At 39.5% G+C, this 288,358-nt stretch overlaps 9 protein-coding genes across 17 annotated transcripts in view; 5 read left to right on the forward strand and 4 right to left on the reverse strand.

The window, feature by feature from the left end:
* Positions 1 to 8,699: 8,699 nt before the first annotated feature.
* Positions 8,700 to 20,680, reverse strand: msrb3 (methionine sulfoxide reductase B3). Of its 6 annotated transcripts, XM_079454408.1 has the most exons (8): positions 20,557 to 20,660; positions 17,948 to 18,096; positions 17,181 to 17,335; positions 14,656 to 14,764; positions 13,788 to 13,865; positions 13,307 to 13,335; positions 10,725 to 10,822; positions 9,102 to 10,629 (listed from the first exon to the last, which is right to left on the reverse strand). In XM_079454408.1, the coding sequence occupies exons 3-8, from the start codon at positions 17,254 to 17,256 to the stop codon at positions 10,459 to 10,461; spliced, it is 561 nt and encodes a 186-aa protein (XP_079310534.1). In that variant the 5' UTR covers positions 17,257 to 17,335; positions 17,948 to 18,096; positions 20,557 to 20,660; the 3' UTR covers positions 9,102 to 10,458. The 6 variants fall into 6 exon arrangements, with proteins under 6 accessions (XP_079310531.1, XP_079310534.1, XP_079310533.1 ...); XM_079454405.1 differs by lacking the exon at positions 17,181 to 17,335 and having other exon boundaries at positions 8,700 to 10,629; positions 20,557 to 20,671; XM_079454407.1 differs by lacking the exon at positions 17,948 to 18,096 and having other exon boundaries at positions 20,557 to 20,680.
* A 334-nt stretch (positions 20,681 to 21,014) lies between these two features.
* lemd3 (LEM domain containing 3) lies at positions 21,015 to 29,244 on the reverse strand. Its single transcript, XM_079454906.1, has 13 exons — positions 27,830 to 29,244; positions 25,667 to 25,707; positions 25,276 to 25,345; positions 25,070 to 25,146; positions 24,781 to 24,860; positions 24,439 to 24,584; positions 24,215 to 24,316; positions 24,021 to 24,123; positions 23,544 to 23,722; positions 23,329 to 23,410; positions 23,121 to 23,226; positions 22,957 to 23,035; positions 21,015 to 22,795 (listed from the first exon to the last, which is right to left on the reverse strand). Exons 1-13 carry the CDS (start codon positions 29,181 to 29,183, stop codon positions 22,632 to 22,634), a joined length of 2,583 nt encoding a protein of 860 aa, XP_079311032.1. The 5' UTR covers positions 29,184 to 29,244; the 3' UTR covers positions 21,015 to 22,631.
* Positions 29,245 to 29,906: 662 nt separating this feature from the next.
* On the forward strand, positions 29,907 to 39,172 carry wif1 (wnt inhibitory factor 1). Its single transcript, XM_079454907.1, has 10 exons — positions 29,907 to 30,197; positions 30,282 to 30,421; positions 32,257 to 32,365; positions 32,552 to 32,692; positions 33,867 to 33,962; positions 34,840 to 34,935; positions 35,425 to 35,520; positions 37,505 to 37,600; positions 37,823 to 37,918; positions 38,179 to 39,172. The coding sequence occupies exons 1-10, from the start codon at positions 30,059 to 30,061 to the stop codon at positions 38,307 to 38,309; spliced, it is 1,140 nt and encodes a 379-aa protein (XP_079311033.1). The 5' UTR covers positions 29,907 to 30,058; the 3' UTR covers positions 38,310 to 39,172.
* Positions 39,173 to 42,968: 3,796 nt separating this feature from the next.
* On the forward strand, positions 42,969 to 45,813 carry vhll (von Hippel-Lindau tumor suppressor like). The gene is made up of 3 exons (XM_079454198.1): positions 42,969 to 43,210; positions 43,294 to 43,428; positions 43,508 to 45,813. Exons 1-3 carry the CDS (start codon positions 43,030 to 43,032, stop codon positions 43,678 to 43,680), a joined length of 489 nt encoding a protein of 162 aa, XP_079310324.1. The 5' UTR covers positions 42,969 to 43,029; the 3' UTR covers positions 43,681 to 45,813.
* On the reverse strand, positions 44,840 to 48,700 carry tmbim4 (transmembrane BAX inhibitor motif containing 4). The gene is made up of 7 exons (XM_079454197.1): positions 48,479 to 48,700; positions 47,674 to 47,782; positions 47,474 to 47,579; positions 47,358 to 47,391; positions 47,148 to 47,265; positions 46,837 to 46,882; positions 44,840 to 46,744 (listed from the first exon to the last, which is right to left on the reverse strand). The coding sequence occupies exons 1-7, from the start codon at positions 48,567 to 48,569 to the stop codon at positions 46,538 to 46,540; spliced, it is 711 nt and encodes a 236-aa protein (XP_079310323.1). The 5' UTR covers positions 48,570 to 48,700; the 3' UTR covers positions 44,840 to 46,537.
* Positions 48,701 to 51,548: 2,848 nt separating this feature from the next.
* On the reverse strand, positions 51,549 to 233,209 carry grip1 (glutamate receptor interacting protein 1). Of its 4 annotated transcripts, none has more exons than XM_079454783.1 (25): positions 232,824 to 233,153; positions 112,161 to 112,241; positions 103,053 to 103,188; positions 100,947 to 101,092; positions 99,941 to 100,024; positions 99,265 to 99,340; positions 97,839 to 97,984; positions 95,301 to 95,448; positions 94,596 to 94,765; positions 89,141 to 89,287; positions 86,130 to 86,279; positions 80,016 to 80,202; positions 78,356 to 78,501; positions 77,096 to 77,176; positions 71,641 to 71,710; positions 68,357 to 68,502; positions 64,540 to 64,684; positions 64,119 to 64,258; positions 63,328 to 63,513; positions 59,868 to 60,036; positions 58,133 to 58,171; positions 57,721 to 57,832; positions 55,458 to 55,691; positions 55,206 to 55,352; positions 51,549 to 54,370 (listed from the first exon to the last, which is right to left on the reverse strand). In XM_079454783.1, the coding sequence occupies exons 1-25, from the start codon at positions 232,876 to 232,878 to the stop codon at positions 54,125 to 54,127; spliced, it is 3,387 nt and encodes a 1,128-aa protein (XP_079310909.1). In that variant the 5' UTR covers positions 232,879 to 233,153; the 3' UTR covers positions 51,549 to 54,124. The 4 variants fall into 4 exon arrangements, with proteins under 4 accessions (XP_079310909.1, XP_079310908.1, XP_079310911.1 ...); XM_079454782.1 differs by having other exon boundaries at positions 64,540 to 64,744; positions 232,824 to 233,096; XM_079454785.1 differs by lacking the exon at positions 112,161 to 112,241 and having other exon boundaries at positions 232,824 to 233,209.
* Positions 233,210 to 250,732: 17,523 nt separating this feature from the next.
* Positions 250,733 to 265,546, forward strand: cand1 (cullin-associated and neddylation-dissociated 1). Its single transcript, XM_079454786.1, has 15 exons — positions 250,733 to 251,032; positions 253,326 to 253,469; positions 253,899 to 254,053; positions 254,214 to 254,337; positions 254,939 to 255,195; positions 256,925 to 257,030; positions 257,327 to 257,472; positions 259,536 to 259,828; positions 260,110 to 260,251; positions 260,602 to 262,092; positions 262,232 to 262,327; positions 262,871 to 263,040; positions 263,117 to 263,281; positions 263,668 to 263,775; positions 263,873 to 265,546. The coding sequence occupies exons 1-15, from the start codon at positions 250,965 to 250,967 to the stop codon at positions 264,095 to 264,097; spliced, it is 3,690 nt and encodes a 1,229-aa protein (XP_079310912.1). The 5' UTR covers positions 250,733 to 250,964; the 3' UTR covers positions 264,098 to 265,546.
* A 2,148-nt stretch (positions 265,547 to 267,694) lies between these two features.
* On the forward strand, positions 267,695 to 272,964 carry LOC306892813 (uncharacterized protein). The gene is made up of 6 exons (XM_079454120.1): positions 267,695 to 267,772; positions 268,946 to 269,010; positions 269,203 to 269,305; positions 269,440 to 269,624; positions 269,708 to 269,830; positions 271,284 to 272,964. The coding sequence occupies exons 2-6, from the start codon at positions 268,964 to 268,966 to the stop codon at positions 271,879 to 271,881; spliced, it is 1,056 nt and encodes a 351-aa protein (XP_079310246.1). The 5' UTR covers positions 267,695 to 267,772; positions 268,946 to 268,963; the 3' UTR covers positions 271,882 to 272,964.
* A 9,657-nt stretch (positions 272,965 to 282,621) lies between these two features.
* dyrk2 (dual-specificity tyrosine-(Y)-phosphorylation regulated kinase 2) overlaps positions 282,622 to 288,358 on the forward strand; it is a 16,050-nt gene continuing 10,313 nt past the window's right edge. Inside the window, exon 1 of the mRNA XM_079454306.1 lies at positions 282,622 to 282,751. The gene's annotated coding sequence lies outside the window, so the exon portion shown is untranslated. The remainder of the gene's footprint in view (positions 282,752 to 288,358) is intronic.

The raw sequence follows: 288,358 nt of genomic DNA on the forward strand, positions 1-288,358 counted from the left end.
TAAAACACCTGCCAAGGACAACAAGAAAATTCTCACTGCTTGAGTAGCAAAGCCAACAAAACTCCTGTTAAATATTTTTGAACTATTATTTCTATTTTGCAAATATAATACATCTTTCGTGTCGTTAGCAAAAGTGACATTCCAATTGTGAGTTATATTCATCACCTCTCATACCTTGTTACTAAATTACCATAATATCATGGTCATTACAATGTTGTGTTTATTTTTTAAATGTGAAGACAAACAAACAATCAATAACAATTCAAACTTAAATTCATTTATTTATGCAAATGCCCATACGTTTGTACGCACAGTATGCGAGTTGTATGTATATACATTCGGACTTCCTGACGGTGGATTATGTAAATAAATGCTGTCTCAGTGTGTCTGTCTGGCAGGAGCGAAGCGCGCAAGCAGGGACCGCGAAAGAATGCGCTTTCTGTGGGCTCGCTCCAAGGTTTGTTTTGAAAAGAAGCCAGGGGAAAGTCTGGAAGACTAAGTAAAAGCAACTGAGCAGCAAGCGACATCCTAAAGATCTGGCACGCGCTCAACACTCCCCACCGCCCGGGGAGTCGAAGGCTAGTTTACTTGCTTCAGACACTGAGGAAAAAAAATGAAAAGTGAGTAAACTGCATCAATGAGGATTATTTTTGGAGGTGACTAAAATCCAAAATAGACCAAATTTGCAAACAAACCTTTTGATAACAAACACAGATGCGATTTCTTCTTCAAATATTGTGATGTATAAACTAAATCAAAATACAAATAAAAATGTACAAGAAAACCATCCATCCATCCATCCATTTTCTACCGCTTATCCGGGGCCGGGTCACGGGGGCAGCAGTCTAAGCAGAGATGCCCAGACATCCCTCACCCTAGACACTTCCTCCAGCTCTTCTGGGGGGACACCGAGGCGTTCCCAGGCCAGCCGGGAGACATAGTCCCACCAGCGTGTCCTAGGTCTTCCCCGGGGTCTCCTTCCGGTCGGACGGGCCCGGAACACCTTCCGGGAAGGCGTCCAGTAGGCATCCGTAACAGATGCCCAAGCCACCTCAGCTGACACCTCTCGATGTGGAGGAGCAGCGGCTCTACTCCGAGCTCCTCCCGGGTGACCGAGCTTCTCACCCTATCTCTAAGGGATCGCCGAGCCACCCTGCGGAGGAAGCTCATTTCAGCCGCCTGTATCCGGGATCTTGTCCTTTCGGTCATGACCCAAAGCTCATGACCATAGGTGAGAGTAGGAACGTAGATTGACCGGTAAATTGAGAGCTTCGCCTTACGGCTCAGCTCTTTCTTCCCCACGACGGACCGGTACATCGACCGCATTACTGCAGAAGCTGCACCGATCCGTCTGTCAATCTCCCGTTCCATCCTTCCCTCACTCGTGAACAAGACCCCGAGCTACTTAAACTCCTCCACTTGAGGAAGGAACTCTCCACCAACCTGAAGTGGGCAAGCCACCCTTTTCCGACTGAGGACCATGGCCTGGGATTTGGAGGTACTGATTTTCATTCCAGCCGCTTCACACTCTGCTGTAAACCGTCCCAGTGCATGCTGAAGGTCCTGGTTGGAAGGGGCCAACACGACAACATCATCCGCAAATAGCAGAGACGAGATTGTGTGGTCCCCAAACCTGACACCCTCCGGCCCCTGGCTGCGCCTAGAAATTCTGTCCATAAAAATTACGAACAGAACCGGCGACAAAGGGCAGCCCTGCCGGAGTCCGACATGCACTGGGAACAAGTCCGACTTACTGCCGGCAATGCGAACCAAGCTCCTGCTTCGGCCGTACAGGGACCTGACAGCCCTTAGTAAAGGACCACAGACCCCATACTCCCCAAGCACCCTCCACAGGATGCCACGAGGGAGACAGTCGAATGCCTTCTCCAAATCCACAAAACACATGTGGATTGGTTGAGCAAACTCCCATGAACCCTCCAGCACCCTGTAGAGGGTGTAGAGCTGGTCCAGCGTTCCACGGCCTGGACGAAAACCACATTGTTCCTCCTGAATCTGAGGTTCTACTATCGGCCGTATTCTCCTCTCCAGTAGCCTGGCATAGACTTTCCCGGGAAGGCTGAGAAGTGTGATCCCCCTGTAGTTGGAACACACCCTCCAGTCCCCCTTCTTAAAAAGAGGGACCACCACCCCGGTCTGCCATCCCAGAGGCACTGTCCCCGACCGCCACGCGATGCTGCAGAGGACAGTGAGTCAGCCAAGACAGCCCCACAACATCCAGAGACTTGAGGTACTCAGGGCGAATCTCATCCACCCCCTGTGCCTTGCCACTGAGGAGTTTCTTGACTACCTCAGAGACTTCGGCTTGGGTGATGGACGAGTCCACCTCTGAGCCCTCAGCCTCTGCTTCCTCAATGGAGGACGTGACGGTGGGATTGAGGAGATCCTCGAAGTACTCCTTCCACCGTCCGACGACATCCCCAGTTCAGGTCAACAGCCTCCCACCTCCACTGTAAACAACGTTGGTAGGGCACTGTTTCCCTCTCCTGAGGCGCCGTACAAGAAAACAATAACTTAAATATAAAATATAAAAACTAATTTAGTTTTCAAATCTCATGGATGCAAATCAAAACATGGCAACGTGCTTATTAAAGGATGACATGCATTCAAAGGCTTAATTTTCTTACATTTCTGAATTCGACATTTTCATTGTTTATCAAAGAAAAGCTTTTGTTTTTTTTGACTCATGCACATATTTTCAACAGAAGTTGTTTGGTAATGATGTTACAATGAACCAGTAATGTATGAAAAGTTGTACCAAAAAGCTCTTCCTTTGTCTACAGTGGGAACCGCTGGTCATGTTTTTGGAAAACCTAACGGTGAATACAAAGAGATTTTATGTTAGTGCAGATGGAAAACCTAAATCAGTGTGGCCCGATCAGGTCTCATGTTTTTTTTCTTGATTACTTTTCCTCACAAAGACCTCAAGGAACCAGTCGGATTCTTTCTATGGGAAACAGTGAATGAAGTTGTTTGGTTGAAGGCATGGATTTACATTTTCAATGTAGAGTTTAAATCAAAGGGCAGTTGTTCTGTGCAGTTTAATTCTCCAGAAGATTTTTCCACATTTCTGGCCGTGCAGCAGCGGGAAATTCCCATGACCTTCTCCGCCGGTCTGCTAAATTGTTCCAGAACAGGACCATTTTATTCTCAGGTATGCAAATCGTGAGTGCTTTGTAACCATTCTATATTTAACCCACGGCTCTGAAATATTGTCTTTCCTCCCATGGGATATGAGAAAGAAGGGGCCAGCTAAGAACCTCACTCTAGTCTTTTCCTCCACCCTGCACAGGTTGAAAGTACAAACGCACAAATGCTCTCTGTCAGTTTTACGGCGTCGGCTCTTGAATGCGCTCTTATAAAAACTCAGTTTTGCTCAATGGTAAGAACTGCAGAGCGTGCAAGGGTACAAACAAGAGGCCCACTGAATACAATTTCTCTCCATGTCCTTTCTGGCATAATTGATACCAGAACCTTCAAATGTTATTCTGAATGTCCTGTCTCTCTCTCTCTCTCTCTCTCACACACACACCTCTGCCTTCTAATTAATCAGCAGGAAAATAAAGAGTTAACATGTTCCATACATCCTTTGCTTAAAGAATAAATGACCTTTCACCACAAGTCCCTGTGTCAATATGGCTCTGCTCTGTTCCTTCTCTTTGACCCCTGCGCACACTGGTTATTATCCAAAGTTGCTGTTGGGAAAAAGCCCTCTGCTTTTGAGAAACAGATTCATAATTAACCCGGCTTACCTTGCACTCCTACAATGGGGTTTAATTCTTACGCTTTTGCTTCAAACACATTATTACAAAAACTATTGAAAAATATAAAAATAAAAAAAATATTAAAACTGGTTATAAAAATGAAAAAATAAAAGTTGAGTTTAAAACTCGATTCTCACAAGCAGAGTTAGCCAATCCATTGTTTTCTGTGCGATCGGCCACTGTTGTTGATTTGGGGTTAAAGGTGGAAGGATTACGTTCATTTCCTGTCATTCTAAAAATAAGATTAAGTTATTCATAAAAATTTGTGTTTTTCCTAATATGTCTTCAACCGGGGGTCCGCGGTGGAACTGCAAGGCGTCCGTGAATTACGGTTTACTCACAGGCAGCGTTTTGTAAAAAACGCTAAGCACGGGTACAGAGAAATTACAACCAGGCCTAAATCAGATAAGTACCTATGTCTTTCTTTCAAGACTGTAGGTCTGGGTTAGAATCAGTGCATTTTCTATCTCCCATCCGATAAGTTCACAGTACGCATTAAAGTAGTTTCGTGCAAATAAAGTGCATGCTCATATATTTCTGAGCTTCTGTTCAAATTTATGAATTTGACAGGCAAATGACAACGCACCGCTTCTGCATTGTAAACTCTGATTTAAACACGTACGTAAGTTGCCCCAAAAATTACGTGGTTAGTTGCACTTTGCTCTCCTTAGTCTGATATGAATATTGGTGTAACAGCCACGACAATGCGGATCCACGAGAAAGTCAACGAAGCTAAAAATGGTAAAACAACGGTGCGTTCTGCAACGCACAGAGAAGCGTGAAACAAAAAGAAGTACACTAACAAAAATCGCCTGCTTTTACAACAGAATGCATAACATCTGCACTGAAGCCTTCATAAAAACCAAGGTTCCGGATAAGTAAATGTTTAACGGTTCATCTCACAGTAAAATGAAAATGTTATTGCTGCAAATCCCTTAAAAGGATCAAACAATCATTATTAACAATAAAAAGAATACACAGAAAAATATGTATGTGCAACAATAAAATGCATAATAGGGCTTTGACATATAGGGTTGTTTCTATTAAAATAGCTGTTTACACATTTAGTATAAGGATCCTGCTACATGCATCTCTCATTTAAGGGCCCCTGGTTGTAGACCCCTTTTGTAATGCATAATGGGGATGGAAGTGGCAAATTTTAAGTTTTGGCAAGTGGGATGGTTTTAAACGGCGACCTGGCAACCCGCTTTGCAAGCCCAATTTTTAAGTGCAAAGGATAAAAGGGTTAGGGTTGGTTATAGGGTTAAGAGAATAAGTTGACAAGAAAACGCAAAGTAAATGATAACATGTAAAATATCTAAAGTGAAATATATCACAATAAAAACAGTGTTAGCAAATTGTGAAGAGAGGGTACGGAAAACAAAACCAGCAGCTTCCTCCGACACAAACTAAGCCAGATCAATCCAAACAGCCTTTAACAAACTTCTTGAATATAAGAATCTATGCACCGAACTTTGCAATAGTTGCTCTCCAGTGTGCACCACTTGACACAATATAAAATGCATATTGAATAAAAAACTATTTCCTTTTCACAAAAGGTTTACATGCTACAACACTGTAAAAAATGATTCCGAGTTTTAGTCAGGTGGACAAGTAAAATCACGTCCTGTCAAATTGCAGTGCGTCACTACACAACACGGTGAGTTGTAATTTAAAGTTTTCCATTTCCCTTCAAGTTGAGGTTGTTTCCCGTTCAAAAACAAAAAAACATAGGTTCTATAAAAAATTTTGTGCAATGCCCCATACTTTACGTCACGATGACGTACTATTGTAACACACGAAGTTGAGACGGACGCACCATCCGCCATTTTCTGCACACGAGTCGAGAAGTTTCTAATCATGTAAAAAAAAATGAAGAGCCCGCGTTAGAAAGGTTACAGATGGGCTTTGGAGCAAAAGCGTAAAAATAAAACCGCTTACAAAGACATTATTACAAAAATGATTATAAATTGATAACTAAAAATATATTGAAACTTGTTATAAAAACAAAAAATAAAATGAGCTCATAAGCAGAGTTGGCAAATGCATTGTTTTCTGTGCTAACGGGAAAGAGAATATTGCTGGCTAGACACAGAGCAGCTGTACGATAAGTTAATGTTGATGTATGTATATAACAGTGCTCATGTAGGTGACTTTTTAGGGTGTTAAACGTATCTCGCACCGACTACTGTCCACATTAAGTTTTAATTTGTTGCTACATTATAAAAATGCTTGATTGAATCGAGTTACGATTGAGTTAGTCTTTCAATTTACATAAAGCTAATGCTACCAGATGAAAGTTGAACATTAACACTTAATGTTCGCTAAACTTAACTTTAATGAGTCAATGCAACAAGATGACTTGACCAAGGCAAACTGGTTCAACAAATCATTTTTTACAGTATACAGCCTTTACCACCTATAAAAAAAAGCATCCACTCATAACCTCCTGGGGTCATGCGCGGGACACGTCCACTGGGTGCATCAGGACATGTGCTCAAGATGCAAAGTTAGGCAGTCAAAACAACTAAAAAGATTCAAAACAAACAGCCAAGAAGTAACTTTTCCCAGCTCGAGAGATACACTCGCTCCCCACATTCCCACACACCACATCCATTACACCCCGCGGTAGTTGCACATGGACACACACGTCCCCAATAACAGCACGTCCTCCTAAACCAAACACAGGGGCCATGGTGAACCTCACCCCTTGACCAACTTCAAAACACAGTGCTGTTTTTTAATTCCCCGTCCTGGGAAAAGAATGTTGTAGCGGGTCTGCGAATGAACTATTTGAAGAGCATAGATCACCAGCAGACACTTCCTGATAGTAATATAAGGAATAAGGCGGCTGAATCCCGGGGTTTATTTATGTTCGGCATGCCAGAGAGAGGTGGTGTGGTGATTGCCTAGTGGCATTCCAAAGCGATGATAAATCACTCACAGACGCCCACCGTCATTTAGAGGAAAGAAATGAAATTTTGCTAACAAAACTCGAACAGAGAAGAAAAATCTGAACAGCTTTCATAAACAACTGGGGTTGACTTGTGAAGGATATAAAGGACGGTTCCATTTTAAGTTAGGACTGATCGTTTTTTTTGGCTCCGTCTACGGGCCTTTAATTGTGCTTTCTTTGACACAGCTCAAGCCACATAACTGCAGAGGACAAGATTTTATTGCTCTCGTTTCTGACCTCATGATCATTTTTTGATTGGTACTTCCTCCTCTAAGGTAGCCGAGCTCAGACTTCGCACATTTGGAACCAATCACCCAAAAGGCGTGCGCAGTACAAGAGTGTCCGGTTCTGTGCAACGAGGCCGAGCGTTGCCTCCAGAGCCCTGGCCGTACACTGCATACCCTGAGCCCTTCATGTGGTTTCTGTCAAATTGCATCATTTGGAACGGGGCCACGTACAGACTCTGGCCCTCTGCCCCCACACTGCTCATTGAAAAAAGTAAATACTTGGCAGACCTTTACAGAGCTAAAATGAGATCATTGACTTTTCTCCAGGAAAGGAGTCACAACACATCCATCAGACGAATGCCTGATAGCGCTGGCAGAGCAGTGCTGCAAATCTTTTGGCTTCTGCAACTAACCAGATTATGACATCTGAAGAATCTCAAAAACAGGTAAAAGGTGAAGGCTTAGACAAGATTGTTAGACCTTGGGATGGTCAACGGGCTCCTCGACGTGTCGGATAGGGCTTCGTGATATGGTGCAACTAGCTCTCCATTTTTTGTGAGAAGCTACAAAACAAGACTTGATAAAATCTCTCGGTTATTAAAGTGTGGACAAGGTATGGGAACCGGGCATTTCAAAGGTGCATTAAACTGATTATGGAAAAAAAAGTGATTCAAATAAATCAAAAGTCCTCAAAGGTCTGGCTTTAAGAAAGAACTTGATGCAAAACACAGATGCAGGTCTATGCAAAGTTACTGTAATCCCAAAGTAAGCACGGATTTACAGTTAACATCTAGCCACTAAGAAAAAAAGTTGACTTGCATGTACACATACCCAACATGTGAGTCTAATTGAAGGTCTTCATGTTTGTCCCATGCAGGGATTCAGTGAGGTGTTTATGTCTTGGATGACTTTATGGATCATGGACTGTATGTTTGGGCCATAGAGCTCCTGCCATGGGTTCTTTTGTTTGGTTTAGTGCTTGACTAATGGGGCCACAGGGACAAGTGATCGTGCGTGCTTGGTGTGATAGTTTGTTGGTGAACAAAAAACAAGATGGACCAAGGTTTCAGAACAAGAAACAAAATGTGCAAACGGATCAATGTACAAGGCTGTCCCTACATTCCGCACATTAAAGCATAAATGCAGACCAATGTGACAAGACCCATTTCGACTACGGGATGTTTTGGAATTCCATATACAAACAACGGCTTGTAACAGTTGAAGCCATCGCACATCCACATAGCAAGTTCACTTTTGCTCTATAAATGACAGAATTGTTTGACTTCCGGGCGGGAGATGATATGGGGTCCAAAGGCGGTTTGAGACAATCCAGCTGGCCGTCTACTCAAACCTCTATCCTCTGTCGAAGCCCCCACCCCACCAGCGTCGCACAGTCTAAACACACCTGACTTGTAAATATTCTTTATTGCACGGGTAACGTAAACTCTCTCAGCGACAGCCCCGTCGGACGATTTTTCCCACACTCGCAGACTAAGGCCAACCACTCTGTTCTTTAAACAACAGCACCCAGGAGAGAGAGGCGAAGCTGACATCACCCCTATCAGGGTTTGAAAAAGCACTTCTAGCAGCTCATCAAGTGCACTACCGCTCCAGTCAACCCAAGAGACTCCTGGGGTGTCTGGATTTCCTTCTGCTCACAGTAGAAACCTGTGGCAGACGATCAGTATTTGGGAAGCTGCTGAAAAAAAGAATGAAATAAACGAATCGTGCTTTGGTCTGTTGAAATTCAAGCTTTTACTAAATAAAAAATTGGTGTATTAATACTTTTTCGTAATTTGACAAAATTCTGCATTTCTTTCAAGATATATACTTTTGGCATTGGTGTTGTTTACATAATTGCACTTTCCTAGGACAATTTAATTCATAAATCAAACACAAAATGCACTTGACAAAAGCAGCAAAATAGATTTTTTTTTTACTCACCAGTGGTTTCAAACCCCAAAAAGAAGTTTCCAGGCTGTTGTTTTCCATAAAGCGCAGAATAAAAAGCACCATAAGTGACGTGGAACATAAATGATTTTCACATTTAAATACATGCAATCACATCTGAGATATCAGAGCTAACATTTAAAAGGAAAATCGATGCCATGAAAAATATAAAACAGCAACATTATAACAGAGTCAAATTTGTATTAGAAAAACAAGATGTACATGAATGTGTGCATGTGTTCTCAACACCTGTAAACAAAACTCACAACGTCAACACAATATTCTAAATGACTTCTTTATTCACACTGGTCAATATGAATGAAATATCAATATTCAATATAATCGAAGTGAATCCATATCCAAGAAAAGAGGCACTACAAGCAGGGAGACCAAAACAGCACCTTTAAAAGTCAGGCTATATTTGTGTTCAGACTTAACAATTTATCATCTCTTCCACTTTTTTTCAAAGAATGCTTTGTTTTCCACTCTTGCTTACTTTACTGCTCATAGGAGCACTTGCATAGCATTTCTCAAACTTCATGACCTCCCTATATCGCATGTCACTGTTGAAACAGCTCAGCTCTGTGACTGCACGTACATGATATGTTTTCAATCGTTGGGCTTTCAATATTCAGTGGGGTTCAAACATCTTTGACCAGTGGTGAAACTGCTAAATAACAGCTAGATTTTGAAGTAAAATAAAATTGGCTGTATCGTATTAACAGACGAATTCAAAACTTTATTCAATTTAAAAGTTAGATTTTAATTGAAAACATATATTTTAATTGTAAAATAGTGATAATTAGCTATTTAGTTGTCAAAATAATTTGTTATAAATAATTTGTTAAAGTATTTTAAAGTAACAAAAACATGTGAAGATTTATTATTTGAACATTTGTTTGCAAAAACAGATAACTCAAAAATCATGTTTTTTATTGCGTCATTTAGTTTTTACTTACTCAACTGCAGATTGATTCATATTACTTGGAATGCACAGTAAGAAAACATGATTATTAGACACTCATCAGTTTTTGCAAATCAACTTTTCATATGTTGATGTGACAAACCGATCAAATCATTTCTTATAGTGTGAACATTCCAGGGTATCAGAGAAAGCAAATCTTAAAACCTTTTTCAATTTAAGCCTTTATAACTTTGAAAATCTGTTTATTTTAAGTTACATTCAACAAAAACAAAAAAATAAAACAATGCGTTTCTCAAGACGCTAGAACCCCACTGTATCTCGGAGAACAAAATCATTACAAACACACTTCTAACATTATAAAAACAACCATTGAGTATTCCCAAGCATTCTGGGGACCAATTACAGCTTTTCAAAACCATGCTTACATCATGAAGTTGAGAGGCAAACATAAGGCCATTTAAACCAGACACCTGGGATGTGTATATTGCATACTGCATTCCTGACATCATTCAGACAAACGTTGCAAAAAAATATATCTGCCTGATTGCACGGCTTGATTTGACTTTGGAATAGCCTATGCGTGACATCAGCGACTTGATTGGTATATTTCAAGTCCTATTAAAGTTCACCGTTCTTACTAGATGGCAATTGACCTGCTGCTCCGGTTGGTTCCGCCTCTTCAGAGGCACCGTTTTTTGACTGGAAACTGAGAGAGGCGGAGTTTATGCAGTAACGTTTTCTTGAAGGGCGGGGTCCATCATCAAAGACATGGCCCAGGTGAGCGCCACACTGCAGGAAGAGGGCAGGGGGAAAAAAATACACCTTAAAGAATGTGCTGGAATGACCTATAAAACTGTCGAAAAGCTTGTCACTCGGTTTTGTACCTGACTGCAGTTTATCTCCACTCTATGCATGCCGTACGAAAAGTCATCGGTTTGCGCGATAGACTCCTTATTGATCAAATCGAAAAAGGAAGGCCATCCTGCAAAACCAGTAAAGAGCTTATTGTAAAGTGACCCTTCAAGAGAGCATGTTGGTGGACCTCATCTTCTTGCCAATCTTTTTTCTGTTAGCTGAGGCAAAGCAGTTGATATAAAGTATGTGCTAGGACACGGATGTTGCAGCTAAGCTACAAAATGTCCTTAAACATTGTATGGATCACATTAATATTTAATAACATTTTCTTTCATGCTAATCCAAATACAAAGCAATCGTCCATATGCCATACAGTACGTCTGGCCATCGTCTCATGAGATCAGGAAGGGAAATAAACCGACAGTGTTATCACTGGTGTCCCACAATCCTGTTTCTTTCATCTGGAAACTTTCTATCCAGTAACAGGGGTGTGAGTGGAAAGAATGGCTGTACAGGCTCATAGGTGGTCCCTGCTTATGGCTTTCTAAGAAGGTGGGACGTCTGGAGGAGACAAACCTTGGGAACTTACTACTACACAGCCTCCGACCACATATTTGTTTATATCTTCACAAAAAGCCTAGCTAATTTTTGCAAAGACAGCGTTTCAAAAAACGTATTATCTTAATGTGGGATGAACGAAGTACTGATAAAATGCTACTGGCAATTTAGGATATGCCACATGCAATTATTGTTCACAACATTAAAGGTGCAGTGTACAATTTCTGAAAATCAGAATTTCTTTAAACACAATTTTCTACTGCATTTTAGTTGCACTACGCCAAAACTAATTCTTCACATTTTTGGTGTCTCCGACCACCATCGGCAAACCAGAACTGTATGCACCAGCAAACTGTCTGCACATCAATGATTCATTTGAGCTTGAGAGCGATTTTTCCTATAAATATCATGCAGAGAGAACTGTTCAACGGCCACCATAGGAGATCTGGCCCTTTCATACCCTTCCTTGTACACAAAGTTTGGCAACTAATGGTGTAATCTATCTTGATAACCAAGCATCAGTAACTCTGAATGAGATCAGGTCAGGCTTAAGGAAGCAGAAGTGTGCTTATTGCTGTCACACTGTTTATGGAAAAAAACAAGTCATTTAAGCACTAGCAGACGCCTTTCCTTCACCCCCCAAAAACTCTCGATACCCCCATCCCTTCCCTGTCAGAGCGAAGACGCTTGGCTACAACTACAAAGCCGCCAAACTCCACTCGCAGGACACTTTTGGAGGAAAATAGGAATCCTATGACTCAGACCAGGAGAATCCCAACGGATCACTGCAGACCTGATCTAATGGAGCTTTATCACCAGGGCAAGGAGCCCGGTGAATCGAACGGTGTAGCAGCGCTCTAACAAAACAGGAAATTGAGTTTATACTACTTTGGGCTGCACTTCTGTCCACGTACACGGGACGTTCGTCTCCCATCTCAATGACAAAAATCAGATTTTTCAACACGGCCCGCATATGTTTCTCATTTCTGCCTGTTTTCTGTGGAGAATTCATGCATTCGCATATACCTCATTGGGAGGCCGTGTAAAAATAGCCTGTTTAGTGCAGCAGAAGTATGGAATTTTAATCTCGAATCTGTAACGAATCAGCAAAGCGTAGCTGCTATATATTATATTGGCATTGTATACACTTAACATCAACTCAACGTTCATTTAGTCTGAGCTGATGAGAGTCTTTTTAAGCTTTAAAAAAAAGAGGTTTAATACACATCTTAATCTTATAAAGAGAAAACTATGACATTGCAACAACAAAGGCCATTTGGGCCACATTATGATGGCCAGCATTTCCATATGATCAGAAAAAATAGCCATGATTGACAGTGTTCAAACCACGTTGAATAATTACATGAACATAAAAACATAACACATGCATTATGATAGCCAACACATCTACCACAGACAGATTTTGAACTCCATCTTTTCAATTCTTCATTAGATCTCGCAATGAGATCAATTATAAAGATAAAAGGTCCAGTACGTTATTCCCTATTTGTCCAGGAAGGTATTCCGTAATTGCAAAAGACAGATTTCCAAGGTTCATGTGGACAAATTAGGAACCACAAAATATCAAAATGACAGTTGAATGCTTACGGCAATATCATTAATTTACAGTAACAGATAGCGCTCATTAAAATATTTTGTAAGCTTCTTAAAGCAGACTGTTTGTTTTATGTACGTGCTGTAAATCATTTAATAAGGAGCCTTGAGAGCTTTTGTGCTCCATTATCCAGTTGACCGATTCACATTTGTCCTTGAAATCAACCATAAAGTAGGTTGATGAGGTCAAAACAGCCTCCCTTTGTGGAGAATGAGCTAATTTGGCATCTCTGTTACTCCATTCATTTATAAAAACATTACTACCGGCTTAAGATACTGTCGCTGTTCAGGAAAAGTATAAGGTAATAAAACTATTCGTACCATAATTAGCTTGTACAAAAAGATGTGTTCATATCCAAATATAAAAAGACAAGGTGAATCTTGTTTATAAAGATTTAGTACTAAATATGTTGTGCTATTGAGGAGTGTGGATACATACCTGATCCGGAGTCAAACTTCTTATCAGACCTGCAATGACATACAAAACAGAGCATTTTAAGATTGTGGTTTTTACTGAGAACACAATTCATGCATTTAAGAATTTGATAAACACTTTTTATCCAAAGCAACTTCCAGTGCATTCTTTCCATGCATTTTTTATCAATAGGTGTGTACCCTGAGGACTGTATGCATGAGTTATGCACTGCTAAGCCAATGCTCTACGGTTCAGCTGGAGGAACTTTACAGAGATACTGTTAGGAGTCAAAAAAAGTTATAAACAGTAAAACTTTTAAATAAAGATTAAAGTCCCCGTAAACCGGAAGTTGCGATGGTGTTTACTTCCCTTATTCTGACACATTTAAATTTGGACGTGGTTTGTGTTTTTGCTCGATTAGATAGGATATATAACATTACAAAATGGAACTGGGAGCAGACTGACAGTCAATTTCATTGGGACTTTAACTATTATCAACACTTACGTGAAAAGAGAGGTCCCGCAGACGACACAGTGGTAGGCTCCTTCCTCTTTGTTATCTGTATGTTCTCCTGTGAAAGCACTGAATGCAAAAAAGAAATCGTGTCAAACAGTGACATCATATATGCATACTGGAAAACCACGTTTCAAACCACATATATATTTTCAATGCCCTGTCTTTATTTGGGGCAGTATATGTGCAAAACTAATTGACATCAATGAATGATGGTCTATAGAGCATCCAGATAAGGACAAAATGTGGAACTCCTCTCTCAGGCCAAAGGCATTTTTCGCATTCTTCCTGCCAATGGGCCGATAAATACTTTCCCCACGTGTGTTTTTTGCCACTGAGCGATGGAGGGGAGAGAGGAAGCGGCAGTGTTTTCCCTACTTTACATCCTTCCGCACAACATCTATCTCACCGCCTTGGGTCGATATGGAAAAAAAGTGCCATACGTTTTAGGTGTAAAATAATCATTATGGGTGATGTGAACGTGACAGGTCCATGATATGTTTCAATATTCACTAAAACAGATATTTTCGGTATATTAAAAAAATATGAAAAGAAAATTAAGGTAAATGCAACTTTTACTTAAAAGTTTGTACACATTCTCATGTTTACCTTTTTTACATTGTAGAACATATTGAAGCCATACAAATAAATCTAGAAACATTTGCCAATAGATTAAGATGTAATAATTGTATAAGATTTTTTGCAAAAAATCGTAACATAATTATAATAACATTTCTATTGTAATATTGTAAACTTCATCCATGCATTTTCTGCATCTATTAAAGCATTTTTAGCTTTTAAGCATAAAACTTAAGGTTTTTGAAGATGTCATGTGGTTTCTAGTTATGGTGCACGTCACCTTTCTGTGCCTTTCTCCTGAGTAACATGGTACTGCATCGGAGTCAAACGTTTCCTCAGCTCCTCCTCGGTGAAGGTTTTGGGCCATGTCTTCTTGCTACGGCACGTTCCTAAAGAGCAGGACATAAGTTACGGCAAGCATAATTGACCCATATCGCCAATAAAACCTCTAGGTACGTCAAAACGTGGATAATGTTTTTACAAATATTTCTTAAAACTAAACTATTCTGTATTTCAGGTGACTCCTTTCAAGTAAGAGTTAGTGATTTTGGTCATTTTTGTTGCAAATTATTTTTGCGAAGACCAATCTGTAAATAATAAGCTGACTCTTACCTAGAAAAAGTCACAATATCAGTGACACACACACACAATCCAAACATCTCCATATAATTGATGTGCTACAGCCAGTATTGCACTGTTATTTCCCAGAATAACAAAGCGAGTTATAGAAGAGCGCTTATTTTGGCTGTCCATACAAAAGGCTACAATATCTACGCTACAGGCGTTAGTATACTCGTTTCCTAGTTTTACAACAATGCTGACCTCTAGAGCTTAGTCCTAAAACTGACCACATGGCACCTTTGCTATATTGACAGCATTAAATTGCACTTCCAAACAATCCCACTATATCATCTCATTTTAATACAAATACATTATGAGACACAGTCATGGGGGAAAAATATGCCAAGATGTTTAATAAAATTATAAGATAAAGCAGATTACAGTAAAAATATCCAATTTGGCAAGACAAGCTCTATAGCCGTGTTTTTAAAAGAACCCATGTGTCCATTTGAACCTTATTTATTCGCTGGGACGCACAGCGGTTTTGAATTACACACAATTCCACTGCAATTTCCAATTACCGAGAACCTTCTCCCTTGTTTCCACATATTTTTAGCTAATTTCTTCACCCGTTGCTGCGTTTACGGGGGGTCTGTACTACAGCCTTATTGTTCTGCCAGTTTTACAGCTAGTGTTCTGGTGAGAGCAGGTCTCCTCTCGTTTCCACTATGTGAAGAATTCCTCTCGACAAGATTGAAACCATGTGAATAAAGGAAATAATAGGGTCTTTAAAGGTCCCTCTGGTGAATGGGCTCCATTGATGGGCTCTCCTCTGTCCAGCGAGTACAAAGTTACATCTGACAAACACAGGACGAGGGGAGGAGAGACCAAAGAGGAGGCCCCCACACTCCCTGCAGGATTTCCCATATCCCTCTCTCATCTCTGAGAGAGGGTCTTCTGGATCCTATTAGCAAGACAGGGAGAGAATTCCTATTTTTTGTGTATGAAGGGCTCTGAACCCTATTTATACTGTGAGAGAATAGGAAGGGGTGGGGAAAAGAAATGTTTTATTTCTCGGTTTGTCTTAGTAAGCCTCTTAGGAGGCATTTAAAGAAATTCAGGAATTTGGTCTGTGTCACCCCCTGCAAATGATTTAGTTTTGGTGCACCGAGAGGTCACCCTACAAATCCTCACGTTTCTCAGACTTCCCTCCGCTGCAGCCTCAAGTGTAAGTTATTTCCTAATTACCGGCAAGATTTGTTCTAAGCACGTTCCTTTCGCTCATGACTTGAAACCAAACATATCCTTTTGTGCCCTGGATGTTTATCATGGTTCGTCTCACCTATGTCCTCAACAATGTGGAAATTAATGTTAACAGTGCTAGCAAGTCAGCACTGTATATCATAAAACATTCTGGGTAGGGGTGGTCTAAACCTTTAAAACTACATTTTAAATCAATTTTAACTTACAACGAATATAGCCTGGACATCTTAACATGCAGAGTATTTTAAGATGGCATAGCACAGTAGTTTAACATAAAAGACCATTCAGCTGCATTTCAAGCACTGCTATATACTTTAGGATTGTTTACTACAGAAAGTTTACCAATCAAGCTGGATGAAGGTCTTTTTAGATTAATTTTTGATACTACATTTGGCTATTGCAAATTATTGCAAAATCTAGATTCCTAAAATGGAAAAGCATGAATACAAAGCAACCATTAGTAGAAAATAACAGTTAATGTTGAAGCTTGACAGTACATGCAGGCTTAAAAGAAGGCAAAATGGTGAGTTAGATGTTAATCCTTGAGCAACTGAAGATCTCTACAGAGAAGAACCACAGAGCAAATGTGACATTTCAGTGCAAGGGGTCATCAAATGCAGAAAAACCAACTCGGGCATCAAATGAAACCTGACATCAGGCAGCCCGCCTGTCTATTTCATATCAAATTACAATTATTATCAGTTCGCCTGTTGATATTCCATATAAGCAAATCAGCAAACATAAACTTAGGCTGACACAATAAGTCTTGTTCTTCATGCTAGGCCATTTAAAGCAAAAACACATTCATTTAAAGCTCTGTCAGGCTACCTTTAGATAAATTAAGTTGGTTTCTCTACAAATAACGTCATTATGACACTAGACAAACACCCCTTGTCAAAAGCTCGTGCACGCAGAACAAAGCATCAAGGAGCTTGAGAAAGCAGAGCACACACACACACACACACACAGCATCCAGGTGACCTGAGGGGAGACCGCAAGCCTTCAGTTTTACAGGTTGGCCCTGGCTGACCAGATGCAGAAGATTGAACCCGGACATGGCTGGAGCTGATGCTGCTGTGACAAGAGAGAGGGGCGATACAGGAGCCGCCCTCTAAGACACCCTCCTAACTGTCAGGCTAAAAAAAAAAACAGGACACACATAGGCGAGGAGGGAGAGGAAGGAGAAAAAACACAACATTGGTCAACACAGATGTCAGTGACATAGACAACGAGAGCAGCCAGTCACGGGACGGCTGACACTTTTCATGCAGGGAAAGATTGATCAACAATCGCTGTGTAAAGAGAGACAGGTTAACAGGGACTCTATTGATACTTTTATCACATTCAAATGTACAATTGGAAGCCAAGAGTAAGACTAATCTGTTAGTATTAGTAGCAGACCCCAATCATTTTAGTAAAAACATTGTTTGGTATAAAAAGGGTACACCCCATAAAACACGTTGAGAACATATCTTGGTCACCACAAGATTGAGACATGAGGAACAAATGCGAAAGGGTAAAGATGTAGGAAGCAATTTGCATAGGTTGATAGATATGATTTCCGTTTCAAACAAACGTATCAGCTGTTTTTATGGCTGTAGCACGTCAGAAATGTAAACTAGGACACACTCATACCCATCCGCTGAGCAACTTGACTATTGCTAACCAGACTAACTAACAGACTTGCATATTATTACACATATGGTCCATTATAAAAGTTAAGCCCAAAAGCTGTGTGGTTACAGTACCTATCGTAGTGAGCGGAGTCAGAGTTAGAAGCTGCCCTGTGGTTCTAGGGGAACGCCTGCATTGTAGCAGGGCCACGGATACGACCGGGGTCATGAATCGGAAAAGATGTACAGCCATCCTGGCCTTGACAACACGCAGTAGGTTCGAGCTATAAGGAAAAGAGCAGGAAGGTGTGCCAGCGTCACTCAGCAGTCATGCAATTAGGAGTAAAGATCTATTCCACAATCGCCTTTCTCAAGTCTTAATTCACCTTAATATGAATGAACACCTGAGAAAAAGATTCCATTAATACTTAGTGTATTGAACTGTGTGAGAAAAGATTACAGATTAACTACATGAGCAAACACAGGCGAAGCCTGTGAATGCAACTGAACGAGAAGGTAAAGCTTTGGTTTGTAGGGAAGGAGGTCCATCTAGTGGTCATGAAGGTTTTCGTGTTTCTATTTCTAACTAAATGAGAACAATATTAAACATCATTAGAGAATATGAAAATGAAAAGTCATAATTTACTCACCTTCGAGTCGTTCCAAATCTGTATACATTTCTAAGCTTTGATGAACACAGAGAAAGATATTTGGAAGAAGGCTTTCAACTGTTGTACGTTTATACAGATCTCAAAGGTGAGTAAATGACGACAGAATTTTCATTTTTGTGTGAACTATCCCTTTAATATTAGCCCCTAACAATTAGTCTTGCAGTGTGCCATTTTATGTATTCATGGCATTGCTTAGATTACAAAAATCGAAACCAGGACACATCTGCATAGAAATGATGCTATAAATAAAAATCATATAAATTAATTTGTCACAACAGTTTTTTTTACCACAGTATCTAAGTGCAAAGATGGCCTCTGACCTTATCTTGTTAATAAACACCCACAATTGTTCATCATGTACATCCAAATCTATAATCGGTGCAAAAATGCAACAGCCAAAACTTTGAGACACATGATGTTGCAGTGAATGATGTTAAGTTAAATGTTAAATCTAGGCTGACTGGAAGGAGTGATTTCAACACATGCACAGATACAGACATAAGCAAGGTCGTATTTTAAAAATAGCCAACACAGACTACCACACTGGACTATAAATAATACAGATTAATACAGCGTATGACATATAGCTTAATAATTGGCCAGATCATGAAGTTGACGTCTTTCACATTCCTCGCATTTCTGTAAATAACTTTAACATCAAATGCAATTTTGATCATTTCATAATTGACTTGTTCTACTAAAGAAGCGAATCTAATTCTAACTCATCAGAACCTTGTCTGTACTATTTAAAGAATCGCTTCAGATGCCCTGCGAGGTACTTTTGCGAAGGTGATTTCATTCGATTCTATTGAGTAAAGCCAACTTATTTCAAGAATGACTGCACGTTTGACAGTATTACTTTTACCAGTGTAGTTTCTCAGTTGAACTACAATTACAACCTCAAGTCTCCATGCTCAGGAAAAACAAGCGCTCAATGCAACTCAAATACAGCTTATAAATACATCACGCTTGATACTTGGGGCAGATTCACAACTATATATGGTCATGAGAGATGAATGAGGCGTAAAATGTTTTAAAAGCCAAGCCGAACTGTACAAGGCAGCGGCGATGGTGGTTTCCTGGTCATTGTGAACAACGATGACTGAAGTGAATAGCTGACAAAGGATCAAACAACATTACGGGTGTGTTAACGTCTCAAGCATGTGAATATCTTGGCATGGATCTGTGCCTCTGCTCTGGAGCACCCACAATGGCCAAAGTAAAAACCTGTTTTGTTACAGAAACAGTGAATGAGATGCAACAGGGTGTAAGCCAGTGTATAGAGTCCAGAACGTTCAGTGGCTTGAACTAGCAAGAGAACACTGACAACAACCTACAAAATAAACCCCAATATCAATTCTTATGGGTTTCCTTATAAATATGACTGTGAGCAACTTACAGTGTCAGGGACAGATTTAATAGATAGTGTCCTGTTCCCATCCGCCAGAAACATCCCACAAACACATTTACAACATTAGTCTGTATTGTTGCTTTCAACGTCTGCATTGCATCCACATAAGCAGTTTAAAGTGCATTGCCAGCAAACCGTCCTTCACTCAACATGATATGAAATATGAATGCCAACAAACGACATGCGGTTTCCACAAACACAACGTTACGTAATAACATCGTGATCGTCTTCCTGTGACACTGCGCAAGCCGAGCGGCCTATGACGCCGGGGTATCGCGACAGCTGAGCGTTCGAGGTGCTCTCGCGATACTTCAATTTCATAAACTGGCAAGTCTGCGCTTAAACGTCGTCACCTGTGGGAGGCTACATACAAAGTATTTCAAGTGTAACTGATATGCCTCTAACAGTGGAACACAAAACAACACCCTTATGGGGCTTTTGACACCACATTAATACACTTAAATAGGTGAGACAAGACAAACGTATACATCGCAACGCGGCTGCGATGTCAATATCGAAACGAAAGTTAAGTATAACGGTATTGCGTTATGTTTTGACCGCGCAGTCCTTGACAACTATTCCTGTCACCCGCAACCACGCGCTTACAATCAAGTATTTTGAAAATGCGTCATAAAGAATACAAGCGTCAAAGTTAAACGTACCAGACAGAAAAGGAAGAGCTAACACCGGGCAGAGCAGCAGGCTGTAGAATGAAGAGCAGCGCATTTGTCAAACAGCGACACGTCTGTGTACTTCTTAGGTAATGACAAGTGCATTGTGGGAAATTCCTCCCGCCGCTCAGCGCCGTTCCTAATATGTGCAATGCGTTGTTTGCGCGCATAATAACTCAACGTGTCGCAGTTGTAGGGCTTTAGCAAGATTGTCTTGGCTGTATAACATACTTGATAAAAGCATACTGTGTCTTATAATATACAGGAATATGACAAGACAAGTGGGACTGTTTTCATAGACAGGTTGTCACATGCCTGAATATAGTATTAATAAAATGTATGATTAAAATATTTGCTATCCAAAACACTGTATTGTTGAAAAGTACATAAAAGTTTAAATAAGCTTCCTGTCATGACTTACCCCATAAAACATGACAAAATGCAGAACTAAATGCTTCACTTTTTTAATCAGAAAATACTTTAACACGTCTTCCTCATAATATTGAGGGGCTGTATTATAAATAATCATCAATTACTGGGGATGTGTTAGTATTTGCTATCTCCAGTTGTTTTCAGTCATTAACGCAAATGTTTTTTTATAGAACATCAATATTTACGTTTATCTTTAAACAAAAGCTTTGCAATTGTTTTGTAAATATAGTGAGAGTAAAATGAGGTTTGCAATCTTTTTACAAATATTTAAAAGCTTAAACGACACTGCACAAGAAAGGAAAACATTATTAATAAACAGGTACATTTTATTTACCTCATATCAACCCAAACTGCATCTGAACAAAAACTGATAAATCTTTCTGTGATCCAAAATTGACACAAAAGCAGCATGACATGCTCTCCGTTTATGAATGTGTCCCAGCACAAATCAGAATGGACCGTCAGATCTCGACTGACATGCTGGGACTGCAGCACAAGTGTGTACAAGGAAGTTCCAAAAAAACTTCCATCCTTACAATGTCTCCTTTGGAATTTTTAGAAAGACTGGGGACATTTAAAAACAGCGACAGGGTGGAATTAAAATTTTCAAGATATGTGCAAGGACAAAAAAAAAGATAATATTTGCAACAAATATAATGGTGAAAGCATAACTTTTAAAATATAAACAACAGTAAATAATTATATACTTTAATATAATCAGGCTGTAACAACTGGGGCTAGTGTTCGGAAACACAGCATTAAAAGGGAAACGAACCATTGTTCATTACTCTTTCAACGCCATGTCGAATACAACCCTGTGGACGTTTCGGAACGCAGCAAAATCAGTGTAGCTATTCTGTTGGCAAGAAATGAACGACAGCTTATTACGATTTTAATTTTATACAGATGATTTTAACCACCACCATTCAATGATATATTTACAGCACCCCTTCTAGAGTGTGCGCATGCCGATCATGGATTAAAAAAATACAAAAAAATGAAGGGGGGGAAAAACATACGCGAATGCAATATCTAAAACATCCTCAGGAAAATAAACATCCACAATATATGATACAATTCAAAGCTTAAATATAGGCATACTTTAACCAGCACATGCAGCTATGTTTAGCCCAACATAGCTCCTTGAAATTAAGGAGTTAAAAAAAGCAGATGCTTGAGATGTAATATAACGGTTTGATCGCTCTCATTGTGTTTTTAAATCGAAACGGAGTTGGAAGCAATTTTGTGTCCTTGAAGACAGCAAATCAAAGAAAACACATCGAGAAATGTAAATTTGCGTGTCCACTTGCACCAAATATGGGAAAGAAAGCAGATCGTGGTGTCCACCTCTCCTAAACAAAGTTATTGAAGACCCAAGCAGCTCTCTTTCCACCAGATATACACCAGTGTTCACATATCACTTGCTTTGCCTGATACCAAAGGACATGGATAAATAATAGCAGTAGCTCACACGCCATTGCTTGCATATAGCTGACAGGAGTTGACTGTGTGTACTCAAGTTGCCCTACTGTAAAAGCTCCCAAATGCGCTTCTCATTGGTGAGGAGGACGCAGGAGCCTCGTAAATAGCAAAAGAGAGAGCGGTGAGGATGGTGGTGGTAGTCTGCACGTCCCTCAGGAGAAACAAAGAGAGCTGGACGTGCTGGATCGCTGGTTCAGGCGTGACATGCTGTTCATGCTGGAGCTGGTGGGCTTGAGGGGTGTGTTGCAGCCCAGGGCTTGTGGGAAACGCTGGTGGTAGCGATCCAGGCGCAGGTACTTTACCGTTACAAGCTTACCTAGAATGAAATACAACAGGATGTATAGTGATCTACTGAAATTGTGCGATTCAAAGCGATTTATGAAAGTTACAGACAGAATCGAAAAATGATGTTCTTGTGCTAAAACATGATCTTGCTGTTCTGATTCTGAGAGGTTCTGATAATTGACATTCACTTACCATCAAACCAGGAGCCATGAAGTGCTTTGAAGGCTTTCCCAGAATGCTCTGCTGAAAGGCACTTTACATAAACACAGCCCTAGACAATATTAAAGCAAATAAAGGATTATTAGAAGATCCACATATTGTTGATTCTAGGAAAAGTCAGCAGAGAACACACAAACCTCTCTTGAGTTTTTGTCAACAGCTATGTGAACGATTCCGTCATTATCGCTGCATTTCTCCAAAATGGCTTCTTGAATGGCCAGGTGCCAGTTTTCCCCCTCTTCCCTGTTAAGAACAATAAAGAAAATTAACTTATCGTCCAACCAAAACGCGTTGTTGTTGTATTATCAATGCTAGGTCACATGTGAAGCTTCTCTGCAAACTCACATTATAGGGTCAAACATGTTGCGAATCTTTAAGCATGGCGTTAAGCTGTTTGGCGGTGAATTTCTTCGGTCCAATGGAAAAGCTGCGAGATACAACAAGCTACTTCAAACCCACGAAGGCACAAACTGGTTATTTGATCTCTGATAGAAAAGCTAGTATGTTTAACAGCCCACCACTTTGGCCATGCATATCAGAATAAATGAAGCAAGTGTTACCTTTGCCTTGCCACACTTTGGAGGGAATGCTGGACATCTTATCAGGTGACATTGAGGGTTGAAGCCACCTCCACACCATGAAATCTGCCCCACCAATTCTCTGTGTTTCTGTCCGAATGCGAGACTCATTGGCGGAGAGAAACGCAACAGCCCTGTCCCATACTCTCTTCATCTTTTTTCTGAGAAAATGACAAACAAATCCATTTAATACTTGATTTTGGTATTTGGAAATAAATGAGTTAACATTTTAGGGGAAGATTCTGCCAAATTCTGGAAACATGAAAAGGAATTTGCGTTCCATTTTACTTAAGTAATGGAAAATATTTTACTCCAGTAAAACAAAATATTAAACGATTTGTCCATCTGGAACTGATTGGATTATGAAACAAGGGCATTCCAAAGTGAGCTGAAAATGACTCTTTAGTTTGCAGTTCATTTTAGTATGTCGTCATTCTGTCATTCTCAAAGATGGCATACCTGTCCTGAGGCTGGACCAGAGAGTCACGGACGTGAGGAATGGGGAGGTACTGCTGCAGTTCCTTGTTCTCCTGACTTGCCTCATTATGGCTCCTCATTAAATCTGGACAAACACAAATCACATAGATTAAAGATTCTCATAACCCCTAATCACTGGATACATTTTGTAGTCTGAAGTGATGTGGTGGGCTTACCGATGATCCTCTCCACCATGTCATACATCTGCCTGGTTTCCTCTTCCTCTCTGCGCCATCTGTATTTCATATAATAGACCAAACCCCAAACTACACCGATGGCTTCGGAGAAACAGAATAAGAGGGGTAATTTATGAAATTGCCATCTCACAGACACAAATCAAAACACAGGAAAAATTATCCCTAGTCTGTTCTCTACATTTGACAAAAACCACAACAAGCACCTGCAAGGATGAGGAGAATTCTGTTGATGACGGTGAAGAAGGCCCGTCTGAAGCGGCAGAAAAAGGACATGCGGGGGTAGATGGACTCCAACCGAGAGATGTCTGATACGTCCTCTATGGGTTCATCTGGGTTAGCACCAATCAACCTGAGCAGAATATGCATATATACGATGAACACACAAAACACCCACACATATAGATTAAAGACTGAACATCCCATCCTTATGGATATATACATTGTCCTTAATGTATCATATATTCCTATTGGATCTGTCAAAAGGTTAAACAACATAAAATCACAATGATACATTTATGATAAAAAAGCACAGATATATTACATACCTTATTCCCACAACATCTTTGGTTTTCATGATCCATTCTAAGGACGTTTCAATCACGTCTTCATAGGCTCCATTTTGGAGCTTAAAGGGAAAACGTTTTATTAAAACATGCATTTTTCATATTTGCAGAGCAACTAAAGCTACGTTTAAACATTCTACAATTCTAAGAAAGTGTCCATGTTTAATTCAAGAAGACCAACCTTCGTTGACTTGAATGAATAATTCAAGTCACCCTGAAAGCCTAATCAGAGACAGCAACAAAAAATACAGCATCAAATAACCAAACAAACCTTGAGGTACTCTGAGGCGTCGCTGAAGGAGATGCTTCTGTTTAAAGGATTGATGGGATCCCCACAATCGTGTTCTCCTTTAAAGAAATAACAAGTCGTCTTAAAACTTTGAGCTAAGGGGACACTAACTCAAACCCACACAGTATCATCACTAGACGTGCACACCTCCTGTGATGTAAAATGTGTGTTTTAACAAGCACGCTCACCTGCGACATTGGCTAGGTAGTCATGTAAAGAAAGGAGAAGGTTGAGGATGAGATCCCGGTCTTTGACATCCTGTTGAGGTAATGTAAAGCGCATAATACAATTGCTAAACCTTATAAAATATAAATTAAGTATTCTATGTATTTACTACTATTATATAAGCTTTTATTATATATAAAATAGTGTGTGTATATATATATATATATATATATATATATATATATAAATAAATATATTAATATTATTAATTACATCACTCAACTCTCGAAACATGGAAATGTAGGCCAGATCATAAAAGAACCAATATTGTTTTGGTTGAAAGGGGACATCAAATTATTCAGCCACATGACTCAGTTTAAAACAAAGCAAACAACTGTACAGACAGATACTTACATACACCTCATCAAACTCCGGTCCAAACGGGTGGCTCTTAACTGAAAAAAGAAAAAAAAAAAAGAGCATTACTCATCAGAATCTTCTGCAGTCTTGTAGCAGCGGGGGTCTGTAGAAAAAAATGATAACAAACGGCATTTCCTAACCACGCTGACAGACAGAGGGAGTGACTGGAGCAGAATCAGCTCATAGTGTCTCACATGAGGGAGTGACTGATGGTGAGAGCCTGCCATCACCTCTCACACTTGAGTCATTGTCTGAACATTGCTTTTCTGTCCTTGTTCGAGTCCATGCCCTGATTTATCGCAGTAAGGGCCCTGCATGTCTCAATCACGGGTTGTATTTCGTCTGGCGTATAAAATGGGAGACATCTGATGTCGTAAGACGTTTAATATCGCAATCTCTGCAGGGAAGCAAAGCAAACATGTAGACCATGAAATTACTTCTATTGACTTTCTTTCATTGCCTTGGCAACAGAAGGGTCAAGAGCTCTGTATTGTGGGAAATTACACACACTAGGTCATACGAGTAGAAATATAGAGAAAAGCGCAGAAGATCAATCTACACAGAAGAATTATACAAGTGTGACAGTCAGGCATTCAGACGACCAGAGAAGTCATACTCTCTCACTGGGCAGATTCCCCTGAGACACAGACAATTAGTCCGCTTTAGCTTGTCTGTGACCTAGATGTCTGGAACGTGCTCTTCAGCCAAAGCCCTCTCCCTGAGAGGCTGGCCATACCACAAATATACATAGTAATTCATCAGCCGCTTCCTCTCAAGAGACGCCTCTCGCCTCAAAAGCACTTCACTCTGATGGTACTTAAGCCGTTTAAACTGAGTGGCAGGACATGCGCAGCGAACAGACGTTGATTTTTCACTTATGATCCGGGGGAAATGTTTCAAAAGATAAATGCTGGCTATCATATTATAGAGTGATTACAACACTATAGAACCGGCTACGGGTATAGATCACTTTAGTGCTCGGTACAGAAAATGAAAAATGAATGTAACACACATGATTATATTCTGAACACAATGTTAATGGCTTTTTTTCTGCAACAATAAATTAAAGAGTGATTCTTACATCATCTTTTCAAACTTTGCAGAGCCTCTGTCAGTGTTTAGGCCAAAGATTAACCAGCTACCTGCAATCGACCAGGACGAGGGGTGGAACAGTTATTTCAGACATGCCATGGAGCTCACTCCTATTTTAATGAAAATACCTCTCTGTGTGTCAAAGCTGCATTGGCATGGGCCGTTTCCTGTCCAAGAAGGTGAAAATTGTCTGGGCCGATAACTGCTATGTAGATTAGAAATGTTTGCCTTACGAAGTCGCAGAAACAATGACAGGAACTGTGAGGAACTTTCTAAAGCATGAATCGTGACATTTAAGAAAACCACAAGCTCTGTGATTTTGGTGAGTGAATCAGCACATGCTTTTTTAAATAAAAAATGGGATGGGAATCATAAATGAATAATGTCAATTCAATGATGTAAAAAACATAATATAATATTTTAATGGTATTTTTAAATACCAGAGAGCACCATCATCATGGTATATGAATATGGTAATCATACATGACATATTCAAGGATTGTTATAAAACTTCACTAAAACCCCAAAATAAAAATTCTGTCATCATCTTCTCACCCTTTGTCATGTCAAACCTTTATGACTGTTTTCTCCCATAGAACACAAAATAAGATATTTTGAAGAAAGTTGATAACCGAACAGCACTGGACCCCATTCACATTAATTGTATGGACACTAAACCAATGGAAGTAAATGGGGTCCAGTTCACTACATTTCTCAAAAAGCTTATTTTGTGTTCTGCAGAAGTCATACAGGTTTGAAATGACAAAGGGTGAGTAAATGATGACAGAACAGTAATTTTCTTTGGGAAAACTAACACATTAAGGATATGCACTTGGATTTGAAGTGTCTGTGGTGGGACTCTACTGGTAATGTATTGGGGTACACTGGTGGGATGTCATCAGGTAAGTGGAAACAATACGAATCAGAAATAGGCCAAAATCACAAGTAGTAAAAACAATTTATAATGGCTGATGGTTCACAGTGAGATTTATACTAGAAATAACTACAGATGGCTCGTTTTGCATTATGTAATAATACATAACTGGTCCTACACTTGATACTCACCGGCTGCATCCGTGTCTGAGATGCTGGAGCCCCGCATCCGCAGGTACATGAGGCCCAGGACCACGAAGAACAAGCAGGCGGCCGTCAGGAGGATCATGGACAAGTAATGCGCGCTGAAGCCCCCGGTGGCGGACACCTCCTCTCGTTTAAACTGCTGCAGGAGCTCGTCCTCCGTGTGCTTGGGCTTAAGGGATGAGGAATGACTGTAAGAGTGGTTCGAGCCGGTGTGGTTCGAGTGGTTCGGCCGGTAGGTCGCAGACAGACCGGTGTAAGAGGAAATACGCGGTCTTAGCCCGATACTAAACCTACTGCTGCCGCTGGCGGGCTCGTCCCCGTTGTCGAGGTGGTTCTTTGTAAAAGCAGACGGGCTGCTGTTACCTTCGTCCCCGGGTAACAACACAGACCTTTTCGGGTAGTTGTGGCTCAGGAAGCCTGCACTAAACTCCCTCCGTTCCTTATCATCGCCCTCCTTCCGTTCTACAACCATGTCTAGGCTGCGAAAGTCCGGAGTCTTTTCCGAGCCCCGGGCGCTTATGTACGGGGAAGAGAAAGATGATTTAGGCGGACTGTGTCTGGACGTTAAACGGCGGGGACGGTCTCGATCGAGCTCTTCGTCTTCCTCCTCCTCGTCGGAATCGGAGTAATCCTTGACTAGCTTACTACTATTACTACTAACGTTACTCGACACGTAAAACGTCTTATTCCCGTTTATAGCCCGGCTGTTAGTCTCCGTCTGTTCCAAATCGTCGTCGGGCTCGCCGTAGTCTCTACCATCCGCATCTATACTGGACTTAGCCCACCACGGAGACCCCGATGTGCTTTTTCTGTCCACGGATAACCCGAGAGAGTATCTGTGGTCGCTCCTGCGAGCGGCGGCGGGTGTTCCCGCGGGCCTGATGGGAGTCTGTAACGCGGCTCCGCGGTCTCTCCTACTGGCGCCGCCGAGGTTCGGGCCTGCTTTCTTCTGAGGCGCCTCCACGTCCGACTCGTCAGAGCTAAAGCCCAGGACGAACTTTCCGGTTCTGTCTGTACTGCGCTTTTCGTTCGGCGTCTGTCGTCCGCCGGCGCTCCGACGCGTGACGTCACTGCCCGGTGGCCTGGCGCTTAATCCCGGAGCTCGCGCCGCTGCGTTACCGCTACCGCTACTACTGCCTCCGCCGTTGTTGCTGATCGTCCCGGTGCTGTTGCGCCCTTTCCCGCTGCGGGATCCTCGCGATTGTGGCTGCTCCTCTCGCAGCTTTTTCAGTTTCTTCAAATACACCGGCCGCGTGTTCTCCGTCACCGGTCCGGGTGTAAAGCCGAGTCGTTTTAATTCAGAGAAAAGCTCCTCATCCGTTAGCTGTGCAGACGCCATCTTTGCACGAAAAACGCACACAGCGAACCACGGCGGAAGTGACGTAGAAGTAAGCGGACAGACGGCCAACTTTAGAGGAAAAAACTATTTGTATTTATCCTTTCTTTATTTCTTTTTACTTTATTTTTTTCTTAACTGTTTAATTACATCTTACGTCACAATATGTATTATTTTCAAAGTCTGTAGTTTGTCCATATTGATTTCTCTGATACCTGAAATAGAAATTTAAATGAGACCAAACCCGCACGAACCACAAGAGAGCGTTTGGTGTCCAGCCCAGGAAATTACTGTAAAGATTGTGGCAAAAATAAAATCACTAAAATACAAAATAAATAATAAAAACTAATTATTGTTGAACGTCGTAGCATTATAATCGATTCAACGTATTCATCAAATCATAACAAATGAATTGTGCGTTGTTGCAACATTTATATGTTATATACTGTACGTATGAACTTTAACAGGCACACTTCTATTGTATTATTTGTTTTATGTTTCATGGATATATGTCAAATACAAAAGTTTGGTTATAAAATACATTTAGTAGCTTATTAAAGAGTATAGACCTACTTAAGAGCATGTAAGTATTCACTTGCCACGTTGTTTAATGTTAAACAATGTTATACGAAAAAGTATGTTGAATTGTGTTACATTGTGTTATCATGTATAAGAGGCGCGTTCCACCATGCCACCTCGTGGCTAGATATGTAAATTGCAATGGTCGGTGCGTTCAAGTAGCCTGCGAAACAGTGCGCTCGAATCATTCTGTCAATACAAGACTTGCTTGCTACACAGTTAGTAGTGCACGGGACTGAAGCAAGAACGGAGATCCAGCAAACCGGACTATTCATATCGACCCACTGATAAACCAAGGGATGGCTTCCACGACGCCTGCTGTTCATCTGCACTTTAAAACGTGCCTTCTACTTTTCGGGGCTCTTTTAATCGAAGCTGCCCCAGAGCAAGGGAGCCTGTACATGTGGATTGATGCCAATCAAGCAAGAATATTAATTGGTAACGGGGCAACAGCACTTGAATGTTGAATGAATGAACTCTATACCAAAAAGGCTTGAAATTGCATAATGTTTAATCCTATAGGTTTTGATGAAGATATTTTAATTGTCTCGGAGGGCAAAATGGCACCATTTACACACGACTTCAGGAAAGCACAGCAACGGATGCCAGCAATACCTGTCAATATCCACCACGTGAACTTCACCTGGCAAGCCACTGACCATGTACGGTACAACTTTGTTTTGCAAGCTGCATCAAGTTTTGTACAGATTATTATTGCGTTATTGTATAGAGTTTACTTGGTGCTTGTTTGTAAAAATGTATATATACATATCAAGGAGTCTTTTATTTACGCACTGTTGTGCTTTTGAAAACATTGTAAATAATTTTTTTAGAAAGCATGTTTTAGAAAACTGCTGACACTACTTTCAACACTTACTGAAAACAAGACCTCGCAGCTATGTGAACCGTACATTGAAATCTATAGGCTATAATCTATATGTTTGAAAATGTTGGACCTATAAAGAATAACATTGAAATGCATCCGAAATTCTGAAACATGGGTGCCTACATCATTTGTTGAGTGAGCTTCATATGGAACGCAGCAGCCTTTCATTTATTCCTACAAATGTACAAATCCAGTCGTGCCCAAATAAGGCTCCTTGTTTTTTCTTATCTTTTGAAAACCAGCGTTTCCAATTCTTGCGGTATTTTGCGTCTTGGTGTTGTAACGCTGCGCACCGCGGATCAAAGCGCGGGACCGCGTCGTGAGCGCGCCTCCTCATGCATGTGCCAAACATCTGGCCACTCATCAGTACACTGAAAACACGCGTGCCAGAACCCGCGCTTTATTGTAAAGGGGAAAGTTTTGTTGGGTTGTTATTGCTTGTTGATCCTCTTATGGTTTTGGCAACCGATCTTTACAAAGCAATGAACTTTCTCATCAGAAGTCTTGTAGCAAAACTCGAAAAGTTGTATTTATTGTGTTATTTATTTATTTGCATGGCACTATTTACTAAATGATTACATTAAAAGTAATGACAGCGTATGCAAAGGCCATCCCGCAAAAATTTAATATTCGATTTTATAGAGCAAAGGTTACAACGTTTAATAAGATCAACATAATTCTGGTCAAGTAATAAAATAACATGGTGTATTATGTATATTTCCTCATGTCCAAATATGCACTTTTCATTGCACTGTCAATAAATGATGTTATATTAAACGTAATCTACAAACTCATTATGGATTGACTGCATCAACATTTGCACATATAGATCCGAATATCTGAACGTGACTCCATATTGTTAAAAACGTTAAAATAACCATAATCCATCTGTGCACACCACGATCATAATCTGCGAAGAGCACACTGACTTGGTGAAAGAGATGCAAAAAAGAGAAATTTTAGGGGAGGGATAGGGAGAAAAAGGACCCCGCTCTGTCCAGGCCTCTGTTAGCGCTCACTTCAAAGACAGCCGCTGAGGGTTTAGAACAAAGGTCCCCGACATAAAAGCCTGGCGGCGAGAGTTATCTATGTTGGTTATTCCCATTCAGCTATAGGATTAGCTAAGCTCTCCACACAGCTTGTGTACTTTTCCCTTCATCAAACGCTGGCCAGCTTTTACACTCAAAGCTAGAGACCAGAAAAAGAGGGAAAGAGAGAAAAAGAGCCGTCTGCCTTGCTTTCATCTTCTTTTGGGGCAGTTTTTTTGTGTGGGCCGTGTGTTTTGCCTGTCTTCACAAGTGTGTTCTCAAAGGGTTGAGGTCATCCGTTAGAGAGGGAAGCTGGCCTTCTTTGGGGGGATATTGATTGCTCCGCAAACGTAAAGGAACGGTTCACCCTAAAATGACAAATTCTGTGATTACTTGCTGACCCTTGTGACTTTTGAAACTCTGATTTATTTATTTTCTTGCAGGAGTTCTTCTTTGCATGCAACATTTTGTTTTAAAACAGCAGAATGTCCATGTTGCCCCTTTTTATTACAATGAAAGTTATGATTTTCATTGAATAACCATCATCACCTTTTTCCCATATGTCTTATCTCTTGTTTTTTAGGCAGAATACTTCTATGAGTTTCAGACTCTGCGCTCATTGGATAAGGACATTATGGACGACCCTTCGGTCAACGTTCCTCACTTAGGATCAGTGCCGCACAAAGCTTCAGGTCTGCTTTAATTTTTTCATTAATTCAGATTTTTATTTATTATTTCAAAATATACGTTTATTTATTTTATTGCGAATGTTTAGTCATAACTGTATTTTCATTGGGTTTTGAGTATTTATGGTGTAACACCAGATAAGAACATGACTCTTTGATGCTTAGTTCACCAAACAGGTTTTGTCTTCTCAGTGGTCCAGGTGGGCTTCCCGTGCCTAGGGGATCAGGATGGTGTCGCTGCATTTGAGGTTACCATCCTGGTCATGGATGGTGGTGGAAACGTCATTCTGAGGACCCCACACAATGCAATCTTCTTCAAGACTTGCCAGAGAGGTGACTTTGTAATTCTACCTTGGACGGTGATATTCATAAAAATTGTCGAGTGGTTAGATATTTGTTTCTGAAACAAGATAACCCAAGAGTACATTTTCCCAAGGTGACTAATGACTGAGATAACAACTTCTGGGTAAAAGACCTACAGAAATACATTGGCTGTAATGGTACACTTACGGAAATCTAGAGAAGACATTTGTGAAGTCATGTGCTCAAATCTCATGTCTATCTACAATACAACATGCAAGATATGAACTATTTTTCATGAGATACAAATGAAAATGTTTTGTCTCCTCATCTCTCTCTTAACCTAAGGTGAGAAAGGGAGATCATGGTATGGTTGACTCTCAACCTCACCCACAAAGCCATCGCTGGCTCATGAGGTCATGTGAATTCTGCCAGCTGCAGCCCTTTAGAATGAGCGTGTTATGTTTTTCTCTGATCCCCCCTCTTCTCACACACACTAACCTCGCGGTGTTGCATTCCCCTACACACCCTTTTCCACCCCTCTCCATTCGGTGTGGAGACTTCACAGATCAAATGGTCCATCTGTGTGAAGCCACCCCGTAGGGAGGAAGCAAAGTGTTTCCTAAAGACAGCTGAGGGTCCCTTAATCACTTGTACCCACAAGTTGTTTTTTTAACATGCCCGACTGCTTGAATGTCTCGCGCAGAACTTAAAACCGAGCACAAGGGTAATGCAGTTTGAAGGAACAGGCCACCCTAAAATAGAACAGGATCACTTCTTTATTTCTTCCGTGGAACAAATTTAAGAATAATATATTTTTTCAATGCAATTACAATTAATAGACACGGAAGCTACGGGAAGGCTTTCCTAAAGCATCTGCGTGGATGTTGCATCGAACAAACCAAACTGCGACTTTATTTGAATTACAATGAAATATCACTTGCTTATATTACTCCATATCTGTACTACATTGTGCTTTACAGAGTTGTTGACATTGTGGTTTCACCTCAAAGCCTCAAAGCGTTTTTTTCTGTCTTTATATGCTGCTTTGAAGGAAATGCTGTTAAAGAGTTCATTGGCCTTTGTCTTGGAATTTGATGTCCTTAAAGTGGTGCAGAAAGGGAGTAAGTTATGGGAAGTTTGGTGAGGATTAAAACAGAAAAGGAAAAATGCTCACCGTGTTGTCTTTCCTCGTTCTCGTTTGAAGCAAAGTGCCCTGGCGGTTGTCGCAATGGAGGCTACTGCAACGAGAGGCAAGTGTGCGAGTGTCAGGATGGTTTTTACGGCATTCACTGCGAGAAAGGTAAATCATTTTTTTAATGCATATTAGGCGATCGACGCATGACTAGTTTTTTATGCTAATTTACACATTGTAGTTTAGATCAATAGTTTGTCCTCACTGGATCTCCAGCGGGTCTAAAAGCATACCTTCAACAACACATCCCTATGAAAACCAGATGTAAGGAGTGCACCACAAATAGATTCATAAAAATACACAATGCCTTGAAATGTGTTCTGCAAGAGAAACTTCCTTTGGAAACCGATGAACATGTATGGTTTATTATAATGATGAACGTGTACAGTATATTATAATGATGAACGTGTATAGCTTATTATAATGATGATTATACCGAACCTCAGGGCATGAAATCCCAAAATGTCTTGTGCAAATTACAAAGCATGGTAAAGCAGGTTTGGAGGGATAAACATGTGTTTTTCATCTATTTACAACTTTAAAGAGCGGTTTACAAAAAAAGACGTTAAAAATGTTTTCAATATCCTCTTTGTAGCGCTGCTGTGTTTGTACCTAAACCACTTCCACAAAACACCTTTCATCCAACATAGTTTCTGGCTGATCGGTTTTTGCCCGCACAGCTGCCAAAACCACCAGGTTGTGTGCTGTGCATATCAAAAACCTGCAGCCCGATATAAACCTCCACATATATTATGCATTCTAACATGTTTTTAACTTTAATGATGTACTGAAATTGTTTATTTTGCAAAAGCGCGTAGAATATTAAGTTTTCATTTGCATTTATATCATTTGCATCAAAGGCTGCGCTACTGATGACGTACAAAGCGCATCAAAGCACATGAAATCGAATATTAGATAAACACTATAAACTTGCAAACAAAATAGCTGCAAAAGTAACAGGAATTGGTTTCTGCTCTCTTTTAAGCTCTGTGCTCCCCCAGATGTCTGAATGGTGGTCTGTGTATGAGCCCGGGTGTGTGTATATGTCCTCCTGGTTACCATGGATCCAGCTGCGAGAGAGGTTTGTTTGTCAGAAGTTTGAACACAGTTTTCTATAAGTTGCCTATGCGGTTTCATCGGACGCACGTGCATGGCCCGAAGCTTCCGGTCTGAGCTTGTTGAACGGTCTGGCTAGTGGCTAATAATTATATTTTATTTAGTTGAATTTATATTATTTATATTCATATTTTACTGTATAAATAAATATATTGCTTATTAACAGAAATAATCCGGCAAAAATACAAAAGCGTGCATGCGCAGACATTTTTATGTTGTTGCTTTGAAACCGTCTATATGCTGCAGGATTAGTAAAATAAGTATGATATTCTTAGTATAGTAACAATTCTATAGTATAGTAACATTCTAATATACTACAGTAGCGACAAGTACAACAAAGAAAGAATTTCAAAAGAACAACACAAACCAAATCAGATAAGATTGCTATTATTATTGTAGTAAGTGACACTTTTAATTTACAGATTAATTTATCTGTTTTTGACTGCATTAACAGCAAACTGCAGCACCACCTGTTTGAATGGAGGAACGTGTTTCCATCCCGGAAAATGTGTCTGCGATGCTGGCTTTGAGGGGATCCGTTGTGAGCTCAGTGAGTTTTGCAATATGTTCTAAACAGAATCATCATTTACATTTTACAATTGACAGACACTTTTGTCCAAAGTGCAAAGTTTGTATAAAGTATGCATGTGCCCCTGGGTTACAGACACATATACATAGCAAGAGCATTAAGGTATCATTTGGTATAAACCAATATACCATCAAAGAATCCCATAAAAATGTGTAAATGTTGTGACACAGCCTAATTAAATGAAATAGTTATAAACTCTTACTTAGAGTATTAACCTCCAATTACATCTTTCAAAGGGAAAGCCTGTGTTGTTATTCTTTGGTCGTGATTGGCTCATTTCCACAAATTACCCTCAGGACAGTTTTCAGAGTAAACAAGTGTGTTCTCATAGTGGTGTTAAATGGGACAACACCTACGTGTGCAAACACAGGATGTACTGCAGTTGTGTCACCCCGATCACTAAAAAGCACATTGTGAGCTCATAAGCCATGGCATTAGGTGTTCATGACCGTTAGTGTAAGAGGAAATGATGCTTCTTGCATGCTTTTTGGTGTTGTAAGTAATGTAAATCCTACATTTTCTCTCTAATTGTTCAAAGACACCGCTTCACGGTGTCACTCATGCGTGGCTTTACATCACATACCTATTGCTTGATATTAAAAGGGAGGAAATTGAAAACATTCAAGTTGATATCGAATGCTCCATAGCATTAGACCAGTTGTTGCTCTTTGATCCACAGAAGTATCATGTTCTCTATCAAAACACGCGCAGATATACACGTCCGGGGTCTTACTGACGTCCTCCCTTTGTGTATTACGATGGGTATTGATTTCATTGATTTGTCAAAGAACAAAGCGCACACGGATATTCGCTTGCATATGCAGGTGCAACAAGATCCGCAAGGATTTAAAAAGTGTATTCACGCTTATGCCTTTGCTTTTTTCAAGCTATTTTTAAGTCTCATTTACTTTACTATACATTTCTTTAAATCATTGCTGTTTAATAGTCTCTAGATTAATGCTTAAATTAACAAATAAATGGAAAAATGAAATAATAGAATTGTCACCTTGTCTCCTGAAGGTTGTCATAGCCAAAACATCACATAACTTTGCTTTACTGTGGCCTGAGATTCAGTATTGGGCAAAACGGAGTACCGATCCGATACTAAGTAAAAATTGCTAAATTACTTAACAAACTGTATGCAAACAATAACTTCCTAACCCTGTAAAACTAAATAACAAACAAATTATTCACAAGTTTAGTGAACTATTTATATAACCAGCATCAGGGCAGCAATTGCAAAAGTTCACTAGCTTAAACTTGACATTCAAAATTAAAGTGCTAATAGGAATTAAACATCCAAAAGAAAAGCAGCTTAATAAAACAGTTTCACAAGCTTGGTAAACGTGTCCAAATAAATTAGAGATGTGCACTACGACTAATTTGATTGTCGTTTAAACGAAAGTCTAAGACTAAGAATGGCGCAGAAGGCGGTCCAAAAACTTTGTGTAGGGTATATGTAATAGCCTACATTTTAAAGACTAAAGAATGTATTATTCGAACTTTCGAATCCAATATTTAATGTAGCTAAAACAGGCATATGTGTTCCACGTTCCTTACAACAGTAATATTTCTGTATTTGCTGATGCACCAATATGTGTAGTCTTCCAAGTAGTCTAAAAAATACAGTTGTTTTATTTGTCTTCCAAGTAGTCTTCCAGGTATTAAGTGCACTTCTATAATGTACTTAAAGTGCTATATTGTCACACATTCATTTTTTACTTAATCTTTTTATTGTGTTTTAAAGTGGAACAGTACACTTAGATCTTCTTAAGTTTACCTATTTTATCGTATATTTGAGAGTTTTGGGGCTTTTTCCTTGATGTACAAGCTAGTGTTAATTTCTTGACAAAAATAAAAATAGCAATTGAACAAAGATATGTTTTGATGACTCACACTGCACTCACAAATTTGTGTCCAATCAAATGCTTTCATTTATCCACAGGTAAATGTCGGCAGCCTTGCAGAAATGGGGGCAAATGCATGGGAAAGAACAAATGCAAGTGCAGTAAAGGTTACCATGGAGATCTGTGCTCTAAAGGTGATATTATCCCGATTTGGCACAAGAATATCTATATTGGTATCAAAAGCACATGCGTCCTTATGACATAATAGCTCCTGCAAAATAAATGCACTGTAAAAAAGAACCATAGGTGATTGATCGCACCCTAAACTTTCCACTAAGGCCGCAGGCTTAGTGAACATGTGATAAGTTCCCAAGACTAAACAGTGTGTCTGTGTATGACTGTATATGTGTGTGCAGCTGTCTGCGAGCCCAGCTGTGGAGCACACGGGACCTGCGTAGAGCCTAACAGGTGTCAGTGCAGGGATGGATGGCATGGACGTCATTGTAATAAGAGTGAGTAACACAAGATCCCACAGCCCCATTCCTAAATCCCAGATGACAAATGGCACCTGAAAACGGATTAGAAAGAGTGATCTATTGCATGAGACTCTCATAGAACTGATCCCAAAAACAGTTTCTGTCAACTTTTTTTACCTAAATCCATTACCACACTAACTATGGTGTTCCTACTGTATGGAGTTTTGGACATGTAACATGGTGGCAGTGGCACCATGACATCTAATCAATATTCGACCATTGTATCATTTCTTCAGGATTGCGCGGCACGGTTTCCAACAGCCAGCGGGTCTCTGGTCCCAAGCACAAGTCACAGCCTGCGGCTGCAAGGGACACCGTGGAATCACCCGACTCCAGCCAACCCTCTGAAACCAACTACGTGGTTTAAGCCTCTCAATTTTGGCCGGCGTCTGGCCACCCCCTCCCATTTAATGTCGTCTTCCTCGGACCAAAGCTTTCATCCTCCACTTCCAATCCCCATCAGTTCTGACGCGACACTCCCGAACGGGCTGCAAGATGTTTGTGTAGCAAGGTCACAGTGTCTGATTTTACCGCACTAGTTCCTTTGATATGATATCTCCCACAGTTACCCTTCATTAAGCTTCTGTACTGCATTAACCGAGAGGGGAGTGAGTCACTGGGTGTTTGTCTAGCGGGGTGAGCGTCTGTGATGTGTGCGAGTAGCCCTGTGGTTCAGCTTCAAATGTGGCGGTGAATCAACAGAACTTCTGTGTGTGTATCCGGCTTTTCACTGGACCATAATTGCCATGTTTGTCCGCTGCTCAAGGTTTCTTCGAATGACTTATTTTGTAAACATGTTGTTGTCTCTGCCTGTAATGCCGCTAACTTTTCTCATTATTTACGGTGTCATAGCTTGAGAGTATTCCAGAACAAGTACTTGTGTAACAACTGTCTTTCTAGAATATGTATCTTATTTGTGTTATGTAAAGTTAAAATATATTTAGATTATATATGTAGTTATACATTAGTGTAGTGCGTCTTTTAGTATATTCTTACAGTTTTCATAATTATGTATAACAATGGTGCTTGTTTTTATAAACATAAAGCCAAAGTCTTGATTTTTCATCCGCATGACTTTTTGCTTTACACAAATAAAATCTTACACTGTTTTCAAGACAACGCATTCGTTGTCTAATGTCCACAAATTCTCTGTACGGCGTAATAATCTTTTTAAGCTGCAATCTGTTACTTTTTGTTGAAAATAAACTAAATCAGTTATTTACCAACTACATAAAAGTCTGTATTGAAAATTTTGGTGAAACTGTCAGTTTGGCATCGTTTGACGCGAACCCACGTAAAGGTATTTAAAGTTGCCTGCAATTTCATGTTTTAAACAGAGATGGCGATATAGAGGCAAACGTTACAGATTGCAATTTTAAATTTGTGAAATTCCATCATTTCGTCGACATGGTTTGAAAGCCCAAAAAAATCCAGAAAGCTTGCCAGACTTCTGTAGATTCCTGGGGTGACTACGCAGTGGTGGGTCTCGCTCTGTGTGCGCTGGCAGAAGAATAATGAAATGTAAAGCATCTTCTCCTTGCTTTTAAAATGACTAGCCAATTTACTTCTACACACTACGCCTTAACTACACACATTAATATCATTAATTCGCCTTTATCGTTGTGTTCTCACGGTCCATGTTTCAAACAGACCTATGGCCCGCCAGTGGAGAAACACTGCTTGAGAGAGTTCATTCGCACATCACAGCAATTAACCTTGGCTCATCTATTATGGCCGGAAGTGAAAATAAACAAGCGCTCGGGTGATTATTTGTACGGCTCCACATCAAGTAGCACCACGGCCCACCATGATCGCCCCCCGTGCCCAAGGGATCCACATTTAGTTGCCATGTCAGGTCATCTTTCATGTGGAAAATAAAACAACAACACTACGTGGAATCCCAAAAATGCACAAGGCGCATGAAATGGCGGTAACAATGGAAAAAGTATTTTTTGAGGATTCTGATAATGTCCTATGGTATTTCTTTAGCATCTGGTAAATTGCACAAAACAGGTATGTGGAGACAGGTATGTTCCATTTGCATCTGCCTCTGGGCACTGAAGTGGAGGTTTCAGTCTATTGAAATCGATTGAAATGTTCTCCCATTACATTTACATGTATTTTTATTTTATTACTATTTTTATAACATATACCTATGTTTTATGAGTGGTTGATGTGTCTGAGATTTATAGACCATCGCAGGAAGCACAGCTATTCAATCCCGGCAAAAGAGAACGATCTTCTGAAGGCCCTGGCAGAAGCAGAAGCCAGTCCAGCAGGTCTAAATTCTCCTGTGGTGTGCTGGAAAATAGAAGAACCAACAAAAGCACATTATGCCCACTGTGCCGAAAGGTTCTCGCCATTGTTCCAACCAATGGAGAAGCAATGAAAGCAAGACATCAAAGGCCGAGCGGGAGAATTGGCTGTCTGATCCGAGGGCTTTAGATCAGCTCTGCCCTCATACATAATCACCCCGCTGGAAAATACAGTAGGCTTACAGGTAGATGTCGAGAATACCGCATAGGCGATGGGCGCTGACTATTAACACAATGACACCAATCAAGTGTCATTGGACTTCTAAGATAGAAAAACAAAACGTGTAATAGTATAACAATCTGGAGGGAAAAGTCTATATGGATGCTTAAGGGATATATATTATTTAGTAATAAAGTCTTGTTTGTGGAAACTGGCAAGAGTTTTTGTTACGTTCTAAGATCACTAAATAGAAAATCGACAAACCAGTTGTGTAATATTATACGTGTAAACATGTGTGGCAACATTTTATTGTTAACAGTAAAACGGGCCAAAATAAGCTAAATGAAAATACCTTAGAATACTTAAGAAGGGATGCCAAACACACCGCTCAATCACATGAAACCTGGCAAGTAACATCAGAGAGAAACCTGCTGGGCTACAATTTTAAAATATAGTGAAATGCTATAAGAAGGGTAGGAAAACTACAGAAGAATTACACATAACAGGTAGGAAAATACATTACAAATCACACGTGCCATGTGGCTCTCATTAAGTGTTTAAGAATCTTGATCTCTATGACGGATCATTTTCCAGGTGGGGTTAGGAGACTCTTAAAGTGATAGTTCACCAAAACTGTAATTCTGTTATATTTACGCACCTCAATATCAATTCAAAGCTTTGTTCTTTTGTGCTATGGAAAAGTACATATTTTAGATTTTTAAAACGGAAATGCAAGTAAAACGATCATATTTATCAGTACAGTATGTTTTAAAACTTTTTCAAGGTAGCACTGCATGCTTCTCCAAAGACCAAAAAAAACCCACTGACATCAAAGCTATGCTGTCATCACACAAGAATTTCTGTTCCGAGTGCCCCCATCCTTTAGGAATACTGGCCACCCTGGAATTTTAAGTGGAGTTCACCATCTCTTTCTAGGTCTTTTGGAGCAGTATGGAAGTCATCATGTGACTTCTCAAAGTGGTTTTCTGTTTCAGTTATTTTACAAAACAAATGCACAGATTCAAAAACAAAACCCATCCAAGATCTGGACAACTGACAGAGGCTTGTAGAGACAAGTTAGACAAGTTTTTAAAAATGCAAAATGTTTTTGTCTATTCTAGCAGTGAACAAAATCCTTGTGACAACTAGCCCCGGTAATTTAAATCATGCTGCTGTTTTAATGGGCAGGGGTTTTGAAATTGTGGGTAATTGTTGCGAATAATGACACAAAACATTAGTCCACTAAATGTCTAGAAATGCCACGATATGATCTCGAGATACCTGTCTAGGTGGGCACTGCTTAAAATAAAGACGTTACGGGACCCCTGTCAAAAGTGCGCCCGAAAGCCAAAAAAAGCATACGCCCACTTATATTCCCACTTATAAAACCGTGCATAAGCAGACCCTGTAGGCAACATTCGTTATTTAAATCACAGATCACCTGCAATGAATCAGCCTAATAACCCAGCATGTACACGCCCATTTTTACCCATAAATAGTCAATGCAAAGCATCTCATGAATACTGATTTGTATATTAATAAACCTTAATATTAATAAGGATCAATCCAATCCACTTGTTAAGCCTTACTTTTGCTCAAAGCAAAAATGCTCGTAGAACAATACAAAAACAACATGTTTACCTTAAACTGTTGTCTAAGACGTATATAAAATACTGTCATATACTAAATTGACCATAGCTTTAGCAATAAATAAATATCAATTAAGCTACATTGGAGTTTTAATTACAAAAAGAGCAAAAACCAACAACACCAAACACACAAGAAAAGACATAAATAATGTGGAGGGGGGATATACTAGGCCAGTGGTCTCCAACGTGGTGCTCGTGGGCATCTGATAGACCGCATGAACTCTTTAAGGTGCCCGCTAAACACAGGGCTCACCAATAATAAATCTGTGACTATACCGATAAGCCAAGTGCTACATCGTCATGAAAGTTTATTGTAAGCAAGTGTAATAAGCTTTAATATATTCTTTAATATTAGAAAACTGAATTTGGTTCAGCGAGCGTAAAAACAAGGCGTCACATGTTAGAGGATTTTAGATATTTTGGTAGCCCTCGCTTACAAAAAGGTTGGAGACCCCTGTATAGGCTATAACGTTCGACTTATTTTTATTGTGAGAATTATAAACCATTGAAATAAGGAAATGCCACAGGAAACCAACAAAATATGATGTTAAACTGCCGAAGACCCCCAATCCCATCTTTTATCTCCGAAATCACAAATGGCCACACATGAGATTCACTACAATTTACAAATTAATAATTGTTATAGTTATTAATAATAACACTTAGATTAAAGCCAAATAAGGTATCTGCAGCATTTATAGTTTAACAGCATTTAGACAATTATCACTCAATACAAGCGCAAAAAATTATAACGTGGGTCTTTTTTGCTTACACGCGGGGACATTCTCCCGTCAAGTTTGTTTTTAATAGATCACAACAACCTTCGCGTGTTAAGTGGCCTGCGTACGTTTCCACGCCCGTGCGTACGCGGCGTTTACAAATCAGACCCTGCTACTTTCAGTGAGTTAAGGGTGTCTAATACCGCCCCCTATCGGTCAGAAGAAGGCGAAGCGTCGCAGCGACATGGCTGAACAGGAAGCACTTGCGCCTCTGAAATCGCTCGATTCTCATGATCCTACATACGTCGTTTTCGTCAATAAAACTAACGAGAATGCCGAGGCGTGGTGGTTAAATTTTGAGGGGATCCCGGTGTCTTACGGTGCCATAAACCCCGGAAACGCTTTGCAAATGAACACGTTTATAAGTAAGTAAAGTTGACTCGCAGCAGCTACAGCCTCGTCTCATTACTTATTCAACTCTAATAAGATTTATACATGCACATTACAGCCCACCCGTGGTTCTTTAGAGCATCCGACGGCTTTCGACTGCTTGTAAACTTAAGTGAAGTTTATTTTCCCGAAGTTGCGGATTATGAGGACAACGGAGAGCCGCTGTACAAGCGCGTGCACGTAACCGCCCCAGGTGAGAATCGCATCATCCGAGTTAAGCATTCGTGCGTTTGATTTGATCGTGTTTCTTATTGTCTTTTCTGTGTGTTTAGTATACTCGTTACAAGAGTACAGCACGCGCCTGATCCGAAGAATGGTACGGAAAGAAAACGTAAACAAACTGGAAATCCCCGCGTTTCTGAAAAAGGAGATCAGCCGACCACCGAATATACGGAGAGACTTGAAAGTTTTAGCCGCGCGGAGAGCCGCGAACGGTTCAGTGTGACGTTTCTCTTTCATCTCTCAAACCAAAGTCTCTTTGGTTTTCTTCGGCAGGGATGTGAGTCTGAACAAGTGACGGGACGTTGAGATGTGTAGTCTGTAATTGAGCCGATTGTTAAAGAGACGGTTCACCAACAATAAAAATGCCGTCAAATTGACAGTGTCAATGGCGTTACTCCCCCTTAAGTTGTTCCAAATCTGTGTACATTCTATGTTCTGATGGAGATAAAGATATTTGGAAGAGTGGCTGTGCCCAAACAGTTCTTGGCCACTACTTACAATATGAAAAATGACAATGGTAGTCAATAGTGCCACAGAACTGCTTGCTTACATTCTTCAAAATATCTTATTTGTTCTGTTGAACACGCAATGGGGTATATGCACACAGATAACGTATGTCTGCTAAAAATGCTTTCAATTTCAAGTTACATTCAGTTTCACGCATTTCACACATCTTTCAGCCAAGCATTCACTTAATGCAAAATAAGCCACCGGGAGACTGCTGACATCAGATATTATTTACTAGGTGTTTATATAACAAGTTAAACTATTCATGTAGTGTGTTTTACCTTTTTTCTTATGTTAGCCTGTAAAGCTGCTTTGGAACAATGCAAATTGTGAAAAGTGCTATATAAATCAAATTGAACAGTTCAAATATGTAAAAAGGCTACGTAAACGTTTGCTCTTACCCGTAGGATAATGTTTAGCCGTAGTGTTGTTTATTTTTCTTGCTAAATATATCGATAGATGAAAAATTACCTCAGCTGGCTGAGATTTTAGCGTAATCTCCCCGCATGCATATACCCCATTCATCCTACTATGTTGCCTAAGTGTAAAGTCATTTTGGAAAGATTGTTTTTTTTACTTTTTCAGTTAAAATTAATCTAACGATATCACTGAATGTGAAAGAAATTATTTGCTATTTTGACAATGATGATAAAAATATTCAAAACTTAGTAAATTTTATCATCTTGAATGGCAAATTTTTTATTCATAAATCTAGATTGTCAAAATCTCCTCCTTTATACAAGGTTTTCTCTAACGAACTCATTCTGTTAATGAAGTGTCTTAAAATTGTTAAAAACTCAAAAGCTATTTGTCTATTGTAAGATATTATGAATCTGTATTTGGCGTCTTGTGAATGTCTCTTTTTTTTTTTCTTTAATCATCTTTGGAGTTATGTTACTCATGCCTGTTTTTTCTGTAATGTTTTTGCATGTTCTAAATAATAAAAAAAAATCATCCTACTATGGTAGTCAATGGTGGCCGAGAACTGTTTGGTTACAAGCATTCTTCCAAATATCTTTCTCTGCGTTTTCAGAAAATGTTTGGGTAAACTGTTCCTTTAAAGGTGGGAAAACACAGTTTCTACAAATCTCATGCATCTTGAGGACCTATATTATATATCGAGGACCCAACAAAACCCAGACATGTGACTCCGTTTGACTTACCGCGTGCGGTTCATGGCGCGGCCTAAGCGCTTAAAGATGCCAGACATCTATCGGTTTCAAACGACGTCCAAATCCAGCGTTATATCCACCGTTTATACAACATTCATCACCCAAATGCAGCTGAACTTCCATCAGCCGAGTGAAGCGACATTGATGGGCGTGTGCTTCTTCTCTCATGCTGGCGCGTGTATGTTTCTCTCGGTGGATGATGCGTGGGGCTGCTTTCCAATTCATTTTTTTAACGAGTTGGGCATGTAAAGAAGTCAGAATGCATGAAATAGCACGTTACATTTAAGTAGAGGCAAAACATTGATGTATTTTTCATTCCAATAATAACACACACGTTAAAACATTTATTTTATTTCGTACTGTAGGGAAGTGTTAAATACATGTATTTCTGCTTGATAAATATCGGGTTAATAAATAATGTATAGGCATATAGCGGCTTCCTTTTCAAATCCTGAATGTAGTGTTTTTAACAGAATAATTCCTATTTGTAATTTATTTAAATGAGCTGACTGCCATTTCAACATTTTGATGTTTTTAAAATGGGTCTCATGCTGTTTCAAAACCATTCATTTAGTATAATTGTTATTTAGTTTCATTGTTATAATGAACAGCAGTGATTGCTGTAAATAACATTGAAATGATGTTGGACTATAATGTTCACAAGTAATAAATTGTTTAAAAGAAATAGCTTCTGGAATGTTAATGTTTATTCAGGTTTTTATGGATAAGAAGTTGAATGCTTATGTTTATAAATTATTAAAGTTAAATCTGAACAGCCCATACATCCACCAAAATTTATAAAAATGTGTAGGCTTGATATAAAGCTTGTTCGCCAACCATTTGCAGCAATTTACAAACACCAACTAAACAGGAACTTCCACGAATGAGGTACACTACACTTAACACAAAGCAGTAACTATCAATCACAGTTAAACAGATCACGTATTTTGTACAATCATAACTCGATATAGCATTCAAATATGTGCAATCTATAAGTATTAAGGTGAGATGAACGTATACGTTTGGAAACAAGATGAAACCGCTCCATACAAGATGTGACATTTATAAACACATGCTGTGCTAAAATTTGTACTAAAAAGAAATTTAGCACCAAATCCGATCCCTTTTGCTGTCTAAAGAGAAAAATGGTACGTACTATTTAGTAAATTACTTCAAGGACAAATTGATGTGTGTACTCCGTTAAACCCATATAAATGATATATGATTTGGTCTATACTGCAATGGTTACTTCTCCGTAATGAATTATAATCGTGCAAATATATGGCCAGATATGCTAATACAGTACTTAAAGACTATTAAATTATTTTTTTAAATTTCAAATCCACTCACATCATTAAAGTACCCATAATTCACCTCTGAAACTGAAGAACATCAAAGCATTCAGTGTTTCTTCAGGGAGTCAAGAATGCGCAGGATATACAGGAAGAGGTTGACTATGTCTAGGTACAGATTGATGGACGCCAGGACATGTTCCTCTGGTGACAGCTTGTGCATCAGGAGGTGCGTATCAAAAATGATAAACCCACAGAATAGCAGAGCTCCGGCTCCAGCGAAAACCAGCTCCACAGTGTCGTTGTAGAAGAAGATCTGAAGGACAGATATTTGGACGGATGTTGAAATGTGGCTTGCGTTATATAAGGTAACTTAAATAATGGAAAGGTCTCAGACGGACTACTTACCCTCAGAAAGCTTGCAATGATCAGGATCCACAGGACAGCAAACAGACTATGAAACGTAAAATTTATTAATACTAAAATTTTTATTTCAAAATCAGATAGAGAAGAAACCCGCCGTAAGAGTTATGACCCACAAAACCCATTATTTAATTTCAGTTTATTAACTGCAAAGAAGAATGTCTCACAAGAGAGACATTCTGCCACAAATTCCTCATGGATTCGGAGCAAATGGATTAAAACAATATTATGGTCCTTATTTATTGTGACGAATGTGACAGGTCCGAGCCCCGAGCTGAAGGGAGAGTGAGAAATACCTGGCTCCGAGTTTGCTGAAGTCCCGTTTGGACTGGAAGGTGTAGGCAGTGAGGCCAAGGAACACAGCAGAGGTGAGCACGAAGGCCTGGAGCACTACGGTGTAGTCATAAAACGTCACTTGAAATAGAAAAACAGTATTAATTGCAGTATAATGGTTGTGTAGGTCAACAATCTGTGATTTGATCTTGCTATTAAAAAAAGAAACGCACCTGCCGTAGCCACAGACAATGACTCCAGCAGTGTCTACAAGAACATTATACACCAATTAAATTCCATTATAATATCTTTATTAGGAATTTGAACTGAAATGGTCTAAAATACTTACAAATCCAAAAAGCAAAAAAAGATTGATAGGGTGCTGGTGTCGGTACACAGCGAGGGCAAGGAGCAGGATAAGAGACCCAATAGCAGATATCAGCACCAGAGAGGGACTAAAAATAGAAAACAGTGAATCGCATGTGTGCTTTAAAAGTTAAAATGCATCTAAAATGAACAGGTGAATGAACACGGCTGGTGATCCTTTACCTTGAGTGCACGAAGCTTTTAATGGGGTCACAGAGCATAAACACACCAGACACAACAGTTGTCATGATAATCTGCAGGGATAGGATGGTGTACACCTTGCGAAGAAAAGCTAGAAAAAATGAGAGCATTCAATTTAATACACCAACATATCCAGACAACGTGCACAATATATAATTTCAATCATGAATATAATCCACATAGAAACACATGCATAAACATGTTTTATGCAAAAAAACAAGTTTACGGTTTTATTATCATGGTTATAATGGGAATTGCATTGGTTCTAGTAGATTTGTTTTATTTGTGTGGCTCTGTTGGTGTGATATTATGTGGTAAACAATAAAACACCATTAAATCCTACAGGAACAAGACCCCACACAACTGGATAAAAGAACAGTGTGCTGGTTTTAATGGCAATCGGCTGATCAAGATACACAATGTGTATCTGTAATGTTAGAAACCGTTTGAAACTTGAAACTTAATGTTAGAAACTTGGTGTTTTTAGCTGGGTGCATGTCAGAGCTACTGTCACATCGTTCTCAACCATCAGGTTTTACAAGTGACATTTCTAGGAAATCAATAAGCGTCATGGCTCGCGTCAGCTGATTCAACTGGCTGGCATTAGCACCATATGGTTGGCATTTAGCTTGATCGTAGGCAACGGATGAACGTGAAATAAACTTAACGATGTGAAATAAAACGAAGCACATGGATGTTACAGATATATTTTAAAATTCACGCAAATACGTGAGTTGTGGACTGATTGCGTAACCGCAATGCATTGTAAATATACGTAGTGACTTACCCATCCGGATGTGCACGCTCGCGCTCGCGACGTTCGTTCCATAATTGAAATCATCCTCAATCGATGATCGCGGATATTTCTCCTCATTCATGTTTGACGGATCTGTTTAAGTTTCACGTAATGTTATAACCGAGTGTTTTAATGCTCTCTTCCGCCTTCCTCTTGATTTCTTCTCTATCTTTTGGGCTTTTCTAACAGCTTGAGGATGTATACTGCCACCAAGCGGAGCGTTGACCCGGACGTCCATTAAATAGACAAGAAACATAAAGATAGTCCCTGCAGTGTAATGTGTATATACGTTGATTTGTCAATAAATGTTGCATCTTATTTTATAATGTGATGTGTAATATAACGATTGTTATTGTTAATAACAATATTAACAACGTAAGTGACTGAACTGCTTCCTCTTGTTGGAGGAGTGGTGAGATGCACATTATAAAATCACTTTTATATAACTTTAATAATAGTCATTTTTAAATGACTAAAATGTTAAATATAGAAATAGAAATATCAACTAGGAGACCTTCAAACACTAGCACATGTACCACCTTGCCAAAGTATCCATCCCCATTCATTTAGCCTACTTCACATTTTGTGATGTTGCTGCCTTATCTTACACTACTTATTTTACATGAATCTAAACTCCATGGTTCCAAACCTCTTTCATTCAGGATTTATGGAGGCTACATGCTTCTGTGAACCTTCAATACATCAGATTTTTTCAGATGTTCCCCAGATCTTTGTCTTGATGCAGTCCTTTCAGCTGTTGCACATTTTACTGAGAGGGATGTGCCGCTCCAAATCATTCTTATTTAATTGAATATACCGATATATCGAGCAAATCTAATGCTTATGAGCAAAAATAAAGCGTCCCAGAAAAGGGTGTGAATACGCAATGTACTTATTTCAGTATTTAATTTGCAATACGGTTGCAAAGTTGACACAATTGTGTTCTTTTGTTTTGTCATTATTGTGCATGGAGTGTAGATTCATGTATTTATTTAAAGTAGTTTAAGATAAGGCAGCATCATCAAGAAAATGTTAGTAAAACGAAGACGCATCCTTATTAATTCCTGACTGTTCCTTTAAATCTTCCCCATGAATGATATAAAATAGCTTCTTTATCAAATTTCCTAACAGGTCTCTAACTTCTGTTAAAAAAAATCAACACAATCTATTCCTCTGTCATCTATCTTTTCATACTCAGGGGAGCAGTGCACCTGTTTCTCTCCTTTGTGGTGATAATAAGCTCACGCAAGTCTCCAACAAACCCTGCGGAGAGCTCCACCTTATATTTAACCTACACGTTCATATTCCTGCAGCTGATTCTGCTCTTTTTCATATTCTAATTATTTTATAACCCCAGCAGTGGTAAAGTCATTTCCTGCAGGTTTACATACAGCCTTATCTCCAAAAATAATAATTTTCACCTTTTAGAAAGGTTCCCCTATATCAGCTGAACCGTGCCTGTGGGTTTATATCGTGCCAACGCTCCCACAGAACCTGCTCCCAATCTCTCCTGGGCATTCTTAACAAAATGCACTATACCTTGCCTTCTCCCATGAAAGCCACACAGCATTTCATTAAAGCCTCTGTGGTGCCAGCCTGGGGGACATGGCCGTATAATTCATTTGGAAGTTCACTGTATCCTTCGAGCCCGGTATCTGTTATCCAGTTGGGTCTGAATAACCATGTGCCATCCTCCATTCAGGGACATGTTCATGACATCAATGCTTTCATGTGGCACCTCGTTTTCTGCATCCTATCATTGCTTGTAGATTTTCCCTTATTGGAAAAAATATAACAGATACATTACCCGAGATATTATATTACGGTTAATAAAAGGCTGAATCAGCTAGAAGGCACCAATGTGGAAAACAATCATTTATCTAATGGTATTTCAATAGGATCTTATATATTTTAACTTATTACAACAAGCACTTTTCATCTTTCCTTTCATTAAAGCCATGCTTTTCAACCTGACATATAATCAAAATAATCGTATGTCATATAAGCCTATAGATATTGCTGAATGACCAATTTCTTGTTGACCACCAGATGGCACACCCTTTATTATTGTAGGACCAACAATACGTTAAGGCATTTAAAGGGGTCATATGCGAACACGTGTTTTTCTGTGTCTTTGGTGTGTTATAACACGTAAAATTGCAACAAAAGATCCATTCTATCTTAAAGTGAATGCTCACATAGACCTGCCTCAAACGCCTCGTGTAACCACACCCCCACAAATCTAATCGTGGTATGATTTGACCAAGACGAAGATGCATCACATCTAAATCAAACGACAGTATTCGTTTTAGCCGTGTCATTTGACCCATTAAAGGAGAAAATTAATAAAATCAGTCATTACTTACTGACCAGGACTCCTCCAACGGAATATCAAAGCAGAATGTTGGAGCTGTTTTTAATACCATAAAAAAGGATGGTGACTAAAGGCCGTCAAACTCAAATTAAAATAAAATTGTTATCGTAAAAAAGAAAATATAAGTATGAGACTGAAATGTAAAGGCATTACTCATCGGATTTCTTGTGGTAAAAAGGGAAGGGATTTTAAAGGGAAAAGTAATTTAGTAAATAATGACACATTTTTCATTTCTGGGTGAACGATATATTTCACCATTGACTCATGATTTGACTAACAAATTGACATTTTCAAGAGAATCTTTGAACGATACAAAAGAAATCAAAACAAGTGAAACAATCAAACGCTTAGGTATCTGGGTGACTGAGATATCGAAACAAAACCTGCACATACTAAAAAGCTACTCAAAAGAAAACTGCATCTAAGCAAGTGTACAGATTTTAGTTTCTCAGCGTTTCATTGACGATTCTTCCATAATTTATCCTAATATTGCTTTTTATTTTGATGAACCAAGCATGAGGCTGTATGTAACCATGGAGATGATATTGCATGCATCTCTGAAATTTCCTTTGTAAATCAGTCATGATATTAAGAGCTTAATTAAAGTGAATAGCAGGGAGCTTTTAACAGCGCCAAAACAGCACCACACAATGCGTCACGTGACAGAGAGACATCATTTCAGTGTTCTCCCTCCGCTCTGTACCTTTTATTCTTTTTTCCATTTGTCGGCCATACAAAGGATTACAGCTTTAGGAATCCCCAAATTTATACATAGACGATAAACATCATGCTAACAAAGTATTAAATTTGTACAAAAATACTTTACAGCTCATAATACCTGTCCATTAGAAATAAAAATACAATATTTCAGGGACTTAACTGTGATATTGAATCATAAATTCATGGTATACTGAAAATGCACACCCACTATTTTATCTGGCAGTGCTTGACGTCACTATATGCTCTCACATATGAAACATAAAAATGATTTTTATTTTTTTCAACACAAACAATGTGTGCACTTGACCAGACTGTTTTTGCAGTAACACAATGAAGTCCTGTGACAAGCACAGGCCCAGATCAAGATAACGAAGTGAAAACCATGATTCAACACGATTACATTATGACATCTGAGAAGCGTCTCAACACCCAGTGCATGATTTTGGGAAATTAACCTGTACCTGAAAGTTTATTTGAAAAAAAAGAAAAGAAAATGACGCCTTTTATAGTCAAATGCTCCCTATCAAGAAACAACTTCCTTGATGAGGTTTCTATGTTCTGTAGTCGGACCACATGTGCCATTTAAAAACAGTGTGTAGACAGGATTGTTGAGCACTGAGGGTGACGTTACTCAACCAAAAGCCACAATGTTTCACACGGGTGGGTGAGGGTTTTCATTGCCACGAGCAGCTTGCCGTTAACATTTTTTTGTGTATTTTTTGACATCACATATGGTACACTCCAAACAAATGTTGGTTTTCAACCCAAGGCTGGGTCAAATACCATAGGTTAATAAACCAACACTTGGGCTTCTCCACAATTTTACCCTTCCGTGGGTTAAAAAAATAGCATTTATTTACAGTATCGGAATGACAATCCTCCTTGACACGAATTGACACTTTTTCCTTTTTACAAACAGACTGCTCGCACACTTTAAACAAATATCAGATGAGACGTACAAAACCATAACAGTACCATATACAAATGACCGTGATTTAAACAAAGGGGGAAATATAAAAGTATTTTTCTGGATTCTTATGGGTATCAACCCCATGCTTTTATTTTTTATTTAAATCATTTAGTGGTTTTTAGTAATAATTACAAAAGTTACCATGGTAGCCACAGATTCCTTCAACACCACAAATGTTATTAGGTATAATAGTAATATTGGTTCATATTATTAACACGATTATTAATTTATCGGTTTACAGCAAAAATAGCAACGTAGCACTGGTGGAGTTTATGGTTAACATGGTAAATCTTTGTAAGCTTGCAGAGAATTTAACAAGGGAGACACACTACTGTGAAACCTAACCAGCATTTCCATAAATATATTTTAGTTTGTTTGTAATTCATAATATTCTGATATCAGACAGTGAGTAAACATTAATATAAAACTATCTAATTGAACACTTGTCTTTTTTAATTAATTCAGAGATTGATCACAAGACTCATTGGATGAAACCATTTGGAGCAGTGATTCATTTCGTAAAAATGGAACAAGAGCATTTACCGCAGTCACCTGACAAAGACTATTCCCAACCGAATGACCTTCTCAACGCTCTCAATCTGCTCCTGTACATGGTCAATAGGGGCCACGAAAAGGCTCAACCACCCAACCTTCACTTAAATCACACACAACCCCCTTATAAATCATCACGACTCTTATTCATAAAAATAGACATCTGTCCAATTTTCAAGCTAAGGTGACTTTGTGGTGGCTTCATGCGTAACAGCATATCGGACGGAGACCGCAGCGTTTGTGTCGTTTTGTTTTAAGGATGTAGCCGAGAGTTTATATTTAGACAAAAATATGTCACCCAATACAAAAATGTTGGAAAAAGGTCTCATGCATTACGCTATAACCCACATTCAGCCCGGATTGAAAAATGGCTTCCCAATTAATTGTGCTGATTTTTTCCCCCGCGCACAGCTGTCGACCCCTCCTGTCGGGCATCAACAGGGACACGGTCTGACCTTGGCATTAGAATAGGAAACACACACATACACTATACACACATTTGTGTTTCATTATCACAAAATAGGAGCGTTAATGGTTGCGTTGAGAACGAAGACTTTTGGGACTGCGCTGCACGCTTGCGAAGTCGTCGAACACGCATTTGGGACTCACACAGAAAAACACAGAGAATCACAGAGTGGTCAGTCTAATATTTTAAGTCTTAATGTTGCTTTTATGCATGTTTTTTTCTTTTCTTTTTGTCCTCCTTAAAACTATTGTATATTGGCAATAAAATCAGGGATGGCACTATTTCACTTTTCTCCTTTTTTATCAGTTTTGGTTTCCAAGAGGTCAATGCGGTCTTCTCCATAATCACCATTTTCACAGGGTAAAACACCACTCAGCATGTCAGGACAGGACCTCAAAGTCACGGTGGCTCATGCTCAGGAAAAGATCTGGGTGTGCTGTATGAGAAGAAGCCCCCTCTGTTTTTTCTCCACCAGGGGGAGCAGTCAACAGGAGCAGAGAGAGTTGAAGTTTAGCACCATGAGGGGCATTCCAGTGCAGCCACCTGGGAGATCTGCTATAAGGATTTGTTGGGGTCTCTGTCTTCTAGTGTGGTGTTGTGCTGGCCTTGTTCCAGCCCGATGGTGGGCTGATCCACAGTGTCTGCCCAGTTCACTGGCTCTTCGTTGGACATGGAGTTAAGTTCTGACAGTTGTGAAGAAACCGGGTTCCGGCTTATGACTAGATCCAGTTTGTTCCCGGATTCCGCAATGAGTGGAACCACTAAGCAGCAGTCAAAGTCTCTAGTCCGGACGTGGTTTATCTGCATCGCAAACAGAGATAATGAATCTCGGTTCAACATTTAGCACTTGCAAATAGTATAAGATATATGAATGTAACAAAAACAGAATAAGACAAAAAATAGAACTATATCAAAAACAAAATATACTGTAACATAAAATATAACATAAAATGTTGTTTTTCTATATTCTTTCTTTTCAAAGTCGATATTTTTTTCTGTACTGTCATAATTTGATGAAATACCTCTTTTGCTGTAATTCTAAATAGTCTAAATCACACTGTTTCTCCCCTAAAAAGCATGTGAATAGTGATTTTACCTTTTGCCACGTCAGGATTTTTATAAACACGACTCACAAAATGAATATAACCTCTTCTATAAATTGCTTACTGTTCCGCTCTGTAATGACGTAAACCAATAGTTACATTTCAGCGCCAATACTGAACTTAAAGAACCACTGAAGTGCCTTGAAATCTGCTGCTTTGATGCATTGATGTTACTTCCTCTGAAACAGGAAATTAGGGCGGGACATATTAAGTGTCTCCGGCTCCTTTAAAATAGCCAACAGCAGAGGCAGAAGCTAAAATCTCTTGATTCTAGAGAGGTTTGGATTGGTCAGGAAAGTATGATGAGAAGCTGAAGTGCAGAATGATGTCAGAAAAATTGCGGGTCCATTTTAGTGGAAGAGAGAGACTGAATGTTTATCTTACTGAATGTTTTATCTTCTAAAGTGTAAATTTAGGCTCACATTAGGTTAACATAATCATAGAAAAGCCTACTCCTTTCCTTTTTATTCCATAGGTACTTTAAAAGATTGTCACGTCTCCTAATTCAATTTGTCTGCATCACATTGGCTCACCTGTAACAGACGGTCATATGGCTTCAGGCCTCCGATTTCAGCGGGTCCCCCTGGACGGATGTTGTTAACATAAACCCCTTTCTCTAGTACTCCATCAGATACGCTAAATCCAAAGTCTTCAAGATCCGAGTCCTTCGACAGACTCACCTGTGAATGTAACACACCACAGACATGTTTAACATCATAACCACCAATGGTACTGTATAATTTACATATGTTTTTATGAACACAATATTAACATGTATTCCAGACCTTATGAAGCTCAACTGGGGTGGGCGACATGATGTCTTTGATCTCCTGCTTCATTCTTCTCATGGCGAAAGCTTTTCTGCCGACGTCGGTGGGCAGCGTATTGCTACGGTTGGCCTGCGTGTATTGTTGTTTGTTGTTGCTGCGTTCCTGAAAGCTGGCTTGGCGGCCCAGGTGACTTCGAGTGGGAGACGGGTCGTGGTTTAGGCTCAGCGAGCTGCCCGACATGATGGTGGCCTGGGAGAAAATTCAATGTAAATAACGAAATCGTACCATACAGAGTGCATGTGTATGTGCAAGTTTTGACAGTGAAATATCCACAAAAATGTAAGTTTAACAGTTAAAGTAACATTGAACAAATAGCCTTTTTATGTGTTGCACTACAGGCTGGCATCGCAAAGCATTAATGATTCAACAGTTGACAAGTTTGTGCTGAGCTTCCTGTTTAGCACGTCACAAGAAGCAAAATGGCGATGGACAAGGATACACAAACTCTTAGAAACATGCACTTTTTGCAGATTGGTTTGAAACACTTCAACTTTTAACACGGCAAGCCCAAACAAACATGACCAGTGGGTGTTCCGGCGGTCTCGTCATTTGAAGATGATCTTCAAAAAAAGAACCTTGATCTGGTTCTGTCTTTTTGAGAGGACGCTACTGCACACGGCTAAAAACTAAACATAAATCGTCCACAACGAAAAGCCTTGCAGCAGCTATCCCACCATGCTTTGCATGAGCTCACATGCCTTTGTTCACACCTCCCAATTCACCGTCATTCGCCAGTTTTGGTGAATTTCACTCAAACTTTATGGATATTTGTTTCCAGGATAACGTTGGGTGACCACGGACAGAGAAAACTCCAAGCCGATGCATTGTTTAAGCAGAGTTGAACCCATTAGGCCGGTGTTCAGACATTTATTCATGCACCTTATTAAAATGGACGCCACATTCGTCAATTCAGCATATGACAAATGAACAATTGCGACTTTTGTAAAAAGCTCTTTTTAGTACACGCTACTGACACGAACCAGAGGCAAACACTTTCAATGAATCCAATAAGGGCCAAAGGGTACATTCAGTGTAAAAGCTTTTGATTTTATTGTGTTTCCAGTTTCCACAGACTAGCGTATGCCGGAGAGCAAAGAACTTTCAAAGCGATCCCTAACGTTGAGTACTAAAAGCTTCTGTGCGCCATCGGCTACACGTAGTCCGCATTTAACTCATGGTACCTGACAAAGCAAAGACAAGAAAATCAATCTGCTTTCATGAAGTGTTTCAAGGTTAGCCACAAAGCACATCAATGAAGCAATGCGTAACACGACGGAAGACATTATCTATTCTATGAGACAGACAAAAAAGGAACATTTTATTAACGGTGGGCCATGACAAGTTCGCAATTCATGTTTCTTTTTAAATTTATGAACGTATTTGTGTTTAATGTTTGGTATTTAAAGGGACGGTTCCCTTAAAGATAAAAAGTCTATCATCTGTACTCACCGTCTTTTTGCTCCAAACCTGAATGACACGAGTAAATTATAATAGAATTGATATTTTTAGGTATTTATTATTAGGGCTGTCAACTTATTAACTTATGAAAGCTATCGTAAATAAAGCAATTTTTCTTATGAGTCATTGGTGGCCAAGTACGGTTTGGTTAAAAACAAACATTTGTACAGATTTGAAACAACTCGAGGGTTAGTAAATAAAGATTTTTCATTTTTGGGAGAACTGTTTCTTTAATAGATATAAAAAATATAAGTATTACAAAAAAGTGTCTTCCTGTTTTGGGTACGTGCATGTACTTTGCATGTAATTGTGTAATAATGTTCAGGGATCAGGGACTAAGTGCATTCATTTCACTCCTTAACTCTCATAAAACACATGAAATCGACAGCCCAAAATCTAATTTAGCTTTGAATGCACCCCTGGGATTTGAATTGGATGCCAAAAGTGGTTGTCTGTAATGACCCCCCACCATAATTCAAGCAGGCCCTTAGCAGGGACACGAAGCCCATTCGCAAGAGGAGACACTCAGGTGCCAGCGCTACAAGCAACTAGACAGCCCAAAGAAAAAAGGAAAACGTGTACCAAGATGGCCAGGTTTCTCTTATTCAGAAGCCTGCCTGGCTTGTCCTGGAAAAAGAAGGACCTGTTACACAAAACCAGGGTTGGAAGAGCATGCTAAAAGAGACGGTGAGCCATGGAGAGGAGGTGGGGTCAAACAAGTGGACACGTGATGGGTGATGGACGATGGTCACACAATTACCTCAAGTTCTCGTAGGATCCCGGACTGTCCACACGTCTCTAAATCCTCTAGCGCTTGGGACCAGAAGTTCTCCTCCTGGTCCGGCTCAGTTCCGTCGTGTCCAACAGTGAACCTGAAGGGAAACAACGGGACATTTTTACCAGGTGGCATGTCAAAAAAGCGGCCAATGAGCAGGCAGGCACCACAGTGATGAGCGCGGGAGACGGCCAATGATCTGTGCAGGGTATGGTTGGAGGTGGGGCTCTTGGAGAAACAGACAGACACCCAGTGTGGTTGGAAACACCGTGATGGACACGGCATGGCAGGTGGTGATGTCCTGGTGGATTGTGGGGCTTTGAGTTATGAGGTGAAAGGGGCCGGATTGGTTTGGGGAGGCAGTGTAGGTAACAGGCACACAGCACTGAACCCTCACCTGCTGTCTGAGATTAAACCGGTGGGCAGCGTTGACGCTCTGTAACAGGAGATCAACTTCAATCAATAACAACACTGACAAGCCCGATAAAGACAAACTTATGAGAAATGCCAGATGTAGATTCAAACCATATCAGTCATATCTGTCACCGTTTGGTACTGCGGAGTGTTTATGCAATACTCCTTTACGTGAAACGCCTTTTGAGGCTTTCCCACTCGGAAACAGCGATAAAATGTGTGTAGGAAAATCTGAGGGAAGCTTTGCATTATAAGAGGTTTTTTCTACTGCAGAATGATGACAAGATCTGAAATAACACCAGAATACATTAAAGATAAATGTATTGGAAAACATTTTTGTGTTGCTTTGGTATTTCTAGTACTGTATATATAAGCTATAGGGCTGATTCACAGATAATGTTTATCGAAATGGCCTAAGGCATAATAACGTGATGTATTTCAGAGTGAAATTGAATATTTAATGAGAAAAATGTGGAGAGGGACTTTTAACCATAACTACCATCCAAACTTAGAACTTCTCTTTACTTCTGTAAAATAAAATGTTACTGCGATACGAACGAAGTTATAGTTCACCCCAAAAACTACATTTCTGTTATCATTTACTCACCTTCATGTCTTTCGAACCTGTATGACTTTGATTCTTCCACAGAGCACAAAAAGAAGATATTTTGTTAACCGGTACCCATTCACTTGCACTGGTTTTGTGTCCCTACAATAGAAGTGAATGGATGCCGGCACTGTTCGGTTACCGACTGTCTTCAAAATATATTCTTTCGTGTTCTGCATGAGAAATAACAAGAGGATGAGTAAATGATGACAGAAGTTTTATTTTTGAGTGAACTGTCCCTTTAAGAGCAGTTGCAAAGAAAAAAATCAAGGAAGCATCATCGGCAAAGTAATTCTCAATCAATAATACGTGCTGACCAAACATGCGGGTGGGATTTTTCCCGATAAATCATGAACACCCCGACTGGATGACATCACCCAAAAAAGTTTTTGTAATTTGAAAAAAGACTATATAGACATGCACACAAGTGACACCAAGAATCGTAAACGTGATTTTTGATTTCATGTTGACTTTAAGACCATATAACATGAATTGGGAGATCGTAACTGTAGTTTAAGATAAATACTTTAAAAGGGCTTTGTCATTTTCATGACCCGCAGGCACACAGGGACCGTTTGCGGCTTTGATCTACTGCACAATGAATATGAATTACACATTCAACAGCGTAAGCTAACAGAATAAAAGTAAAATAACTCCAGAAACTAATCGATCAAAGCTCTATAAAAGAGTTTTTGACAATCCAATGTGCCTCGAATGTGTCGCATGGCTCAGTTAATATTATCAGACTGAAGAGACTATTACACTCAGGCGGAATTATATAAATATTCCGACCCATTTAAAGTGAATATTAAAATGACTGAGAACCGTTCAAACGCTTAGGACTATACTGATGTCTCCAACTAAGGTGTCTTTTGAACTCAATGATTCAGAGAATTTTAAGAGATGTGGTTAAGCACTGCTTTCCCACAATGTCTCTTTCACAATCTGGTTCATGATGAAATGGCTATATAGACATTTCAGTTTTAATAGAATAAAGCCATTATATAAACTATACGTGGCTTACACAAAACTTCTTCCACTAAATGTAATTTATCCATAAAAGTTGTTTTCAAAGTATTCAATGTACTAGTGTTGAAGCATGTTGACGTACCCACTAGCACTTGGCCTGTCCCATTCATCAATGCCAATTCCAAAATCCGGCAGGATATTGTTCCTCTGCCGACTGCTGTTGACCGGGGACAGGCTGCCCCGGTTGGATTTGGCGTTCCTCCATTCGTGGCTATGAAAACTGTAGCCCGATGCCTGGAAACCTGTGGGAGCTGAGACATACAAACAAACGAATATTTGAAAAGACGAATGTCTGATTTAACCATTAATCTGACAAAAATTCCCCGATAGCAAATAATTCCCAAAAGTACAGTACATTTCTGCATTACATGGCATTCTCTCACACATGAACAGGAGGCACAGGAGCTCCTGGATGTTCAGGTTCCCAGGCTCCGATCATTAATCTGGCTCCAGACTACTAGAGGGTAGGGGAAGGACTATAGGGAGAGCGGAGAACAACATGCTTGCTGTGTTCACACATTCATCCATGGAGGGAGCCGCAGATATATGCTTTATGCATTTTTGTCTGATTCTTCCCCGGTGACCACCGCCGAGCGCAGCGCAGCCTGGGGGCTTTAAGATTCACCAGCAATTCAATAAGGATTAACTGCATGTGATTTGTTCACCCCTCAGGGCTTGGAAAGAGGGAAGAATGCTTAATGGGATTCTCTAGATCGCTGTTTTGGTTTTATGTCCCCCTTTTAGAAAAAAAAAAGAGTTGGAAAATTAATAAGATACAGGCAAGACTCTCTTTAGTTGAATAAACTGCTAGCTTTACCTGGCTAAGCCCCGCCCACTCAGAATGGAAAAAACGGACTGATATGTAAAGTGACCAGTAAGAGTTGGTTATTGTTTTTGGGCTGTCAAATCGATTCATCGTGATTAATTGATTCAACAAAATTGTTTTTGTTTATATAATATATAATGTGTGTTAATATGTTGCTATTATTTTTATATGTATAAATAAATAATCAAACAAACAAAATATGTACTTGTATCTATTTGTAAACCAAAATTTTAAAATGAATATATATATATATATATATAATAATTTTAATATTTGTTATATACACATGTTTGTTTGTGCATTTTAATCGCGATTAATCGATTTGACAGCACTAGTTTTGTTTATGTCGTTCAAAGGAGGGGGGGATTATCCGAAATTTATATTAATTATACTGTTATTATTGTTTTATTATTTAAATATTGTGCATATTTTATACACAAAATAATAATTCAGCAGCTGTTTAAAGTTTTGCCTATAGAGGCACAATGATTATAAAGTCTCTCCTCCACCCTACACTTAAATTGTGAGTCTAATCTGTTGGCCACAAAAATTTAACAAAATAAAAAACCAATCCGACAAATTGCATAAATAAAAGAAAGTATTAAATAGCCTGATAATATCATCACCTTTCATTATTCCAACCATGATAATCACGTGAAAAGCTGATGTTGTGACAGCCGGAAGCACAATAACAGACTGCCGTGGACGAAGAAGATTTAAATAATGCAGCAAACATCCACAGCAAATGTATATAATTTACTAGAAGTCTAGCATATGGATTATTTAACTTTATATTCCAGTTCTAACGTTTACAATCAGGCCCGCGCTTATCATCAGATCCAGCTGCAGTATGAATTCCACGAGGGCCGATGCTTTTCCAGCAACCTTGAATTTATGTTCTGTCCACATCATCCATAATTTAAGGGCCAGATTGCTTCTCCCTGCGAATAGCTTTCGTATCTCTATAACCATCCGAAATTAATTTATGTGGGGGGGGATGCTTCAGGTGAGGTTAGGAGCTCTGTATAAAACTGTTAACACGGTTGAGACTGTCTGTCTCTCTCTCCCCATCCCCTTTTCTCACTCCCATAAGGGTGAGACGGGATAAAAGGCACGAGGAATGAAAAGGTGGCCTTGAGATGATATATGTCACCAGCCCTGGGATAAATTAATCATAGCTGTAATGAAAAATGACGGATGATGTCATTTGGTTATAAACGGGAACGAGCTAAAGCTTCTGCTCACTGATAGGCTAATTATAATTCATTATTATCGACCCAAACCGCGAGATATCAGTAGAGCTGTCAACTTTGTAATCTAATTAATTTATATCATCATCTGCCTGAATCGCTCCAAAATTTCCCTACGGAATTCACGTCCGGGGACATTGTTTGGAAAGAAACGTTGGCCTCTCAACCAACTTGACATGGCGACGTGGACAGGATGAGTGTTTGCAAAATAATGAAATTTCCCTAAGTTTCATTTGGTGCCACTAGTGGTCAAAACTGATATCCAAGCATAAAGTATCTACAAAACTAAAACGAAACACTTTAGGCTTTCATTTGAATTGCAAAAAAAACACTGCACTTCATAACCATTCCGTTCTCATAATAAATAGCTTTGAACCGTGTGGACCAACTAACAAATAGTTATTACAGTTATTGTTTTCACGAAACATACACAGATCTGCGTGGGAGCAATACCTACAGGGATCATGCATATCCGAACGGCAACGATTCCACAGAACATTAAAATGTGTGATGTGCCTACTTGACATTCTCGGTGCAAAAAGCTGATTCTATTAGTCTTGACCAGGAGGCCTCGGTGTCGAGAGAGCTGATTGTAATGTAACACATTGCCGGCGAGTTACACAAATGCTCGTGTGCATCCCAGCACTCATCTGGACTCATTTTCCCCATATTTCCCGCCAGCTGGCCTAATAAAAGACGCTTCCCAACCCAGATTACTGTAAAGAATTATCAGGGTAAATACATATTTGGAAGTCTAGAGAGAAATGCAATCTCAATTAAACCAACATTACACCTGCTGGGCTAAACTCCCAAGATGCAATGGGGCCGACAGTGCTTAGAGCTGTGGATAAGTGTGAGAGATCCAGAGGTGTGATATTAAGAACAGGTGGTGTATCCATGGTGACCATAATGTTCATGTTATAAAAGACACGGGTATAAAATAGTAAAGTAGTCATTCTTTTTGTGAGAAACAGATCAAAAAGTAACATGCAAATATGAATCAAGATGTGCTCCAGATGTGTCCATCATGATGCATCATACTTGAATACACGTGAATATTATTTGGGTGCTTAGCGGGTGAATATTTCTATATCATTGCTAAGCACTGCCCATTGCATAAACATAAGGATTCTTATTTCTGTGTCAGTATCCGACTGAACCCTATTTTTTAACTTTTGAGACAAATGTCAGCTCATTTTCAATTACAAACCGAAGCGCCCAGCAGAACATTCCAGAAGACAGATGTTATTTTTTAATATAAATTCCGAAATTAATTCAGCGAGAAACTTCCAGCAAGTGGGACATTTCACATCATTATGCTGAAAGTGCAGAAACCGAATTTTGCCCAGAGGGGTAGAGGAACCAGGATCTTCTTTATTACAAAAAAAAACAGTAACGTTGAAACGCTAACTGTGTTTCATAAAAAGTGCTAAAACACTAGAAAAGGTGCGAACGCTCAAATGTACCCTGCGAGCTGAAGGTGGCGTCAATGGCCGAGCCATCCCAGGATTCCACGGCGCTGTCCACGCTGGGGATGGTGGTGGAGTAGATGTCAGAGAGTTTAGCGGGTTTCTGCCCTGCTTGACACTCGTCCTCCATGTCGCTCATATCATTCAAACGACCGGGTACTGGAGGCTGCTTTGGGCTCGCCACTAAAGACAAGAAAAAATAAAGAAATTATTGTCTGAACCCACAGATGATAGGCCAGCAGAGAAACTCAGACTGAAGATCAGTGCTCATTTCATCTTTTGTAGTTGGAAAGGAACTTGTTTACGGTCAGTACAGTCACTCAACAGTACGCGATAGATGCGGACAAAGCGTACTTGTAATGACTGCGTAATATTATTGAACTTTAGAGTTTCACAGAAATAACAGTCTAAGTTTTTGACCACTGTTCCAAATATCAAATAACAGTTTGAAATAAATGTAAAATTGTGAGAGTGTGTACTATTTTACAAAGCTTTAAAAGCTTCAACCAAGTAACCCTTAATCTAACATACAGTAGTTAAAATAAAGTCAAGATACCTTTATAAAGATAAAAAAATTCAAAGGCTAACATAACTATTGTATTATTATATAACTGAAACATAACAATTAAACATTTATTAAAACTGGATTTTTACTAAATACTGTGCTGAAAATTGTAAAATCTTTGTTTCCCATGTTGCCTCTTTATAGTCCGTTACTTCCCGACATTGATGTGTGAAGCCATTTTGTTAAACTTCGCGTGTCAATACATGCGTGCGACCGCACTTACACTCTCCCTGTTTCTTGATCTTCAGCATGACTGATTCTCCGGCCATCTGGAGCAAGTGAATTGCCTCGCTGAGAGGTTTGCCCTTCAGACTGTTGCTGTTAATGGCCAGGATGCGATCCCCAACGTGTATTGCACCGGTCCTGCAGACATGACAGCACACAAGTGACTCTTCACAGGCATCTAAAATGCCATTTAAAAGCCTTCTCTATACTTGCATTTACAATAACCACTTTATTAATAGAAAACCGTAATAATAAAGCTCATCCGATATAGCTCGCAAGTTCACGGGTTTGATTCCCAGGGAACCCATGTACCGCTAAACCATGGCTTGAACGTAAGCAGCTTTGGATAAAAGCACCTGCCAAATGCATTAGTGTAAATGAGCTGTATATATAATAGCATATCATCTCCGCAGTAGTACCTCTCAGCCAGACCGCCTTTAGTGAGACTGGAGATGATGATGGGGTCGAAGGGCTCCTCGGTGCCTGAGATGGTGATGCCCAGCGGCCCACCGAAGCGTTTCAGCTCCACCGTGTATATGATGGCACCGGAGGTCTCCTGCTCGTCTGCAACACAGGCCAACAGCACACGGGCGTCCCTATCAACACTGCCATCACGTAGGATACCTCACAGAGGGGCAGAGAGCAGAGCGAAGACACCCCTCACAACACCGGACAGAGAGAGGAAGTCAGGGGGCGGGGGGAGGGAGGTACGGTTGATGGAAGAGGAAATAAAACATGGGTGGAACGAGAACAGAAAGTAGGGGGAACTAATAGACAGAAAATGAACAGAAATACTAGGGCTGTGATAGTTGCAAAACAATGCAACAGAAGAGAAAAAAGTGACGTATTGAGGCTTGTTTTTATAATTTGATGTCTTTGAAAGATCTCTCTGTAAGGCTTGTATGCATATATTTATATATGCAGTCATTTGGTTAATCATGATTCATTTGCTGCAGCAGTCGACATTTTAAATGGTCTAACAGCCCAAAAAACACAATAAAACTATTCAATAGAACTGATTGATAATCAAAAGGTAACCAAATGGAGAGAAATGGAGAAGTGGATCTGTAAAGTAAAGTCAACTCAAGTATGATGTAAGAAAACAGAATAGCCGTATTCGGAAAACATAGTGAAACAATGGAGATATTCACATGCATAATACAAAAAATGGGATATTGACCCTGTGATCCATTTCATGGAAGCCCTTTCATCGGCTTCAGAAATGGATGCTGCACATACCACTACAAATCATTAAATAGAACGCCAGCAGAGGTAAACCTTACAGCCTGGACCCACAATGCCTTTCAGCAAACCAAATGTCAGGTGTAAATGAGATATAAAAGTGAACTCGTGTTGTGGTGCAAAAAGAAAATTGATTGAATCAAAATATTTGCGACCGCTATATATTTCTTGGATGGTGTTGGAAGCGTGTGTATTTTAAAGCGTAAAAATGACATTCACTCAACAACCAGCAGCTGCAATGGTGTAGCGAGTAAGACGCGTGACTAGTTATGTTGACACTATCACATCACATATTAAATCATGCAGGCATTTATTTTCATCAAAATGAAGAAACCATTGAAAAAATGCCTTACGGGTTTTTAATAATAAGTGTAAGGTAAGGTAAGGGGTAGTAGGGAGGTCTTTATAGTCAACAAATGTTGATAAATTGGCAATTATTGTTATTTACTTTAACAGTCACATAACAATCTCATCTGCTCAATAATATTTGTTACGTTATCTGTGAAAAATAAAAAAAGTAGTCCAGTGTTCCGCAGTCGCAGTTTATTGTACTAACTGTCCACACGTTTTTTGGGATGACCTGCGTTTGGATGTCATTTTGCACTGCTTTAAACTCACCGCTACCTATGCACTAAACTGCACTGCGACAAGGTAAGACATGTTTTACATGTTTAATTGTGTTTGCTGTTAATTTAATTGCATGTTTGCCGTATATTATAGGCTCATACCCGATGACAACATCTGGCTGTGAGTTTGAAGCGATTGTCACACACTCAGTATAAATGGCAGATGGTTTAGTAGATATTTAGTTGGAGTTGCCCTTTTGCTGCCGAATTAGAGCTTTACAAAGCACATTTTAAACGATATGAGGGTAGGGTTTGTTATCTGCAAGTCTCCGGGCATGTTTTCAGTTTCATGGATTCTTTTACACGTTTGGAGGAAATTTCCTTGGTCTTGGTGAAATGCCGCCACTGGCTTCGTTTAAGTAAATGTTCAAATTGATATTATATAACAATTATTAATATTTAATATAATTAATTGAAATTCGTCAATATTTATTGATATTTCATGCTACCAATAATGTTAAAAATTAAGTTAACTTATGATAAATGGACCCTTTATGTTAGCCAATATATTTTATATTTTCAAGAATTATTTTTAGCTTAAGACTGCAATCTCTTACATTTTAGTCCGAAACAAACCAAAAAAGAAATTCGATGTCTCCCTATCTAAACCTTCACAACTGTAGGCTTATAATAGTGATTGAAAAGATGAGCTGTTGGGTGCCGTTATGTGGAAAATGTTGACATAAATCAACAAAGCTAAGCACGGATAAATATTTAAAGTAACCTTCAAATTTAATGTTTCAAAAAGAGATGATAAAATAGACGCTTAAAGTTAGCAGGTTCAAGTTCACCAAAATAACGCTTAACATATTTACCCCGTGTAAACAGTAGTAGCTACTGTGTGACATCGCCGAAACCAACGTTTCTTTATAAAGCGGTTCATAAATGATTTCCTCATAACACTCGATATCTATTAAAAGGTCGACCTCACGTCTACCCTGAAGAGGAAATGTGCTAAAGAGAAGACGACTAGAGAAAAACTGAAAGACCCTCAGGGCAATCCTTGTCAACTCCCACCCCCCTTTCACATACTAATGAAGAGCTGATATCTGCCAGATCATAACATTAACTTTCCCACTTTACAGCAGGCTATGTTTGTGTGTGAGCGGACCGTCTGTGCTGGGGGTCTGGGGATGTTCGTTAACACGAAGTCGGTTCATTACGACTGTTTTTCAGACGATGGACTAATGGAGAGTTCGGAGGGAAATTACCCCATTTAGCACGCAAGTCAGGGCCCTCGCTTATTCTGCTGATGGTGCCCTTAATGGTTTGTTGTCACAGCTCAAAAAAAAAGCGTGTGCACAAAACGAATGTCAACCCCAGTGTTCTCAGCGAGAAAGATTTGAGCTTTGAGCAAACAAGAATGGAGGTATTTTCTACGTTAGACATGTAAAGAGCCGTTCTATGGATGCGATTTATGAAATATAAATGTGACAAAGGCACTGTGGTTCTTCTTTGTTGTATACATGGTGCGGAGGATTGTGGGTAAATGGTTTTGAGAGGTTCGCAGTGATTTTCTAAAGGCAGGGTGAAGGCTCTGAGGGATTCCAATCAGCTAATTGAAGCAAATGAGCATTACATTCATAAATTGGGGCGATTAAACACAATCTTCTTCTACCTGCACAATGTTAAGTGTGAAAGATGAGAGTGTGGATACAAGGGAAGCTCTGTATGTTGTTCAATCTCTCTAGGAGAAGTGACGGATTTATTAGAAGGTTAGGTGGAGATAATGGTGACAACTTAACATGTCAAACCATCCCTTTTAAAGGCATAGCTCACCCAAAAATGAAAATATTTTTATTGTTTACATCTTTGCGTCATTGCAAACCTGCATGAATTTCTCTGCAGAACACAACATTTTGAAGGATGATGGTAAGCAAACAACATTGGCCCCCATTGACTTCCATTGTATGGACACAAAACCACAGAATTTTTTCAAAATATCCTCTTATGCTTTCCACAGAAGAAAAATCATTCAGGTTTTGAAGGACATAAGGGTGAAACATGATTCGATTTTTTTGGTCGCTTTACATTGACAAGAGCAAATTGTATTTAAATGATGGATTACAGGAGAAAACAATATCCCTTCTGATTAATTCATAAACTTATCTTTCACAAAAACAAAGTGCTCATCTGTGCGAAGAACACTTCCATGTTTTCTCTCACCCTGTCCTTTCTTTATCCTTGCTTCTTTGAAACCAGATTATATCAGCCGATCTCTAATAGTTAATTCATGATCTTGATTCTAACTAATAAAACGTTGCTATTACAAGTCATTGCTGACGCAGTGTCTTTCGACAGTAGTTTTTTTGTCTTTTAATGTGTGTGTGTGTGTTTGAGCGGGAGGGTTGCAGGGACTCTGGGGTACCTGAGTTGTCCTCGTCCTTGCGTATCTTCAGTTTGACCAAGTCCTCGCATTGCTGGAGGATTTGAACTGCGTCCTCCATAGAGCAGTTGTCCAGACGGATGTTGTCTATCGCCAGAAGCTTATCTCCAAGTTCTAGGGTGCCCGTCCTTTAAAGGAATAAAATGAAAAGTGAAGAGTTTATTTGTATTGTTGCTTTAGTTGTAAGTGGGATTCAAGACTCATTTCATTATAAAAGAAATGTGAAATTACATTTTACACAAAATGAAGAATTATTTAAGAGTCATGCAAAACATCTTATTTGAAAAATTGTTAAATTATTTTATTTTGTAATTAAGCACCATATCTGTTGGTATTTGGTATTATATATGAAGAGCTGGTTCCAAAAAAAGATACCCAAGTTTAAAAAAAAAATGTAAAAGTCATGTTTTTTGTAGCCTACATTACAATTAATATCAATCACACTGCAGTTGGTTTGTTTTGATTTAAGACATAATTATTAAAAAATACAGCTAACTAACACAACAAATGTTCATATATGTTTTGGTATTTATTGAACAGCTTTTACTGTATCCTATCTTTTGTATATGTTAGAATCAAATAATATTAACTCAATTAACAACAATTAATTCTAATAAAATTTTTTAGATTTTTTTTTTATTTTAGTTAAAGTTTTAGCAATTTTGGTACATAATGTTTGTAATTTTATAATATATTGGTTTATTTTTAATGTTGCTATATAAGATTTTTTCATTTTTCTTTTTGTTTTCTTTTTTTTTTATTGTTATAATTTTTACTGCTTTAAACTTATTATGTAAACTTTATTTTGAGGCGACATTTCAAGTTAAGTTTTCCAATAATTTTAATTATTTTCAATGAGGGAACGTTTTTAAAGTTTTAATTTTAGTAAACAAGAATAACCTTGGTATAATGTATATTTAAGATCAATCGTTTTAAGGCTGTTTAGGTATTTTCTTCACACTTATTCACAAAATATATAAATAAAAAAGATATTTTAATAGATCATTTTTGGGAAGATTTGACTTCTTGTTTGTTGGGGTTGAAATGTGATCATGCAACGTTAAACATTTCTAAAGTGTTAATTCATCTTTCAATCTTTATTAAGCAACTATAGCAAGCTTATGTGATAATTGTTTTGACAGACACATGAGAAGAAAAAAAAACGTACACTAACCCTCTTCTCTCAACAGGTAGTGGTCTAGCTTTTGTTGAAACTAGTAACTTTGTATTAGCACCTATTGTACTATCGCTCTTGTATGACATATCGCTTATTGCTCCCTGAACTCTTTGTAAGTCGCTTTGGATAAAAGCGTTTGCTAAATGACTAAATGTAAACGATATCCTTCATACATTTATTAGACGTAATTACACCTGAACGCTCGATTATTCCACCACATCTTCAAATTACATGCCTCTCTTATTTTTAGACGATTAAAAAAAAGCGGAAATGGACAACAGGCAGATTTTAAGGACTGTCATCTAAACACAAAGACAGAATATTTAACCATTCCACGTTTTACAGTTCAGATCATGATTCTCTCTCTTCCTTGGATAATTGTAGGTCAACATATGTTCAATTATGTAAAAGTACAGTAAATTATAACGTGTGCTAAAATTGGGGTAATTAGCTGGTACACATCCCCATAACCACCCACACGGTTACCATGGAGACCGTTTGATTTTTATTAGATAAGCTTTTTACGCGTCAATCACATAGAAGAATTAAGGAGAATTCCCCAATATTACTTTCTTTATTTGGCGTAAGAAATGAGGAAATAGAAAATGACTCTATGGAAAAAGCATAAGCTCTTCAAAACATCTCCTTTTTTAATTTCCCTAAAAGACATTCATCTTGATTTTGAATGATACGAGGATGAGCAAATTATAGTTATTTTCCCACGACCCGTTCCTTAAATGGTGTGGTACAGTTCTGCATGTTCTCTCTATAAATGCAGAACATTCTGGAAATCTATTTTCGACACATCCCATTTAAAAAATGAACCGCCGTGCATGGCAAACTCTCTTCACACTTCAGCATCTTTAATCAGATCAGGTTATGATACTAAAGAGTCCGTTCTTGGCCCTGACTCCCATCCAAATCAGCACTTCATCTGCGCCCGAAGCGGATAATGTCACGACATCTGCGCGGAGACTTCAGGGAGACTGGCGAGCTTAACGCTGTCTGCATCGAGCTGGGAAAGCAGGCTTATGCAGATAAATGCTAATTTTCTTCGGCTACAGAGGAGGGCTTCTGATTCGGCGCGGCTGGGAGAACACGAAGCCCTCCGTAGTGACGCAGATCTCAGCAGCGGCCCTCGGGAAGCTGCTTGACTGCATTGATGTTGATTGCGATCGTGAGGTCTATACGGGCTTCCGAGCTGTAAAATCGAATCAGCTGTTCTCAACAAAAGAAGTACCGCCAAAATGATGCCTTGAATTTATTGACTTGAAAAGATTTCACAGTGTATAAATATTGCATACAGCTGTGGAAAGAATAACCCATTCCGAACCCATTTTATTTATTCAGCATTTTTTGATTTATTGTGGCCAATCCTGTCCAATGTCTGTCGAATTTCAACAAAATCAAACCTCAGATGTCCCATAAAGTCATCCACTAATGTAAAAGACTGACAGCAAAGACATGTGAAAACTGGGATAAAAAAGAAGGGTATCCCACAAACTTTCTTTTAACTTGTCATAAATGCATGTACAAATATTACTGTTGTATTGCTTAAAAGTGGATATGAATATATATATATATGAATGAGTATATAAGATCTGAAAAAACACAGCATCTTTTCTTTTTTATGTAAATAAATGCAAATAGAAACACGATTTTATCTGAAATTTGGGAGAAAATTTGTTCGTAGATTGTACTTTAACCCCCAAAAAAGTATAAATAATTTTGAAATGGCCTCTCATTTTTTTCCCAACTATATATTTATATATTCATACAGGAAACAAAGGGCAACTGCAACTTTTATCAACTTTCACTTTTCACAGTTTTTCGGTGCCTTGCATCTTTCAAATAAATATATTTGCATTTAACATACATTGTTAAGCGACGCTGGAGCATTGCGCTCTTGGATATAACACAAAATCAATCTTTATTTAATACATTAAACCGTGAGGTGCTGGTGGGTGTTTATGTAACGGAGGTTGTATAAAATGAGTCACACCGTTTGCATGAGATTAGCGTTTCTACAGAATTGAAGATTATACATTCAAAAGAAGATGTAGTGCCGGCCGATGACATGAGACAGTACCTGTGTGCCACACTTCCTTTCTTAATTTCAGAGATGATGAGAGCGTCTCCGGGCTTTCTGCTGGAAGGAGCTGCGAAAAGAGAAGAAAACAACAGAACTGATTTGTTGTCACAATCCCACTTATACTCTGCAGGCAACCCTGCTGCTTAAGTGTGAGTCATCCAATTAAGAACTTGAATTACGGCTCTTAAAGACGCAGGCCATCATTAACAAACAGGTGTCAGGTATTAGTGTTTGAAAATTTGAGAAATTCTGTTCAGTTGATTCAACACAAAACACCAAAGGTTGTACATTTTCCGTTTGAAGACGATAAAAGATGTCACAGAGGTTGTCGCTATGCATTCTGGGATTGCTGTGTGGGAAGAATGCATGTGATGCTGTGTTCATAGAGTTTGTCTCAATTTATTTCAGAAGGCAGAATCCTTTTATCCTCGACTGTTTGGAGCAGTAAGAAGCATGTCTATGATGTCTATAAATGTCTTCTAGGTTTGACACCGACCCATCAAATGTATAAACGCTTGCAGGCAGCCCTGGTGGTCATATATTTGTTCGATAGTGGATGCGAATACATGACCACATGTCATATGTGGTCCCTTGCACACCAGTAGCATCTGGGGGTGTGATATTAAACCCGCCGTGGTATTTTCACTCAGAGCTGAGGATGATTCATGTTCGCTTTTGTATGTTTATACCCGCTGTCACATCATGCAGCCAATGCAATGAGACTAGGCTAATCGTAAGACCGCCCCCTTTAAACCGCGAGACCCCACTTACAAGTGATGCAGACATATGCGCCAGTGCTTCACATGGTGCTGGGTTTTGTTTTTTGGTTTATGTTTCACATCCTGAAGCTGATAAGGAATCCTAAATAAGAAAGACTTATTCCAAGTGCTGCAAAATCAAACCTCAAACTATACACCCAAAGCTTTAGAGCAACTTTATTTAGTTAATTTGACCCCAATGACACCTAAATTACCACTCACTTTGTCTAGACTGCCGGCAGAGTCAGACTAAAGTGTAGAAAGAGAAAATTGAGTTTTTGTTTCCACAACCAAACTACTCTGTGATTTAATGATTTGAAAGAGAAAGGTCAAAGATTCTGCCTAGAATCTCCAAACATCGCAAGCTTCAGTCAAAATAGGAAAAATGGCTTCAGGGCTGTCATTCAGAGCTGACTTTGAAGCTATCCGAGAACAAACCGTCACAGCAACATGGGTACTGAGATAATTAAATGTTGGATGGAATAAACACATTTCCTGTACGGCGTGAAGAGAGAGCGACATCCGCTGATGATAAGGACATCTCGCCCTATGCTGCATTGTCGAGTGACGTCACTTTTAGATGCTGCACAAAATCCGAACTTGACAAACTCGAAGCTGTGTGAAGATTGTGGGCATTTGACAATGACACGCATGCATTCAGAAAGTTGTGCACAACTACTGTATTTAAACAAATAGTGAAAGAAAGTCTTCGAAGGCAAACAACAAAGGCTGCGTTCACACAGTTATTGCTCAAGTTTTTTACAAACAGGTGTGACTCTGGAATTGTCTTGTTTCCACAACAAGTTACAAAATGGGATTGAATTCTGTCTATGAATAATGCAATATGATGATGGTTGTTGTATTCTGACAAACTTATAGGGTGCATTCAGGTTAATTGGGATGCTTTTTGACATTCATCTCAATGTCAAAAAGTGTCCGAATCAACAAGAATTCACCCTACTTTATCATTGTCTTCGTTTAATGGAAGAAAATAGCGATTTCGTGCCATGATTTTGGATCTTTTCTTACCTCCTAAGTTGAGTTTCTGTAGTAGGAGACCTTAAGAACTGGTTTATGGCTGCGGATTTGTCATAGTCTAAGCTTCCGCTTGCACTGCTCTTTGGCCTAACGGTGATAAATAGCGTGGCCAACCCATTGTCTCTGAAACTGCTTGGTCATGTAAGGCATGTCAAATGACCGGGTCTGGACAGGTGAACGGTGTTGCACAAGCTAAGGGTCAAACTAAAGCGAAAAGTAAACTTATGCCATGTGCATTAGCAGTGTTTGTTTCTCCTGTGAAACAACTGTTACCATTGTGAACAGGTAGGTGACGTGCTACTGGGACCAGTAAGACTACTGAGCAACCAAATGCGAGCACAAGCACTCAAAAACTTGGAGGGTATGACAATGAGCATAATCTAGTGGTGAGGTTGTGAAATGCAAACAACGGCTCACTCCACCCCTCCCTAAGCACTACGGTGGCTGACACACAACTAAGATGCGTCAAGTTTTTGCGTCTTTGATGATGGATAAGGTAGAGCGTTTTGTCTGTTTGGGGCTACTGTAGAAACTAAATGGCTCTCGGTGAACTCACGGTGTATGTAGATAGAAATGGCTCATTATAAGATAATAAAAACATAACGCTTCATTATGTAAGGTCTTTATACACTTCTGAAGACACATGCATTATATGTATTATATTGCATTTCGGACAATAGATCCAACAAAAAAAAAAATCGCACACAGGACATTTAAAGCAACATCCCTGAGATCACCATAGCAACCTCATCATTATCTAGCATCATCATTGCGACTCCTGCACCACCCATGTTAATATTCTGACAGTTTCTTTGAGAATCGATGCTGTATGTTCTGGCTCCATGTCACAGTGATGGATTAAGACATGCATGTAGAGAAACGCATGCAGGTGCATATAAAAAGATACTATATATCACATTCTCTAATCCACAATGAGCTGCAACCTGAAGAATAAGATGAGGTAATCTTAAAAGACAAGTAAACAAGAGATCTATAAAGGTGTCTCTCTACGGCTTTATTAGCACCTGTGAAATACAGGCCATGCAGAGGCACAAAGCAGACAGCCATTAAACCCCTGAGGAAGGCCACAAGAGCCCAGCAAAGCCCATATTCATAAATCAGCATGCGGGTAAGTACGGCCTACTTCAACGCCTTCCTCTCTAGAATCCTAAATCACACAAGTTGACTTTCTCAGACATGCTATTGTGGGCATAATTGAGTACACTTTCTTTTGCATATGATGCATGGGACACGAGAGCCCCGCTTTAATAGCGTGGCATTTCTTATAGCTTTGTAAGTGCCCGTGATATTACTCTGCACCTTACCTACAGTACTTTGTCTTCATTTGTTAAAAGCATGAGCTCCGCCCACTCACTGCTAAATCCCTCTCTGAGGAATCTTAAAGATGGGGTAACATGTTATTTCATGCATTCTGACCTCTTTACACTGTTAATCGTGGTGGCTTCTCATGCTTAACATGGTCAAATGGTGGACGTATGACATAGTATGTCTGTGCTCGATACACTCCCCTAGCATTTTTCAAAGTCTGGATCCCTGTTTCATAAATGGGATCCTATTCCTTTTATCGCCCATTATTGCTGCTTCGTCAAACCAAGTCATGTGTCTGTTTTTTGTAGACGGGTATGTGCATAATGATAAACAACACGAAGGAATAATGCGATGATGTATTGTGTGCTCCAGCAGCTCGTCTTTTTCCAGAAATACACATTTGCACATTCGATCAAACGAAAAGCTCTTCGAAGATACGACGGATGCAATACTACTGTATAGGTACTCAAGATTGATATGAGATTTGCAGAAATTGTTACCACATCTGAAATGAATAGTTCACCTAAACTGATTATGTCAACATTTATTTCAGTCCATTATAACTCTCTTTATTAAAAAAAATCGGGTTTGTTCTGTTGGCTCCTTTTCAGTCAATTACAATTAATTTAAGGAAAAGCAGAACCAAATTGTGAATAAATCATTTAGACGTGCCTAAGGAAAGTAGTATCAATAATAATATCCAAAATTGCAGTCTGTTTCTCACATACAGCTATTGGATGGCTTTAGAAGTCTTTAAGGCATACAGTATGTGTTGAAAGAGATTTTTCACTCCAAAATTAAACTTTTAATACACCCTCAGGCCATTCCAAACCTGTATTACTTTCCAACTTAGAACTCAATAGAGGATATTTTGAAGAACGTTGGTTACTATGTTATTTCAATAGTTCATATGGCTTATTAAGAAAGCTCAGACGGCTGTAAAATCAACAAAAAGCTTCAATGGGAATAGTTTGCTATTATTCCTGAGCAACATGTGCACCAACAATGCAATAAATACTATCATTTAGAAAGCGAGGAGGAAGACAGGCAGAAATTGCTTTGGAGGTAAACAACTCCAGGGCTTCAGAGAGGCAATTACCGTTGGGCTGTTGCATGGGAGCCAACGGATGCGAAACCATTTGACAAAGCTTTCTCTGACTAAAAGCAGAAGGTTTGTATCATAATGCTGTAATGGCGAAAACAGTCCATATGACAAGACAGAGCTGGGATGAGTTGATGAATCACTCCGGCTCGACGGCACAAGCGGCATTGATGAAGCAGCTGGCACGGCCTTCGAGCGATTGGCACGTGGGGTTTGCGAACGGATCTCTGCGGTGCCCCGACTGCCGACGGAAAACTGATTGAATCTGCGGGCGGGTCTACATCTAACATTCCTCACAAAAGTCAGGTGATGGTAAACGAATGAAAAAGAGAGAGGAGACACAGTGTGTTCTCTAGAGTGAGAAGGGAAAGACCTGATATTTATTTTCAAGAAAACGAGCTCCGTTTATGAGCCTCTGGGAGATGATGGCTGAAAGGTAGTCTGCTTTTAAAGGACAGGGGAGACAATAATGGCTCGAAAACGGTCAAGGGGAAAATGTGAGTGATATATTACAATGCTCAGCTGTTGCTGAAACGAAGGACGAATGAGGGTCTAGTTAAATACGTCTGAATGGATAGTTCTCCCCTATAATTAAATTCTGTCATCGGTTAAACACCCTCATGTGGATCTGGACTTGTATAACAAAAGTCATCAAAATGTCAAAGCTGTGCTAGTCTATAGGCCCTACGATAAAAATGCATGATGTTTACTAGCTGTCATGGAAAGTTTCACATTTTGTGTGGTTTATTAAATAAAAAAACACAGGGTCGTGGGTTCAATGCGTAGAAAACACACAGAGCAAAATGATAAATTGCTACTTTGAATACACTCTGCTGCTTTGAAAAAATCAATAGTCAAGGTTAAAATACTTCAATTTATGAACAACTTTAAAGAACGTCCAGATAAGAGTATATCTTGTGAGCAACGAAGCATTTTCCCTCAGTATTCTAATAAGCCATATGATTTATCCAGTCAACCATGACGGAAAATAAGTTTCTTTGAGTTTCTTTAAAACTCAAAGAATTCAAAGGACACGTGGTTACATAACCCGTCACTGTCTCCTTCCATACATTTACATTCATACAGTTGGCAGACGCTTTGTCCAACACAACTTTCAGTTCACCTATGCATTTCTCAACCCATGACCTTGGTATCAACAGTTGCATGCTTCATCTTGAATCTAGGTTATCAATTTGCATAGTACACCAAAAGAAGAAATGCTTACAGCTGATAGTGATGCCCAGCTCCACACCTGGCTTCTTTGGTAGCTTCACATGGAAGGTTCCACTGCTTGGGATGACCGATTCTACACGAGACGGAGAGACACAGAGAGCTTTATTAAACACAAGCCTATCTAGCAACATTTCCCAGTTTTATAAACACCTGGGATTTATATAGCACTTTAAATCAGAAGCATGGAGATTCTATACCAAACCAACGCTTGGTTCGCAGATTGTCAAAATTCAGAAAACAAAGTGCAAGTCCTTTTGTCAGATAGAAAGAGATAAGTCCCAAAAGCTCAGGCTGGCAGAGATCTTCAGAAATCTCAATAGAAAAACATTCCTCTCTTGGGCAGTAAATCAGGTGGAGAAAGATTGAAAGTGGTGCCAAACCTGTTCAAACAACAAAAAAAGGAAAGAAAAATGCACCGCACTCCAGCGACCAGCAATTACATATAAAGGCCACTGCTCCTGGAACCATCATTCAATAATTCAAGCGAGTTCATTACCTCAAAACCAACAAAAGAGACACAGAAATAACCACCTGGTCCGAGAGATGAAAAATACACGGCCGCAAAGCAGATCAGTTCCTAAAAAAGTCATTATTTAGCACTTGTTGTATAAACCCTTCATATATCAAAAGAAATCTAATTTAATATTGCTCAGGGGTGATACAACCTTACATAATACACATGCTTTTGTTTTAACTTCCATTGTATGTTCAGCATCATCTTGTAAAAATGACTTTTAACAGATTCATACAAAAATGTTTTTTTAAATTATAGCTCGCCCTATAACAAAAATGGTTTCTAGTTTTGTGAGCGAAAATACACAAAAATATATTTTTAAGCTAAATGAAAACAATGAAATATCAAAACACAATGAAAAGACAAGTTAATCGCAGCCGTTCCAAGGGCCAGACCTGGCGTACTGCGCCTGTACTGTGATTACACTGAAGCACAGCAAGAGATGGAAAAATGAGGGAATACGCTGTGTGGTGTTTGTTAGAAAACAGTGAATAAATACCACGTCGAGCTTTCCCTTTCCTGTGGATGTCTGTTTGAAAACAGTAGCTGTTATATCACGGGCACTTGTCTAGCGCTGCTAATCATTTTCACACACAAAACTTGCGCCAGATGGCCGTGCTCTCTGAATTACGGGCCGGCTTTTTAGAACAAACATCAACACTAGGACGAAAGCAGGAGGCGGCCAGATGGATCGCTCATCCCTAAACAGGCTTAGAATTGATGAATTCCTGTCCCTACCTGCTACATCAAATTCGATCTCCAGGGTTACTTTGCTGGTGATGCTGGAGTCCCTCAGCAGCTGATTGGTCTCCTCAAGCGTGCTGTCCTCAGTGGGGATTCCATTTATTGACAGGATGCGATCGCCGATCTGCAGCACGCCACACCTGGGTAATTGTAGCGCAAACTCAATTATTTGTATTATGATAAGCCGAAGACTAGCGTCATTGAATGTTTATTGAATGTTCTTATAGGGACAGTTCATTACTCTTTCTTCTGTGGAACACCAAAATATATTTTGAGAAATGTTGTCAACTGGCCCCCATTCGCTTTTAGTGGTTTTGTGTCTATTCAATGGAAGTCAATGGGCCCGGTGTTGTTTAGTTACCAATTCATCTTCTTTTGCGTTCTGCTGAAGCAAGTCAAACTAATTTGGAATGACATAAAAAATTTCAACTATCCCTTTAAAAAGAGAGAAAAAGGAAGGGAGAAAGAGAGCAGTACTAGCCAGCTGGCACCACTGAATGAACAACGGTTGGTAGATGATGTGACATTTTAGGCAAAAGTACAAACGCACTCTTCTCTTCTGCTTCAAGGTCAGAGTAAAAGTGCAAAGTTTTTCAACAACAGAGGCATCCAAATATCTTCACTGATACCAAAACAGGCTGTGAGCAAAACAAACCCAATGCTTTACTGTCATACTTGGTCACCAGCATACATTATCTTTTGGATGTTGGTTCTTGTTGGAATATATCAGAATTCCCAGAAGGTTTTACAAGCTTATGGTGAACAACATGACTATTGAGACAAGAAATACCTAGTGCTGTCAAATGATTAATCGCGATTAATCACAACCAGAGTCAAAGTTGTGTGTTTACATAATATAAGTCCTGTGCAATGTACAATTTCATTTTGTACTTATAAACACATTAGCCATACATACATATACTTAAGAAAAATATCAAATATAAAAATTAACATATAATAAATAAAAAAAATACATGTAAACATTTCCTAAATATATATTATACATGTACATGTATGTTTATGTGTCAATAACTACAATATATTATGTTAACTTTTATTCTGTATGCAATTTTTTTTAACAGGATTCTCCTCCCAGCATCAAATCACAGACATTAAAAGGTTAACATCCTAACTGCAATTACAACATCAGCTGGCGTCTACGAGTCATCTCTGTTGCTCAGGTCAGTAGTTACAGTGAAATTGCGAGCTAAATCTCATCCGCCGTGCAAGTTCCTTCCGTTGCCAGCTGCGGCGACTACGCACACGTAATTACACTCAAGCGCTCTGTCACGTAACGGCGCAGTCAATCACGGCACATGCACAACCCAAATCAAATTGTCACGGCCGGGCAGTTATATATCATGTGCGATCATTGCATTACATCACGGACGAAGCCTCGGCTCTCTACGAGCGCTTGCGAAGGACAAGCTGTGTGCTGAGAGAAATTATGTAACGGGATTAGAGATATGTTGAGATAATCGAAATTAGATGCAAGCCTAAATATCAAAGAATCCCAAAGGGAAGTTCATACTTCTGTGATAACGCAAACAATTAAGACATGCCGAGCGCCCCGGATCGGAGGGGGCGCCCAGAATATTAACTTCCAGAGTTTTTACTAGGTCCTATGAAGCGCTGGGGGTTAATATTGTCTCACCGCTCTGCAGGGCTGTCAGGGTCTATGTAAGCAATAAGCGGAGGGGAGGACAAGGTTTCCGTTGCGAAGACTCCTCCCTGGAGCTGGATTCCAAAACCCATGATGGAGTCGCTGATAAGGGTCACCTCTGTTGTTTCCGTGTGGACCACCTGACCCGCCAGCCCCACGGTACTGGATGCTAAAGACACTACAGAGATGAAAAACAGGAAAGGAGGGTTGCACATTAGGGAAATTGTACCATAAAGAATCAAAGGCACATCATTGTCATTGCCTGCAAAATAAAAACTGTCGGGATTTCTCTTGAGGAGACTTTTGAGACGCTTCCGTTAAAGCAACAACTCTGGCAGAAATGAAAACTCTGCTTTAATACTTTTTTCCCATTTGGAACATACAAAGATTTTTGTGAGCAATACCCAAGCTGTTGTATTGTATGGAATAAAAGTGTATGGTGAAAAGAATCGTAAGACATCTCTTTTTGTGTTAAAAAAACCTAAATTCATATGGGTTTGGTATGACATGAAAGTGAGTAAACAACATGGTTTCGAAAAGCTTTTTGTGTCAGTTTTTCAGACTTTTGCGCCGATTTATCTGGATTTGTGCTGAAATGAAAACTAGTGTACTAGTGTTTCAGATCAGACCACACAGCCATTGGAAATGCTCTGTTATTTACATTTAGCAGACGCTTTTATCCAAAGCAACTTTCAAAGAGTTCAGGGAGCAATGTGTGGTATGTCATACAGGAGCAATCATACAATAGGTGCTAGTTTCAACAAAAGCCTGAACAACACCTGTTGAGAGAAAGAGGGTTAGTTTTTATTTTTTTAGAAACGGTTTCTGTATTGGGCAAAACATGATTTTATGCATTTGTACACATATTTATAAGTATAAAAATTTAATCTGCACTCATCATCAGATCATGTCATTTTATATATTCAAATGTAAAAGAAAATCTTATTTTGACCATTTCTGATAGAAACAAAAACACAGAAGAAATTATACACAGTTCCCCGGAGACTACACCCAAACTGTAATTTTATCAGACAGCAAAATATTAAACCCTGTGGCATCTGTAAACACAACAACCTTTTCTCAGAACCTTACCTTTGGACATTTTGCAATTACTTTTAGTTAACTGGTGTCAAGGTGAACTTCAGTGAATGTTCTTTGTGAAAGGTTTGCCTTACAGCATCATTCTTAAAAACACATTTTATAAGAAGTGTCAAAATGTATAAAAAATAAATGTGAAAAACATTTATAAAATACTTTATCGGGTCACTGTACTCTGATGTTTGCAATTCAGGGATTGAAAGAAAAAAGTCTGGAAAACAGACACATAAGCAAAACCAATCTGATTTAAATACAGCGCTGCGCTCCATTTACAATAGTCTATTTCAATAAATCACACTGAATGCATCTCAATCGTAAAGCCAGAAAATATTTTAAAAGCAGGCTTCAAAGGACTTATTTTATGCCTTTCATCATTTGTTGACACTGTGTACACCTTAAAAAAAAACAAGTGAAAACAATCTAACAAATTCAGCATTCCAGACATTATGTGGAGATATTCAAGATCCTATTTTGTAGTAGAATGCTACATTAAACCCCCAATGGACCACAAGAGGCGTCCGTCTGCAATGCCTCTTTAAATAATACATACGCTATATCAATATCTTGTTCTGGTTAAGCCAAATAGCCTTTCTATTATTATTGCACGTATAGTATTAACTTATTTTACATAATGGTTTTGGTCACATGCCACTTGAATCTTGACATCACAGCTTATTTTTTAGTTGAAAGGAAATGGAATTGCTACATCCCCAAAACAGATGTTATTACACAATCCGATGCGACGATATGAGACATCTTAGCAGGCTATTTGACACCAAACCGAGTACCCAAAAGCTCTTTACACCACCACAACAGGTTCAAGGGAAAACAGAATCCAGACATGACGCATTCTTAAAGAGACCCTTATTCTCCCAGGATCGCTCTACTGTGACTTCAGAATCCATCTGTCTGAGATTGATGGCCATGCATGCAGGCTAGATTTAACGCACCAGACACCTTTATTGTTCTAAATGCGGTGACCTTTCCATTTTTATTGGGAATGAGGGATGGGAAAGGGAGGCTGATGTGACGCAGAGGAGGACAGGACATCTCTTTGTGTGCGAGGAGGATGCTGAAATGTTTCAGGGACGGTTCTGCGGGACACATCGATCAACATCGGTTTGGGACTTCTCGCATCCATAGCACGTAAAATGATACCGACTGGTCTTTTCGTAAATGGGTTACACCATCTTTGGCCTGCAGACTACAAAATAACTGGAAAGGGCTTTTATGCTTTGGGGTCTTTGATCAGTCTCGCTTCTCTGGGCGATTTGGTTAAGTGGAGTCTTCATATCTGGTTGACTTCAATGGCTCTGGTAGACAAGGAAACACCTGAGGGGTCATGATGTGCAGATCTTCCAGAATGGGAGAGTTACTCTTTCTTTCCAATCCTTCTGCGAGAAATGTTCTTTTCTGCTTCCCACAGACACATGAGTCAGCTGTAGACCGTAGACCTCAGAATGAGTCAGAGCACTTTTGTTTTCTTCAGAAAAGACTCAAAGCCAGTTTTGGTTGTTTCTAGTCAAACTTTTTAAGCTCTTGATTTATGTTAACATTCTCCAATGCATTCAACTCAAGACATGAATCATCACTTATAACATGGCCGGATCTGTGCCTTGCACAAGTTACCCAAGACCTTTGAAAATAAATGATATACAAAGCTTGGCCGATGCATTGCAAACATTTAGCGACATTGGTTGACGCTATAGCACCCCTAGTGGTGATGTTGAAATCACAACAATGCACATAATTGAGCTTTCATACAGTAGATAGAAGCATTTGCATTTAACACATGTGCGTCTCAGGCCTTCCAGTACTCAACTCTGTCCTTTAATGTAATCACATTTTCTTCTTGCAGAACACATTAGCACCTCGAGTGACAACCACAGGAAATCGCCAACAATTAAATTATGCTAATATTCTCGCGTCGAAGGGGCGCAGCGCTAGTTCGGTCACAGTACATTAAACGCAGACCGGTTTGTTCCAGTCCACAGAGGCACAAAGGGGAAAATGTTAAAATTAGCATGACACTAGCTTCAACAAGGGTAAACAAGGTTTAGAAAAGACATCAGTGAATGGCTTTTAAGAGAATGTGTGGGAATGTTTGTGGGGTGTGTTGACAAGACAAACTCTCCTCACCTTCACTGGTACTTTGAATCTGTGTCTGATCTGACAGCAGTTTTGTGACCTTCTGCATTATCTCTCAATGTGTCCTGATGGGTTGACATCACATTCAGACGTGTCATTGTTGTTTGATGGTGACTTGGCAACATGTTTCTGACTTCCTCCATCTATCAATCTCTCTCGCCCTCTCCCTTTGTGGGAAACCTGTCTTTGAATGATTCATCTTTGAAACTGTAGCTTGACAAGTGGCGTCGACAGATAACCTAAGGAGGGACTCTTAATAAACCGCTACCACCTTTTATGCAACAAAATGTCCACTGTGCAAAATCTGGAAGCGACGAATCATCAGAAAATGCATTAAGTGAACGCATCTTTTATTATTTCCTTTTTTATTGTAGCTTGTGAGAACTGATCTCTGACGTGACCGCAAAAGTCGCCACCTGTGCAGTCCAGAGTTCTACAAACGGTGTGCATCTTTCATCTGCTTTCCATGGACCTCATTTTATGGCTCATGTAGTCTCAGCCTGAGACGTCACACCCACGGACTGTTGGCTGAACGTCTGACGCATTAGACACACTTTTCTGGAAGCACTTCAGCAAGTTCGAAGTCATCATCTGATTGGTTGAATTTTACAGGATTTAGGGGAGACGTAAGTGTCGCGTTCTTTAACGGTCTGCCAGGAAACAGCACGAAGAAATAAGCTTTCCTGTTTACATCGGTTGCAGTAAGAATTCATCACAATCGACAAAATGCTTAATTCTTTAAAGTTTGCGAAATTCACGGGATAAACGTATAATCGCTGTTGCTGTTAACGCTTGACACGATCGTAAATGCAAATACGTGACACGGCACAAAACGAAACATGATTGGTTGCATTACCTGTCAGTCATATGGCCTATTGGTCAGGTCTTGGCTAAGTATGAAGGTCTGGCTATGCGAGACTATGACTCATGTAACTGGCCCTAAAATAAATAAATATCATAAATATTCAGTGCAGTACAGAGCGTGTGCAACACACACATGACATCATTATGCACCTGTCAAGCAACCGCCATTGAGATGAATGAACTTTCAACAAATCGCTTTCTTTAGGCACTTTAGACCTCCTTGATGAACCGTCTGTGTGGGAAGAACCAGTGTACAGTATACAAAAGCACTGGCCTTCATAAGGTGTTTTCACTCTGGTTTGATGAAATAGGGCATGTTTCATTTATTACAGTAAATGAAAAACACTCGATATGTCTATATCTGAACCATTATGAAATCTGTTTTCTATGTGTGTATGAGAGGCTGCGCTCGCACTCACAGCGGTAAAACTGAACATAAATGTGTGTAATAGACCACAGGCTTTGTTTTTCAAGACTCGTATATTTGGAAAACGAAAAACAAAGGACACTACGGGAGGCGAAACTATTAAAAGATGTTCAGAACCAGTGTGGCACATCATAGAAAATTACGAAGAAAAAACTAAATACAATAGGTAAAAAACAAAAAAAAAAGCATTTGAGTATCCACTTGAGTGCGGACCCGATCTCATTGGATCAAACCTTGAGGCTGATGATGTCACCATGGCTTGATCCTGCGTCAGCAGCAACATGTGCTTTCACTTCAATTAAACATCCAGTTTATCCACAGCAGGCGCCCGAACAACCAGCCTGATCAACTTACCCCAGCTCAACACCACAACTGCGACAAACAAACCCCCAAAAAACAAAAAAAACGTTCAGCACAATGAGAAAGTTAGTGTGAAAGCAGTCAGTGATGTGGGCAGCTGATTAACTGTTTTCCAAGTCCCAGCGTTTGTTTATTTGTCCTGTTTGCCGTGGCAGAAGATAAGACCCCCATTTTCACAAGATATGAAAGTGTGGTGGGGTAATTATCGGCATTGGCGGGGGAGGAGACGGGCGCCGGCGACGCTGCTTAGCTGAAGGATATGAAATATCTTTCAGGATCTAATTACTGGGTAGCCAGAGGTGTAATTTCCCTCTTGTGCTTGGCGGCTTCAGATACGGGCAGGGGAGGCTGAACTTGTTCCATCCAGGTAAGCGTTATCTTGCTCTGTGATCTCATTCAAATACATAGTCTTTACTTATCCACCCAAAGGATGAGGGGCGAGGAAAACGTGAACACTGTGCAATAGGTTGGAATTCATAAAGATAGACTATTATAACCGAGACAGGGAGGATAACAGATGTACGGCTCTACTGGTTTTATGTTGGTGCGTCACTTTAAATAGCTTAACTAACGTTGTAACATAATGTGGCATTTAGGAAGGTTCATTTCTGAATTACAGAGGGATTGCAGTTTGATCCTAGCTTCTGTTTTGTTGCAAGAATAGAAAAAGCAGGCAAAACATTTTAAACTCAATATACAAGTCGAGACAAGTCCACGCTTGGAGCCTGCACGAAGGTGCTGATACTTTAGAGAAATTTGACAGGAAATCAATAGCAAAGCCTTTTCTGTTTATTTCAGCCACTCTGACAAAAAAGAAAGATTTTAAAGAATGGAAGAAAGCGGAAATGGGCAAAGACTGCTGCACTTTTAAAGGTACAGTTTACAAAAACTCTTTTATCATTATTTAAAGCACCATTTATCCAAAAGTCTGTTTGTAAAACATTCGGAGAACAATATAAAGATCCTTCAGTGACAGTTCACCCAAATATATAAATTCTGTCATCAGTTACTCACCCTCTTGTCAGTTCAAACCTGTATAACTTTCTTTTATGACATATAATATTTTGAAGAATGTTGTTATCTGGCACAATTTTCATTTTAGGAAGAACTATCACTTTAAACGATAGACTCCATTCATTTGTATTATATGGAAAAAACAACTTGTATATTCTTAAATAAAATCACATTCATTATAATGTCAGACGTACTTGAGCTCTTGTAGTCCTTCTTCTTCAGTTTGCGTCTCATCATGGTGCCGCGGGGGCTTGTGGGATACATGGTGCGTGGCAGCGTGTTCATGTTGAGTGAACTCAGACTGTAAGCGCTCATGGAGGTCGGCGAAAAGGAAGAACCCAGAGCTATGCGAGAAACGCAACAAAAACATTTTAGAAGACTGGATTCCTTTAACAGATTCAAATGCAGCAAGAAAAAAATCATAAAACTTTGTTTCCGGGTTTAATTTGCATTTTTTATAATTTTCACTTGTAACGCATTATTTTCAATGCAACTCAATTGCTTATTTAGATTCTATCATATTTTAAGTGGTCTCATAACAGGTTCTGGATAGAGACTGGTGGTTTGTCAACATCCGAAGAATAGTGCAAAACATCTCATTAAAGCACGGGAGAAAGTGCCCTCCTGTTTGACATTGTGTGAATTGTGCTCATCAAAGCAATGTTCTAAAAATACTCCTAATGCCTAAAAGACACTTTCTATCCGACCAACGACTGCGGCAAATCAAGCTCATGCTGATCAGATGGTGCGCTTCAAAACCAATTCCTGAGCGCTTGCTTAAAAAAACTACTCAGTCACTACTCAGAATATATGCTTTATTTGGCTGGCACACTGGGATTGGATCTGTTTATAGTATTTGTTTTGTGATGTCATTTGAGAGAGTTGTCTGCTCCTGGAGCACGCAAGTCATTTTTGCAATGACCTTTTTGATTTGAATAAAACAGCTAAGCTATACAAAGCTTTAAGTGCTATCGGCTAAAGTCCAATTCATTTTTTAAGGAATTAGCTCAATATAATCCAGATATTGACAAGTTAACAAAGATTTAAAGAGTCGTGTCATGAATAAACCACTCTTTAGTTGTTCCAAACCTGTATAAAATTATTTGTTTGGTTGAACACACAAAGATATTTAGACGAATGCTCGTAACCAAACAGTTCTTGGACCCCATTGACTACCATAGTGGGAAAAGTTACAATGGTTGTCAAAGGTGCACCAGAACTGTACATTTTTCTAAATATCATCTTTTGTGTTCAACAGAACAAAACAATTATGAAGTAATTTTTCCTAGTCCATGGGGTCCAAGAACTGTTGAGTTATAAGCATTCTTCCAAATATCTTTATATGTCTATATCAGAACGAAGAAATGTGTGAGATTTGGAACAACTTTGAAGGTGAATGAATAATGACAGAATTGTTATTTTTGGGTGAACTATCCCTTTAAATAATGTAATTGCTAGGGGAGCTTTGGGCTTTCATGAAAACAAGGATACCTTTTTAAAAGATGGAAAAAGTCTCGCTTAACCAAGGGGAATTTGCTATTTATAACTTGCAAACCAAGGTAGCAATAAAAAAGACGATCACTTAAAATAACGGCATGTGTAACCAACAACGATTTGTTCAATAAAGTGCAGGCGGGTGAGAAAGTGAGATACTATAATAAGATGCAAAAACCCTTATTTTTCTTACTGTTGCACATTTTCTTTCCAAGTCCAGTCTCCAAAGTCACTCAAGCTAGCCCGACTGGCCACGTGCAAAACGACAGGCAGAGAGCGATTCTTAATGTGTTAGTTTTCTAAAACTGTACAGATTGTTCCCCTCTTTGTTGTTTACATAGCCAAAGGCTGCCAGCGAGAATCAAAACGGTGCAATTTTCCAATAATTTTGGGGGATTTTAGAAAAAACACTGCTTAAGGCGCCTTTAAAGTGTGATCACAAAAGACGACACGAAAATCACTGGAGGTCGAGTCGCTATACTGTTGGCTGCTCGGCAACGGCATCCATATGTAAGCTTGGAGGAAGATCACGAAACCTCCGATCAATTAACTCGGATTAGCACATAGCAGATTGCATCACAGCATATTTGCATAAACAAAAACTTAAAAGCATCACAGATGGTGACTGCTACTGGCCATCACAAATAGTCATCTCTCATTGAAGACGAATGACTTCCTTTCTCTTGCTACAAATCAGTAAGCGTGAAAACCATCTCCAGCAATAATACAGTGCCCTTGACACGCAGAAAGCAGCAGCAGAAGAAATCAATAGAGGCCTGACGGCTGGAATTTATAGTAACAAATCTATATCATCTCAGACTCGAAGCTTTATTTATGTTAAATGAGGCAAATTATGACCTGTAACAATCTTGTTAGCGACACATCATCCCATCCTGTAGCTCAGTTTGAGCACTAAGGTTGTGGGTTTGATTCTCAGAGAACACACCCCGAATGTATACTTTGCATGCACCATGTATATAAGCGAAGCTTGCCGGATGCAAAAATGGATGTCAATTATAATTGATGTCCTATAATTCACTAGGGCCTGAAATGTCTACAAGAAATTATCCTTAATAAAGATTGTGTTACACATCACCATTTCCCACAGTCTCTAATTGGCTAAATGGCTCGATGCTTCTCTGACTTTGTACTCCATCTTTGTTCTTTGCCCTAATGTGCTCAACGCCCACAGTTGGGGAATAAAAGTCAAATATAAAACAGAGAACAAAAGGAGACGAAAAACACGAAGAACAGTTTTAGCTTCAGCGGCTCGGAGAAACCGCCTTAAAACAATTTAGTCCTGCTCTGTTTTTCTAGAAGATCAAATATAATCCGATAAAAACGACAACAAAACAAAGAAAGTATTATAAAATATAGCAGAACCGAGGCGCCCCAATGATGGCTTTGAGCTACAAAGTGCCGCCCATTTTTTGAGAGATGGAGACATCAATCATTATTAAGATAACTTTGTATCCTAAGAAATTATTTCCAGTGGAGGGATTCCTCGCTACGCTAACAGTCACAAAAAATGACCTGGAGTTTTGTATTAAATAGCGAGCCCGAAGATCAATTTCGCACTCTAACGACGCCGCCACGAAGACGGGGCCTTAATATAAATAAATCTGTTTAGAGATGATATTAAAGAGACACAAAGAGGGATACAAGAGGATGAGGAAAATTGAGGATGAAGGAAGGTAGGAGGTAGCATTACGGGGGTTGTTCGGAGAGGTTTTCTGCTTGGCCTGGCTGTGGGACTGGTCGGGGTGGTAGGTGTTATAGTGCTGGTAGGGGAGGAAGTTGCTGTTGTTGTTGGTTCCGGATTCCCAGGGAAGCGTCCGGTTACTCCTCTGCACCTTGACTGAGCACATGGAGAGGAGAGAGAGAGGATGGGTGTCAAACATTCAACATCACACAACATGTACAACAGGTATAGGTTACAACATACAAAGAGCAACGCTATTTTGTATTCTATTTGTAGGAATTGTGTACTTTGAACCTTGGGTTAAGGCTGCTGTTAACCTTGGGTTAAGTAATGTTTCTCACTAGAAACTGAGTTGGCATTGCTTTGAAGCACTGCGATTAAAGGGACAGTACACAAAGATGTTAAACAAATTGTTATGTTCTGATGAACACAGAGAGAGATATTTGAAAGAATGTTTGTAACCAAAACAGTCGGAAAAATGACATTGGTAGTCAAAATTGCCCCAGACTGTTAGCTTTCCTACATTCTTTAAAACATCTCATTTTGTGACAGAACAGAACAAAGACATGTATATAGCAACTTTCCTACTAAATGAAGACAGAATTTTTATTTTTGTGTGAACCGAAAATAAATGGCCAAAAGGATGATTTACAAACTGCCAGTAAAGTGCAAACAGTCTGAAACCTAAATCAAGACAGTTAACAAATTGTAAGTACAGAACAGTCCTTTAATATGACAACACAACTCATTTTCATAATAATACAAGGATTAAAACAATTATTATTTATTTTATTTAATAATAAATAGAATAAGTAGTCAAATAAATTAAGAACAAGCTAAATCAAATCTGAAGCAAATCCTTAAAGACTCGAACAATGTTTTAGGTCAAACCAGGGAGCGTTGCAATGATGCAGACCTGACAAAAATGCATCACATCTCTTTTGCATCACACAAGACCAGCATTTAGTCATGTTGTAAAGCGCTGCAAGGTCTTAAATATCCAACAGCATCTCTCTTAGAGAAGAAACAGACACAGCATCCGACCGCTGCATTCATCATTTTCTATTTTTGCTTTCCTCCGTTCTAGTTAATTTTGGAATCATGACCAATGCTTTCGAAAACATAAGCACACAGTCTGCAAAGAGAGATTACAAAAACAGAGACTGGGGGGTGAGGTCGTGAAACAGATGGAAAGAGACATTGAGGGGTGAGAAAGCATGTGTTTTTGTGTAAGCATAGAGACCAGGGATCTATCATCATGATATCACCACAGATCTGCACAGGCCTGAGAGACGGTGAGAAACCCTTTGAGGCTAAAGGTAATCAAGCTTGGACAGATGAGAGCCATTACTTCCTCAATAGTGTGTGTGTGTGTGTGGTAAGAGCAGGGATTGTTCGTGTATTATAAAGGGAAGGTGTAATCAAATGCCTGATAGATGTTCCTGCAGTTTTGTCTCCAATATAATACTCTTTTTTTTGTATATAGCAGGGCTGTTCAATTATAATAATCACAAATAATCTTTTGTGTGTGATTATCTCCAGTTGTTATTTGCTGGAATCGACCTGTGTATAGAGGCCGAACGAGTTTTGCCTCACACACTTTATACTCCGGTGAATATTTCTTAGGAGAGGTTAATTCTGTATTTATTTATTTCGTTTTTATTCTTCAAGATGCAGTTCGTTAAGTTAAGGGTATGCTAACTGTTATCGGGGCATGTTGTCACAGTATGTGAAGTAAGCCTCTTTAAACCAGTTGAGGCTTTTATGCTAATTTTATTACATAAACAAAAATATATTGGTACAATATAACAACCTTAAGTGAAATTGAGCACGCAGAAACAACTACAACATCACAGCGAATATATTATACCTTTAAAACTGAAATACATAAAACATTTAGTACCTTCTTACTTTTCTCGAGTTTTTAACATTTCGTTTGAGTAAAAGTAAGAAAGTACTAGATGTATAACTCACTTTAATAAACGTAATACATCAATGTTTTGTTTAGTGTTTAATGTACTTTAGTTTCAAGGTACTTTCAAACGATCAAGGTATTAAAGGTCAAAAATTTACAAATTATTAAGAAATGTAGTTGAGTATTTGATATACTGTATATACGATAGATAGATGATTGATATATTTGCAGTGTTTGAATACATATTTGTGATGCATGCACTCATTCTGGTGTCGGCTGGCTGTCTGACATTCAGAAGCGTGTTAGCATTGAGAACGCTTCACAGCGCTAAGTCTATATCAGCATGCGCAAAACGGCATAGTAATGCGAGAAGTGCAAAGGCAGACAAGAGCCTGAACGTCCTTCCCTGAATGTGCTCGGGTGGAGCGCTAAACTCAATTTCCGTTCTTTAAGAGCCAATCAGGATGCCTTCTACCAGATGACCCGAGGGTCACTTCATTGCTTTTTAATGCCGGGGTCTGAAGAGGCCTACGAAACAAAGTATTAGTATGCCGTGCAGGTCTACGCTTGTTTATGTGATCCAGGTTTAGGCTTTAGTCTACATTCTTATTAGGGTTTATAGATACAAGGTCGTACAGTCAGTGACCTAGCGGAAGTTCTGCAAGGAATTGATGTATTTAATACCTTTGGAATACTGAGCTGAAAGGAAGTAAGAATAACAAAAACATTCAGTAGATTGGAGGTTGCATAAACATTACTACGCAGTGATCTAAAGGTTTCCGAAAGGCTTTCCAATAATTAAAGGATAAATCTTTCAAAATGTTTTTTTGGAAGCAGAGCGTCACCTCGTTCATAGAAGAACTCCAAGAAGTTTCATACCCTCATTCCACACATTAAAAGCTCCATCCCATTAAGCAGTAATATGAAGAAATTCACCGTCGGAATTCAAATGGTCTGTTGAGAGCAATGCTATTTTTATTATGCAGAATTTATCTGTATTTAACCTAAACGCCAGTATTTTTTAGAGTCTCATTCTTTCACTCTTATACATAAAAGCCCACCAGCTGTTTAATGTTCTGAACTGGCTGTTGAACACGCACAATGTTTCTTATCTAACGCGCAGAGACGAGGGACATCTGATCTGTATCAGATCTTTTTTAATTAAGACTTTGATAGTAAAGTTTAAGAATACGGTTATTCCTTTATGTTGGATATCAGTTTTTTTATGTTTCTATACCATCCAGTTGGTGCTGGTGGATGCTGCCTAATTTTCTCAAAACCAACGAATGGACTAGTTGTTAAAATTATACACTTACTAGTAGATTTTAAAACCTGGCAGCTTTCCACATCCCAAATTCTCACACTTAATTATTTACCAACTTGAAAAACAAACAAACAAACAAACAAACATAAACATCCAACAGCGATTCTTAAAGGTACAGTTCACCGGAAAATAATTTGCTCATCCTCATGGCAAAACATGACTAGTCACATGACACACAAGAACCAATTAGACTCGATGTTATCGATGTACCTTACTAATATTGTCTAAATAAGCCCAAAATATGGAATGCATTCTCTAACCAAAGTATTGTTTGATTTCAGAAAACATATTTACCCATTTGAATCATATGTTTTTATCATGAATGGATGTGTTTTTGGGGAGCTTCAAAAACGTAGTCACCTTTCAAAACGTATTAAACCAGGGTATTATTTAATATAGTGTTAAACTGAAGAAAAAAGCCATATAAACCTACAGTAGCATGGCATGAGGGTGAGTAAATTATGGTGTAATTTTCATTTTCTGGTGAACTATACCTTTAACTGAGCTTTCCCATCTTGCAATATTTCCTGTTTGCTTTAATAGCATCTCACTGTGCTGCTCCAGTCAGGGAGCAAGATGTCTTGAGAGAACATTAGTGACCCTCAGAGCTACACATCATAAGCAATACCAAAGCCTGTCAGCTATTCCCTTCAATCCATTCTCTCTCTCAGATATATAAGACACAGTGAAAATGGTAAACTCAGCCCCCTGATGACAGATGATATAGAAAGTCATTGGATTACTCCAAGCCTTTCTTTCAAACTCACTAACATCCCGGCTTTTCACATCTTTGCGTTATAAATCCCACCCTATCTGGAAGTACAACGGCATTGGAGCCCTGGTGCTGAGTGTATCATCCCCTTCCTGATAAAACATGACAGGGTAACACTGGATGTCATGAGGGTCTATGGTCCCTTTCTGAAAGAATCGTTGTGGCTTTAAACTTGCCCTTGTTATCAAAGCCGCACAGCCTAATAAATGCCTGTCAGGTGATAAGGAGGAGCTTTGGAACAACATGTTACCCCTCATGACGCAAAACACACAGCAACATGCTTTGCCCTTGAACAGCCCTGACTGCAATAACAATATCTCAGCGGGAAATATGCAGAATCAAAATGTTGAGATAACCGCCCGGTGGACCGGAGGCAGCTGGCCTTGCACTCGGCTATCAAACCGTGCGATAAGACAACGCTGTATCTAGGAACCACAGGGTTGATATCAAAGACAAGTGGGAATCATGTTAGGTATTAATTATTCATGTGGCATCACTTTCCATATTGATTAACTAGTTAAAGGAACGTTTCCACTTTCTTCCTTGAGTGCTGGGGTTTGATGTGCTATACTCGCATGTGGAGCACAATGGTTCCTATTACTAAATGTGATCAAACATAACACTGAAATGGAGATTATCTAAATTATGTTTTTACTAACCAAGATTTCCAATTTGTGCCGCTTTATGGCGTTTAAAGCATGAGACAGAACTGCAAAAGATCCAAGTCAGACTGAAATCAAAAGGAAATACAGCAAACTGGAATTGAGGACGCGGAAGTGTTTCAACAAAAGTTGTTTTTTTCTAATAAAATGACACTTTCTTTTTTACATTTTAAAGATAAGTTTGAATAATTCAAATCAATATTTCTCACTGGTGACAGCTTTAGCAGTGTCTTTTTCTAGCAAAATTACACTAGTTTTCAATAATTAAAATAAATAATTTGAATAATTCTGATCAATTCTAATCAATATATATATTTAAATGTAAAAATACGGTATAATTCAATTTGATTATTGCATTTCATATTTCTCACTAGTGAGAAATGCGTTTCAACAAAAGTTGTTTAAATAATAAATTATACAAATTTTATCACTAATGAATAAAAATAAAATTGTTATAATTCAATTCAATTTAACTAAACTCGATTCAATTCTATTTAACTATTCCTGTAGCTTAGTGGTTAGAGCACAAGCAATGCCAATGTCGTGGGTTCGATCCCATGGGTTTGCACATACTTCGAAACAAATGTTTAGCATAATGCAATGCCAAACGCCTAAATGTAACTATTCAATTCAATCTTTCTCACTGGTCACAGCTTTATCAAAATGCGTTTCAACAGAAGTTTTTTTTTGTAATAAACCTAATAAATAATCTTAATAAAATACATTGTTATGATGTACGGTAAAGTCTAGAGTGTACTGTAGTAGTCCATGGAGTCATGTGCGCATCTTACCATGTTCAGGTCCCTTGAGAGCCAGTCTTGTTTGATGGTGGGGCAAAATCTCCATTTTGACATGTTCTGAAGCGCTAGCCAGCAGTTGGGTGGCTTCGGCCAGTGTGCAATACTCCATACTCGTGCCATCCACCGATAAGATGTGATCTCCCGCATGCAGGGCACCACACCTGCAAAGACAGTGACATCACTTCCTGTTCAGACACTTCTACTGCCATCATTATTATTAAATTCCGAAATGTAAACTCATAAAACGAGTTCTCCCCATGTTGTACAGGCAACTGTCCATATCCGCATTAAGGTCATGGATATCGGCTATCGCTGATTTATTAATAACTCCTCCCTAATATTTCTCCCAAGATGCAAACTCTGAAATCATTTCACAAGTGCTAATCTACTCCGATGGAAAAGTTTTCGCTTGCTCAGCACTCCACCACCTCTATTATTGTTCCGGCCCTTTCTGCCGGCCAGAAATCTAGATGAGTTATTGATATTCTATAATTAGTTGCTAAGCTTTGTGCATTACAAACTTTAGAAAATTTCACAAGCCTCCATCAGGTTTCCACAGCATGCATTTGTCTCAGCTCGACACATCGATCTGGCTGGCAGAACAAAGAAAAAAATGATGCGCAATGACGCTCTTTTCGCTAGAATCAAAACGGTCGCCCTCCTCTGCGTTCGGGAAGTGACTGCGGCCGTAATTACCTATCGGCGATGCTGGCCGGTTTGACCTTATCGATGATGATGACCTGCTTGTTGCAATACATGGAGGTAGAGAGCGCCAGACCCAAACTGGAGCCCATGGTTTTGGCCACCTCCACCAGCAGCGGACCAGAAGCCGTGGCTACAGAATCTGCAATGGAGACAAAAGAAAGCGAACGGTTAAACATCCTCTTTAACTCTGATATGTGAGTTTTTTATGGGTAATATGCACATGCAGTTTAGCAACAGGGCACACTGAGAGACCCCATGTGTCCGCAGGTATGCAGAACAGCGCAGGGGAAGTGCGACACATCCTAGTTTGTTTTTTACACTAGCAGATTTCACCTGACGCCCATTACAAAGAGAAATAGCTCCTGCTGTTCCGTGTGGAACAGACAGGATGAGCAGCTAGTCTTTAGTCAAAGCGGGTGTACAGCTGTCAGGTGTGTCAGCTTCCTCACCGCATTCACGGTAAACACCGTCACAATATGCCACGGTACAAGAAAACTCCAGCAGCAGCACGACAGTTATCACGCTGCTTAGAAAGAAGCTGTGTTTGGAAAAAGTCATGATCTCAGCTTGCTTGGTTTTCAAAAGTGACTCTTTAAAGTTCCATTCAATGTTGTTTAAAGGTCCAATGTCCTATTTACAGAAATGCAATATAATAAACATAACTATGTCTTCAGAGGCGTATAAAGTCTTTATATAATGAGGCGTTATTTTTTTATTAGCTTAGAATGAGCTATTTCTATCTACATACACCGCGGGACCCCTTGTACGGAATTGGTCATGTTGTTTCTAAAGACGGACAAACTGCTCTACAGAGAATTAATTGTAAATACGTTGTCTCCTTTTGCACCTTTGACTCATTTAGGTACCAATGAGTCAATCAAACAGAATATTAGAGCTTCTGTAAATTGTGCAGCTGTCATGACAATCCGCATGTGTGCCAGAAACAGCAAACAACGTTCAATCGAGTGATCCCGTGATTGACTTCTATGCGAATCTAATGCGAGTTTAGTAACGATAAACGACAAATAAAACATGACAGACAAAGATGAAAAGCCTTTAAACCCCATTTTCCGGACCATAATTTCTACCTCCACCTTACTGGGAAACCTCGAAGACCCACCGGACCCCAGCTAAAGAAAAAAAGGGATGATGAGTCCATTAATAAAGCCAAGGGTGGGGGAAATTGTTTAATCACAAGCGTGCCATCCCGGTGACAGAGACTCTAAGATGAATGTGGCGGTGTTAAGAAGCATCATGCTGTTGAGAGGTCGAGCGAGGAGCTTGCTGTAATGGGGCTCAGATGCCGGAGGAGAGGTGAGAGAGGCGCTGGACAATAGCTGTAAGTTGTGATCCTTGTTTGGTCTCTGGCGTGCCTTTTTAATCAAAGCCTTGTTAGAGTAGGAGCATTTTTATGAGGAGTAAAAGAAAACAGAAGGTAGAAGAGGGACAAAGACTGTGCAAACAGATTTAGGTGCGAGATGGTGCTGTATTTTTTAATGGACTGTAGACCGACAGCAAGAGTTTAAGGGATAGTCATCAATCATCATTTGTTCACCCTTATATCATTAAAAACTTGTTTATGACTTTTTCTTCAGTCAAACACAAAAAACTATATTTTGAGGAACGTCACCGTAGTCTCGGGTTGATATAATGGGGGGTCTATGTTGTTTGGCTGCCGACGTTCTTCAAAATATCTTCTTTTGTGTTCTGCAGATGAAAGTTAGTCATATACAGATTTGTAATGACTTTACTCTGAGTAAACGCACTTAGTCTTCAGTTGGGATAGAAGAAAGCATTTTAACATAATGTACACACACACTTCAGCTTTGAACGGAGATAAAAAGCGCAATGACCAAAATCCCAGTTGAATGGGCGCTGTGGGATTGTTAGCGTTTAATGTCGTCCACCCAGCTATGTCCAAACTGAGGGGTGTATTAGTGCAGTGAAGCAAGATGTGCCTTTTCCTCAGATTCTTTTTCTGCCGCTCTGCTCAGTGTAAATCAATCACTTCTGGGTCAAAGCCCAACGAAGACATAAGAGAGATGAGTTTTAGCCATGAGCCACTAGAAACCTTGTTTTCCTCTCCTTTTCCTTGTTATTCACTGTATTATTATGCGCAGCATGTGAACCCTGACATTTAGAAATACAAGATTTCTGAGTTTGATTAAATTATACAAATGCCCAATGCTAAAACGGTTGGGGCTGTCAGCCAATTGCTTTGTTAGATAACCTACAAGAGTAGGCTTCCAAAGGGACAGTTCCCACAAAAATGTTACGACTTTTTATTATGTATTTTCCCTCATGTTGCTCAAAACCGGTATATGACTCTTTCTTCTGTGGAACACAAAAGAAGATATTTTGAGAATGTCGCAGGGGCTTTGTGTCAATACAATGAAAGAAAAAAATTACATATGCATTACATATAATGTAACTTTGGATGAAATATTATATATTATATAACTTTGGATGAAAGTGTCTTCCAAATGCATAAATGAAAGTATCTAGGGAACACTAGGGGTGTGCCCTTACCCATGACTGACACATCGTACTCAATGAGGAGAGTGGCTTCCTGGCCACACTGTTTAAGGATGCTCATGGCCTCTGCGTGAGACGCTCCATGCAAACGAATTCCATCGATGCTGAGCAGCCTGTCGCCGGGCTTGATGGTGCCTTCCCTGCAAAACAAAACAAAACGCAAAACTGAAATGGACGTTTTGGATGACTGTACAGAAGACTTTGTAGTTAACACAGTACCAGAGGCCATATTTTCAGTGTAACAATAATCAATTAAAATGGTGATGTTGCCAGCTTTACAATGCATACGGAGAGAAAATCCACACATTCCCTCTTCTCCCACTCTGACAGAGTAATGTGTCCATTTATAACACATGAGAGACACAACAGTAATTCCTCTACAATTAACACCAGGAACATTCCTGAAGCTCGAAAGCATTAAAATACAATCACACACCATTGGAGGCACTTTAGGAATGTGGGAACTCTCTAATGGAGCATCTGGTACTTAAGGTTTCTGTCTGAGTCTTATACGGCGTGCCCACAGTACGCACTGATACAAACTGCTACGTGCTGAATAAAGTCATCAGTTCCAACCGGAGATTGCAGAATGTCAAGGGGCCAGTCAACACCAAATTGCAGAGGTGGGAACACAACACAATATTAACTCTGAGAAACGGGCGACCCGACGTTGAATGAGATAAATTGGAATGCTGTTTTTGGTAAGAAATGAAATTACCATTGTGCGAAATGAATATTGATAAGGTTTGAGAGAGAAGGGTCGGCGCGTAACTAGGGTAACAGCGGCTCGGTTCAGACCCGAGAGTGAGTAAAATATCAGGTCGATCCATTTGCAATTCTCACGCAGACACCGATGTTGAGCGGGACCAATGCATTTCATTTCTGAAAGCGAGGTCTGACCAGGGAAAGACTATTTGTATGCTATTCGAAAACAACCTCAACAAATGCGCTCAATCTGTGCTGGACTTGTTATTATAAGAATATAAACCATAAGAGAAAAGGTATATGTACATACTGTATATACTACGGAAGCCCTGCACCGCAATGTAAACAAATCTTGGTGAAGAATGTTTCCCTTAAAAACTATACTCCAATGTATAATACAGTAGATAAAAATATACAGCATACTACTTGTTCTTATAATCAGCAGCATTACAAACCTACCCTTGGGTTTATTTAAGATGGACTAAACTCCTAAAAGGCATCATTTGGGTCTTGCATTTCATGCAAGAAGAACAGACTGCAAAATAAATAGTGGGTGGATGTGTAGAGGAAAATTTTAACTCTATTTCGTTTGATACTAAAAAGTATGGAAAGAAAAATATTGGATTATTTGACTACAGCAAGGCATCTCGTAGGTTTTGTAAAAGAGCCTTAATGTCAGTGTTATTGAATCCTGTTTACTTCAGGACAATCTCACCTGTCAGCTGGACCGCCAGGTCTGATGGTTGTTATGGTAACTGGGCGAGATTTGTTCCTATCCTCATGGGCACCACCTACAACATAAAACAAAAACTCCTGATTCATTTATCAAATCCTTTAAACTCAAAGATTCAACATTTATGTTATATTTTCAAGCAATGAGCTCTTAATATGGCCCAGTGGTATACACCAAAAGGCTATTAGTTCACCACGAGGATGTATTTCCATACATTTTTCAACAAGAGCGTGAGATCATACATTATTAAAGCCGCGTTTTGTTGTAAAATTGCATATGGTCGTATTCGCAAACGGTAGAATGTTTCATCTCGAAGATGAAAAGGAAGTCCTTAAAATGCCTCTTTGATTCATTTCGAGAAAATACGAGGAAAGAAAAGAGCAAAGCTAACTGAGACCTTGACTGAGAACCTTTTTTTCCTCTCTTCAAAAGACTTCCTACAGGGATGGATGTGGAAAATGGCCTTTTACTTTTTAATGAATGCTAAAATGCTGTTTGGTAAATATCTGCAAATTGAGCGTTAGCAGTGTGAATAAAAGCCCAATGCTTTTGCCGGGCCCGAGGGCAGCCAAACAAAACTTCCAAGAGAAATTTGTCTTTTTCATTTGAAGCCCATCTGACAGTTTCAAAGACACGGGAAGTCCAGAGAGACACTCACCTCTGATGACGAAACCGAATGTATTGCCTTCTTTATGTAGCGTCACCTCCACGTTTTTGAACATGACCCCTGATCCCTGAACAGCTGAGGGAGGACGGAAACAAGGTTCAAAGTTCTGCCAAGATTTCAATGGGTGAGCAGAATATCTAAGCAAACATGAAATGAAATGTATGTTCAGGTCTCATTGAGAGCATGAGGAAACTCAATGTAATGCAGAGGTTTTACAACTCCCTCGCCTTATTGGTTAACACAAAAATCTTTTATTTGGTAGATCTTTGCAAAACCCAGTGATCAACATAAAGGGTGAACAATAATTATTTTTTTATGGGAAAAATTTTAAATATGGAAATATGGAGTCACTAGGTTTTAGAAGGACAGCTGTGATATGATGGCTTGCATATCAATATTATTAATAGAGAAATATTGTCCATTTTGAAATCAATATTTACTGTTTTTTAAATATATTTCCAAGCTCATTGCATTTCAAGTACAGATCAGCATGTACTGTTTTTATGCATAACTTAAAGGTAAACCCCATTTAAAATATCAACATCAATCATCCTAATATCAATGATGAAGACTTACAATATCATTCAACTGTTTCGCAAATGTGATGCAAGACAGAAGCCGTTATGTTCGGAGAGTCATTATAAAAATAAACCTTGACCGGGCTTTAGTTTATACAAATAAAAATGGACTTCAAATATTGCTTTTACAGATATGATCATTACATTTACATTTAGTCATTTAGCAGACGCTTTTATCCAAAGCGACTTACAGATGAGGTAAACAATGGATGCAATTGGAACACAATGAGGTCAACAAAAAGCATAAGTGCAATAAAAAACCTAGTCTCATTTTAGCCTACCACTGTACACAGAGCTCATTTGTAAGATTTTGTTTTTTTAAAAGAGATCAGTCAGGTGTTGACGGAAGAGATGTGTTTTCAGACGATTCTTTACAAGACGTTAAATATTTGAAAATATGATTTGATATGGTCACTCACAGACAGGCGGCAGCTCGTACTCCACCTCCAGCACGACCCTCTCCCCGACATTCTTCAACAGACTGATGATCTCATCATGACGAAATTTCGTCAGGTTTATCCCATTCACAGACTTTATGTAGTCGCCCACGTTCAGCTGGTCACTCCTGCAGAGACATTAAACACTGGATTTTTGCCTTTGATAATGTAGAGGATGTTTACCTTTGTAACACAGAACAACGGAAGCGGCTGTTGGTGGTTTCTTAGTGTTTTTCTGGTGTGTTCAGACGTATACACGTCCCTTGACCGTATTCACAATATATCACTCTTACACATTATTGCCTATTTCTAGTCCTTGAATATAGATATGAAATGAAATTCAGTTTTTTTTATAGGGGTTCACCAAGATAAAAGTCCGTTCCAGACATACTGTAAGAATAATCACACTGAAAAGTAAAAGAACACGTTTCCTCTACACAAACCAGCAATTTGAAACTTTATTCAATTGAAATATTTCGGGAAAAAAGGACAGGATGGAAAAAGAAAAAAGATTTAAGGGAAAGAAAGAAATGGAAGAATTGGATGGAAAAAGAGAAGCAATGAAATGAAAGAAAAAGATGTTGAAAACAAGGTAGAGGTGAAAGCACGTTGTGCTCTTTGATAGCTGATCTGAGCACATAAAGAAAAGACTTTGTTCTTAGGAAACATCTGCTGATGAGACGACAGGCGGCTCCTGTATCTGTCTCTCGCTCTGACACGCACAGCCGCCGTTGAAAGCTCTCGCACTTTGCAAGGCGGAGTGATTGTCAACAGTTCCAAGAGAAACGACTGTGATGTCGGGCATTCATTTCAACGTGAGAAAAATGATCAGGCCGAGTTTCTCAGTGGCAATAAAATACAGAGCAAACATTACATTTCAAAAAGATGATTTATAGAAGAAAAGTAGCAAACCGTGAAGGGTGGGTGTAAAAGTGTGCTGACATGCAGGTATGCGATTGGCTATATCTATAATTTGACAGTATATGCTGTCTTTGCTCTAAATGGAATAGGATGTGATGTGTGTGTGTTCACGGTGGTTGACACATTAGTGTGCAAAACCCTATGTTGTTTCAAAGAGCCAACAATGAAGAAATACAAGATGAACCTTTGCAAAGTACACAGAACAAATTCAAACGCACTATCAACACTAGAACATACCGTACACTTGTTTTTTTAATAGAAACCTTAACAAGTTTACCTCAGACACAAGACCAAACCCTATGCTTATTGTGAAAAACAAACAAACATTTATATTATTTATTGAACATTAAGTCCTAATACAGTACAACTGTTTGAACTTTAAGCTCAAACGGAGAATATAAAGTACCAGTGTTTGCAGAAAGTGCACTGGTAATATTTATCTCAATACATCTGTACATTAAGATGGGAGAAAGTATTTGAAAGTAATGTACCAGCTTCAATTAACATTTGTGCAATGACTTGAATTTCATCTCGAAGTTTGCAAACGCAAACAAAAAAAACATTTACTTTAATGGATTAATAAATGGAAATCTACAGACAATGCATTCCAGAAGGCTTAAAAGCACACAAGTGATTCTTTCCTTTAAAAGCACTTACTGTATACATATTCATTTTTTTGTGAATCAGTATAAATGATGTTTTAATGGTGTTCTTAGTGAATGTTCTACCCTTCTGACGTGACACTCGTGGGTGGAGTTTAAGTCCTGCAAACAACGGCCATTAACATCACATTCCGGTGTCCGGAATGATGCAGTTACTATGGTCACTGGTTAACATACTCATGACATGAGTCAAAATAGTGGATGCCGCTTTGCATATATAATGCTGGTAAGTGATTCAACAGTATAACCTTATACTTATTTTATGTTAAATCATGTTTAAGATACAATCGGCCAAGTTTAGCCTCTCGCCTGTATCGTCATCTTTTTGGTTACGAAACGGATCACCAAGGACATTCAAGTCTCCTGGCAGTCAAATTCCAAACATGCATTTTCAAGTTTATCTTTTTGGACCACGCTTCCTTAAACATGCATCACTGTTAACATTATTTAATATTAGTTTGAATTAAAAGTATACCAAGCACAGTTTTCAACCCCACACACTCACCTGGCTGCGATGCCACCCTGACGCAGGTTGGAGACGCGGGGTTTGCCGTCTTTGTCGATGCCTCCCGATACGGTCAGGCCCAGGGTGGTTCCTTCCTTCTTAATGAGCTCCACAGTGCTTGTGCCTTTAAACTCATCTGTAAAGAAGGAAGCAGGATGAGGAGGGTGAGAGGAGGTTGGCGAGGATGAGCAGAGGCAGGAGATGATAGGGTTACAGGAGCCGAGGAGGCCAGCAGATGCCATACCTCTCCTCTCCCCTCAATGAGTGTGATCGGGCATTTTGGCCTAGCCCTCTCTCTCTTTCTCTCTCTCTCCTTCACTTATCACTTTCTCCATCTCTCTGTGCCCTGGCTGGTAATTACTTATACACTGCAGAATGCTCTGTTTTGTGTGTGTGTTACAGAGAGAGATAGATACCTTGCTCCGTTTCACTCCATATTGTTATTTTAAAGGAATAGCCTACCCAAAAAACGAAGATTCTGTCATTGTTTACTCACCCTGAAGCTTCTGAGCTCAAGTCTCCATTCACTGCAATTGCACGATAAGAGAGAAACGTCTTCAAAATGTGGCATTTGTCAAATGGAAATATCACGTGGGTAAAGACATGAGGTTGATTTGATGATGACAGAATTTTCATTTCGAGTCTACTGCCCCTTTAAATATCATCTCGCTTCGCCTGTCTCTGTCTTTTTTCTCTCCTTGCTCTTCTATTTACAGTCTTGCTCTCACTGGCTCGCGCAGATATTGCTGGACATGCAGACACGTCTCTCCATTCCTCTCTCCTCGATCGACCGGCTGTCATTCAATTCCTCCGTGAGATCATCAAATTCACATTAAGCGTGCCGCATATCTGCGCACGCAGGACACCCTGATCTCCCCTCACACACACATATACGCTACCATCACTACATCAGCTGTCCTAGCTGGAGTAGGAATACAAATATGTAATTTGTAATCCCCCTCTCCTCACTAGAGGAAGGGAAGATGAACGTTTGTGTCTTCTCCCAGTTTTCCTCCATCTACCCGCTCCATCTTTTTTTGCCGGGGACCGCAGGATAAAAGCGCGGGGGGAGACTGAGCTCCAAACCCCCGAAGGCTACTGGCAGAACAGACATGCTGAGATTCTCTCTGCAGGAGGACGGCAATAACTATGACAGGGTAAAAGAAGAGCTTTTTATTCGGTACTGAAGGATAGGCCGAAAGACACTTGGGTAAACACTAGGGACGGGAACAAGCAACAGAGTACTAGGAACTGAAAGCAAAGATGGATGACAAAAACACATTCATCGCACACTTGACTTCGAACTTCAAAGCATTTCACATCTATCCAAATCTGGTTACAAGTTTATTCTGTTTTTTTAAGTTTGACTTTATTGACATTGCATCCCAATAAAAATGGTCATGCCACTTGAACTGAAACAAAAGCCAAAGATGTCTAATTGAGACTGACGGCAACTATTAAAAACAAACAAATGAACAAAGTGGAACACGCTCCTTTAGCCTCAATCTTTTCCAAGTTAAGGTTACCAAAATCTTCATTAAAGGTCCTGCACGCTTCCATTTCGCTAAATGTTATCAACCTGTTAAAGCAATTAGTGTGAACATTTTTACCCCTTTTAGATGTTTTTAACAAACCTGCCGGAGCCAAGTTTCTGCATCTGGGATGAAATGATGGAATCTTTATATCCGTTACAAATCCTTCTGCTTTGTTTGGCTGTAAAACCCATGACTGTTGCAACATTCTTTGCATGCGAATGACAAGCATCGTGACTTCGCAAAGGATGAGACAGATTTGCACTCAAGGTCCAATCAATAGCGCTGCCATATAGACACAGGAAGGGAGCCATGTCGAAATGTGACCCGGGACAGTGAAATGTTAGCTCGGCTTTCACCTGAACCTCCAGTCAAGCCTGAGGCGCCAAGAAGAAAGCTCCAGGTTAAAACTATATAGTGAAAGTAAATTGAAAAGACAGCAAATAAAATCTATCACGTTCCTGTTAAATAATGTAGTGTCTGAGTGGCGGGGCTTTAACATCTTGTCATGAAAAAATGGGAATCAACATTGAAACACGTTGTGTCAGTCTTTATTTCATTATATAAGAATATATGCATTTGCCTTTAGCTTTCTTAAAATAAATGTGATTAAAAGAGCTTGAGGGTATTCGACCGACAGCAAAAGAAATACAGTGGGACAAATTATAAATGTCGCTGTCATTTTTCGCATTTCATTTTGTGTGAATAATAAATGATGGGTTATTCGGAGGTTTCTGACAGCATTGAATTAATGCTCTCTACAAGACAAGAAGAAACCAACATTGTTGGCATAACATGACTTATAGAGCAAGAAACATACTTGTACATTTTTACATGCAAGTATGCAAACACGGATGCGAAGGTTTAGCCAATCAAAGTACACAGCCGTGCTTCATCTATAGAATCTGTATTTTGTACGCATTTGTGGCTTTAAAAAAGTAATTTAAATGTATTATTGTAAATTTCAACCAGTGGTGAATTGTTGCAATTTATAAAAAATAAGTTGAAACTGCTAAGCTTACTTTGATGAGTCGAAGTAATGTAAAAACATAACATTTTTAAATAGTATGTTAAAAAGCCAATATGATTGTACTTAAAAATGTAAGCGTGCAATTTTGTGTATGAGTATGTTGTGAGCGGAATGTGCATGTACATTTCTTAACCCTTATAGCTAAAAGGGCCTTTTTTTCTCTGCACCGATAGGGTAATGTCTTGTGAAACAGATTTTTAAACTCTGCCACCTCCATGGTACATAGTGGGTCCAGTCACGCAGCTAAGCTGAGGGGGGCCCACTGGGGCTCATCCAATATCCAAACAATTTGTGGCACGGTATGCCATGGTCACATTACAAGCTCACTCTTAAGCCGTCTGGGAGAAACATGGTTCACAGAGGGTTCAGTGTAATATCTCGGCCCCCGGCGAAGAAAAGGGCCCTTGGGATCTAATGAGCTGTTCTTTGGGGGCTACATTGGGACAGGTGTGGAGGTTGATAAGTTGATCCCATTACTTGTGGTTTCACATGCAATTCCAGGTCCCCTTGCCTTTTCTCTTTGACTGAGGTAGACCGTGCTAGCGGCACCTTACTAGGTTGCCAAGGTGATGGCCATCAGATTTCCCGAAGCAGACAGATTTCAGTGGTGTGATCAAGATAGCGGAGACTGCTGGGGCCGTCAGACAGGTATTGAGAGAAACAGCATGAGCAATAGTAAAAAATACTGAATAGGGTTAACAGAAGAGATGTTTATAACACAGACCGAGATACAAAACACGAGATGGATATACAAACATCTAGTGGTAATAAACCGTATGTCCATTTGCATTACAGAAACGCGTAAATGCAAGCTAGTCAAGTATGCATCTTCACAAATGTACAAAAAACGATTTAGTAAAACGCACTGATTTGTGTTTGTGAAATCTGGAATGGATAATGATTCCATCTATAATGTCGCTAGGAGGTGTAATGAAAACATTTGGGTAAATGCCCATTGTCAGTTCGGGGTGCAAGTCTCTTTGAAGGCTGTTGGCGTACCAGCAGGTGGGCGCAGCTCCGAATCGGCTTTCCAACACCGAGACTTCAGCAGTCGACATGACAAATTGGCCCATAATTCAATATGGAACCAGGCATGACTAATGGTGGATGCTTGCAAACATTCGCAAGACATAATAACAAACGAATTCAGAAGTGATTACTTCGAAATTAGTACAGAATTACAATTATAAAAAAGGACACGAAACGCAAGACCTCGTTGGACCACCTCATCAAAAGGTGACAAACGAAGCAGCTAATGAAATTAATAGTGGAATGAGTTATTTGCCATCGGAAAATAAGCAATCTGCAGTTTAATTTAAATAACGAAGTATTCGCCGATGTTCAGTCAAGCACGCGCTAGACTTAATTACATTGAGACTTTGTAACTCCCATTCGGTGTATGTAATAAAAGTCTCTTCTGTTCAGTAAATTGACCACCTTAAAGGCTATTTTCACATTGATGTATGTCATTTTGCAACTGTATGTCAGAGAGGATCAATATACAGAGATGGTTTGAAGAGACTCAAAATGGTGGAAGAACACACCAGTAATGTAAAAACGTCTTTGACATCATCACTGCCTCGTGCTAAAATTAGTAGCTCGAACAAAGGGATTAACTCCGTGTCGATTTTAATAGCTAAAAGGTTATTCAAGTCTGAATGCAATGGACTTTGGAAGTAAACCTTATTAGTATGCTGCTCTGACCTCTCCGCAGAACACACGCACAGGTAAATGAAAAACGCTATCTGTTGGTTCCTGCGCCAACCAAAGCCTTCTGGGAGGAATACGTTTCAGAGCATTTATCATGAAGATTTTGCACAGCCCCATCGAGCTACAGTATGAAGTGCTAGCCTGCACATCTGCCTGCTATCTCTTTAGTCATCCCCTCAGAGGAGCTCCGTCTGCTACGAAATAACATTTCAGAAGAGCAACCCCACCAACCCCCCCAAAAAAACTTCCCAAGTAACTTCGTCCACAAGCAAGCATCTTTAAAAATGAGCAACAATTTCCATTAAACCTTTGCACCTTCGACACGTTTGATGACAGGCTCGAGACGAAATTGATAGATGCCGCTGCGTTTGCACCCCACACTGCATTCGGTCCAAAAGTGCTGAATCACTTTGACGCACAATTTTTTTGCTTGCGAACCATCGCCCCGGTTTGTGTCCGCAGCTAACTCATCTGTCACCAACCCGCCTATCTCGCTCTGATTACGTGCCAGCCGGATGAATGCTAACATGGCACTTTGAAAGAGATGTGTTTACCAAGAGACCTGTATCCAGAATAAGCATAAGCTATCTGTTGTTAGAGATGAATGATGTTGATGTTTTGGTATCTTCAGCAGCAGGCCGATGAGATCTGGGACGCTCAGGCACAGCGGGCTTCAGCTGTCTATATGTTGCTAAAAACCTATTGTGATAATAACCGGTTAAAGAACACGACACCCGATGGATCTATTTGTGCAATTAGAGGCACAATTTGCTAATTCTCTCATGCATATTGATAACAACACAGAGGATTAACGGCAGGGTTTTAAACGTGGAGTTAGACAGATTTTGGTGTAAGAGTGCAGAGATGTCAACTATTTATATGTTTATTTAAAGGCCCTTTGAGAGATACATGATTGAGCGAGTCTCCTGAGCGCTTCTCTATCAGTGTGATAAAAATACAGAGATGTAATCTTGGAGAGAGGTACGGTACTTGTTGAATCTGAAATGAAGTGTCTGTTTTTCTGGGTTTGCTATCCAAGCAATCATTTTCTCCCCTCTGGTTCTGATTTTTCACCGGGAAGGTCTTCTGAGTATGAGAAATTGATATCAGGTTGTATTTTTAGTCAAATGCATTAGCGATCATGAACTTGCACTGAACAACGTAGTTTTTCAGAAATAACTGCATTAACTAATGTTAACTGTAACAACTTTTGATTAAAAATGTAAATGCCGAAATTGACAAACTTTATTTAAAAATGACGTTGTTCATTGTTAGTTCATGTTAGCTATTGTGTTAACTAATCTTAAATGCAACCTGTTAACAATCTGCTTGAGTTTTTTGGAAGCTGGAATAAATTGGCCACTCCCACTTGATGTTTCTTGGAACATTGCATTTATTACATTACATTTTACAAAATCATTGTAAATAATTGTGTCTATTCCCTGACAATTTTCAAAAGAATACATTGGAAATTCCTAAACTGTCTTATTACAATCATCAAAATAGATTTTACTTGCCAAAACTGTTCCAATGTGTCCAAAGGTCCAATGTGTAATTTTTTTGAAGATCAATTGACAAAAATGCAATATACTATGCATAATTTTGCATATAAAGAGCTTATATAATTGAGCTTTCCTGCAGCTCAGTGGTAAGAGCATGGCGTTAACAACGCCAAGGTTGTGGGTTCTCACATACTAAGAATCAAATGTATAGGATAATGCACTGTAAGTTGGATAAAAGCGTCTGCCAAATGCATAAAAGTAAATGTAAATGTAATCTCCTTCGGCAAAGTAGTGAAAACGTGACGACATCCTACTACTGTGTAAGCTTTGAAAATGCTGAATGACACATCACCCTGTCCACTAGCCATGATAAACAAGACGGTACAACACAAAACCATCAGTCCACGGTGTTACATGAATTCATTCCTTTTCATTACGCCATATATTTTTACCTGCATTTTTTAAGTTTCTTTAAAACACTTAGACTTTGTTCTCTTAAGATCATACATGCTAAGAAAACTCTTTCCATTTTCTTTTCAAAAGCCACTCTTTTTCAGTGAACCACAACCACATCACTTAAGACAGACCGTCCTTAAGGGTAAAGAGATTATATTATTCATAAACATGACATGGGCGTTAATTCTCTCTCAGAATGATCTTGTTTTACACAGATGATGAATTATTAGAATTCCCTTGAATCATATAAATAGTGCAGATTTGATGTGTATTTAAAACAGAATTATTTATGGCCAGTGCGAATAAAATGACCCAGTTCAACCATAAATGAAACTTCTGTCGCCATCTACTCATCTATTGGGTCATGAAACATTTGTGTGAATTTATGTGAAAAAGAGAAATTCTGAAGACTTGTTCTCTTTTCACTGCAAATACAGTCTCCTTTGAGCTTTAGATGACGCACGAGCACATTCAAAATATGTGGTGTCTATATACACTGAGTACAAATAGTCTAGAGACTATTTGCACTAGCTTTGTTTTCAATAAAATGTATTTAAGACTTGAAATTATTTTTTATTGATAAAGTTTAGGTTTAAGGTAAGGTTAGGGGTAGGTGTATAGTTTTAATATCTCAATAAATTGTCATCATTTTAATAACTTTGATATTATAATGATTTACACTCTGTTATTATTTAATTATTAAATGCAATATTGCTATAATAATTTGTTTATATAATAATGTGTGACAGTAAAAAATTGTCATTGCATAAGGCTCATGCCTCTAGTTATGAAACCGCCAATGTAAGGAATCCATCGAATTATGTAACTTCCTTGTCTTTGTTTTAACCTATGGCCTCTTACAATGTTCACTCACATTCCCTCTGCCTCATTTAATGTTGGATGTATGTGAAGTATTTTGTGACCGTCCCCTATAATCCCACTCTTGGCAAAATCCCATTTCATGAGGGAGCACTGAGACATGCCACTATCGCTGATGTGCACGTCCGCAAAACCATCACACAGAGCTCGGGAGAAGCGTTCGCAGCCTGCGCCTAATCTATCTTCAGATGGATGGTTTAATACGCCAGTCCAAGGAGCTACGGCATGGAGCTACATCAGAACGTGGGCACCGTGCCCCAAAGCCGTCATGCTAAACGCTAACCGCTTCTTAAGATGGGTTTGATGTGCTTAGCGCTCTGAACTGAAAGATTATACAGGGAATTTATTTAAACACCCTCCGAGACATTTTTTACCTCTAGCATAGAAATGAGAGCTGCTTCAAAAAGGATCTACATTAACAAAGGGGGCGCCTGATGCGAATGATGTACATAGAAACTATGCTCTGGGAGGAGGACCGTCGCATACCGGGTGAAATAGTCGGTTGATTTAACTGTGCACATTATGTTAACTGCCAGTCAAAAGTTTCAACACACAAACTCATTCTCTACTTTCCTACACCTTACACCTGTTAGATTATTAATAGTAAAACTATAAAATATCACAAATGGAAGTGATCAAACAAATCAAACCTATCTTATTCTTATCATATGGAGGTTTGCACACTCCTGGCATCTAGAATGAGTTTGACGAGCATTTTATTGTTCATAGCAGGGGGCTCTCACAACTTAAATGTACTTTTTGCCAATGGATCCATTGTAGGTGTTCTTGCCAGTTTTTCCGTAATATTGTACATATCGAAATGATATCGTATTGACTGAAATGATAAATATATTTCAATATACCATTTGGCCATATCGTCCAGTCCTACTATGGGCATTATCTAAAAAAACCTTTATGGGATGCCCCATAAGATTTATTTCAAACAGTACCGACGTTCAATGGATCAACTATAAAGATTTTAGCTAGGAAAGAAAGTCATGCAGAGAGACCATTTACATGCGTCTCAAACATTTATGTCAGGTTGTAAGCTGCTGTTATTTCCATCAAAAGATATTTAAGATGGAGAAACAAATTGTAGAAAATGGATGAATGAGAAACCTATTTGGCGAACTATAATGTGTGTGTAAAAAATATATTACACAATTGATTAGACTTTGTTTTAACCAAATGTGAAATTTTTACTGAAACATGAAGTCTTAACAATGTTTGGATTAGTGCACTTTATGCACACTGAGCACTTGACATTATGCCAAATAATGTAAATGCAAATGATCTAGTAACATCATGATAATCCCATTTAAAAACCGAAGCCTTTATCAGCGCTAGAAGCATTGGTTAAGTAAGCTTGCATGAATTTACAAAAGCCACTTTTAAACGCCTTACAAAACCTACTAGAAATTCTCACTGAACACAAACCGCAGCCAGTTTTTAGAGAATCTAAATTTACAACGTTTTGTGACATGATATTAGCAGCAAACGTTTAGACAAGGACAGGTGTGTAAATATGGTAATATATCTTCTTTCTTGACAATCATACGCCACTAAAACAAATGCTATTTTCTTTCTTAATACCTCGTATTCTAAGCATTAAACAACTGAGCACAAGAGTTATTTAACAGAACCTTCCCATATGCGAGTCTGAATGGAATGCATGCTGAATTTACAGCATTTTTGGAGGGATAAGTGAGCCATTGCAAGTTCTGTGTTCTTCGGTATACAAATGTATTTACTGAGCTACTGGGTGCTTGGATTTTGAAGCCAGCAAGTATGCATCCTTCATCGTCTTCGATATCCCAGATAACGTGGTCAAGTGGTTGCCGAAAAGAATAAAAACCTTTTAAAAAACATCATTCATTTCCTTCAAGCAAAAATAGAACTGTTAAAAAATGTAATATTTGTTGGGCTGTCCCCACACAGCCACAGCCAAGAAACTAGTTGGGGCCGTTTTCGGGACCCACCATCAGGCTATGCTTCATACCTGGAATACTCTGTCTCCTAATTGCAAGAGCTCCGTCTGGTGGCCTGGAGGGATTGGAGTGTTTAGTGTAAGGCCCCTCATCTGCAAAACACAAAAAACCAAAAGACATTTGACAACCTCACACAAACAGACATACTCCAACTCAACCTTGATTCATTAGCAAAATCTCCTCTTTATTTTCACACGCAAGCATCAAGGTGGCGTTCTTTACATAGGATGCTAGCTGTAATGTATTAAAGAGTTCAACACACTCAAAAGGATGTAGCCTTCGACATAACAAAACGCGCTTAAGAAAGCTGTCAGCTTTTCACACCCACGGGTAAACATAATAAAGACACACACAGTCTCTCTCAACACATCTCGATCCCCATCCACTCCGAAATGTTGTACAGCGAGCCGTGTCTTTCCATCTGTGATTTACAGAACTTGAGGAGCTCCAGCTGAAGCTGCTCGATTTGGCCTTCGGTGTGTTCAGATTCAGAGCGGTTGAACACAGAGAGAGACAGCGGGAGTCCCGTCATAAGAGAACAACAGGCCTCAGACACCGTGCACTGTTTACTTTGACTGCAGGAGCAAAGCGCAGCAAGACTCAACCGCAGATCACATGCAAGTGGAGATGCAAGTACTGTGCGCCTCTACTCTAAGAGACGTGATAGAGACAGAAACCTGTATGACTTCATTTACGACGATTAGATGGGAAACAATCTCTGAACACCGCATTAAATCAATAAAGGTGTTCCTAGTTACGGTTGGAGATCTGAACGAACCCCCAAACGCAAGTAGTGCACTTTGGGCACATTAGAGCGTGAAACAATAAATCAGGAGATGTGCTAATACTTCTCTGGGGTAAGTCGTCAGAGTTCTTGTTTTCCCAGCCGGCCGATAAAACAGGAAATAAAAATATCACATAGACTTAGTGTACATTGAAGGATGTACATGAGGCCTATCGAGGACTATTATTGGAGACGTTGGGGGGATTGAACTGGGATGGTAATAAACAGCCTAGCCTAGCAACCACTCATAACAACCTAGCAACTTGTTAGCAATGCACAAGAAGACGCCGTCCTGACGTACGGAACACAATTCATGATTACAATAGACGATATTTAATCTGGAATTTAAATAAAACCTTTTAAAAACATTTGTTCAAGGATTCATTGTCATTGTCAAGTTTATTTACATAGCACATTTCATACACAAAGCTAATTCAAAGTGGTTTACATAAAAAGGATTAACAGAAATGTTAAGTTACAATAAAAACAAAATCTAAATTGATTTGAAATGTGCAATAAAAGAAATAAAATAGAAATAAATTTGTGACTTCAGTATATAAATGACAATAAAAAGGAAATAAAATTATTACAATTACAAATGTACTGTGTGTCAATGAAAAACAACACTTTTAACCAAATTAAAATTAAGATATTTAAAAGCTTAATCCTAAAACAGAGCTTTTAGGGCTAAAGCAGATGATAAAAAATATAATACCAAAAAATCTAAACATTATATATGTTGAAACAGGTCACATGGTGGCAGCTCGACCAAAAGGATTCAACAGAAAGCATACCATAAACGATCGCCACAGCTCTAAGATATTCTATATTTTTATATCATGATGTCACAGCAAAGCCCAGACGTCAACGACTTTGCACGGCCAAGTGCTACTCAAAATTTCTGTTTAGAGTCGCTGATAAAAATGCAATGCAATGCAATTAAAGCAATGCAATCGCTGTAACAACCAGTAATGAACCAAACTCAAAACAACACATTCTGTATATTATTAACCACATAACAACGCAAAAATCCAACACTCATTAATAGAGTAAATCATTGAAATGAAAAGTAATTGGGTCACACTTCAGTACAGGCAGCAATTCTCGCTATTAACAAACCACTAACTACCACGTTTTCCCCAATAAACTCTTAAGTTGTTGCTTATTAATAGTTATTAAGGTAGTTGGTAGGGGATGTAGAATATGGCCATGCAGAATATGTGCTTTAGAAGTACTAATAAACAGCCAATATGCCAATAAAAGGCATGTTAATAACAACTTGTTATTAGTGAGAATTGCCCCCTATACTGAAGTGTTACCAGTAATTGTTATCCAGGCGTGATAACTTCATCATTGATCGACTGTCTCATAGCAGTGGGTTTGTGGGATTGTTATTTCTCAGCACTATCAGTTACTGTACGTGTCTGGACTGCAATACCCGTATGGTAATGATCTGCGGATTAGGTCATGCATAACAACTACCTGTGTTGCTCCAGGGAAAATCTGCCTGTAATAAATGTACTGCAAGTTAATTAAAAATGGCACCCATAGTCATGTGATAACAAAAAGAAATGTGTTATATTTTAGCGAGCAAACGCACGCTTTCCATCTTCGCGACTTTCAAACAGGCCTACAATACAACAAGAACCGGTGAAACATCTATTGTAATATGATTAAATATTTACAGCGCAAAATGGGTTTGTAGAAAATGTTATTTCATCAGAAAAAAGGATTATACCTGCTGTAAATACATTATGTAGTAGCAGGGGTTAATAAGGTCACGCTCGACTGACAACCCCAGACCGCCTAGTGGGAGGAATATAAATGAGACAGATATATAATCCGCTATATTGACAATTCTGGTCTTCCTAGAAATTAAAGCGGCTGATGGGTAATTTGGTCTTTATCATCAGTCAAGCTCAGTTTGACTGTGTGGTCGGTGGGTTGGGTACAAATCGTTGAACTTATCCATGGAAACAACTGCTTTTAATCCCGCACCAAAGGCAGAAAAGACCGGTATTAAAAATGCCATCTCATTAATAAATCATATCTCAGCGATAGCTGTTTGTGAAATGAGGGAAGGTCAAAATGAACAGGAACTCTTCTGAAGACTACAGGAGATGACAAAAACCTCTTTTCCAATATCTCTCCTGCCAGTTACGGATCTAACTCCGGTGACATTTCTGGGTGTCATATCACGAGCACCAAATTACAGAATGAATGACTGCAATCTTGGCTGAATCTGTGATGTTACAGTATGTGAAATTAAAGCACGATGTGAGGGAGATAATGGAGAAGAATTACAGTAAAGCGAAATTATAGCTAAAAACGAAATTACATATATTGAAAAGTAAAGTACAAAAGTCTCACATCGTATAAAAATCTGGGATTTAAAATGCTATTTCTGCCAGAAGCAACATATGATTGTATACGAATGCCAACGTCTGCATAGCAATATCTCAATATAAATAAAACAGTGATGTACCAAATACTGTATAAACCTGACACAGCGTCATGCAGAAGACATGCAGGGACCATCAAAATCTAATCATATCTTTTTGATAGTCATTACATAAACAACAAGAAAAAAACGCTATTGAGGACAAATGCATTGACTGGCACCATTTTTATAGTACGTGTAAGATGACGGTTGTACTGTAAGGCCAGACATACTCATTTCAAATGCATAGAACTGTAAGTCCACAGTTTCTGTGAACCGCTCTGTAGATGTCACACTTTCTCCTCTCAGAGCGTGTCTGATGTCTGTGACATGACTATACAGCAAAGACTGAGCTCATGACTATCAACTGACTCTCGCTGGCTTTTCAACTTTCACTATCGTCATCGATTTAGCTTGATGTTCTTTTTTGGGTAGTTTTGCTTTGCTTTTTCATAACACTGTATATGTTCATGCCAAAATATATTCTGTCATCTTTTATTCACTCTCATGTTGTTCGAAATCTGTATGTGACTGTAACACAAAATAAGATATTTAAAGAAATGTCACAGTGGTTCTGTGTCCATGCAATGGAAGTCAATGGGGGCCAATAATGTCTGGTTTCCAACGTTCTTCAAAATATCTTCGTTTGTGTTCTGCAGACGCATTACAGGTTTGGAATGACATGAGGGTGAGTAAATAAAATTACTGTATTTTTCTGTCTGAACTATTCTTTTAAACGATATGCAATCCCCCACATATTGTAACAGAAATGTGGTTTTAATGCAAGCCATCTGAGGTAAACTACATGAGCCATTACATCTAGCCATTTTGAGCGAGCAGGTGACGTTCTGAACAACAGAAGGGTCAGTAAATGGATTACTGGCACATCCAGGAACGAGATTTCCCTGAATTTGTCACAGGTTCTGAGCTAAAGGCATCACGGGATGAGATTACCGAAATAAAAGCAAGCTTTATATCTTCCCATAACATCATCCGATTCAAGCGTGCCTGGCGAAATTTCGATTTCCAAAATCAACAAGGGCGAGCACACAGGAGCAGATTTATTTGTTTTCATGTGGAGAAAAACAAGAATAATGCATCAGCGATGCGCAGGAGGCTCCGGCACGACAAAGATTCAAAGCTTTTCACGGCCGTCCGCTAAGCAAAGCGCAAACCGGCATGTGGGCTGTTTTTCATACGCTCGCCCAAGGCATCGCTACCTCATCAGTGTGCGTCACTGTGAATGAAGACAGAGATGTTGTTTCATTTATTTATTGCTAAAGAAAACGCTTTTTATCAATCATGCTTTCTGCTGTGAATTTCTTTCGTCTCTGCAGTCTTTGGTGCAAACTGTTACGGTGTGCTTAAAAAAACACATTCTGGTGCCTGCGGGTTGGGAGTGTTCAAAAGCTGTTGGATTTGATTTGTCTCATTTTTCTGAATTAAAGAGAGAGAGTGAGACCTTTCTGCAAGCTGAAGGTGTAAATAGCTTTATCCTCCGTACGTCACACCATCGCAAAAAGAAGAAGTGCCATCCTCACCACTTGTTATTGTGTTAACACACAAAAACAAAAATAATGAGAGCGCAAACGCAACAAGGAACTAAACGTATCGCATCAGAACTGCACGATTTTCTCTGCTGTCACTCTTTGATAAAACACAAATTATACTTATATAGACTTTCGACAATTTAACGTGTGGTTTCTCCTTCAGTGCCCTCGAAAGTCTGGCTGAAAATGAACATTCTCCTTTTAAAAGCTTCATCTGCTGTGCTTACAAAGAAAAACATCACTATTACTCATTGCACATTAGTAACACAATCCTAATGGCAAGTGTTAAAAACTCATTTTTTGTAGTACAGATATGAATGAAACTTAAACAGCTATTTATTTCCTAACTGACTGGACTTTTGAATTAAGCCCGGCTGATGATGAAACAAGTGAATATTGTTTGCATCGAATATATTTAGAGCTTAAAAAAATCAAGAAGAGAGATGTTTTCTGGTTTTAGAAAACCACTTAGCAACCACCCAGAGCACCCTAGCAACGGTTAAGCAATTGCCCCGGAAGCAAATGCATATTGTAGCCAAACACTAAAATATGCTCAGCGCACATTAGCAAACACATTAAACCCCGGAAAGCATTTACAATACACTGTACGACACAATTGGCATTGTAACTCTTATTTTATTCTGAATTTATGCAAATCTAGTTGCAGTTTCTATATACAGATTTGACAGCAGAGGTGAGAGGATTCTTAAGATCCAATAACACATCACAAGCTCACCTAGCCAACCAATAAGGTGCCTCAACGGTATCTCTTAGGTAACTCGTACATTATTATGCAGACGGCTGACATTATGTCAAACCAGACTGAATATCTGAATAATAAGATATTTGAATGCCTGTCTGGTTCTGGAGACATGGAACCAGATAATGAAATTGGCCAAATGCCATTGGTAAAAATTGAGATTTCAAATACAAACTCACAAGCTAACACACAATTTCTCATTTTACATGTTCTATCACACCAAAACTTCATCCCCATTCAAAACTACTTAGCAGTTTAGAGAAAACAAAGCTGCACAGCGGGGCGATAATTAACCGTATTAGGCAAAGCCTATTTACAGCATTCAATGTCTCGCTCTCTCCCATCCCATGTGCTACTCACCAGCGTTGCCACGGAAAGCCCTGCTGATGCCACACAGAAACGCCATGCCTTCTACAACACCCAGAGGTCACACAAAAAACCCCCACACACACAGGAAACCAAAACAAGCACCGTCGGAGATCTGCTTCAGCCTCACCAGCTGTCCGGCATCTGTTTTCCGCATAGTTCCTGGCCCGGTTTCCCCTCACATGCATAAATCCATCGGTACATGCTCACACACACACAACCTTGGCGAAGCGTGATGTTGTTCTGATAAGTGCTCCGGTTGGTTCTAAGGCAGTGGGTGTTCTGAAAGTGGTGATGGCCGGGTTTTACTGTTACTCATCCTTCATTTAAAGAAAAAAACCCAAGGGTACTTATGCACTCTAGACGAGAGATGACAATGTCAAAAGTTGACAGACAGAAAGGCCGACAGCGAGGTAAAGATCAATGTGCCCAACAGCCAGAAAGACAATCCAGGTTGGTTGATGCAGACAGGTGCCAATGAATAAATTAACACAATCTTGGGTTTAAGACGCCGTGCATTAGCCTGGGCAGAAGAAATAGATTTCTGGTCTTACAGCATGAGGAAAATGAAAGAGAAGGAAGGTTTTCGTGTGTGTCCGGGGGAGAGAGAGAGAGAGAGAGGCTGTCATTCTGTCAGGTCACAGTAAGCTCGCTCATGCATACCTGTACACTCATTTGGGGAGCTGAAGATATGACATGAATGTACAGCAACACTTCCTAAAAGCTTCCTGAAATGTAAGCCGAACAGAGTTTGTCTGGACTAAATAATTTGAAACACAAATGCTGACAAGTAGACTACTGCACATATTTCATTTATATAGCATATTTTGTATTTCCAATTTATATATAACATTAAGAACCTATAACTATTATCTCACTTCTGATTTCTTTGTGACTCATTTCATTTCTAACATTAGGCCAGTGTAAAAGGAAATCTATATATCTTAATACTGGGGGTCCATATGTTGGAGGAGATTTCCTACATCTCTACAGGTTGAAAAACCTGCTCCAGATGAATCACATTAAAAACAAAAGCACATCTAAACACCCTTTTATTTTTATAAAGAACCACAGTATTTTAAGGCCACTTTAAAGACAGACAACCATGGTGCTTCTCTCTTGGGAGATCGAAGGAGCGGCTTTGTTATTTTTAGCAATGATCTCAGACTATTTAAAGTGGGATGAGACAAGGGCAGGAGAGTTGAACTACATCGTACATAAAGGGAGCAACACTCCCAGCAGCCTCTTGGGTACGGCGGGGAGCCTCTGCCCGCATTCACCGCTGAGTGGAGAGGCAGGATGTCCTGAGAATAAAAGCCCTTCAATTTTAACCCGAGTGACCTGAACAGTCAGTTCATGTCATACTCAACCCCTGGTGGTTTTTGTGAGGTGGAAGTGCGAGGTGCATTTCAGAAAGGAGAGAAGAGAGAGAGAGAAAAGACAAAAAATGAACTAAGGTCTTTTGATTTGGCCTAGGGGAGTCCAAGCCACCCATGGCTCAGTTCTCGTTTTGGCAAAGTGCAAAGCCCGGATCTGATTGGCTGGCTGCTACATACCCAGATAAGGAAGTACATCATTTTTTATAAGTCTTCCTGTGTTTATAATGTACCAGTTACAATATGCAGGAGAATTCCATAATTTGGTAACTTTTGTGAAATGGTGTGCTTGTGGTGTGATACCTAATAGAAATCATCAAGCAAAACTGATTCATTGTGCTTTGTTTGCAAACAAACTTCTGTAAAGTGTTGAAAGCTACAGTCATTAAAAGGATTTACTAGAGAACGTAAGATCAACTGACTTAAGGTAAGTGATACTAAATGAGTCCAGCAGGAGTACTGGGCATTTAACAAACAGCCAGTAATTCAACGTAATGTAGTTGGTCACCGACATAGTGAAAAACACACTGAAAGGACTTGAAGGAATAAATCAATAAAGCCCACAGCAGAAAAAACAGACAAAATTATTCCCTACGTAAAAAAGTGCACCAAGTACACCATTTAAGTGCACGTCTGTATTTCAAATGCTTTATTGTCACACTAAACTAAAAATAGTTTCTGTACTTCTATTCGTGATGTCTCAAAATAGCACAGTTCAATACACTTAAAGGTTTTTGATAATAAATAAAAATTTCTTTTTTTTATATTTAGTATAAAATTTATTTTATTTTACACTTAAGTGTATTATAGTGCATTTTTACACCAGGGTCGCATACCGTACAACAAGTATTTGAATTTTAAATGAAAAGAAACATTTTACAAAAGATGTTACTGTATGTGTTATAGTGTAAAACAATATACTTATTTTTTGCTGTCAAACTTAGTAGGAAGCGACTTCACAAATCTACAAAAATGAATTAGGAAATGACTAGTTAAAAGCTGTCTCAGAACAATAAAGTTAGCTGTAAGAAAACATCTTGCATCATTTGTTTCGACACCGTCACTATTTTAACTTCAAAACCTTCGTCAGCGAACCTGTGAGATCAAGGTCGAGCCTGTTTGTTTCCAACACTGTAAACATTTTCTGCAATAACATTCTAGCATTTTCACACCAGTATACATTCCATCTTTTGGGTCCAGATAATGCTCTGAACCGCTCAGCCATCAGGGCAGACCATTGGCACCAGGGCTATAACTCATCCCCGGACCGCACCTGCTTCTGTTGTTCCACAGTGGATTCCTCTGGATGGGAAGCATATGTAATCTTTCACCTCTGGGCTGGAGCTGCACCTGGTGGCTGTGGAACTATTCAAACACTCATATTTCTCACCCTGACCCTGCGGACCATCGGTGAGCTCATTAATGTTCACGCCCGACCCAAAGCGGCAGATGATCTCATAGCAGGGTTCAGCTAGATGGCCACATAATTGGTAGACAGCCAGATGAAGAGTACAAAGATGATCTAAAGATAAATGAACAGGTGCCTGGTGACATGCAATTGCTCTCAGGTTTTAATTCGTAACTGTGATATTTTACAATTAAGCAGAACTGACGCGGCGACAGAGCTCGAAACTGCATGAGTCACATTTTCTATAATTGTGTATATCAAAAGCGAGGAAGTGTACCGGCCCCCCGGGTTCACACAAAAGAGTTTTTATTCACTGAGATTCCCAACAGTGTCGCTAACCATTTCAAGCAGAAAGCCCTTCGGCTGATCGCGTGACTAAGTGGCTAACTCTTGAGATTGATTCAACCTTTCATTTGAGCCCACAATGTTTGTCCACCTTCTCTGTAGCTTATCTGCAGAACAGGTGAGAGGTGCTTCAGCGTCTACCGCGGGCCGCCGTTGTGGGTAATTGGCTGCGTGAAGTGTCTGCCAGGCGAGTCCATTTAAAGGCTAAAACTCAGACTGCAAGACATCTTTGAAATTCATGAGAATCCAAATGAATCAATCTGATGAATGGGACTCTTTGACCTCCATAAAGGAAAGATGTAGTGGGACCTTTTTTTGGGAGATCAAAAGTGCTCTGTTTAGCAATATGAAAGTGACAATGGCATTATAGAAGAATATATAATTTTTACGAGTTTCTCAAGAATTAAAAATACAAATTCTGGTCATACTTTGTTTCACTCGTGTTGTTCAAACACATTTTTTTCACAACAAAACATATATTGAGACATGTAACTCATTGGGGGACAATGTTGTTTGGTTACCAAAGTTCTTCAAAATATCTTCTATGTTCTGCAGAAGAAATAAAGTTATACAGGTTCGCAATGGCATATTTTAAATATCTGAGTGAAATGTCCTTAAATACACAATTGACACCATCTTGAATGTTTTTACGATCTTTAATGGAATATTTACGCAATTATTAAAACTGAAATAGTTTACCTGTGTGTATATTCAACATTTAGATATTGATCGTATATGGCATTAAATGTCACAGTTATTTTATTAACTCACTTAAAGTATTAACTGTATTAAAATGTTTTATTTACACAAACATATAATATGGCTTCAGAGGTCTTAAATGGGCTACATGTAATTTCTTTGGCCTTTATGAAGTTTGACCTGGTCATAATAGGCTTCCGTTGTGTAAAAAAGCAACTCAGGCATTCTGGAAAAATCTCATTTTGTGTTTCACTGAAGCAGGTCAGTCAGGTTTGTATCAGCACGAGATTGGAAAAACTGACAGAACCTTCACACTGGGTAAAGTCTCCCTTTCCCAACTTGTTGTTGACTGGACTCCCGGTAGGCCTTTGAAGCTTTAGAAAACCAGAAAATGCGTGCGATACACTGTGCAAGAACGCTGTGCGCCACTGGTGCATTATCTTAGAGCGACCTGCTTTAACATCGCTTCATAACTTCACTGCAGAAGAATGAAGACATCAAAGCAAAGATGGCAGCGTAGGGGGAACGAACTGTTTGTTCTTTCTCATGCTCCGAACTCGGACCGAATCCTAACCGGGAGACAAGATTGCGAATGACAGAAAACACACGTCTACCGTTCTCCCTATTCTGCTCCCCTCACTCCCCAGCTGAACTGAACATGAACCACATTACCGCCCGCTGATACAGAACCTTGTGTTTCTCCTGGCAGGACCAACCTCCACAGTCAATCAAAATGAAGGTATTGGTGGAATAATTAAACATTTTTGGGAGAAGACATTTTGGGTAGTGTGTCAAACATGGATGTTTTACTGATCTAGCTGGTCTCAAAGCTAGGCCATGTTGGTCTCACAAAACCAGCTCAAAGCTCTTACAGACTAGCCAGACCAAAAACAAAACTTTATGCTGTAAATGTCAGAAAACTTTAGCATAGGATGTGACAGGACTTGCTACAGTTTATGCATACATAAGCCAACAAGCGTTTGTTGTGTTGCCATCATTAATGATAATACTCTGCCAAACTCTTCAGCGCTCTTTGCCAAAAAAGTCTTTTTGATTGACACCCAATTCACAGCCGAGCATGAACGAGTTGTTTGGGTTTGATTTCAGCATGGCTGCATTCAGTTTCCATGACATCCAGCACCCGTCCTGCTTTTCGGACATATGGGGTCAGATGATTACACCCAGCAGGCATCTTTACCAATCAGATGACGCGAGATGCCTCGGAGGAGGTGACACTGCAACGTCAGCATTTTTCCAGTCACCAGACTGACAGGTTGCGCAAAGGCAGAAAAGCAATGAGAGCGTTGATGCTTTAGGGCAGCGCACGGATTTGGTGAAATTAGCAACACACAGTCAACATCGCTTGTGGCACGCACACACCAGCTGACACAAGCAGAAGCGAAGCAAGCCTTGCATGTAATGAGACTAATGAAGACTTCTGTTGTGAATCATGACTGCTTGCTTTTGTGTGTGTGTGCACGTGTGTGGTGTTGATAGGACCCAAATTGGACTGCAGATCTACAAGTTCAGTATAGGCCAGAAGAGACTCTCTTATGAAAAGATATAAGAGTGAAAAGTGTACATAATGCAAGAATGTACATTTTTGGGGAGGTGAACTATTCTTTTACTGTGTAATAAATACAAATAAAATAAAATGAATTATTTCCTTAGTTTGAACTGCTTCAATTTAAAACCTGCAGGAGGTTGATGTGTGCTTATGTACTTTTAATCCGCAGTAGCGCAAAATGTACACTTAACCTTTAAGAAAGAACTCTGTGACATGGAAAATTACACAGAGGGTACAAAGCACGGCGTCAGAGTGTAGACCATTCAAATAACAGACTTCCTCTGGCCACAAAGGCTGTTCTACTGAAACAGACGGGGCTGATTGAAAACCCAATAGTCTGAGAGGCTCTCTTTGATTTGATTGCCTCACACATCAGCCGAACGATCTAAAGCTCTGACACCTCATTGGGTCATGTACGAAAGGTATCATCACAAAGCTGCTATTGCTGCCAAGAATTATTTACTTCAAACCTCCACCGTCTGCTCTGGTCGTGTAAGGTTACAGAGTGGGGGACAACATCGATGGCGATTTAATCGTGTCATAGTATACTTAATAGTATTACTTATCTAATTATTAAAATGAGAAATGTGAGGAGCCACAATATGTACTGTAAATATGATTTATACTTCAAATCATGCAGATAAAGTTTGGTATTACTTTTCTAAACCATGAAAACTTTAATGGTCGACAGTATGACCTATACAGTTTTTTTATTTGGGTCGGTAAGCAACCAAAACACCTTGGCAACTGCTTGGCAACGCATCAAACAACTCAGAACATCTTAGCAACAGGATAGCGATGGACCAACCATAACTCCGAACTCCTTAGCAACTGCATAGAGATCCGCCAAACATCACTTAGCTACACCATAGCAATCACTTAGAAAACAATAGAAACAGCATAGAGATGCACCAAACACCACACAGAAGACCTTAGCAACACTATAGCGCGATGAACCAAACATCACAGAACTCCTTAGCAACTGCATAGAGATGCACCAAACACCACACAGAAGACCTTAGCAACACTATAGCACGATGGACCAAACGTCATAGCACCTTAGCAACTGCATAGCGATGCACCAAACACCACACAGAAGACCTTAGCAACACTATAGCACGAGCAACATCATAGCTATGGATCATACATCACAAAACACCTTAGAAACTGAACAGCGATCAACCACACACCACACAGAACATCTTAGCAACAGCATAGCGATTGCCCAAAAATCAAACAACACCTTAGCAACTTCACAAAGATAAACCAAACACGAGAGAGAACACCTTAGTAACCGCATAGTGATGAACCAAACATCACAGAACATCTTGGCAACTGCATAACGATGCCCCTGGCAACCACCCACAAAGCTGGCACTGTTTTTTCCCAAACTGTAAAAGTCTACTTTAATTAGTTTCTCTAGTTTTCCATGACAGCTGTTCGTTATATTGGTGGCTGAAGGTTTATATTCCAGCATCCTGATCCTCACACTTAATGAGATCTGTTCTAGTACCTTCTATTGTACCTGCTATGAATGCTACGATTTAAATATAGAACACTCGTTGGGAGCTGTCAAATCATGTCTCTGAGTTTTTTTAAGATTTCAAAGCTACACCCGTAACGCTCCACACGAGGGGCCAAAAGAGCACCTTCCAACATTTCCTCTTCCAGCCACTAAATCCAACTGTCAGCCAAACGTATGGGATTGATACGGGCCGCCGTTCAAAGGGAAAGCTGTTGAAATCAGGTCAGGCATGCACCAGCAGAACCTGAAGCAGGAAAGACAGAAACTCACATTTTCAGAAACTGACAGCTTTCTTTTGAAAGTCAGACTAGAGACATTCTTCTAAAACCATGATGGTTCCTTCCAGCCATGTGTGAATAGAACAAATGAAAGGTGCCATGCTCGAGCTGGTGCACGATTGTGACTGTTGTTTCTTTGGTCTGATCCGTTTACAAAGCTACAGGTGTACCGTGGATCTTTTGCCATGCAATTTCTTTCTCTCGGCTGGGATGTGCAATGTCCTTCTATCTCTGGTGTGATCTCTGTAATGCAGTTCTACAAACTGAGCTCTAAATTGTTTTTCCGATAGAAAGTGGCCAGAAGCTCAGTGTTAAGGTTTAGTGTACCCAATGACTGCTCAGGAACAGAAATTGAAAGCTCAATTTACTACATCAGAGCAAGAGAACCATTAACATAGCAGTTAAGACAGCTGACTCTATCAACGCACCCACTCACCCTCTCCACTTTGGCCACCTGGGCGGATATAAAAATGCATTTGATAATTTGAAAAAAAGAAGTACTGGCAGGCACAAAACACACATACTGAATACACAAATACACCCACGTGGATGCAAACACAAATATTTATGAGAAGCCCAAATAAACAATCGAGAAATACAGTTTCAGGATGGCAGTTTAAAAGACATACCCAGATCTTTTCTGCCCACCTTGTACCCCAGGAAAGCGGTGAATGGCAGCGCAGTTCAAAAAACTCATGACCATAAAGGCTACTAAAAAATAATTGGCACAGCACGCTGAACACCTGCAGAGGTGAAGGTATGCATTGTTATTCCACTCGGTGAATTTTTTTTTTTGCATAAATTCATTTAATTAAACCCCTTCAGGGTGCCAAAGACGAATCTGCCCATAAATATTTGGCCAATTTTAAAGGCAGAGATTTCTGACAAAGTAAAATGAAGAGGAAAAGCAACACCTTGGGCTCCTTTTAAATTTTCTGACCGAATGCCTGGAAATGTGTAACAGAGATATAAAACCGCCAGGCCATGGAGCCATAAATGTCACTAGTGAGACGGATGCTGCACATGGCTGCAGCCAGAAACCCCAGGTGATATCAAATGTGAAACGTTTTTCTTTGACGTTTCGTCAAAAGTGGTGATATATTTAGTTATTCGTATTACAGTACATATCACATTATTAGCTCTCCTGAATATGCCAGCATCAGAGTCTATTAGCTTAGAATATTTGCCTTAAAGAAGTCATCATAAATAAGCTGTCATTTCATCCAAAGAGAAGACGACTACCTGAGACTCTTAAAGACACGCACGCACACAGAAACACCAAAGCGATGATAATCTGATTTATCTTTCGGTTATTCACATCTTTAAAACGTGCCGTAGCTGCTATTCATCACGCTTTTTCTAACAACTGACATGAAAACATGCACTGCCAGTAACACTTCTTAAATCCAAAGCAATTTAACTATATTCCAACTTCTATTTTCACATCAAAGCAAATTCAAACATATATTTAAACACATCCATTTTTGTTAAATCCTTCATTTAGCACCACAAAATGTTTTTTTACGTAACACCTATGGTACAGCTGCAGGATGTTTCGCTGATCACTTAATTGTTACAGTATGCTGAAATCAGTGCTGTCCAGTTACTGTAGAAACAAGCTGCTTTGTGCATGGATGAAAGGCATCCAGTTTCTGGCAGAAATATATTTTTCACACCGCCAACTGGGTGTTTACTCATGATATTGAGGTCAAGTGTACTCCCCTGAGGGAGCAAGACTTGCGGTATTTATGACAACCTCACATGTCTTTAGTTATGCCAAATTGGCCAACTTACAAACTATGAGTGGTACATAACCGTTATCAGTTCTGTTTTAAAACTATTTATAGCCATGGCACAATTTATTTTTTTTAAGGCATTTGGTCCAATACAGTACTTTCAAAGTATACGTTTTATCAATATGTGTCCCATGGTTTTCAACATCAAGGTCTTTGCGCTGTTAACGAAAGCATTTTGATTTACCATATTTGTTCTTTAACGCTATAATTAAAACAGTCTTACTAAAACAACCCAAACCCCCAAACACCGATAGCTAAAACAAACAAGTCTGCCATCCCAGCCAGTGATATAGTAAGCACACCAAGATCCGCCCCATCCAACATACAAACAACGACCCCAAACAGTGCAACGCGTTGCATGTCAGGTAAATAATAATCGGGGCATACGCTGACAGACAGAAGGGGTTCTCCCTTATAAGTGCACTAGGCAGACCACCAACTAATGCACTCTTCCCTGTTAAATATTAATGTGAACGAGCGCTTCTTCAGTGCGTCTTTTTGCACCACAGGTTTAACGCGAGTGGATTTCAAATCAAAGGCGCGCACTTGATGACCATCGCTCACTGTCCGACATCAGGTCCGATGACCCCTCTCTGCGTAAATCCATATCGAATACACGAACATCAAGAGCGCTCGCAAAAACATCGCGGGGACTACAAGGCGAAGGGCTGGAAAGGTAGAATGAAGGGTAAAACAGCCGAGATCGTACCTTTGTTAACTCTCCGCAGTATCTGACATCGGCATTTGAAAGAGACGGCTATCATACTAGCTCAATGCGCGCAGTCGAGGTGCTCGTCCTAGGGCTCCGGTGAAAGCGATGCTGCACATGGGCATCCAGATTCCGCGCGCATAGCACAGACAGCGTCCCACAGGAGAAAGCCAGACCTCGATTCACGCACTCCGTCCTTGCATGCAGCTCATCCGTGCACTATAATTGCAAATCGTATTTTCCTCATATAAAATCCAGTGGGTTGTTGAAGGTGCGCGCAACGGGAGAACGCGCAGAGCGTTGCCGATGTCTCTCATCCGAGGATCTGTCTGATCTGAATGGGCTTTAAGAGTTGCACGCGTGCTAGATTCAGTAGTGGCCGGTTGCTTTGGCGCATATAGGGGACACTCGTTTTGCTTTTTGGGCAAAGCACGGTGTCAACCGAAGCATTACATAACCATTTAGAAACGACACGTCTGAGGTTCGTTGTAATAAGTTTTGTTTTGTTGGGTTCAATAAATACATTACATAAATAATCTAACAAAATCCGTAATGTAAATAGCACAAAAATACATACATTGAACGATAAACAGTAGCACAGTTAAGAACACATTTTGTACAAAACTAAAACACTGGCCATCTGACAGTTTAAAAAACACACACAAAACATGCAAAAAACAAACCTCTAATGCTCTTGATATAAAAACTGTTTTTCTTTACCCACACACAAACAAACAATTTTAATGAGTGTGGCTATAGTGAACGCTGGTGGATTTTGAATAATTATCTAATACGGTTTACTTAAATCCAAATTTGCATAATTCCTTTTATACCTTCTCTATTCAGATCCTGTTGAGAGTGGACTGGTATTGTGGAGGCTGGTGCCCCTTTTCATAACACAGAAAATGTGCATTTAGGTCAGTGATTGTATCTCTTCGCATTATCAGATATTTGGATGCGCATTAAGCTTGGCAACAAGAGTATTAAAGGGTTTCATCTCTGTCTGTCGGTGTGAGTGTACACAAATACACCCCAATGAATCCTTAACATAGCGAAAGTATTAAGGTCACCGTACTTTTCCACCCTTGACAATTGTAAGAAAACATTTGAGATAAAAGCTGAATGTCTCCGGTGTCTCTGATATGATTGCAATGAGTGAACTCAGGGGTCTAATCTTTTTTATTCTTCAGTTTTAATTTTGTCCCGCGACTAGGTTGATGGTCCAGCAGGCCGGATCAATGTTCCGGCGGTGAGATCTGCTTTTGGGATTATGCATGCTGATCAGATTACACACAAACAGGGATTTGTCTGTCCACTTGAACAAGTAATGCTGCAGATGCAGGGATGCTTGATATTCCGTGCACGTGGTTACAAAAGTGTATTGGAGTATAGGGAACACGGTCTTTGTACACGGCTAATTTGTTTTGTATACCGTTGTTCTAAAGGTTCAGAGGAAATGCGCCATCACGTAGGGGAAGTGCATTAGCCCAATGGTGCAGGAAGAGATGGGCGCGATATGTCAGGTCTTTAAAAATTTTATGGAGATGTCAGCGAACTAAGGCACTCTCCTAGATCGAGCTCTTACTCAAAGAACGAGGCCCGGGAAGAGAAATGCACCGAGTAAACCACAATCACTTCAAGTGTTCAAGGTTAAAAATAAACTTTCAACCTGAAAAATTCAGAGACAAATAAGTTTAAATCCAGCCTTAATCCATGCAAAGACTAATAATTTATGCATCCCACATGAGAAAACGGAAAGACAAATCTTCTCAGCTTGGGATCTACATTTGCATGAAATATTTTATCAGCAAGCCAGCAGATAAAAATGTGCAGGATGAGACATCAATTTTTTCACTTTGTTGAAAGGCAGGGACATACAATCTTAGTGTATACATGTGCTTAACTCAAAAAAATAATATACATCAGCTAAAAGCTAATGCATCCACACATTTAAACTACGTAAAATCGCAATTTCTTTTCAGAAAGGCACTTGATTTCCTATGTGTGAACATCTGCAGCAATGAAAGACACATCACTATAATCATAATTGTAAAGACCTGTCATGATTACCTTATTCTAAGTGAAAGGGACCACATGTATATGTGAAACATTCCATAATCATGGCCATCGAATCTAATGTTTGTCTCTTTAGATGCAGCAATCATGTCTCCTGGGACGAGCGTGGCAATCACAACGGCAGGGTGCATTTTCCTGTGTCAAAACAGCAGTAAGGACCAAGGGAACTCATTCGGAAAGAGTTTGAATTCACGCAATCGCATCTGTCTGTGTCTGAATGCATGTCATTGAGGGGCGTTCCCATGCATGGGTGGATATACTCTAACAACATGCTGGTGCAAAGGTCTGTTATTAAATTGAAAGGCTGGCATATCTCTGTCATTAGCCGGAAAATGTTTAGCAACTGCAGTTGAAAATATATTTCACAACAACCTTGAAGTAACTCAGACTTGTTCATCAGGGAATCTCCTATTTTCCCCCATAAGCTTCTTTTTAGCTGTGGAAAAGATTTCAGCACCTCAAATCTTGAAGGGTGAATTGTGATAAAGTCTCTCAGAAACAGAAATCATTGTCTCACTAGAAACCAGTAGTCTGTAATTTCTGTAGACATAACTGCCCCCCCAAAAAAAGAGAAGTAATCTATTACAAATGAGTGAAAAAATGATCTGATGTCCTTTAGCACGTAAAGAATATTAGGGACAATGGCGGGAGCTGTCCACAAGCTCTGGTGCTGAAATGGCGCGAGATGTTCCAGTTGCCGCTACCTTAGCGGCCTCTAGTGGCGGAAATTATAGACTGCAGAAACAAATGAGTTCACGATGAAAGTGCTAGAAAACAAGTAGTGCAGCATTTATATCACAGTTTAAATCTTAAACCCTCAAAAGCATCAACTGAAAGTCGCATGTTTTAAGTACAATTAAATAATTTTGTCTGGCCATGTGTATACTTTGTGTACATGCACAAATATGCCCATATGTTACACATTTTCAATCTTGCCCATCCCAGGAGCACTATACTGGCCTGAGGTTTAGGGTTGTAGGCCATTAGGCTAACCAGATGTCCATGTTATGTTCATTAAGCGTGCCAGATCCAAAGTCATCCAAAGATAAAACCAAAACAGCCGCATAAAGGGATCTGATGTATGCCAAACATATCATTCTTAAATAATTATTCTTGATAAATACAACCCGGGGATTTCAATTAAAAAACTTAAAATGATTAGAAAAGGTAAAGCTTTTCCAGTCTATAAAAGTGATTGTGTGCCTGCTAAATATTACGCATGAATATATGTATTATCTAGATATTGAAACTGACAAACCTTCTGCCCATTTTAGCCAACACTATCAGTATCAGTGGGATTTCCACTATCAAACTAGCTTAATAGGGATACTTTATAAACCTCATCCCAGCCTGTTGTCTAAAAATCTTCACGTTTATGGAACCACCGCATCTGGCATAACTAAGTTAGAATATAGCCACAACAGACATCTGCCTCCCTCTCTCTGCACATGTTCTTTCATTATTTTAGCAGTAGACAAAAGCTTTATTGATTTCGTCTAATGGAAGCAAATTGAATATACTTACTAAACCCCAGGCCACACCATTCATAACAAGTGTGTATCCCAAATTCATAAACACAAGTGTTTCTTAATATGCATTTTAAGCATGCCATCTCTGAATGACAAATCTTTCCCTAAAATATTTTTCTTTTTAGAGTTAATGGTGTCTGTATGAGCTCTAGGCAGCAATATTAAACCAAGCGATTGGTTATTTCCTCATTTTAAAACTCGGAGAGAGAAAATTGGCCTGTCCATTTATAACATGAACAGTATTAAAAGTGTTGATGAGCTGCCCGTCATTAAGAGAAGAGCATCTGTTATGTTAAATCGCCGCACTTTATAGCCTTCAGCAGGGGGTTGGCACCCTTAAGCATGGATGTCAGCAAGAGTTTTGATTCCAACACAAGTTTGCAAACGGCCATTAAAAGTTACTGCAAGCAATGTTCCCAAACGGAGATTGTGGATGAGATCGGGTGTGGGTTAAACCTGTGACACTTGAGATTTACTGATGCTACATGACTAACAAAATAACAGGACACCTTGTCCACTGACTCCAATAACATTGTCTCACAACATCAACAGAGGGAAGAGCAAAATGTGTTCTAAAATGATGAGTTGAGTACACTTGAGAAGCAAAGGCATTTGTACACAATCCTGCCAAAAGACAAACATAATGTTATTTTCTCACTAACAGATGATGGAAAGTGTCACAGACATGCTTTGCCGTGACTGTGTTTAATCAGCTCAGCAGTTATCGAGCTTTCCCAAACGTCCCCGCAGACACTCCGTCTGCGGGCCAAAACGGGTACCCTGGCATCTCCTAACAACACACGATTGGACAATTTCAGGGCGTGCAGCGCCAAACCCAAGTTAAAGCAGAAAGAGGCTAAATGACTTGGCCATGAGCAGAAATCATCCGTCAGGACCATTTGCTGCTGAAGACGGGTGCCAAGAGAAGACAAACCGACCAATCACTGTCGCATTGTCGAATAGACACCCGACCAATGCATTAACAGTTTACAGCGACGTGTCTGACGTCTGACGGAGTGAATATTACTCTGAAAGACCCAAAAGCTTTCCACAGATGTCCATGTCAGACAGATCATCAGACTAAAGCCAGGGGCATTTTTGAGCGATTATTAGGTCCATTCAAACATCACCGTCTCACGGAATTTGTTAAAGTGGCTTTAACAGATGAAAGAGCAGGAAACAAAATAAACGGATAGAGATTTAAAACGAGTGCCAAGCGTTCACAACAGAGCAAATTCTGCAGGTTGGAACGCAGATTGCAATCAGTTCTATTGTTTTAGGCTGATTGAGCATCAATCTGATGCCAGTGATTTCCCAAACAAACATGGCACCGCTTCCGACGGGAAGCCGGAACAATGAGCAAACAAAAGAACTTTCACTATTGTGTAGCTTTGAAGTAGGGACACATCAAACAGCATCTCCTAAGGCTGTTTCCTCTCTCTCTCTCGCTAAGAATTATTCGATATTTTAGGAGAACCTATAGCAGTGAGGATACAGAAGACTAAAATGGGGGCGATACTAACAATACTCAAATCCTAGTTCACTTCTATACTAGATTCCGTTCGAATTAATACAATTATTTGATATGACATGTTTTAAACGATGACATGAATATTGTACATATTACTGTGCACCACACTTTTTGTACATGGTACTCTTGACACTTCAAAAAACACTTTACTTTACTTTGCCACAGCAAAAAGTCATCATCCACTTATGTACCTCAATGATCCAAAATCCCAACAAACAGCCAATTACCTGCAATTTCTTGTAAATGTTGAACGTATTAAATATCATTGCTGTCCGTCCCAAACCTTGTATAGAATTTATTTAATGATTAAATATTGTGTTGTCAAAGCTGATATAGATATTTCCCAAACTAAGGAACAAACATGGAGTAAATAATAACAATGATTTATGACTAAAAATAAAATCACAAAATCAAAAAAGATCTTCTCCTAAAGCCTACAAACTAAAGTCACTCACAGTCTCTCACCTTGTTGTACACCTCCCCCCTCTGTACCTGCCGGTTCCTCCTCAAATATCTGATCTGTATAACAGGACAGACAGGAAAGAGGGACCGCAGTCCAGCTCTGTAGCAGCCTTCTCATCTCAACGGCTTCTGAGAGAACTGTCCATCAACAGCTGTGCCTTTCTAATTGCCCCCCCCCCCCCCCCCCCTTAAAACCAAGCGTAACTAATGTCATTAACTAAAATCATTATGCAAACATCAGATCTCTCTCTTCCGCCAGTAGAGGGCAGCGACGGGGGGATGCAGGTGGGGAAATTTCTGAGCCTGCGTGTGCGTGCATGTGAAGGTGGTTGCCATGGAAATAGTGCAGTCGGAAAGGGGAGGATCTGAGAGCCGTTGTGTGCGGCTTATAGGAGTTGACAGGAGGTGGGCTGAGAGCCTCTGGTGAAATGTTGGTACGCAAGCGTGCAATCATTTCATTCTAAATGTGCGTGAGGTGTATGTGCATGTACACAGTATACACAGGGCCAAACAAAATGATTTCATTATACTTAAAACATGCGTCTTTCAGTTGATGCTTTTGAAGGTTTAACATTTAAAATGTGATCTAAATGCTGCACGACTTGTTTTCTAGGGGGGTTAATGATAAAGAATACAACACTGCATGCTAAGCACAGGGCAATGGTATTCAAAGAAGATCATGAATATTATGAATGTAAATTGTTTCTCTGCAGGGTGGGGTATTGTCTGCACCATATAGATTTACTGGAGGAAGAAAGCAAGTCACTCAACTGACTCAGCAAAGTAGTGATGTTCAATGCTGCTAATGCACAATGAACTGTGTGTGTGTGTGTGTGCGTGTGTGCGTGTGTGTGTGTGTGTGTGTGTGTTCATTGACCCCATAACCAATCAAACCCATCCACTGCTAATCTAAACATTTTATTTAAAGGTGAACTGACTCCAGAATGCTTCCTGTGCATGCCGATACAGAACACAATGAACCACTGCAGAGGGACAGTGACGGACGGAGAGAGAGAGAGAGCGAGAGAGAGCGAGAGAGAGAGCGAGAGAGAGAGAGCGAGAGAGCGAGAGAGAGAGAGCGAGAGAGCGAGAGAGAGAGAGCGAGAGAGCGAGAGCGAGAGAGAGAGAGCGAGAGCGCGAGAGAGAGAGAGAGAGAGAGAGAGAGAGAGAGAGAGAGAGAGAGAGAGAGAGAGAGAGAGAGAGAGAGAGATGCAGGTTCAATTAAACAGGCTAATGTTGACTTTGATCAATCAGGCTCTAAATGATGTTGAGTTCGCTGCAGCAGAGAGATGTTTCGCTGACATTTAAATGGAAGAGGTGCTTTGTAAATCATTAGATCAGACAGACACAGAGCGAATGCTGCTCGGCAGAGGGCGATGTTTTACCAGATCAGTGCTCAAGAGGACCAGCACATCTATTGGCAAAGTCGTACATCATATGCCAATAAAATATTCTCGTGACGATGTGTGACAAGCTATAATCTGTTTAGTCCTGTGTTGTGAGTCAGGGTTTGACTATATTCATGTGTACTGTATGTTGCTTGTGGCATGATGTATGACTTTTTTGATGAGTATTGACATATGTCTTTGTATCTAATACGTCTCATTGAGGACAAAACAGACAGAAATGGACAGTGTGTACTAATTCACTTAAAAAAAAACTATCAACATGAGTCACGTACACATTATAGGCCCAATTATCACAATAATTATGTTAATTGTGTATGCATATATATTGCTTAATTCTATAACACTACACAGTGAATATGCAATGTATTGCCCAGACGTATTGGCACAGCAGCGAGGGCAATCACGACTGTGATGAAGAAATGATAGACATCTGCATTAATCTTCCTCACTGCATATGTCTGCGTTTAATCAAAACCAATGCCATCCAGAGGGCAGAAAACAGTGTGTGTGTGTCTATGTCTGCGTGTGAGGGACAGAGAGAGAGAGAGAGACATTAAGAGTTCAATAGCCCTGCGCAGCCTTGATCATCAATGGCGATAAGAGCCTGACAACATCTGACCTCTACCATGACACATCACCCAGTCGCTCTACTGCAGTTTCATCCTGAACAAATCTGCTAACCAGCACCCGACAACAGCACCTCTTTTAAAAACCAAGAACCACAAATACTGTAGCTCGGATCTTATCAACAGCAGGCAGAAAAATGTCATGTCGGTAAAGTTGGTGTAATAAAGGTTCTGACAATAAGTAGACTACATGTCTAAAAGTTACACACAATACAGTAAACTGCACAGTTCACTAATGGAGGCTTTTATTTTGTACCAAACGGCTACTTTTTATTTGTAATTATTCTAAATATGCTAATAATGTCTAAATGTACTTTTTTACACTAGTTTTATGTTGACTTTCACAGGCCTTGTCATACTAACCTGCAGACAAACAGAAGCAATGGTTGGCCGGAATAGGATCTTTAGCTGTTTTTGCATTTCTACTGAAAATCCCCTCTAAACCTTCAGGTTCTTTGGCCAGAAGGTCCCTGTACTTCTATAGCCTGAGGCCTGCGGTAATTGGCCTCCGGCAACGGTAAAGAAAATCACATCTCCATTGTCACCGCCGTTCGACCAACACCATTCAAACAGCGGTGACCGATCTCTTTAAATTACAGCAGCTGTCCTGCTATGAGAAAACAAAAGAACCATCGCAAACGGTGCATTATGGGTACAGTCAGCACCTCCCCTGCCAGCTCTGACTTTAAGATATCAGGTCTTCCACAGGGGAAGTCAAGCAGAGAGTAAGACTGGTGTAATGTAGCCCTGTCACTGCTTCTGGGATATGTTGATAAGCACTTCCTGTGTGTGGAGGAAGCCGTTATTTTCAGGACTGCTGTAGACGCCTCGTCTTTCTGTGTTGCCAGATCGTATTAAGACCCGGTCGGCGCAATGTCAAATGATTTCAGACCTCACCGTGCTTCTAAAAACCATTCAAGCAGAAATGCAAGATTTAGTCATCAGTTAAACAAGTCAGAATCTAAACCTTCAGATTTACATACTCATTTGGACGCCGTCATCAAGTCCTATTTGTGGCTGGAAATACAATACACTCCTCTAATATCGATCATGGTCCTGCACACATGACAGTTAAAGAGACAGCGCTATTTAAAACTCTGTCTCTATGGGTGGTCTGACCTCTCTCAACACACAGGCGTCTCACATTTGGACCCACAACATACGGAGAATCCAGACTCTTTGCTAACACCTGTGCAGTCGGCGAAGCAACAAAACTTTAATGCGCTGACTCTTAAAGGGACAGTTCACCCAAAAAACTATTTTGTCACATTTCACACGTTATTGGTCACATAGTTCCAAATTGGTTTGACTTAATTTTCTTTGGTAGAACACAAAATATACTTTAAGCAAATGGGGTCTGTAGCTTTCGAGAGTCATGTTGAACCTAATGAATTTGGTCATGAATTGATCATTAATGTGAAATAACATTCATAAGCTACATCAGGAAGGAAGAAAGTCAAATGGGTACAGAAGAACATAAGACAGAAGTTTAATTTTGGGGTGAACGGTTCCTTCAAGGTTAATGCATGACACATGGAACGATGTCACCCATCAAACTGCTGACATCAGCATGACATCATAACCTTTAACTGCCTTAAGCACAGAGCCACTTGGGGTTGATGTCATCAGGTCGTGGTGGGAGTGGCGGGGATCTCCTGCTCATAAAGTGACTCCACAAGAGACTATTCGATGACACACAATGAAGACAGACAGCACACACATGAAATATTAAAGAAATGTGCTTACCTAAATGGAGTAAAGCAGATATGGCGGCCGAGGGAGAAAAGAGAGAGAGAAAAAATATATTAAGTAAAGAACAAGTGAAACGCATTTAAAAGAATATATATATATATATATATATATATATATATATATATATGAGGCACTTCTTAATGTTTACATCTGGCTAAACGAAATATTAGTTTCTATTGACATTAAATGAAGAACTGTATTGAATCTCCTGCTTGTCACATTTTTGTACATTGAAAAAGACCAAAGGAACCTGGCAAGTGTCTCTTCTAGAGTTTTAATGGAGATCTCAACAATGTCTCAGATGCAATGAATTTATTAAAAATTATTTAAAGAGCTGTCAAACGATGAATCGCATCCAAAATAAAACTCTGTTAACATAAGGGCTTTATATTATGTAAATAAACACTTTTATTTTGCATATGATTAGTCGCAACTAATCGCTGTACTGCCCTGGTTTACATAAAATGTCTGTGTGCTGTGCATATTAATTTTATATTTATAAACACACACATATATATATACACACACATATATATATATATATATATATATATATATATTAAGTACATATTGACATTATTTATTTTTATCAATCATTTAAATGATATATTAATGTTTATATTTTTCAATATGTTTTTATAAATACAAAACTAATACGCCCAGCACACAGATTTATATTATGTAAACACAAACTTACAGAGACAAATTCAAGATAAAGTTGATATTGACACTGGGAATGCAAGTCGCACGAGTTATAAAACACATCGGAGCAATAAAATGCTTCTCTGGTTTGAGTCGCCCAAGGCAACCGGTCCACCCAAACATATTACAAAAACACAATCAGTGCTCGCAGCTTTTGCTTGGATAAGCAGAAAAGCATCCTAACATCATCATCGACTAAACAAACGTCAACACCAGCGGCCTCGAGTATGCCAACACGTACAGTACATGACCTCTGATGTGTGTTCATATGTTCGCCCCACTTTAAATAATGAACAACTTTCTGACATCTAATGGTTTTCATCTCAACAGACCACCATCATTTACCCTCCGTAAGGAAAATAATCACGATCTAACATCTTTCTAAATGTTTTTTCTTCCCCGGGCGCTTCGGGCTGCGAGGGCAGGAGGAGGAAAATGGCACATGGTTGGACAATCACATTTGCATCTTTCCAATCTGCATTCCCGAGCAATGACAAATCAAATGCGGCGTGCGGGCGGAGAGGAAAATTAGCTTTGGGTCAGCGGGGAAGCACCTTTCTGGTTGTCCGTAATGCGGCATGCTTTAATGACCATCTAACTCATGAAAACCATAATCGTGGTCTAATGTGAGGGTGAACTGAAGCTTTTAGCCTGTGTTTTCTTAGGGCATGCTACCGAGAGGTACTGTAAGAGAGAATCATGGCTAAAGAGGGAAGTAATGACTCAATACTGAGGTGTGACTGCAGATGTCTCTCGACTCGATCTGGTGGGAATGACGTCAATGTTTTATGCTAAAAGAGGATGCACATTAAAAGTGGCCTGGAGTTATTAACAAAACGTGACAGCTAGTCCTCAAGATCGCAAATGGTCATGACGTATTCACTAGGAGAATAAACAGACGATTTGATCCTTTAATGATGCAATGCATCGTGACATTTTATTCATATTTAGTTTGTTTTAAATTGTCTCTAAACTATTTACACCTCAGTGAAATATGGACAAAAACAACAGATCAGTTCTCTCATGTACACATAAAGCTTTGCGTAGATTTCATTACGTAAAATGCAAATTCAAGACAGCCTGTTTATTTATTTTTTATGCAGTTAAGTGCGTTGAATATTATGTGCACATTTTAATGGCCATTTTATGCATGTTTCTCATTTCGACATCAGATTTAAGAATACATGTAGTTATTTTTCTAAGATATTAGAATAAATGCAGAATAAATGAGGTTACAATTATTACGATTAATGTGAAATGTTACTTTTGTTAAAAAAGTTGAAGAAAGATTTTATTTTATCTAAAAGAAATCATTTGGATGAAAGCGAGTGGATGGTCTTCATTCAAAAGGACAAACTTGGAGACGTTGAATAATAACGGCACCTATTAAAATGAGATTTAAAATAAATGTTATTTCATAGGCAAGTGCATTATATTTAAAAAAAAGAATATCCAGACACAAATAATCATGATCCTGTGTTCGTTCATGGCATGGCATTTCTAACCGTAATTCAAAGTATCCATCTATCACATCCTGTGTATTGAGAATTGTGAAACTGCAGTGAGAAGTGTTCAAGAATACAATGGCTCTCTGTCATTCAGAGCTAGAGCTACTGACTACACACAACTTCTACAACTTATTCAGGTTTATGTTCTCCATCCTTCTGTCCACCTTCAGAATGTCCAAATCCTTAAAAGCGCACTGGGCTGAGCTGTTTTACAACAACTGTAGTTTTTGGAGTCTCATCCTGAGATGTTGTTTATCACCGGAGGGATCACTCTGCCAGTAGGGATAGCTGAAACTTTCTGTCCGATGGACACAGAGCACTGAATTCATTTTCTCCCTCAGTAAACTCTGGCTGGCTCTCCCGTCTGAGCGATTAAACCAGCACGGGTAACTTTTACTGTCCGGGGAAATCAAGTCACTCTTGGATAAAAGCAGCGCTTGTCTGAAATCCGCTGACAGGCCAGCTACAATGTCGATGTGCTTATTTGTGCAAACAATTCAGTTCAAATGTCTGAGAAAACATTGGAAATCTACCTAATCGCAAAGATTCAATTTAGATCTGGAAAAAAGTCAAGCAAAGATGAGATGAAAAACTGAAGGTCATGTATTGGACTCTGGAAGTGTCCTTTAACAATTTTGTACAAAAGGTCAGATTTTTTGCAGTCATTAAAGAATTAAAATACGAAACAATGAAAAAAAGTTTTCTATAAATGAAGAAAAAGTACAGCATTTATTATCAACTTATCAATGGCACAAGTGGGTCCTCGGGATTGTTGTTGGGGTAGGGGGCGGTAGACGTAAATTCAATCTATGCAGTAGCCACGATGTACAGCGATGACCACCCGTTTCACAGAAAATGCACGATTGAGCGTGCGCCACATCCCTAGTCGGAGCACTCGGATCTTTCGAGCCAAAGTTCTCTTTACAGTATGTAGGAGTATCGATGTGGTCTGGTTCTGGTGGTGGACAATGCAGTTCACCAAATGTGACCCGGGACAACAAAACCAGTTTTATGGGTCAAAATTGAGATTTTACCATAATCTGAAAGCTGAATAATAAAGCTTTCTACCGATGTATGGGTTGTTAGGATATGACAATAAATGGCAGAGAGATAACCGTTTAAAACTCTGGAATCTGAGAGTGCCAAAAATTCTGAATATTCAGAAAATTGCCTTTGAAGTTGTTAGTCAGAGGAACTGTAGCAGGCCATCCACTCACAAAAATAAAGTTTTTATATATTTAGGGTAGGAAATAAACAAATCATTCAGTGACATAATTGACTATGGTGCCAAATATTGAAAAAAATGAAGATTTTAATTTCATTGCAAATCAGACGATTAATTCCCTATGACAAAACCAAAGAAAACAAATCTAGACGTGTAAACAAATACAGAAGTATTTTTCTAATGTTTTGGTTTGTGCAATGTAATGAACTTAAGGACTGTCAAATGCACGACGGTTTCAAGCCCTATATCTAGTGAATAAACATTCAAAATAAACATTTCTTCAAATAACATATAGAACAAAAGTGCAATTGGCAGTAAGGTGAAATGCATGCATCATATATATGCCCAACTCCCTCTCTTCTGTTCAACGAAATCAAGGCCAACCTCAAAGAGCCGGTGGGGTCTCGGTGTTCTCAGTGGCAACCTTCAACAAAATAAAGGACCACTGAAATCACAGCAAACTGTGCGTTCGGTTTCCACAATGTTATCTTAAAATAAACGTGATTACTCATACTAAAAAGAAGTCATGCCACGATGACCCACACATAGAAAATGACAAATTATTAGTCACACACACACACAAGTTAAGCCGTTAAATCACCTCCAGTTAATCATTTGAAAACTAAAGAATTTAAGCTTTCACAGCATAACAACAGATGGAAAGCCATGTTGTACATGGAAAGCCTAGAAATGACACTGTCATGTTTAAGGTACATGTTTCTGTGATTTACAAACCTTCGTTCATACATGCTGGGTTTAATATCGTCTCACTCACAATATCAGCAGAAGAGGTTTTCTTATCTGTTTAATAATAAAACAAAGTGTTGAGGTCACTACCTCAGAAAAGTGGCCATGCATTTGAATTATGAAGCTAATTGTGATCCAATAAAACGCAATTAAATCCAGGCCTGCAGATAAAACCTTCTGAACCCAATCGCTACATTATCTTCAACATCCCCAAGCTCTCCCAACAAACCGCAATAAACCTATCCCAACCCAGTGTTTACAGCTGGACGTTATTACAAACGTGTTCTTTACACATTTAGGAAAACCATGTGTAAACAACAGGTAGATACATCTGGTCTGTTGCGGCGGTTCCACAATCCCATCTGCTACCAGAGGCCATGGTTCTGGCTGAAGGTCTAGCATTATCATGCCATCGACCCATCAGGGGCTTCCTACGGGTTTCCAGAGCCTGTAATCTAAAGCTCTGAACAAAACACACGCAAAGATTGAGCAGATGTAGCAAACACAGCAGCTCCGACTGGGAATGCCTGCTGGAAAATGAGAGAAATAGACAGAAAAGAGACGATGTTGGTCTGCTGCTGAATCCTACAAATGATGGGCTCGGAAAACAAGGGCTCATTTCTGTACCGCTACTGAAGGTTAGCAAGCTGTATTAGCACTTGGCTTTTCACACGATCTATATTTAAACGACCTGTTGAGAGTATCTGATGTGAGATGTTACAACTTATGTGTTAAGTGAATTTATTTTGTTATGATGGTAGTAGCTACTGCCGTATTTATTTGCTCGCACAATATTGTCTTTTCATCTAATGTTGTTACAATAGACTACAACAAGTCACGTTTAGGCTAGTAACCACTGATGGTTTATTATTCAGCGTATGAAAACAAACAACCCAACATTTTGGGTAAAAACAACCCAGCAAAGGTTAATTTAAAACGCGACGGTTGGCTTGAAAATAAGCCAGTATTTTATAAAGAAATAGCATTGGAAAAAATGTTGAGTTATTTTCAACCGGTTCAAAAAGGGACAAGCCTAACCATTGTGATGAACATTTATAATAATACAAACGCTGGGTTGTTTTAAACCATTTTCTGGGTTAGTTTAACCCACCGGTTGGGTGCGTCTCTTTTTGACCCAACGCTGGGTTGAGCATAATCCACCATTTTCTAGGTTAGCCAATTAAAAACATAACACAAATGTTTTTTGTCAATTTTTAGAAACATCAACCCCTTACACATAAAAGGAAATCAAAGATTTCCTCAGCACCCACTTCCAATCAACGGTTTATAATTTTTCGCCAACATTTACAGTCTCGTGGAATTTTGCATTGAAATAAGGCTCATACTCCAGTTAATAAGAAGTTCCAAGCAATAAGCTCTCTGTACTGATATACAGCAGGTCAAATGTTATTTTAAACAGCACAAATTCTCCCTGCTGCTTAAGGCTGAGGAAACAACATGCAACTTTTTCCGTTGGTTTGCTCCTCTTGGATGGACCCCATAAACAGGCAGTTAAAGGGCAGCTGCTGACAGTGACTCAAGGTTCTTATCAATAGCAGCACTCACGTCCTCATGCCTGTGTACGAGTTAGTATAATTACAGACGTGGGCCCGCTGCTAGCAAGAGCTGTTCAGACAAAGAGAAGAGACGTTTTGCTGTGCAAATAAGAGAGAGAGAGAGAGACATAGCACAGCAGTTTTCAATTAGATGAGTAGGGAGCCACATATACAGTTTCAAATACGACTGGTTAGTGGGTTTCATAGAACGACAAGTTGACAAGTCAGCGTGCAAGTAATGAGAGGATTTGGATTCTGAATAGACTAAGTGGATGCTTGTGAAGGGTAATTTGGCTATAAACATGTGTCCTAAACAGGTAACAGAACATAAAAGTGCAACCAATTGGCGCACAATATGGGGGTCACAAAATAATGATTTAAAGTGAAGTCTCAAATATGCAAGGCTTAAGACGTAACTCTCAAAGAATTACATGACAGAACATGGTTACATTATGTATTAGCATGTATTAACATAAACGAACAAAAATATATTTTACAGATCTTTGTTATTGTTCATGCAAATGCAATTGTTCATGTTAGTAAATTGTGCATTGACTAAAATATATGTATGAGTAGGCCTAATTGTTAAAATGAACAATAAATAAAATGAATAATTGCTGTTGAAGTTTGGTTATTGCTTATTATACTAATAACTTATGTTAACACATGGAAAGTTAAAAAAGTTAAAAAAAACAGATACACAAGTAAAGCTCACTAGTTAATCCACCGTTTATCCAACTCTTCCAACCAAAAACAGCGACTTGGAAGTGAGGATTTCAAACCGATCCATTCTCCAGAAGCAATGACAGAAGAGTCAATAGGATGTAAAAGACTGCCAAAAATGGACTAGAAGTGACTGAAAAGTGAAGGAAAAGGAACAAGGAAGGAGTGCGAGGCAGCGAGCAGGCCTTGATGTTCCTGCACATAGAAACGGCTGGAGGTGAAGAGCGTGTTTGAGGAGTGAGTGACGAGTTGTTCTGTGACAGCTTTACGAGTGGTGCTGGAACACGAGAAAGAAAGAGACAGCAGGGGCTGAAACATAAATGGAAGAGCACTGAAATAAGAGTCAAAGTGGATGCAAAAAGGTTTCAAAAAAATAATGACGCACATCTCTGAATGAGGTTTACGCCTATAAGAGAGGTTAAAAATACAACTATACAAACTAAATAACTGCAATAAAACAAATTATCTCAAAATAATGTAATGAAACTTATACATATGAATAAAATATACAGATTTGCAAATATTATTAGACCATTTAAACCATTTAAGGCTAATAACAAAAATCATCATATTTATTATTAATAATTCTTATTATTAGTGCTCAGTGCTGGAGTATGAGGAAAAAGTTTATATTCATAAACATCGCCTTCTCCAACTAATAGATGTACCTCTACAAAACATAAACCCAACAGAACATCTCAAGAGAAATCTTAACCAGGAAACCTGAACAGACTCTGCACAAGTGGCAGATATCGACTGTACCCCAAAAGCCACAATAGACACTAATCCGGACCCTTAAAATCACGCATGCTGGCTTCAAATCCAGATCCCGAACGCACAGAGCACACAGGAAGACTTTGCTTAAAGGCGTATGGCAATGAACCAGCAGATATACTTTCAAATGCTGTGTGTGTTACAGTTTTGAAGATATTGTACATGACTAGACTCGACAAAACGTAATATCCATGGCTCAAGAGCTGCCCATGAAGCTTAATTATCAATGAGTCTTTCTTATTAATAGAAAATAGCTGAAATAATCTGCTACTACAACCAACTGCTGTGCCGATTCATATTTCCACCTAGTCTTTATTTATTACACTGATATCTACTCACAATTCTCCGCTAGTCACTATTGTGTGTACAATACAATACAATACAACACACACACAAAGCATGGCTAATATGAACATCTAAAGAGTCATGCCGGGTAGCCGTCGGACATCTTTGACCATTTAGTCACACGTCCACCGTATCAATAAGCGCATTAACACATCTGAAATCCTCTCAACATGTTCAGAATAAACAGGAATTTTGGAGCCCTGCGTTATATAGTAAAACATTCTAGCTTTGACTACAGTCTGGGGATTTAGAGGTGCCTATTAAAATAAAATGATCCAGTCCAGCGCTCCGTGTCAAGAATCAATGTATTGTCTCCTTCCCTCTATCGCTCTCATCGTTTCACGCTAGCCATCTCCTTCAGACTCAATTTCCTTCATGTCATTCTTTCAAAGAGCTTATCCGGCCCTTTCATCCACTCCGTGTAATGCTCTTATTTCTATTTAAAGACTCAAAGAAATGTCACATCTTAAAAAAAAACATCAAAAAGAGCTGTGCCACAAACAACACATTTGATTTAATCTTCACAAAACAAACAGAAAAAGGGCCTGATGACAAAGAGCTTCCGGGAGCTCGATTGAACCAGCGCGACTTCAGTAATAATTTTAGCGTTCAAGTAGACTGAAGCACTTCATGAGAACGTTTCCAACTGTGTTGCCGAGAACTGCAAGCATGTTATTTTTGAGGGAAAAATACAGTGGTCAATCATTTCATGCTTATTTCGCACAACAAAAAGTCACAGCCGAAGTACTTCTTGATGTAGTTTGGAGTCAATTGAAACAACACAGAGGAGGTCTCATAACACACCATATGGATCTTCAAAAACATACAAAATACTTCTCATACTAAAGGTCTCTCTCTCGCTCTCTCTCGCTCTCTCTCGCTCTCTCTCGCTCTCTCTCGCTCTCTCTCGCTCTCTCTCGCTCTCTCTCGCTCTCTCTCTCGCTCTCTCTCTCGCTCTCTCTCTCGCTCTCTCTCTCGCTCTCTCTCTCGCTCTCTCTCTCGCTCTCTCTCTCGCTCTCTCTCTCGCTCTCTCTCTCGCTCTCTCTCTCGCTCTCTCTCTCGCTCTCTCTCTCGCTCTCTCTCTCTCGCTCTCTCTCTCTCGCTCTCTCTCTCTCTCTCTCTCGCTCTCTCTCTCTCTCTCGCGCTCTCTCTCTCTCTCTCTCTCTCTCTCTCTCTCTCTCTCTCTCTCTCTCTCTCTCTCACAGTGCTGCTGACTCACACATCTTGCGGCTGGACTAAAGGCAGTCAGGTAAAGATGAAGTACACCAAAAATTGTCTATGCTTTATAAAGGCCCTCATGCTTTATCTTAAGACCTCTAATGGCTTCCTGAAAAGTCTAAAAGAGTCACAATCCATGGGTATTGTGAGACCCCAGGACGGTATATTATGAGCACTCAAACCTAATCTCATCAAAACATATACCGCATTAATAAAACATTTCCGTGGGACACAAAAAAAACTCAACAGTACAGTGAGTTTCAACAAACCAATCCCTTCATTCTCCCATCTCTGTGAATTGGGAGACCTACATACTGAACTCCATAAAGTCTAACGGAAATCACAGAGGTGTCTGATGCAGGTTTTTTGTGAATAATCCACGGCTGGATGAATCCCATTTAACAGCCGAGTGAATATGGGGGTTTCAAGCGCGGTGAGAGTCGCAGCAATTATCTCTTTTCTGCCATTGCCTCTATCCAATTGAATTAGGAAAATAATGAAGTGGAATTGGAAATGCTTAATGAAGGTTAGAAGTTTGCTAAAGCTATACAGTCATTTTTGCTCGACTTTTATGTTTTCAAATTGGTTTCTTTCGTTACTCATGGCTGGTGTTTCAATCTGGTTAAAATTTGGCAATGGAAAAATGGAATTAAGAATTAAAATACACATTTGTAAGTTAACAGTGTATTCTCTCCAAAATGCCCCAAATTTTTATATATTGATATCTCATGTTTGCTTCTGAAGACTGATAGGATAGGAAAGTCATTAAAGTGATAGTTCACCCAAAAATGACATTTCTGTCATCATTCGGTCACCCTCATGTCATTTTAAATCTGTGTGACTTTCTTCCACCGAACACAAAAGAGGACATTTTGAAAAATGTTGGTACGGAATGGCGGTACCCATTCACTGTTATTGTAAAGACACAAAACCAATGCAAGTCAAAGGGTATCGGCATTGTTCGGTTGCCAACATTCTTCAACATATCGTCAAAAACACTACATAATAAAAATACAGAACGTATGTATTTTTCCATTCATAATGCAACACAAAATGTTGAATGGTCATAACGCTCCTTCGTTCTGGAGTAATTACAGATGGATTCGACAGTCACTCAAAAATAATAGGTGAGGAGACGACTTGATGTGAATTGATTCAGAAACCGTGAGTTTCTCGAGAGGAACGTGACTCTCGCAGGACAAAACAAGAGAGTGCCGATAAGAAAGAAAAATGAGGCCACTGCCTGAGGGCCATCACAATCTACCGGGACATGTGAAGAGATGAAACCCGGAGAGTGGCATTGGTGGTGGGAGTCGGCTTTAGAGAATTCATGGACATCGTAATAACTGCTTGAATATCAAACCATTACAGTCAAAGCTATTTCGTTACTATAGGAGTTATATATTGACAAATAGATACAATTGTACTATACTTGGTTAGGCCACAAGCTGTTTCCTGCATGGTTAAACGGTTAAAGGTACAATTAACCCAAAAATTAAAATTCTGTCATCATTTATTGCTAAACACAAAGGAAGATATTTGGAAGTTTCAAAAGTAACCAAACAGATCTCAACCGCCCATCATTCTACCAAATATCTTCCTTTGTGTATATACAGGTTTGGGACAACCTGAGGGTGAGTAAATGATGACAGAATCCTTTACTTTAATCGAAGTCTTTAAATGAGCAGATTTCTCCTTAAGGAAGTCTGTCAGGTTTTCTCAGCCGTGTTTTGAGAAAACTTGAGAAATATCGGACTTGATTTCAACAGTGCACCAAACTGACATAAATCATGTTTGTAAAAAGTAAAAGGACTTTTGTTGTTGTTAAAGAACCGAACTCTCACATCTTCATCATTGCAATTCAAATCCACAGCTTTGTCGGCCTTGGTTTTGATCATCAAGGGATGCCAGAAGGCTGAAAATGTAAAGATGGGATAATAAAAGAAACGGTAATGCTTTGGAGTATTTTTCTTAAAAGGCGCAGGTCTCTGTTTAACAGTCTGCACGAGTAGTGAAGGTTTAGACTCAAGTCTGGGGGGAAAAAAGCATTATCCAGTCTTATGGAGCAAACGAGAGCAGAACAAAAAAAGAAAGCATGGAAAGCATTTCTGATGGAAATTCAAAGTTGAAAAGTAAAAGAAAAAGGTTCTCTGTATATATTTTTATCGTAAATAAAAAAGGTATCTGGTAGGGATGTGACGAGATCATGAGATCTCACGAGATCCGATTTGTCGCACAATATCCTCACGCAATAATATTATTTTAAATACATTCACAGGCAAACCTCTTCAAAAATGGATCATCTGTCTCTTACATGTGTGCAATGTAAGCATAAAACATGATGCGTTCATGCAGTTTTAACGGTTTCTCTGACGGCTATGAGGGTTCAGTCAGTGGAGGAAGGAGGATTGACAATGTGATATGATCACCACCTCTGCTAACTCGCACTATACAAAAGCATATAAAGAAAACAACCACAGCTCTTTTTACTAAAAGCTGCAACTGTTAAGAAAACAAAGCATCATGTTTGTGCAATTACAACCTGTCAGTTGAGTTTGTGACAAAACATTTTGAAGTGTTTACATAATGTTTATTACTGGATAATATAATTTATTAGAATAGAAGCTTATTTGTTTCATAAAGTACAAGATGATTTTATAATACCTACATTTTTTGAATTGTGTTTTTTTTAAGATGAATAAAATACCTTTCCCCTATATATTTCATCATTGAGGATTTCTTTAGTCTTTATCCATTTTCTATCTATTTGGTTCATCACTATTTGGGTCTGCTATGTAAGATAAAGATGTCAAAACAAAGCAACTGAACAAATCTCATTGTGACTGACCAAGCATTTCAAATCACTTCCAAAAATCAATGACAGGAAATTAAAAAGTGCTTGCACTAAAACATGCCCTGCAAAACCCCAAGGACGCAGTCGAGGTTTCGTCGGCCCGTTTGGTCAGCGGAAAAACGTCCTTAAACGACACTAATGATAATTAATGATTGGATTTAATGGCAGTAAAGGTTCCCTGCGATAATTAACTTTGCCGAGGAAATGAACAATTGGTTTTCTGCTCCTCGCCCCTGGCGTGACCACCAAATGCCACGTCCTGTGACCCCTTGAATGGGCTTTTTGTTGTTAACCTTTAAAATTTATGCATGCGAAAATGACTGATCAGTTCTGAAAATAAATTGAGATTATAGGGAATAAATGCTGTGTTTGACATGATTTGGCTTGGGTAGATTTATAGGGCTAGAGGCGGAATATAGCCCGGACGTACAGGTTGGAGTGGGCAAGTTCATAAAATCAGCCGAAATTAAGAGAATCTTTAAATGTACTTGAAACGACACCTGACAAAAAGATAAAATCCATTAGCGGAGAAGCAACGCAGTTGACCAGCGGTCCCAGTAAATGTAATGTGACAGTCGCATAGAGGGAGGGCTCATTTTCAAAAGGCCCAGTTTGCACCGAGCACGAGATACGACAGCTCTAAGTGAGATTCTTAGTTTTCTCCAGACCCCTGTGGTGAACAGACTGGTTACCCCTCTCAGCCCGTGCCGGCTTTCATTCATGGTGATTTTACTCTGTGACTCTTCGTCGTCGCAATGCACCTTCAACCACTAAGCAAAGAAATGATTGATTTTGACTCGGGGACTTTCAATAATGCAACGCAATTAATCACATCTCCTTACAGCAATAAGAGCACCTGCCCTACTGCAAGCGTGTGAAAGCCTGTGGGAAGGTAATGGTGGCAGTGAGCTGTAAACTGCAGTGGCACGAGTAGGGTTGGTTAAAGAGAACCGGCTTTTACTTCCAATTTATTATTTTCTAGATAATCTTTATATACATCCGCGGAAAAAAAATAAAGAGACTTCCTCATTCTCATTTCATCGCATTTCTAAATGTATTGTGGCCATTCCAGTCAAGTGTCTGTTGAATTTCAACAGCAACTTGAAAGACTGACAGCACGACAAGACACACGACAACTTAACAAAACTTATCTTGTTAAATGTGAATATGAACTTGTTTTCTTTGCGGTATTCGGGCTCTGAAAAACTACAGAGCATCCTTTCTGTTATGTTGATCTGTTTCTCCAGTGTTCATTTTCTGCAAATAAATGCAAATGGAAACAATGTTTTATTTGTAATTTGGGAGAACTACTGTTAGTAGTTCACACAATGAAACAAAAATGATCATTAATAACTACAATACTAAATACATAAACAACAACAATTTTAAAATCAGAAAAACTAATATTAAAACAGTCTGGAACCAGAAGAGTTATAACATTTCGCATTTCTACAAACAAGTACTCCTGTTTTACTGGCAGCTACATGTGGCCATATTTTGGGATTATCCCGGTGATGTCACCTACTTTGCAGAAACCATTAAGAGCATTTTTATGTCTAATAAAAGACATGAAGTTTCAGTCAATCTGGGACACAGAAGGTAACACAAAAAGTGAGCAGACAGTAGCAGTCTGAAATTGGAGAACAAGTGACATGGCACGAAATAAACCGCTATCCATCAAAAGCAGTTAATGAAGGGGGCAGGCTCGCTCCTATACACACTACATTGCATTTCATTTATCTTTTATGCAGACATACCAACCTGAAACGCATAAAAACAATGTGACAATTTGCCATCTGGCAGGTCTAATGTATAAAAAACACACAGATAAGCCGAGCATCATAGCTGATACAACCAGGTAGACACGTCATGAGTTGAATGCCATAATGATATGAAGATATGGACGAAGATGAAGATATTTGCCAGTTTAAAGCTGGTCTGGCAGCTTTAAAACTGGCAAAACGACACGCTGCTCGAGATTTCAATCAGCAGAGAAATGCAGTAATGAGCTGGCTGGAAGGCAAATCAATGCTACGTGTTAAGAGAAAGATAAACTCGAGCAATACAGAGTGTGTCTGACTGGAAAAGCATTATTGGCAAGCTATCACTGCACAGTAAAAGTGTGTGTCATGATTGCCGTTGCGTAGAAGTTCATTTGTGCATTTTTCAAGGCCCAGTATATGAAATTTACCTACATCTAGCGGTGAGTTGCAGCCAACGGTTCACTCCACCCCTCCCTTTTGAAGCACTACGGTGGCTGACACAGGACTTAGATGTCATTTTGCTTCTTTGCAGGAGATGATGTATTTACAAAACGCGCTGTGTAAAGCATTTTGTCCGTTTAAGGCTACTGTAGAAAACACATGGCGAAATCCAAATAAGAGGACGTAGTGCGTGTAGATAGAAATATCTCATTCTAAGGTAATAAAACATTACGCGTCATCATGTACGGTCTTTATACACCTCTGAACACATAGTTTATTATATCCCATTTCTGTAAATAGATCCAACACAAATTGACACACCGGACTTTTAAGTACGATTTTGAATCTGAATAAATCAGCAATAGGAGAACAAAGGTATTATTTGGCACACACGATTTTCATGTGATTTCATGAATTGAACATCAGTGCACTTCAATAATAAATGTTATTGCAAACATTTTTTAAATTACTTTTTCAGAAAGATCCATATTATAGCAAACTACATCAACAATACAACTTAAAGTACTGCGATATTATTGTATAGCATAATTTGGTATAACTCTAAAAACCCAAAAAGCAAACATTACTTTTACAATAAAGATTAAGATCAAGTCTTGGAGGCTATAAAAAGCTACAGAAAACCAACACTGTCTATTCTTCTTTGTATCACTGACATCCATTACATGCATTTGAAGAGTAATGGGACGCATTGATGGAATGAAAAACATTTTGATACTGGTCCCATTGCTGGGAGTCACCTGCCCCATTTTACAATTGCGGATCCCAGTAACAGTAGCAGCTATGGAAAAACTCAACTACATGTAAAACACAAAGGCCCCCCTTTGTTTGAAGCTCTTAAGTGCATTCTGGGTATCGTAGTTCTGCCAGCTGCAGGCACTGGGAATAGAGCCCATATTGAACTGCGCTATGATTCATCCTCGCAGGATCCGGGCTTTCATCTGCAGCCCATAATTACTCCGTAAACTTGTCTCCCCGGATTCATAGTCGATATGAAAAAAGCATGAGCTGTCAGATACAAAAGCTCCGCCGTAAACATGCGCTTGCAGTTACAAATAGCGTAAAGTTAAACTGCATTTTAACCATTTCCCCATCCTTCTATGCTTGATCTTCAAAAGCTAGTATTAATACAAGATCGTCACAGGCTTAAAAGAAAACAAATGTTTACCATTATCTACTTTCGTGTTATTTCAAATCTAATTCACTTTATTCCAAAGGATGGAAAAAATATTTTTTATATATCCCGTCCACTCCATTTGATGTAACGAAAGTGAAGTGAATGGGGACTGGGGCTGCCAGGCACCAAAGTATTAAAAGCACCATAAAAGCATCACAAAAGAACGGCCAAAGTGCATGTGCATAAGATTTTGTTTTTTGTAAAATGTTCATTCCAGGGTGAACTATTTCTTTAAGAGACACAAAGGCAAAACGGCAATGAACACATACACACTCACAGAGCTTTGAAATAAAACCCACACTATTTCACCGTACACAGAGCAGTGAAGCTTCTAATTCCCTTTACTTGCCATCTTATGCTGGACCGGACCCAGCCGTCTTGCAAGTTTAATTTATAGCCTATGCGTCTTTTGTTCACACGGTGCAAGAAAAGCAGAACTTGCTAAGGCCTTCAGATAGCCGAGACATTACTCAGCCATCTCCGAGTGCCCTGGCCTGATTACATGACTACAATAGCTTTTCAAAAGTCAGCTGGAGCGAAAAGGAACGTTATTTTTTTATTCGTAAGTGCTCAAAGCTCCTCCAGCCTTCTCTGTCGGTGGATCTTGTAATAAAAGGATACGTGATTTCAGACAGGGAAGTGAGGTCAGAGGTGACTAATGGACAACTAATGATGGTTTTTGCAGGCAGTTCTCTACACAGGACAGTGTACACAGGACCCTTCTCTATGATCCACCTAGATTTATGCAAGATGGAGAATTAAAGGATGCAATCTTAAAATCTTCATTATAGAGGACTTGCTATGCATTTGAGGTAAAAGTGTAACAAGCGTTGCTTCGGATGTGGTTGGGATGCTATCTTGGACGTGGATGAAAGAGAAATATAGCACAGCTTGACGGAGACCAGGTATCAGTCCAGCTTGTTTACACAAAAACAAAACTCGTTTTTCCTCACAGCTCATTTTTACAGAAGAACCTGGGATGATTAAAAAGTAAAGAGAGGCCGTGTAATACTATTTCCGCTGGAGGAATGGCTCACTTGTACGGTGTGATATAATAGTTATTCAAGTTGGGGAAACTTTAAAGCGGCGAGGCATCACGGTCATGCTGCCAAGTACAGATTGAAAACATTATGCGTGTTCATAAATAGGACACACTACAAACGCTACGGGAATTTTCATATTTGTGAAGCACCACAGTATTGCAACAGGGTCTGATGCTCTAAATGTTAACATTTTTCAACTAGAAACAAGATGGCTAAAAATGCAGAATTGTTTTAAGATATGAAATAGTGACTTGTAAATGTCATCATATCTACTGATTTATATAATGATCAAATTACCTTTATGTTTAATATTAATAAACACTAAACACTTTTACTACACTTCAATATTTCACGTATATATCCCAACACATTGCCCTGAACACATTGCAGAAATAAAAGCCGGTCAGACCCCGAATATAGACAGTCAATGTTTGGGATTGACAGCTGTAATAAATCAAAGTGTATGTACGCACCATCAATCCACTCATCATCAGTCACTACTCGTCTCGTAACCATAGCAACAGATGGAAAGCATCAGCACTTGCTATTGCATCATTAAAGTCCCAGTGAAATAAAAAAAAGACAATTCTTATATTTTCAAGAAATATTGCAGCGTTTATTGTAAATAGCTTATCAATGTGATTCATTTTTTAAAATGAATGCACCCTCATCATCTTCAGTTAAAATCTGAAAATGCACTTCCGCCCTGAAATGACTGTCCATCTCAAATGATGCAAATTAGACGGCTTGGCCGGAGCATCCGTTAACTCCTCCCCTTCAACTGTCAGTCTGCTTCCAGTTTCATTTCCAAATCAATGCACAGCTGTTTTTACACATCCAATCAATTCGCCGTGAGAAATGCAAGCCACGCCCACTCATTTCGTCATTTGAAATTCCCTTTCACTCGGAAATGTGTCAGAATACAGAAGTAAAAACTTCCGGTTCACCAGGACTTTAAAGATTATATTTGAATTCCAAACTACTCTGCAATTCTCAGAGACTCTTGCACTGCTTTTATCCAAGCATCCTTTGGACACTTGACTGTAGTCAGGCACACTTTAAGAATAATATCTCCGCAAAGTTTTCAACATTAGACCGTCTCGTACAGTTTATAAAGCACGTATCAACCAAACCCTCGGTTGTAACTTGAATCGGAGTATATAGAGTGCATTTCTGCTCTCTCTCATAATTGTATTTAGCACCCCAAACATGACTTCTACTCATATTATACTGCCATGTAAATACAGACCCTTTGAGCTCCTCAGAAACATCCTTATTACAACCCCCACAGGTCATCAGTCCTGCAAAGTCTCATTTGCAATTCCACTGCACCTCTTTCAATCTATTTTTACAAATATCAGCCTTGGCTAAAAGCCAGGAAATGTGCAGTTGTAATAATTTATGTTAGGCGGGTGAGACTTTTTGTTTGTTGCGGCGATGACTCTGAAATAAATCTATTGCCTTCGCAAATGCAGTCTGCGAAGTGTAACAGCCAATAGAATGGCTAATAGACCTAATGTGCTGATGGTGGTCTAATATAGTGTGACACTAATGGTTGTACAAAAAGCAAACAATTTTATTAACCTGCACTCGGTACACTTTTCATTTTTCAGCGGCCACTTGAACTGCGAATGTGGGTGTCTAAGGATGAGAGGCTTATGAAACAGCCGGAGATGTCAGAAACAAGAGCAATTCAAATGACGTTATGTAATTATACAGAGGCGCAAAGATATTAAACAAAGATGAATATTTGATGGTTTATGCCTGGATACTTTGCAAAGCATCACACTAAACACATTGTTTGGGTGACCTAAACTCAAGGGTCTCGTCTAAATGATGTGCATTTCCAATTGCAAAATTCAAATGTAATTTACTCCTCTGTGAGACTCTTCCATACGCTGTGAGCATTCAAGGCTAAGAGGGGCTTAACGCGTTTCCTAATTCTTCAACTGAAGCAGTTTCAAATAACCCAAAGCAGAACTATTAACAAGTCCCTCGAAGAAGCCACACAGAAAAAAGTAAACCATGTCAAAATGATTTTAAAAGAATAACCCAAGGAAAATGAAATCAGTGTCATCATTTACTCATCCAGTCTTTCCAAACTCGTATGACTTTGAAAAAAAAGGAGCTTGTCATAACAGAATTCCAAGCTGCTCTGTCATACAATGAAAGTAAACGGTGACTATAGCTGTCAATCAGTATTTGAAGTGAAAGACTTAAGGACTCCACATGTTCCTTACATAAAGCTACCACATGGCTGGTTTTGAGATCATGTAGTATTTGTATGGCCGACATTTATGATGCTTTCCTGTCTTGAATGTGGGTCACCATCCACTTCCATTAATAAAGCAAGAGCAGCTCAGGGTTTCACAAAAATGTCCCTTTTACGATCAACAGAAGACAAAAATCACACAGGTTTGAAATTATATTTAGGAAATCATAAGAAACAATCAGAAAATTCCCATACCTTTAAAACCAACCGTCCCCACTAATTTGACTAAAACATCCCGCATTACTTGCTATCACAGTGCCGGCAATGCTTCCAATGAAGTCCTGCTTGAAGAGCACAGAGAAATCATTCAAGCAGACATAGAGAAAGAAAAAACTGCCTAAGGTGATGTGGTGTATGCACAACGCATTTGGGCACTGATCTTAACAGAGTTGATGGATCATACCGATAGTGGAATGAGAGAAATGGAGAGAGAAAGAGATGAAAATAGAAGAGGAATCTGATCAAGCGAGAGGGAGCGCAGAAGAAAAATGCGAGGGGGAAAGTGGAGAAGGAGAGGCTTTTCTGTACTTCTGAACGGCTTCGGAAGGGTCCAGTACTTCATACGAAGTGCAAAGCCATTAAACCGAGTGCTACGCAAGAATTCCTGATTGTAGATTTTAGGTATAAATCAATCACATGATAAATAAAAGCTTTATTGTAGTGCAATTGATAAAGCATCTGCCAAATGTGTGTATGGGAATATATTTAATTTCAATTTTCACAGAAATTCTAGAAAATGGTGTTTACCGGTGCCAAAACAATTTTGCTTACATGACATGACAAAGAAAAAAGCTCAACGCGGAGCACAATTTATGGTATCGTTCACGTTTTGTAATGCAAACACTGAGCTAGGAGATGCATGCCTTTGCAAACAGTAAGAGAAGCAAAATGTAATAAGACCCCAATTTAGCTGTAAATATGCACATTTCCCTCTTTTAACAGAAGATAATAGGTTACAAACCACACATATTCTGCAGTTTTTTCAGAGAGGCACTCGTTCAGAGCAAATCGCACAATAACAATGATAGCCCACCTGACACCGTAATAGGAAGTATGATTTCTCAGGGGTCTGCAATAGAGGGCGGCGTGATTGCCGGGGTTAAGATGCCATCCACCGAAGTTAATATTTCTGTTGTTTACTCTGCTCATCTAAAAATGTCGGTACAGGGAAGAGAGAGAGCGACCGTTAAATTGGCCAAAAAACGCATTCGGTGTCTCTGCAAGTCTGTAACGTGTCAGACTCACCCGAAGGGGCGGGGATTATATACAACAGTCAGAGAAAATTAATACTTAATGCATGCCTTAATGGCTCATACACACCACATCAGATTTCATCATGTCTGTTAGGTGCTGAAGGCTCTATCGCCAGCACAGAAATGTACGAGATAATAGGTTTGCCTTCAAAGATGACATAGATGATGAGGAGGTCGCTTTACAGTACACGGCCAACAGCGCGGCGGCATGACAGCTGAGTTTGTTGAAATCGTCCCAAGATCACAGGCTTATATCATAAACAATGCATATTTGGTCAAGGAACTCCTTGGGTGAGGACCTTCAATGAAAACCTAATGCTGGGGCCACAGCAAAAGATCTTTTTCAATCTTATAAGAGTTTTCAAACGGCGAGAGACCACAAACAAGAGAAAAAATCCTAGATTTAATCATACTACGGTTGTTATACTTCTTTCAGCTGGCTTTCTGATTGGGTATTGTTTTGTTCCACGTTACAATCAACAGTTCTTGTGTGTTTGCCCTCACGGTTTCCCCCACATATCAGGACTTCTGATCGTAAATATTAAACATGTTGAATTTTTAAGATTCGTGATCGGGGCGGTTCCAATGCTAGTAACACACATCACACCACAGGGAAATCTGATAAGATTATCTTTCGAGCCGTTGAAGATCATCGGGACTTTACCTAGGACTGGCGGAAGGGAAGAAATTGGCACGATAATCCTTTGGTGTGACCCCAGCATTAGAAAGCAGGGTTCACTTTACTTAAAATTAAATTTCTGTTATCATTTACCAACCCTCTTGTCATTTCTACCCAGTATGACTTTCTTCTACATAACACAAGAGAAGATATATCGAAGAATGCTGGAAACCAATGCAAGTCAACGGGTTACCAACATTACTAACTATAAGCGTGCCAAGTACGAATCATCCTCCCACTGTTCAACTAAAGTCCAGAGGTAATCTTTTTATCATCTCAATTGAGAATGTACACAGAAACATCAGCCGACTGTGAACAGTAACTGCAGAAAACAAAGACCGGCAGAGAGACCGCCAGGCTTCATTATCACCTACTCGCTGCGAGGAGCCTGTTAAAATGCCAAACTCTGTCCATCTTTAGCAACAGCAAACCTAAAACAGCTGCCGCCACGCAACAGCCGAGCCCCATAACAATATTTCAGGAAACGCCGCCATTGCTCCAGAAGGATTTCAAGAGTGTTATGGGAAGATGTAAATTTGTGGCTGCTTAAATGCAATTTCGGAAAGACGAATGACGTGACGCTCAATTTGTAAAGGAGGGAACAATACAGTAGCGATTCTGAAATGCTAACAAAAAGCTGGTGCTCTATTAATTGGTTTGGAAAATATCCTTTGTTGCCTTTTCAACTATCTGGTGATAATAGAAGAATAATAATAGAGCCATCATTCTGTGTACTGGACAAAACAAATTAACATTTTATCACAGGGAGATGGTTTGTTTCTCTTTGCTGTCAGAATGATTTGGTGTATTTTTTCTTCAGGGTTTCAAGTGACCTGCAAGAGAAGTGTTTGCTTTGATATGCCAGTTACTTGAGTTCGCTCTCAGCTCATTTTAAGATGCAAACGCATTCTGCCACAGCAGCACCGGTGGTTAGTCATTGACTCTACGAGGAACTCACTCAGGGCTTGTTCTTAACCAGATAAGGATTAGTGCAAATTTTGTGAAATGTCAGTGGTTTTGTGTCAATACAACGGAAGTCAAAAGGTGGCAACATTCTTCAAAATATCGTCTTTTGTCTTCTGCAGAAGGAATAACATTATTCTTTAGGGTAAACTATCCCTTTAACTCACTGTGTTAACTATCACTCTCTCTAAGTCAAGCATCGTCACAGTACCAATGAACCTGACTATCAAATACTTGTGAACAAAGAAAAAAAGAAACAAGCAAATTGGATGCTGAGCTTTAGGTTTCTAAGAACCACACAGCAGGAAAAGGACACTTCCCCACAGCTAAAACAACACGGCTTATGTTTCATTTAGGCATTCTCTCTCTCATAAAAAGCAATAGAGAGCATTTGAAAGAGTAGTTTATTGTAGTCTATATATATTATATTTGCATGTGTTGACTTTGAAAGCAATACAAACAGAAGGACGGAAACAAATTTCTCTTCAAAGCTGCATACTGTGTGAATTAAAAAAGCGAGTGAGAAACACACTCCTCTCGAAACAAATGGAAATACCAAACAGCACTCGGTCACCTCCACTTGAACGCCCCCGCCATCTCTAAGCTAATGAATACGGCAACAAACATATACCAACCCTGCTACCTTTGTTAAAGCGATGTGGCCATTTATCAAACTGCAGACGTCCCCTAAGTGTGGAAAAAACAGTAAGGAATGACAGTGTCCCACACTACGGTGAATTTGATAAATGAAGGCGAATGGGAAAAACCAAAACCTGTTCGTGAATTATACATGAGGGAGACAGGGATGATGAAAAGAAAGACGGGGTGTTCAAGGGATTCAGGACAAGGGATTCCAGGGTGGGCTGGGCTCGGGAGTCCAAGTGTGACATTTCCATGGTTTTGTTGTGGGTTAATTAGTGTGTGATCTCTCTGCGCCCACCGAGCCGTGTTTAGCTGCATTCACGTTTTTAAGAACGCCATCGCTAGTTTACTCTCTAATTAGATTGAACCCACACCTTAAGCGGTAAGCAAAAACCGAACGTTGTGTGGAAAATGACATCTGGCAAACTAAAAATATTTCAAAATGACAATAACTCCTTCACCTTCTCCATACGACTCACTTGGACTCCAGCTGGGCAAAATTCCACGTTTCCGTACAGAGCGTTTCACTACGGCATATCAAAGCGAACACCTGACATTAAAACTTATGGAGGGAACGTCATTTAAAGAACAGGTTAGCGTCATAAGCAGTGGAACTCATTAATCCTAATTAGCCGTTAGTTTATTTAACGCTTCTATACAAATTGAAACTAAAAGAAAGTGGAATGTGGCTTCATTTAATTTAAAGCATCCAAGCACGAAATGACTAACACCACTGCAGCCTTGCAGGTTTAAATTCCAAATATTTTAAAGTTATTCGTGCAAATCGGTGTTTTCATCCGTGGTGCTGACGGCTACATTAACATTGCTAATGCACTACGATGAGTGAATGCATATTAGAAAATGCTTTGTCTGACTAAGCTCTCTGTGACCAATTCAATAGTCTAAAACAATCCCTACTGACACACAGCATTTACTCAAACTATTCTAATACAATGCAACACCTAGTGTTTTTCCACCTGATGGAACAGATACATCTCGGAGATGTCTATTTGATGTCTGCGTTTACATCTGTACAAAACAAGTGCTTTGCGTTATGGACGTCACATAAAAATGGTCTGAGAATGGATTTGTACGATTATACTGAACCATCTGTTTACCATCGGAGTCTAAACATCAGAAAAATGTCAGTCAATGAACACATTTTCTATTTTAAAAAAGGCAAATAAACACCCGTTATGGATATGACAAAATAAAAGATACGTTTTTTGGGAGACAACTAACTTTTCTGTGTGTTACAATGCAAAAACCACAAATTGTTTTGTGTGCTCCTCTGCAATACATCTCTTAGCCGATTCCCGTCAGATGTCCTACAGACATCCAGAAGTCATGTATAAATATTTGTTCCAGTCTCTAGATCTTTAGCAGACATCTTATAGACATACCTGTGCTATCTGGGTATTCGATTCGATTAGTCTAGATGGTCTCAACAGCTTCTACCCACAATGCAGACAAACCTACAGACTCCTACACAAACAAATAGACTAATGCATGCTAATAAATCTTCTTTCACTCATTTTAATCCACATAATGATAATCCCATTAATCTTCCTTTGATTGCACATTTGACATTCTCAATTATCCCAATATGCAATAAGACAAACAAAAGCTTTGCTAACACCTGCTGTAGGCCACTCTCAGAACGCCCATCTCTCACCTGGGAAGCTGTGGAATGAGGATTACAGGACTACAAGCACTCTTTCCTGTTATTACCCAGAGTGCCCTAGGGTCATTACAAAGCAGGAATCTGCCCACCGCAAAACAATGCAGGAAAGTGCCACGGGAACACAGTGCCAATTAACATCCTACGCAGGAAAACTCGAAGAAACACCTTCACCCGGGATACAGTACCTGTATGATATTGGGACAAGATTATAAAACAGGGGGGCATAAAGTGTGTGGCATGCATGGAGTGATCAAAAAAGTAAAAGTCTGTTTTCTTAACAGCTGAAATGGTGACATATTAAAGGACTAGTTCATTTTCAAAATAAATGTTCATGATAATTTACTCACCCCCATGTCATACAAGATGTGTATGTATTTCTTTAGTCGAAAATAAATTTAGGTTTTTGACATTCCAGGATTCTCCGTATAGTGGACTTCAATGGACCCCAAATGGTTGAAGGTCAAAATTACAGTTAGTGTAGCTTCAAAGGGCTTTAAATGATACCTTCATTTATTTTTGAGTGAAGAAACAAATACATAATCCTCTCGTATGACATGGGGGTGAGTATATTATCATGAACATTTATTTTGAAAATGAACTACTCCAGTTTTAAAAGGATTGTCAGGACAAACCAGGCATCTGAACCAGGCATCTGTTCGCCCAGGGCTTGCATGGGTGCGATTCTACTATAGACAACATTAGAACTGTTTATTTGAAACCTTGCACTACTGCTACCTGAAACCTGCATGCTGTTGAAAATGATGCCTGGCATCAGAGCACAGGCATGCGCACACACTTAAACTTCTCACCTGTGATGAAAGACAAGCACTCAAACAACAGCGTGCGTATACAAATATGGTCATAAATGTCCCCTAGAGCATGCGTTTAACAGCCAACGCAGCATTAAACACCCTCTAAATCAATAAAAACAAATGGTGACCGACTGACTCCATCCGTTATGATGCTGGAGGATAACACCCCCCCATATCCTCATAAACAAACATGCAAACTCAACTGCTACAAGAAGTCCAACCAGGAGTTTATAGTCTACAAACTGTATAATTCAGTCATACACCCCCCCAAAAGCTGAGCCGGGGGGATTTGCCACCCCAGGCTACAGTTTCATGCGGTCGTAAAACAATGACTGACTCGCAAGCCGTGATCCCCGTTCCTCCTCCCATTCCAACCACTTACGATGCAGGTGCTCGGAAGCGTAGTAATACACGTCTTCGTAGCCCTCATGATAATCCTCTTCCGGGCGGTATTTTTTCCCCTTGCGTCTCCTGGACCTCCGGATCTGCTTGACAAAACCCAGAAAGCGCTCCATGCTTGTTCAGCGCGTGCAGTGCCTGCGATGCGGGCGCAGACCGCTGCACGAGAAGGTGTGTGAACAGCTTCACAAAGAGCACAGAGATCTCAGAGACGGAGCGAGACAGAGGCTGAGAGAAAGGAGGGGAGGAGGGTGGGAGCGAGTGATCGTAGTCAGCTGAAGAGAAGAGGCTGGGTCAAATATCAGTCTTTGACAGTGGACTTGTGTCGTTTAAAGAAATAGTTCACACAAAGATTCCAGTGCTGTCAACGTGTGTTCAGCCTCGTTTTGCTTTAAACACATGACTGACTATAGTGGAACAAAAGAAGAATTCATAAATAATGTCAGTCGCTCTTTTTCCAAACAATTTCAATATTTATATGAAGTTTATTTGAAAATAAAACGTAATTACAGATTGACCGAGTTATGTACTAAGCATCTTGAGATCCACCTTACGGTTGGTCTCCTTGGCACAGGAGTTGAGTCAATTGGAAACTCATTTTATGACATAATTTTACATGATCGGTGCTTTCGTTTTCTGATTTTCCTTTTTAGTCTGTTTCCATTCGCTGTAATTGCACACAAAAGAAAGACCAATACAGTATTCAAAGCATCACATTTGAGTGTCGGAGTTGGGTGAACTGTTTCTTTAAGAGAACCGCATGCGTATGCATGAACTCTCAGCTGAATGGATCTGTGCACATGCAGGTACAAGAGCGTGGGCCGTCAAGAATCCGGCAAAAGTGGGGGGGACAGATCTGTTTTTCACAGGGAAAAGAAAGACGTAAAGTTCAAAGGAATTGGCAGGCAGGCGAGCAATTCTTGGGCTACGGCTGTCTCGTTCCACAGCAGGAGCGGGGGGGGAACGTGTCTGAAAACGCCGCCGTTAAAGAGGGCACGAGTGTATTCATCTCAGTGAGAATGACAGACAAAGCCAGTACCAGCGGCGGAGGGGGTGTGGGTCAAAAACCTTATGGGACTTTCCTGCTATTTTAATGAGAGAGAAAATTATAAATCCACAGACGGAGGGGGCAGCATGCGTATATACAAGCCAGGAGACAAATGGGGATTAGAACATTCTACCCCATCACCAGTAGCTGGGATCGGTGGCTAATAGCATTAATGGGGGGAGGACTTGCCATCGATGCCACCCAGTTTATAATGAGAGACATGTGTCAGCGACCCATTCATTCAAAATGGGCGTACGCAACCTCACAACAGAATGGCAACAGTAGCAAGGTTAAAAAAATTTATAAGAACAAGTTTGTGAAAAATCTTGTGTTAAAAAAAGATTGCAGTACAGTGAAATTTGTGTTCTGTCCTTCCCACTGGTGTGGATTAAGATTTCCTCATTACGTCCCTTTATACCTGCTTGTTTGCCTACAAGAAGTCATGGATCCCATCGGCCGCCTGAGATTAGGGGTGGCCAGCCCGTATCACAATCATCTAACATAAAACACTCCAACCCTTTACACAAGACCCACTTGTCATGTTTGTACATACAAAGCGTGTCATCTATGAGTGATTTCTGTTTTAATGGGCAAGCCTGCACGCAAAACCTTGCTTATGTTGAGTCTGCTCCTTTGTGCACGGGGGGGCTGCTCTTTGTTTGAGGTCTTCAAAACGCACAAGCACAGACTAGCGAGTGTAATCCCGCCCCTTTTGGATTACTACAGGAGTTTGTGTTTGCAGCTAGTAATGTTGTCACACGGTAAAGGATTACTGTAAATATGTGTACGTTGGCCTCTTTAGGGAGAGAGAAAGAATAAAAGGGGGTCAGGCAAGAGTGATGATGTAGTGGCTAGAACACATGCTTGCCCACTGTTTCCAGTTACAAAGTCTAATGATACTGTACACAGATACTAAAGATACTGTACATGGATACTATAGATAGATGCTGTAGACAGATAGTACACACTATAGACAAGTACTGCAAACAGATACTGTATAAATGCTATAGATAATGCAGTTCGCTAGTTGCATAAAATGGCACGGGTGAGCTTTTGGGACGTCAAACTAATTTCCAGTCGGACAACACTGTATAGGAAAAGCACTCTGTTAAGCCAAAAAAGCCAAAAAAATACTATAGATACAGATACATACTATATAATGTATAATGCACTGTATAGATACTATAGATGCATACTATAGAATAGATAATGTATTAGGCACTATATAGATACTATAGATACAGATACATACTATATATTGTATAATGTATTATGCACTGTATAGATACTATAGATGCATACTATAGAATAGATAATGTATTAGGCACTATATAGACACTATAGATACAGATACATACTATAGATAATATAATTACAGCATACATTGTATCTATATACAGTGTCTAATTTAAAACAGCCAACATATACTGTAATTAAACACTGTAAATAGATAGTATAGATAATGTATGTAGACACTGTGAGCCGGTTTCCCGAACAAGGATTAGTTTAAACCAGGACTAGGCCTTAGTTAAATTAGGACATCTAAGTTATGTTTAAAAACATACTTTACAAAAAACATCACTGGTGTGCATCTTGAGACAAAACAATCGCACTGATATATTTTAAGATATGCCAGTGTAAATTATTTTCGTTAAAGACACCTCTAACATTTCAGTTAGTCTGGGACTACCTTAAGACCTGTCCGGGAAACCGGCCCTGTATGTACAGTAGATATGCTGTATATGCTGAAATTAATAACTTTAGATGGATACTACAGATGCTCTAGCAATTACTGTTATTACATACTATAGATATGTAATCAGATAAGATCAAACAGACAATATAGATAGATACTATATATAAAGGTAGACACATAGATACAGATAGCTAGAAAGAAGCCAACAGAAAGGGGAGGTTGTCAAAAATTATTTCTGCAATTACAAAAAAAGTCTATACTTAACACTTAACAAACTCTGATCATCTACTGATTAGGAAACACATGCTCCGTCATGGGCAAGATGCATCTTGGGACTTGACGGTTCCCACACTCGGAGACTCAGGCTTGTTTATCCAATCTGTCTGCCACCTGAGGCAATCAATGCACATTCAACGGACTCATTATTGTTCCAGAAAATACAGAAATTCAGACACAATCCAGCTAGCGTGTTTTAATTAGCTGTGCAATCGTAGCACCTGTAATTACACATTCTGCTTCCTCGTGGAGGACCGAGTTTGGATTGGGGGCAGATTCTCCGAACAAAACCACAAAAAGGAAACCAGTATTATCAAGCAGGGGTCTATTCATCTGCACGAAGAGAGTTCCTTTGCTCTTTACCAAAGAGATATTTCACGATATGGTGACTTCTTATTCATGAGGTAAGTGCATTGTAATTAAGTCTACGACTACTACGACTACCCATTATGGAGGAGGAGTAATAAGGCCTAATTCACTATATTTTGTTATATTCCATCTGGTACAGTTATGAAGTTAAGATTGTATGATTGCTTCTGCTTGATGTTATGGATATGATGGCCATGTTCCAGGTGTGAGGCTCTCCGGAGCATTTTCAGATAAACCACTGCAGTAAAAGGCAGGCTTAAACACTGCGCCCGTGCCAAGCTCCCTCTGCATGCAGCCAGGACCTCACCGCAGTCACACATCTTTCTGTTGTTTGCCTCAGGAATTCAAAATATAACTCTTTGATGGCGAAATGCCATTTGCACTGTAAACGCTGCGCTGGGTGAAGAGTTGCGATGCGAGACATTTAACACCGCTGCACAGACTAACATAAAATGTATAGTTCACCTGAAAATAAAAATTGTGTGTGTGTGTGTGAGAAAGATGAGGGAGAAAAACAGAGACTCACTTTAAAGGTATAGTTCACCTAAAATGAAAACTGTGCAGATATTTCCTGACTTTTAAAATATATTTCTCCAAACAATGGGACGTTATTTTATTTCTGCAAACAAAATGTTTGAAGAGTGTGTGCGTGTGTGTGTGTGTGTGTGTGTGTGTGTGTGTGTGAGAAAGAGAGAGGGAAAATAAAAAGAGAATGAAAGTAGAGTTGGAGCGATTTAAAGAGACAGAAAGTAAAACTTAAATCCCTCACTTGTGAAGGCATCTGATCATGAAACGCCTCAGGCTTTGTCCGGAAGCAGTGCAGTGCCAGTTTGTTGCAATATGTTAGCTTCTCTTAGGAAGCATGTCTATTGCTTCTGTAGAAAAAACTGTCCACAGACACTACATCTGCTGAAGCAATGTCCTCAGACAGTCAAAACAGCCTTTTGCTAGAAGTCTGTTGACACGCTAAACGCTTACGTTTCCACAGTTTGTCAAATGGAGACCTTCGGGTCTGTTACAGGATTGCTGCGTCAAGCATTTCGCACCTTGCTCGAACAACAAAGTCACACATCGTCTCAAATCTTTTAAAAGGATCTCCTGCCCGACATATTTCCACAGGTAAGTGAAGCTTAAGAAACATCTGCAGAGGGGATCTATTTCTATCTTTTGTGCATCACAATCTTCCTCATACAAGATGTTGACACACAAGAGCGTCTGTCTGGTGTGAAGAAACTTCTGAGTCCGAGTCGAGCCAGATGGAAAATAAAGCCAGATCCTGTCTGAAGCAGAGCATGCATACGGAAAGGTTCAAAGTTCAGGCCTCAACATTTCACTGTCATTACTACTATAGTAAGAACTAAAACTGATAATCCTTGCCTCAATCCCTTCCGAGCCTCATGTCAACAACAAACCAATATAAAGAATGGTTGATTCTTTCAGGTAGGGAACTCCAGGAGCGATCTGTCATCTAAACAAACAATCCAAATAACTTCAGCTTGAGGAAACTATTGACAGAGCAGTTCACGGCTGTAAACGGCAAAAGAATGGGAAAGAGACAGGGAGAGAAAGATTTATTTGAACGTAGGCTACTGCTGTCACAAGAGGGCAGATGAAGAAAAATCGAGGAGTTTACGTTCCTTCACGCCTGCCCTCGGATTCATTTCCCACCCTGACGGTTCGTGCTAGCAAACAACTCATGGGTAGAACAAACCCGTGACCTGTTCAACTTCTAGTAGGAAGCTTTAAGGCCTCTTGAAAAGCAGTTCAAACCGTTTTAATGCGTGGAACGCAAAACATGCAATAAAAATTATAGTTTTACGCTTAGTCTAATTTGTACAAATGATTTGTAAAAGTGGATAGCAAACAACTAAAGTTGACACAATCTGTATTATAAAAAGAGGTCGACTCGACTTTAACCAAATATAGAATAGATGTGCTGACCAATGCACATCTTTAGTACTGACTAACATTATCTACATTAGTCTGGAATGAAATGATTAAATGAAAGGATGTTTTTAAAGGGACAGTTCACCCAAACATTAAAATTCAGTCATGAATTACTTACTCTCTAGTTGTGCCAAACCTGTAAAAATGTCTTTGCTTGGTTGAACACAGAGAGAAATATTTGGGAGAATGATTGTAACCAAACAGTTCTTGACCACCATTGACTATCATAGTAGGAAAAATGACAATGGTAGTCAAAAGTGCCCCAGAACACTTTGCTTTCCTACATTCCTCAAAATATCTTCTTTTGTGTTCAACAGAAACCTTGTCGGCGATCTACACTGGCAAAAAAACAAAGAAAAATAAACAAAAACAAAATTATCGTAATCGAGAGAAAATGTTCAATGAATCAAAATTTAGATTTCGACTTCCCTATGGGAGTCAATGGTGGTCAAGAACTGTTTGGTTACAAGCATTCTTCCAAATATCTCTCTCTGTGTTCATCAGAACAAAGAAACTCTCTAACAACTAGAGTGAGTAACTCATGACAGAATTTTTCTTTTTTGGGTGAACTGTTCCTTTAATGCCCTATAAAATACCAAGGGAATGTCATTAGCTCTAAGAGAGGATGCAATTTCGCCACCGTTTTGAAAACACACTAAAAAAATAAACAAAAAGGATAAACAAACAACTCTGGTTTGAAGCCGCGCCAGTTCAAATAAATTCATGTATGTATAAAGCCGAGGTTTTCAATCTTTTAGATCATAGAGAAGTTAATGTAAGGAATAATAAATGACGGGCCGTTGAATTATTTGAAAGTTAATGCACACCCGAGGTGGTAATGCGGCCACGAAGTGGTGTGTGTGAGCGAGCGAGCGAGTGAGGGAGATAGAGACCGTGCGCACACACCCGCTGCGTGTTTGCAGTAATTTGACAGAAAAGCCAGTGATAATAAATTATTTATTCATCATATTGTTTCTACCATCAACAGTAAAAACATTACGCAAACTTTTGAAAGAGTAGGTCTATCAAATGATTTTTGTTATCAGTTGTAAGCAGCATGAAGAGGCAAACACACCAGTAGGCTGTCAGGGTTTATTAATGCATGTACTTTTTCCATGTAGTTATTTGATTTATTTGATTTCAGTGTATGTATTTCTATATTGTTTTTGAAATACTTTATTTAAATGAAGCTGCACACGTTTCCATTTACAGAAAAGTTTCCTTGCCCACCCAGTGAGAAAACCTGTCTGGTCTCATCAGTTCACTGAAAGAAGTCATGCACAGAACTACACCTAACTGACAATAAAAACTGCTCTAAGGCTATTCTAAATTTCATAAAAATAGATGAAACTTCAAATCCCCCACAATGAAGCTGACAAGACAAGACTGAGCAATGCCAGAGAAATGCATAGGATCTTTAATCTTCTGCAAAAAGATGAATGTTTTTATTGACATGCGGAATTCGTTCTAAAGATGTATGTGGTAAAGAGACTGAGCACACAGATGGCCCCTCGCTCTGAATAAAACATGAGGGCAGAGCGACACAAGATGCTGAAATCACATCGCAGCACAGATTCGCAATGTCACAAACATCAAAGATCACACCAGGTTAAAGTGCCCCAGAATCTGCTTTGGACATCTCGGCTGACGGGGGCCGCCCTTTGGTCCTCCGACTCCAAGTTTGTCCCCAGAAGCAGTCAGTAGCCATAAAAAAGTGCCATCATTGTGCCATAAATGTGAGCGTGTGTGGTTCTACAAGGCTTCCTTTGGGCACTCACAACCCCATCCTGAACACCCCAATGTGTCATTTCTGGCGGAGACAGACATCTTTCAACTGGTTTGGCAGACAGGTCTACATCATCAATGCATGTGATGTGACTTCAGATGGATTTCATTGTTCTCAACGGGCCTATCAACGGCGACATAAATTCTGCATGCAACACCTTATGCCACGGTACCACAGAAATGCCTATACACAGATATCTCTATACCAAGCAAAAAAACGTAATGCCTTAAAAAGAAAACAACACAATGTTTCATCAAGAGTAAAAGCAGCCAACAAAAATATTTAGGATTTGAAGCACTATCATTCATTATCCATTGGGTGACTGACACTTATGACAGTTACCTATGAAAGAGTGGAAATGTTCATTCGCATCATGTCGTCGCTGTTCAAGCGTAGATGGATTTTTACCCGTCTCGAATGAGATGGGTGACCCTCTCGAGCCAACGTTCGACTTTGAATCAGACGGTCTGAATTTTAAATTGGTAGACGAATGAGACCTGCCTGGTAATATATAATCTTTTACTTGAAGAAGGATTGAGCTTCTATTGTCACATAGTGCTAAAATGTTATTAAAGATGTTTGTGGTGCTATATTGTAGCAAACAACAAAAACTTCACGAATGAACTGAGGCCACTGACAGCATGCAATTTGGTTTCCAAAATAAATCATTTATTCTCCCTCATGTCATTCAAAAGATATTTTGAGAAATGTCTCTGTGGTTGTATCCATACAATGGAAATCAATGGGGCCAATTCTTTAAAGTTCTGCAGAAGAAAGTCATTTACAGGTTGAGTAAATAATGAAAGAATAAAACATTTTGGGTGAACTATGCCTTTGACACCTCTACGCGAACACTGATATTTATACACAGCATAAACAGCTATAGACAGACAGATGTTTCTTGGCAACCATGCTGTCATCGTAAAAGCATCGTGTTTGCAAAAACATGCTTCACGATGCCCTGCAGGCCACTACCGCCAAAAACACAATCACTCCAGCTCCCCGTCGCCTGGATATGTCATGGGCTATTGTGCCGCCAATATATTGATTTCACATAACCTGCGTAATGGACCACGATGAGGCTCAAGTGCCACTTGGGAACGAGAAAAAATGCAAGCACCCTGATTTTATTTAGTTAAATTAAAAATGCGCAGCAGCGCTACATATCATCTGCTTTTTTTCTGACCCTAAGGCAATCGTTCTAAAGGTAGGAAATGTAATGTAAATGATGTAAAAAATGTAATGCGAGCTAATGCTGCAGGCACCTGCTGGAGTGTGAGGAGCTAAAAATACCACCTCTGCTGCCAGAGGTTATTTAAATACATCCTCACGATTATAAAAGACATTTTGATATTTCATGTTATTTTTTCAAATGCAGATGAATTCACAAGTGACAAGATGTGCCCAATGGTGTCCATACCCCTATAGTTTGATGTGAGCTTTGGGTTTTAGGGCATTTGCGCGAAAGCTCGAAAACGTGTCCAAATTTAGAGACGTGTGTAAAATTGTAAAACAGATTGTAAAAAACATCATTATTTTGTGACAGTCCACTATAAAACTTGAATAGAAGACATGATCACCTCTGGAAAATAACAACGAATGAAAGGCGGCGAAACAATTCTAAAATCCACAACGGATTGTCAAAACAATTCATATAGAAAGAACTCAAAATGACACTTTCCTAAATCCCACTGACTGCTAAGTGGCTTATGTAGTCCAATAAGTAACTCCAGGATATTGGTTTAACTGCGGCGTTTGAAGCTAAGCCTAGCACAGCCCTGGAGGCAACATCGTCGTCGTCGTCTCCAAATCATTCCCTTTCGCGTGTGCCGACGCTGACACAGAAACTCCAACCATCTGTCCACAGTCTCATCAACTACGAGTCCATTTCTAGTCAAGCATAATGCGTAGTGTGCTGGGTGGATTCGGCCCAAAGACACAGTATCAATTAATCTTGTTTAGCTTCCTGTAACACCAGTCATGAAACATAGTACAAAGTAAAGCGAATGAGGGACGCTTCACCTCTAGACACATTCAATTTCTTTAAATTGAGTAAGGTAATCCATTTCAAACAATTCTATTAACCGTGTCCAAGCAATGATGTTCTTACAATCAATTACAGTGGAGAGACGTTATCAAAAGCTTCATTCTAGATTTGATATGGACCGTGATGCTGGCTGTACGGTCATTTTACGGAGCAGAATTGAAATGGATTGAGATCAGGTGCCTTGACCATGAGACATTTGGATTTATTATTACCAGCGTGGCTACAGGAATCAAATTTTGAATTAATCCTGTTTTAAGGTTCAGTCACACCAAGAACGATAACCATAAAGATAAACCGATAGCTATATTAGCACCTACATCAAAGAATGATAATGTTATTTATACATCTTTATGATGCTGCAATTTCATTTTTAATGTGCGCCCTTCAAGACTGTCTGTCAAAGTTTATTGTCTCAGCTGGAAAAGCAACCCGAATTATATTGTTCCCCTGTATCGATGTCCTGTAGTTGTGTCCTCCTAAATAAAAAGTAATTTTCCAGTATCAATATTCTTGGTGTGAACGGACCATAAGGCAATTTACTGATAAAGAATTCTTGAAAAAACATTCCGACTACATCCAAAACAACAATAGTCGACGATACTATTCAAGTCATTTCTGATGCAAATGATCTTTCGTGATCTTTTCTTAAAACGTTTCCTATTTAAAGAGACAAACCACTTCTACTCCTTTATCTTAACTACACTTAGCATTCACAAGAGACACCTTCAAGCAAAGACAAGCTTGTTAACTTCAAACAGCATTAAAAGGAAACTCACTTGATGTACCATTTCTTAACATTCACAGAAAGTTTCCTGTAGCACAAAAAGCATGATATAGCAACAACAAGGTCACGGTCTCGAGTCCAGCTAAACATATACCTTGAATGACACTTTGGATAAAAGCATCCGTAAATGAAAGCACTTGCAGCTCTGATCACTGAGACGGCACTCAGGTGTTTTTATACAAGCTCGGTTCTCAAATAAAACCGTGACGAGGGCATTATAATAATCAATGAAACACCGCAGTCTCCCCCAGTAATTGGGAAACTCTTTACTAAGATAACCTTGAGCTTTAAAAGTTCTCTTGCATGGGGCCGGCATGCACGCATTGACTGAAATGCATCAAATGAGAGAATAAAAGTCAAAGCTGTTCGACGTAAAAGCCTCATCAACCTACCAGGAAAGTCAGACATCTTCCATTGATTTCTTTTTGTATGCAAGGGCATGCTGTCTAGATCATGGTCTCCAAATATTTAGTCACAGTTCCTGACGGATAATATATTAGATCTCATAATTGCACATTTATTCCCTTCCTCAGCCGGCTCTGGACTTTCACATTTAAAGGGGCATCAGCAAAAGTCAACCACACGGCGATGTGTTCCATGGTGCTCAAAACTCATTCCACATTATTACTGAAACATTACAAACTGACCAGGAACAAAACGTTACAGAGATTATAAAAAGTCATAATGTCAAATTCTTGGGGGTATTCGATGATCCAGAAGTTACAGTTCCCATGATGTAGATCATCCATGGTAAAATCTATATAAGGGTCTGAAAGTGATGCACCAGCGCAAAGCAATTTGCTCCTTTTATGGCTTCAAGAGCTTTGATCAAATCAGATCTGAGCATTGCTGCAGCGGCTCGGCCACTCCAGTCCAGAGTACTGTCAAGTATTTTGGAGGGGACAAAAATGATAGAGAAAAAGATACGAAAAAAGATAAAAACGCATTTCCCCGTTATGTGTCCCCCATTTTAGTCCCCCTAAAATGCCATATTGCAGCAGACAGATACCAGTGACTGGAGACCATCTGTTTATAATAACAGGTTACAAACATAACCTAAGGATCATTGGCTGCTGTGCATTTGTTTTTGCACAAGGGTTTCTGCTATAGTCAACAACCTGCATTTACCGCAGTACTCGCAGTAAGCATCACAGTCACATTTACAGCAATGACCTACAACATCTATTCTCCACACAAGTCCTTTAAAATAAATAACACCTTGTAGTCCTTAAAAAGCTACTTTGCAGAATGACAGAGAATACCATTAACCCCCAAGCGCCGAGTCATACGAACAGTCAATGGGAGGGGAAATAAACATTACAACCCGCAGAAGGCTTAATGATATTTAAGACCTTTTCGAGCTTTAAATACGCCGGGATTCGAGGCACACAGCATGACAAGTGATATGATTGGATAGAGCGGCATGAATATTTATGAGATCATACATTAAAGATAATCTGAGGAAAGACCACTAAAACATAAACATTAGTATGCAAAAGAACTACTGCACACTTGCATTTATATTACACATGGGACTACCTCGCTAAACCGTATTTCAAAATTGTCTGACTTTCTTTAGCGAGACAAAAAAAGAAGATATTTTGAAGAACGTTGGAACCCCAAAACATTGACCCCGATTGACTTAAATTGTGTGGACAGAAAACCACTGAAACGTTTCTTAAAGTATCTTCTTTTGTGCCCCACAGAAGAAAGCGTCATATACAGGCTGGCTTTGAATGACATGACAGTGAAATAAAAAGTCAGACTTTTTATTTTGGGTTGACATTCCCTTTAAATTTGGTCCTACCCATGATCCCCTATCTACAACACCACTGACATTTATTACCGACCCCCCAAACATCACTTATCTTTCCCATAATGCACTCTGCTGAAGTCACTTATCCACTAATAACAAAAACATTAGATGGCCAGAAATGTCACAGTAGGCGACGACTGCCCTAAAAGCACAAAGAGGGCTTTTAATCGGTGCCGTAAAAAGGCCAGCAGAGGTCGAAGCAGATGCACTTAGAGGTGTAAGCCAGCGGTTCTCGTATTAAACTGTGCGCTCTGGGTCTCCCCGCACATGCTGGGCTGAAGGAATCATAGTTAACCTTGCAGTTGATCCTTAGCTGGCTGGGGATGAGACAAGTAGCTTCGCTACTTAGGTCAATGTGTAGCACACGACTCCCCGATGGGTCTAATGTCCTCAAGGTTATTTCACACTGTGGGCTCCGCTGGGCCGAATAAGGACGTATGTGTGAGTCTGTCTGTGTGTGGAGGTGAAACCTTGCTGCGATTTAAAATGAGAAAAATAGCAGTGAAATAATGCAAAGGAAGGACTGCAGTCAATAGCCGAGTTTCCATCAAAAGTGGCGAATTTAGCGATTGCGCAAAATGTTAATATCGCATAAGACATTTGCGAATAAGCACCGTTCCATCCGACTAATGAACTGTCCCTTCCTAATAAACTGGCATGAAATATCAGTAAAAAAATTATATAATCATTTTCATATACAATAATAACTTGCGCAAGCAGACGAAACAATAAGGTGCTTCTGGGAGGCTATCACAGAAATACTTTAAATAAAAGATCAGTGCTCTGGTTAGTCAGGTTACGCCATCTCATAGCGCAGTTACATGACTATTCGGCAAATGCGTTTCCATCTCCCATTATTCGGATGAACCTTTTTTTGTTTTTATTTTACGAATTGTGGTGTTTCCATCACTCGTTTCTGACGCAAACTTCAAAATGCACAGGATACCCGGCTAATGTGCTATCAAGATTCAAAACAAAAATAGCATTACTGTAAATGGTGCTTGCCAGAGATTTTTTAGATTATAAAAATGTAAAAAAGAAATGGTTCTTCTACAGTAAGAATCTTGAGTAAACCCGTTTCCCACTACAAAGAACCCATTCTGTTAAAAATGTGTTTCTTCCCCTTTAAGAAGCTTTTTCCAAAAATGTTTCTCACAGCAAGTGTACCCTTTAATCTGTGGCCACAGGTACGAACACTGACGGCCTCAGGACAGGGAAAGCTTTTCCGCCTTGGAATATTTTCATCAGTTTTGGGGAAACGCTCTGATGAACTCACTCTTATTGTCTGCCCAGTGGCCACGGCAGGCGGTTCGGTGTTCAGCAGAGAGAAAAACGTACAAACAAAAATAACATTTACAATAACAGACCCCGGGCATCATCCTCAATGAACTTCACGCATGTGAAAAATATGGTTCAATATTGAAACATCCAAACATTTTGATTAAAAATAAATTTTTGGAGTATTGTATTTCAGAAGCAGGATTGAGAGACGTGTATTGAGTCTTTACTGATTCTATAGCGTAAAATCAAAAGTTAGTAGGTAAAAATGTTATACAGCACAACTGATTTCCGAAATAATTGTGTAATACGGACAAAACGACCTGGCATGTAGTTTGAAGCCAAGCAAAATGGCTGTTCAATGCCATCTTAAATCTATTAAACTGGGATGCCACACATTCAGATTAATGCATTTTTTGTCTTGCATATCACATGCATATTCATTTTCCCGTAAGAGATCATTTGCTTCATATTAGTACTCCAAGATGCGTTTCAGCTCATTCATTAGAGCACAGCCGCTCCTGTGGTTTATCTCTCTAGTATTTGAGTTTAATGAGCTGCAGTTTAATGAGAATGAAGGAGGTTTTCACATAATCACACCGACTCCAGTCCAGAGCGCTCACAGATGGACAACAATACACATGCACATTCCTTACCTGTAGCACCTGACAATGGTGAGTGCGTTGAGAAAAGATTTCAGACATAAAACGAATGTGTTAGAAGTCTCAAAGAGATTCTGTTCAGTGGACCGTAATAGGAATTTCCATCATTTTAAAAAGCCAAGATGTGTTTGAATCCCAGGGAACACGCAGGCAGACAGAATATAAAGTATGAATGCACGGTAAGAAATACTGGGAACCAGAAAGTCTGCTAAAAACAAATGCATTTCGTAACATGCCAAATTACAGGACATGATGTGAAATGGTGTGACAAATGCATTTTAATAGGATTTCTCTACATGTCACCCTACAAGTGTTATCCATAAGAGCCATCTGCTTCATGCAGGTAGGTCTTTAGGATGGCAAACATCAACCTGAAACCCCTGATCTCTGTAAAAGCCTTGAAAAATAATCTGTTTAGTTACAGGTCTATACTGGCTGTATAGCATGGCATATATTTGCCTGCACATGTTAACTTTCCTACAAAAATGCTCTATTTACTATTTGAAAAGTTGCTTTTTAAAGTGCTATTAAATGCAAACTAATCTTTCAAAAGCAGCCAACAAATGCCATTAGGAAAAGTTGTGTTTAATGACAGATGGAAATGATCATTAGCTTCTGCTAACAGGGTTATGATAGAAGCATCATTGAATACTGCACGAGCTGAATAAAGCTTCCCTAAAGATTTTGAAATACAAAACTGCTGGTTGCCCTCCCCAGCCGTGACAGATTGTCTTTAAATACATTTTCAATGGAAAACGTTGAGTAGTTTCATCTTCATTCGCCGATACTTTATTTGACTGTTGCTCTCCGGAGGTGTCACGGAAAGCTCTCTGTCCATCCAATTCAAAGACTGCTCTCCTCACCCGGTCCGGTCAATACACTGAAACTTTCCAGAAGAACCTGTCTACCTAAGCTAGCATACAGAATTCATATATGCCAGATGCTTTTATTAGAGGCTTGAAGTGAACTCCGTTACAAGAAAACAATTGTGCTTTTGTACTGAATATAATATACAAAGTATCTCTTAAACCATTGCATTTGCAGTGCAAAGGTCATGGGAAGAAGTTAATAACATGTATAGCTTCACTTTAAGACGCACGAAGTCGTTTTGAATAAAAGCATCTGTCAAACACTTATATTTTTTCTGTTTGGGGTTTTAAAGAAATCACTTATTTGAAATAAACATGATCTTTATTCTACACTCTTTCCTCTGAAAATACCACCTCATCTGAGGAACATCCTCTCAACAGCACAAAAGCTCTTATCTGCACAATAAATTGTGCTTGCTTTTGTGGTAGACAGCTTGAAGAAAATCTGCACGCCATAATTTAAGATAGTATCATATCCTTCAAATAGCGGACTTTGAGCAGATATAAAACAAGTCAGTTCCAAATGTGAAGACATAAAATTCATAAAAGATTATGTAAAAAATAATCACACATTATAAACAAACAACTGTGCATCTCATTTACAATGTGGCTTGTAACAAATGTATTCTTTCACACAGTCTTTTACTACCATAATAGGAAAATACAACCGTAGTCAAAAGTGCTCCAGAACTGTTTGCTGTCCTACATTCTTCAAAATGTCTTCTTTAATTTTTTCTGTTGAACACAAAAGATAAAGTAAATGTTTCATACTATGGGAGTCAATGGGGGCGAGATCTGTTTGGTTCAAGCATTCTTCCAAATATCTCTGTGTTCAACAGAACAAAGAAATGAATACAGATTTGGAAGAACTCAAAGGTGAATAAATTAAGATTTTTGTCCCTTTAAAACAAGTAAAAACTGGCCAAAGGCAAACAAAAAATACTAAAATAAGTTGTTATAAATTTTAAGGTAACACTTTAAATTAAGGTTCCCTTCATAAAGTGTTTATAATTGTGTTCATTGATGATTGATAAGGCATTTACAAATGCATTATAAAGCAGTTATAACTGCATAAATGAAAATGAGGATTCTAACAAAATACCTCCCAAATAGTGAGCCGTGTTAAACTCACATGTTATAAATGCTTATTTAATGTATTTATCGCTATTTGGCAGTTATTTCGTTGGAATCCTTTTTATTTATGCATTTATAACTGCTTTATAAGACATTTGTAAATGCCTTATAAATCACCAATGAACACGTTTATTGACTTTAGGAAGGGAACCTTAATGTAAAGTGTTACCAGTTTTAACATTTTACAAAGTACATTTTTTAAGTAAGTGTACATTGTTTTAACAAAACCAGGACAAAGACATTGACTAACGTCTTCTTTCAGTGATCACAGCAGTTTAACTGACGGCTCTCTACACCTCATTCGGTTTTCTTAAGGGATGAAAATGTGATTTATATGAAGACAGTTCTAGAGGGTCCGACAATGACAAAGACACTCTTCAGAACTACAATGCCGCAATCTCTGATGATAAAATCTGCTGACGGGACACAAGCAGTTTCCTCAGTTAGCCTGTGGGAAGGTTAGCCTTTACTGCTAAAACCTCTGTTCAAGAACTCGGAAATTGAATGTTGTCGTGCCTCCACGTCCCATTCAAAAGCAGGCATTTGATGACATGCTAGACAATAAAGTAACATTTTCAGTATGGTTGTACAAATAAGTACCAATTAATAAGGATCAATGTTATAGAAGTGACATCATCAGGCCAACAGGATTAATTGTGAAATGATCCACCAAAACCAAAAATTATAGAATTAAAAATTATCATTAGTATTATTAAATATCAAATGAGAAGACGGTGTCTCCTCGCATAACTCGGTTCCTGACAGCCTTTTAACCTTCCAAGGTCCAATGACTTCATGACTTTCATTGTGTTTGCTCAATAGAACAGACTGTTAATTAATTTCTGCTTCCATAATCTGCATTTCATTCAATTTGGTTATTTTATTATAATAAGTAACTGCATTCCTGGCAATGACGCTGTGAATCGCTGCGTATTGTATTGTTGACTGTTTCTGCATACATAAAGCCTTTTCTAATGTACAGCGTGAACGCCAAAAACATGTGCTTCATTTCATTGAACAAAAACTACTAACATGAATTTATGTCTGCTTCAAAGCAAGCGTGCAACAAAACGGGACAAGGATGCATTTTAAAGGGTAGCCTATGACGTAATCTAGTCCACAACGTGATAACGCTTTGTGACAGAAGTGCAGCGCGGCCGCATAAAACATGATTCTGCTGTCAGCACCTGTCCTGTAGAGTAACGCTGTGTGAAAATCTCCAGAGGAAAACGCAGACAAAAACCTTATTCGTCCAGTCTGTTTCGCGCAACTCGCCTTTCTGATGTCATGCAGCGACGTACTGATTTTCAAATGATAGGAGACCGGGGCTAGTTGTCACACTGTTTACTTGTATTTATATTAATTCATATAGATTTCTGTTTATATATTGTAGTCGTAACGACATTAAAGGCATTACCCTTGCTGTTTTCAAATGTAAATAAAACAATGTCCTTTTGCGGGGCATGTTGTCCCACTATAGGGTAAATGAATAATTTGCCATTAAAAAGCCAAGTATAGGTTAATAAATTAATGACGTTTTGGCAAAAAAGCGCGAAAGATCTTAAAACCTGAACTTATTGAAACTATTTATCTTCCGGTTTAACACACATACTGGGACCCGGGTCTCACCAGCTGCAGGTGGATAACAAATGTTCTCAAAAATAATTCTATGATTGTTTTAAGAGCCCAGTTTATGTATCTATTGTTAAGTAACAGTAACTTTGTGCAAAATAATATGATACAGCAACAAAGGAAATCAATAAAAATAATAACAGCTTATGGCACTGAATGATAAACTCACCCATCTTGGAGCCTCGTAGTGGGTTGTATCAACTTACTTGAAATAAATGAACGGTAGCGTGAAAACCATCTGTCTGTGAACACAAGCCGCCTGGTAAACCAGGACGTTTTTGCATGTAATACAACCTCCCAGAATGTCACGGGAACGCAGCAGAAATACCTTAGGGCCATTTGCATATCACTTTGATTCATTTTGGCTCCGAAAGATAACTGGCAGTCAAACTTATTACAGGACGAGTTCAGCAAACTCACAGCCTGGTGGGCTTGAACACAAAAGACGATTGTTGGTAACCGAACAACGGTGGTAACCATTCACTTCTGTTGTACGGACAGAAAACCAATGCATGTCAAAGCATCTTTTCATAATAACTTCTTTTGTGTTCTGGAGAAAAAAAGGAATGACAAGAAGGTGAATAAATGATGACAGAAGTTTCATTTCTGGGTGCACGATCACAAAGGCAGGTGTCTTTTCATTCGGACCTTCGGTTTTGTTTAGATTACGCACATCCAGCAAATCTTACACCTAGGACAGGTCCAATTTATTTCAATTAACACAACAAGCGTGCTGACAGCGCGCCACGGATTCAACCGCTCGCGCCGAGAGCTTTTCATCCGGCTGGCTGCTCTGATGTAGACACCCACCAGTATGAACCTGAAGTGGAGGTCTTCATCATGCTCTCTCATTACCAGTGACAAAAAGGGATCCAGATATCGAGAACGAAGCTACTTCAGAATTAATTGCCCATGAATAGCAGCAGCTAAACTTGTAAAATACATTTAACTCAAGGGTGATTTTCAGACCAACCCAGCAGCTCCGTTCCCACAGGTTTCGGTCTCAGTTTGAAATACTAGACTGAAATGATGTTATTGAGAGGGAATGACCGTAATGGATACAAGACACTTCCAAAGGGTTTTCAAAGTGTGTTTCACCCTGAAAGCAGAGGAGCAGAATATGATGAGCTGAGCACAACCCGTGGCCCTCTAATCGCATTACAGTAGCTACAGTTTGGGTTTGTTGCTGCCCGCATCAGGACCACCCATCACTCTCTCTCGCTATTAACTGCCCATACTGCCAATGATGTTGATTTAATGCCTACAAATCTACTCATTTAATATCAGATTTTTTGCACATTAGTAGATTTGACTAAGTGTAAGTTAAAAGCTCCACAATCCTTAGCCTGCCTTTTCATATTGTCACAAAAAACTGGATTGAGTTTATTAACTCATGCACACACACTGTTGTCAAATGAAAGCTGAATCTTATCTAATTTGAAATAAATCACTAGTTGCAGTGGACGAACTTTGCACAAGTAGGGACAAAACAAAAATCTAATAGGCACAATGTTATTCAGTGGCACATACCATCTCTAAGAGCCTTATCCACACTTTATCTGGCGTTATAAAGCAAGCTTTCTGTTTTTCCAGCGATAAAAACATTCCTATCAGTTTATCAAGGACCGTGATCTGTCTTAAATAATCTCACGGAGCACACAAACATGGAGGTTACGTGAGGAAGCAGGTTCTTTGAATATCTGTCACGAGAACTAAAAAACAACTGGTCCAGGTCAAGATGTTCCTGTAAAAAGGACCCGTTTCTTATCTTCTGCCTCCAGTTGTGGCATCTCGTAACCGTAGGTAATTTGTCAGCGTGTTGCAGTTTTATTCATGAAAGCGTTTACACGCATGTACAGCGACGCTGGGCCATGGTACTTTCCGCCATCGATCCGTTGCGTGTTGTAAAACAGGTGTTGGGTTGTAAATCAGATGGCCCGGGTACGACCAAAACTCACAGACGAGGACATTCATCATCTTTACAGAACTGTACCTATGGAGCGGCGCTGAGACGTGCGGTGAGCGAGAGCTAATCTATAAACGCCCTCTTAATCTCAGCAGATGGATTGATTGATGCCGTAAAGAAATACAGCACGCCGTAAACCAGGTTCTTGCAGTTCGAAACATTAGGATCAATTCATGTTCCTCAACAGATCTCGCAAAGCGGCAAATGCAAAGTCGAGCTATTCGACTCTCAGTGATGAAGAAAAGCATCTTAAAAGCGTCCTTGCTGGTCTAGGCTCCAGATTCCTCTATAAGGACCTATAAAATCAGAGCAGGTTCAGAGACCCTTCAAGACCTGCAAATATTCTAGCATGGCTGAACTGGTATTACAGGGATTAGTAGTTTATAAAAAGGATTCCAGGTGGCATTTTTGAAGAATAAAGTCTGACACAACCTAATTTTACCAAATCCATTTGTTATTTCCTTAATTCATCGAAAGGTCACATTCATTCCTGAAGTGGACGGTGACCATGTCCGAGCAGTGATGACACAGAGGGATCTGCATTGATGCATTAAAGTCATCCTGCAAGACATTTTACAACATGTCATTCTGTAACCGAGGACAACGGACTCAATTGAGAATTACAAGCATGTTTCACAATGCTTTAATCCCCAAAAGGTACTCTAAACGCTTTGCTATTTACTTGCTTGCTTTAACACCATTTCACAATTTATTATAAACATCCAAAACATTAAATTGCTTATATCACACACTTTCAATCTATACAACCAAAATATTCTGTCAAAACAGCTAATAAGGAGCAGAAATCAGATGATGCGAGTTTCAATTTTAGCGTTTTTATTTTATTCTAAAGAAAATGATTCACATTACAGAAATACAGCAGTGGGAAAGCCCACCAGTACGACAAGGCTTTTAGAAATAGATCTTCAATTATTCACCGGTGGATTTATTCATTGCTTTCCTCCAAATCAAAGACTGACCTTATTTTTCATCTCAAAGTAACCCAGCAGACTGTCTTTAGAAATGAGAGCGCTGCCATACAGTGCCACCAAGCGGCCTTCGTATTATATTACAACACCATTCACAATTTGATACCAAAAAAATAGTAACATAACCTTAATGTCTTTCAGACGGTTTAATATTCAGCAGTGTTTTGAATTTGTCAATAATAAGAACGAATGAGTCTTTATACGAGTTCTCAAAACAGTAGGCTAACAAGCTTTATTGGGCCAGTGTCTACATTCATAATCCTTTTGCGATTGCGTGGTTTTCATTGTCTTTTTATTACAACATGAATAGCAAATAAATATGCATGTATGGGCAGATTGAAGATGCTCATACATATCGTATCTGTTCTTCTGAGAAACTCCGAACATATATCATAATCATTGCAATCTGAGCAGGGCGTGTTTTCAGCAAAACGGTCTTTCCGTGTCAGAAGAAAATCTATATTATTTCGTTAAATGTTTACAGTATTTACAGCTTTCGCTGAGTTTCAGTTATCTACCTTACATTTCCTTGATCTACAAAATGATACTAAATTAAAATAATCACAAAAATGTATATTATCCCATAATTCATATTTTGGACTAAACACTGCAGTTATTTTTTTGGTTGTTTCCTAAATATTTACATTAGCTTCCCCACGGTTCCTTTAAATTTGGTTAGGCTACATCGTTGTAGTTCATATGACATTTTTTGTAGTTCTGTTACAAGGCCTTTCTATAAACCATGTGGACATCTGTGCCAGTCAGGACGTGGCGACATTAATTTGTACATCCCCAAACGATGTGATTGTTTTAATCCATGTCATGCTCGGCGCTGAGCTCTGTGAGAAGAATTAATAGTTTGCCACTGCACGGTCGTGGATAAAGAATGCCATCTAGTGAAAGCTCTGTGAACACATCACTGCCAACTGCAATACAACCCCCCCACCCCAGAGCAATCATGCAATAGTGATAAATAGATGGGTAATATATAGAACACACTGTACTAGCTTCATTCTTTTTAATCATCTGTCTTTTAAAACCCTGCGCATCTGCACATTTGGTCAAATTACACGTTACCCTGAGTCTACTGCCAGCCTGCTCGCCTGTCCATTTAAAAAGATCAATACGTTCACTTCTCACTTGTTTTCTCTGCTTACCAATACACCTCTGTTTCATTCGATGTGTCTATTGTGCTGCATTTTCACTTAACTGTTGCTATGAAAGTCACACAGGAAGGTTTCAGTGCTTCGTGCTGTGAAGGACATATCGTTTGATCGAAATCTTACCAAAGGAAAGTTTACTGTTGAACACAAAGGAAGATATTTGGAAGAATGTCGTAACCAAACAGATCTCATCCCCCATTTACTGCCATAGTGGGGAAAATAAATACCATGGAAGTCGATGGGGATTAAGATGCTTTCCTGTGGCTAATAAGATCTGTTTGATTAATTACATTCTTCTTAATATCTTCCATTATGTTTGGCAGAACAAATACATTTATACAGGTTACGAACAATCTGGGGCTGAGTAAATGATGAGAGAATTTTTATTTTGGGGTGAACTATGCCTTTAGGTTCTCCTATTTCTGGTTATTGGGATAATTTTGACTATTGTATGACTTCATTATATGAAGTGTAAAAAAACTATTTATGAAAAATAACTAGAGCTTGAATTGAAACAATATTAATATTACTACAAAAAACCATCTACCACAAGTTATGCGAAGTACAAGTTGATTTTTTAAGTTACTTTAATATAATTTACTTTTGATTTAACTTTTACGGTGTTAAGCCTCACCTGCAACATCATCAGTATGACCTGTCATAAAAAAACACGTTTGAAACGTGGTAATGCTGTTCCCAATATATTGGTTTTGGATGTGGAAGACACATGACCGCACCACAAATTATCAAAGATTTTGTTCTGTAAAGAGTTTGTCGTATCGGTTTTAAAACTAAAAAAAAGTTTGATCTGATTAAAGCTCGATATGTTGTAACCCAGCCATGTGGCCATGAACTCAAAGTGCTAAGTGTATTTCACATCAATAAAAATAACCCCCCAAAAAATCTACTAATTCATCCAGTTATGTGTGTTTCAAATACATCTCATTTAAAAGCTATCTGCAGGTGGCACTATACCAGTCATACATTCGCACACCAAGTCTTCCTCTGGGGATTCTGGAACATTCTGCCCACTTTAAACTCTGGGGTGCAGCTAATGTGCTGAAAATAAGACAGATTTTCTTGAGCTTTGATCGACACAACTGGACTGCAAGGCAAGTAAATTGGTGCTGATTGAACTCTTCCGACGGCCACAACGGTGTCCATCTTCCTCCCGCATCATCTCACGGGTCCGTTTCCCCATCGAGACCTCAAGATACCCTTCTAAAATAATTTACATTCACTTTACCTCAATCCCAGCCACACGCACACAGCTGTGGTGCAATCGCTCCTACATCAGCCCTTAGTGGAAAAGCTCAGTCTGTAAAGCATCAAACGTCGAAGAAAAATTACAAAAAAAGATTGAGTTAAAGAAGCAATTTCCTTGCTTTTAACAGAAGGGATTACACTCGTGCCCACCGTGTGGCAGAATTCCCAGCTATCTACCTGCAGCCGCTGCTTGATTCCACACCACCTTGTGTACAGCTGATTGCATAGAAAAGCTCATATTAAGAAGGGGAACAAATAGGCTTCGGCACCCCAACTTCTACAGTAACTGCACAGAATCTGTTCTTTTGTGTCCTAAATGAATGGCAAATGCGATATCGAGGTCGCTGCTGCCGTTGTGACTAGAGATAACATTTTGGAGCTCTACCCGTGTTTTTTCATAACATCGATCGCTTGAACACACATTCAGGTTTGAATTGTTTATATGCGGTAATCCTGAACACAAAAATGGCTTGTGAAGTCAAAACTGGAGTTATCATAACGTTTCACTTGTCCTTCTCATATTAAAATGACAGTTTACCAAAAAAATTTATATAAAATTTATAACATTATTTATTCACCCTCATGTTGTTTCAAACCTACAGTATATATGGCTTTTATAATAAGAGGAGATATTTTGAGAAATGTCTCTGTGGTTTTGTGTCCATGGAAGTCAATGTTATTTGGTAACCAATGTTCTTCGAAACATCATCTTTTGTGTTCTCCAGGTTTGGAATGACATGAGGATGAGTAAATGACGAATGGTGAACTATCCCTTAAAAACATATCAAGTGATGCACAAATATACCATTCTATTAAAAAATCTTATGCTGCATAGCAGTCGGTATAATTATAAGTATGTAAAGACCCAAGTATATACTAAATGCATACTAATATGGGCCAGGCTTAAATAACGACTTAATTTGATACAATTTGTAACACTGGGTCCACCTGCTCCCAACACTGATCTGGACTCGCCTCAAAATAAGAGAATCGATAGGCACCCTAAAAGCCTTCACCCCCACTGTCTGTAATTACCAAACACTTCCCTCCCAATATATCGATGTTTAACACCCTGTGCCGATCGTTCTGACGCTTGGAAAATCTACCCTGGCTAATCATTGCAAGCGGGTCAGGATGCAGGCCCAGAATTCAGTTTCCCAACATCCGCCTGGTGTCCGTCTCCTTCGTCCCACCTCCCGAAGATATACAACGACAGAGACAGATGCCCGATTGGACACACGCTGCCAAGTCCAAGGCAACAGTAGACACATCCCTGGAGAGCTAGAGGGAGACGGGAGAAGACAGGTGGTGCACCTTGGAGCGACAGGGTGGCAGGATGAAAGCAGCCAAGTAGAGAATAGATAGATAAGGTTGGAGCAGGAGCGGCAGGCTGTGACCGGCCTACGGCAAACTCCTCCAACCAACAGGAAGTATTAACTTTCAGGCCATTCAGAGTTCGTGCCCTTCAGTGTTCGACAAAACTCAAGACATTCATGTCCGCTCTATAAATTCTATTTGTTCCGAACTGGAGCTCTCACAGGCACCAAAGGTCTGGGGTTGAGGGGCATGAGCGATTGATGGCTAGCATCCGCTTTTCAATTTCTGAGGTAAACCTACATCATATGCAGGAACTGCAGACGGGATATGCAAAGCCATTTGATACAACAGTAAATAAATGACAAACTGTAGAAAAGCATAACTAGAAAAAAATGGGAGATTCCCGTGAATTCAACAATTTTCAATGGAAATACTGTATGAAAAAGTTTGGATACTGTAAAATCAGGTTAAACACACAACAACGTGAATCACAGTGGTCTCAATGGTCAACATCATTATGCGGTCGAATACAGCAGTGAATTGGTTATTTCATTGTTTGATGCACTAGAGCCGGTTTGAAAAGAGGCAAGACGTTCTGAAATAGGAAAGAGTCTTAATATTTTATCTCACATTTGCAGCGTCCTTAAGTGGCAGCTGCTCTCTGATCTCCTTCAGGGATTAAATCTGCACAGACCTTCCTTCTTTACGAAGACCTTTGTAACTTTTTTCAATTGCCAACTTTCCAGTTGGCTCCCTGAGGGTCTGTGGTGGGTGTTTTGACCATGCACCTAATCTAATGCTCAGACAGAGCTCAAGTTGAGGGTTCTAGCCATGGTATAGAGAAGCTATTCATTTTATTCTCTTATATATAGCTTAAGACATTCTCAATTCTGCACGCAGAACATCACTGTGCAGTTTTAAAACATGAAGATATTTTTTCTAGACAGGGATGGCCTAATTTCCTATGAATGAGGCGAAAGTCTTTATGATGGGGTGGCTTTGAAATGACTGGACGCTATTACAGTATATTCACAACAACCAGCACAGATGTATGGGTTCTTTTGTCCTGCTTTCTTTCCAAAAACATCATGACGTATTCTGACTATTACTAAATATAAAGCAAAGAATCAGGGTGCGAGAGAAATATTATGTTCATTATATAAATAAAGTAATGCATTTTCGGTTGCATATATAACCGTATAATAATGATTGATAATTTGAGCTTCGTGTTTTTAAACGGCCCCAAATTCACTTGCATTGGTTACAATAGAAGTGAAGTGAATGTGGGGCTGTGCAGTTCTGTTTCCAACAGTTTCTAAAATATCTTCTTTTGTGTTGTGCAGAAAAAAAATAAAGTGTTACACAGGTTTGAAGTGACAAGAGGGCGTGTAACAATGACAGAATTTTAATTTTAAGGCAAACTACTCCTTTAAATAGTTTTTCCATGGACTGCACTTCAATTAAATGAATAGTTCACCCTGAAATGAAAATTCATTGTTGTTTCAAACTTGCAAATATCTTTCTTTGTGTTCAGCAGAACAACAAGATTTATACAAAAAAGTTGGTAACCAAACGGTTGGGACACTATTGACTACCATAGTGGGAAAACAAACTACTAAGGTAGTCAATAGTGCCCCAAAACAGTTTGGTTTCCCACATTCTTTAAAAAATCTTATTTTGTGCTCAACAGCACAAATCAATTCATACAGGTTTGGAAGAACATGAGGGTGAGTAAATGATGACAGAATTGTCGTTTTAGGGTGAATTATGCCTCAAAAGCCATAAAACCACAAAAAATGTATCATCTACATTCTCCATGGCTTTTAATAGTAACATTTTCCAGCACTAGTGAGATAAAATCAGTAGCGGTGACACTTAAATGTTAGAAAAATGCTTTCTGGGCACAAGAAAACAGCTTCTTTTTTATGCTACCTGTGTTTAACAGCTGTCGTCTTACAGAGCCAGACCGAATAAATCGCGGCTACAGGAAGCATCCATCGCCCTGGGCTGGATAACATACTGTGTGCTGCACACCGCCTGCCACACACAAGCTGTAGCCGTCTGTGATATTTCCAAACACTAATCTAATCTGAATCACCTCAAGAAACTGGGTACCAACCATCGTTCAGTGTTACACCTCAACTAAGAGAAAATATTGCATGACTAGTTTCATCTCGGTAAGACTGTTACAGTTAAATATGCTATACTGATGCAAAACCGTCTCAACTAATCGATAACAACATTAAACTCTATTTTCATCATCGTTTTTATTGATTTCACACATTAATTCTGAAGCCCTGTTAGGCACAAACTAATTATTATGAATTATGAAGAACATTAATGACTAATATTAAAAAATTTAAAACAATCTTTCAACTTGCTAAGCTTAATGGAAGCATTTTTAATATGGAGACCTCCTCTCAATACTGCGAAACGCAATAGGTATCAAATATCCCACTTAGCCAAACATATCAGATTATAAAGCCAAGATGTTTTTAAGAGTGAGCAAATGAGGCGCCACAGACTAGACAGGCAGTAAATAAAGGGATCCTCTTCCTTGTCGACAGGAAAACGCCTCCAATGGGTGAGAGAGCCACAGTGAGGTCACGCTCGCAGAATCCAGCCCTGTCATGAAAAGGCCAGATAGTGGAATGTCACTCCACTATATGCTCAGAGGACTTGAAACCAAACACTCCATCGAGCACTTCCAGCGAGTCTCGGGACTGCACGAAAATAACCCTGCGAGCGGGAATGATGTCAGGGGGCGTTTTACATTTTTACAAAGTGACAATCTGCTAAAAGGCAAATCACTTGAGTCACAAACCGAGCCTTTGAGATGGAAATCTAATTCTTCCAAGACACAGACAGAAATACATGTGCCGGCCTTCAAAATGGCACATATTCAGGCAAGCGGCAAGAAAATCACTTTCTCACTATCTTTGAAACCTATAGAATGATTTCTCTTTCTTGAGCTCCTCTACACAATGCAAGCGGATGGGGACTAGTGGTTCTTAAAGGGACAGTTCATCCCAAAATCATTTTTTGTCATTCGCTCACCCTCATGTCATTCAAAATCTGTATGTAACTCTTTCCTCTGTGGATCACAAAAAGACGTTTTGAGAAATTGTTTCGCGTCCATACAAGGACATGGTCTAATGTTGTTTGGTACCCACTGTTCTTCAAAATATCTTCTTTTGTGTTCTGCATAAATGATCAGTAAATTATGAATGAATTTTCGTTTTTGTCATTTTGTAAGAGTGACGACCGTCATTCAAAAAGACCAATGAACCGCAATCAAGTCCCTCATTCACTTCCTGTGCCAGATCCAGAGTGTTTATCATTTAATTGCCACCCTGTTCGTAACCGGCTTCCCGCATTTCTGATCACTGCAGAGAGAACAGCTGCTCTGGATCTCCTGCAGAGCAACAAATAGAGAGAGGAAAAGAAACACAGAGCTTGCTTGGTGAAGGATGCAATGCTTGCACTGCAATAACCACAGGATCATCTCCTTTTGACAAGACAAGAAATACTTGAGCCCCATAAAAAGAGCATCGCAGCCTAGCTCTGATATTCTGACAGGTGCTTGAGTCAGCTACTCGTATCAGAGAACCAGTCATTGTTTATATACTCTGCTTTTGTCATCTTTAGAAGTGTGCTCCTTCTGCTTTGTTTTATTTTTAAAGGGGCTCAGTCATATGAAAGCGAATCACAAGTTGCGAACAATTCTACCCAAGAGCAATGTTTAGCCAATAAAATATTGAAACGCACACTACCGGTCCAAAGTTTGGGATCACTGGACAAAACCATTTCTCATGAGCCTAATCTTTTCATCTGTGGTCGCTCCATACTCCATATGCAGACAAAGATATAATTGTGCCAGCATGTTAATTTCTTTTATTATCATTTTTTTACAATAACAAATCGTTATTATAAAAACATTTCAGTTGGACCGAATAATTAATAAAAAGCAGCCAAAAAGAGTCCAGCGTAAATGGAAATGAGACCCCAAGAAGCAAGATGTGAACACTTGAGTGAGAACTTAAGATGCTAAAGTTAATTTATTATATAATAATTCATTATAAACAAATTCATTTCCAGCACTGTCAGGCATGGAAAACAACAATATTATAGTATTCTCAACTATCTGGAACTAGACATTTTATGGAGTGCGATTAGGACGATGACTGTGATTTTACTCCATTTCACACTGTGTTCTCGGTTTAAACGTGCCAGCTTCCCATCCGCGTAAGTTCGACGGGTGACATGAAATGTTCTGCTATGCACAGTGATTCAATCTGGTTCAGGCGTCAATAACTCGCCGGGGTATTACACTGTAGAAGCTTCTGGTTAAGCTTGGTAGATTTGTTCAGCCTTTTGCTATAGATCTCATGGACGCTACTTCCGTCACTGATGATTTGGGATATAAACACACTGATTCTTTTTTATTTCTATCTGTCGGAGAGCCGCACATTACTTCCTTGTGACATCCTCTACTACTCGCAACTACACTCAGTAGTAATTTGTGTTCCATTACACTTTGGATTTCAGTGGCACAGGTGCAAGACATATTGACTGAGCGACGATGGAAAATGTCATTTCCGCTTAAATCCACATAAAGGTGGGATGTCAAGTTGATCGATATTCTGTGCAAGCAATAAATGTCAGTGTTAACGGAAAGAGTGGACTAATTTCAATGTCCCCAAAACATTCATCTCGGATCTTCATCATCTAAGACAGGGAGATGGAAAAGAAGGTGCTAGACATGAACCCTGGCGCAAATTTCCTGCCAATGTGCCAAGATGACTTTACGGGTACAAGTTTAAAGCAACAGCTCAACCAAAAACAAAGATCTTAAAGCTTTTAAGTTGTTTTAAACATTTATTAACATTAACATTCTTTGTTAATTGAAATCCAAAATATGGGAACCTGAAAAATGTACTTACTGTAATAGAATAGGTTCTCTTGCAATTGGAATAAATAGAGACTTGAGTTTTCTAGCAAAGAACCAAAAAGACTAATGTAGAGACATTTCAAGTTAATTCAATTACCAATTAATGTTTATTTTTATTAAGTAGTTTTAATACATTTTCATAAAATTAGACTTGTGTGTTTGGAAGGACATGGATATTTTGTAGATTGACTTTCCCTTTATTCTTAAAGCGACAGTTCATTCAAAAAAGAAAACACTTTCATTATTATTTGCAGAACAAAAATATGATATTTCAAAGAAACTTTGAAACCAGAGAACATTGGAGGACTATCGGCTTTCATTGTATTGCACAAAACCACTAAGACATTTCTCAAATTATCTTCTCATGCGTTCCAAAGACAAAAGATTTTGGAATGACCTTATGGTGACCTTAGGGATTTTCATTTAAAACCTTAGGGATTTTCAATAAACTTTCAACAACTTTAGAAATGAAATTTCACTATAATGTTTGACTCCATTTGCTTTACCAGGCAGAGAAGAAAACTGCAGCTTTCCCGCATGCACAATTGTAACATAATTAAGAAATCGTCACTTCAAGACTTCCATTAGCTTCCACTGCGAGTAATGCAGATGAAAGATGGTGGCATTGAACAGCATGTTCTCAACACTGATGCATCTCCTGATGGGCCAACTGGTGCTCATGAGAAAAAGCTGCTAAAAGGGATTATTCTATCGACAAGCGTACCAGCAATGAACATAACATAAGGTGGGTGGTCCCATCTAAACTGGCAAGCGTTTCCTTCATTTTGAGACTTTTCAAAGTGGTCTCTGATTCTTGTCTTGCTAGTATAACAGTAATATTCCCTTAGCTGTGAACCCCAGGGTGTAATGCGAACAGCGATCACAGTGCCCTCAGGGCCTGTAACTGAGAGGAAACCTTTGCTTAATGACATCTGGGCCATTTTGCAGTCTCTTTAGCAATACGGTCACATAAAAAAAAGTTCAGACCTCATTTACTCAAAGTCTTATTCGCAGAATGGAAGAATTTTGCTGTTGACGCTTTATCTATTTCTATTGTATAACTACATGACTTTTACAATGCATTCCTAGTTCTACAATGACGCTATATTCAAAGTTTTTTTTACTTGCTTTGGCTCAAGTGCATTTTTTATCCTGACATCTCCAGTCCCCATTCACAATCATAATATGAAACAGCGCTCGCGATAGTTTTAAAAAAAAATATCACCTAAAGACAGAGATAAGATCAAATGTATAATTCACTTTTAGACCAAATTAAGATAAGTACTTTGAGTACATCCATGTAACAATTTAATTTTGGGGTGAACTTTAGCTTTAAGATTTAAATTGTGTAGGGTGAGGCTTGACAGCTCAGCGCTGAGTGTTTGCCATGGTGTTGGGAGGCCGCCGGCATCCGCGAAGGGTCACAGCTGTAGTGCGTGACGGGGCGAGAAGAGAGCAGCGGAGGCCAGGACAGCGACCAGCTTGCAGATGTTTAAACAAATCACTGATGGATCAAATCACAGCCTCTTCATGCAGCTACTAAGAGTGGGAGGAAGAAACAACGATGAGCTGGGAGCTGTAAATTAGGCTGAAGGATTTGCCGGTAATCCAAACTCATTTTCGCTCTTGTCTAAATAAATAAATAATCATCACGTTTGCTTTAGATCCCAATAGGATGAGGGCGCAGCGAGTCTAAACAGATGGGCAACGCAAACAAACTTTGGGTTTGGTCAGTGTGTCTGCACACACAAAGACTAAGAGACATTTAAAGTTTAATAGTAGTTTAGTGACAATCCGTGCGGACATTAAACCAAGTGGCTCAAGTCAATTTTCAGTCCAAAAAAAGATTTTTTTAAGAATTAACAATTTGTAGTATCTGTAGAACAATATGCCAGGCTTCAAGGTGCTCAAAAATGAACAATGTTTACCTTAAAATCAAACAAAAAGCCATGCACCAACAACAAGGCTGTCAAAATCTTATATGACATACGCATACAGGATTTGCATGCAAATAAATAACACTTGTTGGAGTGGAAAATTTGTTTTTGATGCAAATTCAAACAAGCAAACATCCAGCAAACCAAATAAACACGACAACCTCCCTCGTGGTAAAACTGTCAGAAACAGCCAAGTTTGATTGACAGTTCTTAGAAAACAAAAAAGGGCTTTATTTAATAAACTTTTACAAATGTGCCTACGGTGCAATTAAAAAGGACTCAATGGTACCACAACAGTAATGAAATTAATACTAGAACGTCAAAGATAAGAGACAATCCAGCAGTATTTTGTCAGCTCGAGTCTGCTATTCAAACAGGAAATGTTATTAGCATTTATATGGTCTCCGTAAAGCCACTGAATCCTCGCAGAAAATATTTCACTCACCATCTTCGAAGCATATTTATTTAGCTTAACATCATGCACGCTGACCACTAAGCCTGTTGCAGTGAAGCGATGACGCAGCCGCCCCCTGCAGTGATCACAGAGTCATACCTACCTGAGCTTCTTTTGAAGTGCACAGTTTCTCTGTAAAGCTCTGATAAATGCATTAATGCTAATCTGGACTAGCCGTGATAACGTGTCGACTGTGAAAAATGCCAACCGGCAGCTTCTTTCTATTCTGTTCGGATTCTGAAATGTGTCGGTCTTCCTCCTCACCCACCCTGGAAGAACTGGCTGTGTCTCTGTGCTAAGGACCTCTCATTAGCATTCATCACTAACGGCAGCCGATGCCCCGCAGTGGAGTGCGTGGGTCTCCCGGTTGGAATTTTGAGAGAAAATGGGTTTGTAGTGGCAGAGGAGAGGGAAGTGGACACGAACGGGAAGACAGGTGTAGAGGTGATCGGCTGCCGGAACCCCGTGGCTTGGGTTTAGCCGCGCCACGTCTGTCAATCAAGCTTAGCTTCATGTCAGATGAGGTCGTCTGGAAGGATGCGACAGAGTTCAAACAGAAGCTAACAAATCAGGGAGAGATCATTCTTTTTTGCAAACGTAGAAGCTACACAAACAATAAGACCTTAGGTTCTGCTCACTTTATCATTTTTATGCATTCTGCAAGAATAAATTAGGACACCGGCTCTGCAAAATACAAAAAACGGCAAACAAGATATGAAACAATGCTACAACTTCCCGAGGATTAAGAACTGGAACAATTCTGAAAGAAGCTTATTCGTGTACGGTGCGCGACAATGGCACGAATCTTGTTTTACATACAGTACCTTGTGAGCACGGGCATAATGCCGAGATTACGGTTTCTTTAAATGGCGAGGAGTAAACGCTTTATCGCAGTTCGACAGAAATGGCCTCCCACAAGAGCAAGGCAACAAAATATACCCTGGGCTTAATGTGTACTCAATCCGCAGGGAAGGAAAGTCATGCCACGCACGGATCTTTCTCATTGCATCTTTTTAGCTGGTTGTGTAACCGACTGTGTGGGCTATGCGTATCATCTTTCTCCCAAGTAGCGATTCGTCATGCTAGGAAAGCTAGCGCAAATCCGACAGTCAACCAAGGCGCTGAGAGGAACCGTATTGTTGGTGACGTTTGAGTTGTGTAACTATAGCCTACTTCAAGGCTGGTTTCAAACGTATCCCAGCTGATCTGTGCTTTTCTTTGTGAATAGGCTTTGTTTCGGACATTCAAAACAGATTTGACTTATTTATTCAGTGGGTGAGAATAAAAGCACAAACCAACACTAAAGATTCGCTGGCAAGGTCCTAAACTAGACACAGGCAACATCAATCCAGACTTCACGGTCAAAAGTATACAGATGCATGAGGTTTGGCTATTTTAGCTAGTCATTACTTACAGGTGAATTTAAACAGAGAAACAGCCTTGCAATCTCCTTAGACAAACATTTACAAAAGTATTATGCACATGCCCATTGTAAAATCCATTTCAGGGCATAAATAAACCACAAGTCTGGTGTTGAAAAACTTGAAGGCCTGCACAAAGCCGGGCAATGAAACATCTTTGGAATGAACTGGACTTCTTTTACTGATGCTCATGTATCCGAATGGGAGTAAATCCAAAGAACGCTGAAAAAACTAAAAATCTTTAAAGCTGTACGCACGTCATTCCAAACTTTAATGACTTTCTTTCTTCTGCAGAACACAAAAGATGATATTTTGAAGAATGTTGGTATTCCAAAACATTGCATCTCATTGACTTCTGCAGTACGGACACATACACAAGAAAGTGGTGTTTGGATGTCCACATACATTTGTCATTGTAGTGCATCTACACAACCATCTTAAAAGCATTTTACATCTACACACAACCTTACATTAGTGTCTAGGTTTCCATCTGTCAACAACAATTTTCAATAAATTCTTGCAGGACTGCTGAGTCCCACTTTTCTTTGACATCACAATCTCTCAGACACATCATAAGCTCTGGATCCCTCTGGAGGGCCAGTCGAACATGTACTCCTTTGAATCATCACAGTACCTTCTGTACAGGTTTCATACCATCATAATCCAAGCCAGGTGGAGTAACAGCTGATCTAAGCCCAGTGGCGTTGACTTCACAGCTTTGGCAATTTTTACCTCTGATGAGCACAGCATAGGGGAAGCTATCTGTGCCACTGCAGGGCTAGTGTAGGTCAAAGGGGCTCTCGCCACGTCTTTGAAAGAGGAATAAAACCAGACCCTTATCTCTACGCTCAAGACCCTGGCAAGCCTGAAAAGCATTATCGCTCCGTGTCAGTCAGTGTTGGAGGAGAGTTGAAAAATGTATTTAGAGTTTTTTAGGCACAGACTGCGAGCCAAACAGAAGCGCCTTAAGGCGCTCTTTGTAACTAAGGCTGATTGGGCCTTGCACAATACTGCCAGGGTGTCTTTCTGTGAAAAGTGTCTGCGGTGCACTAAAAAAAATAATTTTTCTTTCTCAATTTGATGTATGTTGCAATGCCGTTGTTCAATGCTTTATGGGCGAGGATAAGGGTGAATTTGGTGTTTATAAAGCTTCTTGGATTCTCCACAGATCACGTATTACTAATACCGCATGTTGTCTACGATCCAAACCGACTTTGAAACTTTCTTGGACTCTTCGTTTTAAAGACGCGTGGCTAAAACTAGCACATCCACACATTGTGGAATTTTCCAATACCGTGAAAATCCCATATTCTATGCCATGACTTTTGAAGTCGTACATAAAAGCTTCGCCTGGAAACCCCAGAGGCTCTTTCAACAACAATAATTTAGTAGGAGTTGGGTTTTCCTAAAGCTAAACAGAGAGGCATCCAAACAGAATGAATAGCTGAAGGAGGTGGAATGAATCCTCCTACCCAGCAGTGTGGGTAATTATTTTAAAAGCTGTTTGTACTGCGGGCGACATCGGCTTAAGACATGGCAGAGGAACGCAGGAGGATCAATGCCGCCTGGAGGGAAGGTGTCAGAGCTGTGGAGAAGATGCAGGTATATAGTACTGATGGGGAACTACGAAACACATTGAATCAATTGAAATTCTGTGGTTGTGACGGAAAAGCAACTTCGCTAAAAGCTAAACATGCCAATAGCTTCACTTTACAGATAGTGAGAGTCATATTCATGGTACCTTGCATTTCGGCCAGGGCAGCAAGATTCGAGCTAAATTTGAATAATTGCTTCAGAAAGCTAGCCGGAGTGCAACTAAATAGAACGGAGCACCGGGGTATTGAGGCGCAATCTTTTTAAAGTCAAGTAAGTGAATAAAATTACCAAAATGGCCATTCTCTGTCACGGTAAAAAAGGCTGTCTTATTAAAGGGAGAGGCCAGCTAAATCTCGTGACAAATCAAAAGGTAAATCCTGTTTCGCTTTCAACGTTTAAATAGTCACAGAGCCCCACTGACAGTTTAGCTTAAGAAATAAAATCCCCAAATGCTTAAGTTAATGCTAAAGGAATGGAAACTTAATTCAAGGGCAACAAGCCTTTGTTTCATTCTGACAACTTGATACCGTTGGGTGGACCGCAGCGGAGTGTAAAGTCTCAAAACTGTTTACCAAACATACGACTTGGCAGATGGATCCGGATGCACCACGCGGCCTCAATTTCCATTCGCAACATACTTCATTAACAGTGTTTTAATCTCTGGATTGTTGATATGACTTTGAAAATCCATTTCGCTGTCTTTCTCCGAGTGGATCTATCTCAGACTCTCATCAACCTTCATTTGCAACCTTCTCACTGTCTGTCTCTCGAATCGAGGGTTGCCGTTCCGAAAATATAGCAAATGGAGTTTCATTCCTGCCATTTAGTCACTTGAAAAGCTCATCTGAAGCCCAGAGCCACGGCATTACCATATGATAGAAGCGGCAAAGAAAATGTGAAGCGTTGTATATGCGCGTAAATAGACTAAAAGGTGTTCAAGAGCAAATGCACTGATGTCAATTCTTGCATAAAAATAGGATCATACAGCATACAGATACAGCATACAGGTAACCGAATTTCCCTCTATTGTACAGACACAAAAACAAAGCAAGTCAATAAGTACTGCTGTTGTTCTTCAAAATATCTTCTTTGGTGTTCTGCAGAAGAAAAAAGTCATACAGGTTTGAAATGGTAAGATGAGTAAATGCTTTTTTCGGGGTGAACTATCCATTTAGTGGTAATAATGCATTCACCACCCCACAACAAAATAGCTGTACTCCTAAAATATAATTTTCTTTTAGAAAATTAAATTAAATAAAACAATTGAATAATGAAATCCAGGTTTGATTGCATGTTTTAAGTGTATTTTGACACGACGAGTGACAGTGCATACAAATATGACAGCAAAAACATCGCCATCTATACAAGGAAAAGCACAGCATAAAGAATTTTAAGGGTCTGGCACAACCTACAAAAAGAGACTTTGTCTTTATCAGACAGAAGAATAAGACATTTGCTGTACTATGTATTTTTCATTCCACGCAGATGGTTAGGAAAATCGTATGTGTTATCTTCCACGATCTTAATTAATTCTATTCAACAAAGCAGAGCACCTAGAATTTGGATTCATTGTACTGCAGTATCAGGCAGAGTACAACAATAAAAATATGTATATATATCTCTCTATATTACATAACAGAATGGCAGCAAACTAATGGACCGCTGGCTTTTAAATCTAACATGTTGCCAGAATATATATTTTCTGAACCCAAACAAACCTGATTCAACAGCTGCACACATCAAACACTAGATGTATTGAATCAGGTGTGTTATTTTGGACTTTGTATGAAAATCCTCTGCAATGGGATCCAGCAATTTGGATGGAAATCAATGTTTGCACCAAATCGTTTCTGCCCGGAAATTTGAGGTATTGTAGAGGTCAAACAAAGTCAAGCCATCAATTTGCAAACCCCATATGTGGGAATGGTGCCATGCAGTGAAATGCCAGGAAACCTCCATTCACAATGATCCTAAAGTCCTCAGACATTGCAAAGTTGGGTCCCTTAAACCTGCACATTCATTCACAAAGAGTTAAAATAACTTCAGTCTCACCTTCTAAGCATCCACAGACAGTTTATGAACCAACTAATACATATTGTACAAAACAAATAAGAACTTGGCAAAAAAAATGGCAAGCCTAAAACTAACTGGGCGTTTTGTATCTTCCTCTGGTATTCATTCAGTCCGAGTTAACCAAATTGTTCTAAGAATGTTTCAAAGACAGCATCCAAGAAAGAACTAGTCCAAAACACTGACTTGCCAAAGCAAGTTTTTCTGAAACTTTCAACTTTAAACCTTGAAACTTATATGTAAAGGTTGACAAGTCTTTCCATACAAAAGTGGGGGGTGGATTGCCAATACTCCAAAGTCTATCTACGTTTCAATGTATTGCACTTTGTTGTTCGGATCATAAGGCCTTCCATCAGAACATGAAAGGGGAGATGGTTTCGGATTAATGTCGACATGAACATTTATTCAGGGTTTTCTGCACAACACACCACTCTCTGGTAATTCTCATCCAAACAAAGGCTGGCTTGTGTAAATTCACACTGGAATATCTTTTGATCTACAGGAGACAATCCAACTCCCAGAGAAGCAATTTAAAGGTCGGTAATTTTGCCTTTGTATTTTACAGAACCAAAAACAGATTGGTTGTATTTGATGTATTTCAATAGGCCGACAAAACTCAGCCCTTAGGCTGAACCAGTTAAGAAGCCAATGGGGCAAAACTTAAGACAAGACCATGTACAAGGCTGTTTAATGTCTTGTTGGTCTTCTGTATTCTCAAGGCTTTTCCAGTATATGCGTATATTTGAGTGCTATATAAATAAACGAAGACGATGTGAAAATACAAACAGCTTATAAGTAATAATATACTGTATTTCAAGCATAAGTGAAAACTCCAGCAGAGAAGTGTAGCTTACTTTTGTAATGCACTTTTATGATGCTTGAATAAAACCAAGCGATTTCCCTATAAGATGCATAGATAACCGAAGTCATACTTCTCAAACAATGTTTTAAATTCTGCTCATTTCACAATGATTGAACAGTGTAGAACGCTTTCCAGAAAAAAAAACTGTAAAAGCAGACAAGAGTGAGAATCATCTTCCTTGAGGGAAAAATTTAAGGCCTATTTATTTTACTAGCTGATTCATGAACAACCTCTGAATTTATAGTACACAAGAAAGAGAGGCTATAAAAATCCTCAATGACATATTTCATATTAGTTGTGCATGTCTTTTATAGTTAATTTCAAATCAAGTGTTGGTTATGTGGTACCATGGGTTTAATGTGAATATGTGTGCTTTAAAATACAACTAACATTTTTAAAAGGTGAACCAGCTAGACCTTTAGCACAACTAACATTTTAAAAAGATTAACCGGCTAGACTTTTAGGAAATACTATAGAGTAGTAGAATTAGTGATTGCTCAACATTTCAACCCAATTATCACATTATCAAGTCAATGCAGTAACTGGCCTGAGAGCTCACGTGGTAATGTTTCTTAAGCATTCACACCTTCGTGTTTTTCAGATTGTTAAGAGACAACCTGCTCAATGTATTTTCAGAGGGCACACCACACAGCTATAGATGGCCGTCTGTATACATAATTGGTATCAACTGAATGTGGCATATGCAGTTTGCTGTAATAAGGGTGACCAGACGGTTTCAAGAGGTGTGTCTCGGTGTCCCGGATTCGGCGGTGAAATCGAACTGGTTGCCATAACTTTAGATGCATGATGTGAAGAGTTGACCTCTGTGAGCAGATTCTCAAATTTTCTAGCTGGCTAAATTAAGAAATGTGCATTTTAAACCACATTTACATTTTAAGCTGCAATCCCACAGCGAAAGAAAATAAATGCTTTTTAGGTATATTTGGATCATGGTAGCTGGTCTGAGCTGGTTTAAGATGGTCCTAAACCTAAGCAACCAGCTCCTGCTTGGGATCAGCTTAAACCAGCTCATGACCGACTTTAGACCAGCTTAAAACATTTAAACCAGCTGCCATGCTTCGAAACATACTTAACCAGAATATGCTGCTTTTTCAACAGCAAAAAAAAACTATTAAATATCAATGTTCAATACGGTAATCTTATCTTTAACCAACTCACAACAGTAAGCTTATAATAACAAATGTCAAAAGTTATTTGACGTAATTTACTTCAAGTGTTATAAGAAGTGTGAGTCACGATGTGTAGTTCAAAATCTGACTACCCAAGTAGTAACCAATTAGAACGTATAAGGCAAGGCATATGTTTTACTTCTATAGTCATGTAATCTAGCCTCTTGCATTGGTCAGCACTCAGGCTTGATAAATCACTAAGTACAAGGAACCATGCCAAAAACTAAATGTTCACTAAAATAAATGGATCTAATAACAAATTTTTCCACTCCACTCAGGAAAAATACAGATCATCCTTGTGCCAGCAACAACACCACAAAAAAACTTCTTTCATCATCTGCAAACACTACATCTCAACACTCATTGATCACCTGGTTCACTCTCCTCCCAAAAAAGTGTCTGCACCAATCAATTTACACATTGTGCCAGCAGGCTTTAATTACGGCACTTTGTCAAGTAATCGCATGTAATTGCGGCAAGAGCGCTGTTCGGGACGCTAAACGTCAAACGATTCAAGTCCCCCCGACGCTCTTTTCAACTTCTGGCAGTTACATCGGGGCGAGCTTTGTGCTGAAGATAAATACGAACGCTCCAGACTGACAAAGAGCAAGTAATTTGCAGCAAAAACTAGGAAGAGATTGTCGAGGCACACCAGCATGACGCATCCTTGGGTACGTCAATAATCCCAGTGGCCTATTGACTTGAGATCTTGCCGTTCAAGCTAACGCCGCGCTTTTACGGCTAGTGCAAAGCTGTCACAAACACAAGTTCTCCCCAAGCCAATTAACAGTGTTGTTGGGTAAACGAACTTGGGGGGGAAATTGTGGGGGGATCTCTCACACACATAGCCTCCAGGGACCCAACCGGGCATGCTAACAAGTCCCACAGGCCTAGCCGACGCAAAGCAAAGAGAAAAAAACAAAAAGCACCTGAGGCTCTGCCAACACTGTCACTCATTGTGTCATTCTAGCGGTGCCTTTGAATGTAAACAAATCACGAGCTCCAATTAAGAGGGAATTTATAGGTTGATTTGCCAGAGGCCCCGGGTTGCCATTGTTCTCGTTCACAGTTCATATTGTCATCAAACATCAGGATTTACAGGCTTTAGGGGAACTTTGGGGTATGAACGGTAACATGCGTCTAAAGATGAGCGCTGAACTGGGCCACTGAGACTCCAATTTAATTGCTCCCTGCGAGCAGGAAAGGGGCACATGGTGAGGAAATTGTTGAGGAGTGGCTGACCGTGGAACGGATTATATGTAGTTTATACCAACACTACAAAGGAACAACTTCAAGTAAAAATGCAGTCACACAAAAATGACAATTCTGACATTATTTACTCATGATGTTCCAAACAGGTGCTTCTCTGTTTTCTGTTAAAATGGGAAAGTAAAAAATATTTTGCTAAATGCATAAATGTCTGTATATGGCTGAGAATTGTTCAAAGTAGATGAGTCGGTTTTAATCAGGTCAGTTAATGATTTGTTCTATGGAGTCGGTTCTGTTTAATGAACTGACTGATCTCATTTATAAATGATAATTAGTTCAGAAATTTGCCTGATTTAATCGTGAATTAAACAAAAAATCTGGTCTCTGCATTTCGCAAGTACACTGAAATTGACGATTTTAACCGAATGAGGCTTAAAATTTCGTTCTGTCCCTCACAGAAACCCATCAGTCGGTTCATAAAAATATATTTTGGGTTCCACATGAATAGGTCAGTATTGCAACAACGTTAGGGCGAGTAATTTACACGACTTTTCACAAAAAATCTTCCAGTAAAAAAGACAAACTGGAGTATAGCGGTGCCCTTAGACTTCATTTCTCACGGTTAAATCTGTTAAATCGCATTAAAGACAGATGACTTTACCCATCATCTTTATCATTCATGCCTTCCACTTCCATTTACAAGCACAGTCTGTCAAGCTGCTGACAAGAGGAAGTCCCGAGACTCATGAGTTCCTCATGAATGCTCCATATCGAGTATCCCACCAAAACGTCAAACATATAAAAAAAAATGTGGAAATTGCCATTAAAAATGCCCTCACGGTCAGTTTTCCCTCAAAGGGTTTGTGACTTTCAATGACGGTAATTTAACCTGGCAGCGAAGGAATAAATTAGCCCAGTCATTCACCGAGTGGGAATTCATAACTTGTCACAACGTCATGGATAATATTTCACTTCCCGCCATGTGGCGTGGGTCTGCCTTAGGTGTTTTGTCACCTATGAATGAGTTCTGGACAATAATGGCTGTTTAAAACGCACCTGATTTAAAGCACTTCTATTAACTACAAACAAAGCCAAACACCAGCTCTTAGCAGTATAATGGAAAAACTGGCTTAAAGTTTTACGGTTCAGCTGCAAAAATCACAGAGCTGGTTCAACAAATGTAGACATGTACATCAATGAGCTGCTGTCAAACAAAAGCTGTACTGTACATCCTTTACCATGAAAGATTTTCTCATAAGTCTGTCACATTTCAGTGTAAGTGCAGCAAAGAGTCTCGAGTTATGGCACGGTTCGTTTTTGGATCAGATAACTCAGACGCAATAAAGACACTGGGTCAGGTTTAACGAAACCTGAAACGTGAAAGAAGCTAAACATTTAAGCTTTAAATGCGTGTGTATACGTGCTGTAGTGTGGAATGACCCCATGTGCAGAGGTTTTTGAAAAGTCGCCGACGGGATCCTGCGGGAGCACACCAAGTGGCAGACTACAGATGACACGCACAGCACAACCCTAGTGAAATCTAGGGTTCTAAAAACACATCCCGAAGCCCAGCTGATTCAATACTTCAAACCCTTAATGATCAAAATAGGCCCTTACTACAGTGTCGCTGGAAATATTGTGCCACCTGAATTCATCCATATTGACTCCCGGTTAAGGCATCTTTGTCACACACTGTCTTGAGCAATAAGTGGACATCCGCTCTTCCTTCTGCTAGCTGAGAAAAAAAACGGGCTGTCTGCATATTCCCTTTCATATATATCTAGGTCACAGGAAGAGAAAGAAGGAGAAAAAACAAGCTTGCTAGGGATTCTTTACAGTCCCACGCATAGCTCTTTAAGTTAAAGGGGTGAAATCAGGGTCTATGAATTCTTTACCGATTCAATGCAATAAGGTTTCATTGGCCTTCAAATTGAAATTAGATTCAGTGTTTAATTATTAATATTAGTCCTTCATTTTAAATAAGAGGGATGATCAAAACATTTTGAACAAGTGTGACCCCTTAAAACTAACCCAGGTGAGAAATGCAGACGTTGAGTTTAAAAACAATTTAGCTTCAAGGTGGTGGATGGGCTGCCGAGATCCAGCACCGACAGCAACATCTGCAGGATGGGAGGCATATTACAAAATGTAATGTTTAAGCTGAAATGTTAACTTATCTTTAAAGCCACACTCAAGTTTTTTATTGATGTATCCATTGCCCTAGAAGAGATGTACTCTGGGTATGGAGTGCCATTAGGGAAATCCCATCGCCACACAGGAAGTGGATGTGGAGAGGTGCCAGAGGGGCCTAGACACAAATTATAGTCTATATGCGAGTCCTGAAATGCACAGCAGGGTTAATTACAAAGTGAGCATCACAGAGGATGAAAATAGAGTAGAGAGCTATTAAACGCCGTCTGCGCCACAAACATGCTTAACAACAGCTATGTATTATATTATATGTATATGCGGCCCCTGTCTCTGATTGAGGGTTTAATGTGAGATATGCAATACAGTGTTTGGAAAACGCAATGACAACCGAGGTTCTGAGGGTTGCACAGGATGTCAAGATGTCAGTTTCCGGCACCTGTTGCCGGCGCTTCCCGCATGCAATTCGTCCCAATGGCTTGAGTATTCATTTCATCTTCATCTAAACAGTCAAACTGTTAGCCTATTCAACACACGCAGTGCGATAGCATGAGTCTTCTCAATTACTCTCACTTCCTGTGAAGAGGTGAGAAATCAACAGGTGGAAATCAATGTGCTCCTTGCGTTGCTTCGAAATGATGCGGGTCTCCAGGCTGATTAGTGTCCCAGACTGCAGCCACAGAATCAATACTCTAATAAAGACAAGCTATAGCCGTCCACTCGGGCAAAGGCTGCTCGAAGTTCCCCTCCCACACCTGAGGAAGTCTGTCTTATAGGATGCTTCCTGATCATAACCTGCTGGTTAAGGGTAGTAATGTTCAATGAGGCCATGATGTTAAACGCTTTGGTGTCCCATTATTAACGTTTTAAAGGAGCACATCCAATGTTTTTGTAAGAGGAACTACATGTTTAACTTAACAGGTTATTGCCTGGTTTCACAGACAAGGTTAACGACTGGGGCGCGATTGAGAGCAACCGGGCTGAATGAGAGTACGCCCTAAAACACAAGTTTTAGCTGTCTTAACTGAAAATATATTCACATATCTTAAAATATATCATCTCCATTGTTTTGTCTCTAGATGCACCGCAGTAATATTTTTATCCAAAGCATTATAAAAGCAACTTAAATGTCCTAATTTAACGGAGTCATCGTCCTGGCTTAAGCGAAGTCATTTGTACCCTAATGTGGCCAATGTGTAGTGATCGCAAACTTCTGATGGTCTTTTCTCCATTCTTATGATGACATAGTTCCAGAAGTTTCAGTCGGATATAACAAAAAAAAGTAGGGCTAATCGTCCTTCGGGAATCGATTGGGTCATTGGATACCCTCTAACTTAGACATCTATCACCAAGACAATAGATGCAATGGGTAGGATAATGTTTTTGATTGACGATTTTGAATAAACATGACTGAAAAAAATCCTTTATAATAACCATTTCAACATTTCATAAAAATGATTTCATTGTGATTTTAACTTACCAACATTTCATGTGCTATTTCATTTGTTTCATTACTCAATAAATGCAATCATAAATAAAAAGATTATCCCCAGCATTGCTGTTGGGTCAAAAAGGGACGTACCCAACAGTTGGGTTAACGGCCCAGTGTGTAATTTTTAGGAGGATCTATCAATCGAAATAAAATATAATATACATAACTATGCCTTCAGATGTGTATAAAGACCTTACACAATGAAGCATTATGTTTTAGTACTTTAGAATGAGCTATTTCTATCTACATACACTGCCTTTCTAGTTGCACAAAACACCATTTAATGGTAGGTAATATATATATTATAATAAACCAAATGTTTGTGTTGATAACTAATAGGTTGTACTACTTGATGCTAATATCATCCACTGATTTACAAACCATCACATCCTTGTTTAAAAGATATATGATAATGACTGGTTAACATTACAAGCATGGTTGGGTTTACATTAAAAAACAGTAGCAGTTTAAATACTTAAAACAAACTAATACTTCAGACTGATCATGCATCACCGGGGGAGCTCACAGCTGTGAGTGAAACCTCAGATCAGACAGCACACAGCGGAAACGGACCCGCGATCCGTTTCAATAGGTTCGGTTCACGTGCTGGCAGCCCATTAGCAGGTGCCGCCTTTAATGTTTTGCCAGATTCACTGATGAGAATTGTCTCCAACACCTGTGTTTTTGTCTCATTTTGAAGTAGAGTTATAAAGCTTGTCTGCGGTTTATGGTGCCTGGTATCCGGGGAAGAGGTGCATTATGGGCGGCCAGGCCCTGTGCTCATAAATAACGCGGCGAGGAACCCATCGCGCTTGCTAAACTGCAGCGAGATGCTCTGCATTGAAGGTGCCCTCATCCACTGCGACCGGCAAATGAAAGGTCACAGAGACGGCTCAGCGCAGCAAAACAGACCAATAAATAACCCAGACTGGGTTTTGAACTTAAAACTAATCAGAGACCAGAGTGAGGTTTTAATTCCCACCCTCTTCCCGAAGTACCGTTTGATGCATCACGACTCATGAGATATCTAAAACGCAGTTGGCCTTACTCTATGCTTTTGAAAAATTGAGTTATGCAATGACAGTTTTCCTCATATAAAAATATTCACCTTTTGAATTTCTTTTAAGTATATCCTTTGCCATTTAATGAAAGAGAATGATGACCGGGACTTTCAAGTTATTATTCAAGTATATTGTGCATTATACTGCAAGTTTTCTGAAGGGTTCCTGAAAAAATAATAGAGGAAATGTTTAACTTTTCCAAAACGATCACCTTTTCTGTGCCACAGTAGTCGTTGTTCATGTTTTTTTTTTAAATAAAACATACATGTACAGTACAGCGTATGGATGAAAACATTAACAATATTAGACTGTAAAAACCGATAATAATATTTATCATATTATATTACGTCGTTGTACATGTTAAGCACGTCACGAGTTAAAGGAATAGTTCACCCCAAAATAACATTCTGACATAATTTATTCATTATCATGTCGTTCAAAACCTGTATTTTATCTTTCATCTGTGGAACAAAAAAACTCTTTTGAGAAATGTCTCAAGTGGCTTTGTTTCCATATAATGGAAGTCAACGGGGGCCAATGTTGTTTGGTCACAAAAGTTCTTCAAAATATCTTCTTTTATTGTCTGCAAAGTTCTTTACATTTAAGCATTTTATGAGATGCCAGCCACCTTGCTCTCATGTATCAGTTTCGTTATAAGAAATTCTCACCGCTACTGCACAGAACTACAACTTGTACAACAAATAAAAGGCAGTTCTTTATACGTTATTTGCCCTTCAATCAGAAATAAGCAAGTATGTGAGCAGTGAGCATGACTTCAAACTCAGCAGGGATCAAAACTTTTGAAGAAGATCCCTAAAACTTGACACTTACAAAACACACAAGTAGGCAACTGATGCAAATGGGAAAGAAAATGTGAGGTTTTATGGTGTTTTGGAAGCGCAGTTATAGGACAGTCATGATTGACTCTGCAGAAGCCACAGGTCCTGCTGAGATGGAGGAATATTTTATACACCAGATTCATTCTCATACTCCGCAAAAGCTGACAAATCTGCAGGAGGTTCTGAACTATCGGTGCATGCAAGACCCAACCGCAGAGAAATTAGCTTCGTGAAGATCAATTCAAAGCACACTTAAAACACACTATAATCCAAGGAATGACTACAAAATAATTCTACCTCAGAGGCTTATGATTCCATGCAGACCAATAAATGCTTTATGAAGATACAGGAGCCAATGTGGGACGTCACAGAAAAACAATAAAAACAAATGTAATATATTTGCGCTGAATCAACTAGCTGGTGACCGCTCGCCCGGGAAGCAGAATTAGGAATGATAATTCCCATCGGCAAGCTAAACCCATCATCCCCACAGCAATTTGTTCTCTTGTGCCAGAAATTAAAACTCGGATTAAGAGACGCACTTGTTGGTGAGGAGCATCTACTCGTCATTAAACATAATTAAGCTGCCAACCTCATCACCCGGGACGGCGGATGGGCGGTGGGCCTCCTCTGCGTCACGATTCAAACCGTGGCTCTTATTTGGCTTTGACACCTGCCCCCGATCGGAACTAGATGCAAATAACCCCTTCAATCTCATCATGTTTGGTAAGGTCACAGAAGGTCTTGATGCTTGATTACGTTTTCACAGCTCATCTGTGCAAAAGTGTCAGTTGTGCGCCATTTAAATTCAGGAGGAAACCATATTGTGTGTGACTGTTTTATTAATAACACCGTACTAATGTTCTGTCAGCCCAAGACATCGAATGTGGTGCTTTAACTTAATCAAACTCTGAAAGTACATCTATAAACTGTCCGTTTGTAGCGGATTGGATGGTGAATTGTGGAGGGTCTGCGGGAAAAGGATGAGGGGTAATAACTAAGTAGTTAGTTAACCTGAATTAAAGAGGGATGCAACAGTGTTTCATGCATTCTGATTTATTTACAACAGGCTGGCTTTTCATCCTTAACATAGTCAACTTGTCACAAAACAAGTTGGACGTATGACGTGGTATTTCTGTGCTCGATACACTCCCCCAGCGTTCACCTAGGTTTCGTAAAAAAAATTGAATATGAAAATTAACTTTTCTTAGTCCTTTATTGGCCAATTCTTCTGGAAAAACCACATCTTAGTCCTGTGTCAGCCACCGTAGTGCTTCGAACGGGAGGGGTGAAGTGAACCGTTGGTTGGAATTCGCAACCTCACACTATATTCCTCTACATTTCCAACACTGGACCTTTAAAAATCTTCAAATATCAATCAAATCGACCAGGCTTGGTAAGCATATACCAGTGACCCCAAATCTCATCCAATCTGTCATATTTCACCAACCTATTCACTTCTCTCATCATTTCCTGTCTGAAAAACAGACGAAAAGGGCAAAATAAAAATATTCAATAAATGCCAGGTCAAACCATTTCCTAGGCCATCAGACTGACTCTGTTAAGCAGCTCAGAAGCCTTGCCAAATCATGTCAGCCATTCCACTCCAGTGCACATTATTTCAGATGTTGTGCAAACCCGAGCAGACTAGCACACATACTGTATTCCAACCGGAATGACCATCCCAAGACACTCTGCAGACACTTCCCCCATCTTAAAGAAATCCATTTCCGCCTCGCTGGAGGACGACTTCAAAACAAACAGATGGTGAGGGAGACGAAAAGAGGAGAGAGTGTTAAGAGATGCATCATTACTTCACCCGCCTTGGTTCTTCATCTAGAAGATTCAGGAAGTGTTGGTATTCCCCAAGCAGGCACGAGCCATGCTGCTGAAACAGGAAAAGTGGAGGGAAAATGGAACTTCATCTAAACTAATTTTTTCGACCCTTAAATTGTTAATGGACTTCTGGTGGCTCTCCACTAAGGTCTCCAACCCTTTTTGTAAGCGAGGGCTACCTGAAGAGATACAATCATCCAGAGGGCCACTTGTTGGATATAATATGAAAATACTTTCAAATGTGTGATGCATTTTAGTGCATTTTATTTTCAACAGTTTCCATTTGTTAAAGCAGGACCATTTCTTAACATCCTTTGGAATTATGTCATCACGTTATGACGCTGTTTCTTATTCTAAACACATCAAATTCACAGGGATCAAATTAAGTTCTCTTTTATCCTACATATTTTAGCACTTGAATATATGAAATATATCATATATCAATATATATGCATTTGATAAACTTTCATGACGATGCTGCACTCGCCAGATCAGCATAGTCCCTACTGTCATTCCACTGCAGCTTTTATTTGTTGAGCCCTGTGCTTGGCACCTCACAAGTTCACACGGGCACCAGGTTGGAGACAACTGCACTAAGGTCTATATTGAGTGACAGCAGATTTAGCCCAAACACAGACTTGTTCATTTCTCTAATCCATGCAAATTCAAACCTCGATTTCATTAAAACATTTACTCAAGAAAGATTGTAGCTGTTTGAGTAAAATAGCACGTTCAATGTTGCCAGATTAGAGAAATACGGCCATCGAGATGAAAAGGTGACAGTCTATTAAAACATCACCACCCAATTCATCACGTCCAGTGGCACCAGTTAGATTTATTCCCTGCCGCTTCATCTGAAACCAATCAGGGGAATTTACCTACAGACTAGAGACTCAATTTACAATGGGATTTCCATGGCTCATCTCACCCCATTCACAGCAATGAAAACATCCAATCATTTCACAGCTGACGAGTTGACGCTGGGCTTGTCTTTTCCCTCAAGAACATGAATAACACAGCCCATAGAATCCATAATGATTTTGTGGTGAAAAACTATAAGGGATTCATCGAGAAGCGAGGAGGCAGCTGTGTATCGCTGACATGGAGTCGATATAGATCAAGGTCGGTCACTCAAATACATGAGAGAAGATCTCAGAGCTATATTCAGAAATATACATCTTCTCAAATACAGCCTGCTTTCTTAAGGTGAGGTTTAATACAATAACAAAATATTGTCCCTTTATATCCATAAAATTGAGCAACGATAACTTTTGCCCTAAAATGCCAATCCCTGTCTCCACTCAGCCACCACAGTAATGCATCCGTTTATCATTTCTTCTTCTTTATACCGGAAGCTACTCTTCCCATTCCAGTTGCATAAAAATCAACAGACACTAATAAATACGAAGGATAATTAAGCAGGCTCCATTATACACATTCATTTTGTCTATTCTATTTAACAGCAACCCAACTAGTGCAACAGAGTAATGAGCTATAAAATATCTCTCGAGAAACACAAGATTCACAATTCCCACAAATAATGATAATATCTTCTGCTTAAGAAGAAACTGGCACTGCTTCAGCATAATAACACTGCCTTGTATTCGTGTTGCAATGGGACCGAGACAAATTTTTAAGACCAAACAAACAAGAAATATGGAAGCTGGGAAAACATGCAATGTGCCCTAGAGACTAATGCTCCGAATAAATCTGAGTTGTCATCACTAGCCATTACTTTTTTAAATGTCCGTCACAAAAACAGATGTGTTTTCAGGTGTGTATTTTGAACAAAAACTAAACTGACCCAGAAGTTTTGCACTCAGTAGCAGAATGCCATTGCCTGTAGGTTAAACCCTTTTTAAACATAATACTTTACACGTAATTCAGAATTTATTTATTTGTGGTTCACCTTCAAAACGAAAATCCTGTCATTTACTCACCCTCTTGTCCTTTCAAACCTGTATGACATTATTTCTTCCGCAGAACACAAAAGAAGACATTTTGAAGAATGTTAAAGGAGAACTAAATCACAAATTCATATGTGTACATGTGTGATTGACCACTGGAATTACAGCAGTTCCAGATGTAATATTTTTTCATAATGCATTTACTCAAAGTGTATGTGAAGACGCCCTCAGAAACATCTAAATAAATGAAAATGTTAAGATGTTTTATGCAATGTGATGGCAGATAAAAGTTGTGACTACGGGGTAAGAATAATAAGCTACAACACTGGAAGAGACGTATTGCAAAAGAAGACGCTGAGTTTATTATTGCAAACCTGTCCTCGATGCAGAACGAAAATGAAATGGGATGCAGAGGTAGTCTGAGAGCAAAGAGTTCATGTCAGTTTATTTTTGAGATGGTTATTTTTATTGGCACCGATGTTGCAGTGGAAGATGCACTGATCTTAACAAAATGCAAATGTTTCAAATGTGAATACGTAAACACAAATCTAAGAATTACAGAAGTATTCCAGGGAAAAGCTGTGGCATACGCTCTTGTGAGCACACTCCCATGTCTGGTTTTTGCACAGCTGAGCCTATCGCTCCAGTCTCTGCTGATCTGGCCCCTGCAGCAAGCGGCACATTTCTCACTGGGTCGACTCACAAAAAGGCCATATATCAACCATGACAGCAGCGTGCAACACACTAACACACATTACAACTCGAGCAAATATCTGCGCCAGTCGAATGTGATAATTCTGTGGTAAACAGGAGAAGAGTTGACGAAAACAAAGGTGACACTTGTCACTCTGATAAAAATAGAAAGCTTGGTCTTTCTCTGGTCTACTCCTTCCTGCATGAGTATCACGTCGTGAAGCGACTCATTTCCCAAGCCCCTGCGGAGCACAACTGATATATTACATTTCTTAAAAAGGGTTACCAACCTGACCCCTTTTTCTGAGGACCCAAAGGTCCAGGGGGATTTATAAATAACAAAGCCAGAGCAATATGCAACCAGGAATCCCAGAACTTTAGCTACGGCCCTGATCGATAAAGGAAACGGGTGAAAGTTTCTATTTAGCATTTTTCTAATTTTGTTGCCATTTATTCACTGTCATGTCATTCAAAACTTGCATTTGACTCTTGCTTCTGTGGAACACAAACCAAGATTTGTCTCGGTGGTTTTGTGTCCATGCAATGGAAGTCAATGTGGGCCAATATTGTTTGGTTACCAACATTCTTCAAAATATCTTCATATGTGAAGTCTGGTTCAGAATGACATGAGGATGAGTAAATGATGAAACTTTTTGTTTGTGGGTGAACTATCCCTTCAAACAACAGCATGCCGTTCGTGCACAACCTAATGATCTGTTTCCAAGATGTACTAAAAATACATCTTGTGAGCTACAATGGAAGTAAAAACTTCAAGGCTACATTTTTGGTCCTTAAAATAAAATTAAACACAATTTCCAGGCTTTTTAAAATAAAACATATATGGTTTATTGGAGGTCTAACAAGAAATCTGCAATTGCACACTTCCAATGTGGTCTATAGAGTCTGTTATAAAGCATTGCTCACTACATTTTTTGCATGCACCTTACAAGAGACGAAATGAGTTATCAAATCGATGCTTCAACAGACTACCGTTCTTTATTGAAAAACAGTATTTCCCCAATGATTGTTATACCAACAGATCTACTGCACCAATCCAATGTACAGCTTTCAACACCCTGTCACCAGACTGTCCTGTGAAATAATGACTTTCCTCTGAAATGACCCTCTGCATAATTCATTGCTCCGGGTCTCATCCATGGCCCATTGCAAGTGCAAGTGGAGAAAAATAACAAGTCCTACACTAGACTTGATCTGATCCTGCTCAACACAAAAATGACATCTCGAAACTGCCGGCTTGAGTTGTTGGTTTAGAGATCCGTGGGCACACAGACTGGTAGACGGCAGGTAAAGTGCTGATATTTGAGCTGGCAGGCATTCCCGGCCTTTCCTCTGTCAGAGACACAGAGGCTTTAAGAGAGACTGAGCCATTATCTGCACATACCGTCTAAAAACAACCGCAATTCATAAAGCACAAAGCTGGCAACAGTCTCACAGTTTGCCGGGGTGCAGAATGTTTCTCAGCCAACGGATCCTCTCAGCGCATTATTCTATAAATGGAGTATTAATAAATCTTCCTGTCTGGCTCTCTCATGTAAATTTTCTCAGAGATTAATAATCTTCAGATGATTAACTTGCATTTGAATCATTGAAACCGTTTGGGGATTTGATGGTGCAGGTTCAATTCAGATTCGATATCATTCATACGAAAAGCGAATGAGTAAATTATGCGCAGTATGCTACTAAAGTTTCGTAACTGAAAATGAAAAAGCTCATTCTGGGAATGTTCCGAACACTTTTTCTTCTTTTTTCCCCCCTAGGATCACAAGCTGAGATGTTTTGCACCATAACCAACGCTGTTCTTTTTCGTCTAAATGAAACGGATGATTCATGCTTCAAACAGATCCAAAAAGGACGAAATACAAAGACAAAAAACGAACAGGTAGATGAGAAGTAATTCTTTTACACCTTGTGTAGTCGGATGCATTAGTATGTCTGAACTGAAAGCATTCATATCATAATCTATTCAGCATACAGAGTTGAAAACAAACGTAAGATGTGCGGTAAAGGGAGGAGAACTTAAAAAGCTCCACAAAAAGGGCCGCATTTGGAAAGATTAGAATGAAAGCTTCTGATCTGCCTGAATATGAAAGATCAGAGGTTTTTAAACAGGTCTTTGAACCCAACAAATTAAAACAGAAGTGACATAAAGAGAGCGATGAGCAGTCGGTTTCAGCGGGGCCAGACGGCCTACGATGACCCGTGCAAAGCCTTATGACATATGCATGTTGTGACCAATAAGACATGCACAACACATTTCCACCCCGGCTGGTTCATGACAATTATTTTAACTTCAGCTAATAACATTGCAGTGACCCAAGATCAGTTCTAAAGTCTAGAATTAAACACAACAAAACTCACATAATGTCATTTGGAGGCTAAATGTGTTCATCTTAAAACTTTCAGTTATATTATTTTTACTACCAGTATTTGTCTTTATAATAGTGTCTTTATAATAGCGACGAATAACCTTGCCATAAACATAACTTATTTCAAACCCTTTCTCTCTGTCTGCTATGTACACACGACTGCTATTTCAAGTGCTTTCATCCATCACTTTACAACCTACAGGCTCACAACAATGACGCTCACAAATTGCAGCTGACACTTAATACATTTCCAATGCAGAGAAAGTGTCGTCATGGCCGGGGTGAATTTGATGCACCAGTTGGACAGTCATCGGCGTGATTATTAGTCCTAATGAGAGCCATCCAGATTGCGACGCTGCATCGCGGGATGTAAATTATTCTCTGTGACAAAAAGAGCAAATTGGAATCCATTACCGAGGCCGAGCAAAGGAATTATAAATGGGACGGAAAACTTCATTAATCCCGAGCTTGTGCACTTTTTGCAAAAGTGACTGATTGCTTTATCAACCCTGTGACCTCTTATCTGCATGATGAATTTGTCATATCTAATCACGACCGTCAACATGCAGAATATTTTTCAGTCGCGGTGCGGCGTGTTAAACCTCAATCTTATAAGTTTTAAGAAGCATCCTGCAGGCAAACCGTGACAAAGTGTGTAGTCAAAGTAATGCATCTAGGTTGTGTTCACACTGCACTCAAATCTAATTCGGTTTCAAATCTCTTTTGAGTGTCTGCGGTGTCACTTTGCAAATAATGAAATATCGGTTCTATAACCTTAGATGTACATTTGTCCTTGGCAGACATTAGGTTTGTCGAACACCGTATGTGAAAAGCCTAATGTTTAATGCAATAGCGCTGAAAGCAATAGCTCTGCCGAAGCACTTCCTATATTCTTCAGCTCCAAAAACTCATTAAAAAACCCACTTCAAATACAACCTCCTACAGAAATAAATACAATTCTTACATAAATGCAAGAAGAATTGTAATAGGGCTATAGTAGACCCGTCTCAAACGTAACCTTAAATGTAACTGTGTTGACGAAGTATTCTTTGTACAAAATTGACGATTCCTACGATAATCAAATCCAAACAAAGCATCTACATCTCGATATAACTTCCCAAAACACTGCTTTTACATTAACTTATCCAGGACATTTTCTTTTCCATGTCAAATCGACAAACAACTGTCCAATAATGCACACACTGAGCCAGGTACAAACACCCTTCATACTTTGGTATGACTCTAATAAAATGAAGTGCAAATCTGATTCAGATGTCCATTTAAAGATCTACCCAGACATATTTCACTTAAGCTATGCCTGTCAAAACTTGTTTTTAATGGTGGTCTTCAACAAAGCTAAGATGAAGTCTGTTTGTCACATTATTATAAAATAATGCTACTTTCTCCTCCTGTCAATAGATGTTAAAAGCATTGTGTTAACGAACATAACCAGCCTGCATACATACTGCATTTACTCGTAAAAATGTATCTTTTCTGGTAAAGTACGCGGCTGTATACGTGGACTTGAAATCTAATAGATGTCCTTAAAATGTTCCTGTGCACCAGTTTTCCACTTCAGCCTGCCTGGTCACATCCTCAAGTGCCAGAGTTGCACATGCTTTAAAATAAATAAATACATTTAATTCTCTTAGAAAAACACATTTTGTGAAACAGAGCTGTCTGAACAAACTTTGTGGAACAATGGTGTTGATTTGTTGAGACTGTGCCCACTCCCAGAATGCACTGCAGCATTAATAAATTATGCTGTTAGTTCTTTTAGTGTTTGCTGACTGATTATGTTGTTGTTTTTTTAAATCACTGTTAGCTATTTGTACGATGGTAAGAGCTCATCTTATTTTCTTTAAGGCATCACTTTTTATACATTTCTTTTGATTGAAGGGGACAAGTCCATATCCATCAACGTGCTTCATTTGGTACTTGCAGCCCATGAGGCGACCTAATACTATGAAATTAAGTTAAATACATTGTAAACAGCACAGAGAGGCTTTTTCCTCTCATGGAAAGAAGGCAGTCACAAACAGTTAAATGGTCGAAACAAATCATCTATCCGTAATATATAACTACTAGAACAAAATTAAACGTGTATGGTGAATGTTATTCATTCACACCTGTACAATTTAATGTTGCTCTGTAAAAAGTGAGAAATGTGATAATGACTTCATTATAGGGTTAGTAGAAATATACGTCAGTGACCTAAAGGAACAGTTAATCCAAAAACGAATAATAAAAGTCTGTGAAAAACTATTTATGGCAGAATGTTAAAGCGATGGTTACTACGGTTGTCAGGCACTTTAAAGGAGTTTCACTAACACGTTACCAACATTTTTCAAATTATCTTCTGTGTTCTGCAGAAGAAACAAAGTCATTCAGGTTTGAAATGACAAGAGGGCGTTTAAATTGTGACAGAATTTTCATTTTGAAGGTGAACTACTCTTTTAAGGACTTTAAAAGTAAAATTATGTAGTTGTCAGTCTATTCACACTCACGCAAATCTATTACATGGGTTCGGAAGGCTTGAAGCACAACACAAGTCACGCAGACCATTTCAATGCCAAATTATTCTTTTTTGTCCTTCCAGGCTTGACAGCCGTGGGTCTCCATCCTCTTTAACTGTGTGCAATACAGTCATACTAGTTTGGAACAACATGAAAGTGAAAATGATGACACATATTTGTTGAACTTTTCAGCAGCTCTTGTGGCAAGATAGTGTTTGGTTTACACGTGCGGATGCATAAAGTAAAAACAAGTTTAAATCAGACGCTCTTTTGATGTGGTAAAGTCTCAAGAGGCGAGGGAAAAACTTGCTACTCCTAGACTTCTTTCTTAGGCAGTGGGACATTGCTCGGGCCAATCCACTGATTATAATGGCAGTGAATGACCGACCTCAGGACTCCAACAGTGAGACAGCAAAGTAGCACTGCCATGTATGAACTTCAAAACTTGCATAATTCTGATTTATATGATGCAGCGTCCCCCTGCTTGAGAATTGCACAATTATAAACATGGTTTCGTGCAACGTGTTGCTGCCTCCCACCGGCCTTGTTAATGAGCATTAACAAGACGTCTACAATTTCGGGTCAAACATTTACTCAGTTTTGCTAAAAAGAGCGCTTTCATTATGCTGAATTAGAAATCGCATTTTAAAAACTGCTACTAATGATGCAAAAACAAGAGAAGATCCCTGCACGAGTGTGAATGCTGAATTTTGAGTTCCCACCTCCTACAGTTCAGGCGAATTAATTGAACAAGCAAAACCATCAGTACACCGTTCTCCGGCTTTCATTCACGTCTCTATGAGGATGACTTAAGTAATAGATATACATGTAGTCCCCAAGGCTGTGAATTGCAACACCTTTTATAAAGACGGTTTCATCGGACACACGCCTGGCCTGAAGTTAAATTCCGGTCTGTCTATTTACATTATATGTATTTATTGTACATTCATTAACTTTAAATTATCTACACAACAGTTTTTGGTTCCTGCAGAGGTCTACCAGAAGTTATGTTTGGGTCAAATATTGTTGGTTTATGTTGTTGCTGCTGAGGATTGTGCATGAGCAAAGATTTAACAGTTTGGGAACTTAAACGCTTGAAGATTTTGCATTGCATTGGATCCCACTCCAACATGCTGCTTTAGCACAATTAATGATAACAATAAAACGTTGGTATTTACTTGTATTGAATGTATTTAACATAAAAAGGTCCCCGATGCCAATTCAAAGAGATTTAGATTTATTGCAAAATCCCACACTCATTTACTAAACAAACTGAACATCGCACTGTCTAGGCATAAAGTGAACGTTGACGTGTAAGCATTCACACCAAAATTCACATTTGAAACCGGGGAATATAAGGCCAGTTCGTGCCGTGTCCTGTAGCTTTGAAGCCCTTGATCTCATGTGGACTGTCCTTTTGGAAAAAGCTAAGTGACTTTAGCCTTGTTAAATGCACCCATGGGTAAAAGCCACCGCAACTAACTAGCTTGCTATACATCAACCCCCGACGGTTGCCTAATTCTCTAATAGCTTCTATCACGCCAGGTGAGCAAAAGGATTTCTGTGCGATTCTGTTAAAGTGTTGCTCTATAATTGCCACAATCAGCAGTACAATCAACTAACACAAACCTCGGTTATTGAAGAACTATTACAGGAAACTGTTTCTTAAGCTGAACTAAAATTACATCATGTTATCTCCTTATACAGTGCTCAAAATGGTAAACTCTAAGCACATACATCCATCATTAAAGTAATCCAAACATCTCAAATAGGTTAATAAATGTCATCTATAGCATAACAATAAATGTGTGTACTAAGCTATAGATATTTTGATCTTATTTACTCTACTATGGATACCTCGCTTTGTCCATGGAAACATGCAGATCAAGATTGTTCAAATACAGCCACGTCAATAACGTTGAATTTCAATGCGGAATTCAAAATGTCTCGTGACAAAAAAACTAAGTCATACACATCTAAGATGGCATATGAGAGAACATTATCATATTTGGGTGTACTATACTTTTATTGTCTGCAAAAGAACGCGTCCAATCTACTGGAATATTACAAAAAGAGCTAGTTAAACTTGAAAAAGTAAAAAATAAGATGAATATTTTACATGAACAATGGCAAGACACATTTTGGAACGCAGTCACTGAAGTAGTGCGTTTCACAAATTAAACCTACTCAACATAACGGTAAAAAAAGGAGAATAATCCATGAGAATTATGACATCATCTTTGGACAGCTGTCGCGTGAGTGATGCATTGTTTTCTCTGTTAGAGATGTGCCCCAGTCCGTTCCTGTCAACACACCGGAAAACAGCCCCATCAAAGCGACGTCTGGAATAAAACAGTTCGGGATAAAAGACCTGCTCACAGCTGACATTTGCCTGTACAGGGGAAATATACCCTTTGTTTTTGCAAAAAGAGCTATGAACAGTGTATCTCCAAACACTGACTCCGAGCGAAGTTTAGTCTCATATCTTGCTTTGGAGATAAACGCTTTAAAGTAATCTGCAGTGATTCTTGTGTGAAGAGGCACATCCACTGTGACCCAAATGAGCCAAAATTCACTTCAAAAGGCATAAACCGAGGACGTAAAAGCCTGGATGGAATTTTAACAGGTTTGGTTGGCCTGCAATCTGCCTCACACAGTCTGTTTCCTACGCTGTCAAATAAACACAGTGTAGCATGATTTGTGCATAATCCCCCCTCCATAGTTACAAATGGTCCCCCAACTCACATTGTTGAAACATAATGTGGGATTGTGGGGCGTTCCAAATTTAGTCAAATAGGGGGTGTACTCTTTACTCCATTAATAATTGGGGTTAAGACGAATCACCAAACTTCTATATCCACTGTAAACCCAAATTTGTTCTTTCCCTGCTTTAATGCCTTCAGTCGAGCCCTCTGTGGCTGCCTGAGAGAGGATTTCACAAGCCGCCGGCGGTTTGGGAGTAAAAGTTTCAATTAGGATGATATTTGTGCAGTGCCGTGAAGAGGCAGAGGTCCACTTATAACCTTAGTATTGTCTGCTTTCTCGCACAAAGCTCAGGCCACGGCGAGAGGGAGCGGAGCATAAACAAAGATCAAAGGTTTTAGCGCAACCGACAGCACAAAAAAATAAAACACAGAATCCAGCTTGCTGCACAGCGCATAGAAGTATGAATGAAAACAGCAAAACAAATAATGTGGAAGGAATTATTGAGATGGGGGTAAATGTGTATGGAGAACTCTGTCTCTGACTCCTCACAACAAATAAATATCGTAACGGATGTTATAAACATCCAAACAGACATCAAGAGCGAGAGCTGTTTGTAACAGCAAAGCAAACTGAGGTCGTGTTTTACAGTTAGCGATCCACTGAAGCCTTAAACTCTTACTCTTTGTGTTTTGCAAGTAGTTACCCAAATAATATGTATTGTTTAGCTAATTATTCAAAACATTTTGTTTTTATTTCCTGTGGCACTTTTGGAGAAACAAGGTTTTAGTCGGGGAGTGAAGTTATAAAAGCAGAAGCATAAAATCAGCATTCATTATAGATAATATAAAATAATTTAATATAAAAATAAGCTAGTTTCATTGGTCATCAAAGAAAAACTACGAAAAACAGGGAATGGGTATAGAGAGAAAAGGTGTCGAACAACAGGGTAAGAGTTAAAGAACAAATAAAACAAAGGATGGGGATTATGTGGGTGTATCGATATATATTTCGGTAGGCCCTACAGGCATTCTGACTCTTCTTGTTAGCTTCAGAAGCTTCAAAGCAGGATATGAAGCAGAAATGCAAGTAACCCTCACACTGTATTTCCCTCAGGCACATTTAACCTTTGAAATGAGAGTGAATCATAAAACACTTTCCGGAACAATTCATTAAATTACTTTTATAAATATGCAAGATAAAGACAAAAACAAAATGTCTACATGACATTGGTCACACAAGGTCTTGGCCTACCATACGTAATACAGCTCAAAAGTACACTTGCGGCAAGCTGGGGGTTTCTCAAAATGATCTTCACAGACTAAGCTACTCTTGTAAAATAACAGCGTTGAATGAAGATTGAAAAACAATTTCTGACTTCAAAAACGATTTAGATTTTTCTATTATGGTTCACATGAACCGCGAGTCCGTTTTGTAGAGAAACTCTTAAATGATACAGCACACAATGTGCAACTACTCCATTATGTAATATTTTCAAGTGTAATCATTGCCATGCAATTGTTATAGTAACTACATTTTACATGACAAAAAACTATTTTAAACAATTTAAAGAATAAAACTGATGTACACACTGTACCAATTTGGCAATGTCCGATCAATAAAATTGAATGAATGTCCATCACATGTCAAATCCTAAGACCCGAGGTGTTACAGTAAATACACTTCAATCGATCATTTTAAAAGTACCAGCAGGTACTATTGTATTATCAGCAATTTTCATCAGAGGTTCAGATTTCTTAGTACATGTCCATTAAACAGACTTGCAAGAAAGATTAATTTAGTGCCTATTTATATGTGTTACTAGGTCACTTTCTCATTTAAGCTTGTGCAGGCTTATCCAACAAGTCCTATCGACTGTTCTTGCATGTCTACAAAGCAAGGCATGAAATGGCAAATTAAAGAGGATTTGCCTATTAAATCCGCTGAAAAAAAACATTCAAAACGTATCCTTGGCCATTATACTGAGCCATCAATTTGCAGCCAATATGCATTGGCTATACAGATGGCCAATGAATGAAATACTGTAATCCACCAATCGCGAGTCACGTCATTGGAATGTTAGGGCTTGTTTAGTTCACTACAGATGGCGGTTTGCCGTTCCCACTTAGGCCAACCATAAATATTAGTTATGGAGATTAACCGGACTGAGCCGTATAATTTACCTTCATGAGACACCGTGCAAGCTCCACACGGGTGAGCTAATTTGCTCATACCGGAGGACAATTAATAATCCTGTTCTTAGCCTTGCATTCGTGTGTCGTGTCTTTATAGGTTTTTCTGATACAAACAAAACTTACCAAATATCCAAAGTGTCTGTGATTAACCTTTAAACAGGTTTTTTAGTTACACTTTAAGTAAGTTTGCATATGCACCAAACAGTGGACTTCTCCTTGGACAGGACTCTTATAAATACAAATGCCTCCTGAAGCCATCATACGTGAGGTGTAAACAATGCTCAAAGACTCAGGATGCAAAGCATCAATCATCTATGATATCTGATCATTAAAACCATGAATTATTCACTATCAGCCATGCCTTGGGAACAAAATGTAATGATTTACCTTCCGACTCAACTATTTCACAAAAATAACATGCCAGGAGACTTCTATATCAAATTATCAACACATTTACGCTGTAAAAATAAAGCTATGGGTGATGCATCAAGTTAATTTAAGAATGAGGATGACAACCTCATCTATGATTAAAACAGGCACTTTATTTCCATTAGGGCATCTTTACAAGGTCATTTTGCATGCTTAAGTGTTTGTCAACCTGCAGCGGGGCAAGTAAGGCTTCTGTCAGCATTTCTTCTCCTTATGAATAATTAGAAACACAGAATTGTGGATTGTGCAATCTCTTGTCACCTGTCAGGCATTGCTCATTCTCCTTAGGCAATAAATAAAGGCTTTTGCCAAAGAATCTGTCATTTGCTGTGAAGGCATGGTGCGACGTAAATGTGGCATATGAGAACACATGCGGTGAGTGCCCTGATTAAATATGGATGGATTCACGCATGCCGTTGTGAGCAACCATGTGCATTGGCATATGATGAGGCAACTGTATCATATGCACGGAGGTACGTGTATGCGACTATGCACGTTCTTCAAAAGAGATGCATGGGACATTGTGTTGAGTACCAGTAATCCGGTGAAGGTATGTGCTAAATCCTGACATCAGCATATTTTAGAGGTCTGCAAAGCAGAGTACAGAAGAAGGGAGGGGGCGAAAGAGCCCAGCGGTGAGAGGTCAGCTAACACTGCAGTGTGCAGATGAAGCGGAGGCTACTTTGTTAGATAGCCCTTGAGGCAAGTGAGCTGTGATGGGTATTTCCCACTGAACTAGGGGTGGGCGGTATGACCAAAGTCTTGCCATGGGATATAACGGTATTTATCCTGGCTATTGTTGATTTAAATGTCTTACATATTTCCGAAAGTTCAGAAATACTGTAAATTCCTGTATTTCAACTTTTGTGTTCCAATAGGTCAACCAGGACATGGTACGGACAACATCGAAGGAAAGCATGAACTGATACACTGAAAGCAATAAAATGTAGGATGGTCCAGAACAGTATCTTCCAAAGGCATTTAATGTAATGTTAAATTGTTTTAAGGACTTTATTTGATTTGCTTTTTTTCACACCAATATACAAGGTTTACATAATGTGCCAAATTTCAGCGTATACGTGTAGGTATATATTTATATGTAGTATAAATGCTATCATTTTACAGAATTTATATAGTTGTGCCACCCAGCCCCATGCAGAACCACGTTAGGACATAAAACCTTGCACAGAGTTTCAACTGTAGTGTCGAAAGCCCATTGCGGTTTGGCTGTAATGCAAGTATTTAATTAGCATTAAAAGCACAGGTGCGGCATCTGCCAAAGACAACCAGCTACTAAGCCAATTCTAAATGTTAATGCCCCTTGTACATGTGTGCTGCTAATGTCATGCAAAAGAAATGGCCAGCACCCACAGAACGGGTAATCTCACCGCAGAGAGGTGGAATTAACAAGGCTAATGCATGCAGGCCCTACGATCTCAGTGGACCGTCACACTGTTTCAAGCTAGTCATGCAAACGTTGAGTCATCACCTGAGAGACGCAACATCAGTGCATGTTTCCATTAGGGCTTTTGTGTTCATGGCATGCAGCTGGTGTACTATGCAAACCCTTTGCCCTGTATGTGCATTTACATGTTGACAACTGACAACAGGTGCAGTCGGTTAGTGTGAACAAAAAGATACCCATCATAAACACTTTCGTTAAAAGTGGGGGATGTATTTGAGGAGTTTGGTTCCAAAATGAGTTAGCAGTTGGGATTTAATCCATAATAACGGAAAACAAATACAGCTAACTAACACAATAAAAACATGATAAAAACATATCCTATTTGAAATATTAAAACAGCGTTATCTCATTTTGGAACCAAACTCTTCACTATATGTGCAATTTTGTTCGCTAGTGCATACAAATTTAGACAAGTAGCCCCGCCCCAAACTCGGGCCATTGGTTGATTTTTCAAGTAACAAATTCCAATGCATTTATGAAAAGCCATTCATTCCAAACCAGCCAAAAAAACCCTGCCTTCTAACAAAAAAAAAACATTGCTGTTCGACAAGGAGAGCCACGTTCAGCCGTTGGGAACCCAGCATTAAGATGATGTCTGCAATATCTGGCGATCGATATTGAGCCTTCTGGTCTTGGCAGGCAAGCAAACTTCATAAGGCTCTTCATCTCACCCATGCCTCGCTGACAGCATCTCCTGGCACCCGCGCTTAAATATCCAGTACTGGGGCCGGCTCGCGCTCAAGCTACACTGCTCTGAGCCTAATAAGCATCCATTACAATCAATTTCAAACTGATCCTCATTCAGCCGGTGTGGTTTACGTGAGAGAGGAAGACGAAAGTGGAAAGAGAGGCCGCTGTGGTGCATCCAAGCTGATTGACCCAAACCTGACACTGTGATTTAGAATCATCACTGGGTTGACCTGAAGGTTATGACCACCAATCAAATGCCTTCATAATTATATTGTTTGCCAAACCGCCCGACGTGTGTTTTACTATGGGGCACGAGGGCATATTAGATTTCTTACGCACCCACGTTGTTCTGCGGATGCAATGATGATAAATTACACTGCACTTGAACTTGGTGGTGTTTGGGGAAAACTAGGCAATTCGATAGCCACAGGGCTAGTTTAAGCACAATGCGATTTATGTGCATTTGCATGCAAGGTGTGTGCTTATGAAATGAAAGTGATTTTGTTACTGTATGCGAAGGACTGTGAGAAAAACAAATATACAAACAACGTAGAGGAAGCCATGAAATTGATATGCAACCTGAAGGTACACATAAAACAACAACATTTAATCTCATCCGAGAATGAAAATGTACAAACCGGTCAGCCTTGCTTTCCACGTTTCGATCTGATCTACATTTGTTTTCTTCAAAAGACAGCTGCAAAATGCGTGTCAAAAGCTGTCCCCTCGTGTTATCATATAGCCCTGCTTTCGCATTTGCATGAAAAGCAAAAATCTGATGAAGATCAGCGCTGCAGTAGTGAGCATAACTGGCACAGACTCCAATTGGTGTGCAAATGTAAAACTTTTCAGGTTGTCTTGAAAAAGCGGATTTTTCCTGAGGCTTGCTGAACCCGTCAGGCACTTATTTCCACTTTTCTCCAGCAATTTCCTTCCCCACTAGTTAATGGATGTGTCAATATGTAGTACTGCTTAGCAGAACATGACAGCTTTATCTGCTTCACTTTAGAGAGAATGTGACCCGAAGTGGAGCTTCAATGCAGAGAAAGCAGGCAAGACTATATATCCTGGAACAAATAAGCATTTTTAGCCTTGCAAACAAGGCGTATAATAAGTTGACTAATGAGAAAAACAGCTTAAATGGATAGTTCTACAAAAAAAAAATTGTCTCTCGTCATTTAAAACCTGTATTATTTTCTACTGCAGAACAAAAAAGACGATATTTTGAAGACTGTTGGTAAACAAACAATGGCAGGACCCATTCACTTTTATTGTGAAGACACAAAACCAATGCAAGTCAATGGTTACTGCCATTGTTCGGTTACCAATCTTCTTTTGTATTCTGCTGAAGAATGTCGTACAGGTTGAAAATGACAACAGAAATTGCATTCTTAGGTGAACTATCCCTTTAAAGAAGATTGTTTTAGGTGGTCTCTCAGCCTAACCCCACCACCCCCCCCTTAAACCAGCAAACTGACAAGCCAAACCGAAAACTATTTTAAACCATTTAATAAAGGCTTTTCCTCATATTTGGGGCATGTACCCAACCCTTGTTTTCCCCCAAACACCCATAATAAAGCATCACCACTAAATTTACCGTTGAACGCAGTACAGAACCATTAAGACGACCAATAAAATCAACCCCCCCCCCAAAAAAAACAAAGCATCTAGCCACAAATACTCCAAGTTAATTGGGATGTGCACCACCATACATGAAATGAGAAGTATCCGACATTTGGTTGAACAACTGCGACTAACAATGATGCTCTCCAGGAGAGGATCTTATTTATTCATTTCCCTAGGCATGTGCGAACATGAGTCACAGGCTGAAGAACTCAAAATTACCCTTTATTTTGTCACACTCTCCTTCAAATGTCTAAAGAGCCTCCAGTTACCGTGATGGCACTTCTGTATTGTGTCAGAAATGAAAGCCTCATCCATTTGGAGGATATCATTCAGATTTGACAATAATACAGATAACAAGGGCAGATCTCAACCTGTAATTAAGAGCACCCACGCAAGGATCTGCCTGTGCCTCGGAATCATCACCGTTTGATAACCTCGGAATGCACAGGATGTAATTTTATCACATTCAATGTCATTCCATGGCTGAGGTCGCCACAGGCAAAGAAAATAACAGTGTTGCTCCATATGAACTACACAGTGGGACGGCGGCGGTATGATGTAAGCCACCCGTATGGCCTTCGTTCACCTCGCCTGGCCTTGTCTCTTGGATTGCTGTGTTAAAAAGGAATTGAAAAGAAAATATGGTTGACAAATGATTGACACGCAGTTTTACAAAGCTTTGATGCAGAACGCTTGAAAAACGACAATGAGGAACGCTGGTCCTTGAGTTTTCTCTTCAGTCTTAATTGACTTCATAAGCACAATACAAGTTCCTCTGAGGAATGCAAATATGCAATATTTAAGTGTGACTTCCGCCGAGACTTCAGAATATTAGCATATACAACGCTATCTGTGAGGTTAAATAGAAGCCACGTTTGATATTCCGCTCAGATTAAAGCTAAATAATGAATACGCTTTGCGGAAACATGTATGCAAATCTTCCAGATTTGGGACAAATGGTGCCAATTTGATATCTCGTTTCATTTCAAGACACTGATAGATCCGCAGCCCAATTTGGTATGTATGTGACGAGACACGACAGGGCGTGAAATTACGGTTCTTCTCAGCGCCTCGTACACACAAGCAGCACAGATGGACACCCAGGAAAAGCGCTTCCATTTCAGAGATTCAGTGCAAAATCGATTGCCGGTTGAAATGACAATAGTGGCAGTTCAAAAGAGCTTCTACTTGCTGCACTGACATTGCGAGAAGTAACAGCAGAAAGAGAAAGTGAGAGATTACCCTGTGTGTCAGCGCACCTACTTACACACCTGGTCTGAGTTTTTCACTAGAGAACCTGTCCTATGGAGAAGGTTACATGAACGTTGTGTCAAAACCATTAACAAACCATTTAAACTAGGGCTGTCAAATGATTAATCGTGATTAATCGCATCCAAAATAAAAGTTTGTGTTGACATAATATATGTCTGTGTACATTTTTGTATTTATAAACACAGAAACATACACATACATGAATATATTGTATTTTTAGGAAATATTTACTGTAGATGTATTTATCCAAATTTCCCAATCATTAAAATTTTATTTAAATGTTTATAAATGTTTATGTTTGATATTTCTCTTAAATATATGCTTGTATGTGTATGTTTTTATAAATACAAATATAATATTCACATTACACAGACATATATTATGTAAACACAAACTTTTATTCTGGATGCGATTAATCACGATTAATCATTTGACAGCCCTAATTTAAACAGAAACAAATGTGGCACTTCCAGAATCTTGCTCTACTTGCCTAGGAAGTCTCTCATTTTAGCAGTTTCAAATATGAAAAAGGTGGGGTTTGGAAAACCCTAAAAAATAAAGTAGATTATGTTTATTAGGTAACATAGATGGGAGAGAGTATACAAGTGATAAGAAAATTAAAATGAGAAACTCTTAACATACTTCACACATTCGTTCCTTCATTCCCTTCCCCTGATGACTTGGTATTGAGATAAATGGGTCTCCCTGGGGCGCATCACCTGATTGCAGGATCCAGCCCTTGATCATTCTGCACACTCACAATCACAGCATAGGAAAGAAATCATTATCTCACCTGAACTGAGAAATCAAACAACATGTTATCTAATGCTGCCGAAGTGTGCCGTCAACATTTCATGCTAATCAAATCAAAGGTCATGAAGAGAATATGCTCATATGGCAGGACTGATGCTAGTCTGAATCACATAACCAAGCGTGACTTTCCCAACTTCCCTCTTAAAATGTATTAAGTTTAATAAAATACATCCAGCACATTACTGTTAGAAACATGCCTTGCTGTGTGTATTGCTACGCATAAACTGCATGGCAGCAATCTGACATGAAATTAGCGTAAAACACAGCCTGTGTTACTTTACAGTCAAAGGCAACTTCAAGACGTATTCAAAAAGGACCTGGGTCTATACGACAGGTGTTGGAGGAGACGAATATGCTTGTTGATGTCTACAAAAATGAAATGTTATTTTCTTTTGCTCTGATTTCGACAAATCACACACAAAATTAGTTTTTATAGTGTTCACAATAAGCCTACAATTTGTGTTCACGTCAGAAAAAGGTGCATTTTAATTGTTGTTGACGTTTAAAGGTGCAATGTGTGAAATTAGGGAGGATCTATTGACAGAAATGCGATATAATATACATAACGTCTTCAGAGACACAATGAAGCGCTATGTTTTATTATCTTAGAATTAACTATTTTCTACATACACGGCGGGTCCCCTTGCAAGGAATTCACCATGTTGTTTCTACAGTAGCCCCAAACGGACAAACTGCTCTAGAGAACACGTCCCGTAAATATGTTATCTCCCTCGGCATAGCGATATCTTAGTCCTGTGTCAGCCACCCTAGTGCTTCGAAAGGGAGGGGGGGGTCGAGTGATGCAACTCATGACCTGAACACTAGCTGCTGCTAAATTTCACAAACTGGACCTTTAAGATGCAATCCATACCTTTTGGGGTTAAAAACTAAAATCAGTTATTGAGTTAGTACATAAACAACCTGTTTGTGTCTCTTTACTGTACCCCGACTCAGAGAGCTTATAACAACTGTTTATAATTTGAGCTATCAGATTTGATTTCATAGGAAATCTCAGTTTGACGTCCCACCCACGTATAGAAACCTTTGTAAAGTATTTTTTATTTTTCAAAACTCTTACACCGTGTCTACACCGGACGTGGACTAATTTTATAATCATAAGGGGTTATAATGCGTTTCTAATGTCTTTTGTCATGTCGCTTTGCACATGTCGTTTCCAATGTAGACACGGTGTTAGGGCACAACAGAAAACCCAGTCGTGATCTCACCAGAAGTTCTCAGCAATGTTCTCTGTCACAGTTACTGTCCATAATTAGGAAGAAATAGAGAAACTTTAACGGTAACCAAATTAAGCCTGTTGATCTATACACTGCAGTCCCACCCTGTGGCTTTTTTTTCAAAGAATCTTCTTTTCATTCCATGTTGCATGCTGACGCACCACATCATTAATCTCCATCTATTGATTCTACATCTAGAAGGCGAGGTTGGGTCCAATTAGTATCGGCTGATTGTGCCTTTGCATATCCCTCACGACGGCGACCTTTGTAAACTACCTTGGTGGGTGGACGGCGAGTTAATACATTAATGGGGGTCATTGAAGAGTTGACGAATAGATGCTTGTGGAATCCAAACACGTTGAACATCAACGTCCGCTGGATGTACTATAAGCACACACAATACGCTCACATACAAATTGACCTTGTATGTCATGTAATATAAGGTCCACGGGAAAATGTTAGCGCGGTCTTAATCTGGTAACTGGCATGACCCGAACAGGTCAGAGGTCAGGTACAAAGCCTAGGGGGTTCCAGCAAAACACAGCTGAAAGTCACAGCGCTGTTGTTTCTAGGTTACCAGTTATATTGTATTTCTACACACTACTAGCATAAATGGAGACAACAGCTAAATTAAATAAAAATAATTTGGAAAATGAAAAATCCAGGTTGACTATGCTTCAACAAAACATCCCACGTCCGTGCCAGTCAGCGGTGAACACGTGTGGAAAAGTCTATATGTTGTAACCTCGCACACCTTTTCGCCCTTAGCAACAGGGAGCTCTCGATCCACAGCGCCATATTATCTTTGTGAATTGAGACATGTTTACACTTGCTGCTACCGCAAATGACAACCGAGCTGAACAATGGTTCTGGGACAAAACATGAAAAAATAAAAAGCAATTTATTTTCAGTTTCAAAAGCAATCATTCAAAAAGTTGACTTGGACACGTTATGCTTCCATCACGACCTAAGAAGCAATTACCCCCCATATTGCTGACAGTCACAAACCCCGGGAACCTTCTTCAGCTTTAGACCAAAAAAAGAAAAAGCAATCTACAAAAACCATTGGCACTTCTGCATACTACAACAAAATAGTTTCTGATGTGCTAGGTCGTCATTTCTGAATTATGGATGGCTTACAATACAGCTTCCTCTAGAAATAAAAATGTCAGTCTTTAAAAGGAAACAAATGACACACATTTAATACACTTTAAAGTCTAAATCATTTCAAATATGCGTGCTCTTAAGGTTCCTGTACCAGGACCACATGAATGGAATAACAATCCTTGCGGATCGAATGCCATGTGGGTTGACCGGTTGTACGTCTGTCTGTAGTGAAGATGAGGGCGCTGAATTATACCCTCCTTTCACTTTTGCCTTCTCGGTCCATCTGGAGGAAAGGTGAGGAATGCAGTATTGAAAAGCACATACGAGCACGCAATGATGCAGATGTCATGCCGACGTGATCATCTGGCTTCTGGCTGAAATTACCGAAATCTGTTGTCCTAGCAGCTTCAAAACACACATAAAACAACAACTGATTGTCACAAACAGGTCATTTTTAATTCATGACGGTGATGCCAGGCAGGCGTAACCCGTCACTCAACGGTTTAATGCGCGTGTGCTTTCCTGATTAATGACTAATTTCTGTTTAATGTAACACATACGGTCTCTTCCGCACCAAATGCTGAAGAGCTAGCGAGAATCTATTGTGGCATATGGACGAATGGCAGCCCTGGAGAACCTTTGGAGGGCTAGTTAAAAGCTTCCGCCTACACAAATCACAAAAACACAAGACATCACAAGTGCACGTTAATAACATAAATCAGTGTGAAAGAGAATTTATCAAATCATATAAAGGAATGATGAAGCCAGAGTGTCGTTTACGATCGCTGCTAAAATGCTTTAGAAACGTCTTCTGCTATGTATACTAAAGTATATCTGCATCTACATCTTATTTTGGGTCCCGTGATTGCAGTAAGATTACACTCGCACTTTCTGTCAAGTGAATATGCATATCGGATCCATCATCCAGGCCTGAAATTCGGTTAACTGTCGGAATGGTCACCTGATCTAAAATGTTTTCCTGATGCACTAGCAAATGCATTCAAAAGACTTCGGAGTAAAAAACACTTTTTGTTGTTCATGCCTGCAATCCTGCAGTGCACAAATACAGCATCTTCTCATAGACATACAATGCGTTTTCCCTTCATGCCCTAGATCTCTCTACCCGTTCAATACAAAGGCGCAGAGGAAGAGGCTTGCCAACGCAGCATCATCCACAGCTTCCCGTGATATCCCTGTTTTGTATGAGGTGCTCATTCGCCCCTGCTGGTTCCCATCAGACCCAATTACATGCCACATTGCCAGGCAGCAGGGCAGCAGATCACAAGGGCCTGCGTGCTAAAGATGGCACCAACGCAACGCAGGATTTGCCTTCACGTAAAGTGGCATGCTGTTACGTGTAAAACTAAAATACAGGGTGGTGAAAGGTGGACACAAGAGCTTCCTCACTACCCGTTTTAGATTACGTGCATGAAGTAGACGAGGGCACTATAAATATAAAATGTTATATCTTTTAGAATAGTATCAAAAATACATGAGTCACACACAAGCCACTTGAAGGTGAACGAATCCGTAAAACTGCTGAATAATGAGAAATCGAGTCATGGTGACGATAACCAATGCTCAACACCATGTAAGATTGGTCATTTATAATGGAAGGACATCATGCAGACATGGTCTCAAATATTTCAAGACCCATTTGCGGGTTCCACAAAATGATACTGTTTGCATCATCATATTCGTGTTCTTGCCTTCTTCAAGGAGAGTCCCAAAACAACTTTATTATTCTGACAATCAACTTTCTATTTTCTCTTTACCTCCGCATAAACATTGATGCAAATTATAACCATTACACCGGCAAACCACGTGTCCAACCGTACTTCAGTCTCCTGAAACACGATCCTTCCGAGCTTCTTTGCTTTGATTCATTGTGAGCTCGCGTTCTGTATACTCCGTGTGTTTGCTATGGGCAAGTGCATCTGCCTTCCTCTCCTGACCATTCAGACCCGCGTCGCTCGACACGCATGGCTGTGATGGATACGATTTCATTACGAGCCGAATCGTCAGAAAATACACACGGAAAACGACCAGAATATAAGAAATAATCCGTCGTTGCCGTGTATTTACACTCCTTGCGGTAAATAACTACGGGGAGCAGGAATCTGCCATTCGAGCCCCGCGGCTACGGGGACTTATAAAGCGAATAACAATGTTGCATATGACGACCATCGTGTTTCTAAACGATAATATTCCAGTGTTTGTTACAAACGCGGTTTATAAATAGAAACTGCAAACTGTCACACGGCGTAATGCACATGGTTATCAGCCCAGCCGAGTGGAAGCGAAAGAAATGTCATGACTGCGAGCAGCGTTTTATCATTGAGCGATACGAACACCGTACACACATTTCTATGAATGCAGTATGTTCACGATAACGCGTCCGAATGCATAAAACGCGAATACATAGGGAAAGCGAACAGATAAAGCCTTCGGATGTCGATTTCAGGAAGGACACCGGCCGAAGAAGTGCATTGCTACTACGGGATTCCTCGAGGCGGGCGCGGTATCTACCGAGACCACTTGCTGAACAGCAGCGAGGGTAAGTTGATACAATGTAGCGCCTGACATCACAAACATTTCGCGCCAAACATCAACAACCACGACGTAACAAACAAGCCACGAACTCGCAACAATAAATAGAACGCAGCGCAACTTGTAACTCGCACGGGAGGACGCGAGCACGCCTCTCGCGCAAAACTATGAAACCACAGTTGTTCATACCTCCTTCTTCGTCGGCTTGCAGACAAGCGGGGATGTTTTTCTTCCAACCCGGCATTTCGGTGGCGTCGTGTGCATTCAGCGGCTAAATCTCAGGCGCATTCCACTGACAGCACAGCCTCCCTCAGCGTGCATTTCCCCGCGCCTAGTCCCTCTGTTCACTGACCGCCGGTGCGATTGAACAGCCTCGTTGTGGAGCGGAGGGGAGCTGGGGGTGTGAACAGACACACAAACGAGAAGGTGCCCACTAAACGCGAATGTTACTCCTCGACTTCAAATGATTCGCAACACTTCATCGCGTTATAGCTTCCCATGGCACGTCGGACACGTTTCCCCGCGTTACGTTCGTGTTAACGTAATTGTGCACAGCTGGTCCGATGGTCTGTTCCAGTTGTAGTGAGTTTGTTGCGTTCATTCATGTCGCTGGGGTGGGTTGTACGACGCTGTGAGGTAACACGATTGGGAATATGATGCATACGGCAACGTTGCAGTTTACGAAAGCAGTATTAAGCCGTGGGTTCATGCGAAATTGTTGTGAAAGGATCAGCCCACCTACGGTTACTGTGCAGAGGTTTGCTTCAACCTTTACCAGTCTCTTTGTGAGTGGGTTTCGAGAGCCCCCCGTGCCGCAGCTGAACTCTAATTAACTTGACGGTAATTTAATTCTATCTGCTTGTGTGCCATTTTTAAGCCCATTGATGTCATTCAAATAGGTATATGGACCATTTAGGAGCTGAATGTATGCCAGGCAAAGGTCATGGGTTTGAGTCCCAGAAACCATACACACTAATAAAATATGTATAGCTTGAATGCACGTTATTCATTATGTTTGCCTAAAGTGTATATGTGCGAGTAGCTTTGGATAAAATAATGTCAAATAAGTTAATGTAGGCTATAGTTATGTACAAAAATTTGGGAGCATTTAGGAGCTAAATGTATGCAAGGCAAAGGTCGTGGGTTTGAATCCCAGAAACCATACACACTAATAAAATATGTATAGCTTGAATGCACGTTATTCATTATGTATGCCTAAAGTGTATATGTGCGAGTAGCTTTGGATAAAATAATGTCAAATAAGTTAATGTAGGCTATAGTTATGTAAAACAATTTGGTAGCATTTAGGAGCTAAATGTATGCAAGGCAAAGGTCGTGGGTTTGAATCCCAGAAACCATACACACTAATAAAATATGTATAGCTTGAATGCACGTTATTCATTATGTATGCCTAAAGTGTATATGTGCGAGTAGCTTTGGATAAAATAATGTCAAATAAGTTAATGTAGGCTATAGTTATGTACAAAAATTTGGGAGCATTTAGGAGCTACATGTATGCAAGGCAAAGGTCATGGGTTTGAAGCCCAGAAACCATACACGCTAATAAAATATGTATAGCTTGAATGCACGTTATTCATTATGTATGCCTAAAGTGTATATGTGCGAGTAGCTTTGGATAAAATAATGTCAAATAAGTCAATGTAGGCTATAGTTATGTACAAAAATTTGGGAGCATTTAGGAGCTAAATGTATGCAAGGCAAAGGTCGTGGGTTTGAAGCCCAGAAACCATACACGCTAATAAAATATGTATAGCTTGAATGCACGTTATTCATTATGTTTGCCTAAAGTGTATATGTGCGAGTAGCTTTGGATAAAGTAATGTCAAATAAGTTAATGTAGGCTATAGTTATGTACAAAAATTTGGGAGCATTTAGGAGCTAAATGTATGCAAGGCAAAGGTCGTGGGTTTGAATCCCAGAAACCATACACGCTAACAAAATATGTATAGCTTGAATGCACGTTATTCATTATGTATGCCTAAAGTGTATATGTGCGAGTAGCTTTGGATAAAGTAATGTCAAATCAGTTAATGTAGGCTATAGTTATTTAAAAAAAATTTGGGAGCATTTAGGAGCTAAATGTATGCAAGGCAAAGGTTGTGGGTTTGAATCCCAGAAACCATACATACTAATAATAAAATGTATAGCTTGAATGCACGTTATTCATTATGTTTGCCTAAAGTGTATATGTGCGAGTAGCTTTGGATAAAATAATGTCAAATAAGTAAATGTATGCTATAGTTATGTACAAAAATTTGGGAGCATTTAGGAGCTAAATGTATGCAAGGCAAAGGTCGTGGGTTTGAATCCCAGAAACCATACATACTAATAATAAAATGTATAGCTTGAATGCACGTTATTCATTATGTATGCCTAAAGTTTTAGTGCGAGTAGCTTTGGATAAAATAATGTCAAATAAGTTAATGTAGGCTATAGTTATTTAAAAAAAATTGGGAGCATTTAGGAGCTAAATGTATGCAAGGCAAAGGTTGTGGGTTTGAATCCCAGAAACCATACACACTAATAAAATATGTATAGCTTGAATCCACTTTATTCATTATGTATGCCTAAAGTGTATATGTGCGTGTAGCTTTGGATAAAGTAATGTCAAATAAGTTAATGTAGGCTATAGTTATTTAAAAACAAATTGGTAGCATTTAGGAGCTAAATGTATGCAAGGCAAAGGTTGTGGGTTTGAATCCCAGAAACCATACACGCTAATAAAATATGTATAGCTTGAATGCACGTTATTCATTATGTTTGCCTAAAGTGTATATGTGCGAGTAGCTTTGGATAAAGTAATGTCAAATAAGTTAATGTAGGCTATAGTTATGTACAAAAATTTGGGAGCATTTAGGAGCTACATGTATGCAAGGCAAAGGTCATGGGTTTGAAGCCCAGAAACCATACACGCTAATAAAATATGTATAGCTTGAATGCACGTTATTCATTATGTATGCCTAAAGTGTATATGTGCGAGTAGCTTTGGATAAAATAATGTCAAATAAGTCAATGTAGGCTATAGTTATGTACAAAAATTTGGGAGCATTTAGGAGCTAAATGTATGCAAGGCAAAGGTCGTGGGTTTGAAGCCCAGAAACCATACACGCTAATAAAATATGTATAGCTTGAATGCACGTTATTCATTATGTTTGCCTAAAGTGTATATGTGCGAGTAGCTTTGGATAAAGTAATGTCAAATAAGTTAATGTAGGCTATAGTTATGTACAAAAATTTGGGAGCATTTAGGAGCTAAATGTATGCAAGGCAAAGGTCGTGGGTTTGAATCCCAGAAACCATACACGCTAACAAAATATGTATAGCTTGAATGCACGTTATTCATTATGTATGCCTAAAGTGTATATGTGCGAGTAGCTTTGGATAAAGTAATGTCAAATCAGTTAATGTAGGCTATAGTTATTTAAAAAAAATTTGGGAGCATTTAGGAGCTAAATGTATGCAAGGCAAAGGTTGTGGGTTTGAATCCCAGAAACCATACATACTAATAATAAAATGTATAGCTTGAATGCACGTTATTCATTATGTTTGCCTAAAGTGTATATGTGCGAGTAGCTTTGGATAAAATAATGTCAAATAAGTAAATGTATGCTATAGTTATGTACAAAAATTTGGGAGCATTTAGGAGCTAAATGTATGCAAGGCAAAGGTCGTGGGTTTGAATCCCAGAAACCATACATACTAATAATAAAATGTATAGCTTGAATGCACGTTATTCATTATGTATGCCTAAAGTTTTAGTGCGAGTAGCTTTGGATAAAATAATGTCAAATAAGTAAATGTATGCTATAGTTATTTAAAAAAAATAGGGAGCATTTAGGAGCTAAATGTATGCAAGGCAAAGGTCGTGGGTTTGAACCCCAGATACCATACATACTAATAAAAATGTATAGCTTGAATGCACGTTATTCATTATGTATGCCTAAAGTGTATATGTGCGAGTAGCTTTGGATAAAGTAATGTCAAATAAGTTAATGTAGGCTATAGTTATTTAAAAACAAATTGGTAGCATTTAGGAGCTAAATGTATGCAAGGCAAAGGTTGTGGGTTTGAATCCCAGAAACCATACACGCTAATAAAATATGTATAGCTTGAATGCACGTTATTCATTATGTTTGCCTAAAGTGTATATGTGTGTGTAGCTTTGGATAAAGTAATGTCAAATAAGTTAATGTAGGCTATAGTTATTTAAAACATTTTGGTAGCATTTAGGAGCTAAATGTATGCAAGGCAAAGGTCGTGGGTTTGAATCCCAGAAACCATACACACTAATAAAATATGTATAGCTTGAATGCACGTTATTCATTATGTTTGCCTAAAGTGTATATGTGCGAGTAGCTTTGGATAAAATAATGTCAAATAAGTTTATGTACGATAAAATGATGTAGGCTATAGATTTAAAAAAAAAAATAAGGGATGCCCAATATATTGACATTATTAATGTTATCGTATCGGACAATAATGAAATTTAGGCCGATATATTATAAATCATAAATCATTTCCTCTTCTTCAGTCGCACGCTGCTCACAGTTCAAATACTGTACAGTACTATCTTTCTGTCGTGATCATTCACTTACTGCTATTAGCAAACATTGTTGATGTAAGTACAGTATGTAGATAGAGTATTTATGAATGTGTCAATTAAAGGAAGGAATATAGTTTGAATCAGAATGCTGTCTGAATGCTTTCTGACTTGAGACGTGTTGGACATGTGGTTATTAAGACAAGATTTCTGGGTTGCTCTGGAAGAACATCTATGATTTGTTTATTAAATAAAAAATGTACGAGAAAAGTTTGAAGGTTAAAGAATCTTTAACTAGTGTAAAGTAGACTTGGTTTATGATTTTTGGGGGGGGAAGAGAACGGTTATCTTGTTTCCTGTAGTCAAATAAAAGCAGTTCTCCACTTTTTGCCTTTCGTTTCAGCCTTAGGAAATTGCAGCTCAACTGATGAAGCTTTGCACTAGTGGATTCGTTTCAGAGGTAATGTACATATTTATTCAATGTATAGCTTGAATGCACTGTAAGCTACTTTCTTTAAAACAATCTGAAATGCATAGTAGTAAATTAAAACACAGTTATGTGATCAAATATTTATGTTTACAATCAAAACGTATAAAGAATTATTTCTTAAATATTGTGCTTTTCCAGCCTTGTTAAGTGTTGTAGTTAACGCTACTGCCCAAAACATCTGTTTGCTGTCTATGCTGGTGGTCTGCAACAACAAATAAGGCTTCCGTCAGCGTGTAGACAACACGCAGCAAGTGGGGAAAATCACACAGATAAATGTGGGTAGAGATTCTGCCTTTTGGTGGGCATCGTGACACATGATCATCGTCCTACTTTCCTCCCCCTCCGGCTTCATGTCCATCCATTCACCAGGGATGCCCTGGCGGCTTCAAGTGCGTCAGAGCAAGTGCTGAGGGGCGAGGCTAGGGCACAATGAGTCAGGTCGGGCAAAGAGAAACAGTCAAAGCGTATGTTCTGTTGGACTCCTTTAACCTAAATCCATCCATTCGTCCCTCAGTTAGAATAGCATGATACACCAGAGAGAAAATAAGAGGGGGTTCAGGGAGTAATCTAATGCCCTTACTTAGTGTCTACTAATGGTTCCACTAGTGGGTGAAAGTGATGTAGAGAGGAGTGTGGAATGGGATGAAATTACACTTGGGAAGAAGTCAATACTTGGAAATGAAATATTCAGATTGCCGAGCTCATAGTCCCTATGAACACGTGTATGAGAGGTTTCTATGGTTGCTAAGCACACATCGCCAAGGGATGATGACTCAAGGCTGCGTATAAAACGTAAGCTATATTGTGACCTCACTTAGTCTTTATAAGGTGATGAGGGGAGTTCAGAAAACTGCTTGCGCTCTCCCCAAGGCCATTTTTGTTTTTCTGTTTTCAAAATGCCACGTTCTCCAATAAAGCACTTGACCAGAAATGTATGCTTAGCCCACACCCAAGGTTAATATTTTGAACATAAACCACCTCAAGGCAACACGGTGAGTTCAGTCGGTACTCGATGAACTGAACGGCTTGTTTGTTTGTTTGAGGATTTCACCTGGAGAGATCCATTACCATTCGGGCTGTATTGCCGCTATCCTTGAATCAACCAATACTCCGAGATGTTTAGATTATCAAGCGACCATAAAATTGTTTTGTTAATGAAGCGTGATGCGACGTGACAATGCTTTGTCTGTCTACATAATAACCTACATAAAAAGCCGAAGCGGAACAGAAAGTTTGTTCTCATTACAAACCAATTTTTATTATTGTCGAAAAAAATGCTCATAAGTTCTCTTTGTTCATGCCACAGCAGTTCAATAATAAGATACACTTTTCAGACTTATTCCACGGTTCCACTTGCCATTACAATTTTTAGGAAGGTAAAAATAAGACAATCACAACTACAGAAAATATCCGTGCTCTTTAGATCGAGCTCGTCTTCAAAAACCGAACCATTCCTCCGGAATACTGATTCCTAATGTTTTCATTGCAGACCAAATATTTTAGCAGTCCCTTTTTCTCCCCCAAAGTATAGCGTTTACCTTCCACACGATTGAACGTGTCATCTACCTCGACACTTTCATTTAACTGCAGAGAAAGATAGCAACACAATTATGTCATGTTTTGATGGATATTAATGCGGGCATGTTTCAGGAACGTTTGATGCGATATATCAAGCGATGTTGCAAGAGCTGGTATCTCAGCTGTGACGAAGGACGGAGCAAAAACAAAATCGAACAAGATATTGCTTCTGTTATAACTTTGTCTATAAAAGACCGCAGTGATTATCTAAGTTTAGTGATTAGGACGCTTCGTAATTATTTATGAAACAACAATCTGCAGGCATTGACCTTGACGTCTTGTCTAAGTGACGTCCGCTGGCATGCTGGCATACAGCGGTGATGAACCGCATCATTTAAAGTCATAATCAAAAGACGAGACCTACCATTATTGCTCTTAGCTGTCAATGCTAATAACTGTCATTTATCCCGCTGTGATTCATTACGCGACCTTTGAGGCAGGACACACATGGCTTACTCTAAACACACACCCATCATGCCTTGCGCCACCCCGATCACCAGTCAGACTCCGCAATGCTTGATATAACAGTTGGCACCACCTGGGTGACGCCGTGCTCGTGAAGCTCTCCGCACTGTGTCCGTGGCGTGAAGCAGATGGAGCCCAAAAAGGGGAAGCATAAATAAAGAATGCAGAGCGAGGAGAGGGAAACGGACAGATGGAAATAAAGAGAATTTCTTTGATTCTGAGGAGGACTCTGAAGGTCTGGCGAGGGAACGTTCCAGGCGTAAATCGTGAATTCTCATGCAGGTCTTGCAGGAGAAGCAGACTCCTGCTGCTGTCGAGAAAGGCCTGACCTCGCATGCCGCGCCTGTCCGCGCGCAATGTAATTCACAGCCCTGTGGCAGCGTTTCAAGTCTCGCGGGGCAATCAGAGGCAATATGATTTCTGCTTCAATCGAACCACTTTAACGCCCATTACAATTCTTGTATGCCTTGTCAAATAAAATCCAGTGGCTGTGTACTCTCTCTTAGCAGCCGATGAGCTGCCGAGGGACGCGTGTTGAAAACCGAGAGAGAGAGAAATAAAGAGTTGAAAAATAAACGTAAGGGACACGGACAAAATATTTTAAATTTGGCAGAGCAGGACTAGAGGAGAGAAAAGGGCTATTGACTTTGCCTGACGGTCCCTGGGGTGTTTTCTAAAGAATACTGCAGGTCCTTGAAGAAGCGCCCATCTCACGTGGCTTGTATTCGTCTTGGTTGGTACAAAAGCGAAGACCGATGCCTCGGGATGTCCTCTGCATGAAAACAGATTCATTCAAATGTCTCTTGTGAGGGATGCAATAACATTGCCTGAGCAGAACGGACTGGAATCGAATTCAGACACTTTGTGTAAAAATCATGTCATTTCAAACCTGTCTGACTTACTTACACAAAAGAAGATATTTTGAAGAATGTCGGTGACCAGACAACATTGGGGCTTCATTGACTTCCATTGTCAAAATCATGATTCAACTGAGACATTTCTTAAAATATATTTTCTACAGGAGTTGACATATGGGTTAGGATGACTTGAGTGTGAATAAAGGATGGGAAACTTTCATTATTAGGGGAACTATCCCTTTAATGTGGTGACTAAAATATTCTCTACAAGACATGATGCAAACTTTTCCAAGGGAGGTTTAGTATGCAAACTGTCTAACAGCTTGCTAATAATAAATTAAAGCAAATATTTACTTATAGAAGGGTTTTATGGCCTTTCAGTGGAAAAGCAAATGTTTCAACAGTTAATGCACATACTAATAAAATGTATACCTTGTATACTTGTATACTTTGGATGAAAGTGCCTGCCAAATGCTAAAATTAAATGTAACCTATTTTTTCGGATTGTGATCATGTTTCCCAAAGGTGATCAAATTCACTTACATTTGTACTTCTGCCAATTGTATTTCAGTTCAATTAAAATATATAAGACATTTTTGACTCTCATTTGGAACTATTGAAGTCCCAGTGTGTCCCCCCAAGACCGTCACGTCCTTTGCTGTGTCGGAAACAGCGGCAATGATTTTGTCTTTATTTGGCTGTGCTGTCTTGGGCTTGTCGGGCATCTTGACGTTACATGAATCAAAATGACATCTAGCTGCGATTGTGAAACACGGAGACACAGCAGGGTTTGGGCTGTGTTCTGCTGTGAGGCCTAGCAACATCCACTGCAGAGTCAGCTACCAATCCAAACACATCTTTATAAACAGAACTCTGACAGTCATGACATCATTGTGCATTTTAACCTTTGAAAGTTTACATTTCCTATGTGGGATGTCACAGTCTCAAAGGTAGAGTGTATGAAATATAGAAAAAAGCCCTTTCCTTTCGAAGCACTACGGTGGCTGACTCAGGACTAAGATGTCGTCACGTTCATACACATCTGAAGACATAGTTATGCTTAGTATATTGCATTTCTATCAATATATCCTCCATTAAATTACAAATTGGACATTTAAAGGAAGTAAAAGATTCTGTCAATATTACTAAATACGGTTGCACTACATACAATGATGTTTTATCTTCATGTTTGGACTGATAAGCTCAAAGAAATGTTTTATTAGTATTATAAAAGCTATCTTATAGCTTTATATACAGTATTGTATATTTGTATGCATTATGTTATATTAAATTATAAAGTAAATTATAGAAAAGGAATATGAGACATACAAACTAAATTCATCCATTAAGTTTAGAGAAATGACTGATTTTTAGAGAAATTGCAAAAGCCAAGAGGTGGATCAATAAATGTGAAGGTAACTCTAAAATTCTGTAGCTCTGAAAGAGAGACACAGGCGTAATGCTGTTACCCAAGAAGAGTGCACAACCTTGGATGGTTTTAACACTGCACACCATGTACCAGAAAATTATCTTGGCCTATACCACAAACTAGTAAATGACATAATTAAGCATTAAGCAATTACCAACTGTTGAAAGGCATACCGTGTTACTTTAAAATGCGTGTGTATTGGGCTGTTTTGTACTGCAAGAGTACATTAATATAATCTTGCTTTATAAGAACAAGCTTCTTTTTGTTCTTATTGTTACAAAACGCTTTTAACTGGGCATAGTATCCGTCTATCAAACTCTGTTACATTTATTGATGAAGATTTTAATCGTGCTCCTCATGTTAGACATTGGCATACTGGCAAAGACAACCTGACCACCTCTATTTATCCCACCCGGCTCTGTGATGTTCCTTAGAGCTTATCCTTATGGATAATTTACATGGCTTTGTGTTACTCTGTCTGGGTGTGCTTGTTTTAGCTAACAAGGGACCGTGAGAGGCCGCCTTTTAATAAGACAAAGTTGTTATGCAAGCACTACAAACAACAAGTCTCAAAAGACCTCCTGAATACAAAATGCTATTTGCATCCCTGTGACAAAGAAACATTCTTTAAATTTAATGCAGTAGAGAAATCAACACTATGTTAGGTTATACCATTATTTCTAGATGCAAACAACCAAATGCATATTTATATACACACGGACACATTTACACAGATACTCATGTGTGATTTATATGCACATCTTGTTTGCATCATGTCGTTCATCTTGTTACTCTAAATACTAATAAAACTCCGTTCACATAAATAATGAACAGCACCACATTCTCGCTCACAATTCAACCATTAGCAGAATTGCACATATGTTCACATACAGAACATGCCATCTCATTTTGTTGAAATACAGAATTGCCAAGCTATAAAATAAAACAAGATCCCATAAGGCCCATGGTGCTGCTAACTGTATATTTCATTTCCAATTAGATCATCAGCTTTAAAAACAGCTTCCTCTGAGGCCTTGGCGTCAACATTTAGGCTTCATTGGATGCTTGGTTAATCAAATGTGAATTAGATGAAAGTCTTTAATTAGCTAAATGTGTTGAGAACAGGAATGGGTTGGCCAAGAAAGTTAAATTAGACGGCCAAAATCCGCTAAAAGGGACATTACAATATCAAGTGCTAAATAACTGGCAACGGACACAATATGATTCTCCACCACCTCTGTTTATCAGGTAAGGTCTTCTGTGTTCTTTCTTTCCTGCTTGTCTTTCATAAATGTGTCTTTACTTTCCACTGTATAGCTGCGTTGCGCAAAAGCATTTTAAAGGGGTGTTGCAACGGTGTGTCATCCATTCTGACTATACAATGTTAAACATGCTGTCTTCTCATGCTTAACATGGTCAACTTGTCAATAAACGCGTTAGACGTGTGACGTAGTATTTCTGTGCTCGATACACTCCCCCGATGTTCGTACAGTTTTCATAAAGTTTTTTCGAAGATGAAAAATCGTTACGCAACTAATTTTCTTAGTCCGTTATTGGACAATTCTACCGGTAAAGCACGCCCACGCATCAACCAAGTAGAGCGGGAGAAGGAGCATGCGCACTGGTCACTTTCACTTGTGTGCAGGAGAGAGAGCACTATGTTCACGAAGTTGGGCTGTGTTGCTTGTTCGCTCCATTTGGGTGATGAATGTTATTATATCCACCCAATATAACCGGTGGATATAACGCTGGATTTGGAGATCGTTTGAAACTAATAGATGGGGCGGCGGTCCCAGCGCTAAAAGATGCCGGACATGAACCGCAATGGTGAGTGAAGCAGTTTTCTTGGCAATGTGTGCGCATGTGCTTTAGTTCCGCCCCCACATGCGTCGCATGTTTTTGGAAATGATCGTACAGCTGTATCTGTCTTTTATAAATGTGTTTAAACTAAAGACTCAGATATTTGAAGGGTGCGATACTATTCTATAAGTACTCCAGATAAACACGAGATACACAGAAGCTGTAAAAAAAATGTAATCACAAAGAATTGGATCGGGCGTGTTGCAGACCACACTCAAACTTCAATTTCCACACGAGCACCAGTTGGTTTGTAATGCGTTGCCCGCCAAACAATCGAATTCCAGCAGGCGCAACTAAAAGTAATTTCCTGATCCATCATACAGTAAACTGCTCCCAAATCGATGGATATTTATGTGCGTTAGGCTGATTTGGGACCAGTGGTTGTTAGGGGATGTTGATCAATGACATATAGCCTTGTTCAATGTTCCCCATCAACCTGTTATATGGCAGAAACACGAGGTCTCTGTGCAGAGGTGGCGTCGAGGTCACAAGGGCTTCAGCAGAAGGCAGCAGCCTAATACGTTACATCTCCTCTGGGATATTCAGCTGTGCTGCATTGATTAATCAGAGAGAGCACCGACAATGAGGCCGCACACCCGTACACCTCTATACATGCCCCATCTCCTGTCAGTCTCCTCCCCTGAGAGCTCCGGGCTATTTCTCACTGTGAATCAGGAGGCTGAGAGAGAGACTCTAGAGAGAGCTCCGGCGATAAACAGCTAGATCAGACACTGTGATAGACAGACTGTGGTGGATGATGGTGGAGTGAAGAGACAGCATCTAAGAATACATGACCTTGTACAAATGCCCTTTGTATCTAATTGAGCTGCCGTTGACCAATAAGAATCTAGGAAAGAGGTTTTTTATATGAAAGGGGATGCTTATAGTATGTCATGCTTAGGGGAACAGTTCACCCAAAAATGAAGATTCTGTGTTTATTTACTCAAGTTGTTGAAAGTTATTTAGATGAATGCTTGCAGCCAAACCTGTTTTGGTCACCATTGACTACCGTATAGGAAAACGGACAGCTGTCAGAATCACGTGTGAGCTGGGTTATGTTTTGCTTTTGATGTCTCTACGTATAGTGTCAATCGTATACTCTCTCTTTCTCTCTATCCCTTCATTCAGTCAGTCTTAAATACTTTGTTAAGACAAGAGACCGGAGAGAGCTAATGAAATGAGCCTTGGTGCCCCTTCACCAACGTCGGCATGCTTGTGTGAGATAGTGAAGATGAACGATATGCCTACCTATAGAAGGCTGTATTAATGGAGTGCTCTCATGAGACTGTGCCTTAAGGCTCTTCACATCGAGTAAATAACATCTTTGTTATTTCAACATATTCAAGCCTGACGTGCAGTGTTTTCTCATGAATTCCAAGGTCTTTTCATCATTTCGTGGCAATCGATGGGAATTTTATGTAAGCGTCAAGTAATTAAATTAACTTCAATGTTAAGTTCATCAAAGGATGGTCATCGCTCGAGTTGAGCACAATTACCTCCATTCAGAAAGCCATTAATGGGCTGTAGATTGTTGCTGTTTTACAACAAGAGCTAATTGTTATTTTCCAGGTCACATTTAATAGAAAATTGGGGGGAAGATTGAGAAAGTAATTGGACTTGGAAAAGAGTGCAGAAGCGATGGTGTAGTGTACTGGCTTATTCTTTCATATAGAATATGAGAGAAAGGGCCACTTGATAATTGATTATAGCTCCATTGGGTTCATTGTAAACAGATGGGGCATCATTAAACTTCATTTGTGCTCATTCGTGCTTATTGTCATTCAGATCCAATGAGCCAGTTTCTGTCTGTGTAATTAAATGATCTTTCAGCCTGAAATTGGAATTAACCCATATTAAATTAAAAGAGCACATTTTGTCTAAAGTTTAGTTTTTTGTGTTTTTATTCAATAGACCATGAAATCCTAGGATGGAATATTATGGCTTTTTGTCCATGTGTAGTAGAATTCGCTAATGTACTTCAAAAAAATTATGTAATTAACTTTTAGCATATTGTTGCATATATGCTTCTGACACCTCGTATGTCCAAATGAGCTGTTTTTCAAGAAATGGAAAAAATGACTTTTTAAATGCCGTGTGCTCAAAGTTGACAAGCACTTTTTAATCATTTTAATTTTAATCTAGATGTTTGTAAATCCCAGTTACAAACATGAAAGGTGACTAATAATAATGCCAAAAATTTGCCAAAGAAATGATATCACGAAATAAGGCGATACAAGGTTTCAGAAGGACAGCAGCGATATGCACCACACATTTTTTGAAAGTATAAGAAGACAATAAGAATTGAAATTCATGTAAAAGATGCCGTGTTACAATTAGTTTCTTTTAAATACTATATTGTTTTGTAATATATATGTTTTTTTCACCAACACTTCTAGGATTCTCTTTTGAACATTTTTTTAAAGTATTAAAATAATCTTAGTTTATGTTAATTTCAGCATTTACTAGAACAGTTATTAAAACCAAACATTGCAGCTGTTAACATCAGTTAAAGGCGTCATTCGACACGACTAACACATATATTATTGTTTGCTTTAGATTTAATACATCACTCTGAAAAGAGAGGTGTGCAATGACTGGCCAGTACAATGAGATTTACAAGACCGCCCACCTTACTTGTATTTACATTTGGGCGGTCTTAGTTAAATCATACCACACAAGGCGTTTCAGGCAGGTCTGGGTGAGCATTCATTTCTCTTTTGGATTCAATAGAAAATCTAAATACAAAAATTAATTGAGAGATGAAAAAATATCTTATTTACATAAAACAACCTTACTTTTTACAAACAGGGCTGGAAATCAGGTTGCAACCATCTTTTCCTCCCCTTGTCCTTAATTTGCTCGGAGCATCTGCAAGCTGCTGCCTACAGAAGGATTTGTGCCATTATGCGAGTGCTAGTCATGCTTGCTTCCATCACACATCAATGCTTCCATGAGGTAACATCATTCAGGTCCGTAGCCAGCCAGTTAAAAGGGGAGGTTCTTTTTTTTTTAAAGTGGACCTTTTTTGCAGTTTTTCTCCTCCTTTTGTATTTAATTATGAGGTTCAAATACTTCATTTTGGTGACCTTTTATGCACTAATTTCTGCTGGATTAGTTTGTCTGCTGGTATCTTAACCAGCACGCTTTTTGATGTACCTAAAATATTTATTGCATTGTTGTCAAATTGCTTCCTCAAGTAACACTTTTGTCAGTCCATACACAGTTCATAAGTTTAAAGACCACACTAACAACAGAAGAGATTTAATTTACTTTACTGAAATATTAATAATAATTCCTCTCATCATAATGTCTTGACTCTCTGTCAATGCCTCTCTGTTATGTTTTATTATTATAATTACGCTACGTTTAAATGGCTATTATATTGTAGACCAGGGGTCCCCAAACTTTTTTCTGCAAGGGCCACATAATTCTCCCTGTCTTTAATGGGGGGCCGGGTCGGTTTGTAACAGAAAATTACATGGGCTGGAGGTACTACTTGAATTATTGTGGAGATTTAATTATGATTTGAAATGTATTTATTATGCCTCCTAATGCTAGAATAGTTTATTAATAGTTAATAGTTTAGTGCTACTCAAATTCAAAACATTTTCTTATGCATATTAATTAACCTTTCTCTTTCCCAACCGCTTGGCCATTTTGTCGTCTCTTTGAAATTTTCCGATGGTTCGCGCGTCCGTTCTATCGCAATGGTATGTTATGAATTTAACAAATTATTAGGCTATGTGAGTAACTTAGAGAAATTTGGGTCTGAAAGCCAATATTCTGACGCTCGCTCACGGCCCTACTAGCGCAATCTCCTGATTGGTTAACGCTGCGCAAATTTTCACCAAAGTTCAGATTTTTAAACTCGCGCGAATCACGCGAACGCTCAATTCGCGTGAATCGCGCCGCAAGTAGGTCATCGCATCTTTGCATTGACTTAGATAACTCGCGCTTAACGCTTCATTCGCGTTTGGTGTGAACACACTATAAAGCATTGTTCAGAGAGCCGGTCCAAATCTGTGGGCGGACCACATTCATATATACCCCTCCCCTCGCATCATTCAGAGGCGATGCTTCTTCACGTTGCTTTGAAAAGTGTATTGCGAGAACTCTCTCTGTCTGCGCACGCACACACACGCGTCCTGCAATAATAATCGTATTAATTTGAAACAGCAACCCAGAAATTTGTCACAAGCATTGATTAAAACAATGATGACAATAATCACATGAAAAAAACGACTTAAATTCTGGACCTTTGGCAGTGAGGGGGGGTTCGTTCGAACCACCCGAACCCCCCCTGCCTACGGGCTTGTCATTTGGACATCATTGCCCGAAAAAGGCCTCGATGATCTTGGGCTATACCATCACGATTTATTTCGGTGCAGGGTGACATTCCTTAAGAGTGACAGTGGGTCTCTCTGTCGTTCTCACTCACTTGCTGTTATAAAACCTAGCGAGCTGCAGCACATGGAGGCTGCATTTTAAAGCATCATAAGGATGCTGAAAAAGATAGGCACCCTTATTACGCTACCTACTGTATGTAGCAACAAAGACCAAAAGCCTGTTTGAATCCCTTACACACTCATTTTGGATAATCCTTTAAGGAAACCGTCTTGACATACATCTTCAGTCCCTGTGCAAGGTTTCTCATTGAATTCAGCTTTCTGCATAGTAATTGTGCGTTGCTGACATGTTCGTCTCATCAGTCTGTTGTACTGTTTAAAAGAAATGAAAAAGATATTCACTCACATATGAGTCCTGAATGAAATTCTTCTCATACATCTGCGCTTTCGCATGCAGACTCACTCTTGCTGTCTTCTTTTTATTTCCTTTCTATGCGTTTGCCACCTGGTGTCTGTTCAAAATCCATTTTCCACACAGCTGTTGAGCGTATTCTTTGTTGACCCTCGTTCTCTGTTGTGCTTCAAAATAAGCCGGTGGATTGACAAGCATGAAACCAAGCAGCCTTTTTAAAGAAAGATATCAATTGAACTGTAATGCTAATCATAGTGACTGATTTATTTGTGTCGCATTAACATTAAAGTACAATGATTTTGTTTGCTTTTTTATCTTGACACATTCTGTGTATTATATTTAGTGTGAAGGCTTTGTTCCACTGCATGACTGCGCTCTGCACCGCCAACTGTGCTATAATTGTAATGCTAATTATATTTGACCTCCTGTCTCCAGCAGAGTCAAAAAACTGTGTGCTGTGCATTTAACTGTACCATAGTTGATCCCAGAGACAAATTAGAGAAGACGTTGAAATGAAACAATGCTGGAATGCATCTCATAGACAAAAACCATATAATGTACATAGCCTCCTCAATGATACTCTATCTTAGGGCTGTGCAATTAATCGAAGATTTTTCGTAATCGACAGTTTTGGCCTTCATCAATTACAAAAACTAAATAATCGAGGTAAATGATTATTGCGCCACATTCCATTTTGCAAGGATCCGCTCATTTCTTGTAGTATGAGTCCACAGCGCACCCTCTTCTTAAAAAAAAATGTCTTCAGTTAAATTCTGAGTTTAAAAGCAAAGATTTTTTTATTTTCTATGTTGTTTTAAAGGTTAATGAGTAATCGTGTTAAATAATCGGGATCTCATTATTGGCCCAAATAATGGCGATTATTATTTTTTGTCATAATCGAGTAGCCCTACTCTGAATGAAAAGAGAATAAACAAGTTAAAATAAAAATAAAGTGAAACGAAATGAAAGAATACTGCTGTAAGGATGATATTATAATAATGGCATGGGAATGAGCACAATCGCATTTATCCCTCTGCTTATTCATCTCTACCTTTCTCTCTCTCTCTACATACATAATTTGTCTCATGTGTCACCAGAGATTTTAAATAATATAATTAGCAAATGCCTTGAATGTATATTTTTAATATTGAATATATACTGTAGATGCAGCAATATGCCTTTTCAAGAATCCAATTTTCACTTTGTTTAAAAAAAAGGAACCGGTGGTTATAACGCTGGATTTGCAGATCGTTTGAAACTGATAGATGGCGCTGTCCAAGTGCTAAAACATGCCGGACATGAACTGCACGCGGTAAGTCAAACTAAGTCATATGTCTGTGTTTTGTTGGCAATCAGTGTGTACGTGCATAATGTACAAAACATGAAGGGATTAACGTGATGATGTGTTGCTTGCTCGTGCTGCAGTTCCATCCCAATCTGCCCACTATTCCCACCACTAGCAGCTCGTGTTTTCCGGAAATAATCGTACAGCTGTAGGCCTATCTCTCTTTTACAAATTTGATCAAACTAAATCGAAGATACGATGTATGCCATACCACTGTATAGATTAATATGAGATTGCCAAAAACTCCCTGTGATACGCGATCTTTAATGATTTCAGTATGGCAAATTTTTTAACAATAAATAACGCATTATTAATCAGCTTATTAATACTCACTGCTACTAAATAAATACCACAAACCCACGCGTAGGTGCTTAAGTAGCCTATGCAAAGTTGTGTGTGTGTGTTTTAGAAGGCTACTGTTAGAGGATTCTATGTTTGTCAACATAATCTCTTACACAAAACTGTCAATAAGATTTAATAAATATATATATAACATATTCCATACACATGCTATATCAGAGAACGTTTTAGGCTGCGTCTTCAAACCTCCCTAGCTTCCTATATAGACGCAATTTAAGGGATCCCAGAAGTTATAATCCAATATTTGAGCATTGTTCGCAATAACAATCTGTCTCGAGTATTTTATTGATTCCCAACGCTTCAACAGAACATTTGCTTGCATCAAAAGCGTGTTGCAATACCGCCTAGGTAGGCAGCTCACTAGGTTTTGAGACACAGCCGAACTCTCGTTCTATCCTCTCACGGACTTCGGCGTCCAGTCGCAGCTCCTCCCTCCTACAGAAGCGAGCAGCACCTCCATTCAAACCCATCCAAACTCAAGGCATGAGCGTCTGCTCTCTCCCGTACAGCTGCTGCTGATCACCTGCCTGCAAAATAAACCTCAAATCCCTTGAAACCTCCGACAAGAAGCGGACTAAACAATTCTGGCCCTAAACACACACACAAGTGGTTCACCTCACTGCAAACATGGCGAGTGCCTCCTACCATATCTCTAATCTTTTGGAGAAAATGACATCCAGCGATAAGGATTTCAGGTCAGTCGTGTTCCAGATGTGTAAGACATGTTTGTAGGTGCGTGCATGTGCATTTCGAAGGCTCGAGGTCGCGTTAAATGCGTGAAAACGAGAACTGAAGCGATCGCAGAAACTTTCAGGCCGCGCGACTGTTGTTTAGCTAACGTTAGTTAGCTTAGCATGTCAGACTCGTGCTGGGTTTGCTTTAATGCATTTTTGATATTTGTATAACACCCGTCGCCATTGTACTGGCTGTTGTGGATATTGTATTTACAATGTTATAAATCACGTGTTTGTTGTTACTTAAGCTGTCAAAAACTGTTTGCGGGTATTCGGTGTAAACGTTAGCCTGCTAGCAGCTAATGCGTTAGCCGATTAGCTTAAGCAGCTCGCCTTGATCTTAGTGGTCCGAGACTATACAATAAATATATATTACAATTTGTGGTGCTGAAAAGTTCATTTTTATGCAATATGTTTTTTGTTTACACGTACTCCATGCGATTAAATAAGTTGGCCAACAGCAGCTTTGACTGCTAACTTGTTTTAGGAGCAAGGCCCATGAATAAACATGACATTTAACTTAACACTCATGTCTTTGGTTATACACACTTTTAAAGAGTGCTGTTTATGTGATGCATGAGTAATACAGTGTTTAAAATGGACTGACTAATGTTTTATTTGGGGTTCCGTGTTGGAGCACATGACACATGTCACTTACTGATCATTCAGGTTTGACAAACATTGGTAAAATAATAATAATATTTGCACAAATGTTGGTTTATGTAGAACATCTGTGATGAACTGGTGGTTAAGATAAATGAGAAAAGTCAAAATAAATGTCAGTTTTACATGGGGCTTGACTCCGGTGTGTCTCTGGGAATTTATTTTGCAGTTTAAGTGCCTAATATTTATTAGACATTCATAGTGCATATTATCATAGTTCATCAGTGATCTGTTTGTTTTATCACAGATGCATTGTGGCTTTCATTCTTAGGGTAGTATTAGGCTTGATACATTTCTTATTCACCTACTGGTTACAAATTTTTGAGTCTTACATGCACCTAACTGGATCATCCGAGTGAATACTTGGAAGGGAGTCGTCAGATCATTTGTCCAGCTGTCAACCACGTCAAACCTTTAGCTGTTCTTATTCGAGATCCCTCTGAATTTCACCCCTGGGAATATTTAGCTTACACACAATTCCAAGTCTTCGATCTGTGCATTGGTTGTGCACTGCCACTCGTTCTCTCACCGACGTTGGTGTGCATCTCATGCATTATTCATTCTAGAGCTCTCGTCGGAATGAGAGATTCCTTGCCTTCAAATATATGCCAGAGCAGCGGCGTTACGGAGCGATGGCACGTAATAGTATATGCAGAAGGTTTTTCCTCACATCACACGTGAGGTTTAAGCGCTGTGGCTTTGATGTCTGCACCCAAAGACAAGATTTCATTTTAATCCACAACGGTTTCGGCTCAGAAGTGGATTTTGAATTTAGCAAACCGTGAAAAAAGTGAGATGAAAAGGGAAAAATGCTTCGGTCGGGCCGCCATAACGCCGGCTTGTGTACGGGAAGTCTTGCTGCATGGGTGGTTTGCACATTAAGGAATTCTTCAGGCAAATTTGTGTCGAATTTAGTTTTTGGACCCTTGGGTAACATTTTGGGTGATGACTATGATCTCGCCTGCCTCGCTGACCTTTAAAGAGTACGTAACATTGGATTTAGAAGGTCCTACTTATGAAGTGTCCGACGACAAGTTTATTTACATGCAAGGTGTAAAAACACTTATGTCGTAAGAATAGGCAGTTATTCTTACCTTCTTGACGGAAAACGATTCGTTCTGCGATTCTTCCGTCTTATCCCTTCCTATCCGTGCCAAGTGTCATGTGCTTGGTCAGAGGGTGAAGTCTATTGTGATTGGTTAAAACAGTCAAGGTAATTGAAGCGATCTTTGGTGAAATGACGCGATCACAGTAAACCCTGGGGTTATAGTCCTTTGAAAAATGAATTGTAACCATTGTTTCCTCAGAAGTTTTTCCTTTGGTAGTTTAAATAAGGCGGACAGTGTTTAGGGGGGAGCGACAGTGTTTGGGGGAGAGTGAAGTTTTCACGGCAGTCCCGGCAAAATGTAGTCGACTCCCTTTTTTACAAGCCAATAACTTTATTCATTTACCTTGGGATCTACAACTTGGCTCAAACACGGCAACATAACACTGCATGAAATGTTATTTTCATGACCTAATGTTACTTACTCTTTAAGTCAACAGGAAATGTGTGAATCACACACTAAATAACTCCTCCTTTTACTCTCAGATTTATGGCCACCAATGACTTGATGTCCGAGCTGCAGAAAGACTCCATAAAGCTGGATGACGATAGCGAGCGAAAGGTGGTCAAGATGATCCTAAAGCTCCTGGAGGACAAAAACGGAGAAGTTCAGAATCTAGCTGTAAAATGGTATGAATTTTCCATTGTTCCTTCATTTTAGTCCTTTTGCGAATATCTCGTGCTTGCGCATTTTGAGTTTGTCCTTCAACATTTCTTCTTAATGTGAAATTGATTTGTGCCATTGTGATTTAGTGAGATGTGTTGTTGTTTGTTGATTCGTTCTGTAAGTTATTTGCCTCCAGGATCTTTATTTTCCATTTAGATAGTTTTGAATGGATTGGGTAGCTTTTCATTTCTTTTCTTTGTTTGATTTAGTCTTTGTACTGGAATGCAAGTTTGCATGCAGTGACTTCTTTTAAACCTGATGACAGTTAAAGCCATCTTGTGAATTCGCACAAACTGACCTAAATGTTTTATTTGTGCTGGCTTTTTAACTTATTCATTCATTATAACAAAATAATTTGATATATTGCACTTAAAAACCTTTCTTTGTTGCAGTTTGGGCCCACTTGTCAGCAAAGTAAAGGAATACCAGGTGGAAACCATCGTCGATACGTTGTGCACAAATATGTTATCAGATAAGGAGCAGCTTCGGGACATTTCCAGCATCGGCCTCAAGACGGTTATCGGAGAGCTCCCTCCAGCATCAAGCGGTAAAAGCACATGTTTACCCTTCATAATGTCCCTCTGGTGTTAATACAAATGTTTCCTTTAAGTTCTTCAACGTTTTTTTCCAACATGTGCAATGAGAATTTATTCACATCTCTAAGTAGAAAATGATCTCTTTTCTAAGTTTATTTTTCTTTGCTTTAGGCTCAGCGCTTGCTGCTAGCGTTTGCAAAAAGATTACAGGTCGCCTCACAAGTGCCATCGCCAAGCAGGAGGATGTGTCAGTTCAGCTGGAGGCATTGGACATCATGGCAGACATGCTGTGCAGGTATGACAGAGCGGCTGTGTGGTGCCTGCATCTTTTGTTTTGATCGAGTGTGTATGGTATCCTGCCAGGTAATATCTGGATATTTTTGTGTGTGCGTGAAGGTTTGTCTCGGTTGTCTCTTTCACAGCTCAAGCATGCTCCTAGGCCTGTTATCATAGATGGTGGCTCTCAGATCTCTGATGTACATTAGCTAATGATGGACCATTGAATTTGGCATGGGTGAATGCATTTGGCAGATGCTTTTATCGAAAGTGCAGTCAAGAGTGTACATTTTGGTGTTGCTGTTCGAGCTACAGGATTCATGTGAATATTAGTGCTATTGTTGGGTCAGGGGTTAGCATGCATTCTTTAGATCCAGTCACTCTGAAGTGTGCTTGACTTTATTTGGGATCTGTTAAATGTTGCGCTGTATATACTGTATACTGACAAAATGCATACTATATTTAAAAACATTTATGTGTATTAAAAAATTACAATATTCTGTAAGTTTTTGCTTTTCTGAACATATTCTTTGTATTATAAATAGACAAAAACACTAGCAATAGCATGTGACATCACCAATGAACGCTTCAACTATCTGACATTGTTTTTATCCATTCAGACAAGGAGGCCTCCTAGTGAATTTCCATCCTTCGATCTTGAGCTGCTTGCTGCCTCAGTTGACAAGTCCACGTCTCGCTGTGAGGAAGAGGACCATCATCGCCCTAGGGCACCTGGTCATGAGCTGCGGAAACCTGGTCTTTGTCGACCTCATCGAGCACTTACTGTCCGAGCTCTCGCGCAATGACTCCATGTCGACCACACGCACTTACATCCAATGCATCGCCGCTATCAGCAGACAGGCTGGACACAGAATCGGTGAGGTTCTCCTGTTGTTGCAGACGTCAGTTAATGCGTTCAGTGTTCAAGACCTCATCTCAGTTACTCTTAAGTGCTGAAAGCAATTTTCGCACGAAGCCATGATCTTCTCGAGGTGGCTATTAGTTTTAGCACTGATGCTATAATTTAGCCACAGCTAGAAGCAAACTAAAGCCATTTTCAAAGGATCCAATTATTGCTACAGTATGTCTGCTTTTGTATTAAGCTTTGTGTTAATACATTTTCTGCGTAATGCTTTGTTGCTTCATCACATGATAGTCTGCTTCTGTGCGCTCAAGGGTATTATTATGATAGTTGAATCCAATAACAATTCATATATGACATTTAAATGATATTTCTGCTATCTGATGATATTTCTGTATCATCTGTATGTACCGCAGATTGTAATGTCACAGCAAAGCAGTACTATTAGCATCTAAAACACAAACATCGACACCTTCCCTCCTTAAAACGTACTGTAGAAAATCAATATCAGATCAGATATTATGTGGAATTGACACCTGTACTTTTGCTACATTTTCTTCCCCCATGGGCAGTTATCTATAATAGACGTGGGGTTGAAGTGAACTCTCCTTGGAGTTTGACCGAACAAATTGCCAGAATGTTGTTGCGTGACAGATGATGGAACAATCTCCAGAACGGTCATTATTACATGTCACCTTGTTGTCAAAGTTGTCCCGTTGCAATGCTGCCAGGCAAGCCATTTGGCACAAATTAAGCGAATTGAAAAGTCATTCAGGTTTGCTGCTATGGTGCGCCGTTCCATTGTCAACCAATTACCGCCTACGTTTGATGAAACAAAGACAGCTGCGATTACGATGTACAAGATTACTTCAGCAGAATGCACTCAAAGCCGTTTTGCAGCTATCTGTTCAATATTGGTACTGTTTAAATTTGAATGACCCTTTTTAGGATTTTTCTTAGATTGTGCCTGAATTTTGCTGCTTTCAAAAGTCACTTGTCATTTTCATTTAGCGTAATATCTGCTTGTTGTTTGATGTTTAAGGGGAATTTCAATCCAAAAATGTGTAATTTTTTACGCACCGACAAACATGTTTAGAGAAATTCTGGCGTCTTCGGAGCACAAATGAAGATATTTAGGTAACATCCGACAGATTTCCTGGCCGCCTCATAGACATCGTGGTGTCAGATTTTCCATCCGCGCATAGTGGCTCAGTTTTTTTTTTTTTTTATGCGACGAGAATGCTTAATGTGCGAAAAACAAACCAAAATACTGACTTAAATCGTTCTCTTTCTTGTCATTGTATGGAGCGCATTCACAAGAGCACTTCGTTGTCTTCTCGCGCCATACACTGACAAGACAGAGGAGAATATATAGATTGAAGTGAGCATTAAAAGCATTCTCGTCCTTCGAAAAGTTCAACTAAGCCACTATGTGCAGATGGAACAATTTAATGATATTACCTTTCTGGACTTTGGCAAAAACTGACAAAAGGAGGACCGGATGTCACCTAAATATCTGCTCGTCGGAAGTTCCCTAAACACGTTTAACGTCATGTGGGTGAGTAAAGAATCACACGAAGTAGATTTTTGGGTGAACTTCCCCTTTAAAGAGATATTCACTCACCCTCAACCTTTATGATTTCAATGAAAAAGAATGGTGACCACTGCTTTACATAGTCTCTCTCTACTGAAATTAATTGTGTATATAATGACTATTAAGCTAATACTGGTTTCATCCCTGCAGGTGAGTACTTGGAGAAGATCATCCCATTGGTGGTCAAGTTCTGCAACGTTGATGATGATGAACTGAGGGAATACTGCATCCAAGCTTTCGAATCATTCGTGAGGAGGTTAGTTTACATCTAATGGCACAAAGTGTGTGTTAAAGCTCGTAATGGTAGTTATTGGAGCATTTCACACAGGCCGACACCTTAACAGGGGTTATTAAGTGATCTTGCAGTGTGTACAGCTGTCCGGTGGGCAGTGTTTGTATTGATGTATAATGCATAATTTACATTTGGAAAAGCATAGTGTGATAGTGGGATTATTTATCTGTACTGTGTTCTGAGAGATGTATAATGTTGTCCATAGCTAATTGTAACCTTGAAGCGTCCTTAATGCAAAGTCTCCCCCTTCTGGCTCCCAGGTGTCCGAAAGAAGTTTACCCACACATCCCGACAGTCATTAGCATCTGTCTGAAGTACCTGACCTACGATCCCAACTACAACTACGATGACGAGGATGAAGATGAGAATGCCATGGATGCCGACGGCGTAGACGAAGATTACCAAGGTATGAGGCGAGGCTCCTTTCTCTTCACTGAGGAAAGAAGATTTTATTCTGTCTCCCGACCCATACGGGTTGTTGAGATGTAAGTTGCAAGTGTGGTTTGTAAACGCTGATGTGTGCCGGCGTCTGCTTTCAGAGTGAAAATTGCTTAACATCAATAACAACAAGCCTAGAGTTATTTCTTCCGTCTCAAACACAGACAGACAACAGATTGCCTCCTCATCGGAGGATGTGAGACCTTGGACATCTGCAGGTTCTCTTTGCCAGATCATCAGAAATCAGCTTGTTATTAGAACAAAGGAACTTGCAGCGATTGGTCCAGTCACACAGCTTTGAATAATGGCACAGAGAGTTTGGCACAGAGATTGCCTTTGTGACAGGCTAAAAAATGTGCCACCGTCCTTTATGTTTCATTGCCACTTAAGAGATATTTGAAACGAGCTCCTTTTTACTTTCGGAAATGCATGTGAGCATGTTTTTTCTGTTCCTGACAACCGGCATGCATTTTTGGCATGAAAAAAAGCATCTTTTAAAGATCTAAGAGCTCTAAAAGCCATTAGTGCTGTGAAGTGAACAGAGTGTGAATGTACTCATCGGTGCATGTATAAAGCTTAAAAGTGAAAAGTGTTGAGATGAAGCGTGGACAATAGAATGGGTTGCTGCACAGGATTTGACAGGAGGCGACCGTAATGACCAGTCCCTCTTTGGTTGTTTGAGTTAAGGATTCCCAGCGTGAACCTGACTTCCTTTGGTTTGCTTGATCTGAGTCAGTTTTTTTTGTGTTGTTGTCATCCATAAATCATATTTATACCAGTTTGGAGGCATTTTTTCAATTATTTATTAGTTGGATTCCACAGTGTGTTTGTTTTTCTCAGAGAATACACATCAGCTGCTGACTTTGTGTGTCAGGGCTTAAAGAAATTTGAGGGATAAAATTGCATCCCACGTATGTTTAATAAAGAAACACAAAGTGTGCAAACACGTCAACAAACATGTCGAAGCTGCGATTGTTTTTACTTCTGATTCTGACGCATTTCAGCGTGCAACAGAATATCAACTGAGAAAAGTAGTTGGCGGGGCTTGTATTTTTCATTGCGATCTGTTTGGATGTATTAAAACAGGCGTTGTGTAACTTGCAGCAGGCTGACAGTTCAAGAGGAGGAGTTAAGCCATCTAACTGATGTCATCTGAGACGGATAGCCACTATTCGGTTGTTAAGTGGTGACTTAAGGAATACCGTTTCCCGGGTCCAAGCATCTATTCATTTCAAGCAGAGCTACAGCTTAAACAGCTCTTAAGGAGCACAGTTTACTCACATCGGATATTTAAAGAAAAGTTCACCCAAAAATGAAACTTCCCTCATCATTTACTTTCCCTTGTTCCGATATACACAGAGGAAGATATTGAAAGTTGATGTTAGTAATTTGTAGTTTTCCAGGACATCTTTGGCTACTATAGTAGGAAGAATTATTTTAGTTAAATGGTAGTTAAAGGTGCCCGAGAACTGTTTTCCTAAATTCTTCTAAATATCTCATTATGTGTTCAACAGAACAAAAAAACTAAATATGGTACATATGGTAATTTCTGACATCAATAGTTGAATAAATTATTAAAATTAATTATTGACCTGCCATGTGGGATTTCATTACGAAGATGAAGGTTAGGATCGTGTATTTCCATTAGCTTTATAGCTCGCCATAAGCATGTATTTGCATGTTTTGTTGTTTGCCTATAGCATCTTGTTTGGACCCGGAAACGGTATATGACCTTCCATATATGGTGGTGCGTGATCATAGTCAGACTAAACGACCCAATAGGGCTGAAGATTATGAGGACACATGAATTTTAAAAAGTGAATGGCCCACACTAAGCTATTTATAATATTCCATTAAATAATAGTAATTGTAATTTTTTATTTCACCTGGACTTTAAAGAAGTAGTTCACTTCAAAATTTGCCCCCATTGACTTTCCATAATAATGCTGATGTTTAAACTTGTAAAAACTAGACGTGCAACCAATTAGCACCTATTCTCCTAATGTCATCTAACTTCCATGACCCAAACAGGAAGTGATGACGAGTACAGCGACGATGATGACATGAGTTGGAAAGTGAGGAGAGCGGCAGCGAAGTGCCTGGATGCCGTGGTGAGCACACGGCATGAGATGCTACCCGAGTTCTACCGCACCGTTTCGCCAGCGCTCATTGCCCGCTTCAAAGAACGGGAAGAAAATGTCAAAGCAGATGTTTTCCATGCGTACCTGTCACTGCTCAAGCAGACACGGCCAGCTCAGAGCTGGCTATGTGACCCAGATGCTATGGAACAGGGGGAAACTCCTCTTACGATGCTTCAAAGCCAGGTAAGGAAAGATACAGTTAATTGTTAACCCGGCAGGTTAATATATACATCAGGTTGATTATGGATTGCAGCTTTAATAGACTTTCTATAAGACCTAATTGATATAACAAAAAAGTAGATAATTGTTTTTGATAACTGATTCTGTAATTATGCTCTCAGATCTAATGCTCGTGGATCTATTTACAAAAGATGTCATAGCAATACAGTGAAGACTATTGTGAGACCATCACAAAACTGGAGTTTATGATGATCATGAGGACAATGTATCATGTTGTTTCACAGGTTTCCATGATAGTGAAAGCATTGCACAAACAGATGAAAGAGAAGAGTGTTAAGACCAGACAGTGCTGCTTCAACATGCTGACCGAACTAGTGAACGTGCTGCCAGGTGCCCTGACGCAGCATATTCCTGTTCTCATCCCAGGTATGCGCTGCAGGCAACACACTGCGTGTTAACGCGAGTAAAGTCATTTCTGCATTCATCCGATATCTCAAAGTGTGACATTTTTAAGACCACTTGAAATGTACCCTTTCCATTGAAATGTCTTATGTAACCATTATGTTAATTATCTTCTGTGGCGAGCAGGGCGGGACGAGAGCCGTAAGGGAAAGTTGCGAGACCGGTGCACACACAGCTGTCATTATCACTCACGTGCTCGCCCTCGCACCTTTCCCTCATGGCTCTCGTCCTGCCCTGCTCGCCACATCTTCGTAATCACCGTTTCAGATTTAAAGTGACATTTGTGGGTTTTCTTCCTTTTTTGTGCCATCTAGGAATCATATTTTCTCTCAACGATAAGTCGAGCTCTTCTAACCTGAAGATCGATGCTCTGTCCTGCTTGTACGTGATCCTGTGCAACCATCAGCCTCAAGTCTTCCACCCCCACGTTCAGGCTATAGTGCCTCCGGTAGTCGCTTGCGTAGGTGATCCCTTTTATAAGATCACCTCTGAAGCCCTGCTGGTCACCCAGCAGCTGGTCAAAGTCATAAGGCCCCTTGATCAAACCGATGCCTTCGCATCACCATACATCTCCGACCTCTTTGCCTGCACCATCAAACGGCTGAAGGCTGCCGATATTGACCAGGAAGTCAAAGAGCGAGCCATTTCCTGTATGGGCCAAATTATTTGCAATCTCGGCGATAGCCTCGGTGCGGATTTACCTGGCACTCTTCACATCTTCCTAGAGCGTCTGAAGAACGAGATAACAAGGCTCACCACGGTCAAAGCTCTTACCCTCATCGCTGGGTCGCCACTGAAGATCAACTTGAGACCCATCCTGGGCGAAGCCCTCCCCATCCTAGCCTCCTTCCTGCGAAAGAATCAGCGAGCGCTAAAACTAAGCACTCTAGCCGCACTAGACATTCTAGTCAAGAATTATAGCGACAGTGTGACGCCTGCCATGATCGACGCTGTGCTGGCTGAGCTGCCGCCTCTTATCAATGAAAGCGACATGCACGTCTCCCAGATGGCTATTAGCTTCCTGACCACGCTCGCACGGGTGCACCCGGACTCACTGTCAAAGATCAGCGGCTCCATCTTGGCCGAGCTCATAGCTTTGGTTCGTTCGCCGTTGCTGCAAGGCGGCGCCCTCAGCGCCATGCTGGAATTCTTCCAGGCCCTCGTAGCCACAGGAACGGCCAGTTTGGGCTACATGGACTTGCTACGTATGCTAACGGGTCCAGTGTACGCCCAAAGCACAGCTCTCACCCACAAGCAATCCTATTACTCCATCGCAAAGTGCGTGGCCGCTCTGACCCGCGCTTGCCCCAAAGAGGGCCCAGCAGTAGTGGGGCAGTTTATCCAAGACGTGAAAAACTCACGCTCCACAGATTCTATCCGACTGCTGGCGTTGCTTTCCCTGGGAGAGGTCGGCCATCACGTGGATCTCAGCGGCCAACCTGAGCTTAAGACAGTCATCCTGGATGCATTTTCTTCAGCCAGCGAAGAGGTGAAATCGGCAGCCTCGTATGCGTTGGGTAGCATCAGCGTTGGGAATCTCCCGGAGTACCTACCGTTTGTCCTGCAGGAGATCTCCGGTCAGCCCAAGCGACAGTACCTGCTGTTGCACTCGCTCAAGGAGATCATCAGCTCCGCATCAGTGGCAGGACTCAAACCGTACGTGGAAAGCGTGTGGGCACTGTTGCTCAAACACTGTGAGTGTGCAGAAGAAGGCACGAGGAACGTGGTAGCCGAATGTTTGGGAAAGTTAACGCTCATCGATCCAGAGACTCTTCTGCCCAGGCTTAAGGGATATCTGTTATCAGGTGATTGTGAACTCAGCGTCCAAACTTTTTAAAATTCAAGTTTTAAGCTAGATGGATGTTTAATTGGTGTTAAGAAACTTTCTGTAGAGATCTTTTGATCTCTGTGATTGTGTTTTGATTGGAATTTTCTCTGTTCCAGGATCGTCCTACGCCAGGAGCTCAGTAGTCACGGCTGTTAAATTCACTATCTCTGATCACCCGCAGACGATTGACCCCCTTCTTAAAAATTGCATAGGCAAGTGCCTTTATCAGTTTGTGGATTGACTTTGAAGTAACTTCAGTTGGCAAGATCAACAATACTTTTGAAAGTGGCTATTTGTCATAGAGTCAAAGGGAAAAAGATGTACAAACTAGTTCATAGGTTGATAGATCAGATTTTTTCAAAATGTCTGATTATAACGTTTTATACATAACACATTAGTAAATTACTGGAAACAAAATAATGCAATATTTTATCTAATTTGTAACAAATACAAACCTTCATCAAGGAAAAAGTTGAAAAACATTGAGTTAAGACAAGACGGACATCATGTTTGGTAAAATTATTTAATGACAAACTCTTCTTATGAATTTTTTTATGAATTAATCAAATTAAGAATTGTAATAAAAACATACTGCCAAACGTTGTAACTGGCCAATCAGATTAAAGTATTCCAGAGCACCTGTAATAAATGCTATTTAATTTCATGACAGGTTCAGTTTACCCGGAACTTTGTTAGAATTTTGTCCTTGATATTCTTTTTCAAACTAGTTTTTATATTATTTTATTCTATTTTAGGTGATTTCTTGAAAACATTAGAAGATCCGGACCTCAATGTACGAAGAGTGGCTCTAGTCACCTTTAATTCAGCAGCGCATAACAAACCTTCTCTTATCCGAGACCTGTTAGACACGGTTCTCCCTCATTTGTACAATGAGACCAAAGTGCGCAAGGAACTAATCAGAGAGGTAAGGGGCTGTTTCAGAGCTATTCCTTCAGCATTAAAACCTGCTTACAAGCTCAATAATCTACATCTCATTGTAGGTTGAGATGGGTCCATTCAAACACACGGTGGATGATGGCCTGGACATACGGAAAGCCGCTTTTGAGTGCATGTACACTCTGTTAGACAGCTGCCTTGATAGACTTGACATCTTTGAATTCTTAAACCATGTTGAAGACGGACTTAAGGACCATTATGATATCAAGGTAAGACCAAGAATCTCGCATGAGATGTGTGTTGCCATGCAGATCAGGTAGCAGGTAGAGGATGAAAGAGCATTTATTAACAAAGATTTGTTGCGCGGCAATATACTAGATGTGATGCATAATGGATCGAGAGCAAATGAGTTGGTCCATGTTTATTTTAAATGGACGAATAACCAGGTGTACTTACATGGTAATGAAGGTAGAAGCATTTTAAAGCAATTAGGTTCATGGAAAATGTGCTGTTATGTGTTATTTTATGTTTCCTTTTTAGTTTATTTAAAGTGGAATCATGTTGTTGATCACACAGCTAACGGTATTTAATAGCTACTCTGGATTTCTGAGATGAAGTTTTAATATTTGTTTTCTCGGTTCTGATGTCTTTATAGATGTTGACATTTCTCATGCTGGCCAGATTATCTACTCTGTGTCCTAGTGCAGTGCTACAGAGGTTGGACAGACTCGTAGAGCCTCTCAGGGCAACATGTACCACAAAGGTAAACGTAGTATATAGGAAACTTGATCAATTATAACGTATAGTATTTCGAATGAACTTTAAATGTAAACTTGGTTTAAACAACTGTTCCACCCCAGGTAAAGGCCAACTCTGTAAAGCAAGAGTTTGAAAAGCAGGACGAGCTCAAGCGATCAGCCATGCGGGCAGTTGTGGCCCTGCTTACCATCCCAGAGGCTGAAAAGAGCCCCCTAATGAGCGAATTCCAGTCTCAGATCAGCTCCAACCCCGAGCTAGCCGCCATTTTCGACAGCATCCAGAGGGACTCCTCCAGCGCCAACATGGAATCCATGGACACCAGTTAAATGACCACGCCAACGACAGCGCCTGTCTCCATCGCTCTCAAAAAATCCACGAAGAAAACCAACCCTGGGGGACCCTTGTATTGTTCATGCATTGCACTGAATCCAAAATAGGAGGAAAACTAAAATCTTAAATAAAAGGAAAAAAAAATGAATGAAAGGACGGACATTTATTCTATTAAGCTATAAAGCTTAGTACCACGTCATTTGTGTTTTTCTATAAATGACCGAAACTTGTTTCAGTTGTTCATTGTTTTCCATTCCTCACCTACCATGTGTTTTCCTTTCCTGTTTCTTTTCATAATTCCAGGGGATTAATAGGTACCTCCACACGTGACTTTCAGAGGTGCGCAGCTGAGGAACCAGCTCACCTGAAAACGAATTGATGATGTAGAAATGGACCGCAGTATTTGTGTTACCGTGGGAGATTCGCTCTTTCGTTCTAGACTGCAGATCAATCAAATTGGGGGTAAACCATAGCACTCGACAGCTTTGAATATTTCAAGACGGCCATGTTTCTTATCAAACCAGTTTTATTAGGTTTTTGTACGATTCGGATGTCATCTCTTCTCTTTTTACTGTTGACAAGTATAGAGCGAGATAACAGTCTTAGAAATATTATCCTGGAGAGGTGTGGATTAGTTAGTAGTGTTTAATTGGATGAGTGACTGCTTTTTCCTTCATCGCATTTCATTACATTCCCACCTTCGGCATGCGCCACGTGTCCAGCGAAATTAGAATTCAGCTGCACACGATTTGCATTATAGTTTTCTATTTTACTTGATGACAGTTTTGTTTGGCCTCAAGCATATAGAGGTGAAATATGACATCAGACGTTATGAGAAAATATTTGCCCTGTATGGAACGCACATATGTGAATAAAACAAGTGGAAAATCTCTTCAGGTGCTAGACTGCGCCCAGTGTTTAAATTTGAAGGGTATAGTTCACCCAAAAAGTCATTTATATAATAATGAAACAATGTCTTATGTTCATCTCAAAAGCAGATGTTTTTAGCTGAATGTTCCAAGCTAGGTCTGGAAAGGATTTGGAATAACATGAGTTTGACCAAATGTTTACAGAAGTTAAATATTTGGGTAAGCTATGCCTTTGAAATACCTTGTTTGTACTGACTTCTTGGTTTTTATTAAGTGCAACGTTGTCAGTAATTATCGGTGCACAGTTTTCTCTGAGGATTCTGTAAATGGACGTTGAAAAGTTGAAAGCCTTGTACATCTCGCATTACAGACGATTGCTGGATGCCCTGGACACCACAATCTATAAAAAACACAGTCTAGCTTTATTTGTGTATAGTCACACACTGCATTCTACATTAAATGAGGTGTGACGGTATGGCAACGTTCTTCAGTGACAAATCAATAAAAATGTCCATTGCTGCCTGCAACCAATGTTATTTGATGGTTTTTCCAATACAGATACAAATTTAAGCACATCTCAGAATCAGTTTTGCTTCAATGGCAAGTTTTATTCTTATTACCGTATTAGTACAATATTAATGGTTTATTTCAACAATCTCACAGGAATAGATAACTATTTCACAAGGTGGCTAATTTGTATGGATTGTTATAAGGGAAAATGTACGACGCATATGATTATTACAAAAAAGCAATACCTAAGCACCTCCACTAAACCTTAGTCGCTGGCGCGAAAGCAAATTGCACTTATACGTGCAAATAAGAATTCTTGCAAATCTGCACTAAACTTTACTTTCCCTTTCTGTCTTTTATCCATTTTCACTTCAGAAACAGAAATCGCGATGGCGTTTTATCCTATTCTACATTAGCTTGCATCAGGTCAGGCGATACAAATCATAACTTTGTTGTTTGGCTTCACATGGTCCAGCAGGAAATTAGTACGCGACAATGTTAGTCACCAGCCATCTCTGACTTCACTCCCACTGTCATTGTTAATCATTAGAAAAGCAAAGCGACACTAAGGTCATCGTCAATGACCCATGTGGAACAAGACCCACCAATTAATGTTGATAAAAAAAGACTAAAATATCAACATGTCACAAAGTCACATCCTAATGTGAGGGCGTGAAGAGTCGTGCTAAACGGATCTTTGATAAGCTTCTGGGCTGTTGGAAGCATGAAAGTGCATTAGCCATGTTTGTCGTGGCATAAATGAACCCGCTTCCAATTTGGACGCCAATGAGTCACGCAAATGTCATTAAAGTCCAATTTACAGCGGCCTGATTTGCATTGGGGGTGCACAGGCGTGATCGGCCGCTCTTCAGGACGGAAATCAAACGCCTTCCCAACTTTCTATTTGTGCTAACGCTGATTTTAGAAAGAGGAAAAACAGCCTTCACTTTATCTCAAACGTGTTGAGTTGAAGGCTCATCACACTTGCCACAATATATGCTATAAGCTCTTGATGTTTAGTTGTATAATCTCATTTCAATGCTCGTTTTGTCTTACTTGGGATCATCTTTTTGGAAGTGTTTTTATTATCATTTATGAATTTTGTGAAGATATTTTGAAGAACGTTGGTAACCAAACGACAACATTGTTTCCCATTGACTTCCATTGTACCCAGCTGTAAGATGTCCGCTGGAGATCTGGAAAACATGCTGTGTAAAAACATCTGCTAAACATCTTAGAAAGAGCAGTTTTACATCCATTCTAACATCTTACAGACGTCTTCTAGATGTCCATATGACATAGCAGACTTCTCTGAGATGTAAATGCAGACTTCAAATAGGTGTCTGCCAGAGGTAGTGTGCTATTGGGGTACGGACACAAAACCACGGAGACATTTCTCGAAATATCATCTATTGTGTCCCACATAAGAAAGACTTTTTCTTTTTCATTCAAACATTCAAAGTGTTTTATTTCATCATTTTGTTAATGCAAGACTTTGGGCACACACAGACATCTCTTCCGAACTGTGTGTATATATAATGATGTCGTTGTGAGCAAGCAAGCGAAACACAAAAAGCTAATCATTGTTAAAGATGGAATGTGTTTTAGGCGACGTCAGAATGTCTGACTGCGGTGCCCTATGGGAGAACGCAGCAGGAGGCCGTGAAAAGCCTCACGCTGCAGATTAATGCTTCCCTGCTGCTGACGGAGACCCTCCACAGCCCGCCGAGCACCCGCTCGTAGCTTCAAAGCCCTAAGCTTAATGTTTCACCTCTAAGCTGAATTCAAACAATGCAGACTTCACCCCCTGATGAGCGATATAACTCGTATCATCTCTCTAATGATGCTTACACTAGCTCTGCGCTGGAAAAATATCTGCATGTTCAGGCATTTCAAATGTGATTTGGGCTACATTTAGGCATTTGGCAGATGCTTTTATCCAAGGTGACTTTAGTGTATTATACCGTAGTAACTGTGTGTTCCCTGGGAATCGGATCAAAAAGCTGAGTTAGTTATACAATAACAAAATTAAATTATGTGATATTATGCCGTTAACATCAAATAGCCTGAAATCATGGTTTTGATGTTAATGACCCAAATCGTTTTACAGGAAACTCCGTTTGGGGTTATGGGAGAAAACCGTCCAATCGGAAGGCAGGATGGCTGTTGTCTTTGATTTTGACTGGTCTGTTAGCGTGGTCATGGTAATGTCCTGATTTCAGTGAATTGTTCTCAGCGTGAGGCGGTCAGCTCTTGCTCCGAGCGGTCCTGGAGATATCCGGCATGCTTGTGGTAAGTTTCACAGAAGTTTATGTCACGTTGGATTTTGTGTTAGACAAGTCATTTATTATTTAATTTGATCTGTTATACTTATAGGATGATTCTTAAAAGTTCTGTTTAATATCATTTGGGATTATAACAGAGATCCACACATGCTGTATCAAACCTCTATAAAATCGTTCGACTTATATTCTTAAAGTGCACCCAAGAATGGAAATTCTTTCATCGTTTACTCACCCTTTTGTCATTTAAAACCTGTATCGGTGTATTTCTTCCGCAAAACACAAAGCAAACTATTTTGAAGAAAATTGTATTGACACAAAACCAATGCAAGTGAACGGGGGGCCAGTAAACAACGTTCTTTAAAATATCTATTTTTGTGTTCTGCGAAAGAAAGAAAGTCGTACAGGTATGAAATGACAAGAGGGTGGGTAAATGAAGACATTTTCATTTTAGGGTGAACTGTTCCTTTAATTATTAACTTTTTAATCTTTCGTTGGTTGAAAAGCAAATAACACAGTTTTAAATAAACAGTAAAAACTAAGATGAAATGAAAATGTGTGGTGTATTCACGAAAGAAAATGTGCTATAGCCCTAAAAGTGGTTCTTGTCTCGTAATCATGGGAGAACCGCTTTTAGTGCTATTTAGAACCATATTTTGGTTCTTCAGCGGTTCTTTGGGATGACCAAACAGGGGCTTCACAGGTTCTTTATATAGTTAAACGGTGCTATATAGCACCTCAGTCAACACAAAGAACCTCTGAAGAACCACTGAAGCACCACTATGATTCTGAGCAAAGCTAGTGCTATCTTTCTTTTGAGAGCATTGAAGGCAACAGGTAATATATTTCACGGTGGATTTTGTCTTCGATTCATATCTGAAGGCATGAGATTGATTTAAAAAAAATTCTGCTGCATCAGTTAAATACAAATTATCTTCACTGCGGCTGAATATATATTTTCATTTTGCACTTGCATTCAATTTTTGCAATGAAACACCTATTTATATGTTAATAGACTTGAACACTAATGGTATTCTTGAGCTCCTGTTGGCAAAGATAAAGGAGACTCATTTGTAATTAAACAATTATTTATAGGACGGGGGTTTGGGAAAATTAATTTAAGTTTATTTGGTAATTATGAATGTCTCAGTGGGCTCAACTTCTAACAACTTGTTCTCTTCAGGGGTAAGTAGAGTCGCAAATGGGCTTTTCTGGCAGAAGCTGTGTCATGGATGGAAATGGAGACTGGTAATGCAAAACAAATTTTGCAGATTGTTGGAATCTAGTTCTTGTTTTCTATAGCAACGATACTCTTTCTACACTCTTGCGTTGCCAATTAATCTCAAGTATAGACAAATGCTTTTTGATGTTTGCAGTTGTTGAATCTGGTGAAATGTATTGTGAAATGTAATGGTTTTAAAACGCATGTTTTGTCAAAAGGCCATCCAAGAAAATCAGAAAACACAGAAGCCAGTCTCCAAGTCGTGATGTTTCACCTGTGCCATCACATTATTCAGAACCCGTCTCATTCCTGCAGTGCCGGGTAAAACTGCATCACCCGCCTCTATAAACATAAAGATCTTTAGCTTTATATGTGCTCTGTGGTTCTGCATGTACCCATCAAATATTGTCCCATGCTTCTGAAATAAAAAAACGACACATGCTTGTGTCGCATAGGATGTAATTGCCAGCCTTCCCCGCCTCCCTGGTGTAAGAAATCCAATCAGGGATGAAGATGATGATGACGACGTTCGGAGTCTCAAGAGCCTCCCAGTGATGACCGCATTGACCCTCCGATCCAAAGACGAGCGGTCACATAAGAGTCAAGTTATTTCAGTTCTACCTCCTCTCATGAGCTCCAGGTACTGAATACGGCCTATTCCGTATCTTTCTTAGTATACTGTTCTCAGATCAGTCAACGCTGCTATGAATGCATGTGTAACAGGTGCAGTTTGATTGTGAAAGGCACCGGGTGTAAAACTGGCCTCAAGCTCCCACCGATTACCAAATCTGGGAAGTTTTGGAAGGAAACCAACCCCCAGAGACCACCTTGCAGGGCTGGATGCAGGTATTGGTTTATATGAACAAATTGAAGTGAGACATTTCTGCATCACTAGTTTAACTTTTTGGGCATATCAGCATATACGTGGCTAATAGAGCAAAGAGAAAATGCTCTGCATATTTAGCTGAACATAAAAAAATATTATCTCTAAACAGCCATGCCATGCATTTTTTTCAAGTCCATCGTATAAAAATGGAAAATCCTCCCACAGTGAAACCGTAAACAGACCTCACAGCTGAATTCAGTGCAGGTCCAGAGGAAGGTTACATTCTTTCACACTCATCTCTTTGTAGGCAGAAGATGCTTCTTTTTTCGCATGTCTCGAATTCTCGTTGCATTTAGGGGATGTTTATTAAATTCCCAAAGCAGAAATGAAAAGGCACCGTGGATATCTCGCCCAGCAGATATGTGCGGAGTCATTTTCTGCTTATTAATGATTTAAAGCCTGGTTAGTCTCGGAACCACATGGGAAAGCATTTTTCAGCTTCCTTCATTTATTCAAGGGAGAGCGGAGATGCTGAGAACTCAGAAGACCATGCCGATTTCTGTTCACTTTCTATCAGTCTCCACAGCTGCGCTAATAAAATAAAATTACAGTCTCAAAATGAAGTGGAATTAAACAGAGCAACGAAAATAAGAGGCTACTGCGAGGTTGTGAGGCATGAGATGAGAATGTTTAAAAGGCTTTTCTTTCATACACTCCAAAGTACCAAAGCGCTTGTAATGTAATTTAAGAGCAGTGAGATTCAGTGAATCTGAGTTAGTAATAGAAAAACGTAATTGGATCTTAAAGTGATTGAAGTCTTGACCTTCCTCTGAATAAGTGTAGCAGAGTCAATAGTAAATAGACTTTGGTCTAGTGCCTACTGATAGTGTAGTTTTGTGTCGATATATACTATATAAATGGATCATTCTTTTGTTTTCAATTTGACATAAAACTAAATTTGTCTGTTCGAGGAGAGGATGGTGTTTACCTGTTTAACTCACTTTGTTGCTGAAGTGTTGCTGTATGGTTGCTTATGTATTGTTACTGTTTTAGTGTGTTGCTAGGACGTTGATATATGGTTGCTAATGTATTCTTAGTGTTTTAGTGTGTTGCTAGGACGTTGTTGTATGGTTGCTTATGTAGTTTTAGTGTGTTGCAAGGACGTTGTTACATGGTTGCTTATGTAGTTTTAGTGTGTTGCTAGGACGTTGTTACATGGTTGCTAATGTATTCTTTGAGTGCGTTGCTAGGGTGTTGCTAAATGTTTGGCACAGTATACAGGTTGCTACTGTATATAAAATCTATGTGTAAAAAACCTAGAACTTTACTTTAATGAGTTACATGCTATAGTTAAATGATTAGGGTTGGGAGTTTAAATACCTAACTGTAAGAATGAAAAGAAATATGCAAGTAGTTTCCTTTAGTGAAAAGTACTTCAGCATCTAATTATTTTGTTTTGTTTTATAAAAAAAGGCTGGAGAAAATGAAATTTGATTCAGCTGAACCCACTCATGCATTCATCCATCCAAAAATTGTACCTGTGGGCGCTCTGTCTGTCAAGGTGCACCGCGTTGAAGGAAACGAGCCCTGTTTGGCCCCTGCCAGAGCCTCACGAGTGTCCCGGGGATCTCGCCTGACTTTCCAAAGTCCTGTAGTGCAGGCAGTGTATCCTATCAATCCAGAAGGTGTGCAACAAATGAAGCATGCTGACAGAGCGTGCAGGCCCCAGAGGCCCGTGCTGAAAAAAGCAAATGCATCAAACGGCCGAATGTTTGACTGCCCGGTGGCGGCACACCTGCTGGAGCCCTTCTCTGGGTTTCAGGAGCATCTCTGTCGCCAGATCCTCCACTCTCCGCTGCCTTATCGTGTCGCTGCGCCGCAGGTCCACGTCCCGTGCCACCAGGACCGGGTGGATCTGTTGCCTGCGTCTGGGGGTCCGTACAGCTCACTGGTGGAACGCACTGTAGAGCTTTGCAAGTCTCAGGGGCGGATGTTTCCCAAGATTACCATGACCTGTCCAACGCCTTCTCCGAAACATCTGTGTCGCACAGGGACGAGACATGCAGCTTGAGAAACTGCAGATTTATGATAGATATTATTGCAGATTCTAAACTTTCCGGTCATCTTACACTGCAGTGCAATCCGAAGTTACTTTTGTTTTGTGTGCAATGATTCACCAACATTCAATTCATTTTGTTCATGTTAGGAGACTGTAGAGCCAATAGGGACTCATCTGTCCAATCTCTAGCCACTTTACCTGATTGCTCAGCGATTACTGGACTGGAACTCATACTACTCCAGCGTGCACAGCTTTATGTAGTCAAGACACTGTTGGTTCACATGTCATCTTTCATCTGGTTGCTATGGAAGCCTTAAGGATCATTAAGCCATGTGGACCCTGGGGTCTGTTCTGTTCCACAGGAAGTACAGGAAGTGGCTCAAAGGAGTTTTATAAATAATGCTGTACATTTTTCAGGGTGTCGAGTCCCCTATGGGTACATATCCTTAGTCTTCCTTATTGAAGTGGAACGTTATCATTTTTCTTGTCTCTTCACTCTGTCGCTTTTTATGTCTTTTCTTTTATAAGTAATTTCATTTTTCTAAGTTGGCCAGAATAGGCAGTAAGATATTATAGACTTTCTTAAACAAATAGTTGAGATGAGAATTCAAATATCATGTAGTTCTAAATCTGACTATTTTTTATTTTCATCGAGGTCAAAATAAATACGGTGCCCTGACTGTTTTATTTATGACTATCCACGTATCACATTCATTTCCCTTTTACGCAGGATTGACGAACATGTGAATGGTTTATTATGATTGTCTGTAAGTGACTCCTAAAAATTGGAGGATTAAAAATATACATTTTGTTACAGTCGTGGTAATGTGAGTTCATTTTATTGTTAAAACAACGGTCCAATGGCCAGCTTCAGTTTTTGACTTAACACTGTGTTGTGTTGCAGAAATAAACATGTTGACTGATATACATTTATACTACATTTGTTTATAAAAAATGTAGATTTTGTAATGAGTATACAATAAATTGTAATTTGATTTCACATTGTTGTCCAAGCAACGGTCCAATGACCAGCTTAGTTTTTTTTGACCTGACACTGTGTTGTGTTGCAGAAATAAACATATTTCATTTAAAATGTGATTATGTTGTTATTCTGCTAATCATAATAATACAAATATCAATGTTGTACAGTACATTTAAATCGAAATATAAAAATCTGTCTTAAAATGGACTTTGTTTTAAAATAAATAGCTTTATACTTCGTTGTAAGAAGGCAAAGAGCATTTTACGACAGTCAGTCGGAGATGGTGTCAGTATATTTTGGCTGTTGCTCTTCCTTTGAGCTGTTGTTTCAAAGGTCAGTATAAGAGCAAAGCAAGTCTCAGGGCTGTCCGTACGGCCTCTGAACGCATGGACTGGAACGGCCAGACTAAAATGTCACAGTGGTGAATTGTAAAGCGGGCCTGTGTGCTCCACTACTGATTTAACAACGAGATCAGACCGGAAATCTCACATTCTTTACCCTTCAGCAAAAATAGAGAATTTTCCTTTTTTAGTGAACTGTTCCTTGAACGGAGGGTTCAATGTAACAATCCCAGCATGCTTATCAATTTTCCCAAGCCTAGGGGAGAGAACAAGCATGCCACAACTGGGTTCTGGCATCCAGGTTTAGATTCAGTGCTGACTCAGTGTGTGTGTGTGTGTGTGCGTGTGTGTGTGTGTATGAGCATGTGGCTTGGTTCTCAGGTGCTGTTCTTCCCAGTGTACTTGTATAAGAGTGCAATGGCGCCCTGGTTTAACGCTCCGATTATCTGGTCATGCATCACTCGTTCTGATATTCCAACCCGCAGTCTGTGTCCCATTACGGCACCGCTCTCAGTCCTTTACCCTCCCGCTGACATAAATTCCTCACATTCCTACACAGAATATTGACAGGACAGGCTCCAATGTCAAACACACTGAAACAGTTGTCAAATGTCTTTAGCTAATGTTGCCGCACAACTATATTGGTCTACTAGGGTTGTAATCGTAAAGGTGCGCTTCTGAGACACTAGCAGCAACAAACACAATTGCGAAGTTTCCTGGCACATCCATAAGCTAAAAGTTAGTCGGCTTATGCTTGATTTGAGAAATAGGGATAGATTGTAAAAGTAGTTTGACCACTAGAGGGTGATAAAATACTTTTCTTTGGCAAACCTCTAGAGTCAGATTGTGTAATGAAACTGGAATATCACAGGGTGGCAGCACTACTATTTCTAATCGTTAAGCAAACATTCCATATCAAATTGTTTAAAACTAACACCCAAAAATACACCCAATATGGTCTTGTCTAAATATTTAGGTTTCCCATCAATATTTTAATGTAATTTAAATTCATAGGTTTTTTTTATCAATCCTGCATTACCAAAACAGCTGTCAGCAGAGCCACTGCACAAGAAATAAACAATTCTGACAAGTATTTGAAGATACAACACAGGAGATGATTATCCATCAGACGTCTGACTCAATAGCTTCAGATAAGCTAACAATAGCTTCACCCACAGATAATATTACATATTTACCTATAGCCATAATGCAAATGGGTAAAGTTTTGTATTCTCTTGTTACATCAATATGCGTGTGAGCCTCCATTCAGAATGATCAGCCAGTAGATTATAAACATTTTTTTAGTTAATGTACCATTTGTTTTGAGGTTGTGTGGATTTGCAAGGTTTTCACTCATGTTTTTGTCTAGTGAGAGATCAAGTTGGTTATGTTGTGACTTTAGGAAGAACTTTGCTGCTCGGGACATTTCCAATTGAAAACATCCGATGAAAACTTACAGCTGAACGATATAAATGACAGAAACTTTATGCATCAAGATGTTTACTAAAAAAACGATTAGGCTACGAAGCAATAAAAAACTGTTGCCTTCATTTGTTCAAAACTGCGTGCAATTTTTGCATCTCTAGCCACCACGGAATTATTAAGATGTTGTAGGCCTACTGTAGTTTTTTTACAGATTTATTGAACAACTCCCAAATGTGGCAGTGATCTGACAAACCAAAAGTCCCGTCCCCAAACTCATTTCATCTAATGTTTTGATACGCCAAGACGTGAAAATATATAAACTGGCTCACTTTAGCTTTCATTATTACAACCGCCTCTATATTGGCAGTGTGTTTACATATGGAAAACAGCTGCTGTACATTTACAGACAGCATTCTACGTGGAGGTCATTCACCTGCATATCTGATTTCTAGCGAAATGTTAGGATTACAGCCACGGTTGCTATTTCAGCATCAAACCCGTCTCCAAAACTGGAAGGCCACTGGTATATTCACCGGGGACGCACGCTCCAATTCACTCACAATAAGGTGTCAATCCCGTGCGAATGTGAACCGTACGCCTGATGTCATACGATCTCGAGCGAGGCATGTGTTTGTGTTCATGCACTCACTCCGATAGATTATTGCCTGTCTAAGATTATCAATGTCCGTCGTGGAGCTTTCAACACCGGCCTTCTTTTTGCCTCGCCGCTTGTAATCTATAGTTTCAGCTTCAATCCTAAACCGTCATGTACCCGCATGCATCAACAACACCTGTTCCCAGAATACTGCATCGTGCCATCTTTATCTCTCAGTGGGGACGGCACCCTCTTTTTGCGCATGGTGAGATTTTGCCCTGTGCCAATGTGTCCATGAAACGTTCTATATTTGACTGCAAGCGCAGCAGGGCTGCAAAATACCACCTCAGCGTTCGGCATCAATTTATATAGATTACAACAGTGACAAATGTGCTACAAGATCAACTCACATCAGCAGAGACCAAAGAAAGGATTACAGATGTCCATAAAAGCCGCTGTATTTTTGGAAATGGTCAACATGAAAAAGGGATGAGAAAATTCATATAAATAGAAAAGTAATAGGAATCAAGTAGAGCTGTTATTGAAAAAGGTGTATTAGAATTACAACATGTTTACTAATGTATACAAAAATCCTTGAGTGGCTTTAAAAGGTTTGGGATATCTTCTAAACCTGGAGAGTTACTGGAAGCCAAAGGATGTTTACTTATTTTGTATAGTGTGAAATGTATTTCACAAATGGACATTCAAAATCTTTGAAATGCAAAATCTTGAATATATTACCATACTGAATAAATCTCATTGTAACTCAGCAAATCTTTTTAGAAAGTCATAGAATGTGTCAACTGGATTGTAGTTCCAGAAAACGTATTTGACTTAAACTGAAATAACTTATTTGTTTAGAAAAGCTTTCCCTAACTTTCTTGTTTGTTTTTTGTAATTTAGCGATTGTTTCTTTCTGTATTCTGTTTCAGATTATACTTGAATTTATTCTGTGAATTAATACGATAACATCGATTTCTGACGTCATTAAACTCCACAGCACATGGACTGGCAGATGCATTGTGGGGAATAATAGAGATACGATATAAATAGTATTTAGTTAACACCCACTATAATAAAACCAACAAAAGTGAAAGCTCATCATCGCTCGGCATGCGAACGTTCGTTTCGAACAAAATGTACAATATCATAAAAATAAATAGTCGTCTTTGCAAGTGCACTCATCACTGATAAGGTTTGTTTGCTGTAAAAGGGTTATAAATGCGTATACTCTGTTATCTGTTTAACCAGCAAACCCTCGGTGTCTTTATGCGAGGACGTCTGGGTGAACGGGTTCAGTTGGATGGCTCTCTCTGAGGCCTGTATTTGGAACTGCATCATTCAATGAGTTTCATTAAAGCCTTTGCCAAGCCTCTCGGTGTAGATCTCCCCTTGTCCGTCAGCACATACCAGGCGCTTGTCTTGAAACAGCCGCGTCCTCTATGACTTCCGCAGGGACCCGAAGCCCAGCGGGCCAAAGAGCGCTGACCAAGCCGTTTATTTAAGGACGCACCTCCGCGCGTGCTAGTCAATATTCACCGTATAATTTTGCACAGCACGGATCCAAAATACTCTGGATATTTTTGAATAGATTGAGTTGTTTGGTGAGCAGCGGGTGTCAAATTGGTGACAGCGAGGTGAGAAGTCACACGGACTTGGCGAAGCGCGCATCAGCGACGTACAGCAAATGTCAGTCTCTTGAACAAAGGACTTGATTTTATGTGCATAACAAGCTATTTCGATCATTCTAATAAAGACATTATCTAAAGTAAGATCCCTTGTAAATTCTTCACAGAGGAGTCAGTTTTTATGTTTGATGCTATTCGTTTTGTACATAGCGTGAAACCGCTGTTGCGACCTGACTTGCCTTTAACTGACATTGACTGTATTTGGGACACTACACCAGTGCTGGGTGACATCATGTTAAGCACATGCAGACAAACCCTTGGAAGTGTGTTAAGGCCCCCAAAGAAACAACGTTCAAATGCATCAGATTGTGTTGAGACTATGACAGCTTTTCAGGAGCCCACACAACTAAACGTGTTTTTTTAGCTCACGTACTGAGATTTCTCATTGCACTCTTCAATCTCTTGAATATCAGCATATTCAACAGCATTATTTTCCAAGCTTCGGGATGAACAAACATTAAAGAACACTGATAGACGGAGGAGGATTGATGGGTGGAGAGAGGAATACAGATTAACCTCTTACTGGGTAAAGCCTTATGCTTAAAATAACTTGCAAGAGCACTTGTCACCGCTCTGTGAAGATCAGGATTAAAACCCTGTTGCTAATCATTTACTAGGTAGTAGACAGGGGTATTCAAGCACTGCCTGGTTTCATTAATGAAGAAAATTGCAGAAAATATAACATCTAACCAGTGTGTTCTATTGAAAAGTCGTGTGAGCGATTTAAAGGGATTGATGAATACAAAAGGCAATAAAAATGTCCTTTTTTATTCAACCTTGTGTCATTAAAAATCTGTTTGTGACTCTTTCTTATGTGAAACACAACAGAAGATATTTTGAGAAATGTCTCAGTGGTTTTGTGTCTATTCAATTGAAGTCAAAGGGTCCCAGTGTTGTTTGGTTAACGTTCTTCAAAATATCTTCTTTTATGTTCTGCAGAAAAATAAAAGTCATACAGATTCGGAATGACATGAGGGTGAGCAAGTGATGAAAGTAGACGCCTTCTTTTTAAAACCCCGCCTCTAAAGTTAGCGAATCGGATGCAAGATTTGACTGTTTGCATGAGGCCTATAAACCCATGTTGGTATATGACATCTGGTTCCAAAAAGCCTGCTTATCCATTGATGACCTTTTGCAAACAATATATCTAAACGTAACTTTTCATTCTATTATAAAAGATGTTTAACAAGTGGCACGTTTTATGGGGAAATAATAAAAAGAAACGCTACAGATATCACAAGCTAAATATCAAATATTCCTGCTGTTCTTCTGAAACCTTGTATCTCCATATTTTGTGATTTGAAATAAATCATTATTATTAGTCAGCCGTGTTTATCATTGAGTTTTGCAAATATCAAACCAACAAAAAGCATTAAAAAGTGCTTTGACAACACAGTATAATTTAAAAAGTACAGTATTTTCCAACATTTTGACATACGAGGTTTCATAAAGACAGCGACGATATAAAGCAAATTCTAAAGAAACAATTGACATGAAGAAAATGTTTCGTTCTGATTGGATAAAAGAAAGGAGGCTGCTCCTCGAGTATTCTTGCTGTTTATAGAGCCTCGGGTATATCACAGAGACAGGTGTAAGTTTTCAGGACACCTATTTCCATCCTCTCTCAGGTAAGGACATTTTATTTTTGCCAGCCCATCAAAAAAAACTGACACATGGATACAAGTTTACATATAAATTTGGCAGATGCTTTTATCCAAAATGCATAACCTTATCAGTATTTGCATTTTCTGGGTATCAAACCCACAACCTTTGGAGGACTAACACAATGCTAAGATGAGCTACATGAACACTATTAGCACGAATTAAATAATTCAACGGTTAAAGATATTGTGCTGCTAATGCACGCTAAGTCAACTCGGCAACTTCAGACTGCCCTGCTTTGATGGTCAGTCAGTTCTGTGAGCGGTTCAAAGAGTCGTAAACGGCCGCAGGGCTGTTGTGTCAACAACAAAAGGTGTTTGCCCCGCAGGACTATTTCAGGACGGGCTGTATTCAGAGAATGACTGCACTGTTGATTCACCTGCATCTTGTGTGAGTCAGCTTTCTAAAGGCCAGTAAAGAGGCTCCGTGCAACATCTTAACCTGACACTCTCCTGGTGTGTGCGCGTTTAAGACCGGCAGAAGGCGGATTACCCCCACAGAGGTAAACTAATCCCTCCCTAAGGAAAGCCCGCACCCACCGCAAAGATCAGAGGGGACAGCTGGACGGGTTAGTCACTGTGAAATAGTGACCAAAAATAAAATGACTTGTTTCTGGAGGTTAATTTGGCTGGATTGCTCCTGTAAAGGGATAGTTCATCCCAAAATAAAATCATTCATCATTTCAAACCTGTATGACTTTCTTTCTTCTGGAGAACACTAAAGAATGTTTGAAGAATGTTGGTCACTGAATAATACTGATACCCACATACACAGAAGTGAATGGGTACAGCCGCTGTTCGGTAACAACATTCTTCAAAATATCTTCAAAAGAAAGTCATAGAGGTTTGGAAAGTGACGTGTTTACACTATGTATGTGCTATATGTACAGTATATATACAGTATACAGTACCCCCCCCCAAATGGGGGACTGACCATCCTCTATAAAGACTTTTTAGTAGTTCAGAAGGAACGTAGATAATGGGTTTCTGGTAATTGTGTGGTATTTATGGGTCAGCGTGGGACAGGGCATGAAGGGGTATAATCTACCTGGGGCATTGGAGGTATTTCTCAGCTGATCTGTGCTGTCCGGGAAACAGGTCAGTTGAGTGTCATAGTTATAACCTTTGACCTCACAAGGTGGACACCCAGATTGTCAATCAAGGAGGGGACACCACACCCCTGACTCGTGAACAAAGAAAAAGCTGTTAAATAAATAAACAAAACAGTCATACTGCACAGGTTACGTGAAACCAAGCGGGCAGACTGTATGCTTTGCATGTATCTAAGCAACAAAACAGAGGGTGCGTGTGGGAGATCCTGTCACATGGGAGAACGGTTCGGTGAAAATTTGTTACGTAATCTTTAAGTCCCCCCTAATGCATATGACCGAATGGTGCAATTTCTGATCCATCTAATGAGTGTCACAGTATAATTGCTCTCTGTGACCCAGTTCATTTAAGTTAGTGTGACAGCTCAGATGTCAGTGAGTGCATTTCAGGGCTGAGGTGCAGAAACACACTTGTTAAATGTGGATTAGTTTTAGGCTGAATTACCGGACCCCTCGCTGCGCTGGGCGTGCACTTGGACCTGGGGGATAATCGTGGCCTGGTGGATTACAGCAGGCATGCACATGAACCCATGATCACACTGTGCCATCGCACTGAAGACCACCACACCGCTGGACGTCAAAACCCATGATTATATCCGCAGAGCACATTTTTCAATTATCTTGTGTTTCTTATGCTTTCACACTGGTTAAAGTGCCACAGAAAGTAAAGAGCGCACTTGACCTCTGCTTATTTATATATTTTTTGGTCAATTTGGCATTTTTGGCTGTCAATTTGGCTTCGATTGAACACAATGAAAAGAAAATAATCTAAAGTAGAAAATTGTGGATTTTGTTTTATGTGGCATTAGGGAAATATTTACATGTTAGTGTACTCAAAAACTAAAATTCTGTCTTTATATATTGAGTATGTTGTTCAAACTGTGCATGATTTATCTTGCAGGGAACCACAAAGCTCTTTTTACCCCATACAATGAAAGTGAATGGGGACTGGAGCTGTCAGTTCAGTACGTTCTGTGTAACATGCATTTTTCATTTGCAGAGAAAGAAAGAAAGAAAGAAAGAAAGAAAGAAAGAAAGAAAGAAAGAAAGAAAGAAAGAAAGAAAGAAAGAAAGAAAGAAAGAAAGAAAGAAAGAAAGAAAGAAAGAAAGAAAGAAAGAAAGAAAGAAAGAAAGAAAGAAAGAAAGAAAGAAAGAAAGAAAGAAAGAAAGAAAGAGAAGAGTTTTGAATAACCCAAGGGGTAGAAATTTCACAAAATTAGTTTTGGTTTAGTCTTTGGTGTGTTATGCCTTAGATATGGACAAATAATTTGTTGCACGCCATTGATTGCATCACTATTGGTTTGCTTGTTTATATAAGCGCGAACCTGCACCATGGGAAGATGTGAGATAACATGAGAAAGTCTGACAGAGCAAAACATATCTCAGGTCTGTCTAATTGCTAGTGTGATAAGACGATAATCTGAGGACAACTGAAAAGCATCATGGGAAAGGCTATATTGATTGTGGCTCGCTGAGGGTCGCAGTGATAAGAAGTGACCAGCTGCAGCATCTGGGGACTGATAGGGTGATCAAAAGCTGCTGTTTGAAAGCACGGAGTTGAACAAAGACATCCGTTTCTTCAGATATTTTGAAGAATGTGGGAAAGCAAACAGTCCTGGGGCACCATTGACCATCACTTTGGCCCAGGTTTGGTGTAAACATTATTTCGTGAATGCACACAGGTTTGAGTTAATGATGACAGAATTACATTTTTGGATGAACTTACTCTTTAATTAAACAAGGGGCGGGGCCGGAACATCACATAAAAGTGTATAAAATAATGGATTTGCACGCTCGGAATATGTTGTCTGGGCACATGACCATATTAGACATGTTTAAAGAGACGGATCCAGCTGTAATTATACATTGTAGAAGAGCATACAGCAACTCTTGAGACCAGTCCAGGACTGTGTTGGGTAAATAACGTGTTGCCTGGCAACAATTTATCTCATTTCTGAGTCTGCACAGTCAAAACTAGTCAGGAAGCTGGTTTCCGCACAGCAACCACCTACAAAGTTTTACTCCATCTCTTAAATAATCTACAGGTCACTATCGAGTAATGTCACCGGGTCAACTCTTGTTTATTCTTAAAGGGACAGTTCACTCCAAAATAAAAAGTCATCATTTACTCACCGAATTGTTTAAAGTCTGATGAAAACAGAGAGGAAGACATTTGAAACCAAACAGCTCTTGGCCACCATTGACTACCATAGTAGGAACAATGACAATGGAAGTCAATAGTGCCCCAGAACTGTTTGTTTTACTGTACGTGCTTTAAAATATCTTCTCAAAACAAAGACATGTATAAAGCATGTTTTTTCTATTATGGTAGTCAATGGTGGCCAATAACTATTTGGTTACAAGCCTTTTTCCAATGCTTGTTCATCAAAAATGCATACATACATAGATTTTGAACAACCTCAGGGTGAGTAAATGAAGATTTCAGAAAATGAAGGTGAACTGTTCCTTTAAAAATGTGTTACAATGTTCCTTTCGTGTGAAGCCTGGTGCTTCAGCTCAACCTCCTTTTAAGCAAACTGATAGTTTCTCAGTGCTGATGGACAGACTCATAATCCTGTTGTTTAACCAACGTGACTAGCGGATCCTTTACAAGTCTACAGTAAATACACAGCTGTTTGACAATAGGCCTACGGAGTTCAGCCAGAAAAGCTTCAAACGGATCGATAGATCGATTACAGAATGACAGCGCTCAATTCTTGGGAAGGAGGAGCCAAGTTCTCTTTCTCTTACACACTCACACAATTTCGTTTTCAACCCCATCAATTATTGAACAGTGTATTATTACTTTGTCACACATCTACTCTGTAGTCATGGCCCTGCCTTGTGAGCTTGGCTAACAGAAGGTTTGGGTGATCAGTCATACGTACGGTAACACGGCACAGGCTCCTCCTCATTACAGAGAAACCAATGATGCCCAAACTGTAAAGGTTGCACACAGTTGGATGGATGAAGGACATGATGGTCACCAAATATGAAGCATGAAAGGGAAACCAGTTGCAATTTTAATCTAGTCAATGGGGACTTTGTTGTGTTGGAATCTGTGGAGGAGCATTGTTTGAGGTAAGATGAATGCTGAACATTTTAAACAGAAACAGGGAATAACAAAAATAATTTAATAAATGAACCTGTTGTCAGTTCCTGAATTTCAAATTGGATTGGTAAAAAATCAATAGCGTTCTCTAGAGAGCAGGGAGAAGCTGGTGATTAGAAATGCTCATTCGTTACAGCCACTGAGATGAACCATTAAGGGATTACAGAGGTGGAAATCTACTTGTTATTGACTCCAGAGGAGGGCCAAAACATGTTCCATTAATACAAATAACAATAACAGGCAGTTTGTTACTTTAGCAATGTTGTCACTCTTCGAGTTTCAAAATGTCATTTTCTTCTTTATTGAAAGCATTCTCTGGCGATTCAGGGTCTTCTCTCGTGTCATGGCAACATCACCGCTGGTGGCCAAATATTTGACTGCCTTCTTGTTTGTTAAGAGACATAGCACAGAAGCCCCAGATACGATTTTTAGTCCACCCTGTGAGGCTGAGAAAAGAATGGGAAATAATGAGATGAGAAAGAAGTGAGACGGCACCACACCCAGTGTTAATCTCTATTTGATTATATGATTCACTGAGATCACATTTCAAATACACATTAAGTTTCTTCCACGTGGATTGTGGTGTACTTTACTTACCTTGATGTATCCAAGAAAACGATTTCTACAAAATGTATTTGCAAGAAAAAGACGATACATTTACCCTAAAGCCAACGTTGTCTAAGAAAATACCAAAATATATCTTAAATTAAGTTTGGCAAAGTTTTTCTTTTACACCTAAAGCAATTAATTTAGTTATTTATATTATAAAATAATTGTGCAATTGGGAAAATAAAAATAAACAACTTATTCATTTCATAAGAACTTTTTTTCTGTTTTTAAAAATGTTCTATATTTTTAACTGAAAATGAAACTATAGACAGTTATAGCGTCATAAACAAACGTTCTGGGGCTCAAACTTCGCAAAGAATCTGTTGAGAAGTTTTAAATAAATTTATTAAAATGATCAAAATATGAATATATTATAAATGAAATGAAGAATAAATAGATGAAACCGTATTTAGCCTAAAATTCTACAATGCAGTTGCTACATAACCAACCAGTGGTGGATACTTACAAAGTGATGCAGGTCAGGGGTCCGGTGTCTCTTTGTTTTATCTGTGCAGATGGCAGTCTCCTGTCCACCCCCACAGCGAGCGATCAAATGATTGGCTGTTCTACTCTATTCATCGCTCATCTGATGAGCTGATTGGTTCATGGGTCTGTAGTTAACCTTGTTTGTAGAACAACACTTTGGGTAATTGAGCCTTCAGTATCATCAATCAGGAAGATGTGCCAAGGCCCATATCAGCCTTGGCTCCTTTTGTGTTGGCTATCCAGCTGTAGCAATGCCAAACAAGGTGGCGCGTTACCAGCCATTCACACAATGAGGACAACAATAGCCCTAAATTTGAATATCAAAACAAAATGTAATTCGAACTCGACCTGTTCCTGCCTCATAAACCACGGCTGTCACAAGATGTAAACAAGGCCAGTGATATTCAGACTGTCGAGACCGATAAACGGGTTCATTGTTGCCAGGCAACGCATTATTTGTGCAACACAGTCCTGGACTGGTCTCAACGGTTGGTGTAAGCACTACACAGGATTACAACCGGTCTGAGTGATGGTTGTTTAAACATGCAAAGGGCTATATCATGTGCCGAGAGAACACACGGAGGGCATATTACCCCGAAATCCATCGTTTTGTAGAGTCTTGGAATTTGCTCACGATGGATTACTGCAAGAGATTCAAAAAGTTGGACGAATGATGATGCTTTGGTAAAATCCCATCTGTATATTTGCGATTCCAACAGCCATTGTGTCATTCTTTTTGCTTGGATTTGTCTGAATTTAAGAAAGACGAACTGTAGCCAATATCTGTAAAGAAAGGTCTTTTACATGGCAACAAGTGCAATAATTAGCACCCCTTCAATAGCCATTCATCTGCATGCACAGCCATGTCCCAAGCCTGAGGGGTTTCCCAAAGGCAGGGAATAAGTGGAAAGAGGGAATCAGAGACAGGGAATACTGGGAAATTAGAGATCACTCAAGCTTCCACCTTTAGCTTTAGGCACTGTACCATTCAAGCATGGCTAATGTTGCCTGTGAGCTGTGAATTCGATACACAAATGAAGACACATCGACCCCCTGTCAGCCGTGTCAAACCATAAACCAATCGTGCAAAATAGAAAAAGCCACATAAATTTGCACAAAGCCTAAAGCCGTGTTCACAATAAGAGCAATTTGATCCCTGGAGGTCGCCAGGTCGTATTAATGGCTGCTAGAAGCATTTCTTATGGTTTAATGTTACCTGTGAAATGCACAATCTGATATAAATAGACTGCCTTTAAAAATAATCTTTTATCTTATATCTGTGATAATTGCATGAACTACATGTGCATGCATCAAATCATGAACAACATGAAAAACGATGCTTGAAGCAAACTCGCTCTTTTCATTGCATCCCTGCATGTGGGTCCCTGCTAAATCATACATAACAGCAGACAGTTACATTAGAGTAACCAGAATCACGAAAGATATATTCCCTTGTCTTAGTCTTTTCTCCCATTGGCAGCTGCATTGTTACATAACCGCTCATTTGCATAACGCATCACCAACGGGTTTCATATTTTAAGTCTATAACACGACAAAAATAGCTTGATTTTCATTGTGGCTATTGATGGATGTCACAGCATGATTAAAAATCGTTGTAGTGCAAGTCACCACCATCATATTCGTACGCCTACATCCCATTTGATTCAGTGTTACAGGAATACCCAAAGCTGGTGATTTTGAGAGGTGTTTCTGAGAATTTTCACAAGAATCCAGCAGATGGCTGTAAAAATAATCCCTGCTAAATATATACCGTGTGGGTGAATACATGACAGTGGAGCTGACAGAAATATTCTTTGCCTCAGGCAACTTTCTTTAGGGAACGGATCTGTAACGTATAGAGGGAGGACAGAAACACAATGCGAGCTTGCAGAGCTTGTTTTGTCCGTGTTCGCAATTCTGTGGTTATGAAGTGACAGACATGTTTTACGTTTTTTGGTCATTTTTTGGTTCCTTTCTGTTCAGATGTGAAAATAAAACATTGCGAAACGTGATATTAATATATAACAATAAATACTGGAGAGAAATAATATTTGCACCATTATACGCAGCGATAATTCACTTGAACACTTACGGTGCAGTCAAAAATACATGTCCCAGACTATCTTCAAAGGTATACATACTTCCTGTCTGTCTGCGCTCGCATGTTTATATTTGCTCAGACTGTCTGCGTGGGCCGGGATTGCACATTAAAATATAGGCGAAAGTGTGAAAATGACTCACTTATTACGCAACCGTCCACCATTTTGCTCAGTCTCAAATCAGTCAACCTGTGTGTCGGGGATGTTGATGTGAAAGACAGCGTTCTGGCCCGGTCTCTATTGATCTTTCGATTGAAGCATGGAGATGACAACAGATCGGATCACTATTCAGAACCCAGGTTCTTTTTATAAACCTGACTGTATTATTAAGCAGATGGAAACAGTCCATCGGCCATCTGTGCTTTTGTTTTGGCCCAAAATCTTCATTCGCCAAATGCAGTCTGTAGGCCGTGCCACCTGTTTTGAGCAATATGTAAATTGAGGGAACAGAATTGTATTCATTAAATTGAATCAATTGTGGTGTTAGTGTATAATTTGTTTTAGTTTAAATAAATGGGGTTTGTTGAATGTTTCTGTCTATAGTGAATTCATGAAAACTGTGCATACAACAGTCTTTTTATAGTCTGTGAACCGATGGAGCATGGTGGAAACTGTAAAAGCTCTCATGTGTGCGTGGGTGCTTTTGAAATCGCTCTCAGGTGTAACCTCTCGCTATCCGTCCCCAGCACCGGATATCATTATGAGTTGAGCTGTCTGTGGGGTTCATTACAGTTACAGCAGAATAGGTGAGGTTATACACATGCACTTTAATGAGTCACCGGGGGTTATGGGTTTGGAGCACACTACTACAGGGACTTGCATGCTGTTTTTTGGTCAGTTGAACATGGCTAGTCACAAAACTGATTTATCTGGTAAACTTCAGCGTTCTGTGCTGCGTCTGCTGTGTAAGCGAGGCACTCATATCTACAAGTACTGAACAAACGGTTCTGTTCATTTTGGGTTGACAGATTAAAAGTATTAACAAATTGTACAAAAGTGCTAACCTCGGACGCATCATCAAACACAACATGAAAAAATGTGATTCGCGTGATGATTAACAAATGTGATACAGGAATATGGCATCGATGTGGGTGAGGATGTGGTTGGGATTTAAAAATATACATTGTTATGTACATGTAGCGAATGTGTTGCCAAGCGGGGAATTCTCAGGCTGGGTTTACCACACGTTCCCAGAGCATCATTTTAATGCTTGGAAGCTCCTGCGGATCTCAAAGCAATGAGCTATTTATAGAGCAAGGCTTGCATCCTCCCCCAAGCCGATGCCGTAAATACAAGACGTTGTGGTACTCCAGGCAAGGGACAACCGTTCTATCAAATAACCTTTATCATTGTCTTGGCTTTTGGAACTCAATGTAAATACATAAGAGTGTTAAAAACAGTAAAGGAGTTTGTAAAAATATGATATTACGACATTTTCTGTCTTGTTTTTTATTGCACTGCATTGCGTAATTTTACAAAATGTTAGTGTATATTGGAAATGCGTTTAATACAGTATACTGTATATGCCTTATATTTCAATATCAACGAGTGGTGGTGGGTGAGGAATAACCCCCTCATATGATTGTAAAGCGCTTTGGGTGTACACAATAAAGCGCTATATAAATGCCTCCATTCCTTCATTCAATATGCAGTAGAAATATAATGCAAATTCACTAGTTTAGTGTAAAATGTAACATGTAATTGAACTTTTTTATATTCTGCGCCCCATGTGTCGGAAATGTGCTATTTTTACAGTAGTTTTCTTTATGGAAATATCCATAAAATTGAACGTGTTTTAAACCAAACGGTCATATGTTTTTAGACAACTGTAGTCTTTGTAGACCTTGAATGATGCTTGTTTCTATTGAGGAGCTATTGATTCATGTCTTTAAGATCAGGAATCCCCTGCAGTTTTAAATATCAGATTTAGTCTTTTAAAGGTGACTTGAAATTTCCATCTGCACCTTAATCAATAATCATCATCTTGTAAGGGTAAGGAAGCACATGCTATTTATTAAAGCCCTATAGGTGAAAAAAGTCCACGCTTCACATCCTGTGAATCTCCAGCCAAGGAACTCGAATACAAATAACACCTTTGTTTCCGCCGCTATCACACTCCTGCAGGTCCATTCACAGCTTCAAGCATGAGGTGCCATGCTTTAGTCCCTAAAGTTTAGTGATTGGGTACTATGGCTCAGCCAACAGGTCCGGTCATCCCTTTGATATCCCACCATCAGACGCCACAAGGCCGCCATGTGAGGCTTGACACGTACTCTCAATCAGCCGTGTTATCAGGGGCCCAACTCTTTACGCAGCTCTTACTGAGGTTTCCCAGTAACCGCAGTGGCAAATGCCATCCCAGCATTCCCTGCTCCCCTCTGA

This window comes from Barbatula barbatula (genome assembly GCF_947034865.1).
Source record: "Barbatula barbatula genome assembly, chromosome: 4".
NCBI classification, from domain to species: domain Eukaryota; kingdom Metazoa; phylum Chordata; class Actinopteri; order Cypriniformes; family Nemacheilidae; genus Barbatula; species Barbatula barbatula.

What these genes read in the sequence shown, in the direction of transcription:
- vhll (XM_079454198.1), top strand. Translation starts at nt 43,030, where the DNA reads ATGGCTGAACAGGAAGCACTTGCGCCTCTGAAATCGCTCGATTCTCAT. An exon ending in GCAAATGAACACGTTTATAA is followed by an intron (nt 43,211 to 43,293) that starts GTAAGTAAAGTT and finishes TGCACATTACAG; the next exon opens with CCCACCCGTGGTTCTTTAGA. An exon ending in CGTGCACGTAACCGCCCCAG is followed by an intron (nt 43,429 to 43,507) that starts GTGAGAATCGCA and finishes CTGTGTGTTTAG; the next exon opens with TATACTCGTTACAAGAGTAC.
- LOC306892813 (XM_079454120.1), top strand. Translation starts at nt 268,964, where the DNA reads ATGGGCTTTTCTGGCAGAAGCTGTGTCATGGATGGAAATGGAGACTG. An exon ending in ATGGATGGAAATGGAGACTG is followed by an intron (nt 269,011 to 269,202) that starts GTAATGCAAAAC and finishes TTTTGTCAAAAG; the next exon opens with GCCATCCAAGAAAATCAGAA. An exon ending in TCTCATTCCTGCAGTGCCGG is followed by an intron (nt 269,306 to 269,439) that starts GTAAAACTGCAT and finishes TGTGTCGCATAG; the next exon opens with GATGTAATTGCCAGCCTTCC.
- msrb3 (XM_079454404.1), bottom strand. Translation starts at nt 19,989, where the DNA reads ATGCAGACGTTGAAAGCAACAATACAGACTAATGTTGTAAATGTGTTT. An exon ending in TTAAATCTGTCCCTGACACT is followed by an intron (nt 18,097 to 19,882) that starts GTAAGTTGCTCA and finishes TTTTCCTTATAG; the next exon opens with CTCGAACCTACTGCGTGTTG. An exon ending in CAGGAGAAAGGCACAGAAAG is followed by an intron (nt 13,866 to 14,655) that starts GTGACGTGCACC and finishes TTTTGCATTCAG; the next exon opens with TGCTTTCACAGGAGAACATA.
- cand1 (XM_079454786.1), top strand. Translation starts at nt 250,965, where the DNA reads ATGGCGAGTGCCTCCTACCATATCTCTAATCTTTTGGAGAAAATGACA. An exon ending in TTCGAATCATTCGTGAGGAG is followed by an intron (nt 257,031 to 257,326) that starts GTTAGTTTACAT and finishes TCTGGCTCCCAG; the next exon opens with GTGTCCGAAAGAAGTTTACC. An exon ending in TAAGGGATATCTGTTATCAG is followed by an intron (nt 262,093 to 262,231) that starts GTGATTGTGAAC and finishes TCTCTGTTCCAG; the next exon opens with GATCGTCCTACGCCAGGAGC.
- grip1 (XM_079454782.1), bottom strand. Translation starts at nt 232,878, where the DNA reads ATGCCGGGTTGGAAGAAAAACATCCCCGCTTGTCTGCAAGCCGACGAA. An exon ending in GAAGGACTACAAGAGCTCAA is followed by an intron (nt 80,203 to 86,129) that starts GTACGTCTGACA and finishes TCATCTCTGTAG; the next exon opens with TGTCTTTAGCATCCAGTACC. An exon ending in CCTGACAGCCCTGCAGAGCG is followed by an intron (nt 78,502 to 80,015) that starts GTGAGACAATAT and finishes ACAATTACCCAG; the next exon opens with GTGTGGCGTGCTGCAGATCG.
- wif1 (XM_079454907.1), top strand. Translation starts at nt 30,059, where the DNA reads ATGGCTTCCACGACGCCTGCTGTTCATCTGCACTTTAAAACGTGCCTT. An exon ending in TCAAGCAAGAATATTAATTG is followed by an intron (nt 30,198 to 30,281) that starts GTAACGGGGCAA and finishes TTAATCCTATAG; the next exon opens with GTTTTGATGAAGATATTTTA. An exon ending in CTTCAAGACTTGCCAGAGAG is followed by an intron (nt 32,693 to 33,866) that starts GTGACTTTGTAA and finishes TCTCGTTTGAAG; the next exon opens with CAAAGTGCCCTGGCGGTTGT.
- tmbim4 (XM_079454197.1), bottom strand. Translation starts at nt 48,569, where the DNA reads ATGAATGAGGAGAAATATCCGCGATCATCGATTGAGGATGATTTCAAT. An exon ending in GAGCGTGCACATCCGGATGG is followed by an intron (nt 47,783 to 48,478) that starts GTAAGTCACTAC and finishes CATTTTTTCTAG; the next exon opens with CTTTTCTTCGCAAGGTGTAC. An exon ending in TTTTTTTGCTTTTTGGATTT is followed by an intron (nt 47,392 to 47,473) that starts GTAAGTATTTTA and finishes ATGTTCTTGTAG; the next exon opens with ACACTGCTGGAGTCATTGTC.
- lemd3 (XM_079454906.1), bottom strand. Translation starts at nt 29,183, where the DNA reads ATGGCGTCTGCACAGCTAACGGATGAGGAGCTTTTCTCTGAATTAAAA. An exon ending in CTACCTAGCCAATGTCGCAG is followed by an intron (nt 25,147 to 25,275) that starts GTGAGCGTGCTT and finishes ATTTCTTTAAAG; the next exon opens with GAGAACACGATTGTGGGGAT. An exon ending in AAAGATGTTGTGGGAATAAG is followed by an intron (nt 24,585 to 24,780) that starts GTATGTAATATA and finishes TATTCTGCTCAG; the next exon opens with GTTGATTGGTGCTAACCCAG.